The sequence below is a fragment of the Citrus sinensis genome, chromosome 4 (genome assembly GCF_022201045.2).
Source record: "Citrus sinensis cultivar Valencia sweet orange chromosome 4, DVS_A1.0, whole genome shotgun sequence".
Lineage (NCBI taxonomy): Eukaryota > Viridiplantae > Streptophyta > Magnoliopsida > Sapindales > Rutaceae > Citrus > Citrus sinensis.
In genome coordinates, this window is record NC_068559.1 from 9,930 (window position 1) to 285,743 (window position 275,814).

The following is a 275,814-nucleotide window of genomic DNA, read 5'->3' on the forward strand; positions in this document are numbered from 1 at the left end:
TTAATGCTTTCAGAGAGAAACGCAACTCCTCCCCTCGAGCCCCAAGGCTAAAGGCTGTAGCACACTCATTTTGGCCTTTCCTCATGGGCTTCCCTGGGGTTGCCTTAGAACTTTGACCCGAACTTCTACACGCACCTTCCCACGGGTGATGCGAGGTCGCTAGAAAAAACGAGAGTCGTTTTGGAGCCCCGGAGTAGTTTTGGCGGAATTTTGTTTTTCAAATTCCAAATAAAAAGGATTTTTCCTACATAAATTTCGAACAAATTCCCAAAAAAAAAATCAAAGCATCCCCGCGGCGATGGAGCACTGCTTGGGAGCACTCCCACTAGGGTTGGCAAAATCCGGATCCGGATCCACATTTAAATAGCTATATTCGGATCCGCATCTGAATCTAGAAAAAATTATGTGGATCCGGATGCAGATAATATCCGCAACGAATGCGGGCGGATTTTCTGGATATTCGAATCCGCAAAAATTAAAATTAAATAATTTAAAATATAATTTAAAAATTCAACAATTTAAATAATAATATTAAATAAAATTCAATTATAATCGAATAGTTAACAATTCAACATGAATTACATACAATAACATCACAAATCTACAAATAAAAATATCACAACATAAATCAAACATAAAAAATAACATAAATTCAATTACACCACCATTAAAATTCACAAATAAAATTAATGCATCTAATTTAAGAAATTAAACCAAAACCCTAATTAAAATAATTAAAGTAAATTTGAAATTAAAGTAATTAAGGAAGATGACAAACTACATTTATGCATAATGACAATAATTAATTTAAAAGCAGATAATAATAATAATAATAATAATAAGAGTGATGATGTTTGCCTTGGGTCAAACCCCGAAAATAAACAAAACAACGTCTTTTTGTTTGTTTTTTTTTTCTTTTTTGCTTCTCCAAAACGCTGCCGTTTCACTTATCATTTCCAAAACCTGGGAAGATAGAATCCAGCCATTCGCGATTCCTTTCTTCATTTCTTCCTTACTGAAAAAATTGTTACTTTCCATCCTCGACTGAGATCCAGCCATTCGGGATCCACAGCAGAACACTTCATCCTTTTCGTCCTAAGCTGAACCGAAGAAAGTGATTAACAAAGAATGCACCCATTTAGTGAAGAAAAAGACCAACAGCAGCTGAGTTTCGGCTGCGAAATTTGTCCTTGAAAGCTGAGTTTCGGCTACTAAGCTGAGTTTTGACGGAACAAGACCAACAGCAGCTGCGAAGTTTCGGCAGAGCAAGATTAACATTGTGCCTGAAAGCTTGAATTTTTTAAGCTTGAATTTATTTTTTTGGTACTGTCTTCTTTGCAGCATTTTTTTTTTATTTTTTTTAATTTTTCCCTGTGTTTTTACAACATTGTAACATTGTAACATTGAATTTATTTTTTCAGTTCTCATATTCTTGATTTGTCTCATTTCCATTCTCATGTTTGTATGAAACTTTGTTTTGGGTGATATTGCCGTTATTTGACAATTACGTTAATATAATGGGTATTAAGCTGAGTATTTGTTTCTATATTGCATTTTGAATATTGATTAATGAGCTGGGCATTTGTTTGTATATCTGAACCTTATACTGCAAAAGCTATATCATTTGACCTATAAAATTTGACCAATTCTTTTCATTAGATTTCAAACCTTAATTTTCATTGTCGTCCTCAAGAAATCAATAAGATATATTGTATACAGCCTTGAGTTGACGAAGTGATGAATATGGAGAAGTTTCTATTACTAATACTCTTGTTAATTACCATTTGTTGGTTTTGAATTATTCAACTTAAACACCGTACCATCCGCTTAGTATTTGTTTTTATGTTGCATTTTGAATGTTGAGTTGTTTCATTTTGTATTTTAAATTTTGTTTCTAAATTTAATGAATTTGCGATAAATAACTAATAAGATATTGAATTATTTTAATTTGCAGCAATTAATGGATAATTTCGAACAAGTAGAGGAGGTTGATGAAGTTGGGGAATTGCAGGATTTACAGGGGGCTGATTTGGAAGAAAACAATGAGGAATTGGTGGTGGAAAATGTTGTTGAGCCTACGGTTGGGATGTCTTTTGATAGTCCTGATGAAATGTTTGAATATTATAAAGCTTATGGCCTATAAGAGGGGTTTCCAGTGATGCGGAGATCTTGTAGAAAAGGGGATGATGGGAGTTTGAGATATGTGACATTTACTTGTGGGAGAAACGGCAAGTCAAAAGCCAAATCCACTAATGTTTTGCGGCTTCAACCAAACCAAAAAATTGGATGCAATGCTAAAATTGGAGGACGTTTGGATTTTGTTAGTGGAAAATGGGTAATTGGAAATTTGATCCTTGAACACAACCATGCCGTGAGTCCGAGTAAGAGTAGGTATTATCGATGCAACTATACCATTAGTCCTTTTGTTAAAAAGCAGCTTAAAATAAATGAAAAAGCTGGAATTAAAATGGCTCAAAGTTTTAAGTCGATTGTTGTCGAGGCTGGTGGCTTTGAAAATGTGTCATTTTTAGAAAGAGATGCTAGAAATCATGTTGACAAGGTGAGGCGATTAAGACTCAGAGAAAGGGATGCTATTGCAATTCAGAGGCATTTTCAGAAAATGCAAACAGAAAATGATGAGTTTTTCTTCAGTATTAACTTAGATGAGGAGGGTCAGTTAAAAAATGTATTTTGGGCAGATCCAAGGAGCAGGGCAGCCTACAACGACTTTGGGGATGTTGTCACATTTGATACCACATATCTTACAAACAAGTATGACATGCCATTTGCTCCTTTTGTAGGAGTTAATCATCATGGTCAATCAATTTTGTTAGGATATGGGTTGATTTCACATGAGGACACGGAGACATTTACGTGGCTATTTGACACATGGCTATCATGTATGTCTGGGTGTCCTCCCCTTGGAATCATTATAGATCAAGATAAAGCAATGAAAAATGCAATTCAGATTGTTTTTTCCAAACACTAGGCATCGTTGGTGTTTGTGGCATATATTAACAAAGGTGCCTGAGAAGTTGGGAAGGTATGCAGAATATCATGCCATTAGGGTTTCATTGCCTTCTGTTGTTTATGATTCACATACTCCTATTGAATTCAAGGAAGCTTGGCATGACATGTTAGATAAATATGATATTAGTAATAATCAGTGGCTGAATGGATTATATAAAGAAAGAAATCGTTGGGTTCCATGTTTCGTGAAAACTACTTTTTGGGCTGAAATGTCAACCACTCAGTATAGTGAGAGTATGAATGCGTTCTTTGATGGGTATGTTAACTTGAAAACTTTGAAGCAATTTGTGGAGAAATATGAGAAAGCAATGGAAAGTAAAATTGAGAAAGAATGGCAAGCAGATGCACGGAGTTTTAGCCAACGATTGCCATGTCGTACCAGTTTTGCAATGGAAAAACAAATTGAAGCAGTGTACACTATTTCCAAGTTTCAGGAATTTCAACAGGAGCTGATGAATAAGATATATTGTGAGGTTTTCAGTTGTGGGGGGTCAGAATATGAAGTTATTGAAAATGATGAAAAGAGTAGAGAAAAGACTTTTAAAGTCATTTTTGAAAATGATGACGGTGAAATTCGTTGTGTGTGTTCAATGTTTGGATATAAGGGCATTATTTGCAAACATGCTATCGCAGTGTTGTCATGTAACCATGTGCAATTACTGCCTGAAAAGTATATCCTACGAAGATGGAGGAAAGATGTGCGGAGATTCTATAATAAAGTCAAAGTTAGTTATGATGCACGGAGTTCGAGCATTGAACATCAACGATATAAAGAGGAGTGCACTGCTTTTTATGATGTTGCTGAGGTAGCTTCCAAAAATGAAGAAAGCCATAAAAACATTATGGGTTGGATCGAGAAAGTAATGAAGGATGTATCTCTAAATGTTCGATCTGACGGTGATGATACAACCATTGATGGTGGATCTAGTAGTAACATACAGGATCCAGTAGTAATTCGGCGCAAAGGTCATCCACCTTGTCAAAGAAAGCAAAAGCAATTTAAGAGGCCAAAACAGAAATCGAACAATGTTTTGATAAACACATCTGTAGAGGTAATTGTATATACTTTAGATTAATTTAATACTTTGATACATTCATTTTAAATTAATTTAATTTAATACTTTGAATGTGTGTTGACTGCATTTCTAGGACGCGGAGACACATGATTTATCTTCTCAGGTGGCTACTACAATCCCAACACAAGAGAGCAATATGGCTATGGTAATATTTTTTTATTTGTTATTTCCATTGATTTTCATATGTTTGATAATTTGTGTTTAACTTTTTTTTTGTACAACAGCTACCACTACAAATACCCCTACAACATGCATTTTTCCCCTTTACTATCAGTATTGGATGAATTACTGTACAACTCATCACATACACTTGCAACATGCACAACAACAAAATTTCGAGGAGGCCAATCAAGGGGAGTTTTCAACTAATGAACCAAGCATATGATCGAAGTTAGCTTATGCTTATGTTTTATGTATTATTCAACTAATGAACTAATGTAATTTGGTGTATGTGTATTTCGACATTTTTGAAATTCTGGAGTTCATAAGTCTATTTTAAAAATGCTAGAAATGGATTCATTTGAAAAATATTAGAATGATTTGGGCCATAGTATAATTTTGAGAATAATTTTTAGGGCCAAATTATAATTTCATAACACTGTGAATTAATAAGTCTATTTTAAAAATGCTAGAAATGGATCCATTTGGAATATATTAGAATGATTTGGGCCATAGTATAATTTTGAGAATAATTTTTAGGGCCAAATTATAATTTTATAACACTGTGAATTAATAAGTCTATTTTTAAAATGCTAGAAATGGATCCATTTGGAATATATTAGAATGATTTGGGCCATAGTATAATTTTAAGAATAATTTTTTTGGCCAAATTATAATTTCATAACACTGTGAATTAATAATTTTTTGGGCCAAATTTCTCACTTAACTTGGATGACATTGTTTGTGGTTAATAGTCCCTTGGGAAAAAACTGCCCAATAAGGGAAACAATTACAGTTAATAATGCCAAAGAAATTACCTAATTCAAATTTTAATTGCAATTACAGTTAGTCAGCCTTTAAGAAAAGAAAACTGGAACATATGAACAACATGAAAACTGGAACATGAAAAGAAATTACCAGTAAATTCTACAAGCAACCAACCAACCAATAACCACCCAGTAGCTAATATGAAATCTACAAGCAATATGCTAGAAAGGCTACATATGTCTCGCGTAGGTTACCCAAATTCGAAAAGTTCAACAAACAAAGTTACCAATAAATTTTACAAGCAACCAGCCAGCAGCCCAGAAATAAAAAATAAGAAGAGTGCATAAACAGACAACTGGAGATAAAATAAAAGCCTCCATCAATAATATTAATCATCATCACTCTGTTACACCTTACATTAATTCAAAAAAAGGGCAAAAAACGGGTGGGCTATAGCCTTGGTGGGGGGGGTGGGGGCGGACAAAGTTTGTCCGCCGGACTCGGAATAGGGTGAGACTTTGCGAGGAGCCTCCATGTGCCAAAAATAGGCCGTGGACACAGCTGTGTACAAAAATAAGCGCCCGAGGGTCGGGCTGCCAAAAGCCCCAGTGGAAAAAAGGCCAAAAAACGGGTGGGCTGTAGCCTTGGTTTGGGGCGCGGGCGAAGTTCATCCGCCGAACTTGGAATTGGGCGACACTTTGTGAGGAGCCTCCATGTGCCTGTGGGGAGTCGCGGGCACAACCGCGTCCAAAAATAAGCGCCTGAAGGTCGGGGTGCCAAAAGCCCCCAACGGAAAAAAGGCCAAAAAACGGGTGGGCTATAGCCTTGGTGGGGGGCGCTGGCAAAGTTCGTCCGCCGGGCTCGGAATGGGGCGAGACTTTGCATGGGGCGTCCATGTGCCAAAAATAAGCGCCCGAAGTTCGGAGTGCCAAAAGCCCCAAGCGGAAAAAAAAGGCCAAAAAACGGGTGGGCTATAGCCATGGTGGGGGGCGCGGGAGAAGTTCGTCCGCCGGACTCGGAATGGAGCGAGACTTTATGAGGGGCCTCTGTGTGCCAAAAAAAGGCCGTGGGCACAGACGCGGCAAAAAATAAGCATGTCGGGGTGCCAAAAGCACCCAGTGGAAAAAAGGCCAAAAACTGGGTGGGCTATAGCCATGGTGGGGGGCGCGGGCGAAGTTCGTCCGCCGGACTCGGAATGGGCCGAGACTTTGCGAGGGGCCTCCGTGAACCATAAATAGGCCGCGGGCACTACCGCGCCCAATGATAAGCACCCGAAGGTTGGGGTTCCAAAAGCCGCAGCGGAAAAAAGGCCAAAAAACGAGTGGGCTATTGCCTTGGTGGGGGGCGCGGGCGAAGTTCATCCGCCGGACTCGGAATTGGGCAACACTTTGTGAGGAGCCTCCATGTGCCTGTGGGGAGTCCCGGGCACAGCCGCGCCCAAAAATAAGCACCCGAAGGTCGGGGTGCCAAAACCCCCCGGCGGAAAAAAGGCCAAAAAACGGGTGGGCTATAGCCTTGGTGGGGGGCGCAGGCGAAGTTCGTCCGCCGGACTCGGAATGGGGTGAGACTTTGTGATGGCCCTCCGTGAGCCAAAAATAGGCCGTGGGCACAGACGCGCCCAAAAATAAGCTCGTCGGGGTGCCAAAAGCCCCCAACCGAAAAAAGGGCAAAAAACGGGTGGGCGATAGCCTTGGTGGGGGGGCGGGCAAAGTTTGTTCACCGGACTCGGAATGGGGTGAGACTTTGCGAGGGGCCTCCGTGTGCCAAATATAGGCCGCGGGCATAGCCGTGTACAAAAATAAGCCCCCGAAGGTCGGGGTACCAAAAGCCCCAACGGAAAAAAGGCCAAAAAACGGGTGGGCTATAGCCCTGGTTGGGGGCGCGGGCAAAGTTCGCCCGCCGGAATCGGAATGGGGCGAGACTTTGCGACCGGCCTCCGTATACCAAAAATAGGCCGCGGGCATAGCCGCACCCAAAAATAAGCACCTTAATGTCAGGGTGCCAAAAGCCCCCAGCGGAAAGGCCAAAAAATGGGTGGGTTATAGCCTTGGTGGGGGGCGCGGGCGAAGTTCGCCAACCGGACTCAGAATGGGGTGAGACTTTGCGAGGGATGACCGTGTACCCGCGAGGACTCGTGGGCCCAGCCGTGCACAAAAATAAGTGCCCTAAGGTCGGGGTACTAAAAGCCCCCATCCGAAAAAAGGACAAAAAACAGGTGGGCTATAGCCTTGGTGGGGGTGCAGGCGAAGTTCGTCCGCCGGACTCAGAATGGGGCGAGACTTTGGAGGGGCCTCCGTGTGCCAAAAATAGGTCGTACGCACAGCCGTGCATAAAAATAAGCACCCGAAGGTCGGGGTGCATAAAGCCCCCAGCAGAAAAAAGGCCAAAAAACGGGTGGGCTATTGCCTTGGTGGGGGGAGTGGGCGAAGTTCATCTGCCGGACTCGGAATGGGGCGAGATTTGCGAGGGGCCTCCGTGTGCAAAAAATAAGCCACAGGCACAGCAGCGCCCAAATGTCGGGGTGCCAAAAGCCCCCTGCGGAAAAAAGGCCAAAAAACGGGTGGGCTATAGCATTGGTTGGGGGCGCGGGCGAAGTTCATCCGCCGGACTCGGAATGGGACGACACTTTGCGAGGGGCCTTCAGTGGAAAAAGGCCAAAACAACGGGTGGGCTATAACCTTGGTGAGGGGGGCTGGCGAAGTTCGTCCGCCGGACTTGGAATGGGGCAAGACTTTGCGAAGGGCCTTAGTGTGCCAAAAATAGGTGCCCGAATGTCGAGGCGCCAAAACCCCCCAGCGGAACAAGGCCAAAACAACAGGTGGGCTATAGCCTTGGTGGGGGGGGGGGGGGGGGGGGGGGGGGGGGGGGGGGGGGGGGCTGGCCAAGTTCGTCCGCCGGACTCGGAATGGGGTGAGACTTTGTGAGGGGCATTCATGTGCCCGCAGGGAGTCGTAGGCACAACCGCGCCCAAAAATAGGCGCCCGAAGGTCGGGGCGCCAAAAGCCCCCAGCGGAAAAAGGCCAAAAAAAACGGGTGGCCTATAGCCTTGGTGGGGGGGGGGGGGGGGCTGGCGAAGTTCATCCGCTATACTCGGAATGGGGCGTCACTTTTCGAGGGGCCTCCGTGTGCAAAAAATAAGTCTCGGGCACAGCCGTGCCCAAAAATAAGCACCCGAAGGTCGGGCCGCCAAAAGCCCCCAGCGGAAAAAGGCCACAAAATTGGGGGGGCTATAGCGTTGGTGGGGGGGGGCTAGCGAAGTTCGTCCGCCGTACTCGGAATGGGGCGAGACTTTGCGAGGGGCCTCTGTGTGCAAAAAATAAGCCGCGGGCACAATTGTGCCCAAAAATAAGCGCCCGAAGGTCGGGGCGTCAAAAGCCCCCAACGGAAAAAGTCCAAAACAACGGGTGGGCTATAGCCTTGGTGGGGGGGGGGGGACGGGCGAAGTTCGTGCGCCGGACTAGGAATGGGGTGAGATGTGTGCCAAAAATAAGCCGTGGGAACAGTCGCGCCCAAAAATAAGCGCCCGAAGGTCGGGGCGCCAAAAGCCCCAACGGAAAAAGTCCAAAACAACGGGTGGGCTATAGCCTTGGTGGGGGGGGGACTGGCGAAGTTCGTCCGCTGGACTAGGAATGGGGTGAGATGTGTGCCAAAAATAAGCCGTGGGAACAGCCGCACCCAAAAATAAGCGCCTGAAGGTCGGGACTCCCAAAGCCCCCGGTGGAAAAAGGCCAAAAAAATGGGTGGGCCATAGCCTTGGTGGGGGGGCTGGCGGAGCTCGTCCGTCGGACTCGGAATAGGGCAACACTTTCCGAGGGGCCTCCTTGTGCTGGCGGGGAGTCGCGGGCGCAGCCGCGCCCGAAGGTCGGCGAGCCAAAAGTCCCCTGCGGAAAAAGGCCAAAAAAACGGGTGGGATGTAGCCTTGGTGGGGGGGGCTGGCGAAGTTTGTCCGCCGGACTCTAAATGAGGCAAAACTTTGCGACAGGCCTCTGTGCGCCAAAAATAAGCTGCGATCACAGCCATGCCCAAAAATAAGCACCTGATGGTCGGGACGCCAAAAACCCGCAGCGGAAAAAGGCCAAAAAAATGGGTGGGCTATAGCCGTGGTTGGGGGGGGGGGGGGGGGGGGGCTGGCGAAGTTCATGGGATGGACGCTAAATGAGGCGAGACTTTGCGAGGGGCCTCTGTGTACCAAAAATAAGTCACGATCACAGCCGCGTCCAAAAATAAGCGCCTGAAGGTCAGGGCGCCAAAAGCCCCCAACGGCAAAAGGCCAAAAAAACGGGTGGGCTATAGCCTTGGTTGGGGCGGGGGACTGGCGAAGTTCATCCGACGGACTCTGAATGAGGTGAGACTTTGCGAGGAGCCTCCGTGTGCCAAAAATAAGCAGCGGTCACAGCCGCACCCAAAAATAAGCGCACGAAGGTCGGGGCACCAAAAGCCCCTGGTGGAAAAAGGCCAAAAAAATGGGTGGGCTATAGCCTCGGTGGGGGGGGAGGGCTGGCGAAGTTCATCCGCCGAACTCTGAATGGGGCGAGACTTTGCGAGGAGCCTCCATGTGCCAAAAATAAGCCGCAGTCACAGCCGTGCCCAAAAATAAGCGCCTGATGGTCGAGGCTCCAAAAGCCCCCGGCGGAAAAAGGCCAAAAAAATGGGTGGGCTATAGCCTTGGTGGGGGGGCTCGCGATGCTCGTCCGCTGGACTTGGAATGGGGCAACACTTTGCGAGGGGCCTCCTTGTGCCGGCGGGGAGTCGCGGGCGCGGCCTCGCCCGAACGTCGGGGCGCCAAAAGTCCCCCGCGGAAAAAGGCCTAAAAAACGGGTGGGCTATAGCCTTGGTGGGGGGGGCTGGCAAAGTTCATCCGCCTGACTCGAAATGCGGTAAGACTTTACAAGGGGCCTCCATGTGCAAACAATAAGCCACGGGCACAGCTATGCCCAAAAATAAGTGCCCGAAGGTCGGGGCGCCAAAAGTCCCTAGCGGAAAAAGTCCAAAAAAACGGGTGGGCTATAGCCTTGGTTGGGGGGGGCTGGCGAAGTTCATCTGCCGGACTCGGAATGGCGAAGTTCATCTTCCTCCTCTCTTATGATGTGCTTATTCCTGGACTTGGAAGATGTCCTTTTCGGGGGTTCCTCAAGTTCTTTTTGGAGTCTTCATCCGCCACTGTTGGGGAACTGTCGGTTGTAGAATTAACACCCTCTTCTTTAGGCTGGAGTGATTCGTTGTCAGCATCTGAATCGGCCTATACTTGCGGTTCTGTCATAGCTTCTTCCTCAGGTATGTCTGCATTAGTAGCATCTTCACTGACTTCTGCATCTGTGGTAGAGGTACTAAACTCAAACTGTTGCAGCAATGAATCAGGGAATTTCGATGGGTACTTTTCATGTATACAGCAAATTGGTGGAGGTGGCCTTCCAAGTGCTGCAAATAGCCCAAAAATCGATTATTTTCCCACTACTGGGCTTCAGCACAATGAGTGATACTGGTGCCCAGTTCTTGGATTCTCCTCTCTAAACCAACAACTCTTCTCGCCCCTGCTACAACAGCTGGTTCTGGTGGGGTTGCAGCAGCTTCACCAACAATTTGCTCAATAGTGTGTGCGGTGAGAGCACCATCACTTGGAATGGGGCAAGGTCTTGCGAGGGGCCTCGCGGCACCCATGGGGAGGCGCGTACAGAACCCCGTCCAAAAATAATGTTCGTTGGTCGGGGGGCCAAAGGCCCCAGGGGCGCCAATACGGGTGTGCTATAGCCTTGGTGGGGGGCGTGGGGGCATGGTATCCGCGGGACTCAAAATGAGGCAAGAATTTGAGATGGGCCTCGCGGCCCCGGGGGCAGGCGCATGCAGAGGCACGTCCAAAAGTAGTGCCTGCGGGTCGAGGGGCCAAAGGCCCTAGGGGGGCCGATACTGGTCTACTACAGCCTTGGTGGGGGTGGGCGTGGCATCCCGGGGCTCGGAATGGGGTAAGGATTTGGGACGGGCCTCGCGGCCCCCAAGTGGAGCCCCACGCAGAAGACCACACAAAAATAGTGTCGGCAGGTAGGGGGCCAAAACACCCCAGGTCCCTGAGATGGGCTATAGCCTTGATGGGGGGCGGTGGGGTGTGGCCTCTGCAGGACTCGGAATGGAGCAAGCCTTTGCGAGGGGCCTTGCGGTGCCCTGGGGGAGGCGCATACTAAGGCCCGCCCAAAAATAGTGCCCACAGGTCTGGGAGCCAAAATGCCTCAGTGGCCCCAAGACGGGTGGAAAATATCCTTGGTGGGGGGCAGCGGGGGGTGGCCTTCGCAGGACTCGGAATAGGGCGACGCTTTGCGAGGGGCCTCAATGTGTCCACGGGGAGTCGCTGGTACATCCACGCCCGAACATAGCGCCACAAGGTCAGGGTGCCAAAAAGCCCTAAGGGGCCCCGAGACGAGTGGGCTATAGCCTTGGTGGGGGGCGCGAGCGAAGTTCGTCCGCCAGATTCGGAATGGGGCGAGGTTTTGCGAGGGGCCTTAGTGTGGCTGTGGGGAGTCGCGGGCACAGCCGCACCCAAAAATAGTGCCCCAAGGTCGGGGTGCCAAAAAGGCCCCAGCGGAAAGAGGGCCCTAGACGGTTGGGCTATAGCCTTGGTGGGGGGTGCAGGCGAAGTTCGTCCGCCGGACTCGGAATGGGGTGAGGCTTTGCGAGGGGCCTCGGTGTGCCTGTGGGGAGTCACTCATATAGCCGCGCCCAAAAATAGTGCCCCAAGATCGGGGTGCAAAAAACGCCACAGGGGCCCCAAGACGGGTGGGCTATAGCCTTGGTGGGGGGCACGGGCGAAGTTCGTCCGCCGAACTCAGAATGGGGTGAGGTTTTGCGAGGGGCCTCGGTGTGGCCGCGGGGAGTCACGGGCACAGCCGCACCCAAAAATAGTACCCCAAGGTCGGGGTGCCAAAAAGGCCCCAGCGGAAAAAGGCCCCTAGACGGTTGGGCTATAGCCTTGGTGGGGGGCGCGGGCGAAGTTCGTCCGCCGGACTCGAAATGGGACGAGACTTTGCGAGGGGCCTCGGTGTGCCTGTGGGGAATCGTTCGCATAGCTGCGTCCAAAAATAGTGCCCCAAGTTCGGAGTGCAAAAAATGCCCAGGGGCCCCGAGACGGGAGGGATATAGCCTTGGTGGGGGCGATAGGGGGTGGCCTCTGCGGGACTTGTAATGGGGCAAGGATGTGCGAGGGGCCTCGTGGCACCCGGGGGAAGGCGCGTACTGAGGCCCGCCCAAAAATAGTGCCCACAGGTCTGGGGGCCAAAACGCCCCAAGGGCCCCAAGACGAGTGGAAAATATCCTTGGTGGGGGCGGCGGGGGGGTGGCCTCCGCAGGACTCAAAATGGGGCAAGGCTTTGCGAGGGGCCTCTCGGCGCCCGCGGGGACGCGCGTGCAGAGGCCCCCCAAAAAATAGTGCCTACAGGTCGGGGGGCCAAAACACCACAGGGGCCCCGAGACAGGTGGGTTATAGCCTTGGCGAGGGGCGCGGGGAGTGGCCTCCGCGGGACTCAGAATGGGACGTGACTTTACGAGGGCCTTCGAGGCTCCCAGGGGGAGACGCGTACAGAGACCTGCCCAAAAATAGTGCCTGCAAGTCAGAGGACCTACGGCCCCAGGGGCGCCAATACGGGTGTGTTATAGCCTTGGTGGGGGGTGCGGGTGGTGGCATCCGCGGAACTCAGAATGGGGAAAACATTTGCAAGGAGCCTCGCAGCCCCTAGGGAGAGGTGTACGCTGAGGTACGCCCAAAAATAGTGCCCACATTTCAGGGGGCCAAAACGCCCCAGGGGCCCCTAGACGGGTGGGCTATAGCCTTGGTGGGGGCGGCGGGAGGTAGCCTCCACGAGACTCGGAATGGGGCAATTCTTTGTGCCCGTTGGGAGGCGTGTTCAGAGGCCCGCCCAAAAATAGTGCCCGCAGGTCAGAGGGCCAAAATGCCCCAAAGGCCCCGAGACGAATGGGCTATATTCTTGGTTGGGGCGGCAGGGGGTGGCCTCCGCGGGACTCGGAATTTTGCAAGGGATTACAAGGGGCCTCACGGGTCCCGTCGGGTGGGGCGTGCAGAGGCCCGCCCAAATATAGTACCGCAGGCAGGGGCGCCAAAAGTCACCCAGGGCCCTGAGATGAGTGCGCTATAGCATTGATGGGGGGCGCGGCGACATGGCATTGGAAGGACTTGGAATGGAGTGTTACTTTACGAGAGTCCTCGGGGTGCCTGGGGGGAAGCGCGTGCAGAGGCCTACCCAAAAATAGTGCTCGCAGGTCGGGTGGCCAAAGACCCCAGCGGCGCCGATACGAGTGTGCTATAGCCTTGATAAGGGTGCGGGGGCGTGGCATCCACGGGACTCAGAATGGGGCAGGAATTTCAGAGGGGCTCCGCGACCACCGAGAGTAGGCGCATACAATCGCACGCACAAAAATAGTTCCCACAGGTCGGGGGCCAAAACACCCCAGGGGCCCCGAGACGGGTGCGATATAGCCCTTGTGGGGGGCGGGGTGGCCTCCGTGGGACTCAGAATGGGGCAAGGGTTTGCGAGGGGCCTCATAGCACCCATTGGGAGGCACGTGCAGAGCCCCGCTCAAAAATAGTGCCAGCAGGTCGGGGCTCCAAAAGTCACCCGGGGCCCCGAGACGGGTGTGCTATAGCCTTGGTGGGGGGCGCGGGGGTGTGGCATCGGCAGGACTCAAAATGGGACGAGACATTGCAAGGGTCCTTGGGGTGCCCAAAGGGAAGCGCGTGCAGAGCCATGGACAAAAATAATGCCCGCAGGTCGGGGGGCCAAAACGCCCCAGCGGTCCCAAAACGAGAGGGTTATAACCTTGGTGGGGGGGCGTGGGGTGGCCTCCGTGGGACTCGGAATGGGGTAAGGCTTTGCGAGGGCTCTCATGGGGTCCGTGGGGAGGCATTTCAGAGGCCCACCCAAAAATAGTGCTCGCAGGTCGAGGGGCCAAAACGCCCCAAGGGCCCTGAGACGGGAAAGCTATAGCCTTGGTGGGAGGCGACAGGGGGTGGCCTCCACAGGACTCGGAATATGGCAAGGCTTTGTACGGGGCCTCGCGGTACCCGTGGGGAGGCACGTGCAGAGACATGCCTAAAAATAGTGCCCGCAGGTCAGGGGACTAAAACGCCCTAGGGCCCCTTAGACGAGTAGGCTATAGCCTTGGTGGGGGCAGTGGGGTGGAGCCTCCGCGAGACTCGGAATGGGGCAAGGCTTTATGAGGGACCTCGTGGGGCCCACGGGGACATGCATGCAGAGGCCCGCCCAAAATGGTGCCCGCAGGTTGGGGGGCCAAAACGCCACAGGGGCCCCAAGTCGGGTGGGCTATAGCCTTGGCAGGGGGCGTGGAGAGTGGCCTCTGCAGGATTCGGAATGGGACGTGACTGTACGAGGGTCCTCGGGACGCCCGGGGGGAGAAGCGTTCAGAGACCTGCCCAAAAATATTGCCCACAAGTCAGGGGGCCAAAACGCCCTAGGGGCCCAATGACGGGTGGGCTATAGCCTTGGCTGGGGGCGGCAGTGGGTGGCATCCGCGGGACGTGGAATGGGGCAAGGATTTGTGAGGGGCCTCATGGTGCCCAGTGGGAGGCGCGTGTAGAGGCTCGCCCAAAAATAATGCCCGCAAGTCAGAGGGCCTACGGCCCCAAGGGCGTCGATACGGGTGTGTTATAGCCTTGGTGGGCGGTGCGGGGGGTGGCATCCGCGGGACTCAGAATGGGGAAACAATTTGCGAGGAGCATCACGGCCCCTGGGGAGAGGTGTGCGCTGAGGTACGCCCAAAAATAGAGCCCACAGGTCAGGGGGCCAAAACACCCCAGGGGCCTCGAGACGGGTAAGCTATAGCCTTGGTGGGGGCGGCGGGGGGTAGCCTCCACGGGACTCGGAATGGGGCAAGTCTTTGCGAGGGGCCTTGCGGCACCCTTTGGGAGGCGTGTTCAAAGGCCCGCTCAAGAATAGTGCCCGCAAGTCGGAGGGCCAAAATGCCCCAAGGGCCCCGAGACGGGTGGGCTATAGCCTTGGTGCGGGGCGTGGGTTCGCCTCTGTGGGACTCGGAATGGGGCAAGTGTTTTGCGAGGGGCCTCATAGAGCCTATGGGGAGGCACGTACAGAGCCCTGCTCAAAAATAGTGCAAGCAGGTCGGGGCGCCAAAAGTCACCCGGGGCCCCGAGACGGGTGTGCTATATAGCCTTGGTGGGGGGCGCGGGGGTGTGGCGTCGGCCGGACTCGGAATGGGGTGAGCCATTGCGAGGGTCCTTGGGGCGCCCCGGGGGAAGAGTGTGCAAAGCCACGAATAAAAATAGTGCCCGCCATTCGGGGGGTCGAAACGCCCCAGGGGCCCCAAGACAGGTGTGTTATAGCCTTGGTTGAGGGCGCGGAGGCGTGGCGTTGACAGCACTCAGAATGGGATGAGACTTTGCGAGGGGCATCGTGTCTCCCGTGGGGAGGCGTGTGTAGAGCCCCGCCCAAAAATAGTGCCCGCAGGTCGGGGCGCCCAAAGTCCCCCGGGGCCCCGAGACGGGTGTGCTATAGCCTTGGTGGGGAGCGCAGGGGTGTGGCGTCCGCGGGGCTCATAATGGGGTGTGATTTTGCGAGGGTCCTCGGGGTGCCTGGCAAGAGTGCGTACAGAGCCCCGCCCAAAAATAGTTCTCACAGGCTGGGGCGCCAAAATGCACCCAGGGCCCCGAGACGTGTGTGCTATAGCCTTTCTGAGCGGCGCGGGGGCGTGCTGTCTGCGGGACTCGGAATGGGGGAGAATTTATGAGGGTCCTCGGGGCACCAGGGGGGAGGTGCATGTAGAGCCCTACCCAAAAATAGTACCCACAGGTCGGGTGCCAAAAGGCACCCGGGGCCCCGGGAGGGGTGTGCTATATCCTTGGAAAGGGGCGCGGGGGCGCGGGGGCGTGGCGTCCGCGGTACTCAGAATGGGGTGAGACTGTGAGAGGGTCCTCGGGGCGCCTGCGGGGAGGCGCATACAGAGCCCACCCAAAAATAGTACCCGCAGGTCGGGGGGCCAAAGGCCCCAAGGGCGCCGAAACGGTCGGGTTATAGCCTTGGTGGGGGGTGGTGAGGGGTGGCCTCCGCGGGACTCATAATGGGGCAAGCTTTGCGAGGGGCCTCATGGCACTCGGGGGGAAGCGTGTACAGAGGCCCACCCAAAAATAGTGCCCGCAGGTTGGGGGGCCAAAGTCCCCAAGGGAGCCGATACGGTCGACTATAGCCCTGGTGGGGGGAGGCGGGGGGTTGCGTCTGCGGGACTTGGAATGGGGTGAGACTTGGCTAGGGTCCTTGGGATGCCCTGGGGGAGGCGCTTGTAGAGCCCCGCCCAAAAATAGTGCCCTCAGGTCATGGGTTAAAAGGCTCAAGGGCGCTGATACGGGTGGACTATAGCCTTGGTGACGCGAGCGGGACCGTGGTGTCCGCGGGACTCGGAGTGGGGAGCAACTTTATGAAGCTCCTTGCTGCACCCGGAGGGAGGCGCATACTGAGGCCCGCCCAAAAATAGTGTCCGTAGGTCAGGGGTGCAAAACGCCCGAGGGGCCCTGAGACGGGTGGGATATAGCCTTGGTGGGGGGGCGGGGTGGGGCCTCTGTGGGACTCAGAATTGGCCAAGGCTTTGTGAGACGCCTCTCGGTGCCCAGGGTGAGGCGCATGCAGAGGCCCGCCCAAAAATTGTCCCCACAGGTTTGGGGTCCAAAACACCCCAGGGGCCCCGAGACGGGCGGGCTATAGCCTTGGTCGGGGGCGGCGGGGGGCGGCGGAGGGTGGCCTCCGTGGGACTCGGAATTGGGAAAGGCTTTGCAAGGGGCCTTGGGGCGCCCGTGGGGAGGCACGTACAGAGCCCCAAGACGGGTGGGCTATAGCCTAGGTGGCGGGTGCGAGGGGTGGCCTCCGCGGGACACGGAATGGGGGAAGGCTTTGCGAGGTTCCTCAGCGTGGCCGGGGGAAGGCGCAAAAATAGTGCCCGCAGGTCGAGGCGCCAAAAGGCACTCGGGGTCCTAAGACATGTGTGCTATAGCCTTGCGGGGTGGCCTCCGCGGGACTTAGAATGGGGCAAGGCTTTGCGTGGGGCCTTACGGCACCAGGGGGAATGCGCGTACAGAGCCCCGCCCAAAAATAGTGCATGCAGGTCGGGGCGCGAAGAGGCACATGGGGCCCTAAGACGGGTGTGCTATAGCCTTGGTGGGGGGCTCAGGGGCATGGCATCCGCGGGACTCGTAATGGGGCAAGAGTTATCGAAGGTCCTCGAGGCGCCCGAAGGGAATTAAAGAAAATTAAAATACCTAGAAAATACAAGATGGAGAATGAATTACGGAAAATTAAACACAAAATTGAATTCAGGGATGCCAAATTAGGGGGAAGCCCCCCTTTTGATAGATACACTGAGCAAATCATGACCATTGGATTAAAAACATTTTGGACGCTCAAGATTGAGCCACATCATCAGTGAACAGTATGTCGTTTGACCACGCGGTTTGAATAGTAACACAGTTTGACCATGTTGTTTGAACACTCAGGCGGCTTGAATAGTGACGCGGTTTGGTTGTAAATAATCTCGTTTATATGCATGTACCGTACACATGTTTTTTGGTCCACTGACATGTTGCCACATCACCGATCAACAGTACATAAGAATTTTAGTCCAATAGGATCGTGACACATATGTCAATGCCACATCATCGGTTAATGTCACGTCATTGTTCCGTATATGTGAACAGTGCCATTTTCCCTTTTATGTTCCTCTTAAGGTTTTTTACTGTCCTAAGTTCAAAAGTGATGTCCGTTTTGCTGTCTGATCTCTCGCTCATTGTGAAATGACCATGATGCCCCTAAATTACATAAAATACTTAATTAAAATAAACACACATAATTAAATTACAAGAGACTTAAATACATAAAAGTAAGGGTGTTAGTAAGGCTTGAAATGTAAAATGACGATTTTCTCCTTTATAAATATACACTTTCTAACACTTAACACACTCCCCAACTAGCTTATTGTTAGTCCCTAGCAAATAAAGCGAAAACAAAATTCAAATCCAAATTTAAAAAAAGAACACTCATGTTTATTCAATCAGATTAATGATAGCAGTCAAATAAAAGTATAAGCATTATCTCCAGTCTAAAGAAACATCACACCCACATCAACCTTCCATATGAATCAGCCTAATAGACTTTGTCACAGCTACTTCCAAGAATGACATGTCAAACCCCAAAATCTCACTGGAAGTAGTGACACTCTCACAAGAAAATTAAACCCAATAAAAATTATCACTCCAATGAATGCTAAATTTGAGAGAAAATAATACATAAGTAATATCACACGCTCTCACCAAGATGAAAGAAATATGCCCATAATTTAGAAATAATGCGATCTTAATTCAGACAAAATGTTAACCAACCCAATTTATTATTTTTTTTATGTATCACTACATCTTTTTAGCCCATAAAACTAACTTCTACTTCATACTATAGATCCCTAAAATCAAGAATGACTTTTATTAGGAAATAAAGTAGGCTAGAGTCATGGCTAACAAAAAAAAAGGGTAATAGGAAAACAAAAATGTATGTTTGAAAAATAGCGGACTTTTGGAGATTACAAGGTGCTTTATTTTTTTTTTTAGTATTTTCTTTTCTTTTCTTTACTTTCATTTTTTTTCATTGTATTTATATATATATATATATACATATCTTTTTTTTTTCATAGCACTATTATTATGAATATATAATCATCCCTATTTTCAAATATAATTAGGTGGTGGAAAACATAAAACATAAAGTGATACTCCACATCGGAGTGGAAAAAGATGATAGGTTATCAAAGAAAAAGGTTTTTTTTTAATATATAGGCTCAAATGGATTAACTATGGGTACTTTATAATAGGATTGGCTAAAAAGGCTCAAATGGATCAAAGATGGTCTTTCCATCATCTTTTAGGGCTCTAAATAATCTTCCATGTCTACAAGTTAAGATTGACTTTTAGATGTAACAACACATATTTTTTATTATTATTTTATTTTAAAATTTTTTTAAGGGTTAACTCAAAAGAAATCTAGAGATCGTGTATAAAATAATAAACTGCTAAGTTGTATGAAGAATGGGGATAAAAAGGGTCATTCTCCAAGAAAAATGATAGGCACAAAAACTCACTTGGTATTCATTATGACATGTGCATTCCTTCAAGCAACTCATATTTGTCTCCGACATCAACATGTAGAGTAGCAAACATGGCGTAACATCACTTAAAACTAAAGATAATACAAATACTAAAATTTGAAAGCCATCATGTCATCCAATGTTAAAAAAATCATACAATTTTTTTTGGTTCAAACAACATTCTACCCCCCAACCTATTCTAAACATGAAAAGAAAATATGCATGCAAAGAGGTGAAAATGATGCAAAAAAATTAATTAGAAAAGTTACACTTAAAATGATAGAAAAATAAAATGTATTTTTTTTTAACTAAGATGTATTTCTAGAGTCACTACACAGCCATCTTCGACTCAAAAATTTGAAAGTGTATATTTATAAAGGAGAAATTAAAAAGAAGAAGAATAATAATTGTCAAAACTTAATAAAGAAAAAGAAAATTTCTAGAAATTTTTTTTTATTTTGTTTTTGTTTTTTTCAAACGAAGAAGATGCGTTTCTAGAGTCACTACACTCCATATTCAGCCATCTTCAACACAAAAAGTTGGCCACGGTTAGTCTCTACAACAAAAAATCAGTAAAAACTTAACCAAGATTCCACAATCGTCAACTATTCCCCCCTCCAACCAGAACGAAACATTGTCCTCAATGTTTTAAAGGAAAGAAGTAGAGTTTAGAGGACATCACCTGGGTGGTGCAACACAGAAGAAAATATTTACAAGCATAGAGTTAAATCTAATTTATACATCTTACTGCGGCTACTGTTACCATCATTATTTGGGTACTCCAATACCAAGGTCCTAGGATCTGGCTCTAGTCAATAAGCTTGTAACAGATCAAGTAGCTCATTAGCAGTATTAGCACAAATAAAAAACTTTTTCATTGTAGAAGGAATGAAATAGTTTTTTATTGCATGGTTAAGAAATGCGATAAAGCCATCATAAAAGTTATTGATATTAAACAAACCAATGGGTTTCTTGTGAATGTTCATATGGGCCCAAGATGCTAATGTGATAAGTGCATCTAGAGTTGCAAGATCTCCTGGTAAGAAAATAAAAACATCAGCATGATTAAGCATTTCAGTTATTCTTTCTTGTGTACCTGAGACGACTAACTCTTCTCCAGTCGGTGAGTCAGACAAACTGCCCAAAGGTTTTAAAGCTCTTGAAATGATGCCTGACACTTGGCTTCCTCTGACAAAAGCAGCTTCTGAGATCAATTTTGATAACCCTCAGTTACCTCCTCCATACACCAAGTGTAATTTTTTCTCTGCTATACTTCAACCAAGATCTATGGCTGCCTCAACGAACTCTTTATGTTTGTCATAGTTAAATCTAGAAAGCACACAAATGTTCTTGAATTGTTTATTGGGAGTAGCTACCATTGGGATACTTCTCAAAAATAATTTGTGAGTGCTTAACAAAATAAATCATATTTAAAAATCTTGGTGACAGTGGGTCACAACTGTGTATGAGGTAACATGTCTATGTCAATTAACGTGTAAAGCACATGGCTCGAGAGTCAAAAAGCAAATAGTAAAAAGAAAAAAATGATAAAATAAAATTATTAAAGACAATAATGCAAATGATAAAATAACAGTGAAGTAAAAGGATATTTACAGGTAGTTGCGACTATGGCTCACATCTTCCCATGGTTTTACGTCCAAAAACAGCTTGAACACTCTCTATAGGTCGATGATAGGCTTCCCATCCAATTTTCTTATTAACTGGCAAACAGGGTCGTTTATAGTCAAATTCCCAAGACTGTATCGTGCATACTCTTTCTGGAATAATGGCCATAACTGGAGAATCGCTCCTTGTCATATCCATTGGGATGCGTTTCACGAGACAAAAGGATATCATCCAATGACTCCTTATTCAAGCCATCCCTAATGAATTGAATCTTATCTTCCTTGTTATCAGACACCATTTCTAAAGAATGTGGCTTTTTATCGCATCACATTCTAGTACACTTATGACAAGCAATAGAAATTCTTCGAGCTCTTCGTTTTCTTGCATAATTTTCATTACCACAACCAGGCATGTATGCAATAAATTTTGGAGGCAACTCACCTGCCAATCGTACTTTGGCCTCGATAAACCAACGGATGTCAGCATGTATGTTATTCTTCATAAGCAATCGCATGCGCTCGGACCGAGCTTTATGGATTGTAAGGAGGACGTTCTGAGGAAGTGAAGGGAATCGATTGCGAAGCTTTGTTAAAATCTCATTTCTATCCATACCTTCACTTCATAATATCAGTTATTATGGAAAACTAAGGTAACCGACTTGATTGTCACAGAGTACTGTTATCCGCCACTTCACCGGGTAATAAACTAATGCACACAAACAAAGTAACAAACTAAAATGCACAAAGAAAATTACAATCGTCCTCTTATTGAATTTACCTCAAGCTCCAATTGAATGTCGAAGATACCTCCCTTAATGTCTCTGAGTTGGCTTTCTAAATCCTCAATATGGGATACTAACTCTAGTGGTCCTAGAGCCCAAATATGATGTGTTTTACAAAATCGAATCTGCCTTTTGAGATGAGATTTTACACGTTGAAGTCATCTAAGAATGTCCACGAGAAGATGTTTAGCTGAGGCACTCATGATTAACAATGATAAGAGAAAACTTAATGGTTAAACAAACACACTTTTGTAAAAAAATAATTTCAATTAGCAAAAGAATAGTAAAAAGAAAGAAAAAATCAAATTACCGAAAAGAAAGAAAAATCTAAATTCAAATCTGGTAGGTCACTCAAATTTATTTCGGTGTCCTCTCCATGTGGTTGGTACTCTAGATATGGCTTTAATCTTTGACCATTAACTTTAAAAGTGACATCGTTCTTTGGGTCCTTAATTTTAATTGTCCCATGTGGAAAAACAGTGTGAACAATAAGGGGGGCTAGACCATCGAAGGCATAACTTACCTGGGAATAAGTCCAAGCGAGAATTGAATAAAAGCACTTTCTGACCTGGAGTGAAAGATTTTCTCATAATTTGCTTGTCATGAAATATTTTCATTCGCTGCTTGTAAATTTTAGTATTTTCGTATGCATCATTGCGAATTCCTTCAAGTTCGGCCAGCTGTAATCTTCTTTCTGAGCTAGCTTGCTGCATGTCAAAGTTGAATTTCTTGATGGCCCAATGTGCACGATGCTCGAGTTCCACAGGTAGGTGGCAAGCTTTTCCATACAGTAGCCTATAGGGTGACATCCCAATCGGGGTCTTGAAAGCCGTTCTATATGTCCATAATGCATCATCAAATTTTAATGACCAATCTTTTATGTCTAACCTCACCGTCTTTTCTAATATGTGCTTTATTTCTCGATTGGAGATCTCAACTTGGCCACTGGTTTGCGGATGACATGGGGTCGCCACTTTATGAGTGATGGAGTACTTTGTCAAAAGTACTTTGAATGATTTGTTACAAAAGTAGGTACCACCATCACTGATTATTGCTCGTGGGAATCCAAAGCGTGAAACAATGTTGCTTTTCAAAAATCTTATCATCATCTTGTGATCATTGGTTCTACATGGAATTGCTTCTACAAATTTTGATACGTAGTCAACAACAACCAATATGTATTGATGGCCAAAAGAAGGGAGAAAGAGACCCATGAAGTCGATACCCCACACATCAAAAATCTCAACCACTAAAATTGGATTTAATGGCATCATGTTCCTTCGTGTAATGCTCCACATTTGTTGACACCTATCACATGAAGAGCAAAAGGTGTAAGCATCTCAAAATATAGTTGGCCAATAGAAACCACATTGTAAAACTTTAGTCGTTGTTTCTTAGCGCTGAAATGACCTCCACAAGCTTGTTCATGGCAGAATGAAAGGACATTTTGAAATTCATTTTCTGGGAAACATCGTCTAACAATTTGATATGCACAATACTTGAACAGATAAGGGTCATCCAAAAGAAATTCTTTATTTCTGCAAAAAAAAATTGGCTTTGTCTTGCTTGGTCCAATGCTCTGGAAGTTGACCTGTAACAAGGTAATTAACGATATCAGCATACCACGGTAATACTTCCACACTCATTAATTGTTCATCTAGAAATGACTCATTCAATGTTAATGGTTTTGTAATTGTGTCAAAATGGAGACGAGAGAGATGGTCAGCCACAATATTTTATGTATATTTCTTATCTTTAAATTCCAAGTTGAATTCCTGCAAAAGTAACACCCAATGAATTAGTCTAACTTTTGCATCTTTCTTTATGAGAAGATATTTAAGAGCAGCATGATATGTGAATACAATAATTTTACAACCAATGAGATAAGATCGAAATTTCTCTAATGCAAACACTACTGCTAGCATTTCTTTTTTAGTAGTTGAATAGTTCAACTATGCATCATTCAATGTCATACTAGCATAATAAATAATATGAGGAATTCGATCAACTCTTTGTCATAATACTGCTCCTACTGCATAATCAAATGCATCACACATGAGCTCAAATGGTAAACTCTAGTTTGGGGGCTGAATGATGGGTGATGATGGGTGATGATTGCTTTAGTTTTTCAAATGCCACAAGACATTAATCATCAAAGACAAAAGGTACATCCTTAGCAAACAGATTGCATAAGAGTTTAGAAACTTTGCTACAATCTTTAATGAAAAATCTATAAAAACCAGCATGCCCAAGGAAATATCTTACTTCTCTGATTGTTTTAGGTGGAGGAATATTAGAAATGAGATCCAACTTCACTTTGTCAACCTCAATACCTTTGCTCGAAATGATGTGACCCATAACAATACCTTATTTTACCATAAAATGGCACTTCTCCTAATTTAAGTCCAGGTTTTGTTTATACATCTCTGCAAAACTAGTGTTAGATGATATAAACATTGATTAGATGAGTCACTAAAAATAGAAAAGTCATCCATAAAGACTTCAAGGAATCGTTCAACCATATCAGAAAAAATGCTTAACATATATCGTTGAAATGTAGTAGATGCATTACATAATCCAAATGGAATCCTCCTTTGCGAGGGGCCTCAGCGTGCCCGCGGGAGGTCGCGAGCATAGCCCCGCCCAAAAATTAGCGCCCGAAGGTAGGGGTTCCAAAACCCCCCAGCGGAAAAAGGCCAAAAAAATGGGTGGGCTATAGCCTTGGTGGGGGCGGTGGGAGAAGTTCATCCGCCGGACTCGGAATGGGGCTAGGCTTTGCAGGGGGCCTCGGTGTGCTCGCGGGGAGTCGTGGGCACAGCCGCGCCCAAAAATAAGCGCCCGAAGGCCGGCGACCCACAACCCCTTAACGGAAAAAGGCCAAAAAAATGAGTGGGCTATAGCCTTGGTGGGGGGCGCGGGCGAAGTTTGTCCGCCGAACTCGGAATGGGGCAGTATTGCGAGGGGCCTCGATGTGCCCGCGGGAGGTCGCAGTCACAGCCGCGCCCAAAAATAAGCACCCGAAGGTCGGGGTGCTAAAACCCCCCAGCAGAAAAAGGCCAAAAAAAGGGTGGGCTATAGCTTTGGTGGGGGGCGCGGGCGAAAATGCATATTTATAAAGGATGGTGTTAGTTGTTCAACTCTTGACTTCCATTTATTCGTGTCCATTGATGGTGCTGAGTTAAGTAGGGCGTTGACCTCATCTATTGATCTGTCAAAATCAAAATCAAAATCAAAGTGAGTTAAACATGTTTGTAAAGGATCATCACTAAGGTTTGAAAGAAAAGTATTATCAACTATTTCTTCTATTAAATCCACATCAACAATTCCATCATCTGTATTATAAGGTTATTTGGCAATATTGAAGATGTTTAGCTCCATAGTCATGTTGTCAAAGGACAATTGCATATTTCTAGTCCTGCATTGAATGTGAGCATCGTCAGTTACCGAGAAAGGTCGGCCTAAGATAATGGGGATGTGTTTTCTTGAATCCTGGATTGGTTGAGTTTCAATTACAATGAAATCAATAGGAAAATAAAACTTGTCTACCTGGATAAGCACGTTCTCCACAATACCACGAGGTATTTTCATGGATCGATCTGCAAGCTATAACACCACTGAAGTTGGGTGTAATTCTCCCAGTCCAAGTTTCACAAATACTGAATAAGGTAATAGATTTATACTAGCTTCTAAGTCCAACAAAGCATTCTCAATTGTGTGGTTCCCTATACTACATGAGATAGTGGGGGAGCCTTGATCTTTGCATTTTAGAGAAATTTTGTATTGGAGTATAGAACTAACGTTTTCTGTTAAAAATGTCTTCTTTTGAATGTGAATGTTTTGTCTTTTTAGTATAAAGGTCTTTAAAAAACTTGGCATAAGATGACAGTTGTTTTATAATATGAAGTAAAAGGATGTTAACACTTACCTGTTTAAAGATTTCAAAAATCTCACCTGTGGATTTTCCATTCTTTCCTTTAGCTGACCTCTGAGGAAATAGAGCTTTAGGAACGTATTCTCGTGAGTTGGTTTCTTATTTCTCCTCTGATGATGATTTCTTAGCATTTAAGATACAATTTGATTTGTTTTTATCACTGGGATCCCCACCTTGTTGTCGACTTCTTTCCTTTTTCGCAAGATCATGACGGCTTTGACCTTTCCATGTTGCTGTGGTGAACTGGTACTTACTTCATGCACTCCTTTAGGATTAGGTACTGGTTGACTTAGAAATTTATCTTTCTCAACAGTCATTGCCAAGGTTTGAACTGAAGAAGCAAGTTGTCCCACCATCTTCTCGAAGTTTGAAACTGATTGGGCTTGTGAGTTGAAGCCTACTCTCATCTCATTTCGTAGTTCATCAATGGTGCGGTGAATCGACTCGCCAACATTAACCTCATTCACTCCCTTAATTGACCGTTGTTGGGAATTATCTGCTTGTGGCTGGAACAATTCCCAAATCTCTTATGCACTTTTTGACATTAGCTCTCCTCCACTTGTTGCCATTAACCATTCTTGCACATGTGGCAATAATCCCTCCAAGAAGTATTGGCATTGGTGTGATTTCTCGTACCCATAATGTGGACACTACAAAAGTAGCCCATTGAATTGCTCTCATGCTTTGAAAAACTGCTCGTCTTCTCTCTGGGTAAACTCTGAGATTTCCCTGCAAATAACATTGGTTTTACGGACTGGGAAATATTTATTCAAAAATTTTGTTACCATTTGTTCCCATGATGTAATGCTATTAGCAGGCAATGTATTGAGCCATGAACGAGCTCTATCCTTTAAAGAAAATGGGAATAATCTAAGTTTAACATCATCATCTGAAAAATTCTCATATTTAAAAAGTTGACAAACAGCATGAAAATCATTCAAATGATTATACGTGTCCTCATTTTCTAGGCCATAGAATGTAGGGAGACAATTTAGCACACTGCGTTTTAACTCAAAACTCCTAACAACTACATTTGGGTATCTTATGCAAGATGTGCTCAAATTAGTTAAAGGACTAAAGTAGACCTTAAATGGCCTCTCTGGTGGTGCTTGTTGTTGTTGTTGCAAATCCATTTCAATTTTATTTTTAATTGCAACGTGTTTCTGTGTGCGAAGTATTTTTTCAAGTTCAAGGTCTATATGCTCAAGATTAGGTAATAGTGACCTTCGACCATGCATGCAAAGAACACAAAAATAAATTGGAACAAAACAAATAAAAATAAAGAAGAAGGAGAAATTACGATACTAACCTTATCACGTTGTTATAACCTTACTATGAAAATACACTAAAAAAAATATGTGAAACAAATTAACTAAAAAAAATTAATGAGATAAACGAAAAATTACAAAGAAAAATAACTTGAAAATTAAATTACAGAATTTTAAAGAAGAGAAAAAGAAAAGAAATTCTTACCTCAAAATGTAGATTCACTTTTTTTCTCTTTTTTTTAATAAGAAAAAAAATTACAAGAAAATAATTAAAAGAAATTATTTACAAAAATTAATTCTATTAATTAAAATAACTTACCTCCCCGGCAACGGAGCCAAAAACTTGTTGTGCAAATTTTATTGAACTCGCAAGTGCACGAATCTATTGTAAAATATATCAATAGTGATGAGTGTCGATCCCACGAGGAGGTGGATTTTAATTATTTGTAGAATTAATTTTCTATGAGGGTGGTTGGATTTGTGGTGAAAATTATTTGGAATATTCTAAAATTTAAATTAGAATAACTGGAATAAATTGAAGCGAAATCTATTGAAATGACGTACTTGGGTATCTGGATCTGCATCAACATGCACCATGGGCTAAATATTCCTTATTATTGCTAATTAAATCATGAGAGGGATTTCCACTCCTCATGAACCACACTCTAATCAATATGGTGTTAAGGGCTTGTCTTGCCAAATAATAATAACCTTGTACTAGGGAGCCGGTTAAACCAGGGCGGTATCTAGACAAGATTATTACTATTTGTCGACGAAAGGTCAAAATATCCACAATAATTAGAGTGGAAGAGAAAATAAATTTACCAAATAAAGCCCATGCACATGTTGAGACTTCACCTTCAACCCAAGCTTGAAAGAAAATTAGCTACTCATAATTGAACTAGGGGTTAAATGGGAATTTATTAAAATACATAGAAAATATAACATGGAGAATGAATTACCAAAAATTAAACTCAAAAATGAATTCAGGGATGCCAAATTAGGGGGGAAGCCCCCCTTTTTATAGATACACTGAGTAAATCATGACCATCGAATTAAAAACATTTTGAACGCTCAGGATTGCGCCATGTCATCAGTCAACAGTACGCAGTTTGATCTCGTTGTTTGAATAGTAACACAGTTTGACCACACGGTTTGAATAGTCATGCGGCTTAAATAGTGACGCGGTTTGGTTGAAAATAATCTTATGTATATGCATGTACCGTACACACGATTTTTGGTCCACTGACATGCTGCCACGTCACCGATTAACAATACATAAGAATTTTAGTCTAATAGGATCATGACACCTCATTTGTCAATGCCACATCATTTGTCAATGCAACGTCATCGTTTCGTATATGTGAACAGTGCCATTTTTTTCATTTTATACTCCTCCTAAGGTTTTCGACTATCCTGAGTTCAAAAGTGATGTTCATTTTGCTGTCTGATCTCTCGTTCATTGTAAAATGACAACAATGCCCCTAAAATACATAAAATACTTAATTAAAATAAAACACACATAATTAAATTACAAGAGACTTAAATACATAAAAGTAAGGGTGTTACTAAGACTTGAAATGTAAAATAACAATTTTCTCCTTTATAAATATATACTTTCTAACACTCAACGCCCGTCTAAAAATAGTGCCCACAGGTCGGGGCGCCAAAAGGCCCTCGGGGCCCCGAGACGGGTGTGCTATAGCCTTGGTGGGGTGCGTGGGGGCGTGGTGTCTGCGGGACTCGGAATGGGGCGAGGCTTTGCGAGGGACCTCGGAGCGCCCGGGAGCACGCCCAAAAATAGTGGCCGCAGGTTGAGGCGCCAAATGGCCCCCAGGGCACCGAAACGGGTGTGCTATAACCTTGGTAAGGGGCGCGGGGACGTGGCGTCCGCGGGACTCGGAATGGGGCGAGGCTTTGTGAGGGGCCTCCTTGCGCTCCAGGGAAGGCGCGTGCAGTGCCCTGCCTAAAAGTTGTGCCAACAAGTCGGGGGGCCAAAGGCCCCAGGGGAGCCGAGACAGGTGGGCTATAGCCTTGGCGAGGGGCGCGGGGGCGTGGTGTCTGCAAGACTCAGAATAGGGCGAGGCTTTGCGAGGGGCCTCGTTGCGCCGTGGGGGAGGCGCGTACAGAGCCCCGCCCAAAAATAGTGCCCGCAGGTAGGGGGCCAAAGGCCCCAGGGGCGCCGAGACAGGTATGCTATAGCCTTGGCGGGGGGCGCAGAGCCGTGGCGTCCGCGGGACTCGGAATGGGGCGAGACTTTGCGAGGGGCCTCATGGCACCTGAGGGGCAGCGTGTACAAATCCCCGGCCAAAAATAGTGCCCGCAGGTCAGGGCACCTAAAGCCCCCCGGGTCCCTGAGACGAGTATGTTATAGGCTTAGTGGGGGATGGGGAAGGGGCGTCCGCGGGACTGGGAATGAGGTGTGGCTTTGCAAGGAGCCTCGGGGCGCCCGGGGGAGGAACGTTCAGAGCCCACCCAAAAATAGTGCCCTCAGGTCGGGGCGCCAAAAGGCACCCGAGGCCCCGAGACGGTTGTGTTATAGCCTTGTTGGGCGGCGCGGGGGCGTGGCATCCACGGCACTCAGAATGGGGCGAGGTTTCCGAGGATCCTCGGGGAGCCCTGGGGCAGGCACGTGCAGAGTCCCGCCCAAAAATAGTGCCCGCAGGTCAGGGGGCACAGTCCCCAGGGCCGCCGAGACGGGTGTGCTATAACCTTAGTGGGGGGCGCGGGGGCGTGGCGTCAGCTGGACTCCGAATGGGCCGAAGCTTTGCGAGGGGCCTCATGGCACCCGAGAGGAGGCGCGTACAGATCCCCACCCAAAGATAGTACCCGCAGGTCGGGGTGCCAAAAGCCCCCGGGGCCCCGAGACGGGTGTTCTATAGCCTTGGTGGGGAGCAAGGGGGCGTGGCGTCTGCGAGACTCGGACTCGGGCAAGGCTCTGCGAGGGGCCTCGTTTTTCCCGGGGGGAGACGCGTGCAGAGTCCCGCCCAAAAATAGTGACCACATGTTGGGGGGCCAAGGGCCCTAGTGGCGTAGAGATGGGTATGCTATAGCCTTAGTGGGGGGCGCGGGAGTATGGCATCCGTGGGACTCGGAATGGGGCGAGGCTTTGCGAGGGGCCTCGGGGCGTCGAGGGGTGGAACGTACAAAGCCCAGCCCAAAAATAGTGCCCGTAGGTCAGGGTGCCAAAGGCCCCAGGGGCGCCGAGATGGATGTGCTATAGCATTGGTGGGGCCAGGGGATGTGGACTCCTCGAGACTCGTAATAGGGGAAGGCTTTGTGACCTGCGGGCGCCGAGACGGGTGTCCTATAGCCTTGGTGGGGGCGTGGGGATGTGGCCTCTGCAGGACTCGGAATAGGGTAAGGCTTTGCGATGTGCCTCTAGGCACTAGGGGGGAGGTCGTATAGAGGCCCGCCCAAAAATAGTGCCCACAGGTCAGGGGGTCAAAGGCCCAGAGGCTCCAAAACAAGTGTGCTATACGCTTTGTGGGGGGCAGGGGGTGTGGCGTCCACGGGACTCAGAATGGGGCAAGGCTTTTAGGGGGGCCTCGGGGCGCCTGGCAGGAGGTCAGTGCTAAGGCCCCCCCAAAAATTAGTGCTCGCATGTCAAGGGGCCATAGGACCTAAGGGCGCCGAGACGGGTGTGCTATAGCCTTGGTGGGGGGAGGGGGGTGTGGCCTCCGCGGGACTCGGAATGGAGCAAGGCTTTGCAGTGGACCTCGAGGCGCTCAGGGGGACGCTCCTGCAAAGGCTCGACCAAAAATAGTGTCCCAAGTCAGTGGGTCAAAGGACACGAGGGCGCCGAGACGGGTGTGCTATATCCTTGGTGGGGGCGGGAGGGTGTGGCCTCCGCAGGACTCGAAATGGGACAAAGCTTTGCGAGGGGCCTTGGGGCGCCTAGGGGGAGGTGCCTGCTAAGGCCCCCCCAAAAATAGTGCCCGTAGGTCAAGGGGCCAAAGGCCCCAAGGGCGCCGAGATAGGAGTGCTTTATCCTTGGTGGGGGGGAGTGGGGTTGTGGCCTCCGCGGGATTCAGAATGGGACAACGCTTTGAGAGGGACCTCGAGGCCCCCAGGGGGAGGTGCGTGCTGAGACCCCTCCAAAAATAGTGCCCGTAGGTCAAGGGGCCAAAGGCCCTAGGTGCTTTGAGACAGATGTTCTATAGCCTTGGTGGGAGGCGGGGGTGTGGCCTCCACGGGACTCGGAATGGGACAAGGCTTTTCGAGGGTCCTCGGGGCACTCGGGGGGAGGTGCGTGCTAAGGCCCCCCAAAAATAATGCCCGCAGGTCAGGGGACCAAAGGCCCCGAGGGCGCCGAGACGAGAGTGCTATAGCCTTGGTGGGGGGCGTGGGGTTGTGACCTCCGCGGGACTCGGAATGGGTCAAGGCCTTTTTAGGGGCCTTGGGGCACTCGGGGGGAGGTGCGTGCAAAGCCCACCCAAAAATAGTGCCCGCAAGTTAGGGGGCCAAAGGCCCCGAGAGCGCCAAGACGGGTGTGCTATAGCCTTTGTGGGGCGCGGGGGGTGTGGGCTCCGTGGGACTCAGAATGAGGCAAATCTTTCCGAGGATCCTCAGGCCGCCCGGGGGGAAGTGTGTGCAGAGGCCCGCCAACAAATAGTGCCTGCAGGTCAAGGTGTCAAAGGCCCCGCGGGCCCCGAGACAGGTGTGTTATAGCCTTAGTTGGGGGCGGGGGGATGTGGCCTCCGCAGGATTCGGAATGGGGCAAGGCTTTATATTTACACATTTCTGTATTTAAAACTCAATTACTAAGTCAATATGAACTAAAAATTAAATTAAACATTTTATTAAATCCAAAAACACTTTATATTAATAACATCCACATAACAATGTATAGAACAAGTTTTATAGATAGATAAAGTTTTTGATTATCGATATATAAGTTAAATCATATTAGTAATAAACTACTAACAATGTAACGAACTATAAATCTAACTAGTATCCAACAGTTATCCAGCCAAAAGGATAAAAAGTTCAGAAAACAAATTCCAACAACCAATAGTACATATTTTAAGAAGCCATTGAATCTTTCGGGTGGCAGAACTTCTCCCATATTCTTAATAAATTTCCAATAGATAAACTCTCATTCTCAGTAAATTCCCGAAAAAAAACTCCCAAGTTGAATAGTTTCTTTCAACTTGCATGTATAATACCAACTGAATATACCCAACACTCACAACAATATCTTACAAGATTCATTTTTTCATTTATCCAACCATTTAATTGTCATTCACAAACTCAAGATGCAAATCTTTCTTCGTTATTGTAAAATACAATTGACTATTTGCTCCAAAAAATAGAAATGAATTAGAACAGTATGCAGACTTCTGTAATTCTTTCTTCCACAATATTCATTACCAATAGCAACATATTTCAAGTCAAAAAGATCAGGATGTCTCATTGCAGCTCGTACAGAAACCATGTAGAATTTGGATCACGGTTGCAAACTCAGTACCATCAAGAGCTTCCCGCAACAAATATAAATTTATTTGAAAAAAAAGAAGCCCTTCTATGAATGTGTACCTCTAAACTAACAATAAGTACCACCTTTAACAGCGAGATATGAAAGTAGGTTTATTCTGGACAAGAATGAAATAATTATACCCCATGAAAAATGGATTTTTAGAATCGAGTTCCTATATCACATTAAAATTCAGAATTGATTTGTTAAACACTCTCAAAACAATTTTTTTTCCTTGAAAATTAGCTTAAAGGAGATAGTTTTTCTTGTTTTCTCGTTTTCAAATTAGAAGATGGTTTTTTAACCAATGGGCATGCAAACATTATGATAGAAATTTAATATTGACCCTTTTTTACCAAATTTAAAAGTAATATTTTATTTTTAAAAATATTCAAAACGCGGCATGATGTGATTTTTGAAATAAACTTTATCAGCATGGCATATTCCTATAATAAAACGAAAACTCAAGGAAATTAGTGGAAGACAATGGTACGCTGCCCATATGGGTATTTAACAATGATCAAGATAGTTGAAGAAGTTGACTATAAAATAACCGAGTGCATGAAAGTAGGGGCACAGCTCCATCATAATTATATGATAAAATGATTTTTATCATAAAGTCACTATCATCTATTGTCAGTTTTCTTGTAGTGCGAATAGCTTTTAAGAAGAGAGTGGAGCATGTTCTTAAGAGTAATGTAGCCTCAATTTAGGATTCCTCGTTTGCTCTGACGAAGGATCCTTAATGCCGATCCAGTGATCCTTATTTCCACCCACAAGAGATCCTTACTTTTCATCTCATTATGCTCACCCCTCGCGATAGTGTTTTGACAACATTCCCTACCAACATTCAATACATTATTGTTCCAATGCAAATTGGAGCCAAAAACCTATTGTTCCAGTACCAAAAAAACACTAAGTTGAATGAAATTTCCATGGATATGACTAATTCCAAAAGTCATTTGTATCGTACTGTCGGATGACCGAGAAATCAATTAAAACCACAAAACACGGGTAGACATGGCTTCTTCATTAGGTAAAAAATTCTAACCACTAATTTAATTTACTAAATTTAAAGTTCCTGTTCTATTTATACTCCACGTTTCTAATAGCAAAAAAATCAGAACCAAAAATATTTATCAAGGAGGTCGAAATTAGGGAAAAATGCGGAGCACGCGAAGCAGCAGCGGACTCGTGGTCCTCCAAGCCAGCCTTCTCATCCTACGGTTAGCTGCCACAACATCTGCCATTGGCGTTAACTATGGCACCATTGCTAATAATCTTCCGAAACCAGCTGAAGTGGCCAACTTTCTGAAGACAAAAACAACAATTGATGCGATTAAACTCTTTGATGCCAACCCTGAGATTCTTCGTGCCTTTGCTAACACAAACATTTCTGTGACTGTTAGCGTTGGCAATGGTGACATTCCTGCACTTGTTCAGCTCCCAGCCGCTAAAAACTGGGTAGCTGCTAACATTGTTCCATTTTACCCAAGTACCAAGATTATTCGTGTTGTTGTTGGTAATGAAATCATGCAAAGCGCTAACAAGGACTGGATTTATAATCTTGTACCTGCCATGAAGTCAATCAACAAGGCTTTGATAGAAGCTGGTATTAAAGATATTAAGGTACGTAACCTAATAATTATTAATTAGTCTAGTATTTGTAAATTTGACATGCCTGCATCTACTTTATATATGCGTACGTAATGCATGCAGATCTCAACCCCAAATACTCTAGGGTTCCTTGGTGTGTCGGAGCCACCAAGTGCAGGCAAGTTCAGGGAAGGGTACGACAAAGACATAATTGCACCCATGCTTGAATTCTTACGTGAAACCAAGTCAGCATTCATGATCAACCCATACCCTTACTTCAACTACGCCGATTCAATCTCAGACTACATTCTCTTCAAACCCAACAAAGGAGTATATGATCCCAACACAAGGATTACATACTCCAACATGTTTGATGCTCAAATGGACGCTGTATATTCAGCCATGAGAGCTCTCGGTTACTCTGATGTGCCCATTGTGGTGGCTGAGACAGGTTGGCCCTCTGCCGGTGACCCACGGGAGTCCTCTGCTACTGTGGACAATGCCGCTTCCTTCAATTGGAACTTAATTCAGAAGGTTAACTCTGGGAAAGGAACACCTTTGATGCCAAACAAGCAATTTGAGACTTACATTTTCGCATTGTTCAATGAGAATAAAAAACCCGGGGCGACCTCTGAGAGGAATTTTGGGTTGTTCAAACCGGACTTTACCCCGGTTTATGATGCTGGAGTCATGCTCAATGGGGCCGGGGCCAAGACGCAGCCACAGCCACAGCCAACAGACAAGAAATTCTGCGTGCCAAGACCCAACACAAACCCTCAGTCCCTGCAAGGAAATTTAGACTGGGTATGCAGCCAAGGTATTGACTGTGCGCCTATTCAACCTGGAGGTTCTTGCTTTGAGCCCAACACTCTCTGGTCTCATGCACAGTACGCCATGAATGCTTACTATGCGCTCAAGGGCCGCCGTGACGATAACGACTGCGATTTCAAGCAAACTGCTTTGCTCACTACCAACAATCCAAGTAAGTTAACTTCAAAATATTTTTAATTATTTTTTCATTTGACGGGGGATAGTGAAAGGAAATATAAATTATGTTGTTAACACGTGGGAAATGGAATCCAACAGTTCTTGATATGGTGAATGAGGATATATATGTATTATTGTAATCAAGTTGTTCTAAACATGAGGATATATATATATATATAAACACCATATCTCATTGGGAAAATTTTTAATAATTTACCAACTGATTAAAATAATAATCCACTTCCCTAAAAAAAATTGACTAAATTTCTAAAATCGGCCTAAATCATCATCTTTCTTCTTTTTTATTCTCAAACGCATACATGATCATTCTTAATTTATATGTATTGTACGTTTTCATTATCAAATAATTAATGTTACTGCTATAATTATTTATTATATTATTTATTTAAATTCTTCCTAATTTGCTTTGCTTATGTTCTTAATTTTTTCAGGCTATGGCAGCTGTGTTTACGCCTAAGGTGATCAGCTTTCATATGGAACAAACTGCTTGATACATTCCTCACTTCTGTAATAATACAAAGTGTACCTGCTGATTATTATTAAATGTAAGATAAATGTTGGTGTGGCCGTGGGATTGAAAATGTTTATGTTCACTCTTTTACTTCTTCATTTATAATCTCGCCTACTAAATTAAACTCTCACTTTTCGGATTGATGTTTACAAAAATAAAAATAAAAAAGTTATTTATGGTTTTGTTTAAGCTCATTTATCATTATAACAAAATCGATTTAGAAATTTGGATATTAGTACGGATTGATTTAAATGTTACATTTTTAAGGCAATCCATTCAAAGGGTTTACTTACAATATGCGAAAATTGATCAAAATTCCCTCATTGTTTGTCGATATGTGCATATAAATTAATGTGAATAAAGTGCTTCTATGTTTTGTGATTAATTTTAGAGTGCTGCTGCTATTTATACACAGTAAAGCACAAACTTTGCACATGACACTCAAATGGCACCGTCTACTTTAATGGAAAAAGACCCTTCGATTGCCAAATAACACAAAAGTTCGAACTGTCCGTTTTCCATCTAGCCTTGCAACCTACTTTTCTGCTCGGTTGCGGCTTTAATAAATTACTAGATTTGCTTCTTGACTCGCCGCTTCGCCTACAAACAAATGTAACATATATTGAAATCCCATCTTTTCATCAGCACTCTAAAACGGCGCATCCAGTTCTTGTTCCCATTCTAAATATTCTCAAATTCTTCAATATTTCCCTCTAATCTGTTCTGCTTAGCTTGCTTATGCTGTTCAACTTCGATGCGTTCTCCAAATTCATCGTTTCTGTATTTGAATAAAAATTATAATAAAAGCTAATAATTTCATCAATCTGACACCTATTAAATTATAGTATCATACAACTATTAACATTACTCAAAGTATTCCTAATGCTAAGCGCAAATATGGAAACATACAACTATTTGTCAGCTACTCCAAATAAATCTCTTCGGCTCCCAATTTCTGAATTTTAAATTCCAAAAAATAACATTCATCTCCCAAAATAGGCCGTGAGGTAACGGGAGTCTCCTCCAAGGCGTTGGTTGCCGGGACCTAATCAATGATCTGTATAAGTTGATTTTTAATTTGGCAATTGAAGTGCATTTTTTCATTATTTAAAACGTAAGTGGTGACTTTTTCATTTGGCAATTGAAATGTTTTTTTCAATTATTTGAACGGTATCGTTTGCGTGTCATGTGTAAAGGTTTGTGCTTTATTGTGTATAAATAGCATTTTCTTAATTTTAATATTTTTCTGCCATGCTTGTAATTTGTAGCAACATATTGAAATTTAATTACCTATATATTTCTTTCTATTAACCAACAATCATGCTTTCTCAAAAGTTATCAATACAGAATCTTTTCTATTTTCTTATGTTTAAAATATATCAAAACTTACCTTGTTGTCAAACAAATAATTAACTTTTACTAGTTTTGTCCTTCAATATAATTTTTTATAAGTAGGGTATGGTTTTTAAAATTTGATTTATATGGCATGATTTATTCTTCTTTCCCAATTCTTTTTTTTTTTTTTCTTACGGCACGGCTGCTTCACAGATTTTTTGAACAAAACATCCATCTGTGTTTGAGTTCAGATTGGAATTTTTATTTAATTGAAGAGTAAGCCTATTTTTTTCTGGTTCTAAGACCGGGAGGTCTAGCGGTCAACCCACTTCTTTCAAATTGTTTCTCATTATTAAGAAAAGGTAACGAAGATAAAATACGAGCTTGTTTTATAGCAATAGTAATTAATCGTTGTTCTTTTAAGGTCAATCTATTCACCCGTCTAGATAATATTTTTCCTTGTTCACTAAGAAATCGACTAATTAAAGTCATGTTTCTATAATCAATTCGATCCCCCGATTGGATCGGGGGCAAACGCCTACGAAAAGATCGCTTGGATTTAAGAAAGAGTCGCTTGGTTTTATCCATAATTTGTTTATTCCTTATCCCTAAAATCCCATTTCGATGAAATCAAAAAATGATTTATAGAATCAATTATAGGATTTGGTTTGTCTAGATTTATTTATTTGTTTTTATTAAAATATATGAAATAATCTAGATATATATCTAGATTAGTTTTTCATGTCCCTTGGAAGGGTGACACAAAAGCACGCGGCTTGACTCTATCTATTTTTTTATCTCCCCATGAAGTGTATGCTTGTAACAATAGGGACAGAATTTTCTCAATTCCAATCGACTGGGTGTATTGTGTCGATTCTTTTGAGTAATATATCTGGAAATACCCCTTGATTCCTTATTAACACCGTTTCGAACACAACTAGTACATTCCAAAATAACCCTTACTCGGACCTCTTTACCCTTGGCCATGAACCTCCTTGGGGTTTTTGATTCACCCAACTTTTCTATTTTCCGACCCGCAACGAATAAGAAGCACGGGACAAAAAAATAGAAGTTGCTAACCACTCAAAAAAAACTTATGAAATAAAGATTTTATTGCAATCAATATAGTAAATAAATAGGAAATCAAAATAAAAAATAATAAGTAATACAAGAATTTATCATGTTTCATTCTAAAATCAAATGTCTTTTACAGCCATGACTAGTGGCATGTTCGATTTGAAGAAATATGAGGAGAAGAAAGGAGGAGAAGGAAAGAAGGGGAGAAAATTAATTTAGAACGAAAAGTGTTTTTCATTTCTTTTTCTTTTTTTGAAACTGTATACAACAGAGTACCGAAAATTTTTTATATTTTTAAATAGTAATTAATCAAGCTCACTTCTCAATACATAGCTCATGTTTGGTTGGAAGAAATGGTAGAAGAGGAAATGAATGGAAAGAAATGAAGGGAAGACAAAATAAGTGAAGAAGAGGGTCAATTTCATTATTCTAAGTGTTGAGAATAAATCCCGCCACTCCAAATCCAATGCCCTAATCCCTAAAACCGCGTCTCCTCCACCACTAGCCTCCTTTTGGTGCTGTTGCTCGGTAGCAACCTGCCGTCCATTTTCTTCTTCTTCCTTTTGTTGTTGTTTCTCGCCCATCTCATTCCCCACGCCGTTGCTGCTCCTGAGTCATGTCACCCCATTTCTTGCTAATCATGGGCCAATTTCTCGGCCGTTTAGCTCCAAAAGTTTGATCAATTTGGTTATATAGTAAAATGAAGTAAAATATTAAAAGGGTGTATTATTTATGGTTGTATATTGGGTTTGGGAAGAAATGGAGGAAACAGGAAGGATAATTTTCTCTTGAAGATCCATGACGATGGTGAAATGAAATTAGGTTTAAAAGAATCAGAGTAGTAGTAGTAATTGAACTGTTGCTGTTGTTGTTCATAGAAGAAGATGAAGATCATCATAATGTAAATAAATATGGAAAATGATTAATCAAAAAAATGATAAAATTGAAAAAAAAAATTAGATTATCAATTTATTATTTTTTAATTTTATCTAACAATATGCAAATCCATATATCTAGAGCATCCACTCAGAATCCTCATGGATATAAACTACATTTGAATATGTATATTTTTTACTTGCAAATTTGAATGTGGATACACTTACATTCGAATCTAGATTTTGTCATCTCTCACTTTAGATCCAAAAGTTTAAGTGTTCGTAAAATTTATATATGTGAATAATATGTACAACTACCATATAATGATATATATAACAATTGTCTAATGGTTTTTGTAATATCGACTACATCGATGATGGTTTAATAGAGAGTGGTACATTAGTTAGGGTGTAATATAAGAGCGTCTATTTTGTTTTAAAAAAATAGTAGTAGGTAATCCTACTCTTTTTCCCTAGTACAGAGACTTAGAGGGTCATTTGGCCAAGTTTAGGCTTAGAAAAAATGAGGTTTCATTCAAAGCAATGAGAAGCAAAAAAATTAGTAATCCAGAGTTATATTAAGATAGATTTGCTACAAAAAATGGTGACACTACAACAAATGATAGAATATTTGACATTTTTTTTAAAATGATTGTTTTCAAAAACTGCCAAATATATTTGAGACTTCATTGGAAAGAATTACAAATGATCATGGCCCCTTTCTAGGTAATTTTTTTTTTCTTTTAAATGTACCTAGGTCTCTTCTAGAAGAGGTTAATAAAAAGATTTTGGCACACTTTTTATATAACAAAATATTTGTAATTTAGTGGTAAGAGTATTGTTTTTGTTTAGTAGTTTTGGAGACTTGGCTCAAATTCTAATAATCACATCATTTTATTTTTTTTAGATATTTTGTAGAAATTAGTTAGAAAAATAATTCTTTCACAAATGCGGACCCTAAAAAATTATCCCAAATAATTTGACATTTATCAATTGATTGATAAGATTATATAATTCATTTAAGAATTATCAATTACTTAATGAATGACATATTATTTAGGATAAAATTAATAATAATAATAAATAAATATTAACTTTATTTATATGTCTATCATTACACGAAAGATAAATAATTTATTATTATTACTTAAAATTTAAAAGAAAATAATAGAATTTGAGCTTTTAAGACTTAAAATGTTCTCAAGTGAACAATAAAAAAATTAAGCACCCTAAATAAAATTAATATTTTATAAAATAAAACCCCCTATTTGAATTGTTTGGGTCTGCCACTGCATATAATGGTTGATGCAAAGTTTCAAATATGTTTCAATTATTACTAAATAGGCATAAATAAATCCATATAACTATATTTGACTTATAGTAAAAATTATTAAGATGAAAAATAAAAAAATAAAAAATAAAACCATGTAAGAACAGAGAGATCACTCCTTATCATTGCACCATGTGCGTTTAATATGCTCCATTATCACTTCCAAGTAGAGTGGGGAAAAAGCCTAGGCCGACCCGACCTGCATCACAAGACCATGGACGAGTCAAAAATTCTAAAGCCCACTATAAATGGGCCTGGTAAAGAGCTTATGGAAGAAGTCCAGGCTTGGCCCAAGCTTTATAATTTAAAAAAAATTTAAAAAATTAATTTACAATTTGCATAATTTATAATTTATAAGCATTTGTTGCTAGTATTTTTTGTATTAGACTATTGGTCTATTATGTATTGGATAATCATCTTAAGTGATTTTTTTAACCTTCAATTTTATTAAAATTTTATTTCAGAAACTAATGAAATCCTAAGTCCAGCTCGACCAAGTTTAGACAGAGTTTCAAAAAATTTGGACCTATTACCAATGAGATAAGCTTAGGCCTAGGCTTGAAAAAGCTTTGGCTTAAGCCCATAATTTTCCATCCCTGCTTCTGAGTTTCTCTATGGTCAGTGCCTTGTGATCTCATTGTCAAGGTGTTGTGGAAGAGTCACACCGCAAAGGAGGCCAATTGGGAGATTGAGGATCAGGCGTGATCTTAGTCTTTGTATTTCTTTCGCCAGATATATGAATTGTGAGGATGAAATTTGTTGATGCGAGATTCCGGTTCTCCTCGTTATACGACCAGGATCTCTGCTCGATCAACTTCCCCACGACCAGGAGGTCTCCTAGTAATGCTTCTTCTCCAGATATCCCTGCACACACAGACAAGTCAGAGTACGCCGGTTGTTCTCCTGGCGCAAACCCTCCGACGCTCAAGTCAGATATCAAGGTTCGGGGAACGCTTGCCACGGGTCTTATGGCTTTTTCGTGGTTTTTTTCTTTTATCTCAAAAATGCCAACCCTTTTACCTTCGTTGGCTACCTTTTTATAGGCTTCCTCTGAATCCCCGTTTTCTGCTTTTCTCGAGACGGTCTGGGGCTCTGACTGCTGCGTTATGGGCAAACGTGGGATCTTGCGTGTTACGCCATGGTTCAGGGGAAAGCGCGGCTATCGTGGTTCTGTGAGATCTTGCGTGTTACGCCACGGTTCAGGGGAAAGCGTGGCTGTCGTGGTTCTGCGAGACCTTGCGTGTTACGCCACGGTTCAGGGGAAAGCGTGGCTGTCGTGGTTCTGTGAGACCTTGCGTGTTACGCCACGGCTCAGGGGAAAGCGTGGCTGTCGTGCCTAGATTCTCGGGCTGGAGAGCATGTCTTGCCAACTGCCGTCGACCGGGTCTCCTCGCCTATCGACCTCTAGCCGGAATAGCCGTATCCCTCTTATAGGAAATTGGCCTCGCGGATGACAACATCGTGGACGAGCAGGATATTTCTGCTCCTGTTCTTCCGCGCACCAGGCTTTTACGGAACACACCGGTTCGCAGAACTCTGCCATCCGATATCTGCTCGTCATTCCTGGTCTCGTCGACATATTTATCCCAAACAGTACCTCTCCCAAACACCGGTCCCCCAGTTTCTGGTGTTGGGTAATGTAGTGGACCAGCAGTGGAAACTCGACAGTACTCGCTCGCGTAGGATTGGAAAAGGCTGCCAAGAGTCATGTCGCATTTAATTGCGGACGAGGTGACGTGGCAGAAATCCCCCCCTCCATTTGAATTTCAAACCGACGGTTATGAGGCCCTCGGGATTCGGCGCAGTTATATACTGGCAGCCCAAAAGTCCGTCCTCATTTGGAAAGCCAAATCCTCTCGAACGGCATATTCACCATTCACTCCGTCTCCGTCTCCGTCTCTGTTTCTCCGGCAAAGAAGTTCCGGCACGAAGTCCCCATCCTTGCCTTTCTCCGATTGAAGCAGTACTTCAGGTATTACTTCTCTCTCCTCAGTCTCGGATAGTTTGTAGATAACTTCTTTTTTCTTTCGTTTGGGTAGTAGTTGGTGGTGTTGTGGTTAGAGTTTAGGGAATGTCGAAAGGTAAAGAGAAAGTCATTGAGGTTGATGACGACGGGTTGGACTTCCTGCCTAGTCTGCTCACCGATCCCGCCTTTGACCCCGAGATCCTCTTAGAGCCTATTAGGTCTAGTGTCAGGACTAGTACTAGGAGCATGTCTCCCCAAACGACCTCTACGAGCGGGAGTAATGGTGAGGATGGATCTTCTGGCTCCGAGGATACTCTGAGTGAGGGTCGAGGAGATGATTCTGGTGAGGCGTCCCCATCAGGAGCGCCGCGACCAGAGGGGAGGAGTACAATAGGAGGTAGAGCCCTATCGCGGGATTACGCTATTGATTACATGACGTGCACGACCACGTTTGATGAGCTCGAGGACCTCCGGCTGAGGTATAGCATTCCTGGCGAGATACCTCTCAAGGTCCCGGGAAAGAAGGATGCTCCCAGCCGGCCTCCTAAGGGATATGTTACCCTGTATCTGGACAGCTTTAAGTACGGGCTGAGGTGTCCCTTGCAATCTTACTTTGCCCGGATACTTAACGGACTAAATCTAGCTCCTGGTCAGCTGAATCCCAATGGGTGGAGAGTGCTCTCTGGTCTGTTCATATTTTGGGACAGATGTTGCCAAAGCGAGCCCACGGTTGATGAGGTGAAGCACCTGTACCAGCTAAAGAGCAGCCCCAAAGATGCAGGCTGGTACTACTTCCAATCTAGCGCCAAGACAAGGAAACCTATAACCGACCTCCCTACTGGTGGTGGTGGGAATTGGAAGAGAAAGTTCTTTTTTGCTGGGGGTCCTTGGGGTCAGGTCGCACAAATGGACGGGAAGGATTATCGGGTCCCACCCCGTTTCACGGTCCCAGGTTGCCTGCTCGCTCCAGATGCCTTGTATCCATAGTTGTTCTTGTTTTATTGGCTTGTTTCTAACCAAGTGTCTGTTTGTGTTGTAGTTTCTTGGGGCATTCATTTCCCACTCCGACCTGGCCAGCTCAAACGGGTTGAGGCTGTTGTTGTGCAAATTTTAATGTACTCGCAAGCGCACGAATCTATTGTAGTATAGACTAATGGTGACGAGTGTCGATCCCACGAGGAGGTGGATTTTAATTATATGTAGAATTAATTTTGTAAATGGGTAGTTGGATTTATGGTGGAAATGATTTGGAATATGCTAATAATTAAATTAAAATGGCGAGAATAAATTCTAAAATTGGAATTGCAATTGAGAGAATAAATTGAAGAGAAAATCTATTAAATTGACGTACTTGGGTATCTGGATCCGTATCAACATGCATCATGGGCTAAATAATCCGTATTAATGCCAATTAAATCATGAGGGGGGAATCCACACCTCATGAACCACGCTCTAATCAATATGGTGCTAAGGGCTTATCGTGCCAAATAATAATAACCTTATACTAGAAAGCCGGTGTAACCAAGGCGGTATCTAGACAAGATCAGTATTATTTGTCGACGATAAGTCAAATCATCCACAAAAACTAGAGGGGAAGAGAAAATAAATTTACCAAATTAAGCCCATGACACATGTTGAGACTTCACCTTCAACCCAAGCTTGAAAGAAAATTAGCCACTCATAGTTGAACTAGGGGCAAAATGGGAATTTATTAAAATACGAAGAAAATACAAGATGGAGAGGGAATTACAGAAAATGGATCCCAAAAATAGATTCAGAGATATCAAATTAGGGGGGGGAGGCCCCCTTTTTATAGATACATGGAGTAAATCATGGCCATCGGATTAAAAATAGTTTGGACGCTCAGGATTGCGCCACGTCATCAGTCAACAGTCCACGGTTTGACCACGCGGATGAACAGTAACACGGTTTGACCCGACTTTGAACAGTAACGCGGTTTGACCCGGATGAACAGTAACGCGGTTTGGTTGAAAATAATCCTGTGTGATGCATGCACCGTACGCGAGATTTTTCGTCCACTGATATGCTGCCACGTCACCATCAACAGTACATAAGAATTTTAGTCCAACAGGATCGTGACACCTCATCAGTCAATGCCACATCATCGGTCAATGCCACGTCATCATCCGTCTATGTGAACAGTGTCGTGAACAGTAACGTATACAGTATCGTACACGTGAATAGTACCGTACATGTGAATAGTGCCATTTTTCCTTTTATGCTCCTCCTAAGGTTTTCGACCGTCCTGAGTTCAAAAGTGATGTCCGTTTTGCCGTCTGATCTCTCCTTTATTGTGAAATGACTATAATGCCCCTAAAATACATAAATTACTTAATTAAAATAACACACACGTAATTACATCACAAGAAGGTTAAATACATAAAAGTAAGGGTTGTTAGTAAGACTTGAAATGTAAAATGACGGTTTTCTCCTTTATAAATATGCATTTTCTAACACTCAACACACCCCCCAACCAGCTTATTGCTAGTCCCTAGCAAATAAAGCGAAAACAAAATTCAAATTCAAAATAATTTTTTTTTTGTTTTAATAGAAACACTCGTATTTATTCCATCAGATTAATGATAGCAATCAAATAAAAGTATAAGCATTATCTCCAGTCTAAAGCAACATCACACCCACATCAACCATCCACATGAATTAGCCCAGTAGACTTTGTTTTAGCTACTCTCAAGAATGACATGTCAAACCCCAAAATCTCACTGGAAGTAGTGACACTCTCACAAATAAATTAATCCCAATAAAAATAGTCACTCCAATGAATGGTAATTGAGAGAGAAAATAATAAAGAAGTGATATCACATGCTCTCACCAAGATGAAATAAATATGCCCTCAGCTTAGAAATAATACGATCTCAAGTCAAATAAAATGTTAGTCAACCCACTTTATTTATCTTTTTTTTTTTTTTTTTTTTTTTAATTATGCATCACTACATCTTTTTAGCCCATATAACTAGCTTCTACTTCAAACTATAGTTCCCTAAAATCAAGAAGGACTTTTATTAGGACGAAACGTAGGCTAGGGACATGGCTAACAAAGAAGGAAAATAAGGAAAACAAAGTGTATGTTTGAGAAAAATGCAGAGAATTTTTTTTTTTTTTTTTTTTTTTTTGGAAGTTGCAAGGTGGATTTCACCTATTTTTATTCTTTTGAAACAACAACTTTTGTTTTTGTTTTTGTTTTTTTTGTTTTTTTTTTTTGCTTTTATTTGGCATAACTTCACTGAACAAAATAATTATTTACATTTTCTCAAACATACATAGGTGATGGAACTTATAAGATATCAGGTAATACTCCAAATCGGAGTGGGTCAAGATGATAAGTTGACAAAGAAAATGTTTTTTTTTTTTAAAGGCTCAAAAGGGTTAACTATGGATATTAAATAAAAGGGATGGCTTGAAAGGCTCAAACGGATCAAAGATGGCCTCTCCATCGTCTTTTAGGGCTCTAAATAATTTTCCATATCTACTAGTTAGATGGGCCTCCAAATGTAGCAACACACTCTTTTTTTTCTTTTTTTTTTCTTTTTTTTTACCATTTTTTTTTAAAGGGTTAACTCAAAAGAAATGTAGAGATCGTGTATAAAATAATAAACTGCTAAGCTGTATAGAGAATGGGCAAAAGGGTTACTCTCCAAGAAAATGATAGGCTCAACAACTCACTTGGCACTTATTTATGACATGTTCATTCCTTCAAGCAACTCATATTTGTCTCCGACATCAACATGTAAAGTAGCAAACATAGCGTAACATCACTTAAGACCAAAGATAATACAAATAATAAAATTTGAAATTAATCATGTCATCCAATGTTAAAACAAATAACACAAATTTTTTTTTTAACAACATTCTACCCCCCAACCTATTCTAAACATGAAAGAAAAATATGCATGCAGGAATGTGAAAATGATGTAGAAAAATTTATTAGAAAAAAAAATTTTTTTTTTTTTTAACTAAGAAGATGCGTTTCTAGAGGAACTACACTCCATATTCAGCCATCTTCGACTCAAAAGTTGGAAAATGCATTTTTATAGAGGATAAATTAAAAAGAAGAAAAATAAACATAAACACATAATAAAGAAAAAAGAAAATGTCTTAATTTTTTTTTTAAGTTTTTTTTTTAATTTTTTTTTTAAACTATGAAGATGCGTTTCTAGAGTCACTACACTCCATATTCAGCCATCTTCAACTCAAAAAGTTAGCAACAGTTAGTTTCTACAACAAAAAATTAGTAAAAACTTAACCAAAATTTCATAATTGTCGACTATTCCCTCCCCCCAACCAGAACCAAACATTGTCCTCAATGTTTGAAATGAAAGAAGTAGAGTTTAGAAGACATCACCTGGGTGGTGCAACACAGAAGAAAATATTTACAGGCGGAGAGTTAAATCTAATTTGTACTTCTTACTGCTGCTACTGTTACCATCATTATTTGGGCGCTCCAACACAAAGGTCCAGGGGTCTGGCTCCGGTTTATACGCTTGTAACAGATCAAGTAGCTCATTAGCAGTGTGAGCACAAATAAAGAGTTTTTTCACATTAGCGGGAATGAAATAGTTTTTTATTGCATGGTTAAGAAATGCGATAAAGCCATCATAAAAGTTATTGACATTTAACAAACCGATGGGTTTTTGGTGGATGTGCAGATGGGCCCAAGATGCTAGTGTCATAAGTGCCTCTAGTGTTGCAAGATCTCCTGGAAGGAAAACAAAAGCATCAGCATGATTAAGCATTTCAGTTATTCTTTCTTGCATACCTGAGACGACTAACTCTTCTCCAGTTGATGAGTCAGACGAACTGCCCAATGGTTTTAGGACTCTTGGGATGATGCCTAACACTTGACTTCCTCTGATAAAAGCTGCTTCTGAGACCATTTTTGATAACCCTCGATTACCTCCTCCATACACCAAGTGTAATTTTCTCGCTGCTATGCTTCGACCAAGATCTATGGCTGCCTCAACGAACTCTTTATGTTTGCCATAGGTAAATCCAGAAAGCACACAAATGTTCTTGAATTGTCTATTGGGAGTAGCTGCCATTGTGATACTTCTCGAAAACAATTTGTGAGTGCTTGACAAAAAAGAAATCACATTTAAGAGTCTTGGTGATAGTGGGTCATGGTTGTGTATGAGGTAATATGTCAGTGTCAAATAACGCGTAAAGCACGTGGCTCGCAAGTCAAAAAGAAAACAGTAAAAAGGAAAAAGCAAACAGTAATAAAATTATTAAAGACAATAATGCAAACAATAAGACAATAGTGAAATAAAATAACAATAAAGTAAAAGGATATTTACAGGTAGTTGCGACTGTGGCTCACATCTTCCTCTGGTTTTACGTCCAGAAACGGCTTGAACGCCCTCTATGGGTCGAGGATAGGCTTCCTATCCAGTTTTCTTATAAACTGGCAAACAGGGTCGTTTATAGTCAGATTCCCGAGACTATATCGTGCATGCTCTTTCTGGAATAACGGCCATAACTGGAGAATCGCTCCTTGCACATATCCACTGGGATGCGTTTCAAGAGACAAAAGGATATCATCCAATGACTCCTTATTCAAGCCATCCCTAATGAATTGAATCTTATCTTCCCTGTTATCAGACACCATTCCTAAAGAACATGGGTTTTTATTGCAACTCATTCTGGCACACTTATGACAAGCAACAGAAATTCTTCGAGCTCGTCGTTTTCTTGCATAATTTCCTTTACCACAACCAGGCATGTATGCAATAAATTTTGGAGGTAACTCACCTGCCGATCGTACTTTAGCCTCGATTAACCAACGGATGTCAGCAGGTATGTTATTCCTCATGAGTAATCGCATGCGTTCGGACCGAGCTTTATAGATCGTAAGGAGGGCATTCTGAGGAAGTGAAGGGAATCGCTTGTGAAGCTTCGCTAGAATCTCGTTTCTGTCCATACCTTCGCCTCAGAATATCAGTTATTATGGGAAACTGAAGTAACCGACTTGATTGTCACGGAGTACCGTTATCCGCCACTTCACCGGGGTAACAAACTAAAGCACACAAATAGAAAAACAAATTAAAACACACAAAGAAAATTAAAATCGTCCTCTTATTGAATTTACCTCAAGCTCCAACTGGATGTCGTAAACACTTCTCTCAATGTCTCTGAGTTGGTGTTCTAAACCCTCAACATAGGCTACTAACTCTGGTGGTTGTAGAGCCCAAATGCGATGTGTTTTACAAAATTGAATCTGTCTTTTGAGATGAGTTTTGACACGTTGAAGTGGTTTAAGAATGTTCAGGAGGAACGGTCTAAGTATGAGACTCATGATTAAAAATGATAAGAGAAAACTTAATGGTAAAATAAACACACTTATGCAAAAACAATTTCAATTAGCAAAAGAATAATAATAAAAAGAAAGAAAGAAAAATCAAATCAACGAAAAGAAAAAAAAATCAATTCAAATTTGGTGGGTCACTCAAATTTATTTCAGTGTCTTCTTCATGTGGTTGGTACTCTAGATATGGCTTTAATCTTTGACCATTAACTTTAAACGTGACACCATTTTTTGGGTCTTTAATTTCAATTGCCCCATGTGGAAAAACAGTATGAACAATAAATGGGCCAGACCAACGAGAGCGTAACTTACCTGGGAATAGGTGCAAGCGAGAATTGAACAAAAGCACTTTCTGACCTGGAGTGAAAGATTTTCTCATAATGTGCTTGTCATGAAAGACTTTCATTCGTTGCTTGTAAATCTTGGCATTTTCGTATGCATCATTGCGAATTTCTTCAAGTTCTGCCAGTTGTAATCGTCTTTCTGAGCTGGCATGCTGCATGTCAAAATTGAATTTCTTGATGGCCCAATATGCACGATGCTCGAGTTCCACAGGTAGGTGGCAAGCTTTTCCATACACTAGCCTGTAGGGTGACATCCCAATCGGGGTCTTGAAAGCCGTTCTATATGCCCATAAGGCATCATCAAGTCTTAATGACCAATCTTTTCTGTCCGGCCTCACCGTTTTTTCTAATATGTGCTTTATTTCTCGATTGGAGATCTCAACTTGGCCACTGGTTTGCGGATGATACGGGGTCGCCACTTTATGTGTGATTGAATACTTTGTCAAAAGAGCTTTGAATGCTTTGTTACAGAAGTGGGCACCACCATCACTGACTATTGCTCGAGGGAATCCAAAGCGTGAGACAATGTTGTTTTTCAAAAATTCTATCACCACCTTGTGATCATTGGTTCTACATGGAATTGCTTCTACCCATTTCGAGACGTAGTCAACACCAACCAATATGTATTGATGGCCAAAAGAAGGGGGAAAGGGTCCCATGAAGTCGATACCCCATACGTCAAAAATCTCAACCACTAAAATTGGATTTAGTGGCATCATGTTTCTTCGTGTAATGCTCCCCATTCGTTGACACCTATCACATGAAGAACAGAAAGTGTAAGCATCTCGAAATATAGTTGGCCAATAGAAACCACATTGTAAAACTTTTGTAGCTGTTTTCTTAGCACTGAAATGGCCTCCACACGCTTGTTCATGGCAGAATGAAAGAATATTCTGAATTTCATTTTCAGGGACACATCGTCTAACAATTTGGTCTGCACAATACTTGAACAAATATGGGTCATCCCAAAAGAAATTCTTTATTTCTGCAAAGAATTTAGCCTTATCTTGCTTGGTCCAATGCTCTGGAAGTTTACCTGTAACAAGATAATTAACTATATCAGCATACCAAGGTAATACTTCCACACTCATTAATTGTTCATCTGGAAATGACTCATTTAATATTAATGGCTCTGTAATTGTGTCAAAGTGAAGACGAGAGAGATGGTCCGCCACAACATTTTCTGACCCTTTCTTATCTTTGAATTCCAAGTCAAATTCCTGCAAAAGTAACACCCAACGAATTAGTCTAGCTTTTGCATCTTTCTTTGTGAGAAGATATTTAAGAGCAGCATGATCTGTGAATATAATTATTTTACAACCAATGAGATAAGATCGAAATTTTTCCAATGCAAACACTACTGCTAGCATTTCTTTTTCAGTAGTTGAATAGTTCAACTGTGCATCATTCAATGTCATACTAGCATAGTAAATAACATGAGGAATTCGATCAACTCTTTGTCCTAAAACTGCTCCTACTGCATAATCAGATGCATCACACATAAGTTCAAATGGTAAGCTCCAGTTTGGGGCCTGAATGATGGGTGATGATGTCAACAATTGCTTTAATTTTTCAAAAGCCATAAGACATGAATCATTAAAGATAAAAGGTACATCCTTAGCAAGTAAATTGCATAAGGGTCTAGAAACTTTGCTAAAATCTTTAATGAAACGTCTATAGAAACCAGCATGCCCAAGGAAAGATCTTACTTCTCTGACTGTTTTGGGTGGAGGAAGATTAGAAATGAGATCCACCTTGGCTTTGTCAACCTCAATACCTTTGCTCGAAATGATGTGACCGAGAACAATACCTTGTTTTACCATAAAATGGCATTTCTCCCAATTTAAGACCAAGTTCTTCTCGATACATCTCTGCAGAACTAGTGTTAGATGATGTAAACATTGATCAAACGAGTCACCAAAGACAGAAAAATCATCCATAAAGACTTCAAGGAATCGTTCCACCATATCAGAAAAAATGCTCAACATGCATCGTTGAAATGTAGCAGGTGCATTACATAATCCAAATGGCATTCTCCTATATGCAAATGTGCCAAAAGGGCAAGTGAAAGTAGTTTTCTCTTGATCTTTTGGTGCTATGGGAATCTGATTATATCCTGAGTAACCATCTAGAAAGCAATAAAATTCATGGCCTGCTAATCTATCAAGCATTTGATCAATAAATGGTAAAGGAAAATGGTCTTTACGTGTGACAGAATTCAATTTTCTATAATCAATGCATACACGCCATCCTGTAGTCACTCTAGTGGGTATCAATTCATTATCAGCATTGGTAACTACTGTGACTCCTGACTTTTTAGGGACAACTTGTACAGGACTGACCCATGAACTATCAGAAATTGGGTAAATGATACCTGCATCTAATAGCTTAAGGACCTCAGTTCTAACAACTTCTTTCATGTTAGGATTTAACCGACGTTGCATCTCCCTAGTAGTTTTAGCATTTTCATCAAGGTGAATGTAATGCATGCAATCTACTGGGTTTATACCTTTAATGTCTGCTATGGTCCATCCTAATGCTCCTTTGTGATCTTTTAAAACATCCAACAACTTACCTTTTTGTTCGTCATTTAGGGATGATGAGATGATTACCGGCAGAGTACTTTCTTCTCCCAAAAACGCATATTCCAAAGTGTTGGGCAATGGTTTGAGCTCGAGTTTCGGTGGTGATTCTGATGATGGAATGAGTTGCTTCTCTGATGGTGCTAGTTGCTCAACTCTTGACTTCCATTTATTAGTGTCCATAGATGGTGCTGAGTCAAGCAGGGCGTTGACCTCATCGACCGATCTGTCAATATCAAAATCCAAACCAAAGTGAGTTAAACATGTTTGTAAAGGATCATCACTAAGGTTTGAAACAAAAGTATCATCAACTAATGCTTCAATTAAATCCACATCAACAATTCCATCATCTGCACTGTGAGGTTGTTTGGCAATGTTGAAGATGTTCAGCTCCATAGTCATGTTGCCAAAGGACAACTGCATATTTCCAGTCCTACATTGAATGTGAGCATCCGCAGTTGCCAAGAAAGGTCGGCCTAGAATAATGGGGATGTGCTTCCTTGAATCCTGTATTGGTTGAGTGTCAATTACAATGAAATCAACAGGAAAATAAAACTTGTCTACCTGGATAAGCACGTCCTCCACAATACCACGAGGTATTTTCGTGGACCGATCTGCAAGTTGTAACACCACTGGAGTTGGGTGTAATTCTCCCAGTCCAAGTTTCACAAACACAGAGTAAGGCAATAAATTTACACTAGCTCCTAAATCCAACAAAGCATTCTCAATTGTGTGGTTCCCTATACTACATGAGATAGTGGGGGAGCCTGGGTCTTTGCATTTTAAAGGAATTTTATGTTGGAGTATAGAACTAACGTTTTCTGTTAAAAATGCCTTCTTTTGAACATGCATGTTTCTCTTTTTAGTACACAAATCTTTAAGAAACTTGGCATAAGATGGAACTTGCTTTATAGCATCAAGTAAAGGGATGTTAACACTTACCTGTTTGAAGATTTCGAGAATCTCACCTGTAGATTTTCCCTTTTTTCCTTTCGCTAACCTCTGAGGAAATGGAGCTTTGGGAACGTATTCTCGTGGGTTGGCTTCTTCTCTCTCCTCCGGTGGTGAGTCCTCAACGTTCACAGGTACAATTTGATTTTCCTTTGTCACCGGCATCTCTACTTTGTTGTCGATTTCTTTTCCTTTTCGCAAGGTCATTATTGCTTTGACCTCTCCATGCTGTTGTGGTGAACTGGTACTCGCTTCATGCACTCCTTTAGGATTAGGCACTGGTTGACTTGGAAATTTTCCTTTCTCAACAGTCATTGCCAAGGTCTGAACTGAAGAAGCAAGTTGTCCCACCATCTTCTCGAGGCTTGAAACAGATTGAGCTTGTGAGTTGAAGCCTGCTCTCAACTCATTTCGTAGTCCATCAATGGTGCGGTTCTGTTGCTCAATCGTGGAGTGAGTAACATTCCTAAAATTCTGGAATGCATCCTCCCATGGTCTAGGTTGAGAGTGGTTCTGGTTCTGATTGTATGGTCTAAATGGTGGCTGAGAGGCTTGAGGATTTTGTGGAATTGGTGGAGCTGGAGCTGTTGGTCCATTCTGTTGGAATCCTTGAGACCATGAAAAATTGGGGTGGTCTCTCCATCCAGGGTTATATGTGTTGGAGTATGGGTTGTAATTTGATGGCTTTCTCATTACACCTATGGCATTATCTTGATCTGAGTATGAGTCATGGTCATGTGGTTCTGTTGATTTAGCAGTCGATAACGATGCTATTTGTCGAGCAAGACCTTCAACCATCTCCTTGACTTCTTTGATTCCCGAAGTTGACTCGCCAATTTGAACCTCATTTACTCCCTTAATTCGTCTAGTATTCCTGAGTGATCGACTCCGTTGTTGGGAATTATCCGCTTGTCGCTGGAAGAATTCCCAAATCTCTGATGCACTTTTTGACATTAGCTTTCCTCCACTTGTTGCCATTAGCCATTCTTGCACATTCGGCAGTAATCCCTCTAAAAAGTATTGGCATTGGTGCCATTTCTCGTACCCATGATGTGGACACTTCAAGAGTAGCCCATTGAATCGCTCCCATGTTTCGAAAAATTGCTCGTCCTCTCTCTGGGTAAACTCTGAGATTTCCCTGCGAATAGCATTGGTTTTATGCACTGGGAAATATTTATTTAAAAATTTAGTTACCATTTGTTCCCATGATGAAATGCTATTAGCAGGCAATGTATTAAGCCATGAACGGGCTCTATCCTTTAAAGAAAATGGGAATAGTCTAAGTTTAACATCATCATCTGAAAAATTCTCATATTTGAATGTTTGACAAATGGCATGAAAATCATTCAAATGATTATATGGATCCTCATTTTCTAGGCCATAAAATGTAGGGAGACAATTTAACACACTAGGTTTTAATTCAAAACTCCTAGCAGCTACATTTGGGTATCTTATGCATGACGTGCTCAAATTAGCTAAGGGACTAAAATAGTCCTTAAATGGCCTCTCCTGTGGTGCTTGTAAATCCATTTTATTTTTAACGTGTTTTTGTGTGCGAATTGTTTTCTCAAGTTCAAGGTCTATAGGTTCAAGATTAGGTAATAATGACCTACGACCATGCATGCAAAATAAATAAAATGAAAATGAAGATGGAACAAAATAAATACAAATAAAATAAAGAAGAGAGAAATTACAATACTAACCTTATTGCGCTATTACAACCTTTCTATAAAAATACACAAAAATAAATACGTGAAAAAAAAATTAAATTAATAAAATAAACAAAAATTACAAAGAAAAAATAAATAAATTGAAAATTAAATTACAGAATTTTAAAGAAGAGAAAAAGAAAAGAAATACTAACCTTTATATGTAGATTCACTTTTTTTTCTTTTTTTTTTAATAATAAAAAAAAATACAAGAAAACAAATAAAAGAAATTATTCACAAAAATTAATTCTATGAATTAAAATTACTTACCTCCCCGGCAACGGCGCCAAAAACTTGTTGTGCAAATTTTAATGTACTCGCAAGCGCACGAATCTATTGTAGTATAGACTAATGGTGACGAGTGTCGATCCCACGAGGAGGTGGATTTTAATTATATGTAGAATTAATTTTGTAAATGGGTAGTTGGATTTATGGTGGAAATGATTTGGAATATGCTAATAATTAAATTAAAATGGCGAGAATAAATTCTAAAATTGGAATTGCAATTGAGAGAATAAATTGAAGAGAAAATCTATTAAATTGACGTACTTGGGTATCTGGATCCGTATCAACATGCATCATGGGCTAAATAATCCGTATTAATGCCAATTAAATCATGAGGGGGGAATCCACACCTCATGAACCACGCTCTAATCAATATGGTGCTAAGGGCTTATCGTGCCAAATAATAATAACCTTATACTAGAAAGCCGGTGTAACCAAGGCGGTATCTAGACAAGATCAGTATTATTTGTCGACGATAAGTCAAATCATCCACAAAAACTAGAGGGGAAGAGAAAATAAATTTACCAAATTAAGCCCATGACACATGTTGAGACTTCACCTTCAACCCAAGCTTGAAAGAAAATTAGCCACTCATAGTTGAACTAGGGGCAAAATGGGAATTTATTAAAATACGAAGAAAATACAAGATGGAGAGGGAATTACAGAAAATGGATCCCAAAAATAGATTCAGAGATATCAAATTAGGGGGGGGAGGCCCCCTTTTTATAGATACATGGAGTAAATCATGGCCATCGGATTAAAAATAGTTTGGACGCTCAGGATTGCGCCACGTCATCAGTCAACAGTCCACGGTTTGACCACGCGGATGAACAGTAACACGGTTTGACCCGACTTTGAACAGTAACGCGGTTTGACCCGGATGAACAGTAACGCGGTTTGGTTGAAAATAATCCTGTGTGATGCATGCACCGTACGCGAGATTTTTCGTCCACTGATATGCTGCCACGTCACCATCAACAGTACATAAGAATTTTAGTCCAACAGGATCGTGACACCTCATCAGTCAATGCCACATCATCGGTCAATGCCACGTCATCATCCGTCTATGTGAACAGTGTCGTGAACAGTAACGTATACAGTATCGTACACGTGAATAGTACCGTACATGTGAATAGTGCCATTTTTCCTTTTATGCTCCTCCTAAGGTTTTCGACCGTCCTGAGTTCAAAAGTGATGTCCGTTTTGCCGTCTGATCTCTCCTTTATTGTGAAATGACTATAATGCCCCTAAAATACATAAATTACTTAATTAAAATAACACACACGTAATTACATCACAAGAAGGTTAAATACATAAAAGTAAGGGTTGTTAGTAAGACTTGAAATGTAAAATGACGGTTTTCTCCTTTATAAATATGCATTTTCTAACACTCAACAGCTGTGCTAGTCAATTCCTGCTCGAGCCGGGAACTGTTAACCACATACAACTTGCTCGAGTCTCGCTTGATACTTCCTGGCCATAGGATGGAGGACGCTGTGATTGGGGCTCTGACCCGAAAACGTTCTCGACCTCCAACCACGAAGAGGGACGAGAGTAAGGATGCCCCTACCGCAAAGCGGGCCAACATCGTGCAGCAGGCCCCACCCTTGAAGATTTTACCTCCGGCTCCTGTAAAAGTCGGGGAAGCTAGTGGAGTAGCCACAGATCCTGCTACCTCTTCTCCTCCTGTCGGGCCTCGATCTCGCTTACCTGACAGCCGAGCAGAACATCTGGTCCCTTACCTCAATGAGTTAACTAAATCCGTGAGCAAGAAGGACCTGGAGGACTTTGACGGCCGCACCTTGGGTGAGCTGGTGGGGGCCATGCAGCATAGCGCTTTCCACCTCAGCTGCATGACCACCTATTACAAGGCTAAGGTTGGCCGCTACGACCGGAAGATGAAGGAGGATATTCAATCGGCGACGAGCAGAGCTGACGTTGCCGAGAAGAAAGCAGCGGAGCTGAATCTCGAGAATCTGAAGCTGATAGAGCAAGAATCACTTGCTCAAGCAAAAGCCATTACCCTCGAGGAGGAGCTTACCAAGGTCAAGGAGGATCTGCAAAGGCAGAAGGCCATGTATGAGGCTCAGCTCGAATCTCTCCGTGACTCCCACCGAGCTCAGGTCGAGAACTTGGAGAGGGAGGCCGACAACCAGTACGACCAGGGACTTCGGCATTCCTATCGTTGCATCATGGCCGTCCTCGGGAAGCAACATCCTGACCTGAAGATGGATGACCTTGCAGCTGGTGTCGCTCGGCATATGGATGAGGAGGCGGCCAAGGAAGATGCCGAGGGGGTAGAGCCGATCGTGATTGAGGAGGAAAACTCTCCTCCTCGTGCAGTCCCTGCTGAAGTTGGCGAGGCGAGCACCCCCCCGGACGCAACTGGCGATACCCCCCCCCCGCACCTGAGGAGGTTCAGCCAACCGATGCTGCTCGGCTCACTGATCCGCCGTCTTTTTGATATATTTCTTTTATTGTAGTGGACAATGTTCATGAAGATTATCCCCTCTGTTAATCATTAACAGATTAATAAAAATGTTTTTTGATTACTTTCTTGTGTTGTAATTATGAATTAATTTTCGTTTGAGAATCTGCTTGTCTTCGCCTAGACGAGCAGGTTCCGGCTTGGCTCATGGTTTGGGCCGCATGCCTTTGAAGATTTTTCAATGCCTGGGATTCGGTTTGCCTTCGCGCGGTCGAGCAGATCCTGGCACGCTTGGCTTCGGTCTCGCCATAAGACAGGCTTTGAGACTTGGCGAGCCTTTGCATGCCTTGGGAATTTCTTCGAATGTTTTGGAGTCTGCTCGCCTTCTCGTGGTCGAGCAGATCCTGGCACATCTGCTCGAAGGTTTTAATGCTGCCCCGAGGAAGTTTCCTGTACCATTCTCGTGCACGTCCCTCGAGGGATAGTGGGAACACCCTGCACCTTTGGGGTTGAGATAGTCCTTGTACCCCAGTTATGTCGTTGAAGCGCTCTATGTGCATCAGCGGATCAGTTCTTCCCGAGTATCTGAGGTCGGGGAGGCGGAAATCTCTCGGAATAACTGCCCTCATGATCTCCGCTGCGAGCGGCGATTCTCCGTCCAGCATTATCCTCCAACCGGGGGCTCTGTTCCTCCCTTGCATGTCGTCAATTATCTGCGCTAGTCTGCGCACTTCCTCCTCCAGCTGCCCTGCACGACCAGGGTCACGTGCTGCAACTTGATCCCGCTCTTGCTCTACATCTTGCAAGTGTTGCCTCAACTCTGTTTCCTCTGCATTCACCACCCCGTCGTCCGCGTCACAAGTCTGTCTTGCCGGGGACCGCTCTCTTTCTCTATGAAATTCTCCCCGTAGAGGTACGTTACCCCTCTCACCACCAAGTCTCCCTGGGGTTTGACTTCTCCCCGCACTATCGGGACCTGGAGCCACTCCACCGCCTCTCACCCTTCCCTCTTGGGTTACCCTTCGCTCGCTCCGCAGCTCATGCAGGATGGTTGTCAAGGTCTCCATCTGCTTTTCCATCCGTTCCATCCGGTCGAACATGACTTTTTCCCGTGCTTCGCTGACTATTTCCCTCAGCGTCACGAAATCGTTAAGCCTTATATCACCCCCTTGTGCACTACTTCCTCCTGTCTCCATTGCTTTTCGCTTACTTCACCCCTCTTCTTGCTATCAACAGAAGCTTTTTGCTCTGGATCCCCACAGACGGCGCCAAAATGTTGATGCGAGATTCCGGTTCTCCTCGTTATACGACCAGGATCTCTGCTCGATCAACTTCCCCACGACCAGGAGGTCTCCTAGTAATGCTTCTTCTCCAGATATCCCTGCACACACAGACAAGTCAGAGTACGCCGGTTGTTCTTCTGGCGCAAACCCTCCGACGCTCAAGTCAGATATCAAGGTTCGGGGAACGCTTGCCACGGGTCTTATGGCTTTTTCGTGGTTTTTTTCTTTTATCTCAAAAATGCCAACCCTTTTACCTTCGTTGGCTACCTTTTTATAGGCTTCCTCTGAATCCCCGTTTTCTGCTTTTCTCGAGACGGTCTGGGGCTCTGACTGCTGCGTTATGGGCAAACGTGGGATCTTGCGTGTTACGCCATGGTTCAGGGGAAAGCGCGGCTGTCGTGGTTCTGTGAGATCTTGCGTGTTACGCCACGGTTCAGGGGAAAGCGTGGCTGTCGTGGTTCTGCGAGACCTTGCGTGTTACGCCACGGTTCAGGGGAAAGCGTGGTTGTCGTGGTTCTGTGAGACCTTGCGTGTTACGCCACGGCTCAGGGGAAAGCGTGGCTGTCGTGCCTAGATTCTCGGGCTGGAGAGCATGTCTTGCCAACTGCCGTCGACCGGGTCTCCTCGCCTATCGACCTCTAGCCGGAATAGCCGTATCCCTCTTATAGGAAATTGGCCTCGCGGATGACAACATCGTGGACGAGCAGGATATTTCTGCTCCTGTTCTTCCGCGCACCAGGCTTTTACGGAACACACCGGTTCGCAGAACTCTGCCATCCGATATCTGCTCGTCATTCCTGGTCTCGTCGACATATTTATCCCAAACAGTACCTCTCCCAAACACAATTTTTATTAGTTGGAAGGAATTATAAGACATGTGCTTGACAGCCACAAATGGTTTATTAATTTTGAGCCACCAAGCTACATGCTTCATCAATATTAGCTGCGTGCTTCATCAATATCAACTGCTAACTTCACTGAAACTATAGTCCTACTTGCTTCATCTATTTCACATGCCTGCTTCATTATTTTAGCCATCAGCTTGCCTAATTCGATGAGCATTTAAAATGAAAAATTGAAAGCAGCTATCATTAATTTGCATCGTTTTAGGAAAAGAGACAGAGAGGAAAAAAAGAGAAAAAGAAAACAAAAAGAAAAGAAATAAAAGAGAAAGAAAGAAGAAAAGATAAGAGAAATAGAAAAGTAAAAAGAGTATGCCGAGAGAAAAAATTAAAAAAATAGAAAAATGATAAGCCAAAGTGGAAAAATTTGAGCAATTTTGATTTAGTTTATTTTATACATATAACTTTTTTATATTAGTTCTAATAGTTAATTGAACACTGTGTTTAAGAGAAATCCATATTCTTAGGAATCAACAATAGTCCCAACAAAAGATTAATTGAGCCATAATTTGTAATTAGATTTCCGTTATTACTATTATGTATCATGTGAAGCATTTATATTTAATAGTATGATATATCATTATGTTATAATTATATGTGTGCACAGTATATGGTTGATTGAGTCACGAGATGTGATTGTCAATCACCATATACCTTTCTAGTTAGGTACTCTATGCATGCTTATTGAAAACTAGATTGCTTTACCAGCCAAATGACGTTTATTTTGCCAAGTATAAGAAGTTTTTCCCACATTTTGCTCTTGCGATGATGATCTCAATGAGTATAACAATTATTTTCCTTTAATATTATTTGGTGTAGTTTTCTCATGTATGTATGTATGTATGTATGTATGATTTCATCTTTATTTATATATTACATTCAATGCATGGTTATGTCACTATTTTCCTAGGCTTATTACTAATCTGAAGAAAACCGATACTTAATTAATAAATTATGGATCAACTCTATCTTACAATATTATTATGGAAGGTTGTTTGTACCGCAGCCAATACGAGGTTCTACATGCATGGGAGCAGTCCGACATAGTTGTTATCAATAAGTAATCATAAGGTAACTAGATAAGAGTATTTTCTCTACTACAGACATCCATCCTCAAAAAAAGGTGTGTGTATTTAAAATGGGCCTACAGACATACAATATTGTGTTTTGCAACACTCTATATTGGTCCTTGCAAGTGCACATTTCACAAGCATCTTTGCACTCGTAAAAATTGACTGGTATATGCATTTTATGATGTAGCTAGCAATAGGTTTATTTTCTTAACTTAATTTTCTATCAACATAATTTAACTAGAATATTTTTTTCTCCATACTTATGTACTTTTAAGGGCTAACTTGATAATGTTGTAACTTTTGAAATAATTATTGTTAGCTTGCTATAGAAATAACCAACTATGAAGAGAATCAGTTAAACGTTTGATAAATTTATTTTTAAAATTATATAAAATATTTTTTATAGTGTATATATAATAATTGATAATTAAAATAAATATGTTATATTATTAATTTTATTTTGTTATCTTAATATAATTGGTAATGATAATAATATCTTTAAAGTTAATGATTTGTCCAAAGGCACATTCCGTAAAATGTTTATTTGCCAATAAGCTTATTCCATAAAATGCATGTTTGTCTATAGGCAAATTCTATAGAATACTTGTTGGTACGAAGGTTCTTACTTTAAAATATTTTCTAAGTGTCTAAGTCATTATTTGTAAAAAATAAACCTAGGCCATTCTTTGAATAATCATACTTTCATTGTTTTGTGAAGACTCACTCTTTGGGCATTTTACTTATAAATATTCTCTAAGTTTAGGTCATTATTTATAAGTAATAGACCTAAATCATTTTTTGTAAAATAAGTATCTAGGTTCATTCTTTACAATGAATAGATCTAAATCATTCTTGGAAGAATCATGCCTTTAGCATTTTGTCAAAAACTCGCTATTTGGGTATTTTACTTATAAATATTCTCTAAGTGCTTAGGTCATTCTTTGCAACTAATAGACTTAGATTGTTCTTTTTAAAGAGATGACCTAAGTCGTTCTTTATAAAAAAATAGACTTAAGTTTTTCTTTGTTTAATCATACCTTTAGCGCTTTGTTAAAGACTTGCTCTTTGGCCATTCTACTTAGAAATATTTTCTAAGTGTCTAAATCATTATTTGTAAAAAAAAATGGATCTATGTTATTTTATATAAAAAATTGACTTAAGTGGCTCTTTATAAAGAATGAACTTTGGTTATTCTTTGTAAAGAATGGACCTAAGTTTTTTTTTTTAAAATCGTGCCTATGGCACTTTGTTGTATCTTATAATTAGACACTTCACTAAAACATTTAAGCACTTAGGCAATTCTCATTAAGAATTCTAAATTATTCTATGCAGAAAGTTTTTATTGAACCTATATTTTTTATAGATTTTGGGTCATCCATAATTTGATCCGACACGTAAAGGCTGCTTGTTGCTTTGATAGATTACTTTTTAGTTCGTACAAACTAGTGTAATTAGTTGGGTAGCCAAAAATCTGATCGTCTGAAGTATCTAGCCTTCAACACTTGAGCATCCAAAGACTTGGAAACTGAAGTCATCTCTACCCTATTACGCCAAAAGTTCAACTCAAAAAAAAAAAACATATTTGAAAGAAGCCTACGTCATTATGATCACATGGTTGAAAGGAAGGGACGAACTTGGCAATACTATCACGTTTTAACAAAGAACCACCAATTCTCAAAACAAAAAATTAAAAAATAAATAAATAAAACCACCAAAGGCATGCTTGATGAACCAAAAGCTTATTCATGTCATGACAGATAAGAAAGAGCTGAGCATCTATCTAAAAGCAGTTGATAAGAGTCCAGTTGTCCAATAATCATGTGTGAATACCTTATCCCAAACCCCCCTTCCCCAATTGCAAAAAGTCCAATCAGCAAATACTGTTAAAAAATAAACTTCCAGACGGCCCAACACAATTGCATTAAGAATTCAGGTACCATTTGATCATGTTCTATTCCAGCCGTAATGTAACAAACATAAGAATTCAGTTTTAAATCGATGCACTTCCTCAACGCGAAAAAGATATGCTCAACATTTTAAGACGTAAGAAGAAACGAGGGGGTGGGGGGCTGGCGAGCAAAGAGAAAAGAATATATATAACAGCAAAATTTCCTAAACCCATATAATAAGGGGCAAGGAATACATTCAAGGTGGTACTAAAAGCCGAAAACAATCTAATGAATGTTGCAGCAGCACAGTGGTAACAACTGGTTTGTTGGCACTGTTAGGCATAAAGAAAACCCATAAACAGCTCCAAAAACTTGATACCGACCCGCTTGCCGCCAGTAAACCAAAATGTAAGATGCATAAAGTGCGAAGAAGTTTCCACCATATGGTTGCTACTTTATTGTTATGATGTCTGCTATAAGCACCTGCCCTTCATTCTGGTCCACTCTTATTAAATATTAGGTAAAAAGAATCTCTGAACAGAAAGCCGCAAATAAATTACACTCAAAAAGAAGGAACTCTCATCTCCTGGGCCAAAATTTCTACCTATCAAAGAGCTCTCAACGAGAAATGCCGACGCCTCTCAAGCTTCAACCAACGGGTATTATCACTGTTTATGGGGTTCAAAAACCGCTCTGCTTCCACTTCAGAATGAAGCGAGGACTGCAGCCTCTTTAAATGTCCTCTGCACTGTTTATGGTCAAGAGAATAAGTGGTGGTGATATTCTGTTCATCTGGATTAAAATCTCTTTGGTGCGGTGATTGCCACTTGGCTTGCAAATAAGCAAGAGATCTCCATGGAGGAAGAGGCATTGAGTTTTGACTTAGAGAAGATCTAGCAGCATCAACCATAACTTGGAGAAACTGTTTCAACCTTATCAAAGAGCCCACATAAACAACTGGAAGTGATTTTAATATTCTATCGTAAGAATCAACAGCCCGAGCAATTTCAAAGTAGCTTCGGAAGTCAATGTCAATTATCAAACGCTCAGAGCTCCCAGCAGTATTGTAGTTGACCACATCAATGTATTCATGATCGCCTGCATAACATAACCACAAGTTTACCATCGGATATGGTTCAGCTAAAAACATTTAATATCATTTGTAATGCAAGAAGGGAAAAGTTTCATTCCTTGCCATGAAAATACAATGAAATCCCAAACAAGCAGATTTAGACTTATTCAAAGGAAAATATGATATATTTGAACTACTGACATGGATCAGTAAATTCACTCTATCTTTAACCATGTAGGGTTGATTTGGTATATGGTTCCCAAAACTTTCCAAAAAGTACAACTCGCATATCCAAATTCATTACTTGACAATCTATATATCTAGAAACGCATAGCATTGTTGTAAAATGATAAATATAAGACATTTGCAACTTGGACATTTTATAGCATACCTCCGGGGACCTTGCCACTACCCTGCCACCTCGTGGAACACACCGCAGCATCATAGCCCGAAAGTCTCAAGAGTTTGACCAGAACAAACCTGATGCAACTGGCATTACACTGGTCTGACTTCACAGCATGAAGATCTGTCTCTTTGATTGATAGAATTAAAGAATGAACCACCAATGTCAGGTCCATCTCATACTGAGGCACAGAACGCTTGTAAAACTGTAATATCATGAAAAAACTACTTCAACATCAAAAAAATTCTCCCAAGCAGAAATCAAAGACTAAAATTGTGGTTTTCCCAAAAATTGTGGTTACACACTATTATGTAAAACAACGACGCCCACCATTATTAGATTGCACACTATTTCTTAGCATAAACAGACGGTACACCGGCACAATCAGATTGACATACCAGCTGCTATCATCATAATATATACATAATTTTTCTTCCATATGGATATTCATATTCAATAAAATCTGGACTTTTATATAGTTGTTAACAATTTGGTGTTGAATTGTAGAAAAACAATGTGACTTGCTACTGGAGAATGATTATATATATATAAAGCAACACCAGCGTTTTTTTTTTTTTTTACCTCTCAATTACAGTTCAAAATCAACTAAATCTATAAGATAAAAAAATGAAATGTATGTTGTTGATGAATCCGTGAGAGCAGAAGAAAATTTTCAATTTTATAATAAAAATATATTTCTTGTTCATAACTAAAATTGCCTACTGCCAAAAATGGCTAAGTCGTGGCGATTTAAAAATGAAATTACCGAAATTTTGTCGGCGAGGTGAGCCAGATCGGAGAAACCGGAATCGGAGTCGCTGCTACAGAGAGAATCGGTGCCAGCACTGCCATTTTCCAAAAAATCGCTGACCATGAGAGCCAAATCGTGCTCGCTCTCGTGGCTGAACCCTCCACCTATGCCCCTGGCCCACAAATCCCCCGCGGCAGTCGCCGTCGTCGTCGTGCACAACAACTCCATCGCCAATCCGCCGCTGTCGTTTCGACCCCGCCAATTCCCCAGCTTTCACTTTCTTTCCCCCACACCGTGATTTCATGACAGCATCATATCCTGTGATTCTCCACCAATAAAAAAGGGCTGATGAGTTTGCCAACTCAAAACTACAGAAAGGAATTTGAATTGATGTTTTTGAATTTTCTTTTTTATTATTGTTTTTTGTTAAATACAGTTTTGATTCTGCTTTTGCTTATGAAAATTTGAATTTTTTTGTGTTTTCCAGTTGTGATCCAAAGGGAAGAAAAAAAAAGGTTGTTATTTCAATTGCTGCAAAACCCAAAGGATGAAAGGAGAGGACAACGGGAAAGGCGAGTACATATAAAAGTTTTGGGGATCGAATTACAGAAATGACCTCGCTTTTTTTTTCGTTTAATTGGATTTTGTTTCAATAAAGGCGAAAATTGCGAGGGAATGGATAAGGCCGGAGAATTGTACATGGACGGTAAGTGATAGTTTGTTCATTCGCTTGTTTTAAGAAAAACAACAGAAATATCTTTAGAATTATGCGTCTCTTTTTTTTATTTTTTGGCATTAATTTGGAAAGTGACTTCCAGTCTTGCTGGATATTCTTTTTTTTTTTAATAGCTGGATATCCAAAAAATTAAAAAGAATAAAAGATTAAATAGAAAAGATATATTTTTATTAGATAGTTCAAGAATTTTCTATCTCATTGCTATTTAATAGAAAAAGTTTTACCAAATTTAAATGAGTGTGTCTACTGCTATATTCTATTATAAAGAAAATGTTTTACCAAATTTAATATAAGGGCATAATCAGAATTTCGGCAAGTTACTTGGGGACCAAGTCACCAAGCAACTTGGACGGTGGAACGTGTACAGCCATAGCTAGAAAATAGAAATGGAAGATGACGTGAGCTACACGGAACTATTTATATTGCGTCGGATAACAGTAGTACTAATAATTTATTTTTTCAATAAGGTAATAATAAAAATCTCATAATTGACTCGTGATTTGGATGCAACTCCGTAGCTGTAAATGGCAATGCGTTCATTATCAGCCAATCTTTTAGTATGGACCTTTGAAATCATTTTGAGAATCAACGGCTATCATTTGTTAGCCTCAGTTGGCACTTGGCAGGTTAATCCTATCTATTAGACAGCAAACTTTCGATGAAAATAACTAATTATCAACCTTACATCATAAGTTTACACAATTATCAAAAATATTAGAAATATTTGAATTTGTTAAATTTTACACAAAATATATACAATTTGTAACATCTATTCACTAAAAACGACAAAACAAAAGGAAACACAAATTATAGTAGTAGTTATTTTGTAAGGATAATTCTATCTTCTTTTTTTTTTTTTTTTTTGAGACAATTGATATACATTGTAAACAATGAGTGGAGAATCATACAAATTCAAACACTTTGTAGTATTTTTTATAAGGGGGTAAATTTAGGATGGACATCTAGTAATTTTTTTTTTTTCAATTGTGTTCAAAGTAACTTGTTACTAGTTACCTCATCTAGTTACTTGATATCTAGTAATTTCAATTTGTTATATATATAAATATAATAATCGTTGTTACTAGTTATCTAATCTATTAACAAGTAAAAAATGCGAAATGAATCCAAAATATTAAAGAAAAAATAAAACAATTATCATGATATTTGAAAAAAAAATTACAAACTATGAATATATTATAACATGATATTATTTTGTACTTTTTAACAAAGTGAGAATGTTACTAAAATACAAAAGAAAATAACATATACCAATGCATGAAAAACTTTTTTTTTCTATTAGTGTATTGAAAATCTATGTTTTTTTTTCATTTTTCTAATATCATCTTCACTTTAACAAAATGATGATATATATACATGCTACTCTTAATCAAATAATGTAAAGTATTTATTATTAATTATATAATATATTGACTTATTAAATAATAATCAATTTTATATATTAATATGCTCAATTAATGACATGAATAATATTTTGAGGGAAAAATGCACAAACGCGCCACACACGGTGCCCTGGGCCCACACGCTCTTCTGGCAGAATCTCTATCTTACTTTCGGTTTTTAACGTAATAGATGATGACTGATGGGGACGACGCCACGACTCACGGCTATCAATGATGATGATGCATAGGCCTCACGATTGACCCAACCAACTCCGTGTTTTACAAAGGCCGGTCCAAAGGGATCCCAATGAGTACGTTCTACTTATCTGCTCTCTTGATCTATTCCGCGGCAACACAAGGTGCATTTCGTGCCTTTGCAGTTGATATGTATGTTGAAGGTCAAAAATAGGAATCCACCTTGGGGGGTCAACCTTTCCCTCCATCTGATGTGATTATATGGTTTCTTTTATTTCAATTTTTTTTATGCACATATTAAGATACAGTATCAATAATTTTTAAAATAATTATTATTAATTGTACAGTAAAAATAATTAATTGTAAAAAATTAAATATTCAGTAAAATTTATTTTCATTTAAAAGTAGTTGTATGTATTTAATACATCTTATTATTAAATTATTGTAAGAATACAAAATTGAAACGAACATAATATTAAATAAATTTTATTTATACGTTTATACATATATGTAAAATATTTTTTTATTGTCTATAAATAATAATTGTCAACTAAAATAAATATTTTTTATAAATTTTATTTTTTATTTTTTTATCTTAGTGTTATTGGTAATAATATTATTCTCTTTAAATTTCTTGATTTTATTTTTTAATTGAGTAAGTATAATTTTAAATTTTTATAATACATGTGAGAATATATGTAGGATTGTTATAAGTGTAAAATTAATTCTCATAATCAGAATTTAAAAAGTTACCCTTTTCATATTTTTCAAAATCTACTATAAGATAGGATGATTTTAGCAAAAATGATTTTTATGAAATTTAACAAACACCCAAATTATTTTTTAACTTTTAAAAATTGCTTTTGAACCTCTTAAAAACAATCACGAATGGACCCTAAATTTATAAGAGTCATGATACAGCTACAAACTCTTGTATAAATTTATTTTATACAAACTGATGTGTTATTTATTCATTGGTTGAATGAAAATATAAAATAATATAAATAAATCATGTAGGCTAAGAGATATTTAATTCAACCAATGAATTAAAGCCATATTCATTTGTACAAAATAAACTTATACAAAAATTTATGGATATATCATTATTCAATTTATAATGCTCTCTACATTATGAAGAAGTTGTGGAGCCATTCATCATAATTGACAAGTTTATCTGTTCCCAGCCCCACGTAAGATAGAATGTAAAAAAAATGTCAATTCTTTTTTAGGGATAGATTAAATATGAGATGACTTTTCACCAAAAAGAGAACAAAAAGTTACGAATTGTTCTTGGCAGCTTCAGAGTTAGAGGATAAAGGTCTAAACTAAGTAAATTCAATTTTTCCGAGGTGATCAAATTCTCTAGATTCCCTCATTTGAAAAAACACTGAAAAGGTTTAATTCTGAAACTAAAATGGGATCTTCATTTGATTTTTACCTTACAAAATTGGGGACTTCCACCAGATAATTTATTGTTCTCATATTTAACTTGTGTTGTTGTATTAGAAATTTGGCTTAGGCAAACATTAATCATTAAGTCAATACAAAACGCCCGTTGTTTAATCTTCATAAAATAATTAGGAAACAGATTAAAACCTGATCCGCTGGCTCTTGGCCAGGCTGTGGCCTTCAAAATGGACCAATTCCCTTGATAAACGACAATGCAACAGGCCAATAAAGAATAAAATTGTATTCAAGTTTGATCTGTTTGACACCTAGAGCATCATTTTCAAACATATCCAATTCACAATAAGCCCAGCTTCCGATCTCTCCTTCAACCTTTATTTTTCCAAGCAAGTCTATTGCCACACAAAAAATTAACAGAAGTGATGAAAATCCAGTGATTGATTTCTGCAACATTAGCATTATACTTTTTTTTTTTTTTGTCGAAACCATGAAGGTGGTCCTGAGTAGATCCCAACTGTGGAAGACACTTTTAAGCCCGTATCACAACTCATATTAATCCATATTCGCACCGGATCGGTCCGTAAGATATAAAGTGTTGGTCAAAATAGTGACTTCATACGAGAGTGGGGCTTAAGCCCCTGACCTCTCTTAAAGAGTGAGAGTGTCGATCTTAAGGAGTGAGAGTACCGAACCACTCACACCAACCAACGTTAGCATTATACATGAGCAAAGAGGTTTACAGCTAGCATTATACTTATTAACAAATAATTTTAATAAGAGACGAATCAAAGGAGTAATCTAATAATGATTAATTTAAAAATCAATGTTGAAAAAAAAAAGGAAAACAAAACAAAAACAACAAAGTCCTATGACGTATGGTTTCGTTGAACTTATTTAACTGCAAAATACTCGAGAGTCGGTTGTGCTATTAGATCGACGCCACTTTTCATAACTAAAAATAGTTTGATATTCGGCGACAACAATCTAAATTTAGTACCCATGTTACTAGTCACTTCCTTAAAACACTTGGAAGTTAGTGAGAAGGCAGACAAACAAGAGTTGGAACATAAAATTACTTAAAGGCCACAAGGTAGTTGTTGCCCGTTCTAATCCTTTACATAACTGAACCTGCAGGTCACTTTACAGGGTGTTGACACATGTAATGTTTCAGAATTTTCTGGAGGAATATTCTTTCTAGGAGCTTGTCAAAAATGTCAATCCGTCTCAATAAATTATGGGATGGGGTGCGTGTGAATTTAAAATGAATTGACAAACACAAGCAGCCTACTGGTCCCACGGCATGTGCAAATTAACACTAATTTTATAATTTCCATAACTAAGGGCGGGTTCAAAGAAAGGACCATGAGGTATGTTCTTGCACAATGACAAGAAATCCAGACTTCTTCCTATTTTAATATAAGACGGGATGGATTCTCTTCAATGATTTATGGTTGATTAAACGGACATTTGACACTAATTTTATCTTATTAAATGAAGGTAACCTCCCAAGTCCTAATTGTCTCGCGCTTGCCTAAGTGACTTTTTTTTTTTCAAAATTTAATTTATTAGAAGGGTTTCTGACATTTTTTTTAAAAAAAATTCAAAATTTAATAACTTAAATCTTATTAAACGAAGGTAACCTCCCAACTCCCCATTGTCTCGCGCTTGCCTAAGTGACAATTTTTTTTTTTTCAAAAAGTTAATTTATTAGAAGGATTGCTGACATCTTTTCAAAAAAATTTCAAAATTTAATAACATAAATCTTATTAAACGAAGGTAACCTTCCAAGTCCCAATTGTCTCACGCTTGCATAAGTGACGTTTTTCTTTTCAAAATTTAATTTATTAGAAGGGTTTCTAACTAGAAGTAGCTTAGGAAAGCTACAATTCCTCTATAACACAATTATTCAAAACCAAGACCGTGATGCCAACAGCCAAGCAACTACTGCGTATATAATCCCCAAGAAATATGTGAACTAGGGAACCCCTTTTTATGCTCAAAAGACGTGTAAAATGGATAATTGACAAAACAACTAGAAGGTTGAGGAGAGAAACAGCCAAAAGGTATTACGAGAAAGCATTGAAAAACATAAAAAAAAAAATACCTGCTAGATGTTTTGAACATAAATCTAATATGTCTAAGAAAATTAAGTGTGTCCAATTTGCATTTATTTGATCAAATACATATTTCAGGATCACTAAGTCTAGTTCAAGGGGGGAAAGAAATGACAATGTTTCCCAACATTTCAACAACTTATTACGGCTTTTATAATCTATATAAGAAGCTTTGAATTTTTGTCTTGCATTAGCCTTGAGAAATATTTCTCATAAAGCACATTAATCATCAAAGTTTCATAGTCATCAAAGTGGATTATTAGACTTCAATCAGCATTCCTTTTCCTTGCCAAAATTGAAAAAAATAATTTCTTCAAGCTATTGATTTGCTCAGGAACCAAGATAAAGGGGGGGGGGGGGGAATTACAAACAGATCTTGACATTTTGGCATTCCTCATGTGCCAGTGCCACGTCATTTCATGGAACCCTCTGTCAGTCTTCAGAGAGATCCAATGATTAAGATTACACGATAAAAAGTAAACTTTAGCCCCAAAATTTTCAATTCTACCGGTAATGGAAATATCCAGAGTTACATCCAGTCTCTAGACACAGTGGACCTGGACTCTAGTGCAGAAATGGTAGAGAAACCGACAATCCATGATAATTAACTAAACTTATAATAGTCTCCATCAAAACCGACTCAGGTTAAGTCCTGCAGGCTTTTGCCTTGTTTTCAAGAAATTAACACGAACTCAAAATAAAAAGAAAAAACCATGAAACAAACAGAAAGTAGGTAAGAAAATAACTAATTTTCAGCTCACCATCCACAATTCAACTCTACCCTTGCTGTATCTTTCTCCTATCAAGTCTTCTTCCTACCTCAACCAACATTTTATTCTTGTCTTTCCCTGCATCTAGGCTATTCACAATATGTATGAGCTCTGTAACACATCTCTAACCTCCAGAAAAGCAATTGTCTGTTTAATCTTTTCTTTTTACACCACGGTAGCCTCTTGCTTATTTAAACTCAAAAATTTGGTTTTCACATACAACCTTTAATGACTAATGCTAACATGGGTAATTGATATTTAATGATATACATGTGCAAGAGGCAAATACTGTCTCTAAACTCAGAACTTAACAAATTCAGGACCGTGTTGATTGTACTTAATAAAAGGCAATTCTCCATGTTATCCATTGGAATCTTTAACATTTTTCGTAGATGAATGTTTATTTGTAATATTAAAAAAAAAAAGATATCAATAAATATAACATCCCTTAAAGAAACACTGTGTTATGACAATTACAATGAGCAACGCACTTGATCAAAGAAAGGATCCATTGGAAAATATTTCAAGCTGTACCTTCTATGCCAGTTGACTGAAATCAATCATTTTCCAGTTCAGATGGAAGGAGATTAGAGGATTGAGATCAACTACCGTCGCTTCAGAGGTTGCTGTAGAACAAAAGAATTGGTCAAATAACTAAATGCCTTTTCAATGGGTAAATCTCATTATTCTTATATCGGCAGCAGACTGTCAACTGATAAAATCTGTGAGAAATAAAATGAGATTGAGAATGGAGAAAAAAGAAAGTGTGAGCCCATACTTTTTGTGCATTATTAGGCAATTGTCGCTGTCTAGTTACGTGTGACTGTCTATCAGATACACTATCTAAATCCACCAGCAGTACTGGATTATCATGCTTATAGAAAGCCTGTAGGGCTCTCACAACAAATGGACGAACTACATTCACTTCCATTGCAGACAGATGGGCAATCTGAAATACCATATTAGACATTTTAGAAGCAAGGTAACCAAAAAGAAAACAAATATAAATGCAGTTCAACAGTCCATGCTATAAATAATGGACACATGATTCACATAAATGTTTCATGATTTGCAACCCAGGGGAAATTTATGCAAGTATTTTGATAATTTCTCACTGACAATGTCTTGATAATCATCAAAATAATTATTGAAGATGCGCTAAACATAACAACCCTGACGTCTACTCCAGTCTATCAATTGGCTTGATGCTAATCTTCAGAGTAAAGCTGGCTCCACAAGATCATAAACATAACAAGGGAAGTTTTAATAATTTACACATTATCTCTGCTGTATAATTCCTCTCCATGGGGGAAAAAGTGCATTGAGTTTTATTTTGACAAGCGAAATGGGAGAAGTGCGATTCTTCAAGTTTCATAAAGAGGATTTCTTCTTGCTCTCCCCCAAGTTTCAAACACAAAACTTGTCCCTTCATGCTCTTCAGCCTTTTTTTTCAGCATTAAAAAATTCAAATTGTTTGCTTCTGTTTTTACATATATTCATTTTTGTCATATCTCTTAAATGATGATCAAAATAAATTCTATAAGGCTGCAAAATGGCAAATTGTAGTGATCACAATCAACAGATTCAGGACAAGAGATAAAAAACCTACCTTCACTGCAGATGTAGCACTAAATTTCTCTAAGTTCGTCTCAATTTTATGCAGTCGTACATCCCTGATGTCCTCAATAAGGGACCTCACCTAGGGGAAAAAGACTAAGGTTAACATCCTTGGAAAAACTGAAATGCTTTATCAAACAAGGTTTAAGACCTTCAAACTCACCATATAAATATCAGGAATGTCATCACGTGCACTACCACCCACAAAAATTACAGTCGTCATTAATATGGTCACATTTGAAAGCATTCAACCAATCAAACAAACAAACAAACAAAATAACTAATGCTCACTGGTCAAAAAGAAGTCTAGAGATCTCGATGTAATGGAAAGGCACAGCCTGAAATGTCCCTCGATCTTCTCTTTCTCCTTCCAAAACCTTTGTTAAATTTTCTAGACCACATGGAAAAAAAAATATGACAACAAATGAGAAACAATACATCTGAAGCTGAACATATTTCCTTTTCTTACTTTTGGCCCCAGATTATAAGACACCAGAAAATGCCAAATAAAAAAATTAAATCGAATAAACACAAAATAAACTCAAATTAAAATGCTCACCAATTGACATCCATTGAGGTGGCCGAATTGTGCATTTCCCTCTCTTCTTCAACGCAGCCGCAAGCCACAATGGCACTTTGACCGGTATTTGGGGGTAAAAGGGACCAAAATCACCCTGCAAACTCAACAAACAATTCATTTCAATATTAACAAGAACAGCGTGTTAAGCTCAACTCCAACAAGATGGTAAATTCGGGAAATACACAGATAAAATTTAGAGGATCCATTCTCATATTCGGCACAATCTCCACCAATTCATCTTCCGCCATAAACTCAACCTGATTAGAAAAAAAAAATCCAAAACCAATTACATCAAAACTTCTAAACTAAGGCCAAAATTTTATTTAAAAAAAATGTAAATTAGTGAAGCAATAGAAACCTCTGGTGGAGAAAACAGAGAGACGTGAGGATCAGATTGGCCGGCCATTTTTGTAAATAAAATTAGATCTGAGGTTTTCAAATTTGCGAGAGAGTTCAGAAAAATCGAAATGAATTGATGAAGAGTGAATGGGTTTGATTTGAGTGAGGATTTCGAATTGTGTGAAATTTGAGTGAAACCCTACTTTGTGTTTATGGTGGCGGGAAATGATGTCGGGGAAGGGTTTGGACATGAGATAGACTTTTTTGGTTTCCCTTTTTACCCTTCAGGCGGTAAAGATGATTTTAAAGTTAGCGGCGTTATAAAATAAATAAATAATAAAATTTTATATTGGCTATTATTTATCCTTTTTTCGTAATTTATATTAAAACAATATAAATTAAAGAGTGGGTGTTCTAAGCACATGCAAATATAATAAAATTTTAAGCACATGCAAATGGGAAGGATTCGAATGTGGGATTTTAAAGAGTGGAGTCAATAATTTACAACACCCCCTTGAATTCATCACTTTAATTACATATATAACTTTCAAGATAAGAAATAACTTTCAAGATAAGAAGTGATAGTGCAAGTATTTAAAACGGCCTCATTAAAACCTTATCAGCAAAATCTAGTTGGACAAAACTTGGTAAAAAGAAAAAGAGTATAATGCATATTTATCTAATATAACTGCAAAATTCTTCTCTTCAAAATATGCTCCCCTTAGCAAAATGCTACCTCAAATACCATATGTTAATTTAATTTGTTGAGTTAACACGTGCTAATATTGTGGATTAACTTCTCAAATATTTAATGCGGGCAAAACTTAGTAAAAACATTAGCAAAATTACCAATAAAGTATATTTGCTTAACCTTAATTTTCTTATCTTGTTGCAACTCATGAGTGTAAAAGAACTTTGGAGGAGATATGCTTAGTTCTATCTCCCTTGATATATTCCAATTTGAGCAATATAAGCAGCATTTCCTCATATATAATTGTTGAAACATCTGTTGTGAAAGTCAAATTATAAGTGCTTTGAATATAATGGATAATAGTCTGTAACCAAACACACTTTGTGCTTGATTTATCTAACACAAGGAACTCTAAGTGATTAGAGGAGGTGCAACGAAAGTCTACTTAGTCGATCACCATAAAATTGTCATGCTATTCTAAGTGAAAATATATCTTGCTTCTAGATGAGCTTTGTTGGGATTAAAGAGCGAACCTGAGTTTGCATAACCGGTAAGACCAAAATTCTCTATTGGTCCACTTGAATAAATTAGCCCCAAGTTCATCATTTTGCAAAGATATCGAAAGATATGTTTGATGTCGTTCCAATGTCGTCGTATTGGAATTGAGTGCCGCTGAGCTAAATCTTGCCAACAAGTTACAAAGAATGCAATGTTTGGTTAAATGCATTGGGCTAGGTACAATAAAACATCAATTGCATTTAGATATGGTACTTCTAAACCCAAGTATCTCTCCATCATCCTTTTTAAGATGGGAAAGATTCTTTTTGGGATCAAGAGACATAACAACTATAGGAGTGCTTGGCATATGAGCATTATCCATACTGAAATGCTTTAAGATTTTTTCAACATAAATAAATTGATAGATAAGTGCTTCATTTGTTTTATAATCAATCAGCAGACCAAGACAATATCTTGTTTTCCCCAAATGTTTAATTTTAAATTCTCTCTTTAAATATTCAACAGCTTTAAGAAACTCTTTGGGAGTTCCAACTAAGCCCATGTCATCAACATAAACGACTACAATTATAAATTTAGTTTCAGATTTTTCAATAAATACACACAGGTGAATAAAACCCTTCTTTAATCAAATATTCACTTAAACAGTTGTACACGTGCATCAATTTTTTTCAATCTATATAACAACTGTTGTAGCTTGATTGAACGCAGATTGTGATTTGTTAATTTATATGCTTCAGATATTTTGAATCCTTCAAGGATGTTCATGAAAATACTAGCGCTAATTGACCCATACAGATATGTAATCACTACGGTCATGAGACGTATATCAAGTCTGTTTGAGTTGCTAAAATGATTAAAAATTAAAATGTAATAAGATCCATTACTGAATAATACATACCCTCATAATTAATATCATGTCTCTGTGAGAAACATTGTGCAACTAGTTGTGCTTTGTATCTACTTATTTTATTATGTTCATTACGTTTTCTCATAAATATCCATTTCTATCAAATGAATTATATTTTTAGATATTCGAACTACAGGTCAAAAAACTTTACCTTTAGCTAGAAAAGTCAGTTGTGCTTGAATTATTTTTTTCCATTAAGGACGGTCATCCCTTTGTCCACATTCATCGACAGTTTGAGTCCCAAAATCATTTTCAATTTCAGTTTTTACTGTGAATAAAAATAAATTGTCAAAGCTTAGTTATTATTATCCTACATTTTCCTTGTATAAGTATAATCTTATTTTTTTTTTTCTCATTTTTGTGCTTTCATACTTATTCAGGAGTTACTATCACTTCAGAGACATATGTCTCTTCAGGGATCATCAGTCCATCTAGAACTGGTGATCCAAATGATGTGGGTACATTTATAGGTTAATTATCATTTTCAATAGGATCCTGATTTTTCATTCACTTCTTTTAACGAGCACTATTTTGAAACCAAGTGGTCTATTACGTGTCTGACATATAACAGATAACTCAGTTGCTGCTTTTAAACTTGATTGTTCAACAAGAATAATCACCCGAGCTGGTGTATTAGGAGCATGATTGTGTGGCTTTGTTACTTTTGTTATATCGCTAGATACACCTAGTAATTGATTTGCAATTTGTTGCAAATGTACTATCCTTCATACTTCATCTTTGCATTGACTGGTACGAGAATTTAAATGAGTTAAAACTTTTAAAGAAAGTTCATGTCTTACTTTCAGAGGTTTTTTTATCCCTCAATGATGAAAACATTGTCTCATCAAAGTGAGAATTCATAAAAGCTACAGTGAAAAGGTCACCAGTTAAGGGTTCAAGATAAAAAATTATTGAAGGTGAGTTGAAACCGACATAAATCACTTAATGACGTTGATGTCTCATCTTTTTGCACTGAGGAGATTATATAAAAATGTGCATAGCACAACCAAAAGCGAGTAATAGGAAATGTTAGATTGTTGAACAAGTATAAATTGTGATCGAGAATATAGGTCTGTCAGACTAGGTATAGTATTTACTTTTTCTTTAGATGATTTTATTTCAAAGAAATATTTTTTATCTTGAATAATAATGCGTGTGGTTGCACTATTAGCCAAGTATATATCCTCAACTTTCTTTTCCAAAATAGATAATTTATTTTTAAAATCTATAACTTTACATTCAACTAAAATTCATATTCGACATTAAGATTTTATATGAACATTAAGTACATATGATAAACCTAGCCCTAGAAGTAAAACATAGCAGCTTGGAATCTGTGTAAATTTGTGGTGTTTTTATTTGTGAATTTGTGATGTTTTTAGACTTGGATAGTTGGATTCATATTATTATAAATGTTTGATTTATGTTGTGATATTTTTTTTTTGGATTTTTTATAATGGTATATGTTATTCTAGATACTGAATTGTTGGTTGTTGAATTATGATTAGATTTTATTCGATAAACTCATTTAGTTTTTTATACTTAAATTTAGCATTATGCAGATCTAGATATCCAACAAATCTACCTGCAGTTCGCACAATATTACCACATCCAGATCTGTATACTTCTTTAAGGATCTGGATACGAATGCAGATGACAAAATATCAATGCGAATCCGGATGTTGATGTACCTATATTTGGATCTGGATCCGGATTTTACTACTCTTAGTTGGACTTGTTAGTCATAGTTAGGAGAGGAATTGTCCTAAGACAGGTGTTGGTCTTAAAAAAAAAATATAAGATGAACTTTATAAATTTAGTTTTTAAAATAATTTTTTTTTAAGATTTGACCCTGTAAGTTTAATAATTTAACAGTTTAACCCAATATTTTTTAAAATTTAACTCCATAAGTTTAGTTTTATAAAATTTTGGCCTACCTACAATTTTAAAGTAAGCTTCACTCTTAATCACAGCAACCTAATTTATAAGAAGGTTTGTGTATTCATACACTTGGATACTTTTAAGGGTTTGGAATTTGGATATCATTTTCATGTAAAAATAAAAATTGAAAGGTTTATACAAAATATATAATTACTCTCTAGGTATTTGATCTTGTTAACTCGTCATTATAAGGAATTTTGCATTTGAAAAAGAAAAAAAGAAAGTCCTACAAAAAGAATTTTAAAATAATCCATGAGAATATTAAAAAAAAGTAAAATATAATAAAGTGGTGTGAGTAGAGATAGCCAATGAGTTGTGCCATGTCGGCCCCGCCCATTAAAGGAAGGCCCATGCGCACTCATGATCATGTCATTCCGTGCCCACTATTTGTTTCGTGTCGTACCATGGCCTGCCTAATTTGTTTTGCTTAGGCCTAGCCCAACATATGTGTCGTGCTCACTCATGTCATATCGTGGGCCATGTCATGTCATACTTAAGAAAAAAAACATGATTAGCTTTTTTTTTAAGAGCGCATGCCAAGTTGTTGGCGTACTTTTTCAAGTTTATGTACTTTTTTGGGTTTATGTGTTTTTATTCAAATTTGATAAAATCAAAAATTCAAAACTCAAGCACATATTCAATAATAATAAACTAATAATAGTAAGAGAATGTAATGTTAATTATTAAATTTGACCATACGATATTAGAATTCTTTTTTAATACTTAATACCAACAATAAGAATAAATTTTTCTTAAGGGTTAATTTAATTTTTAACTCGGACTTATATAGAGTTATAGATTATAGTTTATAATAATATTAATACATATTTCTAAATCATAATATTTATAATTTTATTTATTAAAATCATAATATCAATTATTTTATTTAATAAATTATAAACATAAATTAATTATAGTATTTTTAACTAAGAATTAAATAAATTTAGAAAATTTGCACTAATAAAATATATTAAAATATTCAATTTCAAGTTATTTGTAAAATTATAAAACTTTAAGTTAACTTTCATTAAAAAGTAAGACGTATTTATTGTATTTTTTTTTTCGTGTCATTCTTTAATTCATCTCTAATCATACTGTGCTTTTAAGTCGTACGTGCCTAAAATTCTAAATTCGGTGCTTATCATATCGTACATCATATCCCATCAAAATATATTTGTACCGTATCGTATTGTACGAACACGTGTCATTTCCGTATCGTATCACGTGCCGTTCGGCCCTTTCTCTACCTCCAAGTGTGAGTAATCGCTTATTGACTATTGTTGATTATGAACATGAGTCGTGTTGCGATAGTAACTAAATGCACGACTCACGAGTAGCACAAATGAAAGCAAACAGAGATAAGCGAGCCCATCACGTGATCTTTCTTCTCACCACCCACTCATTCCGTGCCTTACAAACCCGTGGGCCACAAAAACCATTTGCTATCCGATTCTGATAGACGATTTCCTTCTCCTTCATTGACAGACTTACCCTCCTGTGTGCTGCTCATTTGCTCAAGACTCCAAAAAAAACATATTCCAAATGCCAGGCCATAACTGTAATTTGAAATTAACTAAAAATTTCATATTAACTTCTCGATATTTGTTCGAAAGCCCAAACAAATAGAAAATAAAACATAACACACACACCGACACACGCACTCGTCGAACATGGGCAGGAAGTTCTTCGTCGGCGGTAACTGGAAATGCGTAAGTTTTCGATCACTTGCTATTGTTCGTTATATTAGTTTGAGCTGAATTTGATCTATGAAATTATGAGATCTGTTGAGCTGAATTTATTATTAGTGTGATTATTGAATTATTTGTAAATTTTGGCTCGAATCTAAAAATGTAGAATGGAACACCTGAAGAAGTGAAAAAGATAGTGAGCGTACTCAATGAAGGTCAAGTTCCATCTTCTGATGTCGTTGGTAAGTTATGTCGTTTAAATATTTACTGCTTTTTTATCTCTTTTTTTTTTGTAAAAATTTTTTTTAAAGAAATCTTGTTATGGGTTAAAAGATTAATTTTAAATGGCGTTTTGTTTGTTCTATAATTTAAAGTGTTGATAACTTTGATGCAATTGCAGAGGTCGTTGTTAGCCCTCCGTTTCTGTTTCTTGGACTGGTGAAGAGTTCGTTGAGGCCTGATTTTCATGTTGCGGCACAGAATTGCTGGGTCAAGAAGGGAGGTGCTTTCACCGGTGAGATTAGGTATGATATTCATTAGTCATTGCGTTTCATTTTGTTTTATTCTATTTTCTTTCTGAGGATGGCATTTTTAAACAAGAACTTTTTTAATTGCAAATTTACAGTTCATTGCCTCATGTATGTGCAGTGCGGAAATGCTCGTCAATTTGGGTATTCCTTGGGTCATTCTTGGTCATTCTGAAAGGAGACTCATTTTGAATGAATCAAATGAGGTAAGCTATATGGTTTATGACACAGTTCCAAACTTACCTACTGTTTGATAATTACGATTTCAAACCCTTCTTCTTGTCATTCTAAAAGGAAACTCATGTATGTGCAGTATGCATTTCATTTACTATTCTTTGTTTTCTTAACATTTGCTACGATAACATTGACTTTGTGACTCTTTTTATTTCTTTTAGTTTGTTGGGGATAAGGTTGCATATGCACTTTCTCAAGGTTTGAAGGTGATTGCTTGTGTTGGTGAGACACTTGAGCAGCGTGAAGCAGGATCTACTATGGATGTTGTTGCTGCACAAACTAAAGCAATCGCAGGTACATATTTCATTGCCATGCACAGAGCTTCTTGTGCAGTCTCGCTGTCTGCCGTTTTAAACATTTATGTTCTTCAATTTCAAACCATGGCCATCATAGGGTCTTTTGAAATTGTTTATAACTTTATTTGTGATTTGTTTCTTGTAAAAGAATAAATTGTTTATTACTTTAATATGTTTTAGGGGAATACATGTGTTAGGTGGATTCACCTTCTTTTTTTTTTTTTTTCATATGATAATTGCACTTTCTACCTCTTCAAAGTTTATTATTGAGGGAAATGTCCTTACGCAATCAACCATGTTTATCTTTTCAACAAAGAATATCAGTAATTATTTCTCATTGCACCATATTTCATGATCTAGTGTTGTGCAGATTCTCAAGAGAAATTTCTTGTTTGGTATTTATCACAAGGGTTAAATTGGAACGGTTGTTTATTTGTATTGCTCTAACACTTCAGTCTTGCATTTTGGTGCTTATTCATCATAATTTCATCATATCAACATATCTACAGTTTTTCAATTGTCTTGGCACATCAGTGGTTTATCCTTAATGCTTTTACTAGAGGTGCGCACTATATGTAGAAAATTATGTCTTTGTATTGGCTCTTTTGTTTGGCCATGACACTATACAGATGAATGATATTTATTGTATGCTAAATGAAATCTGCTTCAGCTTTTACTTTTATTATTACACTGATTTATTTTCTCAATCATTATTTAAATGCATGTAAATGTTTCTGAATGCTGTCAAGCTTCAACTTAGATGCTAATCGTGATAATATATAATAGTGATGATTTTATTTTTCTCTCATTTTTTACTAATTATATCTCCCTCAATCATTTTTCAACTCTGGTGCCAGATCGAGTCTCAAGCTGGTCAAACATTGTTTTGGCCTATGAACCTGTGTGGGCTATTGGAACTGGGAAGGTTGCCACTCCAGCGCAGGCTCAAGAAGTAAGTCCTCAGCCTTCAGCTTATATGTTGAAGTCATTATCATATATCAACGGGATATATACATTTTTTAGAATAATTGGGTATATTTGTCCTTGCCTAATTTTGGATTGCCCACTCATCTCGGCCAACTCTTTTCAGTTATTTTCCACTACCCTCTTTGTGTATTTTACCATATCAATTCTTAGGTCATAGTTAATATGCTGATTTCTTGTGCTAGATGGATTTCCTAAAAAGTTATCAATTGGTAGTGGTGATTGTTTTCATACTAATTTTACTGTTCTGTATAATAGGTACATTTTGAACTGAGGAAATGGCTTTTTGCAAACACCAGTCCTGAAATTGCTGCAGCAACACGGATCATCTACGGAGGTATCTCTATTAATGTGTCCCATGTTCTAGTCCACTTGCTATTGTCATTCGGTTGTTTTTATAATGTGCAATATGCGCTTTGAATTATTAATTCTTCAATCATCCCCTTAAATTGAAATATAAAGAAAGCAGCAAATAGAATAAATGCTTGTAAAACTTATTTGTTAACATTGCATTAACCAAAGTTGATGGATTTTTCGTTGCATAACTATCTAAGGATCCGTAAATGGTGCAAACTGCAAGGAATTGGCTGCACAGCCTGATGTTGACGGATTTTTGGTTGGTGGTGCTTCGTTGAAGGTATTGCTGGCATTTCTAGATTTTTCTCGTCTGTTCCTTGTATGCTTTAGTATTATTGTGCTAATACTTGGTGCCTCTTTTTGTTTTCAGCCGGAGTTCATTGACATCATCAAATCTGCTGAGCTGAAGTAAAATTCTTGAGCTTTATTTCAAGGGCAGTTTGCTGATGAAGTATTTACTGTTTGTGGATATATAGAATACGTTTGGTATAATTTCAGAATTACTTTTGTTTTTGATAAGCGCGACCAACTGAAACCTTTTTTTAAACTTTTTTAATTATCTTTGTTTCCTAAGTGTTGGAGTTGAATAAGTCTTATGTAGTGTTTACCTGCTGCAATGGGAGTTGGGAGTGTAGATTCCTCCGCTTTAGTTTTTTCTTATTCATTTGAGGAGTAGAGTAGGAGTTTTACACTTTTACTCTATGGGTCCTACTCATATTTTAGGTAAGGAGTGAGATTTTCACTCGCATTTTCCACTCTCACCTCTTCTTTTTTTATCCTTCATTTATTAAATATGATATAATTTATATTTATTAAAATTATATAATGATACATTTATTTAAAAATAATAATATTAAATTTATTTAAGTAATATAATTATATTTTTTAATAAAATTACATTTATTAAAAATAATATAATCATATTCATAGAGAATTGATAATATTATTGTATACTATTTTTATTTGAAAATATAATATTATTATATTTATTTAATATTAATAATAATAAATAGTTTATTCTAAGGAAATATTAATTTTGTACTATATTATTAATAGTAATGATTCTTTTGTGTTGTTCTTATTAATAATTTTTAATTTTCACAACTAAAATTAAAATTAATAAAAATTATGATTCACATAATTAAGAATTTTAGATAATAATTATTAATTTATATAATTAAAATTAATAATAAAATAGATAGTTTATTTTCTAAATATATTTTATATTTACTTTGTAATTAAAAATACAATTCATTCCCAATCTAAAATAATGTAAACAAATAAATGGGATTCTAATTTTTATTTCATCTTCTCATTTTAGTATAAATAAACAACTTCTAGTCTTACTCTTTCAGGATTGCTACCCGTGATTTCTAATTCGGAAAGTAAACTTTACCTTAATAGTTGTTGGATAGGTTGGTAAAATTAAATTTACTACCTGTGGCTTTTTTAATTTATCTCTAATAGCATGTTTAAAAACTATAGCCGTTAACTTTTATATCATTAATAAATAATAATTTTTTTCAAAGAAAAAAAAATAGAAATGGAAGAAGAAAAAGGAAGCAGCATGTATTCTTCAAAGTTTTTAATTTCTCTAAATGACGTATGTCTAGAAGTAGTCAACTTCAGGTCCTACAATACAAACCTTAAACAGATTCATTAACATGCATTTTCATTTGGCAAAAAGAAATTACAAACAAATTATACACAGCTAGCTTAATTAAGTACCCAATGGTATATGGTAAGAGTGTGTTTGGCAATTTATATTATGCAAACTTATGTATAAGTATAACTGTAATTTCTAATTTTATTGCATTGCATTAAAAAGATATCTAATGCAATAAAGAGCATAAAATAAACCCATGAGTAGAGTTTAGGTTGTATTGCATTAAAACATTATTCATATTTTATTTAATTATTTTACTTTAAATATGTAAGCAGTTTTGAATTATTTTAATCATTTGTTACTTATCAAAATAATATATTTGAAAATAAATTTAAATTAAATAATTATATTCAACGTTAATAAAAAAATTAATTTGAAAATTTAATATTATATTGCATTATAATATAATACAATATAATGTTAATTTATGAATTTCATTTATGTTATGATAAGTGATATATAGAAATAAAATATATTATAATATTCTATTATGTTATAATATTTAAAAAAAATGTAATGTAATGTTTTTCATTTTTACTATTTGATAATAGTATGTTATAAAATTATTTTTATGTTATAAAAAAATTATTCAATAATCAATTTCAAAAAATTGATAGTATAATACTAAAATATTAATAAATTTAAATAATACTAATGTAATTTTAATATTAATATAAAATGATATTACAAAATATTATTATATACAATACAATCCACACCACACAAAAACAATGTGTGCTATCCCTCCTAATGCAGAGGCCAGAGGGGTTGACGTTCAGTGCCGTAGGTCAGAAAAGGAATGAGAGTTGAGAAGGAAGAGGAAGTGACATCTACTTCTTAGATCATGAAGTGGCGAGTTTGATGATAATAAATTCGCCACCATATGAAGAGCCACTGGCAACAGCGCCGCCATCGGAACAGTGATGCTGACGATGAGACAAAATCACTAGTAAATGTTTCTTAATTTTCTAAAATTAAAATATTTTCTATATTTTTGTTGTGAGGGTATATTCGAGAATAAATATTTTTATTTAAGACATTTTTGTATTTATTCACTTTTAGTTTGAAAATTGGATAAATGGTTTGGATATTGGATATCCATCTAATATCCATGTCCAAAAGGCTTTGGATGGATATTATTCAATCCAATTGGACCGGATATATAAACATCTATTTTGGATGGCCAGTTAGCCATCCCTAAACCTCAAGCATCCCACAATAGGTGGCAAAGTTATTTTAAGTAAACTATCTAGTACAAGCCTCTAGTTATTTCTATAATTTTTTATTATGTTCACATTTTTTGTTTAGTTACTTTACTACAATTATTTTTAGTGTTTAGATGTATTGTTGGTTACAATTTTATTGTACTTATGAAGTTGCATAATATTTCTTACCAGTGGCGGCGGCACGACGCTACATTTCACCCCCCTTGACTTTTTAAAATTTACAAATTTAGTTAGATATTTGTCCCATTTTGAATTTGATTTATCAAGAAAGTCCTTGCTAAAATTTAAAAATAACTAATATATTAAGTATTTATTTTTACACTTCCAACCACAAAGAAACATTGTATTTTGAAGTTTTTCCAGCCCTAACTCTCCTCACACACACACACACACAAAAAAGAAACTATTTCACCTCACTAAGTTTATCCAAATGATTTTTCTTTAATGAGTCTTATGGCACTTAAAATTCAACTTAATATTTACATTGTAGAAGTGAATTCTAATAACAAATTTTTAAAATTTGAAAGGAATTGATAAGCTAATAAGAAAAATAGTTGATACTAAAAAGGATAAATTATATTCACTAATTTATTTATTGTTTTAACTAATTCTCATAACTATAGTAAAAAAAAAAAAATGGCTATGAATTTTGTGAAAAATCATCTATGAAATCATATGAGAGATCAATGATTGAGTGATATTATTGTTGTATATAAAGAAAAAGATTTACTTTGTATTCTAGATGATAAGGTTATTCTTCAATTTTTTTAACATATGAAAACAAAAACAAATGTGAGATCAGTTATAAATGTATTGAATTGAATATATTAATGAATTTTTATTTTGGTATTTGTTACTTGTTGACCATTTTTAAATTATATTATTATTTAAATTTAGCTCCTGCTAGATTAAATTTCTGGCACCACCACTGTTTCTAACCATAGATAATAACTATTCTTGCTAAAATTAAAGATCAAGTGGCACTTGATAATTCTCTATTTCACAATATTTAAGATCATGCTTTTATATTTGGTAAAAATTTACGAGAATTAGTTGGATCGTGCATGGATGGCGTTGAGAGAAAGATGTTGAAATTTTTGACTTCTGGAATTGTTGGGCACTTTTAATCTGAAATTTTGTATGAACGTTATCTTTCAGAAAGTTCGAAAGAGAGTCAAATACTCAAATTGTCCACTTGGGAATTTTAAAATAATAATAATAATAATAGCAATAAAAGTCAAAGTATGAAGTGCAGGTGGCCGAGCTCAAGTGTCCGTTAAAATATAAACAATGGAACATTGCCGGATCGCTAAGCATCGATCTTCTTTGTTTATTCGTTAGATTTGGCCACCATAAGTACATATAAATGCTAACCCTAAAGGTTTATCATTCATAAATTGGTTCTTAATCATTATGAAGTAAAGGCCATGACATATTTAATGACGTCATTTTCTTTTTATGTCTATGAACCCATTAGTTAATTAACTAATTAAGCAATCAATATATAATTTTTTTTCTTTGTGATCAAGAAGTAATTAATATGATTGAAAATGAAACTAAAGAAAAAGCTTAATTATGATATCTTGGGTCTTCAACTACTACCGGCTATTGGTCAGAGTAATTAAATCGAAAAGACTCGAAATTTTATTGATTGCTACATGTGAATCCTTTTCAGGAAAATTGAACAATCCATTGAATTTTTGTTTATCAGATTGTACAAGTTGGTTTCTCATGTGAATAGCTTCTACAATGAATATTATGAATATCTTCTACAATGAATCGTCTCTAAATTTTGAGAGAGCTACTCATTGATTAGGGATGTTTTACGTACATTCTTTTCATAACTTTACGTAAAGTGATTTAATCTAATCTCTATTAGTTGTGGTTTGAGTAAATGCCTGTAAGTTTAGGGTTTATTTTAGGTTATACTCCTCAGTATTGTGTTTATTAAAACTGGTTTCGACATATTTTTTTATTATAATATTAATATAATGACATATAATATTTTCAAAAAAAGTTGTCATGAGAATTTTTCTATTTTCCACTTTTGATTACAAAGGTTTATCAATTTTCCAAAATATTTCTATTTGATTATTTTACTTACTTAAACAAGTTTAATAATTAGCACTATTACCCGTCTCTATAACTTACGATAATATAGTGGTAGACTATTATTATTTTTATCTTTTTTATTTTCTTCAAATTAGTATTATTTGTCTTTATAATGTTTAATAAATATTTTTTATATAAAGCATCATAAACAACAATAAATTTGACTAATATTTACTAATTTAAAATATTAAATGATTGTATTCAATTGAACATGATTATATTATGATAATATATTAACTTATTGATGTTCTTTGAAATGTTTATTATTTGTTTAACATTTATAATTTGTAAGGGTACAGATGAAGAAACATTGGTTTTTGGTTTTTTAAGTTAAAAAACAAAACAATGTAATATTTATTTTTAGTGATTCAAATGAAAAAAAAAACATGTCATTTAGATATTTAACATTATTCAGACTAATTTAAGTTTATTCAAATTTTAGATTAAAAAAACAAACGCCACCTTAGTTTTTAACTCTCTTAAGCTGCACAATTTAAGAGCATGTTCACATTAAAAAAAAAAATGAAGACGCTTGCACACGCGCGCGCACACACACATACACCTACACGCACATGCACACACATGCACGCACATGCACGCACTCACACATGTATATATAAATAAAGTCAAACGATGCACACACACGTATAAATATATAAAAACAAAGTCAAACTATGTTAATTATAAGCTTTCATTAAATGGTTGTTGACTTGTCTTAGCTTGTAGGGTCCAATTATATTAAACCGTGGAGGTTTACTTGACCAGCCAGCCACCATATACGCCCGCAATTCAAATTAATCTACACAGTTTGTCATCATCATCTATTGATTAAGTTAATTTAACAAATAATATATGACACATTGTATAAGCTAATTCATTAATAATCAAGTGGTATTGTTATCTATTATTTTTTTAATATATATTAATATATTACAATCAGAGTTCTTCTTGTATTTACAATCATAAATCATTTGAGATTCTCCTTAATATTCCTATTATAAAATAGTTCAAATGTTGACCCTTACTTTAATATTAGAGAGAGATATTATATCCTAAATAGCCGGACCCCTATTAGCATCAATAGCCACATGAACATTAAGTTTAAACACCCCCATTCCCCCCCCCGGGGCGGCTTCAGGAGGTAATTCCCAATTCACCACACCAGCAACACCATTAGGAGAAGCGTGAGGCAAAACTACCTGGCTAGCACTCTCAAATATTTTCGCTGGTTCTAAAAACACATGGTTAAATGGCCCCTAATTTCGAGTCCGCTAAATACTCCACCGAATTGTAACCAAAAATTTCAGGTCGTGCACAAAGAACATAATTTTAGGGTAATCAAACACATCCCACAACTCATTACCAGGAGCATGCACCAATGTATCAAAAAGAAAAAGAAAATAAGCTGCCAAACCTCTTGAACATGTGGACAAGTAATCAGAGTGTGTACAATGGTCTTCCCCAAAGTAAGACATAACTCACATGTTGCATCCCCCACCATCTTCTTTATCATAAGATTAACCTTCGTAGGGAGAATATCAGATGACGCGCGCTCGCTACAAAAATATTTTTAACCTTTAAAGGAATCCCCAACTGGCAAATTGTTACAATTTTGTCAAAATAATTATATTTATTAATTAAAAAATATTATCATATTTATCCAACGCCTTGAACTCCTGTTTTATTTTTGTTTAGCTGCCCAGAAGTCTGATCTCTGATGTGAGAGTGAGAGTCGACCTTCCTTTTGTGAAAGGTGTTGGTAGGCGGGAAAATCATTCTTTCAATCTATCTATACTTGCGAAAAATCGATTTTATAAAATCATTTTGTTGACAGTTATCTGAGGTTGGCGTATCAATATTGTGATCATTTCATGAAGATCAGCTTTGACAATATGAGTTGCCTGTTAATATATTATCGGCCTTTTTGCTTCATAAAATTAACGTTCAACTTCATAATAAAAAGATTCTATTACGTTGCTACGACCTCTAAAATTTAGGGCGACCACATTTTCATAATCCACTCGTAAGTAGAATTTTAGAAAGCTATCATGAGGATGCGACCATTCCTACAATTTAAACAACCCCACCCACGCAATTGACGCATGGCCATGTTTTATATCGTGCACATTATATATGCAGCAGCATTTACAAATTGTACTAGTTTACATTAACTGATAATGTGATGTTATCAAGATGATAAATGAGAGGTGTTTGGATTTGGTACATTGAGAATTATGCCTCCCATCTAGAAGGAAAGAAACAATCAAACTGATGAAGCTAATATTTAAACGAAGTAAACGATGTGATAAACTTTCACATTGTTAATTAATAAAATTAAAATACATCAAAAGGGTTGTTGATTTGTCTTGGTAGGGTCCATGAAATTGAAACCGCGGAGGTTCACTTGACCAGCCAGCCACCACGCTGGCAATAGTTAATAATGTACAACAATTTGTCGGACTAACTGTTTGTTAATTAACAATACCATACGCTAATCCATTAATATCAAGTGACCAGAACAGGAAATGATTTTTCATTTTTTCTTTTTTCTAAACAGCTGTGGTGTGAGAAGTCCGCTAAAACAACAAATGAGAAATACAATCATGAAAATTGGTAATGGATACAATTTTCATCTTCAGTTATTGCGAGATTTGATGTAGCGATCGAGAATGATATTTTGGTTTCTAATATTGTTTCTCACTCCTTCCTCTTCCTACTTTCTAATATGCTATTATGTTCATGATGTTAAAAACCTAATAGAGCCCAAAAAAGAAGAAGCAATTTTTGGGTTTCTTTGCTATCACACCCTTGATGTTAATCATAATGGAATATATGATTGTCCTAAGGTAACTAAGATTTTATTTGTTAAAAGTTACAATAAAATTGTAATGTTAGTCAATAACTTTTTGGTTAGGTCAATGAAATGCATTCTCTCCTTAATTTTAAGGTGGGGAAATTAAATTTTCCTAATGACAGTGGAAGTGCTGGGCTTTAATTCCATTAGATTTTATACTTAGAGTTGATTGTACGTTACTTTAATTATATTGTATATAATGTTAAAGCCATCCCCCTCCCCCCACCCCCACCACCCCAAAAAAAAGGACCTAAGTACTGAAAGGGATAAATATTAATAAGGGCTTTCAAAGAGCATAAGGAGATTCATTTGTCCTTTTCGGTAGGAAAAAAAAAAAGAAGAAGAAGAGAGAGAGAGAGAGAGAGAGAGAGAGAGAGAGAGAGAGAGAGAGAGATTCAATTGTCCAGCTATTAATTTACCTTTTATTTTATAATTATTAATGATTCATTTCAAAGAAAATTATCCGGAGATACTAAAATGTGAATTTGAAGATTGACAATTGGTTTAACCTGTAACTCAGTATTAAATTAAGGGTGGGTTCGAAACATTTTTTTTTTTTTTTTGGGAGTGAGTAGGGAGTTGAAATTTTTATTTAAATTTTGTCCACTCCTCTACCTTTTTTAAAAAGAAAATTAAACTAAATAAGTAATATTTTCAAGGTCCAAATTAATATTTTTAAAATGAGTAATGATACAGCCACAAACTCTTGTACAAACTTATTTTGTACAAACTGACGTGGCATTAATTCATTGGTTGAATGAAAATATAAATTAATAAAAACAAATCATGTGAGCCAAGTGATATTTAATTCAACCAATCTTATCATGCCACATCAGTTTGTACAAAATAAGTTTGTACAAGAGTTTGTGGCTGTATCATTACTCTTTTAAAATTTACTAATGTAGATAAGACATGGGACAAAGAGATTTTATTTCAACATGTATAAAATATGTATGTATGTAGGTATTGCCACTCTGATCTCTTGATTTCTTTATTGTTTTCTAAAATCTAAATTTATGAGCGGAAAAACAAATAAACAAATCGAATTCAAATCAAATCATGAATGAATTAGGTAAAAACTCTATTGATTTGGATTCGATTCATTTATTAAACAAACTGAAATCTCAGAATTCATATTCGAATAGTTTATTAAATGAATATTTCGGTTCAATTCTTTTAATTCATTTAGTAGAATTAATAAACGAATCAAGTCGAATCTGGATTCTTTTACTAATTATTTATCATATAATGAATCGAATTAAATATGAATTCATTTATAAATATATAACTAATAAACAAAAATTAAGAAAATAAAATATAAAAAAACCACAAATTTGACATCCAACAAAATACAAATTTATTATTATTTATAATTACTATATCAACCTTTAGACATTAAAATTTTTCACACATAGTTAATGATAAGTAAGTAATTTAATTAAACGAATACTAAATGAATGGAGCATATTTGATTCGTTTATGATCCATATATTACACGAATTCTAAACGAATAAACGAATCAATGTCCTTAAACCCGGATTCAATTCATTTAATTAGCAAATCGAATCAAATTCGCCCATTTATTAAATGATTCAATTTTTTCAAATCCAAATTGAATTGAATCATTTATTTGATTCAAACTAGTGGCACTCATGTACTCAGCATATATTGAGAAAATAAGTTCAATCTCTATCGGTCTCCTTCCCTTAAAATAAGGATAGATTTCTTCCTACATATTTCTAGGATTAAATTTTAAGTTTAATGTTCGGTAGACCTCTAGATTACAGTAAAATATTTAAGGGTAATTTTTAAAAACCTCCCCTGAGGTTTGAGGCTGTTGCAAGTAGATGGTGAAAATCATTTTATTTGTAAAAGGCCCCCTACCGTTAGTTAAAATTTTTATTGACTAACTGTTGACTTTGAAAAGACAATATTACCCCCAATATTTACAATTCTAAATATTTACAATTTCATAAGTAATTAAAACAATTATTTTCACCATGATCAAGTTATTGATATTTCCTTAAAATCTTAAAAAAATAAAATTACAAATCTTAAAATAATTTTTTTAAGTTTGTAATAAAATTACAAATCTTAATTATTTGATATAAAAATGTAATTTTTTAAAGTTTGTAATAAAATTACAAATCTTAATTATTTGATATAAAAATATAATTTTTTTAAGTTTGTAATTTTATTTTTTTTAAGATTTTAAGGAAATTTTAACTGACGTAAACTATTATTGGAGGTAAACTATTATTGGGAGTAATATTGTCTTTTTAAAGTCAACAGTTAGTCAATGAAAATTTTAACTAACGATAGGGGGTCTTTTATAAATAAAATGATTTTCACCGTCTACTTGCAACAGCCTCAAACCTCAGGGGGGGTTTTTAAAAATTACCCAAATATTTAAACCTAGAGTCTAGTAAATTTCAGATTGGAATAAGTTTATTTTTTCAAAAAAAAAATTCTAAGCAATAGTATTTCTCTGTAATTTCAACTTGCATAAACAACGAACAAGTCAACTGTTCACCTAGTTTTGTCCAAAGCCGAAGCTCTAGAAAAAAGAAGTTTCCCAGAATCCAACCACACACGTAACTCCAAAATCTACCCACCTTTTGTTTTGCCATTTTATTAACGCCTTCTTTCCTTTTGCTTGCCCTTTTTCTTGCCATGCTAGTTTAGGCTAGGTTAGCTTGTTTGTAATATTAAAATAATCAGTCAAAATATGCAATTGGACAGTCTTGGTCCTGCCTGACAGCTAACACCTTCTACGTACGTATAAAAGTTTTGGTTTCACACTTGACAATTCTTCTTTTTTTCATTTCACCAGCTATGTATACCTTTCAGCTATGCATACCTTCAATTAAATTAAAAGCTTGCTTCTTCTTCCTCTATTTCTATAACTAAATAACAGTTACTGGGTTCTGTTGGAGGAGCTAGTTACTAAGAAACTTGAGCGAGCTAGCTTTTGCATTCATGGGTTCTTGCTTCAGCGCTGAAACTGACAGTCCTCTTCCCAATGGTATCAATACGATCATCTCTCTCCTCTCTCTTAATGCTTATTTGAGCTTGTTATGCGCTTGTTACCCTTTCTTTAATGTGTAATATATATATACACACACACATACATATTTTAGCTACTTTTGATTGTTGATTTTGTCTTCTTTAGCTTTCTTTCTTTCAACGGGAACTTGTGACTTTGATTGATGCTATGTTATGTTGGTTGCCAAGAAAAAGGAGGAATTAGTTTAAATGAACATTTGGGATTTTGATTTTTGGATTATGGTCATGGATCATTATTGAACCCAGAAAAAATTATGTCTGGAACATTTAATCAGCTTAAGTGCAATATGAATCTATTTTACAAAATTGGCTTTGTTTTTTTTAAAAAAAACTTCAATTGACTATTTTGTTTATAAATAGCTATATATGGCTTTGATATCTATAGGGGCAAATTCAAAATGCAGCAGAAAAGACGGAAATGGTACTAGTGGGTCAAGCAGCAGGGTCTCATCTGTCTCAGTGGTTCCTCGGACAGAGGGTGAGATCTTGCTAGGCTCTAACATAAAGAGTTTCAGCTTCAATGGACTCAAAACAGCCACCAGGAACTTCCGTCCAGATAGTGTTTTGGGTGAAGGTGGATTTGGTTGTGTCTTTAAGGGGTGGATTGATGAGCATACATATGCACCGGCCAGGCCTGGGACTGGCATGGTTATAGCTGTGAAGAGGCTTAATCAAGAGAGTCTGCAGGGTCATCTGGAATGGTTGGTGAGCATCACACTTCTACCCCCTTGCAATGCAATTTTAGTTTTCTTAGGACCTTACTTCAGTGTTTGGACTTTATATTTCCCTTGTTAGTTGAGTGATGTTCCCTCTTCCTATTGATAGTAGTAACTAATTTCTTAGCTCCACTTGTTCTACAGACAGAAATCAAACACCTGGGACAATTGTATCATCCTAATCTTGTAAAATTGATCGGCTATTGCTTAGAGGATGACCACCGGCTTCTGGTGTATGAATTTATGCCCAAGGGCAGCTTAGAAAATCATCTATTTAGAAGTGAGTCTATTAAGATCACCTCTGTTTAGTAATGTAGTCTTTTAATTCAACTTCTCATTGTCTATGAACTAACATGTCTCTCTTCTAATTGAATCATTACTTATTAGATATCTAAATTGTCATTGAAGCAGGAGCCTCTTACATTCAACCGCTTTCGTGGACCATTCGCATGAAGGTTGCCCTTGGTGCTGCCAAGGGTCTAGCCTATCTTCATAGTGATAAAGCAAAAGTGATATATCGAGACTTCAAAACTTCCAACATCCTGCTTGATTTAGTGAGTGAAGCATATTTAGCTTTTGAATTCTGTGGCTTTTGCTAGTGTCTCATTATGCTTACAGGTGTCTCATACTGTTTCTTACCATAAAATGACAGAACTACAATGCTAAACTCTCTGATTTTGGGTTGGCCAAGGATGGACCGACAGGGAGCCAAAGCCATGTCTCCACAAGAGTCATGGGTACTTATGGGTATGCAGCTCCAGAATATATGGCCACAGGTATCTTTCAACTTGCGCTGCTGTTATTCACATTTGAGTGCAGTTTGTTCCACTTTTTCCTTCAACTTCCAATGTGTGTGCTTTATTTGACTTATGCCCTAACCATATACAAAACATGAAGCTTCCAAATGGGGTAATTAATGTCATTAGCTAAAAACTTTATCATAGTGGCATCATGTGTAAGCTCTATTAAGCCACCCCTCAAGTCATTTTCGAGATTCTTAAATTGGTCATTATTATTGCTTTCTCCTTGGAAAATTCTTTGATTATCAAATTCCAACTCATACAGTTCTCACTTGATTTTAAGCTTTAAACTCTGTCTCTATTAGAACGTTACTCCTTTTTCCTCTGTGCTTATGTGTAAATGTTTATTTTCTGGAATTAGCTTTCTGAATTTATCAGTATGCAGGCATTCTCAACTTCTTCCAATCCTCACTCTTTTCCTTTTTTGAAGGACATCTAACCGCGAAAAGCGATGTGTACAGTTTTGGGGTTGTTCTCCTCGAAATGTTAAGCGGTAGACGAGTAATTGACAAGAACAGACCATCTAGAGAACATAATTTAATTGAATGGGCCAAACCTTACCTTCAAAGCAAACGCAGAATTTTCCAAGTTATGGATGCTCGTATTGAAGGCCAGTACTCACTTGGTGCAGCACTAAAAACAGCTGTACTAGCAATCAAATGCCTATCAAATGAACCAAAGTTCAGGCCTACCATGGATGAGGTGGTAAAAGCATTGGAACAAATTCAAGATACCAATGATGCAGGTGTCTCTCGAGATGAATCCCTCCAGAATTCTGATCGCAGTACATACAAAAGAAAAGGTCTCAATGAAAATGGCCAAGGCAAAGCTAGCGTTCATCATAGGCCATCTGAGAGGAGATAGATAATATATTTGATGCATGCTTTATTTTTTCTATTTGCTTTATGTATGAAACATTGATGTATCTTGGACCAGCATTGTAATAACAAGTCACAATCTATGTACAGTTTTTCTACAGAATCTTAAATTGATATTTGCTTCTTTTGTATTTTCTTGTTTCTCCTCGTATTGTTGTAAGCATTCGTGTCTGTTTGTGCTATTTTACAGCAGCCTGCATGGTAGCAGAAACTTAAAATCACTGTCTGCCGCCGCAACCTGATACTGAATGTACCTTGATGTCACAATGCAAAACAAGTTGGACATTACAGTATATAGTAAAAACAATAAGGACTGAATTGTATTTTTCACCAAGAAAGAAATTCGAAACTGGAGGGTTATTTTTGTCTTTGCAACGGAGCGTGAGGTGCGGAGGTTTTAGCAGGAGAGGAGATAGACGTCGAAGCAGGGGTTTTAGTGAAAACAGAGAGAGGAGAAGGAAAGGATAATTGCCGTTTCAATGACTCTGCTTCGGCAAGTGATCTCTGCTCCCGTAGCACATGCGGTGGTGCTTTCTCGCTCCTGCCTTGCAGTTTCTGTGACCCCGCGGCGCAAGTTATCTGTTTCTTCTTCTTCACGTGCCCCTCGCGTGGACGCCAACGTGCTCCTTGGCATGTCCGAGCAGGAGCTTCAAAAACTCGCCGTCGACCTCGGCCAGGTACAATCCAACCAAATTAAAAGGAAAAACGGAAACATTTTTTGTTTTTATTATTAAATAAAAATTCTTCTTTTTTTTGGAAATTTATAATTTAGCAAAGTTACAGAGGGAAGCAGCTTCATCATCTAATTTACAAAAGAAAGGTCAAAGAAATTGAAAATTTTATTCAACGTGAGTACATTACGTTGTTGCCTTTTTTGTTAATTTTTATTTTATTAATGCGTATTTGGTGTCTAAATTTCGGTTTTTTTTTTTTTTGGCTATAATTTGTAATGAAAGTGCCTCAGTCCTTCAGAAATGATCTCCAAGAAGCTGGATGGACGGTTGGTCGCTTGCCGATTTTTCGCACGGTCACTGCAGCTGATGGAACTGTTAAAGTACTTATAAATACATCAAATTTACATAATTACATTAGCTGTTTTTTATTTCATCTTTTTGTCCTTGCATGTGTTTTCAGGTAGTTATTATATAAATGTTAATGTATGATGTACATTGGGAAAGATTTTACTTAATTATTTATGCATGGTGCTGATTTTGCAGTTGCTAATAAAGCTGGAAGACAACAGATTGATTGAAACTGTTGGCATACCAGTTGAAGACGAGAAAGGTCCCATGCGTCTTACCGCTTGTGTGTCATCGCAGGTGTTTTTCATGCATCATTACTGACAAATGAAAAATTTTCTTCTTCGAAAGATTATTCCTTGATTGAGCATAAGAAATTGTCTTATCCTTTGGGTATTCAGGTAGGTTGCCCATTGCGTTGTTCGTTTTGTGCCACTGGAAAGGGAGGATTTTCAAGAAATCTTTCAAGCCATGAAATTGTTGGGCAGGTTCATTTCTTCTTTTTTAAGTTTTTAAATGTTGACACATCAAAATCCATATAATCTCATTGGCTACATTATTTGACAATAAAGTGGTTTTAGTGTGATGAGATTTATCCTGTCTTTTTATCCAAGCTAGTATCTGTTTCTTCAGCATGATGCAGTTTGTTTCAGGTGTTAGCAATTGAAGAGATCTTCAAGCATAGGGTGACAAACGTAGTGTTCATGGGAATGGGCGAGCCAATGTTGAACCTAAAGTCTGTGCTTGAAGCACATCGATGTTTGAATAAGGTGCTTCTACAACTATTTGTTCATGTCATCTTGTCGTTCTGTTAATTCTTTTTCATAGTGTGTGCATGTCTTTATGTGTGTTTTGAAGTTAAGCTTATGTGTATTCGATTGCTCTTGTTTTTTGTAGGATGTGCAAATTGGACAAAGGATGATTACAATTTCCACTGTGGGGGTTCCGAACACAATTAAAAAGTTGGCCTCTTACAAACTTCAGTCAACATTGGCTATCAGGTCTGGTAATCTTGTATAGAATTTGTTAACTGATACTGTGGTGTTCATGAGTATTTAGGCTACTTCTGTAGAACTGATTGTTCTTAAACTCATTGAATTTGACTCAACATCTGGCACTTGGCCAGTAGCATGAAACTGACCTCAACTTTTCTCAAATTCATAAGTGTTGAACCCTTTGACTAGCCCATGTATCTAAATGTTCTCTTTCCGCTAAAAAGTAGCTTTTGTCTTTTCACAAGAAAGATTCAGCATCCTGAATATGCGGAAATCTCATCTCAAATAGCCGATGAAAACTTGTGTCCCAGTGTCTGTGGCATTCAGTCTTATGATTCAATAACTCAATAAGTTTCTGAATTATTCACATCTTTCTTCACTAAAGTATAGATATCTTTGTTCTGATGACTCGGCAATTGTTTGTATGGAATATTCTCTCCTCCTTGCTCTGTTCTCATGTTTTACTAGTTTGCCCTTTAGTTTTCTTGAGCTTTTGAAGCAGACCATATTTTCAGTTGATGAGAACTTTATTTTTATTCATATATTTTCTCCTATGCTCCAGCTTACATGCTCCAAACCAGAAACTGAGGGAATCAATTGTGCCAAGTGCAAAGTCCTATCCTCTTGAAGCAATCATGAAGGATTGCAGGGATTACTTCCAAGAAACGAGTCGACGGGTGTCCTTTGAGTATGCACTATTAGGTACAGTGGTTTTATGATGTGTTTATTTCTCGGATTGGGGAATCGGACTCTGGAATGGAAATGATTGATGATGTTTACTTGTTTAAAGAAATGAGATGTGGAATGAAGCATGTGGGGTCCACAAGTTTTGGGGATTAAGGAATGGAACTTGATTTCCATGGGGGGTTGGGAATTGAGTTCTCATTCCTTAAGCTCCTCCTTCTACCCCACCCTCATTTCATAATTCCACTTTTGTCCTCAATTGAAATATTATTATTGTTGTTATTCTTATTTTTATAATGGTTGTTTTTAATAATAATAATAAGAAGAAGAAGAAGAAGAAGAAGAAGAATAACGGCAACAACAATAATAATAATACTATTATGATGATAAAATTAATAACAACAACAACAACAACAATAATGATAATGTTGATATTAATTAAATAATAATAATAGTAATAATAATTTTAACAATAATAATAATGTTAATATTAATTAAATTATTATTATTGTTAAAATAATAATAATAGTAATAATAATTTTAACAATAATAATAATGTTAATATTAATTAAATTATTATTATTGTTAAAATAATAATAATAGTAATAATAATTTTAACAATAATAATAATGTTAATATTAATTAAATTATTATTATTGTTAAAATTATAATTATTGTTTTCATTATTATTATTGTTGTTGTTGTTGTTGTTTTTATTCTTGTTTACTTTGACTTGAAACCAGAATGGATTGTTGCAAAATACTAAAATGACCTTCTGTCATTATTTATAATAATAATTGTGATTATTATTATTCAATTTGTGTATGATTGAACGCCTTCCTGTTTGCTTGAGCTCTCCGCTTTCTTGATTAGTAAGCACACCATTACTTGATATGAACTTATTTCCCCTTCCTTCTCTGTTGGACTTACATAAAGGCTGAAAACATGAAAAGTAATGCAAATTGACCCTTTTCTATTATATTTTATTGGCAGCTGGAGTCAATGATCAAGTAGAACATGCAGTAGAACTTGCAGAGCTACTTCATGAGTGGGGACGTGGTCATCATGTGAACCTCATACCCTTCAATCCAATAGAAGGATCTGATTATCAACGCCCTTACAAAAAGGCGGTTTGTTCATGACCATGCCATATCCCTCGCATTTTCAACTATAATCCTCATCTCCTGATTCAGTCTGTTGTCTATTTTACATAAATTTTTTATATTTCATCTTCCAGGTGCTAGCATTTGCAGGTGCTCTGGAATCCCATAAAATTACCACTAGCATACGTCAGACAAGGGGACTGGATGCTAGTGCAGCATGTGGTCAGCTAAGAAATGAATTTCAGAAGAGTCCTTTGCGCATTGACTCTAGTAATTCAAGTTCTGAATCAGACATTGCTGTAGCTTCTTGATGGCAAATGTGGATTCTTTCATACCATACACCTCGATTCTCTCTTCCCTATCAACAACAGAGCTTTTCCCCCACCCTCCCGAAAGATGCTTGTTGGTGAAGCTGATTGTGGCACAGCTAGTTTTAGAATGGTCGGTACTCATTGTGTTGGCTGCGAGTCTCTGTGCTTACTTTGTACAGGACATATGCTAGGGCAAAGATAAGAGTGAGGATTATTAATCTTGTCTCATTGGTTCACTTTCTTACGATGACAAATGTATGTTTACCATTGAATGAGTGAAGATTATTGATCTCTCTATAGACACGTCAACAATTGTATTATTCGGTTTGTGTGACTGAATTACTTCTAGTAATTTAGCTTTACAGATGTTGTGAATTATTGCCACTGTAATTGATATGCTTCTTTCTTGAGATGAATTTGAAGTATTTATCTAAATTTGAGGGTGGTTGTAGCCTTTGTTGAAAATTTGACAAATGTTCTTATCTATTTGTAATATTTGAAGATAAAGGTGTATGGAATAAAATTGCATTATGGTAATTATTTGACTTTACAAGGTAGTTTTTTATAGGGATGTTTGCGGATTGGATTTTGCAGATTAGACATCAATCTTTATCCAATCCACGATTTTGGGGATTATAAATTTTTAATCCAATCCAATCTACGGGTTGATGAAATTCAATTCAAATCCAATCCAGTCGTCTGCGGATCAGATGCGGATTTGACTTAATTCATATGCAATTCACTATTTTACGGATTGATTTGTGGGCTAAAAATTTTTAATCATGTCCTATTCGTGAACTAGTTAAATAAAAAAATAATATAAAAATAATTTTACTACTGATTAAATTTAAAATTAAATAAGATTTAAATAAATATTATTATCAGATAAGACATAATATGGTGTTAATGTAACTATATTTTAACTTATTTATTTATTAGTAAGTATAATATCATATTTATAAGTTTAATTTTTTTTATTAAATAAATATTTTTTTATTTTTTTGCGGATTCGTGGATTTTTGTGAATTCACAGAAGTAAATCCATATCCAATCCATCAACTCTAGATTTTCAAATTTTCAATCCAATCTAATCCACAAATTCACGGATCGGATTTCTACGAATTAGACGGATTGAACAGAACGGTCCAACACCCCTAGTTTTTCAATATTTACAAGGATAATGACCATGAGATCCATAATGTTTTTTCATTTTCTATTTTATACCAATTGGGATTTTTATTTATTTTTTTCTTACCATCTCAATATATTTTAAAACTTGTGATGTCGCATAATGTTAGGACTTAGGGTTGGCAATGGGATGAGGTGGAACGAGATTTATGAACCGTAGTCATGTCCCGTATATGCAATTGGGAAAAAAAATGATTAATTGTCGTCGCTTTACTTTTTTGGGGTAAAAATATGTTCTAATCCCGTTCCAAATTATTGAATCTTATCCTAATAGAAAAAATTGTCATATCTACCAACAACTAGGGTTGGTAATGAAAAGGGATAGAACAAGATTTGTCAATCACAATCATGTCTCGTATATGCAAATGAGACAAAAAAAAGTTTTATTCCTGTCTTTTTATTATTTTTTTTAAGGCAAAAATATATCTCAATCTCATCCCAAATGGGAGGGATCCCGTAGAATCTCATCCCAACAAAAAAAATTATCATTCTTATTAGGACTCTTTATGTTCCGGCATTGCAATTTAACGTTTAAAACTACTTATTTTATATATTTTAATAAAAAATAACGCTGGGTAAATATTTTGAAAATGGTTTATTCTATAATTTGTTTTTGTACTATAACTTTAAAAAGCAATAAGGGATTGCTTTTTAAAAGTAGTAATAATAACGGGGGAGATTATTTGAATCAAATTATTTTTTAACCCACTTATTAATCATCTTTTATATTACTAAATTATCTTTAAAGTAAATTACAATAAAGGACAAACTAAAATTTATAAATAAAAGACATTTACTCTTTAAACCCATTTAATCTAAATTTATTACATGTAAGTAAAATCTTTTTTTTTTTCCTCCAATTAATGTCAAACATAGCTTTTACACTGTGTCATTATTGTTAAATTATCAATCAAATGTCATACTGCACAAATTTTGTTTTTGCAAATTTAGAAAATAAAAACTTGGTCTTGTTTTTTTGGACAGCATATATGCAGTCCAAAAAACAAATTTGGATTTAAAGAATCGGAGAGTAACAACATCACATATGAACACAAACTCATAATCTTTCAATAAAAAGGTAGTTATATTGGATTTTGATTTAATTTCTCTCTTGTTTGTGAACCAAAATACCGAGCAATGAAGCACTTTGAAGTCTGCATTAAGAAGTCTGCATTGTATTCTTTTCATGATACAGTAGAAATAATTTTATATTGATGTTAAACCTTCCAGTTGTGTCATAATTAATTAGCTTTTATTCACTTAACATGGATCTATGATTTCCTAGGGCAACAGACGCAGAGAAATGATAGTGAGACAAAATAGTTGTGGGTGCAGATAATAGCTTAGCCAAAGAAAAAAATAAATAAATAAAATGAGAGGATATGTAACTATGGAAGGTTATTTTTGGGATTATGGAGGATATAAAGAGTAAAATTCAGCACTTTTAATTTCAATAATGAGTAAATCGAGTAAGTGGGTTCTAAGAGAGAAATTGTAAGTTTAAATAGTCTCACCTTTAAATACGTAACCATAAATTTTTAAAGTTATTATCATAAAATTTTAAAAGTTATTACTATAACTTTTTTCATAAATTCTACTCTATAAATCACCGGACTACATCATACCTTTTCTTTTATTTAGATTAGTTGATTTTACTTTGGATTTTAATTTTAATTTTTTTAAAGGGGTGGACAAAACCTAAATTAATTTCTTAGGACTTGGCTAAGTGGTTTTTAAGCAACTTTATTTGGATGGTTATTCAAGTTCGAAAAATTAATTTTTTTTTTTTAATATCAAGGTTTTTAGATCCTAATAATATCTTATTTTTTTCACTTATATTCTAAAAGCTTTTTCTAATCTCTCATTAAGTCCCTTAAGGGAATTTTTGTTTAATACTAATATGTTTTTACAATCAGATTCAGATGCCTGTAGACATTTATAATGGACTAACCTGTCAAGACTTTTAAAAAAACTTGGGGTCATGTTGGGCTGGGCCTCGAATAATAGGTCCCACTTTCCAGGGCTGATGAAAGCTACGATTACGTAAGGTAAAATGATATTCCATCGGGGCGTAGGGTGCTAGTTCAGATCTAACAAGTTAAAAATCTTCATCTTCTGATCTAACCTAATCTAGTTGCAAAGTCTTCTCTCCTCTCCTCTCTAGTCTTTCTCGTACAGGTAATTAATTAATCAACTAAATTGTATCCGTTTGTCGCACGGTCATAGACATCTGAATCTGTTATTTTCTGTTTGGTTGCTGAGAAATCGCCGGAAAAATAAAAGAAACACAAAAGTAGCTTCTAATTTATGGGTATGTTCTAGCGATTTTCTCGGATGCTGAACGAAAATCTCTATATTGAACCACTGAAAACTCCCTTCGTTAAGTCAACGAAGTAGTATAATTAGGTTTGTTTATCAATTAGATTTATTGTCTTTCGTTGTACATCATGATTTTATAATTATAATTATTAGTTAATTTCTTAAGTTATTATTGTTGTTATTATTGTGTGTGGAGGAAGGCAGTGCTATGAGAAGGTACAGTCCACCATACTATAGTCCTCCGAGGAGGGGATACGGAGGCCGAGGAAGAAGTCCTCCGAGAAGAGGATACGGTGGCGGTGGAGGAGGCTATGGAAGACGCAAGGAACAGAATCATGGTAGCCTTTTGGTTCGAAACATTCCGCTTGATTGCAGGTAACTTTATTTTGTCTGTGTTGACTTCTGACCCGTGGTAGTGTGCTCAAATATCTGTTGTTGCTATTGCTTGCAGGCCTGAAGAACTCCGTGCTCCGTTTGAGAGGTTTGGGGTTGTTAGGGATGTCTACCTTCCTAAGGATTACTACACTGGGTGAGCTTGCTGTTTTGGGAGTGTGTGTGTGTATGCATGTATATTTTAAAGAGCAGGCAACTTCTCTGAATTTCTGTCTGGGAGTTGATCAAGCCAATACTACTGTTCTGTTTGTTTTTTCCTGTAATCTTTTTGAGCTGCAGTATATCATCTCTTTTATTAGTCTTTTGCTTATGATGTGGTAAAATCTTTCTTGTGATTGAATTTCGATTGAGCATGAGTTTCACCCTCATCTCGGATGTTAAGTTTGAAACTTGGTTTGTGTACACGTGGTTAATCTCAGGTTTCTTTACTTGGCTAATATGATTTTTGCCCCAGTCTCTGTTTCACAGTTTCACACCTAATTCTCTGTTGCCAATAAGTGAAAGATATACTTTGTGATTAGACTATTTTGTTTGCCTTATCAATTTATATTGTTAACAAACTTTAATTTTTTTATTTTTTTTATACATGAAATACATTTTCAATATCGTAAATGTCTTTGTCCTCCAATTGGGTGAACTGCAACCAACGAAGATGAGCATTAATTCCATTTACTAAGCCTGTCAGGCTGACTGAGAGCGCTTAGGAAGCACTCATGCATAATATTTGATGATGCAGCTGTCACTTCCATACTTTTTCTATAATTGTGCTAGATATATAGAGCATAAATTTTGGGATCAATAGTAGTGGCTCAGGTTGATAATTCGTTCTACTTTTGCTGTTTGCTACTTATGTTCTAAGTTCATCGTAATATCTTCTTATGTAATGAAATTAGGGGTTAATAAAAAAGAAGATGTCCTGTGAATTGCATTATGAAATGTTTATCGGCTCAGATTTTCCTTTTCATCACAAATTAAATTTTGAACTGGTTTGTCAGGGGGTATGTTGGTTTGAAGTTATGTAAAACAAGCCTGAAGCCCCATATTTGATGAAGACCTACTCTTTATCATGCCTAACTTTTTGGTCTCAAGGGTAATGTTCAAATGAAGAGTTTTCACATTTGAAGACCTACTGTTTGTCATGGCTAACATAGTCGTCTGAAGTATATAAAGATAATTTTCAAATGAAGTGTGTTTCTATTTTGGAGAGAAACTATATAATTACACAACCAATAGAAGTTTGATGAGGAAGAAGATTGAATCTTGACCAGTTGAAGACTACATGGGGCGATTTTAATTTTTTGGGGAAACGTTGAATTCAAGTACTTATTTACAAGAATGTGAAGAATTTTCAAGTGCACTTTTCAAGTTGCCTTTCATTCTTGAGTGTTAAAAGAAAAGGTCAGCCACTAAGCTTGCTTAATACATATTCAGTGCTGACACATATGGTAGTTTGACGGTCTCTCAAATCAAAACTTGGCTGTAACTTAATATGTTCATTTGGGCAAGCAATCGTCTCAGGCAATTTTTGTTTGTTCAGGAACAAATTTACATACTTTAAATGAAGACTTCGTTGTCTTATGTGCAGGGAACCTCGAGGGTTTGCGTTTGTGCAATTTGTGGATCCTTATGAAGCTGCTGAAGCTCAACACCATATGAATGGGAAACGTTTTGCTGGGAGGGAAATATCTGTAGTCCTTGCTGCAGAGTCAAGGAAAAGGCCGGAGGAGATGCGGCAAAGACATAGGTTTAGGTACATTTTGTGCCTCTCTTCCCATCTCTCTACTCATTCCTCTCACTTCCCTTCCTCCTATGGTTAAAAGTTAGGGTTCTTTTTCTCTGTGTCTGTTTAGAATTTTCTTTGATTTGTTTTACGTTCTGTAGAGGAGGGTCGAGCTATGGAGGACCGCGATCATCTTATTATGGTATGCTGTTACTGATATATTACATTTCTTATATGAGAAATAGTATGTCCATTACTAAAGGTTCTGAAGTTCACAGCTCAATTGCACTTTACATTTTTTATTAACTCTTTTCTTTGAAGGACAGAATTAATTTGTATGTTATGAGTTTTCTGAAGAAATGACGCAATATGATCCATGCCCTGCTTCTAATCTCGCTGTGACTAGTTTCATTTACGTGTCATTTAGAAGACCTGCCACTTTCTTATTTTATGTGAGAATATCTATGATTAATTCATGGTTTCACCTAGTTATATTTATAGGTTACTTTTAGTGTTTAGGGTAATTTATGTATATGATTAAAGGTCTCTTTATTTTTTTGTAGATAGATATAATTATATGGACACTGTACCAGGTCACATAGTCTGAAAAAAGTGTCCAAAATACTTCAGTAAACTAAGGTTTGTTGGCTTGAACCAGACTTCAGTTCTTTCAAATGCTTCTTCTGTCACTAATTAGGTCAGCCTCGAGGTGGTTTTTGTTTCTGGATCATGGCTATTTTTTGGGTTATAGTTCTTGCTGCTATGGAGTTGTTTAAGTTTTTGAACAGTCTCCATGGCAGCAGACCTCATTGATGATTGTCACCGAATCCTCTTACTGCTGTCTTCATGGGTTGATGGGGATCTTGACTTTTAAATTTCAGTGTCATTTTTCTCTAATGATGGTTGCTAATTAAGTACCGTTTTGGTAGCTTCTTTACTGGCCAAAAGGTGCATCTTTTTTATGCCAAAAGGACCATTCAATATATATATATGTGTGTGTGTGTGTGTGTACATGTGTGTACATATATGTGTACACACACACACACACACAAAATTGGAGCCGTTGGATTCAAATCTAATTGTGATAAAAAATCTCCACATTTTGCACCAATTGTATACGTACACACATGTACACACACACAAAATTGGAGCCGTTGGATTCAAATCTAATTGTGATATAAAATCTCCACATTTTGCACCAATTGCAATATAAATTTTTTACATGGTAGGCCTCACCATGTGCAGATTTAACTATAAAAAACAATCCAATAGCTTCAATTTGGCATCCCGTGTATATATATTTACAATGAGGGAATCTCTTACTTTAAGAAAGATACAAGCTAAAAGACAACAAAAATACTTCAATGCAGTGTATTTTATCTTGTGGTGTATTGAAATGTGTTTTTCAAAAATACTTCAATGCAGTGTATTTTATCTTGTGGTGTATTGAAATCTGTGTTTTTCTGCCTTTTAGCTAAATAAATTAAGGGATTCCTTTATTTGAAAATTATATACTAATATTAAGTGGAGCTCAGGTGGGGACGTCCCCATGTCTATATATATTTTGTTTGGTTGTAAATTGAGTAGAATTCATAAAGGACTGCTAAGGCTATTTTTCCTTTACTGAGAGAAGCTTAAAACTTGGGTTTTGAGAGCAGATGGTGTAGAGCTCTTTCAAAGAATTAAATATTAAATGCTCTTATTTTTATTTTCACAATTTTTATTTCACTCTCATAACATAACCTTAAAAAGCTTATCTACTAAGTTAATTATAGAATTTTTTGTTAAAAGCTGGTGATTGACAACCAAACAATCAAAGATTTATTAAAAGCTACACTAGTAAAAGCTGCACTAGACAATTTGAAGAAGCTCTACTATATCAAAGAGACCCTTGAAAGAAGTACTTTAAAGTTGGTATCTGTCGATGTACGTTTGTGCTTCCTAGGAAAAGTAATTATCACCTTCTTGACCAACATTGCTGTTGTCCTTCTCTAACGTGTTTGTATTAAACTTTTAATCAATAACCAAAGTAATTTTGTTAGATTATGTGGAACTTAGGAAGCTTAAACTTGGAGGTATTGAAGGTTATGAAGCTCTATGCAGATATAATATCAATTTTTTCTATATTTATTTATTAATTTACTTGAGTGACAATGGGTTTCGGATAAATTTGCATGCTTTCCTTTATTCCTTAGGTATATATGAGTTGAATCCTTTTGTAATAAATCTCTTTTCCATACTCATTATGTTCCAGGACGTTATCGGTCCCGTTCACTATCCCGTTCACGTTCCCCTCATCATCCTCAAGGTTCTAGAAGCCGGTACCGCTCTAGGTATGTAACGAAGGTTATGAATTGTCATTTTGTCTACCTATGATTGCTGCTGTGGCTGCATAATTTGTGTGCTGACCACTTTGTCAGATCTTACACTCCTGTCCCAAGACAACACGAAGATTACTCAATTTCTCCTCGGAGAAGGCACATAGAACACCCAGGATCACCAAGAGGTCCTCCACAAGAGCGAGGTGCTGAATACAGTCGTAGATCATATTCTCCTGGATATGATGATTCTGCTGATCGTCGTAACCCAAATGGCAATGGTTATGGGGAGTAAGTGAGAGCCTATTTTACTGATGATATTTAACAATTGGTTCTGATGTTAGCATTTAATATTGTTGTTGATAGCACTTTGAAAGACTGTTTTCTTTGGAAAAGTGCTTAATGCAAAAATGTTGTAGGAAATCTGGCTATGAGGAGACACAGGCTCACTGGAGGTCACCGCCACCTGGTGGAGTGTCAAGGTCTCCCTCTGGATCTAGATCTAGGTCTAGGTCAGCCGACCTGTCGCCCAGACATACCAGATAGGATCAGGCAAGTTGAATGTGAAGGCTAGCATTTTATGTCTTTAGGTTTCCGATGTACCATGTCTCTTGGACTATATCTTGTGATTGTGGTAATGTGGAAGAGCATGTAAATGGATCCCGAAAAGCTGTGTGTTACTTCTAAGGAGATTTATTGCAGTGGAACTTTTTGAAAGAAATAATTTGGAGTATGAAATATTCACATTATTATGGGTCATATTTTCTAGTTCTTATTTAATGAAAGGGGCCTTCACGTACGATATGTAGTCTTATTGCACGTTTTAGAAAGAGCATTGCTCTGTTTTCAGTGATTTGTTTACCGCACTTGGCTTCGGCAATGGCAGGACCGGCGAATCAGTCCAGAAAAAATGAGAGATCCAATCATCCAAAGGCTTGTTCAATCTCTTTATGGTTGAAGCCACACATCGGGTATCCGTATCTCTAACCTTCAAATATGAGCAATTGGTCGATCAGGGGAGAAAATAGCTAATTAGGGTGTGTGTGCTCGGAGTATGGCATCGCATTAATTTATTACCGACCTATATTCGTCAATTTAATACGCTATTTTGTTGCATTGCACGAACTTGAGGTGACCTTGGATTTGTGTTATGTTCCGACTTTTGTCTCAGGCATTAAATATATTTTCATTATATTCTAATTATTATTATAGTAAATAACATATATTATATTTATATATTTTTAATTAATAAAAAATTAATTTTTATAATTAATAATGATATATAATCATATAAACTTTTAAAAACAACAATATTAATATAATACAGTAAAACGTCAAACGCGGCATAATATTATGAATATAAGAAGGAAGAAGCCATTCTCAAAGTCAAATATATGTATAGGAAGAAGCCAATATGGCGTGAAGCCGAATGAGGCCACTATATATTACATATGTTACGTTTACTAACGGTGGAGGGAAGGATTAAATGATAATGAGTTTATTGATTATATAATGTACCACATTTATGTATTTATTTATGTATGAGGAATTAACGCACGAATTTGAGTTGGCAAATAAGGTGATCTTTCGCTGTTCATTCGTATTAGTATAATAATTAGTGAATAAAGAATAATATTGACTGAGTAGAGGTCATTGGTGGTTGGATCATCAGATTCAACCCACCACGGCAGGTAAATGTGAATGTAATACCGTTGATTGATTCAAGCCAAGACAGAGAAGAGAGTCGGAAGACTCTTCCTTCCTTTGATTTGAATTTCAAAGGCCAAAAAGCATCTGTCTGTCTGTCTGTCTGTCTCTCTCATTTTGAAAAGTGAAAAGTGAAAGCTTTGGCTTAGCTGAGGAAGAAGATGGCTATTGGGTTGTTGGAAGTACTTCTTGAGAGTGCTAAAGGTCTTGCCAACACCGATTTCTTAGGTAATTTACTTCTTGCTTGTCTCTTCTGATGCAAAAGGTTTGATTTATTTTATTTTTATTTATTAAAAGTGCTGTCTTTGTGAAAAATTGCCTATTAATTTCAGCTGATATAGTTATGTACTTATGTTCATGGAGTGAGTGAGAGTACTTCAAAACTCATTATTGATGATGTGATGCCATTCCATTGTAATTTTACCAGTCAAGTCATTGAATATAATGTTTTTGTTGTCTGTTACAACAAAATATAATATGTGAACTAAAGTTTTTTTTTTTTTTTTTTGGGATATGATTTGCTTGTGATCTGTGCTGGTAGGTGATATTGATCCCTATGTTATAATACAATACAAAACCCAAGAGCGCACAAGCAGCGTGGCTCAAGGTTAGTTCAATTCACACCATTACCCTACATCTATTCTCAGGATTTTTTTCTTTTTTGGATGGGGGTTTTGACACGGGGTTCTGTCAAAAGCACTTATAGATATCCAAAACTGCTTTTCATGTGCTTTTTGTTTTATGTTTATAATTTACTTGGTGTCAATTCAATATGACTGTGCGCAACATAACTGCAAATGGATTTACTTGTGTTGGAAAAGAAGAGTTGAGGATTGCATAGTGGCTCTAGTTCAGTGTGAACTTCGTCTATAAGGCATATTGACAAATAATGTAGGTCGTGGTGGGAGTTGGACATGGAATGAAAGATTCACCTTCAGGGTGGAGTATCCAGGGTCTGGTGGCCAGTACAAGCTCATTCTCAAAATCATGGACAAGGATACCTTTACTAAGGATGACTTCCTTGGTGAAGCCACGTAAGTCCATGTTACTATCAGTCTTAAAATCACTATATATATATTTTTTTTTGGAACAAAAAATGAATAAATAAGTCCAAAGTTTTGAGCTTGGGTATGTTCTTTTCTTTCTTTGTACATAATTTCACTACCCAAAGAGAATGTTCAACTTACAGTCACTGCAAAATTTCATTTGTGTTAATCTACTTGCTTTATTCACCTCCTGGATATATAACATGGAGGTTTCCTATATGGTGTTGATACTGATATCTGTCTTGGGTTTTGATGAAATGGCATCTTTCCCGTGGACATGTGCACTAAATCCCTTTTTTCAACAAATATGTCTGCTAACTAATTCCAATAACAAGAAGAACCAACTATTTAGCTGAGTAATGCCAAGCAAAAGGTAAAATATAGCTGAACAGAAACTGATTTGAGAGGATCACATAGCTCTGTTTGACCTCTAGATGTTTTTGCGTGTCACAACTGAAGGCAAACTCTTTGTGTTGGATTACATAGTTATCCATCTATCATTTGGTCCTTTAGGATTACCTAAATTTGCTTTACATATGTCAACTTAATAGTTTATCCAAAAATCATTCTAAATCCTTCCCGAAGATGAGATAGATAACTAAGTATCACGCCACTTGAATGATCTATACACTACTCATTGGTGAGGATAACTACTTTTAACTAAACTATTGGTAAGGTTCATCAGACCTCACCAATATGTCTTTGTCAATATATTTGAAGTAAAATTGATTTTCGTGAAACCACACTAATAAAAGCCACCATAATGTTCAATGAAAGGCTTCTTCACAGTCCTATTTATGAGACTTCCTGTCACAAAAACAATCATAGTACTTATATTGTTGAGAATATATACATTGCCAAACAATCCAATATCTCTCTTATGATGTGACTAAATAGTGGTGGTACATTGATTTTCCGCTTCTAGAATCTATGTGGAGGATCTTTTGGCACAAGGAATGGAGAATGGAACTGCTGAACTACATTCTCGCAAATATAGTGTAGTTCAAGCTGATGGAACTTACTTTGGAGAGATTCAAGTTGGTCTGAGTATGACCCACAAGGTACCTTTAACATTTTCATGATCCATCTCTTTCAAGATGTTGGACAAGGCATGCATGATGCATCAACGTATACCATATCCATTTGTGTAGCTTACAATATGGCCATACGAATATTGCATGCCGATTTGACATGAGATCAATTGTGCTGAATTCTCAAAAAGGTGGTTATTTGATTTGACATGAGATCAATTGTGCTGAATTCTCAAAAAGGTGGTTATTTTTAGTGCATAACACACCTTGGAAAATTGAGCTAAAGTGACGGATATTTATTTGGTAGGGTTCTTAATTTTTCTTCTTCCTTTGCTCTCTTGTGGGTTCATATGTTGTTGTTTCCTCGAACAGGTCGAGGTGGAAACTGACAGAGACTTTGGAGGATGGAAGGAAAGTGATTTTTAGCTCTCTTAACTTCTCTACAAGTTCAGATGCTTGAATTAGTTGTGAATCTGAAGAATGCTATGCAACTCTTCTGTTGTTGATCTAAAATCAATAAAGTTAGCAATTTTATGCAGAGATCCCTGAATCTCTTACGTGCCTATATCATCTATGATCTATGTCAAGAAAACTGAAATGCATTTGCTTGTATAATGTGCAATGAACCTTTTTTGTGATTGCATATATGATGTGTCCCTCCCTGTATAAACTCACCTTACGTTGGGAACTGTTAAACCAATGATATAAAATCACCTATGATAATCTTGTCATCGCCAAGGCTTTTTCATATATATATAATTTTTTTTTCCTCGAGTGTGTGTTTAAATTTTAATTAGAAATGGTCCAAAATGGACATTAGGGATTATTAAATTATCGATTCTGAAACGCTGCTCATGCTCTGTTGCCCCGTCGAAACTCAGGTGGTGCCTGGTAGAGGGAGGCTTCTAGATTTAACCACAGAAAGACAGCGGATGTCGGATTCTGATTTGCTTCGTTTGATTTGATGTAAATGAAAGTCTGCCAGAATTTGAAAAAAAAAAAAAAATGAAGATTGAATCCGGCTATGAGAAAGTCTGTGGCTATCCACAAAAATTAAAATGGAAACAAAAATTGTTGGTCATTTATTAAATTTTATTAAAAATGAAAAGGCATCCAAAATTAATAAACAAATTGGACGTTTTATAACTGTTCATGGGGTTCACGTCACCACCACCTCCAGAGCAGGGTTCATGTGATGGCCCTGCACTAACTCCAACTTAAATTTCATTTACAGCTCTCATTTTCTCAATTCCTTCCTTCCACCGCAAGTTTAATTCTGTTATATGTGAAGCTCATAGTCATGCATGCATGTGACTCTTACAAAATACATATATGCATGCACTTCTAATACCACCCACGATCTTTCATTCCTTTCCTACAAACGACCATCTCCCCACTTTATTATACTTGGTATCTGCTATTACCATGTCCCAACTTCATGCTTAATTTAATTTTTTAGCAGTAAATTTGGTTTCTGATGAATTAGGCGGCATTGACCACTGAGTTCAGCTGAAGTGAGTGAGAGGTTTTGATTTTTATGAAATAAGGATATGATGTTGTTATTCTAAGAGAGTTTTGATCTTTGCCCCGTTTTTTTTTTTTGGTTAGATAAGAGTCCCTATTTGTATTTGGTCCCCTCTTTAAGCGTATTTGTTTTCTTTATTAAATTTTTTCCTTATTCGAATTAGGGGGAAAGGGTCTGAAAAAAAATTCAGTTTTTGTCTTTCCTTCGGCTTCCGTTTTGGGTTTCTTTTCTCTTTAATTTGTGTGAATGACGAAATTTGAAGACTTCTTGATTGAAAAGAAAGATGAGAAGCAGAAAAGGCTTGAACTTGAGGAGCAGGTGAGAAATGAAAATTATCGGCCATTTTTTTTACCTGGGTTGTTTTTGAGTTATGATATATATATATATATACATATACATATACATATATATATATAGTTGAGTTTACTAATGAGTGAGTGCACATACTCTATGTCAATATAGGTTGAGAATTTGCAAGCAGAATTAGATGGTGAAGTGACACTCAATAAAGTTTTGCAATGTGCACTTCATGGGCCTGTCATGTCACATCCTTGTCTTTCCTCATTGCTTCCACCGCAGGTAACAACACTTTCAAAGGTTTAGTGTCAATTCAATGGAGATTACAAAGACTAGGCGGAATTGCAAATGCAGGTTCAGGCGCTTCTTGCTGAAATGGCAATGGTGGAGGAAGAGATAATTTGGCTAGAGAGAAAAGTTGAAGAGCTGAAAATGGGACTGTATCATGAAAAGAAACTAACCAAGGAAAGGAAAATGAAGCACCAGAGTAGATTGCCACGAGCAAATCACTTGCTACGTGGACAGGCAAGTCCTTCAGGCCTCACTAAGGATCTCCAAGTTAGAACTAGATCACAACATTATGAAGAATTCAGAAGAGAAAGAAAGAAGAGTTTTCGAAGAGCTTCTGCAGGTTCTGCTTCAGAGCTCCTTAGCTTCACCCCTGCAGCTTCTTCTGGTAGGCTTTTTTCTAAGCTGCTTCGAACAGAAGAATCAGGGGGAAAAAATTGTAACATAATTTTGCTTTGTTTTGTTTTGTTCTGTGGTTTTGGTTGTTCTTAACAGAAGAGTTTTATGAAAAGCCAAGGAAGCAAACCTGTAGAATCCCAAAACATTGTCGTGTTGACAAAGAAACCAGCAGTGAGAAACCAAATGTGCTATCAGAAGAACTGATCAAATGCTTGATAGGAATATTTCTAGACATAAACCAAGCATCACATGATAGAGAAGGATCAGCCGTTGTTCCAAAGCTTGGTCTCTCCTGCATCAACTCTAAAGGCTTTGCTATCAACCAAAACGCATCAAAGCTTGATCCTTATGGGATATTGCCAGATTTAGATGGCAGAATAAGAGACATAGGGCCATACAAGAATCTAATTCAGATCACAAGAAGCTCATTGGATATCAATCGTTTCACGGAATGTAAGCCGGCGCTGAGAAAATTGAGGTTGATTCCTGGTTCTTTAAACAAACAATATATTGTCACTTAAAACATTTATGACCGAAAGGATTCATCTTTGTATTTTCTTCTATTTATTTTATGTTGCAGGGTTTTGATGGATCAACTATCTGATGTGGACCTGACATTCTTGACTTATAAGCAGAAACTGGCATTCTGGATCAACATATACAATGCCTGCATAATGCATGTAATATAAAACATCTTGAAGCTTCATTATTAAGCAGAATCAGATAACAATTACATGAAGAAACTTAACAGCTCTCTACTTTTTATCAAATTCCAGGCATTTCTAGAACACGGGTTGCCTTCGACACAGGATAAACAGCTGGCTCTTATGAACAAGGTAGACCATTGCTCTCTCAATTGATCGATCATCAACGAGGTTTAATTCCAGTTCACTTTGCTGATGACCACGAAATTATTTTGGTCCAGGCTGCGCTGAACGTGGGTGGCATAGTATTGAACGCTCTGGGGATTGAGCATTTTATTCTCCGGCATCCAAGCAACTTTGCATCTGTAAGTTAAGACAGTTGTCGGCTACTTTCTAATTTATGCATTAATTCTTCCTGCCCAACATTTTACTCTACAAGCTTCTTTTAAATTAGCTGCTCAATTCTGTTCTTGTTTACAGGATCCTTCATACCAGAAGGAAATGCTCCTATGGCATGCATATGGACTGGGCTATCCAGAACCCAACATCACATTCGCACTTTGCAGAGGCAGCTGGTCTTCTCCAGCCGTAAGTATTTGTACCCCTTGTACCAACGCACTAGGAGTGTATTGCAAGTGTTGTAATGGAAAGGAGTTTTGAATTAAATGAGATTGTCTGAAATGCAGTTAAGAGTCTATACTCCACGTGAAGTAGCGAATGAATTGGAAAGAGCGAAAGTGGAATACTTGGAAGCTTCAGTGGGAGTCACAAGCAAGAGAAAGATTTTGGTACCAAAGCTCCTGAAGTGGCACATGAAAGACTTTTCAGACGACATGGAATCACTTCTGGAATGGATTTACAGCCAATTGCCGCGTTCTGGATCACTGAAAAGATTGATTATGGAGTGCCGAGAAGGAGAAATGAAAACTCCTGTATCAAAAATGGTGGAAACTCAACCTTATGAATCTGAGTTCCGCTATCTGCTGCCCTTTGAAATGACGGTAAGAGAACACCAGAACAAATAACAATCGTCTTTTGGTGACAGCACTTTTGTAAAGGAAAAACAGTTTGGTTTCACAACCTTTGTGTTGTCATAATTTCCACGACTTTGTAACATGGATGTGTTCTATTTGGGTTATATTATTATTCGATTGATAGAGGAGTTTAGACAAATAATACCGAGTAGCATAGACATCGGAAAACCAGTAAGAAAAAGAAACTAGACATAATATAATCACATGCAAGTCATTTAATTATAAATAAAATAAAAAGAACACCAAAAATAAATAACACCACCCGAGAAAAAGTAGAGAGTCGATATTGTTCTGCTGCCGTGCTGTGCACCATACAATATAAGAAACAACCGGAAAATTCAGAACAACCGCCATAAATTAACCAACGAAATTATAAAATGCGACAAAATAATTACCAGTATTCGTTTTCACTCCTATTAACGACTAGGTGTTCAAAGAGGATTCGACTAAGAAATTCACAATTCTGTTTAATAGATTTAAGCCGAATACAGTTTCTTCACAATTGACTTTGGCAGAGACCTTCAATGGTTCGGAGCATTTTCCTTCAACGGTAATGGTGATTAAGCAAGGAACGGAGTTGCCCAAGATCTCACTGCTGAACCGCAAGGACAAACCTGATGCATCGTCAAACTTGGCAGCAACCGGCATATCCACAGATACAAGAAAAATATTTGCATTGCTTAGCATCTTTGATGCTAGGCTTTCACATATTACAAGATATTTGTCTTTCAGTAACAAACTCTCATCCGTGTCCTTATCTACCTCCCCAAGGTGGTCAGTGAAGGTGCAGCTGTACAATTACAAGAAATCTAGTCAAGCATATCAAAACATGACAAATGATACCAAGGACAACAGGATTCATGCAGGAAATAAAACGCTAAGAAAAATTATTTTCAGGCTAAGAAAAATAACATTGAGTTCAATAAACAAGAGACCACCTCCTTGCATACTCGAACATTCCTGGTAGACGGGATTCCATTGCTATGAAGGTTTCCATGTCCATTGGAAGGGGTTTTATGAAATATCCAATGTCAGGCCGCAACTTAACAGGAAGCTTCTTGCCATTACAATGTAGGGCCAGCTTTAGAGGCAGTAGATGGTGATGGAAGCGAACCTCAAGTATCCTTTTCAACGTCTGCCCAGGTTCCAGAGATGTAATCTCCTCCATGGGAACTAATGTTGGCAAATCGCTCTGAGGTGTCAAGGAGCTGCAGTATCCAGAGGAGTCAGGAAAATTAGTGTTCAAAGAGGTAAGAAGCAAAATCCTTGTAAAAGTAATTAAGACCAAAGAAACACAGCAAAGACACAGCATCCCGAAGGAAACGCTAACGTGAAAATCTACCTATGTTGAACAGAAAACCAAGCAGGTTTGCAGACTATATTAGCAAAACATGGACCATGACCTGTAAAGTGTACAAAATACAACATCAAATATTCTTCTAAAGGTTGACACAACAACTACCATTGTCATGCAGCATCATAATTGAAATATAAGATACCAACCAATGGTCCCGAAACTGAAGTTCGTTGTGTCACTTAAATTCAGTCAAGTAGATCCCCTCAAATATAAGAGTTTGTTGTGTCACTTAAGTTCGTTGTGTCACTTAAAATATAAAATACTACTTTGAAGATGGATGTGCTCAAAATTACAGCTAATCTCAGAACTCTAACACATCCATTGGAAAGCCAAATGAGCATCTAAATGTCTACCATGAACAACAAAGCAAGATCTTTTTCACTCATCTCAAACTACAAACAAACTAGAAAGACATGCTCAGATTGTCACGATGTCCATACATTTTCCAGGACTGGACTCTGGAAATCCCAGCCAAAGGGTGTGACATTAGATTTGATGCCACTTGCACATGAGAAATGGCACCAAAAATATCCATGGGACCTAGATACTAAAACTTCACAAAACAGTGCCCTTCAACAATTAGACCAAAATTTCACCAATATTGAACCGTTTAAATATATTAAAAAAAAAGGAAAATCACCTTGCAGTCGTAGCCAATGTTAGGTCAGCTAAATCTAAGGCTTTGTGAGACTCTTCATCCACCAAAGTTACTTCTGACATGGTTTCTGAAGAGCAGTTCTCAAAGAAAGTTTCTAGACATACAAGTTGAGGAGATATGGTTGAAGCTTCAGATGAAAATGAATAATACACCTTCAAGCCATTTCCATTTGCAGGATCCAAGAGTGTATAGCTTTTAGCTTTAACTTGACGTCCAATATTCCCGATAGAAATTCTTGCTGAAGACTGACGGACTTGAATTTGTTCAGATGCACTCGGGCTTGATGAACCAGGTTGCTCATCCAACCATGACTCAAGAGCCCTCTTTGACATCATTCCCTCCAGATCAGGAAAGCCAGAATGAGAGGCTCCATTCTCATTGCTACAAGCAATTCCAGCATCTGAAATTTGAATCAGTGGATCACAATTTCTATCACCTTCACTTGCAGAATCACCAGTACCACTGTTGTCACTTAAGCCAGGGATAGATTGCTGAGAATCATAGTTTGAACCACTTTCCCCATCCAAAGATCCAGATGTGTCAGGATCATCAGTTCCATTAGAGCTACTGCCAGTCCATTCCTCCCCTAATGCAGTTGTCCTGTCAATCGAGTTTGAGAACTGACCGAGGTCATCACACAGCGAACTACAGGGTTTTGGAAGAGGTTCATATCCCGGAGCTGCATGAAGAACTATTTGCGAAAGAGATCCAGGAAGATAAAACCTGTCATTGATAGGTTCAGAAGCTGCTAGGTTTGCTTGTTTCCTAAAAATGCATTCCACGAGTACATGAGGCAGGTCCTTATTTTCTTGTAGAGCATTTGTTTCCTCTGGCACTTGAGAACATAAATTATGTGAAAAAAGTTTCTTAAAGAAACGTGCTCGGTCACGAACATCATAGTTCAGATCACATTCAGCCAGTTCAAGCAGATAGCTGAAAAGTCTTGTAATTGTCCACATATCTCCACCTTTTGCACATAATAGGACCTGTTAGAAAAGAAAGAATAAAGCCATGATTTCGCTTCAGCATCAGAAGGAAACAGCAAAAGATGCACTCTCAAAGAAACATCCTGAATTAACATCTTATGAGGTATTCTGATCTCAGAAGCCAATTGTATTTTTCTAGTCAATACTCCATTCAAGCATTGAACCTTACAATTGATAAAAAAAAGACAATTTTTGCTACCCGCAGTAGCTCTCACAAGCCAGGAGCACTTCAGTTCTCAGAGATCAGAAAAATACAATATACTGCAGAACTTTTACCCAATAAAGCAGAGGTGGAGACCAACATTTAAGCACAGTACATGTGGGAATGGACTAAATATGAAAGCACGGGCACTGCAGAGAAAAAGAGAATCAATTGATTTTTTTACACTACAAACTGACTTTAATAATAAGTACGAATTATAACCAAATGATTGAAACCGTCACTAAAATCAAAAAATAAGGGTAATTTGGGAACGTGGAACAATGAGAAGACCTGAAACACTTTTCTAGTATAATCAAATGCCAGGTTCTTAAGAGTACCTTAATGGTGGTATTGAGAATCTGAAGCTTTGTTTCAACTGCCTCTGATTTGAAGCACCAAGCTAGATACTTGAGTACAGTGGTCAGCATCCTTGGAATTTTCACTCCTACAGAACTGTACTCTCCCACCATCCAAATAATCATCACACGTGCTTCAGGCACCTTGATTGAATCCAAACTACGAAACAACTGAATTATAACCTTCAAAATAAAAGGAGATCACTTATCTGCAACACAAAGCGAAGATACACAAGCAGCACCAGAATATAGAACAAGGAAAAATATATCTTTTTTAAGATAATGTGAAAGCCAAATTTTTTATTCTACTTCTACCCTTTCTAAAGCATTTCTAGGATTCAGGTATTATAAGCATAAAAAAGCCAACTGGAAATGTATAGCAGCAGCTTAACAGATAGAGTAAAAGAGAAGATACCTTCTCATGACAGGATGGATCTTGCTTAATAATTGATTTAATGGAAATTATTGATTGAATCAAAACATCAGCTTCTCCATTCCCAGATTCAATATCACTAGTAAGCAATTCTGCAATTTTGAGCCTTCTCAGGAAAATAAGCAAACAAAACCAGAATAGATCAATACAGAACAAGTCAGTTATGACAGACCTTGTCTAATCAGGGCTAACAGCCCTTCTACACACGTGTTAGCCATTTTCGGAAGCTTTCGTGCACATAAACCTATGGCAGCAACAGTATCTGCAGCAAATCTCCTGTCTGGATCTCTAATATAATCCTACCAACACACTATTAAGATAAGCATGAATCCAAGCACTTGAAACATGTAAATCTTATGTGTGCATGCATGCATACTCTCAGTGCAAGTAAGTGTGTATGTAAGTACATAAAGACAAGTCTAGGAGTTGATCAACAAACACAAAACAGATGTATAAGCATAAAGACATTCACATGTATGTATGTACGTATCCAAAAGTTCCCAGAATGAAGAAATCCATACATAAGGCAGCCAACTTTTTAAAGTAATGAGAAAGAAAACCATGAAAACAGAAAATACTACCTGAAACTCTTTAAAAACAGATGAAATGGATGACTCTGTAACAATAGAAGACAGTATCTCAAGCTTCAAAGCTTTAGATTGATATGAGTCTGAAGAAGATACGAAAAAGTCTTCATAATGTGGCACAAAGAGATGAGGCAGTGCTTTAGCAAACACTTGAATGTTGCAAAGAACCTGCAGCGATCAAAAGTCACAATCATCCTTACCAGTTACCAAATATATACTGAAAATATGGCAAATCCTCAGCAGATTGACCAATATCCAAAATTTAGCGCTGGAAAATGCAGAATGGATTGCCACATATACAAGAATCACAGAATTTTTTAGTTTCATGTGAACCTTCAAAGGACATTCCCCAATATCACACACATCATCTAAAATTTTGACACAGTAACATAACAAAAAGCAGAACTGGGTATAACAACACTCAAAAATCAAAACCATATCAAAATACTACATGCTGATAGACATTTATGGCATTTGTGTATCCAGCTTAGAAAGAAATCCACTTAAATTCTTTTTTCAAATGTGATTTTTGGGAAATAGTTTAAGAACCGCACATTCTGATGTTTAAAAGAACCAAAATATCTTAAGGATTTCTTGTACTCTAATGTTAGGAGCTCAAAAACTAATAGGATTTCTTGTACTCTAGTGTTAGGAGCTCAAAAACTAATCTCTTGAAACTTTGATTTACATAAATTCACTAAAACGGAACATTACAAGGTCTCCTCAATAGAGAGTTATAAATAATGCATATGCGCATACCAAAGTATGCACCAGAAGATAGGGAATACAAGTTATATATAAAAAATAAATAAATAAATAAAGGAAATACCACATATTTTGAAGCACCAGATGATCTCAAAATGAACAATAGTGGTTTAACAATTCTCTTGACATCCTCCTTTGGAGACATAATCCAGTGTACACCAGCTGCAGCAAGTACCACTGCACTATTGTGACTCCATAGCAATGGGGATGTGCACTGAAGTAGGAGCTTCACATCGTCATTAGTCTTGCCAGATGTAAATCGAGCACCATTTAAATCAGACGAACGTGCATTGGTGTCACTTGACCTTGTTAAGTATTCACCTAACCCTTCAATATAAGACCTTGAGACCAAATTTACTAATTCAGAGTCGTATGTCCTACTTGGGATCCCATTGTCTTCGAGTGCAACGTTGACATCAAAAACATCCTTTTCGGAGTGGGAACTCTCTATACAAAGCAAAGAAGACATAATTGATTCTTTTACAAGCCCATGACTGGCAACTACATAACGAAGAAGAATCTCGATCAAGAGTATCTGACCCCACTCTTCCACATCAGGAAGAATTTGGCATAAGTTTCTATAATTTCTCCCAATCAATGTAAAGTTATTTGGACAAATTGAAGCAAATGCAGCAGCAGCAGCTCCAACTACTCCAGGGGAACGATCATTTAGCAAAATCCCCACTATCTGCATAAGATAATGCATTTTATGTTTATCAAGCGAATCAATATTAACAATTCAGGTATACATAATTGTATAATCTTGAATATGCTATACCGGTTCTAAAACATTGCCACTTATGAATGACACAGCAACTAGCAAGTATGAAGCATCCTTTTTAATAAAATATATACTGCTGATTAATTAAAATAAATAAATAAAAAGAAACATTTTCTATGTTGAAGTTAACAAACAATAATGTTAAGGATCTCAAAATTTGAGTCCCAACGCTATGTTCTCCTCATCTATTAAATGATGGATTTCACAACTTATAAAAGTACCTAACCACCATTCGATGGATGAATGTCACATCAGTTGCGGCTCAAATTAAGACTTAAATGTTGGGATGCCTAGAATTGCTCTAAAGTTAAACAAATGGATATTCGCCAGACCTCTTCAATAGCAGAAGTAATTTCCTCTTGTCGTAGTTCATGCAACTTTGGAAGAGCATTGGCGGCACATTTTCTAACAAAAACGGATGGATCTCTAGCACACTTTCCCACAGCCACAAGAACAAGAGGTGAAATTACATGTAGACGGATTCCTGCCATGGCACGCAGAGCCCATGCTCTCACCAATGGATTGGGATCCCCCAAATCTTTCTGAAAGCAATTGATCGATAACAAAGCTTCATTGGGGCGCCTAGATAATCAAGAGAACACAAATGCAATTCAAGTGAATCATCTGAAAAAGCTACACAATTTTACATCATTACATCAAACTGAACAAAAAAGAATCAGCATGAATACTACAAAAGAACATACTTTTCAGCATAATGCAAGAGGTACAAGTAAACCAGCTTCTTTACTTCCAAGGACTGAGATGCAACATTCTTAACCACCTGTAATTTGCAAGTAATTCGAATTATGAAATAAAAGCAAGCAGTGGCAGGGTCACAGAACAACACATAATATGAATGAAACCAAATCAAATAGTCAATGGAGTCAAACCTGAGGGAAGAAATTGGAGACATCGAAGCCTTGAGCAATGAGCGCGAGAAGTCGCTTAAGAGCCTCGCACTTTTCGGAATCGAATCGGCTCTCCAGTAATGCACCGATGTTTACGTCTTCAGGATCGTCGTAGAGGTGAGCATCCGTACCAATTCGGAAAACTAGTGACGACGCCGCCTTGCTCAGTGTCTCTGATGTGCCGGCAAATTGCGGAAACATTCTTTTTTCTTTCTTTTCGCTATCTGCTTTTTTTTTCCTTTACGAATAAATAATACTTACACGTTGTAATTTGTGAGATGATGAAGTGAAGGTGATTCAAGTCGACCTCAGTTTCAGTTGTGAATGAACGAATCAGCGAGGAACGGAGAATGAGATGATGAGTTCTGTTTGGTAAGTTGAAGAAGCACGCCCGGATCGGGGAAAGGATGCCATTTCTCTCCGGGTTTGGATATTTTGGTGGCTGCTTGCTGAACTGGATTGGTGCATATTGGTGGGTCCAATGGTCGACGGTCCATTCACTTAAAACTCAAGGCTAACCCATTTTTAGCCCAACGACACGAAGCTCGTCGCCGGCCCATAACCTGAGAACTTGTTTTGGTCAAAAGTCAAAACACAGAGATAGAGAACACAAACTACGATACTGTTGTTGCTTCTGCATGTTGGCTGTTGTTGCAGTCTTGCAGAAGAGAATCTATTTACTATTTACCACGGCTCGATATTAACTCAGTTCCTCCAGCGCGTGCCCAAGCTTAGCTATTTTGGAAACAAATTATTGAGCCTATCATTTAAGACTCCTTTTTATAAAACTTTTTAAATATAGTTTATTTAATTAAAATTTTTGTCATTGGAGTTTTATAAGTGGGATATCATCAACAATAATTTTAATTGTTAGATTGATAAGAGGAACTTTTATTAAAAGTTATTAAATTATTTGAATAAGTAAGTTTTTTAAAGTTATACCATTAAAAAATGAAATAAATTTATTAAATAAGTCAAAGAATAAAATTGTAAAATATATTTTAGATAAAAGTTAAAAATTTAAACTTTTCCTAGTTGAGAAAAAATAATTTATTTAATTTTTAAAAACTTTACTCAAAAGACAACCAAACAACGATTAAAATTTTAAAAAGAACTTATAGAATTAAATAAATACTTATACCATTAGATAAGTTCTAGATAGGCACTAATTCAAAGAGAAACTGAAACATATCATTTGAATCAAGACAATAAGTGACCAAAATATTATTAAAATACTTAAACATAAAATAAAATTTTAAATATTTTGTGTTTAATAAAAAATTACATATATTTATTTAGGTGTGTATTTCTATTTTTTTTCATATCACACCTTCTCAAAAAAGTGAGGTGAAATTTTACTTCATTATCATATTTATTTTCAAGTAAAACTCAAGGTGTTTGGGTCTTTTAATAATTTCAAGAATTTTGTCATGCACATGAATCAATATTATTTTTATTATAATATTTAAACATGAATATTAAACTTTTTAAATCAATTAAATCTGTTAAATTTTTATCAATTAAGAGCACAACAATATAGCAAGAGAAATATATATATATAAAAAAAAAAAGCAAATAAGAGATATAACACTTAGAAAAGAATTTAATTCAATCTCAAGTATATACAAATAAGGAGATGAGCTCTTTTTTTACAGTCACATAACCATACGAATGAAATAAATGTTTAGTAAATAAATATATAATTAGTCATATATGCTTATAAAATAGTGAAATTTCCGAAAGATGAAAAGTTGTTTAATGAGACGTTAAATGTTAGTTTGATTAACATTCGCGTAAATTATAATTATTCCATAATAAAATCATAATTTTAAGCTATTTGACTTATTTAATTCTAGAAATACATCTTACAAAGAATATAAATGAATTTAATAGTAAAAATAGCAATTAAATGGAACATTTCCAATAATAATAATAATAATATAGAGGGGGGGGGGGGAAACACCTGAAGAGGCTGGTGGCGTGCGCGTGAGAGAGCGCAACGAGCATCTGAAGGTAGGGAGACCGAGTCGCAGCTCACAGAATCCAACACACTGAAACAGTAGTGAAGTCAGTGGCAGCTTTAACAGAATCAGTGAAAACCCTAGACCACCCTAGTGTGTTTGAGTGTGTGGCTCGCGCTCTCTCTCCCTCTCTCTCCCTCTCTCTCTATGTCTGTCAATTGTCATAACTAATTACACCAAATTCTATCAAATCAGATCTCACAAATGCATAATCTTTTAACCGCTCCAAGCCAGTGCTAGTTACACAGCCCTCAGCTGCTCAACCTCCAACTCCAACTCCAATTTTGAGTAAGTCAGCGTCTCTCTCACTCTTATTTTAGCTAAATTCGTTTTAAATTCATGCATTTTTGTCAAAATGTACTCAATTTCATGTTATTTTGGAAGACTGTCAGCTCGTACATTGCAATTCAGCTAATTCCAGTATTAATACTATTATTTATTATTATATTTTTAATGTTTTTCTTCGTATTTCAGCTGATTTTAGTAAGTTTCTTCAAACCCATTAAAAAAAAAATGCACGCTTTTATTTTTCTAATTCATATTTTTAACATTATAATCTACTCATTTGGATATTAGTTTTGTTTATTTGTTTTTAAATACTTTTCTATTTTTTAAAATTTTTTTACTCTCTTGTGATTTAGCTCACTGTAAATATAGTTATTTGTTAATTCGCTATTTAGGAAGGAAATTTTAGTCAGTGCAGGTATGTGTCTATGTCCAATGTCTATTGATTTTTTTTTTCCTTTTGCTATTTATTTTGGTAACTTTAGATTATTCATGTGATTATTGGAGTTATTTCCACAATGACATTGCTATTATTCAACTTGCAAGCATTGCCCAAATGTTTCGTCTTTTTATTAAGAAAAAAAATGTATTCACTTTATTTGCTGGGCAGGTAGTGGGATCAGTGAATGATCATTCTATATTGCGTTGTTCATGTGGAATATTTCTGTGAAGTTTTTGTATTTTTGTCTCACGATGATTTAATTTATTCACTTGATGGAAAATTTTGCTTGCTTTATTCATACTTTTCCTCTAGTACAAAAAGTTTTGTCTAGGGCAGTTTAGATGGTTGTTATTTAGAATTCCTTGTATATTCTAGTGAATTCTATGGTAAGTTGTTCTTATGCTTTCAATCTCCTCCCTTGGGGAATGACTTGATTGAATGATTTTATTAATTCTTTATGGAGTTTGTGTTTTATATTTAATGGCATTAACATAAAATCTAAAGAATGTAAATTGTCTGGATAAAATGTTGTCATTTTGTTTCTCGGTTCCTTAGGCTCTATGTGCGCAGAACTCACTTCTCAACTATATTGTAATTCAGGTGCCGTCTGAGATTCAACACGAAGTTCAATGGAACACAGCTCAGAAGAGGATTCAGACATAAGTGAATCTGAAATGCTCAAGTACGAAGATAAATCTTACAAAAAATTAAAGAGTGGAAACCACAGTGTGAAAATCTCAGATGAAGCTTTTACTTGTCCATACTGTCCCAAGAAACGAAAGCAAGAATACCTTTATAAGGATCTCCTTCAACATGCTTCTGGGGTGGGCAATAGTACTTCAAATAAAAGAAGTGCAAAAGAAAAGGCAAATCATCTAGCTCTGGCAAAATACTTGGAGAAAGATCTACGAGACGCAGGCAGTCCTTCAAAACCTGTGAATGAGGGTGATCCTCTGACTGGTTGTAGCCATGATGAGAAGTTTGTGTGGCCTTGGACAGGTATTGTTGTGAATATTCCTACTAGAAGGGCAGAGGACGGGCGGTCTGTGGGAGAAAGTGGATCCAAGTTGAGGGATGAACTGATTAGGAGAGGGTTCAACCCCACAAGAGTTCATCCACTGTGGAACTTTCGGGGCCATTCAGGATGCGCTGTTGTAGAATTCCACAAAGATTGGCCAGGGTTACATAATGCCATGTCCTTTGAGAAAGCTTATGAGGCAGATCATCATGGAAAAAAGGATTGGTATGCTAGTAATCAAGAAAAATCTGGTCTTTATGCGTGGGTTGCCCGTTCTGATGACTACAATTTAAAAAACATCATTGGAGATCACCTGCGCAAGATTGGAGACCTTAAAACCATTTCTGAAATGATGGAGGAAGAAGCTCGAAAGCAGAATCTTCTTGTTTCTAATCTGACAAACATGATTGAGGTCAAAGACAAGCATTTGGAAGAGATGAAGGAAAGATTCACTGAGACTTCGAACTCTGTTGAGAAGTTAATGGAAGAGAAAGATAGGCTTCTTCAGTCATATAATGAAGGTCGGTTGTCATAGAATTTAATAATTATCTAGAAATAATCATGAATATCCTAGGACATTAAGTAATTAATTTTTTAGCCATTCTATTGTTATCACTATATCTTCTTTGACCATTAGGAAGAGTACATGAGATTCTTTTCTTTTGAATGTTACATGTACTTGTTATTTTTGATACCATGAAATTGTGGTATCATTCACTTATGCCCTTCTTTTTATAAATTCAAAGAGATAAAGAAGATACAACTTAGCGCACGAGACCACTTTCAGAGAATTTTTACTGACCATGAAAAACTCAAGTTGCAATTGGAGTCTCAGAAAAAAGAGCTCGAGTTACGTGGCGAAGAACTGGAAAAGCGAGAGACGCAGAATGAAAATGACAGAAAAATTCTGGCCGAGGAAATTGAAAAGGTACTGATGCTGTTACTTTGAGTATTTGTTTTTTGGTCTTATATGTCATGTCGGAAAAAGCTAAAAGGTGTGGTTGTAAACAAATTTTATTCTCTTCTAGAATGCCATGAGAAACAATTCGCTTCAATTGGCTTCATTGGTACAACAGAAGGCTGATGAAAATGTTAGGAAGCTAGCCGAAGATCAGAAGGTTTGTCTTCCTTAAATGCTCTGGTTGTAACCACAATTCATGCATATCAATTACTCAAAGCCAGACAATAGATGACTATCATTGCAACTTTTAATCTCATACAGAAGCAGAAAGAAGACCTTCATAACAGAATAATTCAACTGGAAAAACAACTGGATGCAAAACAAGCACTGGCACTGGAAATCGAGCGACTGAAGGGCTCATTAAATGTGATGAAGCATATGGGAGATGACGGTGATATAGAGGTTCTGCAAAAGATGGAAACTGTGCTTAAAGATTTGAGAGAAAAGGAAGGAGAACTTGATGATCTGGAAGCATTGAACCAGACTCTAATCATAAGAGAACGTAAAAGTAATGATGAGCTGCAGGATGCTCGTAAAGAATTGATTAATGTGAGTATTTGTTCTTCCATTAGTCTAGATATCTACTCCAGCAGTTAGCCGTATGATTTCCATTTAGATGGTTCCCCTAATCTTGGGAAGCTTACAAATCGTGACAATTTTTAATGTACTCTTGACCTCTTTCTATTTCTGAATTTATTTCACTTACCCGAACTGATCTTTCACAGTACTGCAGATGATAGATCTGAACTGAAGAAATGAATTTGAATAGATCACTGTGCTGTATCTGTTCTTGTGCTATTAGATAATTATCTGTAATTGATGGGAGAAATAAGTGAGGTGACTCAGTAACTCATGAGTGAATGAGAAAATCAGAAAACTCTAGGTTTTAAATTATGATTATGCTGGAAGGATTTTCACTGTCAGTAATTTATGTAATTGCCTTCTTTGGTGTATGATGAGGTCCAATGTTCATCTTTAAATGATTTGTGAATGCTGGTTTAAGACTTATTATTGGTTCTTTAAGTCTGCTCAATGCTTTTTAACCCTCTCTACAAGTTTCCCTAGCTTGTGAGGATGCTGATCGACTCTTTTCATAGGCCTTAAAAGAATTAGCAGGTCGTGCTCATATTGGTCTCAAGAGAATGGGAGAACTTGACAATAAACCTTTTCTTGAAGTAATGAATCGAAAGTATAATGAGGAAGAAGCGGAAGAGAGAGCTTCGGAATTGTGCTCATTATGGGAGGAGTATCTTAAGGATCCAGATTGGCATCCCTTCAAAGTCATTACAGCTGAAGGGAAACATAAGGTGTGCATTTCATTGATCTCAAAATTTGATTTGTCCATGTTCTAAGTTATTTTTCTATTTATTTCCTTAGGTGTTTAGCAGAGTATCTCTCCAGAATGCTGGAATTGATTTTCCAAGCATATTAGGGAACTTTTATTGTGTTGTAACACTGTACTTTTATTTTCAAGCATTTGAGAAGAGATGAAACTGTCAGAGTACTTGTATCATAGTTTCAAAGTTTTAGTGATCTCTCTCTCTCACAGTGTTCCGTGTATTTTCAAACAAAATGCACAAAAACATTTGTACCGAACTCTTCTTTGTATATATTTGCAATGATGATTGTTCAAATTTGTCTCTTGTTTCAAAAAATTCAGCAGTTGGACATTGTTATGGCTGTGCATTTCATTTATGTTGGTTCTTGACATGCTTTGCCTGGTTAAATGTATTTATGGATGGATATCCATGTCTTAGATGGCAAAGTGTGCTTTGATATATAATTATGAAGAACTGCTCTGGTGAATTTAATGAGAAAAATATTTGATTGGTCCAAATTCAAGATATATTTTAATTTTCTTTATATGCCTTTTCTTGTCCAACATCACTTTCCTTCCCTTTAAATGTGCAATAGTTTTCATAAAGTATGCTACTCATTCAGGAAATAATAAACGAAGAAGATGAAAAATTGAAAGGTCTGAAGAAAGAAATGGGTGAAGAAGTGTACATTGCAGTGACCACAGCTTTGGTAGAGATCAATGAATACAATCCAAGTGGGAGGTATATAACCTCGGAGTTGTGGAATTATAAAGAAGGGAGAAAGGCTACTCTACAAGAGGGAGTAGCATTTTTAATGAAACAATGGAAATTATTAGTTCACCGCAAGGGAGGCATCGCTTGAAGGTTTGCATGTTTCATTTTAAGTATTATACGGTGACCAAAAAAAACTAAATGTTTTGACATTATTTTCATACTGACTTTGGTTACAGGAAATGAATTTTTTCATTTGCTCAAATGGAGCTTTATACCTGGAAACTGGGGAGGTATAGCGAAAGCCCCATTGGGTCATGTAAATTATTGTATCGTGTAATGGGATTTCTTTAAATAACTATATTCATGTTTAGCATGTATCTCTGAAACTCTATGGTGGTATTGGGAAAAAAGTGTAGGTGAAAGAACCATCTGACTGTAAATTTAATCATTTTATTTTTCATATGCTGATTGTTAATTTAATCCAAAAAGATGTTAAAATTTGGACAATGAAGCAGAGGCAAGGATTTGTGTTTTGTTCGCCTACAAGATTCTCATTTTATGCTTGTTGATGCTTATTAGTTGTGCAGAACTCTACAATTACTTGAGTTTGATTAATCAATAATCTTGGACTTGGGTATTTTGGGAAGTGATTGTATATTTATTTGCTTTGAGTAACATTTTGTCCAAACAAAATCACTATCGTTTTTTTACTTTGCAGGTTAATTTTACCTTATCCTTATTTAAATCTATACATTTTAAGCCGCTTCCAACTTGTAGTCGGAAATTGATCAATTTGCCCCTCTTCAAAGGGGTGGTGAATTTTGCACAAGTAATTCAATCTTGAGTTCTTTATTTACAACTGATACTAATATATGATGAGCACTCATTTGTATGCACTCTATGTAGTTGTCTTTTACCCTCTGCGGTGGGTAGAACTGAAGTCTTTTTCCTCTGCTGTTAAAACAATTACACGAACTATTAAATGGGTTAACAGTAAGCCGAGGACTTACGTGAATAATAGTTTGAAAATTAGGAAGGACTTTATTAACGAATTCTTAAAAAGAGATGGTTGTTCAAATTTTAGATTAATGTAGGGACTTCGATGTAAATTAATGTCAAAAAAGTTTTGCCCGTTCAACTGAGCAGCTCAGTACTGGCGCTCTGAAAAAGACTAAGCTTAGTACTCACTCGCACACCATTCTTGTGCTTGTGCTGCGTTTCACATGTTCATTCAGCATTTTGATTTTGAAAGTTCCAATCTTTTAATCTACTCAAAGGTCAAAGTTCTTCAATGTAAGCTCAGTTGCCCAATCTTTAACGTTTTTTGTGTCTTAATTGGCCTTTTCTTTTTATGCATGTTAAAGAAATGTGGGTTTGTTTTCATGGGTTTCTAATTTCATTGCTTTTTCGAATTTTAATGGACCAAATGTTGATGTATGTGAACAATTATAAATATAATACGTGATTTGTCATGCTTGTCTGTAACAGATACATATTGTAGGCATTTTGTGAGCCTGCTTTTGGCGTTGCCAAAAAAGTGCTTCCTATGTAAGCATATTTTCATTATGCGCCCAAAATCCCTTATAGACTAAATATGTAAAAGGTTAATGGTTATATGAACCGATCCAGAGGACAAGTTCTGACGATGGGTTTTATTGGTAAGGACCAAGGGTAAAAGAGCTTTTTATGCTTATGGAAAAGCTGTTAACAGAATATTTTTTAGACTTCCTACAAAATAATAATAGTTTTACTCTTATTTTCACATACATGAAGAATTGCACTTAAAGTTGATGACTTCCTGTTAACAATATAATAATGCCGATATCTAGTTTTTTTTCTTCTTTTTTTCTCTTTGCTGATATCAATTTTTACTTTTCTTTTCTTAATATCCATTGATCCTTTTAACCACTTTCTGTGAATTGAAGACTTAATATGGACAATCCAGATTGTGAAGAGGAGATGAAGAATGTCAGCCAGCTCACGAGTCTTAAACAGGGAATTGACCACAAAAACCAGCAGTTGTTTAAGATGGAACATAAGTTGAATGAGGAAAATGCAATGATTCGCAAACAATCTGCACGGTAGATTACTCAAAGAAAATGTTAAGTCTTCCTCTTATTTCTATATACTTGAAGAATTGCACTTAAACTTGATAACTTTCTGTTAAGATACAAATGGTGATAATCATCCTCTTCTTCTTCTTCTTTTTCTTTTCTTTTTAATGTATGCATTTAATCCATATAGTTAATTGCTTATGTATTGAAGAGTTGATATGGATGATCAACGATATGAAGAGGAGCTGACGAAAGTCAGCCAGCTTGCAAGCCTTAAACAGGAGATTGATTCCAAGAACCAGCAATTGTCTGAGATGGAACAGAAGTTGGATGACACATCTGCAGTGGCTCGCAAACTTGTCATTGGCCTTATGGAGAAGCTTATGAAAAGTGACAGAAGATCATTGGAGTTTGAGCATATGTATTATGAGTATGAGAAGATGTACCGTGAGAGATCCGCAACTGTGGAACAGTTGATGAATGAGAAAAGGAAACTTAAAGAAGAATATATTGAAGGTATGTTTGCAAGTAATTGTTGATGTTTAGAGATATTGATCTGTAAAGTTCTCTTTATCATCCCATCTATTCTAGAATCAGACTCAAGCAATGCAGCCTTATGGAGTTACATCTTCCTAGATTAATAAAAGATTAAAATTGCCAAGCATTTAGATTGATTTTACTATCCTTTGTTTGGACAGTATTTTCTGAAAAATGCTAAAGGAACTGGCTGACAGAGTGCAGATAGAAACAACAGTGACATGTGCCCACTTTATCTGTAGCTATTAAGTGACTAAAAAATGTTTTTTTCTGTCTGAATATCACTGCTTGTATTTTCCAGACTTCATTCAACTGGTCCTTTCAAATATTGTGATCATAATTTGTCAGAAATCAGAAAGGAGAAGTCCATCAATATCAAGCTGCAGATGTATCAGAAAAAAGAGCTTGAGCAGCGAACCAAAGAATTGGACGAGTGCAGGGCCCAGAATGATTTGGAGAGGAGAAGGTTAATGGATGAGATAGAAGAGGTTTGTAAAAAATTTCTGTGCCTGAGACATTCTTGGAAATAAGTCATTTCTGTTTATATCTACAATTATAGCAATTACTAATACTCTTTCAGTTATTCCATGCAATGTCAGAATATTGGCCTGTTCACTTTTCAGTATCGTGGGGAGCCACTGTGTGTGTACAGCATGAATCACGCTTGCTTAGCTGCTTGTGACTTACTTTCAGTTACCTGCATTTTAATTTTCTAATATTGCTTATTTGTAGCTTCTATTTTTCTCCATTCTTTCCTCTATATTAATAGTGATTGATGCTTTATTCTGAATCTGAAAATGAATTATTGCTTGAATTTTTATCATAATCATAAAGATGAAATTTTGTGAAGCAACCCACCATTTGGATTATTACTGATGCAGTTAAAAAGGAAGTTGCAAAATCAAAATCCATCAGAAGGTGCTAGCAATTTGAAGGCTCAGATCTCAGCACTTACTAATCAGTTAAAGGAAAAAACAGAAGAGTTAGAGGAATCACAAAACCTGAACAATGTCCTTACAGTGAAAGAGTTGACCACCAGGAAAGAGTTGCACGATGCTCGCAAAGAGTCAATAAGTGTATATTAGTTCAATTTTCATGTGTTACTCAGTAAAATTTGAATTTATGCTATCATTTTCTATAAATTATTTTCTACTTGGCTAAAATGCATCTTCAGTCAAGTAGTAAATATTAGATGCTCAATAAGTTTTGGCCTTACAGGGTTTGTTGGATATGTTGAATAATCGCTCAACTCTTTTAGTTAAAAGAATGGGGGAGATTAATAGAAAAGCTTTTGATGATATGTGCTCAGAGAAGTACTCCAATGGAGACTGGCAGGAGATATCTGCTGAGCTGTGTTCGTTGTGGGAACGATATCTGGGGGATTCTAACTGGCATCCTTTCAAGCGAGTGAAAAATGGAGGCATATGGCAAGTATGTATATTCCCCTATTTACCCATACCATTCTGAAACTTTAACATGGGTCTGAGAATATAAACAAGTGCATGATTGGTGGAAGGAATTTCTTTTTTTCTTTTTTTATTTGAAAGGAGATCAGTGGAAGGATTTTGATTGAAAAAATATAACTAAAACAAGGATAGAGGGAAGAATTTTTAATTGGAACCAGTCTTGTACCTACAAGGTGGATGAGCTAGATAGTCATTGGCTTGCTATGCAAACCATACCATCATTAAGTTCTTACATTGCCTGAAATGCCGACAATTAGGTGACTCCTAGCTATTCTTTTGGAAAAAAATATATAATTAAATAGGCAAACATTCAATGAATGAGTGGTTGAAATCATTCTTACTTGACAAGTTTATAGGGCCAGGAGTAGTCACTTGCCTGACATCATGAATTCAAAGAACGAGAGTAGTGGGGGAAATAGTATTTTGTCAACTGTTTGCTGGGTCAGGAAGCTACCAGAAAAAATAAAGACAAACTCACAAACAAAAGAAAAACAAAGCAACGCAATTCAAATCTTCCCCTTTATTTAGCTATCGATGCTAGGTTCTGTGCCATTTTTCCCTCCAACAACTGGTACTGTGAATAACACTATTTTGGACCATATTATACTGCAGCTTGTACTGGAAATATTTCATGTTGACTTAGAGAAAAGGAAACAAAAGGGAAATAGAAAAATGAGTTGACAGATGAGTAGTGTGCATGGGCTTGGAAAGATGAGTGACAATATATGAAATTGTTAGCCTTTAGTGAATTGAACTCCTGCTATTATAATCTCTTGTTAGGGTTCAAGAAGGATTGAAGATAACTAGATACCTTTGAAAGACTATGAACCTTTTATTCTAAAAAAATTGACTAGCTCCAAATGCGCCTTGCATAAAATTAAAAGTATAATTTTCTAGAATGTATCATGTGAGGGGAAGAACTTGCCTTGCTTTCGGGAATTTGGTCGCCACCAAGCAAAACTTAATATACAGTGTAAAACTTCAGACTCTGAAGTTGTTTAAAATTCTTAACTGTTTATTATCGTAAGCTCAATGAAGCAATTTACTAATTATGTTGCATTGAAGCAAACCTAGTCATCAGTCTTCACAGATGCTGCAGCAAAGACAGTGGAATAATTTTGTTTGCCTGAACCACTTATCAGAAATATGTGTCATATTTTGATTTAATTCCTGATAAATGCAGGAAATAATAGATGATGAAGATGAAAAATTGAAAGAACTGAAAAATGATCATGCTGAGGTATATGAAGTTGTAACCAATGCATTGCTGGAATTGAATGAATATAATCCAAGTTCACGGTATCCTGTCCCTGAGGTTTGGAACAAGAAGGAGAGGAGGAGAGCCACCTTGAAAGAAATTATTCAATATTTATTCTCGAAATCAAAGCGACCTAAGCGTAAAAGAAGTTAAACCTAATGCTGGCACCAAAATGTAAGTATATGTAGTTAATTAATGTCTACTTTGGACTTGCATGTTCACTTCTAATAGCTAAGAATTATTGTTTTGTTTAGATCTGCAGTTTTAAGTATCATTAGAAGTAAAATTTTACTGTAGTATTCGGAAATTACAAAAATATCTGGAACTTGAGACGTGTAACTGCTGGTGAGCTAATAAAGCTGCAGTTAGATCAACATTTGGCATCATGTTAGGTCAATGTGCCATAGAAAAATGTATATGTTTCTACTCATATTTGAGGAGGTTATTCTTTAAATGAATTAGCTGTGTTGCCCAAGTGAATTACAGAACATTAGATTGGTCCTATGAAGAGAAGTGAAGAGAGCTACAGAAACAATAAAGAGTAGCAATTATCTGAAGTGAAGAATAAATGAGATTAAGAAAGATGAAAAGAAATAAGTTAAGCTGGATAGTTAATGCATTGGCCTACGCTGGAATCGCTTGGTTTTGTGTCATGCTGTATGTGAATAAAGGCAATGAATGGCTGCTGCCACTTGGTTGGATTTGAAGGCAAGGCCATTCAGGCTGACAACTGAAAATCTTAAAGTTAGTTTTGAATTCAATTTTGATGCAGATCACTGCAAAACTATGTAACTGCTTCCTGGGATTTTTGGTCGATTATGTTCTACTAACTTGTCATTTTTATCCAGGTGGCGACACTGCCAGAAGTTGCACATTTATTGGGCAGAAAGCTTAACAAAGGAGAAGCAACGCTAGTATAAACTAGAAAGATATAAAGACCTTTCACCTTTCAATTAAAACATCAAGTATATAGGCATTTTTCTGTTTTAAGGGTTGCAGAAGATTTAGATGGGATTTTTCCTAGTTAACCTGCTTCTTTTGTGCCTGAATATGCTTTCCAGTGCAGGCAGTAGCATTCTATATAATACGACTGATGTGCAAATGCAGATAGCACGTATAGTCTTGTTAAGACTTGAAGCTGAACCTGTATGTGCTTGTAGCTAAAGATTGTTTTCTGCTAATTGCCATGCTGTGGATATTGATGACGCTAGTGTTTTCCAAGATTGTGTAAGCTCTTTTGGATATTTCGTTGACTCATAGCCGTGCCGTTCCCATGCATATGCGTATGAATATTGGTCTCCAAAACTTATAGTTGATTGATGCTCCACAAACAGCTAATGAATTAGTAGTATAGTGCTGTCTGGTAAGCATACCTGCACCACCACTTCCCCGTTGAAAAATCTCAAATTCTCGAAAAAAAAAAATCCCATGTAATAATATACCCAACGGTTATGAATATATATTGTTTATCTCCCACTTTATTGGTTGATATATTTTGTAAATAAATAAATATAGAATTCGGTTCTGCTCTGCAAAATCAGTAGAGAAGCTTTGTAATTCAAATGGCCGGTACGGAGCAGATGGAGAAGATGGCCGGTGATTGTTCTCCTCTCAATTTGTTCGTAAACTGGCACTGGAATTGAAATACAAAAATCCGAAAAGTCGTTGGCTATCATATCGTCTCGGCTTTCTCCTCTCAAATTGGCTTCTTTCATTTGAAAGAATAAGAAAACCATTATTTGCATGACTTGTTTCTCTTGGTCTCGTTTTGTTTGGGTAAAATATTAACTCTCCAGTAAGGGTGGGCACTAAACGGCCGGTTCGGTTATGTTTTTAAACCGAACTAAACTAAATTGAAACTGATTGGTTCATAAATATATGAGCCGAATACAAATCGAATCATAGATTCGATTCGGTTTGGTTTAATACTATTTGCTTTAAGAATTTTGATTATTTTTCTTTTATATTAACTAAAATTTTGGATTTTTTTACCTAAATTTGATTTTTTTTTCTTAATTCAATTCAATTGTAACCATTAATATTGGGTTAAAAATAGAATAGGCACAGCGAAGGGCCAAATAAATTTGGTCCCTATTAAACCTATGAAGAGATGGACTGCGTTTATCCTAGGTGGAAAGATTTTAAGGCCGAAAAGTTCTGAGAATAAACTTTATAGGTTTGAAGGACAAGCCACTTAAGATAAACCTTCTAAATTCTAAGGTTTTTATGATCCCAAGATCTTAGGAAAACAACTTAATGGTGTGTTTATTAATCAATAATCGGAATTGATTGAAATCGGAATGGAGTGGAATCAGAATAAGAAATGAGAATCAGAATAAATTATTTACTTTAGTTGTGGGAATTTGAATAAATAGTTACAAGTTACTAAACGGTCCTTAGTTTATTATTGTCATAACAACAACAACAACAACAACAATAATAATTATTATTATAACATTAATAATAGCAATTATTATTATTATTATTGTAAACTATTATAATTATTAATCATTATAATTAATATTAATAACAAAATTACTATAATAATAACCATCATCATAAAATGAGAATTTTAAGATTTAGGTGGAGGTAATATGGTTAATTCAGAGAATGAGATTCTCATTCCCATCTCCTCCCATGGGAATGGGAACTCTAATAATCGTTCTCAATTTTTATGTAGGACTCACCACTTTCATTCCCATTCCATCTCTTATTTAATTAAGTAAACACATCATGTATTCTCATTCCTTGATTCTTATTTCCATTCCTAATAAGTAAACATCGCATAAGATTAAAATGCTTCCTCCTTTGATCCGTAGATAAGATTGCATATTCATGTATCAATTAGCACAGGCACAAGAAGACAAGTGTTGCTAAATGACATAAAAATAATGACATTTGTCATTAAAGTAATTAGAACACAAGTCAAATCAATTTGACTTATAAATATATACGTTCTATTTTTATTGAAAGATGAGAAAAAACTTATTCAAGAGGGGAAATGTTGATTTTCTCTCTCTAAATTCATATTTCCAAAAATTCAGTGACTACCTTGACCATTAGATGGTTTACATCGGTGAAACTAGCCCTCTGATCGTTTTCTTATGTTTGTAAAGTATCATCGAAAAAAGATATCCTCATCTACTAAGGAAGTGGACACATAGGAGAAAATTCAAAGGTCCAGTAAAATTAGTTGAAAGGATTAATTCATTATTGCTGGATCCAATAAAGAGAAAGCCCAATTCTAAGAGGGTCATTCTTAGTTGGAATTATCACCTAGTAAGTTGGGATAAAATTTACATCATAACTACCATTAATGATTTACATAAAAATATTAATGTAGAAAAATTTATAATAAATAAATATTATTCTTATAGATAAATAATATTTTTTTAATTTTAAGCAGTGAACTGATCAATTCTTTAATTCGATTTAATTTTAAATCAAACTAAATAAGAACCAATTAGTTCTTAATCATTTCAACTATTTGATTTTTTAACTCGGTTTGATTCTACAAAACCGAACCGAATGCCCACCTCTTACTTCTTATATTATCCAGTCATAACGACAATTAAAACATTTTGCTCCGAAGTAGCCAAGAAGTGACATGTCGTCCTCATATCCAAGAACCGTACGACAAGAGTTGAGCAATGGAGGTCATGGATCATTAGAAATAATGGGCTTGCAGGATATAACCCTAGCCTACCATTCCTCCATCCTCTTCCTCTATATAAAACCTCGTCCGCCAAAACCCTAGTAGAAAAGAGTCTTCTTTTCGCACATCGAACGGCTTGGTCATCTAATCTAAGAAAGCTTCAAATGAATTTCCTCTCTGATTTCTGAAATTTTGTTTTCTTTGTTTTTGTTGTCACTATTTCAGTGATGGAAGGGTTGTGGGCAATGATTACAAAGAGAGAGGACTCGAGTGGGTTCAAAGTTTTACGAAAACAAGAAATAAAAAACCCAATTCAATTTTGTTGGAGAAAATTCTTTTTTTTCCCATTTTCGATTTGGGTTTTTTTTTTTACCCACATTGAAAGATATTATAAAATTCTTTTACACTTGATATGAGCCCCGTGATTTTCTCTTGTTACTTGCTTAGCATTTGTTGTGTTTGTTGCGAGAAAACGGATTTTGATTCTGATTTCTCGCTTGAACAACGGTGCAACATTGAAAGCCTGGCCACTAGTTGGTTTTCTAGTAACAGATTATTCTGTTTTCTGGAAGTAAGCTAGTGATCAGGCAGCGGCCAGACAACCGTAGTGATGGATCCACAGATGACAGGTTTTTTAATCCTGTTTTTATCTACTGATTCCATCTCACATTTTCTTCTTCATTTACTTATCTTTTGGGCGGGGCTGTAAATGTTCTGCGATTTTAGTTTAGACGGCCTTGATTGAAGAGAATAATGCAATCTGCTACTAGTAGATAGTTGATGCAGTTGCCATTGCTTGAGGGTGGTACCTATTAGTATTGCTGAATCAGTGGCTTGATCAGTTCTTAGCTTTGTGCAAAGCAAACGCCCGTTGAGAGTTATTGTGTGGTCGTTTTGGTGCTTGGGTTGAGTGGTTCCAGTGTGCAGTGTGTTGAAGCTCTGAATAGAAGTTGGATTTGGAATAAGCAAACCAAGCTAACCCTTTGATTCTGCCATACTTGAAGAGCTCAACGGCAACAGTGACCATCTTGGAGGATTCCTCATCAAACAATGACCTTAGCAAGAATGGTTGGAATAGTTTGGTTGATTTGAAATCCCATGGTTGAACTTGTGCTTGTGGGTTGCAAGCTCAAGTGTAATGTTGACAAAAGAATAAGCATTCCCAGTTAGAATATAAAGCAACCTACGCATTCTTGATGCGATTTCTTTGCATTTTTTGCTAGTAATTTGAACTGAAACCTTCATGGACTCATCAGAACAAGAGAGAAACCTCGTAATCAGATTAGAAGAACAACGAGCCCCACCCTCACAGCCTCACCTCTGAACATGAGTTACCGTCACACACCTTCTGGCTTTGTAGCTAGTGATGAACTCATTTCTTGAAAATGAGAAAATTATTACAATTGTAATCTTCTTAAAATACCTGTAAGTGCAAGTGAATTGAGTAGATGTCAGTGGGCAATGGCCTGTGGTCAAATTTGGTTAGAACTCTGAAAGAAAACACTTGAAACACTTGCACATCACCAGTCATAAATTCAAACAAGAATAACTTATGAGATTAAATTAAGACACTTGTACGTAGATGATTATCACTATCATGTGAAGTAAACTGTAAACATATAATATAAAACCGAATCTATTTAACTTTGGAAGCTGCGGGCTCTCTATTACTTTGAAGCCACTTCAGCTTTTACATTTCACTTCAACCAAAACAGAAACCAAACCCAGTCCCCAACCAAATCCGTCAAAGTCAAAAAGTTCACACTCACAGGGACAGAGTTACACAGTATACTTTCCCTCATTTTCTTTCTCACTTTCCGGGATAAAACAAAAAAAGCGAAAAAACAACAAAACATGGAGTGGGGGAAAGTGCTTGAAACTAAACCCTGAAATTCTTTCCGGTGAAAGTTTGACCAAATTGCCAATTAGCAGGGACAATGTTCCAAGAAGTGGAAGTACGGCGGTCACTGCCAGTGACCCTGAAGCTGAGAGACTGACCAACCAAAACAGAATTAGACTGCCAGTTCTGTCCCCAGTTCCTGCTCAAGCTCATCCACCCAGTCCTGGAACCTTTGACGCTAGCCTTGACAATATCCCCAGCACCAGCAACGTTGGTGATCAAGACCAAGTTGAAGTAACGGAAACCGTTGATGGTGAACCTGATGCCGCCTCTCTTCCTGCAAGGGACCCTGCGGTAAGAGACAGGAACAATTCCGGCGCGGTATTCGGCCATCTTGAGGAACATGGGCATGGCGAGATCGAAGTGAGGGCGAGGAGGGTTGCACCACCCCCCATTGTCGCTGGGTTGAGCGAAATTCGGAGGGCAAAAGTTGGTGGCAGTGACGAAGATTGAAGGGCTCCCAGCGTGGCACCATTGAGGGTCATTCGCACACTTAATCTCAAAACACGCACCGCAGCTCAACCCGTTGTTGAACAGTGCTGTGCTTAGCGCTGCCGTGTTAACGCCGTATCCTTGACTGTAGAGATTGCCGTACCCACAAGCACCTCCTGTTTGTTAAATATACAATTACACACAACCGAACAAATCAGAAACAGTTGACTGGTGGTAAATAATCATGTATGTTGATGCAAAACGCAAATAAATCACTGTGAAATTTAAGTGCACGCGTACCCATTGTTCCTGAGGCATCATTGCCTCCATAGAATGTAGCATGAGCGCTTTGCCATGCCTCGCCACCGTAAACGCCGGGGATTCTCGCATCAACACTAAGGGAGGAAAATGTAACAAAAGTCACAATACAAATGATGCCCACAGCGACACCCATTTGGTTTTAATTTCAACCCAACTAATTAAGAATAAGATGCTCCCCCAAGAAAAACAAAATTAAGACTTGGTGTTGTGGGTGACAGTGCGAGTGTGAGGAGAAGGCAAAGAGTTTGGAGTGGTATTTATGGACGAGAAGCGAGGGAAATTTTGTCAAAAAAGTTGAAATATTATTTTGGGGTTGGGGACAATATTTAATTTAATTATCACCCTTAATTGGTGCTGTTTCTAGTCGTGATTAATTACTAAGTTTAAAACTAGCGGTAAAAATAATTCAATCCCGTAGCCATGGGCCATGGGGTGGGGACTTGGGGCAGACATGAATGCCCTTGAATTCTGACCATTTTAGGGAAAATGGATGGTGGGGTTTAGGGAAAGGTAAAGGGTATGAAGTGGAATACGGATGGGGTCGGGGATGTAGGACACATAAAGGTGAAGAAGCTTTGAGGCGGATATCGATATACATGAATTGAAATTGCTTTGCTTCATTCCCAAGTTGAGGCATCAATTACAGTATGTGCTCCACCCCAAGAATTTTGTTTCTTTTTGTTTCCTTCCTTCTTCATTTTCCCTTCTTTTTTTAATAAGATTTTGGAGGGACTACCAAATTGTACGGATAGGACAGGACGCAAGGTGTACTTGCCTCCGATGTCCATCCAATGTTGGACATCTATATCATTTTTGGGGCTGTTTTGAAATCAATATATAAACAGGCTTTCTTTTTTTTTTTTTTTTTTTAAGCATATATAAATTTACCACTCACTCACAGTATTAAGAGTTGAAAACTAATTATTTATTCCACAAAAGCTTCCTTGAAGTAAGAAATTTGAATGCTCAAATTGTTGAGAAATTAATTTTAGATCAATTGTAAGTTAATTACATATAACGTAACTTAACAGTTGCCTCTGACGTGTGTTTATGTTTAATAAGGTATGCAGCTACACATGATAAAAATCAAATTAAATAAGATTAATAGTGTGTAAACACTTTAGAAAAGTACTAAGAAGACTCGACTACACATGATAAGAATCAAATGAAATAAAACAGTGTGTAAACAATTAAACATTTGAGAGGGGCTTAAAGGAAAAGAACTAGTGTCGAGGAAAGGAATGAAACAGAGTGGCGTTATTGACTTCCTTAATTAAATGAAGTGAATAAGGGAAAGGAATGGCGCCGTAACGAACTGACGTGCAAAAGTTGTAAAAGAATCCGCAATCAGCGGTCCTCGTATTACGCCGTGCATTAGCCGGATGTTTTAGTTAATTAGTGGACTGCTTACTTACTTACTACTACTACTCTCTTTATATCATATTCTCATATCAGGTCGATCTAATCCTACGACAAGGTCAAGCTTTATGGCTCGAGGGCATGCAGGCTCTATGACTATCAAATCAAATGAATTAGGTGGCGTTGCCTTGCCTTGCCTTGCCTTTTACTTTTACAGGTCTACTGGCGCATTGAAGGAATTTTGAGGCAAACGAGATTTTATAGTGCAGGCAAAGTGGAAATTAAATATATAAAATAAAATCCAGGATCCATGCAGATGAGATGCAGATGCACCCCACCAAACAAATCTAGTAAACCCACCACGTCATCGTTATAATTAAGCTGTTGCGCAACAACACCTCACCCAACTCTTTTGCTGATTAATGCCTTGTGCATGTGAGGTTGCCACCAACACCATCAAATTAATTAATTAATTAAATTCAATAATCTTTCCCCATTAATCTTCACTACTTAAACTAAAGATTGAAGATTTTTTCTTTTTTTTTAATCACTCTCAAAATCTAGGGAGGAGGGGCCATAGAACACCTCCACTCCTGGATTGATGACTAAACAATTATAGGAAGCAAAGGAGTATTTACTTGTCTTCAAGGTAATTAATGTCAACATAGACTGGGCAACTGTCGTGTATATATGTTGTGTATCTTCTGTTACGTGATTTTGATGATGTTAGAGGCCAACACCTGTGTAGTTTGCTTCAAATGGATGTTTTGATAATTCTATGATCAATCAATTCATGGCTATATATATATATATATATATATATATATATGTAGATGATTGATTAACCACAAAATTATCACAACAGTTCTCCTTTCACGACTCTTCTTGTTCAAGTTCTTAATTCTTGTTTTCACCGTTATCATAAGTTCATGGTCAATCATGTATACAGACGCTGCATTGATCATTTGAAGTAAATTATACGGTAAGTATGGATTATTAGCTAAATTACCGAGTTAAGTACGAAATAATTTGAAATTAATTAAGCAGAAACAAAGCTTTGGTATAATTACCCTACTTCAAAATAACAATAACCTGATACCTTTCTTGTTAACATGAAAAAGATTATTAACTAAAGGGTACCAAGAAGAGCATGAATTGGGTTGAAGTTAAAGAAATAACTAATAACCAACATGCCCAAAGTCCATATACAATGAAAATATATAGAGTTCGATGGGATGTTTGATATCTTCGAATAAACGTTAAGAATCTACCTATTCGTTATGGTAAAATTTGTAGCACTGAAAATCAAATTTTATTAGATATTTGGGTACATAGTGATCACTTGTGCAATCACTAAACATGGCAAAAACATGGTAATTAATCATGAAACTGATCAATGGTTGGTTAATAAAAATAATTTCGTGCGATCATCATGTACAGTGATTCATAATTCAAGCGTGCTTTACTTGAAATTTTGCCTGATCTTTATTAGGCAAATTTTGATCAAAGGGGCCATTTTCCTTTTCTTATGTCTGCTCTTTAGACATATATGAAACATCAAGACATATTGTAACTAGATATATAGGTCCTATTGAGCTGGCTTTACGCAATCCCCAAACTAAAAGAAGGTTCCAAGTTTCTTGAGCAAGCAAATTCGGTCGGTATCATCATATCTTCATCAAAAACTTTCTCGGCCCATACACACAAGCTTGCAACTCTGCTTGCTTGATTCTTTAAGCTTTGATGGATTGGAGACAGAAGATCCATATCAAGTTATCAACTAACGTAACTACCATTTAAAAAAAGGGGGCCGAAAGAATTATTTTCCAGAGATTTTGTGTGATGTTATCGGGGCCTATGCATGTTTTGTTGGCTTACTTTTTAACGGCAAAGTAATGCATTGCTTGCTTATGCCGTAAATAGTTATGTGATTCCAAATCTTCCTTTTCTTCTGCATTTGCTTTTAAAACGTTTATGGGATCATCATAGGGTTGCATTTGAAATTTGTAGCCTATCGATGAATTTTGGCTAGTACAGTTAGTTGTATGGATTCATATGTGTATGTGTGTGTATAAATGTTTCAGATTTATTTCTGATGAGGCCCTTTTTTTGCAAAATGAATCCTCATCTGTTTGCTAGACTGTGATGATTGGGAGAGCCCAATTACCAACACTACGACCAGTAAGCAGTAACCCATCTGTACAGTGAGTAACATTAATACAACCAACACTACGACCAGTAAGCAGTAACCCATCTGTACAGTGAGTAACATTAATACACACAGGAAATACAATGACAAGGGTTGGTAATTCTATCCCAAAAATGTCTCATATATATAAGTGGGATGAAAAAATGTCTCATTCCAGTTCATATATATTTTTTTGGGATAAAAATATGTCATAATTCTATCCCAAAAGAGATGAGATCATACGAGATCCCATCCCAATTGGAAAAATTCTCATTTTTAGTTGGCAATGAGACGGGATGGGACGAAATTTACCAATTCCACTCCCTTCCCGTATATGCAAGTGGAATAAAAAAAAATCTCACTCCCGTCCCTAAATTTTTTTATACGATAAAAATATATCATAATCTCATCCCAAATATAATGGGATCCCGCATGACCTCATCCCATCGGAAAAAATTACCACCCCTAACAATGACAAACAATTAATTAATTATTACAGTGAAGTAGCTGTGGGCCTGAGCCAATCCAATTTAATCTTCGCGACATCAGAGCGCTTTGTTTTGTTGGGTCAGGAATATTGAATTATATGCATTCGAGCTTTCGAGTGTTGGATTGGATTGGTATAAAAAAGTGCAACTAAAGGCTTTTCACAATGGCCCAGTTTATTTGTTTGCTTCGCATTTAACTTCTAATTCGCATTTGTCGCTACTCGCTAGTAACCCTATTAATATTATCACCGCAAAACCTCTATCGATAAGATAAATGCAATCGAATTTAGAGAACTAGTAGTAGTACCCCTTTGTTTTCAGATTTTCATCATCTATTTTTATATATCCCTTTTTATACACGAATAAAAGAATTTTTAGGTGCAATTATCCGTTATTTTTTTTAATACTGTATTGTTGCTATGTACAACTATGTCTAAGCTCCTCAATTTTGTATTTTAAAAACTTCTCGACATCAGTAGTCATCAATACGACACCTTATATGAAAACAGTCTCAGATTAATCAAAACATTATAAATTAAACCATGAAGTATATGTATGTTTTTGTAAATTTATAATCTAACAGAAGCGAATTAATAGGGTAGATAAACACTAGATATTGTTTTAGTACATGACCAAATCATCGTGATAAGGTTATGCTCTAACTGAAATGAGATTAGATGACGCTTTAATCCAAACGACTCTATAAAGAGATTTTTGAGATTACCCAAAAGAAAATTATAAAAGAGGGGTTATTGATGAACAATTAAAGTTGTAGTTATGAAAATAAAAACAAGACTTCCCTATTTATAAGAGATTAAACTTATTTCCCAAAGTTAACTTAAAAACGAAAACTAAATCATAATTATACTAGAAATAAATGATTAAAGCACATACCAAGTGGACTCTAATTAAAAATTAAAAAATATATATCAAAATACCTAAAATAAAAAAATTTTAAAATCCTAAAATAACGTCCTACATTAATCTCCCCCTCTTAAAAGAAAACTCTTTCTCGAGTTTATTTGGAGTATAGAACTTGAAGCAGAGCATTAGTGCATCTTGGAGCTTGAACTTGTAGTCTTGCTCATCAATCGTGCTTGAAACTAGAAATTCTCCATGCTTCATCTTTTTTTTTACGCTTATGAGTAAATCTTCGAGAAAAATTAGTCTTGTACTCACTCCCAAGCCCCTTTAAGTCCTTTTCTTTCCAAATCTTGCTTAATATTCTCTCCAATTAACTTTATCTTTGTAGCATTTCCAAATCTCACTCAATATTCTTGCCAATTAACTTTATCTTTGTAGCCAAATCTTCTTCAAGAATAATCTTTTTGTCTTCAACGTGGATATGCATAATCATGTCAATTGTTGTTGGGACTCTTCAACTTGATTTTACTACGTAAACTCGATCACACTGTTAGGCTCAATACTCAAGTCAATAGTAGGTTGTATCTCTTTTTGAAAAATCTCAGTTAGATCAATAATCTCATCATCTTCTACTTTTATCGGTGTAAAAAGAGATTGTTTGAAATCATCACAATGAACAAAATGGTCTTTCATCAATTTTATCATATTAAACCATTCTTTAATTTCATCTTGTCCTTGTCGAATAATTGATTCTTGTGATTGTTTCCACTAATCTAAAGCATCACTTGTCAACTTAAATATTGTATAAGAAACAACAACTACCGATGAGACTGTTTGAAGAAAATCATCCATCATACATATTTAGTAAAAAATATCATTAGAATTACCATCAAAATCTACGATATCTTTAAACTCAAGAAGATAATATGAACTTTGATACTCCATCTTTATCATTTTTTTTTCTCAAATTAAAAATATAACTAATGATAAAATTGTAAATAAGGCTTAATTCTCGAGTTTGGTTTGGCTGGCGGCTAAAGTTTTTAATTTTGAGATTTTTTTTTCATTTTTATAGTGATGGTTTTGGTAGGAATAAATGTGGGTAGTAAGAAAGTTGTGCAACTAGCACAAAATTGCTCTAATACCAAGAGAGGTGTGGTAGAATCGGATTGATAAAGCAGATAAACATTAAATATTGTTCTAATACCAATTCAAGCCAATGCGATAAACATTAAAAATATTGTTCTAGTTTGTTAGTGATTATAATCTACAATTTATTTCTCTAAGTTAAACTTAAAAAGAGAAAATAAATCATAATTATACTTTAAATAAAAGACTAAAGTACATATCATTATGAACTCTAATTAAAAAATAGAAAAATATCAAAAATATTAAGATAATAAAATTCTAAAATCTTAAAATAACATTGTAGATTATAATCACTAACAAACTAAAAGAACGCACATTATGACCTTTTAAGGAACTGCATATAATTGTGTGATGCACGCAACGTTATAAGCAACTCTCCAAATATACGGTTGGATATCATTTTTAAATTTTTTTTTTTTTTTTAATGTCGAGAGAAGATTTCGTTAAAAGATTACAACAAGACATATCTCATATCGCTCAAAAATTACATCAAATTAAAGATCTCAAATTAGACGGAGCATGTTGACTCAACCGACATCAACACAAACCGTCCTTCTCCCACAAAAAGACCGAAAAATGAATAATTATATCATTATGATTGATGAAGATAAATTTTAAAAAATTTTAAGATAAAAAAAAAAAATTCTATGATTTCTATTAATTTAAAGTGCCAAGTTCTACAAAGCTTTAGTTATAAAAATTACAGAAATTAATTGTAACTAAACTAATCTTAAGTTGCAAATTCTTTTTCTTAATTACAATTATATCCCACGAGGCTTTGTTCTAAAATTCTATAACTAATTCACCGACTTCATTACTTTTTTTTTTTTTTAAATTGGAGTTTTTTAATAATGTATTCCAACTGTTCAATTGCGTGTACGAAGTGCATTCCATGGTATTTGAAAGGTAAAGACAAAACTATATAGGATTAAAAAATAGAGATTCTTATTAAAATGCCTAAAATATAAATAAGATTCTTTAACATCATGCTGATCAAGACACCCCAATAAAGTTCAAACTGCTCAATTCCCACAAACCCTAAACCTTCATATTAAAAAGAATGTTAGATCTAGAATTTTGCATTTTAGAATCCGAATGTATTATTAGTTGGATGAATTGGGTTACAATCCCATCAAAAAGAAAATCACAAACCCTCAAAATGCAAAAAATATCACCTTAAAATTTGTTTTTTTTTTTTAAATCTTCGTTCATACCAAAAAAAAAAAAAAAAAACTGAACGTAAACACTGTATAATTTTTGTATAATCCAAATACAAATTTGGTTTTACTATCCCCAAACGTATGTACTTACATTACCTATGTATCATAATTATCCCTTGATCATATTACACGGTCATCATTAAGAGAAAATTAAGCAATAATTAATACCCATCTCATGATCTTTGATATATCAGATTTTGGTGGGTGTGCGTATATACATAATTAAGAAAAACTGATTTTTTTTAATTAAAGAATAAATAAATAATCTTTTGCCGCCCCCACAAGCAATTGCATAAACTGGCTTTGTGATCTTTTCAAATTAATTTAATTTTGCATCTCTCTCATGAGTTAGAACTTAGATGGCAGGACATGCAAGCAAGCTCCTCCTAGCTTAGCAGCTAGGCACAAGCAAGCAATCACATGGGTGTTTGTTTCCGGACTTCAAAATCACAAAAGCAGTCTAATAAGAGCGAGCGCATGTTTCTTTGTTGACATTGGATTTTAATCCAACGACCTTGTGTGTCATTATTAGAGCATATGCTTGCCTAGCCGTATTCCCCAAATTAAGCTTTGTTAATTTGATCAAAATTTAGGTAACATGCCTTACCATTCCATCTCTCTCTCTCTCCCTCTCCCTCTCTCAACTTCCATAAATTTTTACATTTTCAGATTAAAAATTCTATGTTTTAACAATAACAGTTGTATGTTTTTCTTTGGAAAGATTACGGCAATAATTCATTTAAAACAATCATGCCCTTGCGTCAGTGTCTGTGTGGCATTGCATCATCCTATGCTTATAAAATCAATTAATTTGTATTTAAAAATTACAAACATACAGCATTAAAAAAGAATTATATATAATCATTTTTAAGTGCAAGCGCCTGTATTTTTTAAAATGGAATTCGAATTTTACGGCATTATAAAAGACTTTTACACCATAATAAACCACTCAAAACTATTTTGCACCACATAGCGTAATAACTTTCTCGCACTTTAATAAAATATGGAAACCCTCATGAAAAATTTTCATCCGAAGTCCCTTTTTTTGGACACAAATTTTCACACATGATCTTATCCCGTTAATCACAATAATTTTGATGGCTAAGATTATTTTTTTTATAGAGATTAGTTGTGAACAAATAAAGTCAATTTATTAATAATAGATCCCATAACTATTATTACCACAACTCCTATATATTTTCTCTCCTATTTACTCTTAACCGATCTTCATATAGATTCACTCATCTTCTTCCTGTGTTGTTGTCTCGTTCTCTATTTTTAACGTGCACGATGATGATGATGAAACGTTTTCTACAGTTGTTATTCTATATATCAGAATTAGTAATTTTTATATTCAATATTTCTCCCCCTAATGTTCATGTTCAATATTGCACTTGGCTAGACTTGGTTTCAGAATTCATAACCATGGCTAATATGTTTCGAGCAAGGGTCTGCCGAAATATAGTTTTATCATTGGCGCACAAGCCATAGTATTTCAGTGAGAACAGAATATTATGTTCGGTTTAAGAACCATATTAATCTGCGTTTACAAGATAAACTTTTTTTAGTGCTAATACTCGAGTAAGTAGGAGGGATAAATGCGTCCAGTAGTTGACTTTATTTCTTTACAGAGTAATTCTTATCAGTAAACAATCTCAGCTATATCAAAATTATTATGATTTAAAGAGTAAGATTTTGTGTCAAAATTCTCTGGTGCGGATGACTTGTATTTTAAAATATTTATTCGTACCATATACTGTAATAATAAATTCACATGAAATTTTGTATTTAGATATTTATAGGTGAGAATTGAAAAGTGAATAGTTTCCACATTGTGTATCGGGAACACAGGTTCTTCAAGTTTGAGGGATCGAGTGTTGTGATGATGCACGGACCATTAAAAATTTCCCAATTTTGCACTCAAATCGAAATAAAGTAGAAAAGAAAATTTTCTTAAATTAGCCATTCATCCATCCAGGCTGCAGGAGGCAGCAGTTTAGGACTCGTGGTAATCCACGCCTTCCAGTGGTTGCGGGAAATTACTTACACGGCTTTAAAATCGTCGGTCGTATTGTCCGTGTTGAGAAGTAAAATTCATAAGCGAGTAAATTTAATTTAATTTAATTTAATTTATTCCGCCAAAATTCCTTTCCCTGCATGCATACGTGCCTCAGAATTGGAGCCACCTCCTATCTCAGACCAGACCATTTTCCATTTTGACGTGCAAAGTGGAATCCGACCACGAATAATCAACGAAGATTATTAAAAAAAACCCAACGTAGTATCCGACACGTGTCAAAAAGCCCACTGAGATTGACACGTGGCAAAGCGTGCGAAACAGGTAACCTTTATTGACTTTGGGGTAGATAAATCCTCCTAATCCAAACTCGAAAACAAACGGCAGTTAACCGCTTTTCGGCCACTCGTTTACGGTACCTTCTAGGCCACACAACGTCACAACTCAATCCCCGAATCTCCCACCGGCAACCCGAACAATCCTTTATCATATTAAATAATAATTATAATTACGAAATAAATAAAAAAGTTGCCAGTATTTTCTTCTAACTGACGCCGTCAATTTTTCCCCTCTCAGTCTCTCTCTTTTCCGTTATTAGATTTGGACTAAACGCTGTCAACGTCAAATTAAATTAGAACCAATAATTAATGGAATTTTTAATGTTTAATCGATACATTAAATTGTTAATTCTTTATTTATTTATTTATTAGTGTTGATTGTATAATCAATTTGCTTATCCTTTAGAAAACAAATAATTTAAGTAAATATAATAAAAGGTGAATTACACGGCTTCCTTTTTTTTTTTCAAATAATTAGGTTTTAGTTGCAAATACAGTAGACCGCAAATTTTAGATTTACATAAAATAAGCACACGTTTTTTAAGTTGTCAAGAAACTCTGGTGTCTTTGGTCTCTTCAAGATGCGTTGGGAGTTGAGTAACCAAACTTTGAATACGCGATCGCAAATTCGCAATCCACAGATTTGCCTTTCTTACCACCTTTTTTTTTGTCGTTTATTTTTTATTTTTTACCTCTCTCATATTTATTTTTTTTTTTTTCCAAAAATAATCTGGTGAATAACTGCATATATGGCGTATCGCGATTCATGTTAATGATATTAAAGTTGTGAATTGCTAATTAATGTTCACTAAATCATAGTCCTATATATTTTACTAACAAAATTATGAAATATTAATGGTGATTTTCTTCAAACATTTTAATATTGGTATGGTAAATAAATGGTTGAAAAATATTTGAGTTCTCAAATGTAATGGTGATTTTTTTTTGGATATATAATGTAGTAGATTTTAGTTTATGATCATCTTATATATCTAGGATAGTGCCATCACAAATATGGTTGGTACAAGAGGTTGTAATTTTTTGAATATAAATAAATTTGTATGTAAAATTAAAAAAAAAAAAACAATTTTTACGACAACAATTATCATCAACTCAAGTACAAATTAAAAATTTATCTAAAGAAGTACACGCAGTGAACAAAACACGATTCTTATTATGATGTGGCCGAACGATGAGAAGATTGGATCTCAAATATTCTTTGTTTACAAAGCATCACCAGCTCTGCAAGCCAAGGGGCATATCCCATAACATATTCCATCCGATGTGGACCAATGAAACAAAGAGCACACGAAACTAACCAACTCACACCCACACCAAATGGGTTCTTCGTCTTTTTCAGTTCAAACAAGTAAAATTCCACATCGATTTATCTTATCCTAAAATAAGAAATGTGCCCTGTGACCAAGGCTTTCATAGAATGAGCTCATTATCAAACGCGTGTCAAATCTACAGAGTTTTGGTAACCGGATATTGCCGGTACAACAGTTCCCTAAACCTGCTGATCCGGTTTTGTGGCCAATAAAAAATGAAAAATTATAAATAAAAGGGGGGGTTTTAGCAGTTATTTCTTGTGTGGGGTTTTTCGTTTATGTCCAATTTCTAGAGAGAGAGGGAAAATAAATAACTGAATTTTGGAGAGAGAGAGAGAGAGAGTTTGAATTTTGATTCACTCTTTGTAATAGATTTGAATTTGATCGTTGGTGTTTACAGGTAAGTTGAAAGCATTCGGTTTCATTGTTTTGATATTTTGATTCGTAATTGTGGTGGATTTTGTGTTCTAATGCTGAATCTGATGATCATGTGATAAGAATTGTGATGAGAAGTGAATTTCGATTTTGATTTGTGATCATGATCCGATCTTCAAGCTGAGGTTTTGTGGAATTCGATGAGTTGATCGAGAATTTTGATTTTGTGGGAGTTGAACGATCCTGATTTCGAATCACTTTTTTCGTAAATGAATTGCTCATTTTTGTTTAAACAATGATATGAAACTTTTCAATGTGTTACTTTCATGATTTTTTTTTTTTTGAAAAACATGAATTTTGGTGGGAATTTACATTGGATAGTGGATAATTTCATTAATTTTGTTGGTTTTGGAATTTTCTTTTAACATAATTGATCTTATTGTTGAATTGCTTGATATGATCGGGATTTCATGAAATTCAAGCTCAATTCCTTACATGTGATGGTTATGGATTTGGAAATCTCAAGTGTATCTGAATGGTGATCAATTGCAACTTTAGTTTTTTCGGTTGATGACTGATTGGGCTTTGGGATCTGCTTCGTAGATACCCATCGAGGATATCTTATTCATATATATATATATATATATATATATATATTTATATATATATATATATTTTTCCATTTTGGTTTCTGCTTGTAGTGGTCTACTTGAAACGAGATTTGGTTCTGGGGTTTAAGTTATGGATCTAATTCAGCAGCAAAGAATTTGAGGGAAAATTTTTAGAATAAAATCAGAGAAATGCATGCATGTTTTTATTTTGAAAAAACATTATATGGAACCTCTTTTTTCCAGTCAAATTATTGGAGTTTGGATCATTCAGACTCACTGAGGAAGTCATGAGTTGAATTGGTTCTGTCTGTAATTCATGATTTTTTGGTTCTTTCTGTAATTTATGATTTTATGTACCATACTTAGGTTATTTTGTTATATAGTGATCATTTTACAGGTCTCTAAAGCATAGGTTGGGGTGAATTGGATCGTTTTAAAATTTTCCCTTTCTCAAAGAGTGATTAAAATTGTCATGCTGGCAACAATTTCTGGCTTTGGCATTCATATAGAGTTTATATGAGTGAAATGCTTTATTTCAACCTTTGTTTTTGTGGCTGTATGTTTGATAATATTCCTTATGTGTTAGCTCCATTAAACAAGTGGATTTGAGGAACCCCATTATTATAAATTTATTCCAAATCGCTCAAACCACCATTAAGATTACACTGACACACGGTTACCTTTTGGACTAATAACAGTGAAGTGGAACCAGGGGATGCTCTTTTGTGTTTGATGAGCACACTTCTGTCTGTTTCATGAGTTATCATTTTCGTGCGTTGTGTGAAATATGAAGTCAAAGAAGAGGCTTGATTCTGGACTCAAAGGTTTCCACGTTGCCACTATTCCTAAGGCTCCTCGATCAATCAGGGTATATATCACCTAAGGTCTAGGGCTTTCTTCATTTTTATTAGTGTTTTATGCTGAAAACTGTTTTAACTCTTTTATTTTTGGCTATTTTGGTTCTAGCAGAAGGCCCAACTGAAGAAGCCAGATGAGGACATCTGTGCATTCGAATTACTGGCTTCCTTAGCTAAAAAGCTACTGCAGGAGAGTGAAAGTTCTTCTGCTTCTAGTAATGCATCTGGAAATGATCATGTCACCATTGTTAAAGATGCTGTTAAAGACGGTCATCATTATGAATGTAAACCATTGAAAATAGAGTATCTTGATCAGGGAACCTCTGAGGTGAGTGCTGTTGTCTCAGAGTCGGCGTCACAAATTTGTAATCAGAAGTGCTCAGTGAATGAATTTCCACTTGTTGAAGATGATGAAATCTTGGAACGAACTTCAAAAACCATGGATTCTGGTTTCTCAGGAAAAAATGCTGGTGATTTGAAATCTGCTATTTTCAATAGCATTAGTGCAAATGAGAATAGACCAAGCAAAGTGGAGCTGGAGGGTGGTTACCCTAATGTTGGGGAGTCATGTTATAATGGCATGCAAAATAAATTTGAAGAAGGGTTAGAGACTAAGGGTCTGGAGTCTGGAGATCCAACAGAATTGTGTGTAACATATGCGGCATTGGTCAATTCTGAAAAAGATGTCAAATTGCCATCTTGCAGGGATCCTGTTCCTTTTGCTTCATTTTCAAGGCAGAGGAATGATGTTAAATTAGGTGTTAGAGATGATGACGATAATTTAGTTAGGAACACTAAATCTAGCAACGTGTCGAAAGTTTATAGGCCTATGTCACGTATTGGAGACCGAAGACTAAGGAAATTGCTGACTTCAAGATACTGGAAAGTAGCTCCGACATTGAAGGATTTTGAACTTTCTAGAGCTGGTGAGCAGGATCAATGGCTTGAGTTTACTGTTTGTTACATCTTTTGTTGTGCATGGGTGTGCACATGTGTTCTGCACATGTAATTAAAATATATTTGCTGGTTCTTATTCAAAAGCTCATTTTCTTCTATTGAAAAATTTCTTTCTATACATTTTAGATGGTGGAACAAAACCTCCACATCGCAAGAGAAAAAAATGTCACAACCTAGAGAGATGCCAGCATGATGCTTTTTATAAAAGGAGGAAATTTCACAACCGAAGCTTGTTGGAGACTTTTGACGGTAGTTTTAGTTGTGAAAGTGTTACGAATTCACCTGAGAAAGGTAGGAAAGGGAACAAAATGTTGCAAGGAGGTCCGTCCTTACTCATTATGCTCTTTCCCTCAGGGTTTCTGTTGTTTTCACTAAATATCTACAATTATTCTGTGCAGCAAATGGGGTGGCATCTTCAGCTGGAGGTCATCAAGCATCCCTCCACTCCAAGGATTCTAATGGTATGAGACTAGAGCGTTTGACAGATTCGTTAGGAGCATTTTTGTCTGTGCTTCATTGCGTTTTGCCATATAGCAGTTCTCACGTGTGATGTATTCTCTTGAACAGTGAAGTTCAGCATTAAATCTTTTAGAGTTCCAGAGACATTTATTGAGATCTCAGAAACTGCTACTGTGGCTTCTCTGAAGGTATTAAAAGAGGCAATACTTCTTTTCATTTTGATGCTCATTTCTGAGATGTCTAATCCAAGATTGATGCTTCTGCAGAACTGTATTAATTTTTTCTTTTCTTAGAGATCTTTTATATTATTATGCTTGAACTTGCTGAGATTTTAATTAGCAGGATGGGAAAGTTCTTATATTGATGACTGACATACCGTTTTCATATTAATTGTTCTTGTCATTAGATATTGGCTACATTTACATTAGCTTTGTAATGGGAAACTAATTGGCATCTAATCCTGAATTGTAGTATTTCTGCATTAACTTGCAGCTTGTTAGTGAACTGGGGTCGCTAATATTATTTCATTTGTCCTTTGTTAATTCTTGTAGAGAACAGTAATGGATATGGTGACTGCTATACTTGGTGGTGGAATACGTGTCGGGGTACTCCTTAATGGGAAGAAGATTAGAGATGACAATAGGACCTTGTCACAATCTGGTATTTCTTCTGAAGACAATATGGATTCTTTGGGTTTCACTTTAGAGCCCAGTTCTGTGCTAGCCCCCTCACCTGTATGCTCTGAAGACCCTCCACTTATGTTACCATCCAGCACACCCCCACTTGTACAAAGGTAATTCTGATTTTCCTTTCAAAGATCCTGCCACTGTAGTAGAATTTGTTAGCTTCTGAGTCATTTGTTACTTAGTTGATGAATATGTTTTATTTACAGGTCGCCAGCGACTCCTGCTGTGGATTCAGGCATTCCTAATTCATTATCTGACCCTTCTCCAATTACTAATCTGACCAACCGTGTAGAAAGTAACCATGAAGCTATGACCTCCCATACTGTATTAACTGACACAACTTCACCAGATTCCAGAGCTCTGGTTCCGGTTCCAGCAACGGATGTTGATGCCCTGGCTGTGGTTCCTGTGAACCAGAAAATTAGGCGATCTGACATTGCACAGCGCCGAACTAGGAGACCATTTTCTGTAGCGGAAGTAGAAGCTTTGGTGCAGGCTGTTGAGGAACTTGGAACTGGAAGGTGTGATCTTCTATGCCTGTTTTCTGATTCCCATCATTTTCTCCAATCATGGGATGTTTGGAATTAAATGATTGAAACTCATATTGCAGGTGGCGCGACGTTAAATTGCGTTCTTTTGAGCATGCAGATCACCGAACCTATGTGGACTTAAAGGTTAGATAACTTTCAGTCTTTCACATTAACATTGATTAATTGTGTGGGAAAACATCTATATGATTTCTTTGGTGAGCCTTGAAAATCCTTGCAATATTATCTGTTTGCGGGGTCTTGTACAGGATAAATGGAAAACATTGGTTCATACGGCAAGTATTTCTCCTCAGCAGAGAAGGGGAGAGCCGGTGCCGCAAGAGCTTCTGGACAGAGTGTTGGCTGCCCACGCTTACTGGTCACAGCATCAAGCTAAACAACAGGGCAAGAATCAGCCTGGAACACTGAAACTCGAGGCCCAGGCAGATCGAATTGGAGTGCCTGGTATGTAAAGAGAAAGGTAAAATTGTTGACGTGACAGGAAGGAAGGAAAGGAGGAAAAAAAAAATGTACAAAAATTATTCTCGAAATTGATGTAATATTCTCAACACTCACTCACACAATTCATGGCTGGCTTTCGAGTGGAGAAAGATCGGCAATTGTAAATGATTCGATGTAATAAGTTGATTTCTAACAAAATGTGCATACTGTTAATTTTTCATTGATTGATTGAATTTGTGTAAATTCATATTTGTTGAACTTGGAAGGAAATGTGGATGTAAAGAGCTAATTTAATTTTTCACACTCGTTGATGACCGGCGTGTGTTTATGTTTCTTTCATTGTTGATGCATATTACTTGGAGGTTGATGTTGAAGAAGAATCAAGTGAAGCGATGATTGCATGTACGTGCAACGATGCATCAAGTGAGTCCTGTAGTTGGTTCAAATCAGCAAATTACCTGCGCACCCAAACACAACGAATCAATTTGAGCATGCAACGGAGTTTTATTAGTGGTTGCACCGTACACATCCAAACACAATGAAACGAATCAACTGAGGAAGGATTTTGATTCTTCAATTATGTTTTAAGAGACAAGTTTAATAAAATGATTTTTTTTAATACAAGTCAAATCAAATTATTTACTTTACTAATTATTAGTTCCCAGCACGTCAAGTCAAATCAAACTAAGCATGCATGTGGTATACGGTAAGTGATTGTTGGAAGAAAAATCAAAGTCAAAATAGTGTTTGTTGGCCGCAACCTCTTTCCAACGGAGAAGTCTATGTTACAGATTCTGTAACATACATCCCCCACTCCATGCACTCCACGTGTCCCTGCATGTGGAAACAAAGCAACCAAAATGGCACCCTTGGGGGCTGGCTAACCTGGTCTGTATGTTACAGAATCTGTACCGTAGCCAGCTCCCTTTCCCAACTACAATTAACATCACCAGTCGCATCGCTTTATCGCCTTATCGTACGGCCGTATCTGGTGAATTGTGGGTGGTTTGTTTTATGATCAGGCAAACAAAACTCACAATAAGTTAGCCCACTTGCTCCGCTTTTCATTTTGTTTGTTGTTTTACGCTAACGCTACAGCCTACACGTGGTCATACGTTCGTGCGCGCAGAATTGCAGCACACCACGTGCAATTCTTTTCGTTAGCTATAGAGATATGCCGATGATCTGAATTGTCGTTAGTTACAAAGGTGGGTTGGGCTTCAAATTGGGCCTGGACCTGATCTCAGTCTTCCTACAAGTTTTAGAAAATTTTAAATACAATTTTAACGTAAACGTAGGGTCAATTTATAAAATTACTAAAGAGAGGAAGTGAGATTTTTTGGTCAACGAGTCCCAATTTTTGCCTCTTTTTGAACATTTCAAAGTTTCTAGCAATAACGCTCAACATATTTCATAGAAAAAGCAATGCAATAAGTCAAATAGATATACTTGATATTAATGTATTGGATCGTGGATCCTATCAAAACTCTTAAATTAAGTGTCTTATCTTCATTGACAAAACATTATTCAAAATTATATTGAATTCGTAAGAGGGATTGCATAATCCAAGTCCCCTTCATTCCATATAAAGAATATGCACGTCTCTTTCATTTTCATGAAACATCGAGAACAACGCATAATCTCTTATTCGAAAGAGATAAGAGATAGCATTTTAGATTTAGACAATAACGTTCACACCCGTTTAACGCAATCAACACATTGTCTACTGCAATGAACAACATGATAAACATTATCTTATCTAGACACATTTCTTTTTTCAAAATCTTTTTCTTTCCCCTAAACAAAAACAACCAAAGAAACGGAAGAAGCATATAAATTTTGGGCTACTTTTTTAAATTGAAGCATAAACCTTAATTTTGGGTTAGTTTTATAAATTTTTCTGGTGATTGATAAAGAGTTAGAGGCCACTTGTAATTATATTTATGTGCAATTCCTCACAGAGAAGACGGTCCGCAATGAGGGATGGTAAAATTTGGGGCCGGGTCTGGATTTGGTCTTTCTGATTCTGGACCCGAATGATAATACCAGACCTAAATAAAAACCTAAATTTTTTTAACTTTGATTCTGATATTAATTCAACTTGAAAAAATTTGAGTTCCCAAATTACAGGTTTTAAATCCAGATAATTGTGTGAGGGCCAATTTTATGGAGTAAAGATGTATATGTTTAAAGTATAAACAATATGCAAATTAAATCAAACTAAAAAATCAAATAACTTATCTAGGTTAAACCCAAATAATTGTTTAAAAAATTTATAGTCCGGGCCCATATATGAAATTTCAAGTTCAGCTGAACTCGAAACGGGACCTAAATATATCTGTTTTTATGAAAGTAGTGTTGGATTTTGCATAATTAACACATTAGATAAGGGTTGAACTCGGACGGAGCGTGTGAGTTTATCCAGATCTGGACCGAATCCGGATTTTTATGCTATCCCTCATTATGAATATGTAATCGAAACAAAACGGCAAGTGATCACAAACATCACTGCATAATCAATTGAACATTGCACATTCATTAAATATTTTCCTTCTTACGTCATAAATTTTGTCCGCGCATGACTGTGAAAAATGGCAAAAAATGTGAAGGTGATGGTTAACAGTGGCAAAAATTCGGCCATGATATATGTTTCTGCCTGCAGAATGGATATTTTCTCTTTAAAGGAAAAGTAGTTAGTTCTCAAGAATTAGCCAAAGCAGTCCAAGGGAAGAGAAGTACTTGACATAGCATTTTTTTAAGTTACTTTATGGGTTTTCTTATTGTTTGGGGGATGTACCTCGACAAGACCGGCCATGATGAGGAGATACCTGGTAGCAGGATTTCGCGAACAGATATATTCCGCAAAAGTCTGGTAGCAGGGGAATACGAGCAGGAATATTCCTGCTCGTTCACGAGTGTACCATCCACGGGACCACAACGGGAGCTGGCCTCCTACCAGGAGTGTAAAACTATTCCTACTAGAGGTCGAGGTGAGTAGACCCGGTCAATGACGGTTGGCAAGACTTACGTGCACTCCTACCCGAGAATCAAGGCACGAAGTTCATCCAGCCACGACTACGATAACGGAGCGTCCACTTCCGAGAGTTGGGGGGAGGTAATGGACGTGGGTTGTGGAAGGCCGGGATCCAGAGAGAGCCTATAAAAAAGTAGCCAACGAAGGTAAAAGGGTTAGATTTTTTTATATTAAAACTAAGACAAAAAAGAGCTCTTGATTGAGAGATTGAAAACGAGCCATAAGATTAGTGGCCGATTTTCCCAGGAAAGCGAAACCTATGTTTCTGACTTGAGCGTTGGAGGGTTTACGCCAGAAAAACACCCGGCGTGCTCTGACTTGTCTCTGTGTACGCAGAAATCTATGGAGAAGAGGTCTTGCAAGAAGGGATCCTGGTCATGGTAGAACTAGTTGAGAAGAGATCCTGGTCGCGGATGAGCAGAAAACCAGAATCTCGCATCAATATTTTGGCGCCGTCTGTGGGGACTGATCAAAAAGCTTCTGTTGATAGAAAGAAAAGGAGTAAAGCAAGTGAAGAAACAATGGATGTAGGAGGAAGTAGTGCACAAGGAGGTGACTTGAGACTTAACGAGTCTGTGACGTTGAGGGAGATAGCCAATGAAGCACGGGAAAAAGCCATGTATGATCGGATGGAACGGATGGAAAAGCAAATGGAGACCCTGACAACCATCCTACACGAAATGAGGAGTGAACGAAGGGGAGCTCGTGAGGAAGAGGTGAGAAGTGGCGGAATGACACCAGGGCACGATAATATGATGAGAGGTCGGACCACCAGAAGATTTAGTGGTGAGGGGGGTAATTCGTCTCTACGAGGGGAAAGCCATAGAGGAGAAGATCAATCCCCAGGGAGACATACCTTATATAATGATGATGGAGTGGCAAATGCAGAGGAAAGAGAACTCCGGCAACACCTGCATGATGTTGAGCAAGAGCGAGATCAGGTTGCAGCACGTGACCCTGGTCGTGCTGAACAACTGGAAGAAAAAGTGCGCAGATTAGCGCAGATAATAGATGACATGCAAGGATGAAGCAGAGCACCAGGTTGGAGGATCATGCTGGACGGAGAATCCCCGCTCTCGACAGAAATCATGAGGGCAGTCATTCCGATGGATTTTCGCCTCCCAGACTTCAGATATTTGGGGCGAACTGATCATTGGTGCACATAGAGCGCTTTAACGACATAACTGGGGTGTAAGGATTATCCCAAGCCCAAAGATGCGGAGTGTTCCCACTATCTCTAGAGGAACAAGTACGTGAGTGGTACAGGAAACTTCCTTGGGGGAGCGTTAAATCCCTCGAGCAGATGTGCCAAGAATTTGCAGAGCAGTTTCGTGGGGCAATAGCACCGGAAGATGATATGATAGAGCTGACGAGCATGAAGCAGAGAGAGGAGGAAATCCTTCGGGAATTCATCAAAAGGTTCCACCGTGCTGTCCTCGACTTGGGAGCCTTCAACCATTCTCAGGCATTAATGAGATTGAAAGAAGGGGTGAAGATAGGACGGTTGTGGTACAATTTGAGAAGCCCAGCTATTCAGACATATTCAGCCACTTACGAGCAGGCTAAGAGACACATAAAGATCGAGGAGGAAAATGCAGCAAGGATTAAGACAGACCAGCTAGAAGGGTTGAGAAGGAAAGAGAAGAGAGCCTTACTAGGAAGTGGGCCGATCAAGAGGAGGGACCCCCAAGCCTCAGGCAGCGGTATAGAAGGTCGGGTCACTGCTTATCAACCTCATCAGAGGCCACCACAATATCAATGCAGCAGAGCGCAACCTCCTCGTTCACCAGTCAGGGATTCTTGGAGAAGGCATGACCCGACATATTTTCTCTTTAAAGGAAAAGTAATTAGTTCTCAAGAATCTGCCAAAGCAGTATAAGGGAAGAGAAGTACTTGACATAGCATTTTTTTAAGTTACTTTATGGCTTTTCTTATTAAAATTTATTGGCGGCATTAATAATTAATAAAATACTGTATACTTTTTTTAAAATTTTTTTTTAAAAAAAGTCAATTTCTTTGCGGTTACTCAATCTTTGCGTTTTGGTCTTTCTTCCCCGGCTCCTTTCCTATGCATTATTATTAGTCGCTGCAAGTCAGGTAATCAAGAGTATCGATAAGTGGAGTGTAGCAAGAAAACGAGAAGGAAAAATGAATCTTGTTGTTTAATTAATCAAAGAGTAATTAGTCAAGCTTATATTACTGACGCTGCAGCTAATTCTGTCAACATCATTTCCTGAGCTGGCAGCTAGAGCTAGTTGCACTCAACAACACCTCCTACTATTAGAACCAGCTACGTGCAAACATATTGTATAATTCTGCTAATTAAGCTTCAATGTTAACAAGCATCCTCTGCATGCATCGCTTGGACTCCATATTTTACTTAAACATTTTTGTCCTTCTTATGTCCCTTCTAAATGCTAACCCCATGAACAAAAATAAATTGATTATTAAAAGCTTAAAATGGCTACAGATATAGTGCAAAGTTCAATAGTAACACGCATTGTGCTTTGATGTGGATGCAAGAAGAAACCATAATCATTATGCTCTCGGTTTTCTGCCGGAATTATTGAAGTAGGCCACTCGCGTGCATTGCATTTAGTTCAAATTTGATAAAAATAAGAGGAAAAAAAAAGCATTGGTCATAAAAAGATTTAAGGGTTGAATCTCATTTGCACCAATCTCAAAGAAGATTATACTTATAGTTTGAGCATAATTAAGTATGTAGGGTTGCATTTATGGGTGATGAATATTCTAAATAAATCTATGACGTTTTATAAATAAACACACATGTTCTTTCTATTTAGATTGTAATGACCCATGATCAATCACATATAACTCTTTATAAAATTGATCTTACTGTCATGTAAATTTAAAAAAAAAAAAAAAAGAGATCATTTGTATGTTCGATAGTTTGAAATAAATAACAGGGTTATTTGTATATTAAGTAAAACTTTATAGTGTTAAAAGATTTTTTTTCATGAATAAAATTAAAAAGATGTAAAAAAAGAAAAGAAGAAGGCGTGATTTTGTTGATGTTCTTGCCATAAATGTTTAAAATCACAAGAAATTGACTCTTGTACAAAGGACTAGATTATAAAGGAAAAGTTACAAGTTAAGACGCCAAGGAGTGCAAATTTCAGGGCAAGTTGAAATGTCGAAAGGATGCAATATAAAGGGGGGGGGGGGGGAAAACATTATAAAGAGTAAGTTGGTCTAGATAGATCAATGGGCCTTTGGTCAAGTGGGAGAATTTTTATACTTACAATGTTGAGTGCAAGAATTCGAGCCTCCATAAAAATATTTATGGGGGTTATTTATAATTTTCTCTCAATTATCAAATAATAGAGTGGAGTCAGTCTATCCGTCACGAAATGTGAGTGGAGTGGACATCCCTCGAATATTTGAGAGAGTTTAAAGAATTTGGGCAGTTCTTCAGAGTAGTACATGCTACGAAGAAAGTCCCAATTATAGAATCTATTTGTAAATATTAATTATAATACTTGATATAATATCAATAATAGTAGTGTATAACAATATAAAAAAAAAGTTAGTCTGGATAGTAAAAGCCTTGACCAATAAACCCTCTGGTTTTTTTCATAATAATTATTATGTCTGTCTAATCATGCAAACCTCAGCCCACTTTTGCTTCACAAAAGGTCAGGGCAGGGCCGTGTGTGTGATAACAAAATTTATCGTTTATTATTCAATAATTTGAAATCTTGTGTGGACATTGTATCCGACCAACTTACATGCAAACTTAACCTTTACATCTTAGATGATAGATTATACCTTAAGGGCATGTTTGGTTATGGTATAAGAGCTCCTCATTGTATTAGAATATTATTATACCATGTTTGGTACTTACATCACATAGTATTACAATGTGGTCAACTCCAAATTTTATGCGGTCAAACACGCATAAACTAAACCCGAGGGGGAGGTCAGGTTTAAGCGGGTTTTGCAACTATTTCTGAGACCAAACGCACCTAAAAATTGCATTTGAACAATACGTGTACCAAACGCACCATAAGTGATTATCTAGCACCAAAATCAATGGTTGTGCTATAATATCATCCATGTATTATTTTATATTTACTTTACACATCATTATATCCATTTAATTTTTATTATTTATTTATTTAAAACACAAAAAATATTATGTCAGTTATATATTAAATAAATAATATTATGATATATATACATTTATTTTAAAACTTACGATACAAATAATCGTTATATTATATATGTATTAATTAATTATATTACCTCTAATATATTCTAAAATTTATCGTAAAATCTACTGGTAAATAAAAAAAAATATTGATCGTATCTATTCAGGAACAAATTATTGGAGTGAAAAATAAAGATCTATCGGTCAATTTTATGTCCGCCGGGAAATGTGGATGGCCAAGACTGTTGGCACTACTTGGCCACTTGTCCACTTGGAAATGAATCCTCCTCCGTCATTGACAACATCATCACTATTCCGTAAGTATTTAGTTATCATGCTATGTATCCCCCTGATTAACTTTTTAATAATTTTCTTGTTGCCCAAAAATGCACTTTCTAAACACTCCTTCAAAGCACTTGTGATTTCACTACCCTCTCTCTCTCTCTCTCTCTCTCCTCGGTCCATCAGGTACTAACTACTTCTTCATCTTTAAAATTATCTTTAAAGTCTTTAAAGCTAGAGGTCTGTTTTTTTATGTGACTTACGATTCGCGGGTTGCAAATTTCTTGTTTCTGTATTAGTAGTGACTGTTGTTTTTGGATTCGTCTCATTTTTCCTGTTCAATTTGTACTTCTTCCAAGTTCGTTTTGCTTTTCAAAGATTCTTTTTTCTTTTTCTTTTTTTTTTCCTTTTGTTCTTTGTTTGGTTTAGGTTTCTGATTTGATGTTTGAGGAAGCTAGAACTTGAGAAGCTATTTCATGTTGAGAAGCTATAAAAGAAGTGTGGAGGATCAGAAAGTTGGATTTTTTGAGTTTTTGGTTTCTGGGTTGCTGTAAATTTGTGATTCATATAAGTGCTTTTCAATATAGAGTGGTGCTGTTGCTGGAAGTTATAGTTTTTGCTTTTTGTGCTTATCATTATTGAAGTATTTTGTTTTGGGGGGATTTTGGCTATTGTTTAAGTGGATTGTTTTTATAGCATAGATGGTCATGGATCAAAGGTTAAGTGGATTTTATGGTTCTGTTAATCAGTACAAACTCAATGATGAGACCTTTTCGGTCTTGTCGGATCAGAATCTGGTTATTGGTTTCAAAACCAATGATACTCTTGTAAGCCAAAGCTACCTAGACATTCAGGCTTTGCCACCTAATCCAGTTGCAGATAGTCCGAACTCGTCTTCTGTTGTGACACAAGAGAGAGATTCTTCCGAGGATTATGATTTCAGTGATGTAGTTCTTAAGTACATAAATGAGATGCTTATGGAAGAGGACATGGAGGAGAAGACATGCATGTTTCAAGAGTCTTCAGCTGCACTTCAAGCGGCTGAAAAGTCGTTGTATGAACTTCTGGGGGAGAAGTATCCTCCGCAACCCAGTTATGTCAACAAAAATTTTGTTGATCATGACCATGAAAGTCCAGATGGAACTCATGATTCGAGTAACTCTTACTGTAATACCAGTACTATCAGTGCTGAGAGTGATAATTTGGTGGATCACGGGTGGAATTCTGATTTGAGTGAGTGTAAGTTTTCAAATTTTTCTTCTCAGTCCACTCCTCAGTCATCCTATGGCTCATCAAGCAGTAACAGCAATGTGGTTGATGGGTTTATAGATTCTCCAGTGAGCAGTCTTAAGATTCCTGAAATATTTAGAGATTCTGAGTCTGCTTTGCAATTTAAGAGAGGCTTTGAGGAGGCAAGTAAATTCCTTCCTAATGGTAATGCTTTGTTTGTTGATCTGAAAAATAATGTATCAGTAGTAAAAGAATTGAAGGAAGAGCCTAAAAGTGTGTTAGTTAAGATGGGAAAGAAGCCTGAGAATGAGAACTCTCCTGAACGGTCAAGGGGAAAGAAGAATCCTCATCCTGAAGAAGTGAGTTTAGAGAGGGGGAGAAGTAATAAACAATCAGCAGTTTCTACTGAATCAACTGTGAGTGAAGAAATGTTTGATATGATATTGCTAAATTGTGGACAAAGTGAGTCTGTGCTTCGTGAAGCTTTGCAGAATGAAACGAGCAAGAATGTGCGACAGAACAAACAATCAAGAGGGTCTAAAGGTAGAAAGGCACGTGGAAGGAAGCAGGGAGGCAACAGAGATGTAGTAGATTTGAGAACTCTTCTGACACTTTGTGCACAAGCTGTTGCAGCCAATGATAGAAGGAATGCATGTGAGCTTCTGAAGCAAATCAGACAGCATTCTTCTTCTACCGGGGATGGAATGCAGAGAATGGCTGAATGTTTTGCTGATGGCCTTGAGGCACGCTTAGCTGGCTCTGGTACCCAGATTTACACTGCCCTAATCACCAAGCATACATCAGCTGCCGATGTCTTGAAAGCTTACCATCTGTTTCTTGCTGCATGTCCATTTAGGAAGCTCTCAAATTTCTTCTCAAACAAAACGATAATGAATTTAGCTGAGAAAGCAACGAGACTCCACATAATAGATTTTGGTATTATGTATGGTTTTCAGTGGCCATGCCTCATACAACGTCTTTCATCTAGGCCTGGTGGAGCTCCTAAGCTTCGGATAACTGGGATTGACCTGCCGCAACCAGGTTTTAAACCAGCTGAAAGGGTTGAGGAGACCGGGCGCCGCTTGGCAAAGTACGCAGAAACTTTTAAAGTTCCATTTGAATTCAATGCAATAGCTCAGAAGTGGGACACCATTCAGATTGAGGATCTCAATATTGACAGCGGTGAGGTGCTTGTCGTGAATTGTTTGTATCGCTTTAGAAATCTGCTTGATGAGACTGTTGTGGTGGATTGTCCAAGAAATATTGTCTTAAACCTAATCAGGAAGATGAATCCAGATGTTTTTGTACTGGGGATAGTGAATGGGGCTCATAGTGCACCTTTCTTTATAACAAGATTCAGAGAGGCTCTCTTCTTTTACTCTACTTTGTTTGACATGCTTGAGACGAATGTGCCCCGTGAAATTCCAGAGAGGATGCTGATTGAGAGAGAGATATTTGGGCGTGAGGCAATGAATGTCATTGCTTGTGAGGGTGCAGAGAGGATCGAGAGACCTGAAACATACAAGCAGTGGCAAGTCCGTAACATGAGGGCCGGGTTTACTCAGCTCCCACTTAATGAAGAGATCATGAAGATGGCAAAGGAGAGGGTAGATACGAACTACCACAAGGATTTTGTAATTGATGAAGACAGCCAGTGGTTGCTTCAGGGCTGGAAGGGACGAATTGTTTATGCACTCTCAACTTGGAAGCCTTCTTTTTAGAATGCATGTTCACGACTACACATTGGAGGGATGATGGTAGGATTCTCTTCGTAGTGGCAACCTTTGCTTCAATGATATATTAATGGAAGTCTGACATCTGGGAGGTAACAGATTTTCATTGTTAAAATCTAAATGTGTCTTGTTCTTTACTTCTTTTTTCGCCATTGCTTTTCTAACAATCAGCGGCGAAGCCACCAAGGGACAAGCTAGTGGGGGCAGCTGCCCCTGTTTAGTGCAAAAGGCCCAAAAGACTTTTTTTTTTTCAATTCAGTTGAATTATAAATTTGTCGCTATTGGACTAATTAAATCATTAAATTTAGTGCAAAAGGCCCAATCATTAATACATTAAATCATTAAATTTAGGTTCAAAAGGTGTTAAAAAAATTCAGATTCAAAATCTATTTTAAGAACCACACATATATTTACACACATACATATAATAGTAAAATTTTGACATTTTATATGTTTCTTTCTTCATTGATTGTATTTTATAAGGGTCAAAATTTTGCCCCTCGCTGGTTTGATATTCTGGCTATGCCACTGCTAACAATAGCATACAAACTTGACATTGACAGTCATTCAACTATGTTGCTGCGAAGAGTATGAGAGCATCATTGAAGCTGCTTCTCTTCGAGCTGCAGAAGGCCCATTATACTTGGCCACTTCAGCAAGCCTATGCAAAGTGAGGTGCTCAGGTCAGTGCTAGGCTGCTAGCATTTTGCAAGTTTGTAAGCAATATGAAGAATCTCAGCAACAAAAGAAAATTCAAATGTTCATAATTTCCACAGATTTTACAGGCATCATTGCGTCGCCTGTTCTTTAGATTCCCTTTTTTTTTTTTTTTTTTTTTTTTAAGTTCTTTGATTCTAGGCATTTGAATTCATGTTTATGCATAATATTATTCTGTGAGGAAGGCTTGGTTAGTTGTTTCATATTTACCCTACCCTATTGTCAGCCTCGGAAAAATGTACCATTATTGTAATGTTTTATGGTAAGACTCTTGGCTCTTGAAGTAATTAATAACCTTGCGGCTATGGTCTGCATGAGCAAATTTTATTGATTATCAGCATTGTTCTTCGAAAGGATTGAATCATTGTCACATGGAAAGTCGCAGGAATATAATAGCATATCTTCAAGTCAAATTAGAATACAATTACTTCAAAGTCCGTAATCAATTTATGCAGATCGATCAAATTCAATTCATTTGGTCAACTAATCCAACACCGTTTGAATTGACTCTGCTAGATTTCATTTCTCTTTGATTAGATTAAAATTGCAGCCACGTGTCGTACTAATTTGATTTCCTTAAGCAACTGAATACTTTCCCCGAAAAGCAAAAAGAGGAATCCTTTAGTTGAGTAACCTTATGTTGACGTGAACTTTTTCAGTTTAATTTGATTTAACGTCGATGATCAATCATTCAGTCTTATTCACCTTATTACCACATATGACTTCAGATTGATTGAATTAGAATAAGAATTAATCTTTTTAAACATTTTTAAACAAAGATGTTAAGTCACCCAATGAGCAGGAGAATATTTGTAATATTTATTTTATGAATTCATGTGACTTGTGAGATGCAATTAGGGTGATTGGTTAATATACTTACATACCTACATACACACACACATACATATACATATACATACATATATATATATATATATATATATATATATATATATATATTTAGTATAATTTTTTTCAATTTTTTTTTATGCAGACACACTTTAAAATTATAAAATTAAAAAAAATTAATTTTAATTATTTTAAACTAGATAATTTAAAAATGTATCTATATTAAAAAATGTACGGACATTAAAAAAAACCGACGTTTACAACTGAAAACGATTTCATATATATATATATATATAAAGTATTATGGTGATAAAAGATTTTTTTAAACATTTTTTTTATTTAAAAATAAAAAAATTAAATTAAATAGGAAAATACGTTGTCTATAATCCTTCACAAAATCTAGGGTTTTAGCAAGATTTAGATGAGTGGAGTAGGGGCGCCGGATTTCTTTTACAGAGAGGCTCAACGCCTCGGCTACGTTGCTCGTTCTGCTTTCAAGGTATTTTCCCCTATCTAAATTTCAATCATCTTTCTTTTTATTAATTTTCAAGCTCGATATGATTCAAAAAAACAATTTTTTTCCCTCTCTCTCTCTTCTGTTTCAGTTGATGTTATTTATATGTCTTGAAATTACAGCTGCTTCAAATACAAAAGCAATATAAGCTCATAAAACCAGGCTCCTCAGTTCTTGATCTTGGTTGCGCTCCTGGTGCTTGGCTTCAGGTCCGTCTCTCCTTTTCTTTAGCAGGCTCTTAAAATTATATCCATTTTCAGTTCATTTTGCTGCAGATATGTGATTGTTCTGTCTTCTTTTGTTGAATCAATAGGTAGCATGCCAAAGCTTGGGTCCACTAGACAATGGTGGGAGTGTTGTTGGAATTGATGTTAAGGTGTAATTTTTGTTTTATTTATTTATTTATTGTTTTAGATTATTTTTTGTAGTTATGTTCACCAAAAAGTGTGTTTAAGATGCTTCTTTTGATAAAAGTTTCGATATTTATTTCTCTTTTGAATGAAAAGAATTAACTTTGGATATGTGGGATTGCAGAACAGAAGGTGAAGGTTCCTTCTCTTCACTGTGATGCAAGGGTCCAAACTGTTTCAGCTGACGTCATTAATCTGCCCAGTAATCAAGTCAGGGCACTTTCCCCTAAGGTATTCTGATCTGTCACAGATATCTGCTTAACTTTCACTCTTGGTTTTGGTTGTTTTCTATTGCTAAGTTTGATCATTTTAGGGAATGCCTCTGTGAGAACATTCGAAATGCTGTAGAACTTTATTAGAGGTCGAAATAGTTGGACGTTTATGGTGGAAGCCATGATATTCGATCAACTTACAATGACTTATCTTATGAAAGATAGATAAACATGTATTGTGTTTCTCTTTCATAAGCTTTGTTTCAGACTTATGATCAAAGCCATTACAAATGTGTGTTTGAGCTTTCCAATGATTATGCCCATTATTTTGGTGTGCTATTTGCTTGTTTAGCTTCATCCTACACTCTATGCTTAGAAGGAGTAGCTATTATTCTATCTATTTTGAACTATTTCTCTCTCATATCTTATATCTTATGGTGATACAATTTGGTTTATGTCTGTGTAGCAAAAAGGATTTTCTGTCATACTTTCAGACATGTGTCCTTCAGTGTCTGGAATTACAACCAAAGATGCAGCTTTGTCTGTGGAGTTAGGGATGCGAGCAGTTGATTTGGCTCTTGGTCCGGCTGCCTTAGCAAGTCCAGTTAATAATTCAGATTCTAGTACAGATAGTGGTGTACTAAAACCTGGGGGTCACCTTGTCATAAAGCTCCTGGAGAGTCAGGATGCCCAAGGTGAGAGGTTACTTAAATAAGCATATTATTTTTCTGTTTCTTTTCTTGGAAATGTGTTAATTATTTTTCTTCGGTGACAGAATTCACCCGGATTTGCAAGCCACTCTTTAGAAAGGCGTCATGGTTGAGGCCTAAAGCTACGAGATCTTCATCTAGAGAAATTTATTTTATTTGTCAAGGTTTAAAGGGATAGGCAGGATATTTGTAACTTCAAATGTGCGGTTAATGGGGTTTCTGTTGTCATCTTTGTTGCTATGCAGCTCAGTCTGTGAATGTCACAGTTTCTTTCATACTTGCTATTGTTATTGATGTGCCAGAAATGAAATAAGCATGTACATTTTTTCTGTCTATGAATCTCCTCGACTCTCAGGCTCATTGTGCTAATTCTTACAAAGACAGACAAAACGAAAAACAATTCAATCAAAACATGTTACAAGTCTTGGTATATGCATATGCAAAACATATAATTTACATCTATATGATTGGCCAACAGTTATCGAATATGGGTTCTTCCTAGTGACCAGAGACTTGTATCTTTAACCAGAGCCTGCAATGCATAGAAACAAAAGCTTTTAATAAAGAGAGCAATGTATACCGAAAGATTGAATGAATGTTTGATTTTACCAGCTTTCTATGTACTTACCGGTGCTTTCAAAGAAGGGAAGACATTCCAAAATCTTAAAGTTTCATCTCCTGCTCCAGTGACTATTGTCTGCAAGAGAATATAAACTTGGCTTTAAGATATATGTATATATATATATATTGGTACAAAGCAATATATCTACCGTGTGCTATCAAATACTGATCGCATATGTCTTAAGAGATTTATTCAGAAACACTACAGTACCTGTCCATCAGGCGATGTAGCCAGATAGAGTACTCGCAAACTATGACCCGTCAGAGTTGAAACCTATCAGTTATCCAGAGTGAAAGAGATATCAGTAAGTTAAAAAGACAAAGGCACTTGTGTCTGTGAAGTGCAAGCTAAAATTGGCTGAACTCTCTTGTACCTTTGCCATTGATGGATACTTCCACACCATAATTTGATTCTGAGAATATCCATGAGTACTCACTAGCTCATTCACATTCTTACTCCAAGCTAGGTTGCACACCTGCAAGTTACACAATGATGATGATGAGCATGATGTTATGACAGCTGGGTAGCATCAAGACACTGTGTAAGAACATAATAATTGTCTGAAGCTTGTTAAATAATACTCAGTTACCTGGCTCCCAGTGTCCACACTGTTTAATTGATGACCATTGCTAGTGTTCCAGAAGCGAATGCATCGATCGGCAGTTCCACCTCCAGAAGCAAGAAGACTACTCTGATGGGGTGACCAAGCAATAGCCTTCACAGCGGCTGTGTGTTCGGTCAATCTCAAAGTTGGTTGCTGAGAATGCTGGTTCCAGACCAAGAGCTGAGCACCAGCAGCACATTTGCATCAGCATTTTACTCCCAGCAGTTAGACTACAAAGATCAATAGATTTGTATGTGTATGTGTGTGATAGTGATGATGATTACCTGATTATCATTTCCACCTGATGCAAGTTCCCTGTCATCATGGGACCATTTCAGCCCGCACACCTGTAAGCAATAACGAAAGTTAAGGATAATATATTGCTCATGAAGTAAAAAAATACTCTTTCCCCCAGACGAGCAATAATCTTTTTCTTTTCTTTTGTAGTTGAGCGCAACAAGCTTTACCTCAGATTTGTGTCCAGCAAGCTTGCAAATATAGTCACTTGAAACACGAAGATCATGTTGAAGTATGTTCCGGTCCCTACTTCCTGATGATAGTATGCGCGAATTCCATGCCAAGACACCAGCTCTAGTTTGATGGCCACCAAAGGTCCTAACCCTTTTGCACTGGGTTCCATCCCAAACCTGTAAAATCAGCTAGTTAAAATCTGATGTTCTCAACTATAAATATGAATGAAACTCTATAAACAAACTAACTGAAACACAAGATTTCAAATGCAAAATAGGAGTAAACAAGTAGCTACCTGAACTTGCCCAAGATTTGTACCAACTGATATATAAGAACCCTCTCGGGTCCATTGGACAGAGCATACACTGTCACCAGGTCCCAAGTCACACAACCTCGTTACCTGAGAACAAGAATAGAAAACTGTTAAACTCATCAGACCCAATAACCTCTTTTAGATACAATTGCATCATCCAATTTGTTGTAGAACTAGTAATATCAAACTCACTTTGCTATTTGATGCAGTCCACAAATATACACAAGTGCCCAATCCAACAGCAAGCACATTCTGGGAGGACCAATCCACTAAATTCAAATAGAAGTCATCTTGAAGAGATGGAGCATCCAGAACCTGCAGCCATCATTAAAACTTTTACCCCATCAGCACAAAGCTGTCTAGATATCTCTATAACTCCTACGCAATGCTCAAATCAATTTGTCAAAAGAATGACTGCATTTCTACACAATGTGTAGCAAAGGACCAAAATGCCACTGCCTACATGAATGATGCTTAAATATTGACCATTGAAATAAACATAAAAATTGTTTCCTGCTCTATCTCGTATCTTCAATGCAACCTAAGAAAAGGGGAAAAAGAAATTGCGGCCACAGAATCAAATCAGGCTCACTGACCTTATGTGGAGTCTTGGGCACTTTCCGTGGGAGCTTAGGCGGCGTAGAAGCCTCACTAGAGAAGCCATTATCATGCCCCAAAATGGAAGGCGAGTACGGAGAATTAGGCCCAGAAGAATGATCAGTCTTAAACCTTAGCATATTCTTGCTAGGGCTCATTGGCGAGCCTTGACCTGCAGGAGAAGAAAAAGAACCAAAATCAGCTCCAAAAAGCTCAGATTTTAACAGCCTGTTATAAGCCTCATTGCCTCCTTCTTTAACAGGTGATCCCTTCTCAATCAGCTCGAATGTGTGTAGCCTTGAAGAAGATCTGCAAGGAATGAATCTGTCACTGCAAGTTGATGATCTTGATGAAGGAGATGACAGGTTTGATAATGCTCGAAAAGAACCCGAAAATGTTTCGAGTCTTAGGGAGGTTTCATTCATTCCAGCTGGGAGATTCAACCCAGTTTTCCTTGTTTGTGGCAAATCCATCTTCTTTCTGGGGTTGAAGTTGATTAGAGGAAACGCCCAAGCGGGGTATGTTTGTTTCTCGGGAAAATGAAGGAAAAGGCCACTCTCTGCAAGCAAAGAGGGCTTTTGAAGAGGAGCAACGGTCGAATTCTATCAATGGCAGGTAAGAACAGGAGCGGTCTTTTAGTGTCATATGTTCATTTTTCAAAAAAGGAAGTAGTATTTGTATGTCGCCAAAATATTTTCCAACGGTCGATTTTACAATAACCAAAGTTCCATATGCTCGTATAGCTGTCAGATTTGTGTATAGCTTACGAAGTAAATGTAGGGTAGCCGTTGCTCTTGTCTTTGGGAACATCAAGCTCTGTGCGTATAATTAGTCACTAATCTTATTTAAAAAAAAAAATTAAAAGAAGTCTTGATAATTTGTTACGGGCAACAACTAACTGCCATTCTTGTTAATTTTTCTTTGCTTATGAGAGAATTAACATCCTCGAATCTCCTTTAAAAGTTTCCCCAAATTAAGTGGGTAATTTTGAAAAGTCAATATGGTTTGAAACCATCAAATACGCAGCAAACTACTGCAGTTGTGACACCGTTATGCATCAAAGGCATCAGCTGCCGAGTCTAATTGTTGTCTAAAATATTTCTCTCTTGATTGGACTTCCGTCACAGATAATTCACAACACAGTGGGAGAACGGGCGATTATAATGTGTATTGCAGCTGATATCTGCGAAGCCAGTCCTCGCCTTTCTCATAATAATCCATCCTAGAAAACGTTTGCTGGGGGAATTGCAACTTAGCAGCATAAATGGAAGCTCCTCGCCATGCATCAAGAACTGGATCCAGAGCTCTCACCACTTTTATGGGAGCCCCACATGGTCGAATCATCCGGATTCCAGCTTCTAAGCGCTCGCTCATACCAGGGAATAGACAGCATCCACCAGTCATAAAAATTGAACTGGTCAGTCTCTGCTCTAGATCTTCGTCTTTAGTTGGCAGTCTTCTTATTGATACTCCTGTCATCTCATCTAATCCTACCTGATCAATCCCAACCCAGTTGGGGCGAAATAAGATTTCAGGGCAGCGAAACCTTTCAACACCAAGAACAATTTGGAAATCTTCCTTGGTAAGAGGACGAACTCGTGGTATCTCCGCGGCTGACTGAGTGGGTCCTGATTCTTGCTTGGGAACAAATGTTGGGTCTACCTCCTGCCAGAATAGAGATCAGTGAATAAGAGAACATTCCATAAGGACCAAAAAATAAAAAAACTAAGTTGAAAATTAGTGCATATCCTTAATTAGACACGATGATTGACTGACCTGCAATCTAGCAGAAATGCGGGCAAGCTCTGCTTCATTTTCATCCATTTCCTCATCATCATCATCATTATCTCTGCTCATCAGTTTGTAAAGTTGCCAATCTTCATCCTTGGCACCAAAAGTGTCCTCACCCTTCCCTCGATCAAAGGCTGCTGTTGTTAGGAGGCGCATCCTTTCTCTCTGAGCAGCATTCAATCTCTCACCACGGCCAACCCCTCCAGATGTGTTATTTCCATTTGTGTGGTTCCCATTTGTCTTAAGCCGTTTTCGCTGGTCAATTTTCTCAGAAAGTTCTTTGTACTTTGCCCGCATCTGCTCTACATAGAGTTCTGGGTTCTCTCTACAGTAAAAAGAAATAAAAAACAATGATTTATAAAACACACAAATGCAAAACAGAATACTAACGAAATTATCTTCCAAGATGATAAGATCATTTCAAGAAATCTGCAATGCTATTATGATAGTGATCTAATTAAGAGACCAAGCACTTTATGTATTTTACTAAAAATTGATATATAACAGTGAGAGACTTCTCTTGATAATGCTCACAAAAGTTCCCCCCTCTTTTCTCCTTGATGCTTGACCATTGATAAAATTTATATTAAATAAGGAGAAAAAGAACTCCACGAGCTTAGCACTTACAAGCGTCTTTCTTCTTCTTCTTGGTTTTTTTTCTCTTGTTCCAACTCCTCCTCAACACGCTTTTGTTTAGCTCGCTGGCGGCCCTCAGTTGTAGTTTTAAGGAAAATCTGTCTTCTCTTCTCCTTAAGCTGCAAAGGAATAGCAGCCAAGAGAAATTTGATGATGATGAGAAAATCCCAAAAATGAAAATCAATGTCGTTCTTTATTTGAGTGTCATTCCATGCAAGGCACTCTCATATCAAAAAGCACCCTTCAGCACTACATTCAAAAAATAACTAATGAAATGGCCCCGTGTTTTCAAGCCAATGTGAAATGAAATGAAAGTAAACATCTATGAGTAGAATCAGCAGTACAGCAAAATTCAAAAGTCCAGCTCTTTTAGTGTAAAGTATACCTGCTCAAGGGACAGCATGTTGTCAGGGATGTGAATAAGAGGATACTTTTCATTCATAGAGGCATCAGTCTTCTCAAGTTCAGCTTGTTCAACCTTCCGTTCCCCTTTAGCTTTTCTTAAAGATTGTGTAAGTTTCACAAGGGTAGATTCTATTTCCTGCCGGGAGACATAACCGGTGTCTGAAAGGAAAGCTGCAATGTCATTCTCTTCCACTTGTTCAAGTTGTTGTAAAAGAAACTCTAAACCATGAATTTGATTTTCCAGTTCATTTATCCTAGAAGATCTCTTAGCCTCAGCCATCTCCCGCAACCTTTGACCTTGTCTCTCTTTAATGGCTGCCTTCCTCGCAATCTCTTCTTCTGAAGGAGGTTCCTCAGTTGGTGGTGGAACCCATGGAAGTTGCCAACACCTGGTTTTGTGTTCAGCTTCCTTGGTCCCTTTCTGTTGTAATAGGTGTTGCATCAAATTAACATCAAAGGTTGAAGTGGGAAAAAAATGTAGGACATGGTCGTTACCTGAAATAGTTGAGCTTCTGAAAAATAATCAGGTGCAATATAACAGTGCTCCATTTTCAGGTCTTCAACCTTCTCCCATGTAAGCTTAGTCCTGTATAATTAATTCAACCTCTGTAACCAGAAGCTTTACTTTAATCAATCAAGCAAAAGCCAGGTGAATTTATACTCACATGTGTTGAGGATGCTTAAGGGAAAGTAGTTGCTTCAAATAATCGGTGATATGGTATCCACCAATATTAGTTCGGCAAGAACCTCTGTAAACAGGCTCACCTTCAACAAACTGGGAGTCAAACGAGACACATCAATATCAAACTAAAACAATTGAGAATTAGATTCATCACAGAAATTATAAGATCTAATTTATTGAGGGAACAACAATGCTGCAACCAGATATTGGACCCACAAAGTAGCATATATAAGAGATCAAATCTACATAGACATGGCTGATAGCCAATATCTTAGAGAAATCATATTGTTATTGGAACATTTAATAAAACACAAAAAGAAAAGGATTAGCAGCAAGTAAAAATGCTATCAACAAGATTGATTGCATTAAAAAACATGCCAGCAAGAGACAAAGTCCTTTGATATGTTAACAAACAACCTTTGCTAGGAACATATGTGGTACATATGTTCCCAAATTTATTCAAAGATTGACCAAATGAGAAACAATAAGATGCCACAACTAATAATGTTGATAACAATGATGGCACAAAATGAGTCTTAGACAGAGAAAATTCAAGAGTTAGCTGATTCATAATCTCTTTTATATCATGCAAGGCAGTTATGCATGCTACTACATAAAATTTAACACCCACCAGTTCTAACTTGCAAGTACATTCAACTAAAAGAATATTGAGGCCATGAAAACAATACCGGAATAACATGAGTAGTGGAAAATCCTGGACAGATGGCAAGACCATCTTTATTACAAATCCCATATTGCTGATTATACTTGTAGCTGAAAGCAGCATCCACACCAAATGCTGTGATCGCATAAAGAAAGGACATGTTAATTTTAGAAAGCAGCAAACATTCTAAGAACATAAAATGAAAAGGGAACATTTATCATGATCAGGCCAATCATGGGTTGTTGCCAGACAATTAGTGGCTTACTGATTTAGACAGAAGCATCCATCAGATAAATAAACTACAAGCTTCCTCTTTAAGGGCATGGAAAGTTTTTCGTGCAAGGTAACTTAATGCTTTACCTACTGATGGAACTCCATAAGTCTCAAAAAGAAGTTCTGCCATTTTACTGCGAGAGTGAACTGGGTTGCATACACATTCTGTGATCAGGACAGGATGATCAATCTGCTCTGTCCTCAAATGAACATTAAATCAGGAAAAGGTCAAGCGAATGAACCAAGCTAAACCTTAGCCGTGCATGACAAAGTAACTAGTAAAAATCATGCCACTAGAAAAACATTGCATGAAAAAAAAAGAACACAGAGCAACGTATCATCCATGCAACTATTTGTACTCAACATAAAAACAACTAAATGGCACATGCATCAAGAAAAGAATCAACAACCATAATGAAAAGGTCACCTCAGCATAAATTTAAAATGATTATAAGAAACAACCAACCGAGTAAACTACAGTGCATGCCATAGACAACAATTAGAATAACATACTAAAAACTGAAGCCGTTTAGGGTGCAAACATCAAAACACATGCACAACTACAAAAGTTCTTAAAATGAAAGAAATTGAGAATTGGTTATTTTACCTCTGACCCATTGGCACCAAGCCGATCAAAGGCAAAGTCAAGAATCTACAAAGCACAAAATAGACCACATGAGACTACAGCTATCACCCATACAAACAAACACGCAAACAAGACACATGTGCTACAAAATTCAACATTAACAAAACACAGTAACATACATATTCCATAATCTCAAACTGATAAACAACATTGCTGTCAAAAGCTGAGCGAGGCCCCGACCGCGTGCAGTCAAAGTACTTTAACAATGTTGTATCATGATCACCAACTATGGTCACAGTTTCACCTATACCATAAATAAATAAATAAATAAACTTAGACTGAAAAGGCAAAGAATTTGAAAAAACAAAAAGGGAAGTGGGAGCAAGAGAGCACCGGTGGTTTTGTGGCGAGGTCTCTGAACAATGTTGCGGAAAATAACACGCGGGTCAGTCTCTCCCGCCCACCTGACCATGGAATTATATTAACCAAAAAAAGAAAGAAAAGGAAATTAGAAAGTGGGTAGTTAAGGATTAGGGTTTAAGAGTAAGTTACCCAATTCGGAAATAGGAGGCGCCATTGTCGATGACGATCGGAGTGGAGGAAGGGAATAGATTGTAATCTGTTTGTCTCTGTATTTGAGATATGAATGGCATTTTTTTTAAAAAAGAAAAAAAAATTGGGGAGGGAAGCTGAATCAAGGTGATAGCTAGCGTTTTGAACTGCTGGCTTTGTTTCTGTTGTTCGAGTTAAAAATTGTCATTAAATTTTGTTTCATGTCTGAGTCTGGCGCTGATAATCGAATCGCCTAGTACCTAGTGAAGACGATCCGAACCGGTTCGGGGAGGGGTAAGGGAAGTGGAACCAGACAACCCGAAGCAGTTCTGAATGGACATGGGACAGAATTGGGCTTTTGATTTCTCTACGCTGCCAGACCCAAGAAAAAAGCTTGACCCACGCGCTATTTTTAAAAACCTCCCCTGAGGTTTAATATAATTACACTTAGATGATGAGTTTGTTTGTATTCTCACTAACTTCCCCTGCCGTTAGTATACATACGGTTTGACCGTTAGTTGACGAGGGCAAAAATGTAAAAGATAAGGTGAAATTCTTAAAAAATAAAAAAATAATTTAAAAAAATGATTTAAAATCTATTGGATAATTGTATTAACTGATTACACACAATATTCATTATGTAAAAGAGTACATTTCTCTTTCCATTCTCTTTCCCCAGCACAAAAAGCAAAGGATGACATTCTCTCACAATTTTCACTTCACTCCCATACCCTCATTTGCTGGAACAAAAAGAAATACACATCAAGAGCATTTATAACCCATGAAGAAGAAAAACATGGGTGGTCGGAGAAGGCCACCGACCGGTGACAATCGACGGTGGCCTGAATATGCCACTTGTATTGGAGTTTGTAAGAAGTTAGTTATTTTTAGTTATTTTATCAAAGTCTAAAATGTTTAAATACCTTTGATTTTCTTGTTTTTTGAGATTTTATAAGTGGTTGTTGGTTGTGTTTGATTTGTCTTGTTCATGGATTGGTGGTGGAAATTTTGATCAAAAGGAGAATGGGTTCAGCCATATATGGCCATGAGTTAAAAAAATTAATTTTTGGTTATTTTATGTTTGTGATTTACACCATACATAGTGTAATAAGGCATATAAAGCCAATAATTTGTTATTCTTATACAAATGAGTTTGTAAAATAGAAGTAGTTTTAGCTGTAATTTTTATTTTTCTCATCAAAGTTTGCTAAAGTTGATCTGTTTATAAATTTACAGTGTTTGTGTGCATCTATCGCTCAAACACAGTTTTTGCGTTTTTGGGCGACAAGGTCTATCTCCCGTGCGACAAGCCCTCGTCGTACGAACACAATTTCTGTGTTTTTGGGTGACATTGTTGTCGCACGTGCGACGAACTTATATCGCCTGAATTCAATTTTTGTTTTTTTAGGCGACAAAATTTGTTGCGCGGGCGACAACCCATGTCGCTCAAAAACACTGTTTTTGTGTTTTGGGTAGCGACATGCTTTTGTCGCACATACAAACATTCTGTGTTTTTGGGTGACAAATGATGTCTCCCATGTGACAGTTTTTGTCGCACGAACGCAATTTCTGTTTTTTTAGGCGATAGACATGTCACATGAAAAACATTAAAATGTATTACTATTATCATTATTTTTCTTTATTATTGTAATTGTTGTTGTTGTTGTTTAGTAATGTCATTATTATTATTCATAATTATTACTTTGTTTTCACTTATTAACGTGTGCTTATTGACATATGATAGGGACGAAAGGCTAGTTGAACCGTCTGCTGTTCCACTGAAACCTGCAGCAGAAATGGATAATACCATGTATAAAGTATAACTTAGCTATCATACTACAATGTTAATGTAGTTGTTATTTTTGTTCTTTTTGTGTATATGGGCGACTGTTGGATGTATAAGCTGATGAAATTCAGTCAAATTGTGATTGTCACTAACTGTAAGCTGCAGAAATGCACGTGTGACTGTTATTTAAATGATGATGTTATTCTACTTAGTGTTATTTTTCAATTCAATTAACTCATACTAATGTTTTTTTTCCTCTCGTCACAAATAAAAATGTTTGTTATTTTTTATTTGTGTTGCCGGTTTGATGACATACAACTTGATGGTTTCGAATTTAATTATTTTTTTAAACAATTAAAATATTGGTGATTTGTTTGGTAGAGAATGGTATAGTCTATTGCTGAGAGAACTAAATTATGTTTTAGTGGTTTTTCATTTCACCCTCCAGCCCTGCAAACATTCTGTAATTTGGGGAGACAGACACTTGTCGCCCGGGAGACGACATTCGTCCCTCGCAATTACAGAAATAGGTATTCTGTAATTTAGGGAGACAATCACTTGTCGCCCGGGAGACATGTTCTATCTCCCCAAATTGATTTAAATATTTTAGTCATTTAACAAATCAACTAACGATCAATTTATATGTATACTAACGATAGGAGAGGTAAATGAGAATACAATCAATCTCGTCATCTAAGTGAGATTATACTAAACCTCAAGAGAGGTTTCTAAAAAAAGCTTAACCCACAAACCACAATGACGTCGACGCCCCTTACGAAAACGACGTAGTCAAAACAAAAGCAGCAATCTCGGTCACCGCTCCAACTGACCCACAGTACTAATCCAATCCATCACGTACCAATGACCGATCTACGCGAGCGATTATTTATGGCCCACTGTCTCAATTCTCAAGAGTATGTAAAAGCCACAGTATTAGTTTCCCACGCGGCCGCACGCAATTATCCAAACTCGAGAAATCTGATTAACACGCGACTTAAAAAGCTAAATCTAATCAAATTTACCCAAAAAAAAAGAAAAAAAAAAGGATCCGTTCTCAAAGCTGAAATCAAACATTTTTAATTAGCTCGTTCTGACTTAGGATACGAAAGATTACACCTACATACAGGACAGGATGTATGCGATACGACTCCTTGATGATGAATCTTCTTCTCATCATAAAAAACAAGTCATTCTGTTTGCTTTTAAAAAACAAAATAAAATAATCTTCGGATTGATTGTGGCGCTTATTTTAATTATGTGCACCAATTCTTCTTTCCTTTCAATTTTATTTTTTTGGACTGTGTTCCACACTTCAGCTTCGCCGTAATTTCCTTTTCCCGTTATTATTCAAAATAAAAAGAAAAAAACTGAAAAATAAATCGGGGGTCTGTTCACGCTCCACAAAAGAGAGAATTTGACGTGCGAGGGCCAGATGCCGACTGCCGACTCGCCCGTGATATGCTGTTGTAGCCCGGTCCATTCAAATTTTTATTATATCGTATGTTGGCCGAACTTTAATAAAACATTTTAACAGGCCCAGCGGCTTTTGACTTTTGGTGACTGGTGTGGTGGGTGGCATGGCACACAATCATTTTGTTTTCGATGATTTTATTTATTTATTTATTTATTTGTTTGTGGGGAATAAATAATAATCTTTTGGATTGATATTGCTGCACAAAATAATAATATCTAACATAAATTATACTCCGTATTAATTTGCGATGAAGGCTTTAAATCACCATACACCATCTGAATAGAAATTATAAATCTATAACGAATCACAAACTAACAAGCACCCAACGCGACGAGACGAGGGAAAATATTTAGTTGGAATTGATTTTAATGGAAACACATGTCACTTGTGTTTTATTTTAGTTCTCTTTCACCGTATGATTTTATCAATTTCATTACACGTTGATGACATGATATTAATATGCATCTCGCGCTTAATTCTTCTTTTAGACGATAATTCCTTCATGACATATTCACGATAAGGTAAAAAAAAAAAAAAAATTTGTTATATAAAGTCTATTAAGATTACGACAGAGTGAGAATATTTTATTTTAATGCGGGTCAGTTTTACGATGATGTATAAATCTTCCCGAACATATTTAACCAACTCTTGAGTTTTTTTGGATGATGCAGGTAATAATAAATATCTTGGTCCAAAACATAACTGTTGGTTTTTTTTAACATAAATTGACCATACCCTGTTCAAATATTTGGAGTTAGAATACAATTATGGTTTCAATAATAATCCAAATTTAACAAGCCAATTAAGCATTAAACAGCAGATTACATTGAAAGAGTAAAATTAGAAAACTAGTGGATATATGAAACATAGATAGTTAAACTAACACAGTTAATCGCAGGCCCAAAGCAAAAAATCCGCGCAACTAATTGGTTGGTTGGTTGGTTGAAACTCTGGAGTCTCAAGCATGGGTTAGAACAAACCAAAGTGGAGACAAAGTGTTTCCAGCGCGGCGCAATCGGATTAAAGACATTTTTGTGTTTAGCATTTTTGTGCGAATGCAATAATATCTGTCACATTCTCTCTCTTCTTCATCATCACCATCCTCTCTCGCCCTGCTTAGAAAAAGCTCCTCCAATCCCACGCGCCAATGTTCATTCCCCCAACCATCGCTTTCTCTTTCTCTTTCTCCTCTCCTTAAAACATCTCTCTAATATATAATATAGTCTCTCTAACTCAACTCCCCACTTGGGTTTTGTCCTTTTCCTTAAAATCTCAGCTCAATCAACTTAAAGATCCATTTTTTTTTTCCTTTCCAAAGGTGTGATTTCTTTTTATTTTACTGCACTTTCTGATTTTTCAATTAGATCAAGCAACTGGGTTTTTTTTATTCTTTATTATTATTATTATTATTATTTTCTGGTTCAAGTTCTAGATGGCCCAAAGGGCTGTTGGTAGCTCATTTCAGTGCAAAATCTAGTTTTTGTAAGATCCAGATGATGAATCAGTTGGTTGGATGACTAAAAGCCCGTTCTTTTTGTACAGATCTAAAAGCAATGTCTTTTATTGGTACCCAACAGAAATGCAAGGTCTGTGAGAAGACAGTTTATCCAGTTGAGCAATTATCTGCTGATGGGGTTGTTTATCACAAGTCTTGCTTCAAGTGCTCTCACTGCAAAGGCACACTCAAGGTGGTACCTTTTAATTTTTTGTCAATGTAGTTGATAGACTTGCGTTCTGTTCATAGACTTGCGTTCTGTTCAATATAGATGTAATTTAAAATTGAATCAGCTCTATTATTTTGTTGTTAAAAGAGAATTTGCTTTAATGTACTTTAATTTTGTTTAAGAAAGTGGTTTTTTTTTTAAATGGAATTTTCCACCTAATTAATTCGTTGGAAATTTTAATGCTTTTCAGCTGAGCAATTACTCATCCATGGAAGGTGTTCTTTACTGTAAGCCTCACTTTGAGCAGCTTTTCAAGGAGTCGGGTAACTTCAACAAGAATTTCCAGTCACGTATGTATTTCGTCTCTGAAATGAAGAAGCTCTTTGTTTGAATTTTCGATAGTTTTATGTTGCCTGTTTGATCAGCTATCAATTTCGTTGTTGACAGCTGCAAAGTCAGCTGAGAAGTTAACTCCTGAGCTGGTAAATCTTTCCTACAATATTGCATGCATTTCAAATTAAACTACAGCCATTCAACGATATGCTTAGTACGGTGTATATTGTAAGGTGTTCATGCTGATTCCTAATAGCTTGTGCTTGTTGCAGACAAGGTCGCCTAGCAAAGCTGCCAGCATGTTCTCTGGGACCCAAGAAAAATGTGCTTCTTGCAGTAAAACAGTGTATCCGTTGGAGAAGGTTGGATCCAAGCTTTCAATAAGTCATATTGTATTGTGATATTGTGTGCGGAGAGTTACAATCCCCCCCCTCTTCTCCTTCAAATTGTGTCTCCCATTGCTCTCCTTTTCCTCTGTTCCCTGTAAACCTAGGTCGTTTGATAGGGATTATTATATTATATGCTTGCAAGTTTCTAGTTTTATATTCTGGTTCTGAAGAGTATTGGGTTCACAAATGATACCATCTTGATGCTAGTTAGTTCATATACATGGAAAGTTTATTTTCACGGACGGGCGTTGGAGGATAACTATCAATAAATTAATACAATTGTGAAAAATCTCTCTATCTGGATAAGATTCACGTAATCTTACAACATGTTTTTCACATTCCTCATAAGCTCTAAAGTGAAATGCTGCATCCTTTTATGAGATTAGAAATGATGTTTTACTTCTGCACTAATGTTTTTTTTTGTATAAAAGCATTCAATGTGATTTGCAATGTGGTTGTATTGTGTTAAAAAAAAAACCTGCAGGTAGCAGTGGAAAACCAGGCCTATCACAAGACATGTTTCAAGTGCTCGCATGGTGGTTGTTCCATTAGCCCATCAAATTATGCAGCCCTGGAAGGCATCTTGTATTGCAAACATCATTTCTCCCAATTGTTCAAGGAAAAAGGAAGCTACAACCACCTTATCAAATCCGCTTCAATGAAGCGTGCAGCAGCCTCTGTTCCAGAAGCTTGAACATGTTATTCTGCCGTCTATTTAAATCTTATTTGGTGTGGGTTTTCTCCGGCTTGTGGGTGTGCTTTCTATTTGGATCCCTCTTCTTGTTTTTTAGGGGAACTACCAAACCTTCAGTTCCCTCTGCTTCTTTGGATCATCATTGTTGGGACAAATTTCATTTGATTAGACATACTGATTTATGGGATGCATAGTCCCGTCGTCGTAAATTGACCATTTTCTGGCAATGATCTTTTAAAAAGAGATTAGTCGTTGTTTGATGCTTCTTGTTCTTTGGGCTTGTTCATGAATCATGATGAAGATCGCGTTTCTTCTCATCAATTTCAAATTTCACCTGCAGTGCTATGTTTGTGGAACTTGCAATGCCAGCTGAGAGTTTGTGCCTAGAATCACTCTCTCCCTTCAGTTTACAGGAACAAGCTAATGTCTATAGACAATAATTCCCAAAATTGATGAGCAACCATGCCTTGCCTGTAATGTCAGCGTCGGCTAGATTCACAAGACGAGTAATTCTTGTTTTCCAAGATGGAAAGAAAAGCATCATATAAATGATCAAAGCTTTTCATTTTAGGCGTGGTGGGTTAATATTTACTATGGCAGCCAAAAATAAGGACCAATGAGAGATGCAGCATAGCAGTTAACATTAACAACATTAATAAGTTAACGCTTGCTCCGGAGCACAAACCGGTTAAGACTTGAGACTTAAAAGTAGCTCCAGACTCCGGAGCTTGTCAGCCGCCGGGAATTACACACACCACCCCAGTTTCAATTTTCAAACACAGTTGAGAGACATCATCATCAACTCAACTGCCCCTCAATCTCAGTCTGTGTCTCAAAACAAGCTTTGTGTTGTGCTACTGCTGGTTTAATTTTGCCTAAAAAACGCTGCGTTTTTCACCTGAAACAAAAATCCCCTATAAATTAACTAAAGAAATAAACAGGAAAAACTAGAACGGAAAATCAATTTTTTCCCCCCAAAAATGTCAATAGCTCTCTCAGGCTCAGGTCTCCATCATCGTCTCGTTCAGTAAGCTCCTTATTTACTCCCTTTCTCCCATATTAATTTAATTCTTCAAATTATCATTTTTTCTGTTTTCTATTTTATAACTTTTTTAAATTTAGGTTAATAAATCCGATATTAGACTCGCTTGAGAAAACAAACTGCGCGCCACCGTCAGCAGACTCGACAAAATCAATAATATGCGCTCTCCTCGAAACGGCGTCGCAAAACGACGGCCAGGTTCTAACTTCCTTCAAAAACTCGACTCTCGCACTCGCATTACTCATCACTGCCCAGACTTATTCCACTCACGACTCTCTCTCCTGGATTCCTGGACACGTCTCTTCAGCCGCCGCCTCCGCTTTTCGCGCCATCTCTAACGAATACGACGCCGTTTTCAACAGACCTTTGGTGGTCGACTTGTTGCCTGAAGTGGCCCCCTCTTTGAAGGAGACGATTAAACAGGATGACAGTGAATCCGCCACGTCGTCCGCTAGGGTCCCCGTTCTTCGCGTGATTTTGGCCGCGTATCAGTTCCGGTGGTTCGTTACTCAGGTTTTGTGCAATCGTAATTCGTAATTTCATTCTGGATCATTTCTGTTTCTGTGGGTGGTAATGTTTGTGAATCATTGTTTTCAGGTCGAGTGTCCTCTTCTGGGGAAGGTGTCTCATTTGGTAATTCCTTGTGCGTTGACCGCGCTTGACCATTGGTCGTCGGAGGTCAAAGTATGTTTTTGTCTTTGTCTTTAGTATATGATATGATATGGGAGAAAACTGTAATTGTGTAATTGAATTACTGAGTGAATTGACTGATGCTCGTCTTTGTTTGTTAAATAATATCCCAGGGACAAGGCATGATTGCACTCATACATCTTCTGAAAAATGTGGATGCCATTGAGCTTGGTGCGTATGACGCTGTAATTCTTGATGCGTGTTGCCAGAATATTCCTTCCGCTGATGAAATATGGCACCTTGTAGTTGAAATGTCTGTACTTGTTGTCGCTATTGCTCACAAAAATAATTGCCGCAGCTCATGGTATGCTTCTTGTCACCACATTCATGCATATCTCTGTATGTGACCTGTTTTTGTGAGACATGAATGAATGATATAGACTCTGGACTTGGGCTCCATGAAGCTTGCTTTTGTTTAATTTAATTTAATTTTTTCATCCATATATTGAGTACACCTGCAAGCATATTTTTTGCTTACTAAAATTGGTAACTTTCACTTTCTATGTAGGATTGAAAGGATGCTAAACGAGATGTTAAGTCACTTGGAGCGCCAACCAAGAAATAAGGATCGCCGTATAGCATGGCTCAAATTTATCGAGCCACTTTTCAGCGCTGTTGGTCTTGTTTTATTAGCTCATTTTAGGCGTATATTTCCGCTTTTCTTTAAATGGATGCATGCTGATGATGATGAAACTGTGCTATTGGTGAGAATTATGCACCTTCCATTTCAATGAGAATCATATATACATTTTTTTCTCTTTTACTGTTTAAAATTTAGAGGCTTGGAAACTTAAAGAAATTTTGATCTGTGCTTTGTTAAAAATCTTCTTACATTGAAAAATCATGTGCTCTCTATGTGCAAATGGACAAGTTTGTCCAAAAGAATTTAGGAAAATCCAGGCAGCACCGAACTTTGAAATTTGATTATAATGGATTACCTTCTAAAACGCTGTTGCAATCTTCTGAAGGTCATATTATATAGCTTTCAGTTTTGGCTCCATTAGCTTTTGCTATATAGTTTTACTTCCTGATGATAATTCTCTGTAGTCAGAAGAGGAATGTGAAAATGTGTGTAAAAGATTTTCTATTGAACTTCTTAACTGTCGACCGGAATCATGATGAGCATTTGTGAGATATCTATGGGGAACGGGAGTTAATTATTTGAACTTCTATCCTAAATTCTTTTTTTTCCTTTTCTTTTTCTTTCTCTTTCCTTGTCCAAACCAGTGAAATTTTCCTGCTGATGTGGTTTTGAAGCTTCTATGTGTATTTGATTAGTTTTGATTTCTGTGTGCAGGTCCTCAAACGGATACATGCTGTTATAAAGTTAACGTGGATTAGAAACACACCATATATTGGAAGGTAAATTAGTTGTACTCTTCTAGATAATATAATATGGTTGATTTGAGTGTCTGCTGGATCATAGTTAGAATTTTTCAGTGTATGCAGCACTTGAGCACCTTCCAGAAATCAGTAACAGATAGTTTTTTCCCCGTGTGACTGAATGTTTTAGCATTTCAATTTTGTTAAATCAACTACCAGCTCTGTTTTCATTCCCTTATAGTTTCTAATTTGTCATATGTTGCCTTCAGATTGGTGGATGAACTGACCAAATTGTACAAGCAGGCAGCGTTAAGAAATGCCCGTGAAGAAATCAGAACTGATATTACTCAGATATTCATCTTACTACAACAGTAAGTATCACGTTCCTTTCATATTTACAGTGAATCCTGCAAAGTCTATGTTTTTTTTTTCTTTTGGTTGAATAATTTTCCATTGCAAAACTAGATGCAAAGGCGTGCAGTTCGAAACAGCCTGGAACAAGTACAAGGCAGATCCAAACTTGAGCTCTCTGGTTTCCTCCTTGAGTGAAAGAATTGTCCCCGTGTAGCAATCTGAATTTGTATAGTTTCGACAACTTTTGTGTCGGATTTCTTAATGATTTTGATTGATATTTTTCAGAGGTTTACAGCTGTGTAGAAGTAGAACGCAGGCACAGATGCATAATGAAAGCCAGTACCTTTCAGTTTATAGCTCATATGAAAATGATATATATTCAGCTTTCTACGCACGATGGAATGAAACGCTGGCTAAATATAGGCATAGAACAAGGATGGTGAAATTGCGAGTAAATTTTTTTTTTCATTAATTAATCAATATGACAAATGTTAATAACAGACTGAATGTATAGATATCCAATTCTACAAATCCTTTCCTGAAAGAATCATAAACGTAAAACAATATTTCCCTCTACAACCCCATGCTGGGAATAATAGAGAGACAAATCAGTCACTTTTAAGTTTATTGGGATTTTTTTTCTACATTTTTTTCTAATCCTGCAGTCGTTGCTGATACAAATTGGAAACCACTCCCGCGCAGGCTTCCGGGGAACAAAAAAATATAGAATTTATAACTGGGCAAAATCACGACACCAACTGCTTGTATGTAGCCCAAACTTGCCACCAGGAAGGTTGCTGCTATCCTGGCAATGTAGAAACAAAATACAAGAGATCACAGTCATTGCATTCCTTTGGTGATGCCTCATTTACTTCGCTTCTTTGCTTCACTATAAAGGATTACTCCCATCACTGTCAGCGAGTAACCAAGCATTCCTGTAACAGAGACAGGATTTCTGAATATCAAAATTGACACCACCACAGCCACAGCACCCTTTGCATTTCCAAGTACCTGGAAAAGCCAAAACTTCGTTAATCTCCTAGATAGATATGCATCTCCAAAAGAATAAAGAATGAATATTTAAAATTTTGTTAGTCTCTTAGATAGATATGCATCTCCAAAAGAATAAAGAAAGAATATTCAGCAAGTAGCATAAAAACTCTTAACCTAGAGGTCAAAGCATTTGTAATCACTGGTGCTCTTTGCAAGGAAGAACATGAAGAAAGGCATTGAATTCTTAAGAGTTTCAGAAACCACTCCTCATGTAATTTGTAAGGATTAAAACGCTCCACTCCACCAAGTTGACATTTTTAACAACATAAGTTGAGCTGGTGGTAGCCCAATGTATAAAACGATTCAACAAACAAACATTCAAAATTGATAAAACCTGAGGGCAAACATGAAACTTGCTTCTCAAAACGTTAATCTTCAACCTATAATTAACCTTCAACCTATAAATCACTTTTGGCAATCTGCCTATCCTTAAATAACTTCTACTTAGATAAAAGCTCACCTACATCATGCAGCACATGAACAATCCGAAAAGATTTATTCTTGATGTTGCCTAGCATTTCTTAAAACATAAATGAGTTATTCTCCAACCTTTATCTTATTGCCACGAGTGCATTTTGATGTACTCATTCAATGTGTACACACTGAAACCCATTTCCACGCAAAGATTATTTATTTTTAAAAATGTACACACAGCTAGAGATTTGTAATGTGTCTGTGCATATTAATTTCTTACTTATTTCAAGGGTTAGAAGAACATTGAGATTTCAAGGCTTAGACACTGAAATATTCAGAAAAATGCGATAGCAACTGTGAAACAACATATAGGGAAGAAACAATCAAGAGGTCAGGCATACCTGGAGAGTCAAAGCACTTGTATGTTTTGTGACCAAGAAGTTGGTAAGGTTTACAAAATAAGCTAGCGCTGAGTTGAATAGCAGATACCAGATGATTTTGACATCATCCCTTGCAAGAGCAAGTGTAATACCAACCACATTTTTCTCCATAATAAGTGTTGCAGGGAGTAGAAGCACGACGGCTATTGGAGCCATGTATAGAAGGAGGTTCATGGAATTCAGCTTCTCCCTGTAATAGAAATACAAATATCTAAGTCTCCATTTCCAGTTTCAAAAATGATTAAAACAATGAAACAAGAACTCGTGATCAACTGCATGCCAACTAATACACAATTCTTACCCTTCAGAAGAAAGTAAAATCCCTTGTAGCACTGATTTGAGTGCCCTCGCAGCTGTCGCCGCGATACACATTAAGAATCCAAACAAGTGGAAACTTGGTTCACCCTACAGCCACATATGAGAGAGGAAAATGATGAGAAAGCAGAATAATTTGCTCCAAGGATATAAACTATATTATCGTACAGAAATGTATAATAATCTGGGTATAAATTGAACTAACTTAAAACTACTCTCTGACCAAATTCCATATATATTTCATTGAATACTAAAGCACCCCAAAGACTTTACTTATCAAATTAAAAGTACTACAAACTATAGATGAAAAATTCTGCATCTGCCTGCATGATCATCAATACAATCTATAGTCAGATTAATCAAACAAGAATATCGCAAGTGAAAAACTCTGAATTTGGCTGCCAAACAAACTGGTCGAAAGGTAAAGATCTGGCAAGCAAAGTGATGAAAAAAGTGTCCCTAAGATCAGAGGTCCTCTGAGTAGAAGCACTAAGAACTTTCTGCAATTGCATTACACCATCTAATGCGAAGCTCTAGTATCAACAAGGCCCATGTGACACTACATCTAAAAACCAGAGTTGTATTGCTATTCTTTTCAGCTCTAATTTCTAAAAACTGAACCGAGTACAAAGCAATTGTCGTTCCCTTAGGAAGTAAAAGCTAAAGCTCTAAAACAAAAGTTAAAGACTTTGTAATAAGATGAATCTGGGTTTAATCTTTGCCCCGCTAAAATAAGAATCACAACAAAAAGCTTAATTTAAACCAAACCCATAACCAAAATTCCAAATTACCCAATAAAATAATCAACTTTAACAAAAAGAAAAGACGAAAAAAAATTCAAAACAACCCTAATACCCAAATCACTCACCATAAGAGAACTGAAAAAGAAAAAAGAAAAACATACATACCCCGCTAGCGATAATAACCCCAGTAACAACAGGAATGAGGGTAACATAAGTGAGCCAAGCTTCCCGTTTGAGGGTCATCAAGTAAGCAAAAACAGCAGTGAAGAAGGGGGTGGTGGCGCCGACGGCCTGATTAAAGGAAACGGGGAGAAAGCGCAAGGAGACGTTCCCAAAAACGACGGAGATGCAGAAAACGAAAGAAAGAGCAGAGATTTTGAGAAATTGATGACGAGATCGGATGGTTTGCATGGGGACCATTTTCATCCAGGCAATGGCGATGTAACTGAGCAAAGAACAAGCTGTCATGTGGCACATGGTCAAAAAGATCGGGTACCTGAACCCGTAGTTGCTTAGTAAGTACTTGTTCAGTAACAACACTCCAATGTTTGACGAGTACCATGCCGCTACCAGACCGAAGGTGAACAATTTGCTCGAGCTCTTCATTTCGTTTTGAGATTGATCGAGGAGATTGTGGGGTGAAGCGGGAGGGTTTATATGGAGTAAGGGTGTGGATCTGGGTGAGAGGGATTGGAGCCCATTGGATCTGCCTCAGAAATGTCGGTGGAGGGGGCTTTGTGTAATTTTAGAGAGAGACAAACCGATGACTGAATGAAGAGAGAGAAGAAGACGAACAAGATGATGACGACGACGACGAGGAGAAGGTAAACGCGTTAATGTATGCGGGGGAATGGAAGCGTTACGGGTTCGGGTTTCTTTCTCGTTTCGGTCCAGATTCGGGTATTTATACTTAATAGTTAGTTCCGTATTTTATTGTTTTGTTTACATTAACATTCATATCCTTTCTTTTCGAGTAAATTAAAAGTGGAAAGTTCTTGTGACCTTGTCGCTGTTTCGTTACTAAGCTGTAATAATGTTTGAGTCCCTAACTTTTTGTGTAATTTCACGTGAGGGGTAAACTAAAATCGACTGAGCAAGCACGAAATGAAAATAATAATAGTAAAAATTGAGCTTACATAATTAGACTCGTATTTTAGATATGAAACCCCTGAAAGTTGACTAGTCAACCTATGTTGTCAATGCGTACAAAATGCAATAATTCTTTTAAGCCTTCAAATTAATACAATTCACTTGTGCAATACCTTATATCCGCATTATACTAAATATTTTTAATTATATTAATTAAACATTTAGTAATTGTGTTTTTTTATTACTCTTAAAATTGTGTTTTCCTCTCTATCTAATTACTTTGGAGGAAGAATCTCATACTAACATACAATTGCTTAATTATGTTAAGAGTAATTTTTTACGACATTTTTGTTTTGAAATTTGTTAATAAAATAATTTAATTTTTATGCTCCATAAATCAACTTATCAGGGCACTTGTTTGTTTTAAGGATTACATATGTATAATAGTTCAATTACTCAAGTCGTTGACTTTTTCTTAAAAAGAAAAAAAAAAGGAGGGGGACCTAAAGGTAAGGAATTGGGTTAAAAAATTTGAACTATGTAATTACTTGTGATTTTGATAAAATGTAGGGACCCAGATGCCGTAGTCCGATTTATTAATTAATTTAGTATATAATACGTGCTAGTTGAGACTTGAGACTTCGAGATGTGAAGGTGTGCGAAATGAAAATGTTTAGCTTAACGAATGTTGACTTTTTGACTTTTAATTTTCCATTTTCATGTGATGTCTTCTAATATTATGCGTGGATCAAATTATACGTTTTTCAACAAGTATCTAATACATACATACATACATACATACACACACATATATATATATAATAAATTAGAAAAATTCAAGATACATGTTTTTAAGTTTGTTAAAGACTTTATAATCTAATTCCGTGGGACCTTAATTTATGGAGAAATAGTAAGCGGTTAAGTTGTAAGAGTTGGTCCAAACGCAACTTTAATTAACTTATAAAAATTCACTTTATTTTTAATTTTTAATATGTGAATCAGAGGTTTTGACTGACTCATTTGATTTTAAAATATTTTACGGACTCGACTATTAAATCATGTAAGGAACATTCTTTTAATGGGTTCTCTCTACTAAAACATGTTTGATAGAACCCACGTAATGTAGTTGTTTTACTTAGCAATCTATTTCTTAATATTAAGAGATATTTTCACAATAGTCTCCTCTGTGCTTGTCTACAAATAGTCTGCGTAATATTTGTATTTTCTCATATAACAATTTGGTGGTGTGGTAATTTGCAAGGACCCTTTTACAGTATGATAAAGAAATAATTCTTCGTATTTAGATTCGAACCCTTTTTTCTCCTCAAGATAAAAGAAAGAAATTAAGAAAGGATACCTCATCAACAGTTCAATACAACTATTAATTAAGGAAGAAAAGGCACATCTAAGTATTTGAAAATTTTGTTTTGGTCAATATTTCATCATCCAACTTAGAAAACTGGAAATGATTCGTTTCATTATTTGCTGTTTATTTTGGGTTTTTAATTGCTGATTTAAAAACCCCCCCCCCCCCCTCAAACACCCCCCCAAAAAAAAAAGAGACCTAGATTTTGAAGCACTGTTAAAACACATACTTGCACCTTTATTTAATTAAGATTAGTTATAAGACGAAGTAAAAAAAAAACATATTGTAAATGCGAAATTTTTCAGTCTACTTTGACATTAATTGTTCGGCAGTCGTGCAATAATACGTGGGAATTTGTTAGGAATGATTCAAATGAAGTCAAAATCTAAGCCTAACTTGGTAACCAAGTCAAAATTCTCCCACCAGCCATGAACATAACACGAGATAATGCAAATGCATCCCGCGTTGCCGGCCTTGCCCTCTCTAATTCCGAATCTATATAATTCAATGAAGCCTTTAGTCTTTTGGGTGTATTTAGATGTTTGCTCCTCAATGAATCCTGTAAATAAAAAATAAATACCATGTGAAAGGATCCTAACCTATGTTGAACGTTACCCACTCTCCCATCAATTAAAACAAAAATAACAAAGTGCAGGCGAGACTCTAATCCAACGAATCAAACGTCATACACCAAAATAACAAATCTTTTCTGAAAATTGAAAATCAGATGCCGCGGAGTAACGTTTTGCTTTTGTTCATTGCCCTTTTCAGATATTTACTCCTTCAATAGTTGTTAACTTTAAGCATAAACAAATATTTTACTGGGAAAAAAAAAATAATACATGAATCCTTGAATCCTACGATGGTAAGTTCCTTTGTTTGGAGAAAAAGGTAAAAAGGTTAAATCCTTTCAGATTCAGTTCACACGGGGACAGCTTCCTACTGCTAAGGCTTACAACCAAATAAACAACTGGCAGAACCTTGAATCTAGCACAGAAGCATTATATAAAACAGATTATAACACATCATACCATGAAATCGGAACACTCCATGCCAAAGCCGGCAAAATGGACCACCGGATCGTTTTTCGTGTTATGTCAACTTTGTGTCTATGTTAAATTTAGGTGTTAAAGTATTGAAACTCAAATTCGATACGAAAATAAACGAATTACCCAATAACTTGTTTAATACCTATATTATTAAACAAAATTTACAAACTGTTATACATACATACATACACACATTATATATAATATGCATCTCTACCAAAATATTACACCTTTACGCTATTGTAGGTCTAAATCTATGTAAAATTTTATAAATAAAACACTATATTTAAGTTCAACCTTTAAAAAAATGATGAGAAAATTATCTCTAATATTTGAGTTTTAATGACATGAACCTGTAAATTAATTTAAAATAAAAAATATAATCGAGTTATTAATGAGTCATCAACTTTAACCCTAACCCAACACAAGCAAAAAAAAATTGTATCAACTCAGACCAAACTCATTTAATAATCGTGTTAAATTTGATGACTTATACCTATTTATATGTGTCATTTTTGTCAAGTAATCAAGTCGTGTTTATTCGTATCGTGTAATCGGATCGTGTCAAATTTTACCAGCTCTACTCCATGCAACCAGAAAAATTGAATTTGATCCATACTTGCGTGTGTCAACAAATAAGCAATAAGGCTAATGGCTTGCATAAATTTGGTACACGGACAAGTAGTACTTGAAATAATAGCAGAATTTGGTTGCTAGAATCGGACTGAAGTTTTAGATCAACAATGTAAATCACCCAAATATGCAGTAAGATAGAAACAGCTGGGGCAAAAAATTCTGACATCAGTTTTAGCGAAAATAATGTCTCATTTACTATCCTAATGAAACAAAAATGATTCAGCTCCATAACACACATGAATTCAAATCTAGCTTATAACACAAGTTAAAAAGCAGATTCTTTCGAGTTGTCAACAACCTCAATCTGACATCTATGGGCCGAAGGACCTGCAACAGAAAATATGAGCTGGATCAGAACCCAGGCCCAAGTGAGAGGACAGACTCTTGCATTTAGACAAACTGATTGAATCCTATACTATGAACAAAGTCCTCATAAGGACAAAAAAGGCATTTAGCAAAGCAAACAGCATGAAGTATGAACATCTCAAACCAGATAATTATAATCATACCACAATGCAACTGACAAACATATGAACAAAAGGGTAACATTACCTCAGATGTTGCTGGGGTACATGAAGACCCTAACTCTGTCTCCCTGATCGAAATTGAAAAAATCTCAAAAATCAAAATCTGAAGACAAGGACACCATTTAATAACAGTAGTAATAATGACATAATTAAGATACCATGGACTTTGGAGGCAGATTGGACTTGAATTTAGCACGAACAACCCCACTGTTTCCATGAGGCCTTGCGACCTTGCCCCAGATGCAACGATAGTGTGATCCATTCTTCTTCACTTTAGCCTTGTAAATGTAAGCCATACGCTTCCCACAGTACCATGACACATCTTCCTTGGTGTTCACTCCCTCAATTTGAATCAATGAAGTGTTTGGGTACTGGTTGGACTTCGACCTAAAGTGGTAATAGCATTAAAAAAAAAATTTCAGGATTCCTCATTCTTCCGATGCTATCCTAGGTCCTTATAAAACTTAGATTAAGGGTGGTTAAGGAATTCATGAAAAACATTCAAACTATATAGCTACTTGTCAAATAAAATATCTATGGCTAGCATTTAAAAACTTCCATTATGGCATTATGCTTTAAAACCCAATAAAACAAAACCACAAACTCAGTCAATATCTATGCTTTAGATTAATTGTAGAATGAAACAAACCCCCCATAACAACACAAATTAATCCTTCTGTTGTTAAAGAGAGCATCAAACAAAACACATCAAAGAAGCTACTTTTGGATTTTAATAGAGCACACACATGATTGATTTATCAAATCAGTATTTTGCTTTACTTGGTTAAAACTAAAACCATCATTTCAATTTCCTAGCAATAAAACCCACGATTGAAATTGAACTTTTGATTCATTCTTAGCAAACGTGTAAAAGACGACTCATTTTGTTTGGAAGCAAAAAAAAAAAGAAAAAAAAAAGGGAGATGATATCTAACACGAGCGACTATCAATTGATGATTACCTCTTGTATCCGAGGATGGTTCCTCTGACATAGAGTCTGCAAAACAAAACAAGAAGAACAAAATATTGTTGATATAAAATGAGAACACAAGTAACCGTAAAAATAGAAAAAAAAAAAATTAGGGTTGTTTATTGGGTGAGTGAGATCATATTCATAGGGACCTCACCTGACTCGCTCTCCTTGTCGTCCCTTTACCATTTTGACTGAACAACACAACAAGCTCTGCAAGTGAGACTGAGGCTGCGAGCGATACAAAATAAGAGCAGGAGAAACCCTAAAACCCTACCCTTCTTAATTAAATTAATAGACAAGAGTCTTTTTGTTTATTCAAAATATAGGCTTTTGGTGTGTGCTTAGAAGTCGGAACCGTCCCGAATTTGAGCCCCCAGTCCATGGGCTCAAATTAAATACGTTGGGCTACAGTTAATAAATTCTTTTTTATCAATAATAACACTACTGCACTTTCATATAATTGAGATAATTAACCTGTATTACAAGTGGCCAGTGATGTATACATATTTGTTATTTAACCCAACGTCAGCCTAATTTCCTCTCTGTCCATATAAACGGGATTTGAACTCAATACCCCATGTTTTCAATACATGTATCACCAGTTAATTATGTGTGGTGTAAATTCACTTTATAATTTATAACTAATAAATTAACTCCATTGGACCTATCAGCAAATGACACGTCAAATGCCATGTTAATTGAGATACAAATCTCAATTATATAAGTGTGATTAAAAAGTCCTTATCTTTAAAAAAATACTATTTTTATTTCAACATTCTACTTATTAGAATTCAGACATAGTTATGTTTATGGATAAATTATTTCACGTGACAATCAGAGATTGAATTTTGTGAGATTAAGGGATCTAATGGACAAATATGTGATCTTTAATAGAAGATCATGCATTTGATGTTGTTGCAGATGGAATTTTGTGACTAATGAATCGAAATCGAATGGACAAGGGTTTGATGTCTTGGGAATAATTTGCATCGAATTGTAAGAACTTACACGAAGAGAGGAGAGCTTCCATGCATATCCTTAATCCTTATCCTGGTTGCCTGTCTGTGCGACATGACCAAAAAGTGGATATATAGCAGGAAGGCAAGTTTAAGAAAGATTGGACTGAGCTTCTATGCATTAGCTTAAGCTGTAGAATAATATTCCACCAACTCACGTTGCTTCCTTTGACGCAGGTGGTTAAGTTGTAGTACACAGACACCTTTTTTTTTTTTCTTCTTCGATTGAAGCTGAAAATGGGCTTCACTTTAGGGGGCTGAGTGGAAATAACCCCTTCTTTGTATCACAGTGATAGTTTGTATACAAGAAAAAATGTAAAGTTAATTACAAGAAAAGTTACTTGAAAAATACATAACTCTGCTCATCATTTTTCAAATCTATTTTTCTCTTTAATCTGTCAAACTAAAAGGGACCCTTTCCAGTGGGGAAATGAATATTTCTTTAGCTATACCAATCAAGGAAGAGGATTGAAAAAGTAAGTACAAATAGAAAAAGCAAAAGAAAGGTCCTGCTGCTGGTGTTCCGTCGAATAGCTTGAGATAGTTCTTTGTTACCAAGCTCCACATTCTTTGTAGCTTCAACAGCCTGTGTGAACAGAAGTTTAGGAGAAAGAAATATAAGAGGAGCTATATAATAAAACCCCAGCACTGGAACTCCAACCAATGGAGAAACACAAAGTGAATCCTAACTACGAAATTATGATGATAACAAGAGGAAAGATGTATGTCTCAATGCATTGTTAATGTATTGCAACAATTCTTAAATGCTCCTTTAATTATTGAATTAAGATTCAAGTAGAGTTCTCAGAAAGCAATCTTTATATATGTCAAGATTTTGTAAAAGTTTCTGACCTGCTCATACAGATGCTCTATCTGCTGGGCTTGATGCAGAATATGTGTTGACATCAGGTGATTCAATGCAGACACCTCTACCATCTTAGTTTCGGTTTGTTGAACAGCGTCAAGGAGACTAGTCAACTCTACCTGCATAATAATTTCATCAGAAACGCAGCATAGATTTTACAAGGATCTAATGCTATTGAGGACCTATGAAAATTATAGGAAAACAAATTCTAATCAACCTGAAGGGCACGTGTTTCATCATCCAATAATTGCTGCTGGACGGTAAGGGGTTCAGGTTGAATTTCATCAAGCTCCCTGATATCAGACTTGTTTGGTGTGGAAATATCTGCAGATTTTGAAACAGTCTCTCGCTTGAGTTTTCTTCTTGGCATTGCTCTGTTAATAGCATCTTGGAAACGGATGGCTCTCATCTGATCAAACTGTGCCGTAACTGAATGCAGTTTCTCACTTAAAATTAGAACCTGCAGATTACGAATAAAAGTATACAGGAAATTAATTGGCTAAACAATGTGCTAAGAAACAAGAAGTCAGCCAGTGGAATCTACAGTCAAGAAAATAAACAATAGAAACACTGCTCTTGAATCAACAGCATGAGATAACATTATACAAGAATTAAAGAAACTAAGATGAGTTAGTTCCCAAAAAAGATACTCTTTAAGTAAGGGCTTAACAGCTCCACAATGGAAACAAATGAACTAAATTTTTGTTCACCGAGCATATTATGCTAGTGAAACCAATAAAGTTAATCTACAGTTCCAGAACAAAAAATCGCCACTATTTATTGCTAATTAATATCCTTCAATAACTTGTGTTCCCCTTCACTGATAGTACTATTGCCCATCCAACACAAATCTTTCAACATCCGAGTGCTTTTTCATCAAATGAAAGCAACATGAGCAGCATGCGCAATGTGTACAAGTCCCTAACCATTCAGAACCAAGGCAACCATCAAGTAATTGTGTCAAAAATTAAGGGAACAGGCAGAGAAGCAGCAGCTAGTCTTCTATTAAGATCTAATTTTTCAAGACTATTAATTTCTTGCTTATAAACAAATAGCAAAGCGAGAAAGAAGCCACTTAGTTTTCATTTTCAACGTGACTTCAAATACACCCCCACAAATTTAATCAAGCTCAAATATCATGATATAAGCAAGTAAATTAAACATAGGATATGCATTACAGCAGATGAACGTAGTCATACCACCCCATGTTTGTGAGCTATTGTATCAGCGTTGGAGTTATCACCTTTAAGGCCCAGCCAGCCCTTTGAATTTGCTTCATCATCATTTATGCTATTTTGGAGAATATCAATTTGTTCTTTGCAAGTTTTAATAAAAGCCGTAACCTGCATGAATTTGAAACAGTGTCAGCATTGAGGAATAAACAATTTACTCTCCGAAGATACACAGTTTCATTACCTAGGAAAAAAAAAAAAAAAACCATATGTTGCATTTGATACGAACAATTTCTGTAGTTCTTGCATAAACACAAAACACGACTTTCACAAGCAGACAGAAACACAGATAGTTTTGTTGTTGAATCTACAGTAAGCTAGAATATTGTATATCATGCAAGATGAAAAAAAAAGACAACATCTCCATTTTTTTTTCTATTACAAAAAAATATAACAACAATAAAATCCATATCAGACATATACTTACTTCATGCTCAATGCTATCTCTTTCTTGTTCAGTTGTACGCTGCATCTCAACATAATCTTTCCTATGATTCAAAATAAACTGTTCCAAAGCTCCAATGCTTTCAAGCTAACAAAAGGAGTGAAAAACTTTATTAATCATATGGACAGCACATACACCTGAGAGATCGAATTCCAGCAAAGTTGACCGTTGTTTTGAATGAATAACTAACATAGTTCGAAGCACAAAGCAACAATCGTGAGCATACCGTTTTGAGAGCAGCTTTGGTAAAAGATGATCTTTCCCGTGGTTTATGAATTATGAAAGAAGCCATTATGGCTGCCAGTTTGGACTGTCACAAGCAACCACACCATGGGAAAGTTGGGAGTTAAGACTTAAAAGATACCAGAAGCAATGGTTGCAGTTTGAACAATAACAAGCAAATCCACACGTATGAATATTACAAATATCCTTTTCCAGAAAGTTTACAGGGCTACCCGTGCTGCGTCCTCAAAATACAAAATTATTACTCTTCCACACGAAGTTTAGGATCTATCATATAGATGCCATACACATTTTGCGAAACACTCTATCAAAATCCTACTCCAATAACTCAAATTTTCTAAAGAACTCTTCAACAGTACAAGCATCCTAAAAAACATTAAGAGACAAAATGAACTGATAGAGTAAACATACCTCATCATAACCTAGAGAAACAGCAGTATGCCTCGCGACATCTTTAAAATCCTCAGTTCTATCCCTAATTCTCGCCATAATTTATCATCACAAGCAATACCTTCAGCAAAATAGAACCATCAACACTTCGCACACTTGAGAAATCAAATGAAGATTCCTCATTTTCATAATTAACCAGAAGAAGAGAAAATTATCAGTAAACCCGTGTTATAGAAATGATATTTGGAAAGCTTATGCGAGTGCAAACTCATCTGCATTGCCAGAATATATGGTTACCAAACAAGCTGAGAATGGATTCTTCTGAGAAAAAAATAAAGAAACCCATTTGTATAAATACCGAGCCCATCTTAAAGAACCGGTATACACGTATTTTTTTCAAATTTATTAATTCAATTCCATAATGGAACTAAAAATTGGTAAACTAGATCGGACGGTAATGTCAAAAGGAATAACATATAAAAGGAAAAAAAAAAGAAAAAGAAAGAGGATGAAGACGAACTAATTGTACCGTAATTTGTTGAAACTCAAGCAGATCTCAGTCTTTGCAAAGGATTGTTCTTCAGTTTTGATCAATCTCAAATAAAAGAATTCTGAAACTCCGCCATGGGAGCTAGAAAGATTCAACTGTGTCCGCGAAGGTAAGAGAAATTGGTTATGGGCTGGATCGTGGGCTCTCATCCGAATTCGGGTAATAACCTACTTTTATATTTGCTTTAGAATTGTTTAAATATAAATAAATTTGTTAAAAGAAAAAATCAATGAGTGGGACTAAGGCTAGGCATTCTTGGTTAATGGTTACATTCGATTTTGGCTCGGAACCGACCCAAAACCAATCGTTTTGAAAAATATGAGCCAATCGGTTTGGTTTGGTTCGGTTCTAAATTTCGATTTAGTCTGCAGATTCATGAAGCAAAGTGAAGAGGAATAGGATCTAGTGCCCCATAAAAGTATAGATATAAACAAAAAATAATAATAGATAAAAAGTAAACAAAATATGAACAAAAATAGGAGTTTCAGTAAGCATATTGTATATGATTACAAAACAACGGTGGGAGTGAAAAAGACAATCACATCAAAATTTATAACATGTTGCAGAAGCGCAGGTTGAACAATTATTAATATTATGGTGATTGAACTTCTGAAGAAATATAAATGTGATGATAAATAAATATAAAAAAATAAAACACAATAATTTACGTGATTCGGCGTAAATCTTACGTCCATGGACAAAGAATGGAAGATAATTTTACTAATAAATGAGAATTCACAAAAATGAGAAAAACTCTTAAAATCCAAAATCACAAAATTCTCAATTGAATTCTTACTAGAACACTCAAATAAAAGCTCTTTCAAATTGCTTCACTAGCAATTGCTTTCAAAATGATGGGATAGATTTAAAGCTCTTCCTCTCCTCTTTATTTACAGGCAAGCAATTCTTACTACCATTTTCCAATTTGGCAAATTGAATTTAAAATAAAAAGATCAACTTTGGTGGGCACCAAATTAAGAATTAAGTTTGAATTTTCAACAATTTTTCACTTTGGCGAAAATTTTTAAATTTAAGCCGACTATCAACAAACCATCATCCAATCTCCGCCTTTTCTGAATACTTTCAAACTTATAGAATGTTGATCAAATTTAGACAATGCTTAAATTTAATCGTAGTCACTACCTTGGTAAACATATTTTCGTATTCTCTGCAGTCTTAATTTTCCAAAGAAAAATCTTTTCCTCACCAATAAATTCCCATATAAGGTGAAATCGTACGTCAATATACTTCATACATGCATGATAAACTTGGTTCTTTATTAAGTGAATAACATTTTGACTATTGTAGTACACATTTATATGCTCTGTAACAGTCCCAAGTTTTCAAGCAAACTTTGTGACCAAATAACCTCTGTAATAGCCTCTATAATTGCCATGCACTCAGGCTCTATGGTTGACAGTGTAACAATAGACTATAATGTACACTTTTGACTTACTAGTCCACCAGCAAGAGTAAATATATACCCAGTGGTTGACCGTTGTTTGTCTATATCACCAGCACAGTTAGAATTAACATATCCAATCACATTTTGACCAAGTGAATCATCCTGCTTAAACAATAAACTAATATCTATGGTTTTTTTTAATGTACCGTAGAATCCATTTCGTAGATTACCAATGTTCTTTACTAGGATTATGTATGTACCCTACTCACTATACTAACTGCATGTGAAATGCCAGGTCTTGTACACACCATTGTATACATCAAGCCACCCATTGCATTTGAATACGAAACTTGTAGCATGTATTCTCATTCCGCATTTATCGAAGGAGATAATTGTGCAGAAAACTTGAAATGAGAAACCAACTGGGTACTTACAGGTTTTATTTGCTCAATCATGTCAAATTGTTGTAGTACCTTCTTCAAATATTATTTTTTAGATAAGTTGACTTTGCCACGACCTCTATCTCTAGATATCTCCATGTTAAAAATCTTATTACCTTTATCTAGATCTTTCATCTCAAATTCTTGATTTAAGTTGAATCTTCAACTTATCAATCTTGTCTTTGCTCTTAGATGTTATTAATATATCATCGACATACAACACCAAATATGTGAAAGATCCCTCTTATAGCTTGCGGGAATACACAGAATGATCAAATTTATTTTTTTATGTATCTTTGCTCTTTTATAAACCAATGAAATTACTTGCACTATTGCCTCAGAGATTGTTTCAATCCATAAAGCGATTTTGTCAGTTTGCAAACCTAATTTTCTTTTCCAGCAACCTTAAATCCATTTGTCTGAGTCATGTAGATTTTCTCTTTGAAATCACCGTGTAAAAATGTGATTTTCACATCAAGCTGAACTAGTTCAGGATTCAATTGCGCAACCATGGCTAGCAAAATTCAAATAGACAAATGTTTTACAACTGGGAAAAATATCTCATTTAGTCTATTCCTTTCTTCTGAACGTAATCCTTTGCTACCAATCTAGCCTTATATCGAATTTCATTCTTATGAGAAAATCCTTCCTTATTTGCATATACCAATTTGCACCTAATTGCCTTTTTTTTTCTTAGGCGGTATAACTAACTCCCAAGTTCCATTTTTATAAAGAGATTGCATTTCTTCATCTATTGTTATCTTCCAATTGTTATCTTCGTTTGTCAATGATCATGTCAGAGGATTGATCTTGCAAAGTAATAAATCCTTTGTCATAGATTTTTGTTTGTTTGAATCTATTAATTGTTTTACTGTGAAACTACCTAACCTTTGTTTCTTTTGCAAGATGGAGCATGAAGATAGAATACATGCTTGCACTTGTACAATGTATTTGATTTTATCCTAACTAAATAGTGTTTTTTTTCATTTTTTACTTTTAATGCTAATTCTTCTTAGTTTTACAGCTAGTAGTTGTTCGTCAGACTTTTATACCATATTTACAGCACTTAGCAACTCGCACTGGACAATCGACAGCAATCGTATCTTTAATATACTGAAATATCTATTTTTTGGGATTCAATCTTAATGACAATGCATCTGCTACAGCTATTTCAACAAATGGGTGTACTAAGAGAGATTATTAATGCAACTTACTTTCATATGTTCAATCCTCTTATATGAAAGAATGAGGTACTAAACACCTATTCTAGTTATGATGATTTTAATTTGTCATGCTTGTAATCTTATCATTTTTTATTGATTCATTGTTTTGCAGTTGATATGGCAGCATGTTTTGCTACATGAATACACCTATAATCATTTGATCTATGCTTGTTCTTCCGATGGAGAGAATACATTAATTATAAGCATATTTAATAGCTTATCTTATATACGCACTTTTCAATTTATAAGTTCAATTTGCTTGTCTTGAACAGCTCATGTTGCATCCTCATATGACTCATTAATTATTTTTTTGATCATTCCTCATATGCCTCTACCTTTGGTGGAGGCCATCAGGTACTAAACTCTTCTAAGTTATCATTTGATACAATATTATTTATATGTTGAATGTTTAAAATATTTTATTTTCTAAAAGAATATTTGTTTAATCATGTCATTGACAGCCTGTTCAGCGGCCCAGTCATATGAACAGACACGTCCACCGCTCTCATGTCTACCCTGTTATGGTGGGAGTTGTTGTTTGTGATTGGGAGCCTATGGATGATGGCATGCTCGAATAGTCATTATCAGCATACCCCAATTCAGGTTTTTTTTTAGGGGGGCGGCCATGATTGCCAGACAATCAATGTTTTTATATGATTTCTAAGATGTTGACTTTGTTGTCTTGAAGTCTTTGTGTATAATTTTGGTTGTGTACACATTGTGAGATGACTATGATTTTACCCCAATTTGTTCTATCAAGCCTACCTCCACTATAAGAATATTGGCATTTAGCAACGAAACTTTCAGCGGTGAAAACAAACTTTTGTCGCTAAATTCATAACAAAAAAATTATATTTAATTATCACTTTTAGCGACCAAAAATTAGGTTCATCGCCAAAAACTTAAGCGGCAAAAAAAAAATGTTGGAGCCTGATGATAAGATTACACTTTTAGCGACCAATAATTATATTTAATTATCACTTTTAGCAACCAAAATTTGATAGATTGCAACAAATAATTTTCGTCACTAAAAATAGTTTTAGCAACAAATAAATTTCATCGCTTTTAATATGCCAAAAGAGCATGTTTTAAAGACGAAATTTATTTTTGTCGTTAAAAATAATTTTAGTGACGAATTATGTTCGTTATTAAGACTCTATAATATGCTAAAAGAGAATGTTTTTGCGACGAAAATAAATTTCGTCGTTAAAATAGTTTTAGCGACGAATAAATTCCATCGCCAAAACTCTTTGACATGCCATGTAAAATAGTTTAACAACAAATTCTATTCGCTGCCAAACCTCTTTGATATGTTAAATGACCATGTTTTAACAAGAAAAATAAATTTCGTTGCTAAAAATAGTTTTAGAGACAAAAATTTTCATCGTTGCATGTGTACTTTTAGCTATCAAAATTAGATTTCGTCACTAAATATGCAGTTTTAGCGACAAAATTTATTCGCCGCTGCATGTGTACTTTTAGCGATGAAAATTAGATTTCGTCGCTAAATGTGCACTTTTGGCGACAAAATATTTTATCACTAAAAAATTTTACCGGGTTATTTTACCGTCAAAATTACGTTTTAGCGATAAATTTTAAATTTCGTCTTTAAAGACTCTTGTAGCCTATTTATATATAATTTACTTCATTTCTTTCATTCATTCTTTCTCTCATTCTCTCATTTCCTTACTTTTATTCTCTAATCCTCTCATCTCTAAATACATAATTCTCATTTTCTAATTAAATCTCTACTTCTTTTCTCTTTTATTTTTAACATGTTGTAATTTTTTTTACTTATCTTAATTATTCTAACTTATATAATTATTATTATATTTGTATTTATTAAGTTAACTAATTATTGTGTGTTTATTTGTAGGAAATATTGAAGATCAATTACATTAAGATGAAGAAAATCAAGAAATATATATTCATTAGTAGCAATTTTCTTTCAAAAAAGGATGTTAAATTTTGTAATTATTTTTGTATTGTTCATCAATAATAATAATTCTTTTTACATTAATTAATTTTATTTTTATCATAATGGTTTAATTGTTATTGTAATTTAGTATTAAAAATGATAATATTTTAATGATAGTAATAACAAATAAATAGAAGAAAAACGACACATTTTAGCGACTAAATTTGAAAATTCGACGCCAAAGATCTAACGCGATGCTCTTATGGGGACCAATTGACAATAAAAAAAATTTCGTAGCTATAGCCTTTAGTAACGAAAATTGAATATTTTAGCGACGAAAGTATTTGTCATTAAAGTCTTTTTTGTTGTAGTGCTCATCGTGTTAGAGGCTGTTGTTCCCTGGATTTAATGCCATAGGTTTTTGTTAGTTTTGAACTGATTGATCATATGTTGCCTTTACGTAATTCAAACATACTGAAAAAAAAAAATTGCTTATGCAAGTAGAGTCAATCTTTTTATGTTATTTTTGAGATGGTTGATATTTTGAATGTAATTTTGGCTCTTTGTAATAACATTGATTTTAGTTTGATCTAGTGTACGTGGAATTAGAGAAGTATGAATAGTGACATGAAAGGAACTATTGTCATGCATAAGAGTTTAGGGAATTTCTTCCTTGTTACACTTTTTGAAACGAGAAATTATTATTTGTATGTCCTAAATTTACACTTTTATAAAAAATATTACAACACTTTAAAAGTGTATCAATCGTCCACCCTAAATTGACAAAAGTTATCTGCCGACTACTAAACCGTTAATTGTCGTTTGAAAGTTAACAGAATTGTAGCGAATTGACGATTTTATCCTTGAAAATTATCACATGTATACCTTAAAACCTCTTATTATCATTTATATACCCTTAAATTATCAATTGTATCATATGAAAAGACTAAATTACTCCTCTGACGTCATCATATTTAAACAGCAACTAACGGTTTGGTGAACGATAAATATATTTTGTCATCTTAGAATAGATGACTAATATACCCTGAAAATATTGTAATAAATTTGATAACAAAATAAAATAAGGATAGACGATTGATAATTTTCCTTTTAAAAATTCAGTTTCTTGAATGGGGGAATTAGCATCCTAGCATGCAGCTATGCGCATTTGCCTTGTATATTCCTACATGGCTGCATATGCTTTTATTGCGTTTGGCATCGTGCCAACTGCCAAGGTGATTTTTGCTTTAATCTGATTGTACAAGGGAATACTGTATTCACTCTAAAAAAAAATAGTATTCCCTTAAAAAAATGTGAGGGGAGAATCCAATAATGAGACTCGAACCACTTCCATGGATAATTCAAATTTCAAAGATTCGGTTATTAATTCGGTATGTAAAACATAAATGTCGGAAAGCTACTTATTCTTTTGATATGTTCTTGTAATAGCTTTTGTACCGTTGATATACTGTCACTTTAATTGAAATGTTTGAGCAAGTGAAGAAGATTAAAGATGCAACCTGGCGGCTGCTTTTGCTATAACATTTATAAACATTGATAAGTAAACTGATAATCTGTTTTTTATTTCAAACCAAAACAAGAATTTCATGGGAAAAATTGAACCTACAAATTGGCAATTGGAGAATACACTTGATGAAAATGAAATTATAGATCTGCAAAGACATGATAAGTTTTTGAATCTACGGCAATGAGCCTCAAAGCAGCGATTGCTGCTGCTACAGATGCAACACAAAAGAAACAAATATTTAACCAATGCCACATCTTTTGTGAAGAAGGCAGTTTGGTCCTCTTCGCAACTAGGTACATGTGGTTTGCAAGAATAAAAGTAAGTGGGAATGTACTGACAGCTCCCGTAAGACTCATAAAATCACCCAGAAATGGCAGAAGAGCTGAAACCAGCGTGTTAATGGCTAGGTAGCCACCTCTTACAGTAACTCTGAACGTTAAGTTGCGAACTGCCAGAGCATTTCCTTTAATCCCATACTTGGTATCCAAGAACTCGTACATTGGGCTTGCAAATATCTACAAGAGGAAAATTATTCTGTAAATAGGTATAATGACAGTAACGATGAAGTGGGAATGTGAAAGATAAAGAAAAGTACATGCAAAGCAATGACTGATTGCAGGAAGGCAGAAATATTGGCAGCGGCCTTCATCCAAACCGGACCACTGACATTATTGAGCAAATAGCTTGATGAGGAATTCCCGTAAGCCCAGTACCCGACAAATGTCACAGCAAACATTGGTAGAACTCCAACTGAGAATTGAAAGTACAAAGCTTTCATCATGTTTTCTACAACAGGCTGCCTTATTGTTGCCTGTTGCAAGAATAATACCAAGGCATAATTGTTAGTTTCAAGTGGAAAAACCGGAGAATGCTGATAGGGGATAAATATATACATCATGCTGCATTCTCATTCTTCCAAAAAGTAGAATGACAAACGCTATCCATTTTTTAGCAGAGAGCTCATCGAAGTTTAGTTGCTATCCATGTTCAGCAAACAATCACGATCTGAATTCTTCCCTTACCTGTATTTCAGGAAGCATTCCAGTATTGAACGCAAACACCAGATTAGCACATGCCCCTATTGATTCAAAGATTTTGGTAGCAGTTGTTCCAGGGATGCTGTAATCTCGTGCTGGATTTTTTAGTCCTATGACAGTAAGGAAATAGTTAATCCTGTTTTGATGCCGGAATTATTAACAAGAGCAAGCAATATAAGCAAAACAAGGAAATGGTACATGAGTGGTGCCAGCAAAGAGTGAAGGAAAAAGAAAATCCAGAGGAATTTTAACAACAGAAACTCTTGTGAATATTTAGTGATTGGCTGACAACTCATACACAAGGCCTGTCAATATGAAACAGCCCAATAAATTAAATTCTTCAATTTTCAATCCCAGTATGTAGTTCAATTATTGGAACCAGGTGAGGGATGACCCATAATCCCGAGTTCATAGTTCTAGAAGTCAAGGTTAAGCAGTGTACTGGATTGTTGCTTACATGACAGCCCAAGAAATTAGAAAATTCCCAAAGTGTAGGTTACAAGAATCAAAGACTTGCACTGATGATTATAATTTGGCACCTACCATCGCGAACTGACAGCCAAATTGCTATAACAATGTATATCGTGGAGAGAACTGTTGAAACTCCCAGCCAAACCCCAAGAGCTGAAAGATTGGGTATCCCTATGGCAAACAAGGCACATACAAACCCAGCTATGGCAATAAAGTATGGAAGCTTCATAGTGTGGTCATCCTTCCAAAAAAGAACAAAGGCCGCCTGCATAGCAAACACGGAAATTTTTATCTCACGCCATTCACTAACTTCTGGCATGTCATCAAGCTTGAGCAGGGTAATATGAAGTGATGAAAATGGACAACTTGATTAGCATGATCAAATTGATGTCAATAATAAAGATAGATTGTATTTCCTCAATTGGACATACCTTAAGGGCTTGACCAGCCAAAATGATATATCCAGTGTTAATCATAAACAGATTGACATATTGCAAACCCCATGTTAGAGCATATGCTCTTCTTCCTGAAATAAAGTTGAATCCCCGGAATATAAGCCCTCAAAACAATAAACAAAGTGATCTCAATTTGTCTAACAAAATTCACAATGTTATTCACTTTCTCCTCATACCATAGATATGCCCAGCAAGATCTCTGTATCGGATATGCCTCTTTCCACCAAATTCATGGAGCTTGGCAATAAGAGCATTTGCATTGAGTGATACAATTGTTGCTATAATTAAACCGACCACACCAGCTATCCAACCCAAGGGGACCATTACAGTCCCAGGATATCCCAATACATAGGCACTGTTTATACCAGTGGTGAGGACAAATCCAACTTGAAACCATGAATCTAGCATTTCCAAATGAAAAAAGTATGACGAACTCACATAACAACAATAATACATTACCAAACTGCAGAAATTTACATTTCCTATTTATACGTAAGAACAATGAGAAATTCACTTTCCTCAACAGGTTAAATTATTGCTTCATGATACTCTTATTTTTCACAACCAAAAAGCAAAAAGTTGGTTCATTTGATAGAACACAGATGAAAAGAAAAAAAAAAAAAATTAAGAGTCAGATATTAAATAAACCAAATTAAACAGATCAGTCATATTCATTACACAGAACAAGCAAATAAAAAGCTTATTGAGGATCAAAATATAATTTTTCAACAAAATTCATCAAATTGATCCCCTTCTCCAATTTAACCCAGGATTCCCACACCAAATAACCATCCATTTAAAGAATCACTCTCACAGAAAGCAATAAAAAATTTGAATTTTTTTGCCAAAAAAATTAAAACTTTAACATAACGAAACAGTCATTTCATCAAGAACATGCTGCTACACTTGGAACCTCATACACACCAAATGAAACAAAGAGAATGGTAAAACCAGTAACCCAAGAATCCCACGTCAAAAAACCATACATTTGCGGAAGACTCGCAAAAAAGGCAATAAAAATCTGAAATTCAGCCAAAAAGAAATAAAATAAAATAAAAATTTGAGACATAATGAAACAGAATGATTTAATGAAAAACATGCTACTAGATTTGAAGCAAAGAGAATCAGAGAGATGGTAAAAGAGACAAACCGCTGCTAATTTGATGGGCAGTTTCAGGAATTTCAACACCTTGATCATACACTTTAAGAACAGAAGGATCTACTTCTTCTCTACTATTATTATTATTATGATTATTATTATTATTATTATCGCCTGCCATTAAAACTGTAGGCTCTTGGTCTTGGATTCTTTCTTCACCACCCAAGGGGCTGACTCTTAATAATCTCTCTTCTTCTTCGTCAAATATTTTTAAGACAGCCAGCTGCCTATATATGGAGCTGGATTTATTCATGCGAAATTCGCGCTGTTATTAAATCATATCCAGCTATGGCTTTTCGTTTTCCAAATTTGCCGCGCTGGGTGAGCCTCCGCCTTTCCTTTTTTTCTTTTTTCCTTCTTTGGGAACCTTTTTCGCTTTTGGTTTGGTCTCTCGCTTTTTCAGTCCCAGAGGCGGCAACGGCGAATCCGAAACTCTTTGTTTGGTTGGCGTACGTCAGCCACAGTTGAAGTGGATTTTGTACCTTTTTTACCCCTAGATTCTGTTCTTTCTCAATACGATACCTAATAATGGCGGTGGTTACGGTAGAATTGTTTCACGTAGAATACTCGCAATGATTGTCAATCCGTAGGTTCATATTTAATATTTATTTTTATTATCCTACGATTATAGTTAATACTTTATTATAAAATAGTTTCAACGTAACCGGATTTATTCATAATTTTTATAAAATAGTTTAAATTTGAGGCTAACAACCGGTTTACTTTTTCTCCTACTTTATTGGTAGTTAAAAAAAAAGAGTAATAACTGGCATTCTAAAGTTTTTATATTAAATTTGATCTCAAATGTGTCATTAATTAAATAATTAATAATTTTTATAAAATTTAAATAAATTATTTAATAAATATAATATTATTTGAAATCACTTTTTATAATAAAAAATTTTAAAATAAGTAAGAAGACTAAAAAAAAAAAAAAAAATTGCATTCATTTCTTTCATATCAAATAAATGATGTGCCATGTGATTTCGCTCAGGTCATTTTTATAAATTTCTCAGATTCTGTCGACACACTTTAGCAAAATTTAATTATATCCAATTTGATTCGATTGCCGTTTTGCTGGAAGTTTTGGTTTCTTACAAATTTGTTCTAGTGAGAGTATATTATTATAATATTAGTCCATCCACCGCGTGAGGAAAAATTCTGTTGCGCTGTTTCACAATGTTTTGGCCTCCCTGAGATAGCTTGTCCCAGTTGTACAAGTAACTTCCAACATTTCAAAGCGTTTGAAATTTTCATTTGCTTCCAAGTACTTATCATCAATTTCTCTTTTTTTTACTTTTTTTTTTTTTTTTAAATTTGACAAAGATTATTGTTGATAAGGAAAGTAAATCATAACCCATTATATAAAATTGATACAGGAAATGCAACTGATGACTGATATGACTTAAGAAATGGTCCATCCCAACATATGGTTGTTCTATAATTGGATCCTACGCGAGTGCTTCTTTCTTTTTCTAATTGACAGTCACCGGCCAGTTTCCAGAAAGCAACTTAATCACATGATTCATTCACATTTTTTGTCTTTCAACTTGCGATAGTGAAGAACACGTTGGGGCAGCATACGGCTATGTATGGGGCAGCACACTGATTAATGGTCGGTGGACCAGCTCCAAACACCAAACACGTTGGTTGTGGTCCATAATTTCCATTTTCAACTTTCGGATAGCCTTCTGATCTTTCGTACTACTCGATGTTACTGGTGGGTCAAGCATTCAGCACGCAGAGCTATCATCGGGCCGGTCCATCCCATTTTCTATGCGCCAATACCTGAAGAAGAGAAAACATCACCTTTGTCTAATTACACCCGTTTTATAAATTAGTGTACAGTTCTTCCAATACATGAATGCCTGTCGAGTGAAAATGGGAGGTCCATTTAGGTGTTCACTCAACCAAATCCATTGATGGTGCGTTTACTTGTCGGATTAGAGAATTGGAATTCAGAATCGGAATGATTGATAGTGTTTATTTCGCAAATATGGAGCATGAATCGGAATCAGAATGGGAATGGTGAGGCCCACCACTATTTGCGAATGAGGAATGGGAGATTGATTCCCATGGGGGAGGTGGAAATGAGTCTCTGATTCCCATGGGAGAGGTGGGAATCAGTCTCCCATTCTCGGGATTGACCATTTTGCCCTCCCCCAAAATTAAAAATACTCACTTTATCCTTTTTTATAATTAATTAATATAATATTATAATTAATTAATATATAAATATATTATTAACTATATTTATTAAAAATTATAGTTCTTGAATAAATAATCACAATAATTAATATATTATTATTATAATTATAATTAATTAATTACTATTAATTAATATATTAACATATTAATAATAATAATAATTTATTATTATTTTTTTGAATAAATAATCACAATAATTAATATTATCATTATAATTAATTAATTAATATGCTATTATAATAATTATTAATATAATTAATTTATATATTATTATTAATGAATTAATATAATTATTACTATTAATTGATATATTAATATATTATTAAAAATAATATATTAATAATTATTGTTCATGAATAAATAATCACAATAATTAATATTAATATTATTAATTAATTAATATGCTATTATAATAATTATTATAATCAATTCATATATTAATATATTATTAACAATAATTATTAATAATTATAATTTTTGAATAAATAATCACAATAATTAATATATTATTCTTGTAATTAATTAATTAATATACTATTAATAATTATTATAATTAATTCATATATTAGTATTAATTAATTATTATTAATTAAATAAATAATATAATTATTACTACTAATTAAAATATTATTATATTATTAAAATATAATTATTAATAATTATAATTTTTTAATAATTAATCAAAATAATTAATATATTATTTTAATTAAGTAATTAATATTAATACTATTAGTTAATATATTTTTATAATAATTTTTAATATGGTTATTATAATTAATTAATATATTAGTTAATAATAATTATGACAATAATCCATTAAGTACCTTTTAGTAATTTGTTACAATCTAATTCATTCTGATTCCGATTCTAAGATAAAGTAAACACATTAATGGCAATCCAGCCCATTCCAATCCGATTCCTACAGTTCAAGTAAACAACCTATTTTGATTTACATTCCTTATTCCGATTCCAACTCATTCATATTCCTGCCCATTCCAATTCTAGTTTAGTAAACGCAGCATAAGAGTAATGATATAGCTACAAACTCTTATACAAACTGATGTGGCTTTAATTAATTGGTTGAATTAAATATCTCTTGACCCATATGATTTATTTATATTATTTTATATTTTCATTCAATCAATGAATTAATGTCACATCAATTTGTACAAGATAAGTTTGTATAAGAGTTTATGATTGTATCATCACTAATCCATTAAATAGTTGAATGTGAACAATTTGCAAGACCGACCTAACAAAATTGGTTTATATATCCGCGGATGACAATTTCACAAAAGAATTAAATTCGACTTCATTAATATTGAAAAAAAATTAGTATGCATACTTAGATTTTTTATTACTTTTTTTGCCCTTTATTACTTTTTTTACCCTTTATTATTTTCGGTGAGTATTTATGCTTTTTTTTAAATGAGTAAAAAAACTTTATTCTCTTTTTTTTTTTTATAATAACTTATCTACGAATAAGCAGCATTCATTTGAGAGTAGCTTATTAGAATATTTATTATGATTTTCTTAAAGAACCAATTTTTTTAGTGAAAAAGATAATTTTTTTAATGCATTGCATATTCTTTTAAATTTCCCAAATGGTGGTTGTGGATGTTGCTTTGAGTACATATACAATGTTGAGTAAAGAGGCAGCGGTACTGCATTGGCTTGAAAAAACAGTGACAAAAGGATTTATTATTCATGAGATGAGACTCGCACAATTGAATAGTGGCAAACCATGAAAGACTACTAATAAATGGCTTATTGGTCCGTTGGGGATGCGAAAGCTTCACCTTTTCTTTTCTTTTCTTTTTTGTCTCAAATATTCAATTCTCAATTTCACCAATTAATTTTCTCTGAATTGAAAACATCAAACAAGTTGCTTCTCTTGAGAATGGGGAGTCAGAATACTATAAAAAATTGGTCACTTAATAAAATGGAATGGTCAATTCTTGTAAATAAAATAAATCTCTTTACATAATGGAGATGATTGATTTTAATCATTACCTTGTATCATATTGCATACTTTGACTTCATTTTGCCTTTTTTCCCCCCATCCTTTATTTATCACCGTGAATCTATGAAAAAACAGAAACAAAAATGATAGCTTAACATTAAAGCATATATATAAAATTCGTTCCTTTTTTTTGGGGGGGGGGGGGCCTCGGCGAAGCAGCATTCATTTTAGGATCATCCATTTGTTTGAGAAAAAGATAATAATATTCTTTTGCCCAAATGGTATTTGTGGATGTTGCTTTTGGTTTGGGTATGAAATTGCTAAAGAAGTGGCATAGGAGAAGCCAGAGGGAGCTGAGAGTTAATTAAAGGGAAGGTACAATTCTTAGTCGCTAGTTGCTTGTTGGGTCATCAGCCTCCATCATTATGAAAAGCATATATAATACTCTTTCCAAAATGAAGAGAGACTAGAGGACGCCTAATAGTATCCACGATTTTTTTTTTTCTCCCTCGAGTGGAGTTTTAACACCAACAATTATCATTTTTGTTATTTGTGAAATAAAACATCAAAGGATGACCTAAGTTACGTTTAACATAACTTACGTCTACACACAGCAACAGTACTCACTTATTGGGCCATCAGCCTCCATCATTATAAAAAGCATATAAGCTAATCTTTTCAAAAAGAGGAGAAAGACTAGAGGGCGCCTAATAGTATCCACAAGATTTTTTTTCTTTTTCTTTTTTTTTTCTCTATCGAATGGGGTTTTAACACCAAAATTATCATTTTGTTGTTTGTGAAATAAAATATCAAGAAAGGACCTAAGTTACATTTAACGTAACTAACATAACTTACACCCACACACAACAACAATACTAGGCTTAAACATAACTTAGCGCCTGCCAAATATCAAACCTGAAATGTTTAACTTACATCAGATGTTACATCCATCGATGCATGCTTTTCGACAATGCAGTCAAACTATCTAAGGCAAACACTAAGTTACACCCACGTACACGAACAATGTGTTAGCCCCACACCACACACTGTTCATGTGTGTGGATATAAATTACATGAATTATAACTTAAGAAAAAGGACAAACACACCCCAACGTTTAGGTAAAGGGACAAAAACCCCCTCTAATGTTGCAAAAAAGATATTGTAAAGGGACAAAAACCCCCCCTAATGTTGCAAAAAAGATATTTACACCCCAATTTATTATAATTTTACCATTATACCCTTCTAGCATATAAAAAAATTATTAGATTATCCAATTTTTCTATATATTGTTAATAGAATTATAAATAGACAAATTGGATATTATTAAAAAAATTATAAATATACCCTCATTGCCCAATTCCTCTATTTAAATTTTTATCAATAACCAATTTTCAAAAAAGACATCTATACACCTAAAAAAATTATAAATAAATTATAATTTTAAAAATAAAATTAGTTATTAATAACCAATTTTATTTAAACTTTAAACTTGTATATTTAACAATTCTCCACATGTCAATCATTTAAACTTGTACATTTATAACTAATTTTCTATGTTATTTATTATGGTATTAATAACCAATTTTATTTTTTAAATTATAATTTATTTACAATTTTTTTAAGTGTGGATGTCTTTTTTAAAAAATTAGTTATTAATAAAAATTTAAATAGAGTAATGAAGTAATGAGGATATATTTATAATTTTATTAACAATATATAAATAAATTAAATAATCTAATAATTTTTTTTATATGTTAGAAAAGTATAATAATAAAATTATAATAAATTAAAGTGTAAATATTTTTTTTAAATATTAAAGAGATTTTTGTTTCTTTATCTAAACATAATGGAGGTGTTTGTCATTTTCTCCTTTTCCCCTTAACTTAAGGGCTCCCATTATCTAATGGCTATCGGCCAATATGCGGCTCGCATTATCTAGTGGTTATCGGATTCACCAATCACTCGTCCCAAATCCCAATATGCATTGGTTCCTCGTTATACAGTTGGGTCAAGTGGCCCATTTACGCTGCTAGTTAGAGATGGCAAAACCCCGGGCCGGGTCCGGGTATTGCCATGATCGGACCCTGCCCGGATGCAACCGGTCCGGGTCTGGGTTCGGGCTGGGTTTTAATCCGGGTACCCGGATTTTATATTTTTTAATATTTTATGTGTATATATTTTTTATTTTTTGGTAATTTTATAAGTTTTAAATTTATTTCAATAAAATTTGACATGAAAATATAAATTTTAAGTGTTTAAAACTTTATATATGTATAATAAATAAGTCAAATAAATATAAAATATTTAAAATAATATATATTTTATAATTTTTTTTAATAAAATCCGGGTTCCGGGTTTATCAAGTGATGCCCAAGACCGACCCAGCTTCATACCCGAACCGGGTAATACCCGGCCCGCAACGCCCGGGTACGGTCCGGGTCCGGACCGGGCGGGCATTTTTGCCATCTCTACTGCTAGTTGCGTGCTTTGTACATGTCAGTCAGATTGCTCCCGCCAATTCAAAGCAAATCGTTGAGTTATTAAAAACACTCTGACACAGGTTGAGATTTCTCAATTATCTAACCAAAACAAGGACCTTGTTAAGTTATATGATAATAATGTAACTTTCATCAACTATTAAGTTGTAACTAATGACTTAAAAGTAGAACCAACTAAATTGCTTTTTAGCTCACAAATCACAACTTTTGGGTCAACGTAAGTTACATTATAATGTAACTTAACAACAACCCCAGAACAATGTTCACTTCATTGGTGCTGATTTCCAGCATAGGATAGAACTGGAATCACCGAAAAGTAAAACAAATTAATGAAAGACAAACAAAGAAAACATATGCACCGACATCAAGATGCAAACTAAGCTCAACAAATCCTTCCTGAATCTTAAAAAATCTGGTAAACAAACTAAGCTAGCAAACTTATTATGTACAAGCATATAATATAGGAATCAATCTGCCGCAACAGCACAGATGTGCTGCTGCAAAACAGACATGCCTGCTATATTATAAACTAATCAACTTCAGACATCAAGCACAAGAGATGAAGTTACTTTCTCACAGTTGGTTCTTATTATCAGGGTCATGATTTTAAGCACAACCCGGTATTTTAGAAATTGCAACCTAAAGAGCCTAAGACAGATCATGCATCTTGAAGCAGAGAAAAGAAAACTGACTCAAGAAGCTCTGATGCTTAAAGCTATGAAAACGGCCAATATTTGTACATATAATGTCTATTGATAATCAAAAAAGTCCTTGCCCCATAGCAAAGAAAGCTAATGTAGGTTTATTAACATATTGAGTATGATTCCTCAACAAGCTAACTTTACTATTCTGCACACTTCCAAATTGGTTGCTGAGCTAAGAATCTCATTATTGGGCTATGCAATACTTTAACCTCAAATTCATTCATGGTAAGAAAACCATACAAAGTGCACCCACAAAGGCTACATTACAAAAGGCGATTGACTGCATATAAGTTAGATAGATATAAAGCACATTACATCAAAGCTAAACATTTGCATAGTTCATTATAACAACTAAGTATTTCAACACAAGACCCATTGGTTAGCAGCAACAACAACATCAACAAGTGGACAACATAAACACAGAACAGGAGATTATCCATTACTTGTTCTGATTATTACCACGTTTACCATCTTCCTCAACAATTACATTGATCTTCTTGTACCTGAAATCCGCAGGACGAATCTGATACTCTGCAGGGAACACCGTGTCCCTATTTACAAAAATGGACCATACAGACAGTATCAGAAAGGCCATCAATGCTGCGCAACCTGTTCCAAAAATCACCCCAGCAAAAACTTTCAAAGGACAGATACTCCTTTTGTGCTCTCTAAGCCTCTCAGCGTGCTCATCAACATAACCTCGCGGATCTGCCGGTAACGAATGCATCCAATAAGGAGCACTCCTCAACCTAAAGTTCCACGAAAAAACACTGCTAGTTTGCTCTGAAAGGCCATTGCTTGAAAATATACCCACATAAACATCTTCATTTCCCCACATTTTCAACAAATCAATGTGATATGCAAGAACTGGACTATAAGGCCTGCTATCACCAAATTTACTCAACCTAACCTCAATTCTTTTGGAGCTCAAATCATAATCTATCCAAGCTTTAAGCTTCTCACCGTTGTTTAGCACCAAATTTAGGGACGACACATTACCAACACTCACAGAAACAAGACTATTAACGTCAACACCCACATGATTTGCATTCACATCTCCCACATTGTCATCCATTTTTGTGTCAAATTCAATACCCAGATACTTTTTCTCACTTGAAACCCCAAATGGACCTTGACCCACAAATTTAAATGCAGAGTGATAGGGAAATATAACAAAAGCGAGACCATCACCGTTACCGTTACCGCCGCGAGCAGCAGTGATGGAAAATGAGAAGTCGGTAGAAAATGACGTTGTTTTGGAGCGAGTTGGGTCAAGAAACTTGAAGGGGTTGTTGTAGAGTAAAAGACCGGAGCTTGACGGCAACGGGGTAAGAAGCTGGACGTGAGAGTGGTCAGCGACGAACTTGGCGTCGCCGAGAAGGGCAATTTCAGGATCGAAATTGGGGCTGTTTGTTAGGGTTTGATTTTGGATTTGGGACTGGCATGAGATGGGAGTTACAATTAGGGTTAATAATTGAAAAATTGTAATTGTGAGGTACAGCGATAATGTGAAGCTTTTGTTTTGAAGTGGAAATGAAGCCATGCCCATGACTTTGCAGAATCAGAATTTAGGGCTCAAATCTAAATCAACGACTTCAAAGGCAGGGCTTTGATATCCGCATTCACAAGATTTGGCTCCAAATTCCGAGCTTGCTTGGTATTATAGCCATTATCTTCTTTTCCCCCTTTTTGGTAATTATAATTTTATTTTTCTTTCTGAAAAATCATTATCTTTTAATTTTTTATTTAATTAAAATAATATGTTTCAATTTAGACTTTATAAGTTTTTTTTTAAAACAATAATAATTTGACTTTAGAGTTAACACAATGGCTTAAATATTTTCTTTTCTTTTTTTAAATTTTTAATCATTTAAAAAGAGGATGATAGTTATTTATTTATAGGATTATATTATCAAATGATGATGATGATGATGATGATGATGATGATGATGATGATGATGATGATGATGATGATAATAATATTTAATTTATCTCTCAAAAGTGTAAAAACATCAGTTTACTCCCACTTATTGTTAAGAAAATAAAAAAAAATTATCAATGTGTTCTTATCTGTCATCATCTCTGAACGAAAATAAAGAATAAATTGAAATTTTCATACTTTTGGGAATAAATTAAAAATTATTATTCTATCTAGATGAATTAAAATTTACTGTAAGCATAGACTTCTTTAGCATTAACCTTGTTCAAAGTTTCGTTTAGTTTGTGTGGCTAGAGTTGGTAAAATGGGTCATCGAATTGTGTTTATGTCGTGTCAAATTTAGGTCAACACAAACACAACTTATTTAATAATTATGTTAAAATATTGAAATCTAAATCCGACATAAAAAATAAATGGATTACCTAATAACCCGCTTAATTTCTATATATTTAATAAAATTTATGTTAAACACACACAAAGATATATAATTTATTGATATTATAAATTATACATATCTACCAAAATATTATACATTTTATACTATTAAAGTTTTAATTATATATGTAAATAGTATAATATATCAATATTATAAAATATACATGTCTAGTTGTCTACTAACATTTTACATATTTATAATATTGGAGTTTTAAATCTAAATAAAATTTTATAAATGCAATATTGTATATATGTTCATCTTTTAAAAAAAATAAAAATAGAGAATCATGTCTAATATTTGAGTTTTAATGACAAGAACATATAAATTATTTTAGAATAAAAAATATAATCATATCATTGATCGTGTAAATAGATTAAGAATTTTAACTCTAACATGACAAGGAAAAAAATCATATGGACCAGACCCAAACCATTTAATAATCGTATCAAATTTGACAACTCATATACATTTATTCGTGCCGTGTTCGTATCTAGTAATAAGAACGTGTTAAATTTTACCAGCTCTATGTGTGGCTTGACAATCTATCTTTTCAAGTATAGCTTGGCAATCTATCTTTTCAAGTGTTTGTATGAGCTTATGAATTTTTTGTGTTTAGGGGGGAAAACACACAAAGATTTGTCTTTTTTTCCTTTTTTTTTTCCAATTAAAATGATTATATTGATTGGTGCTGTATTTTAGATTATTTACTATAGTTTATATGAGCCTACAATTTTTTTTTTTGTTTTTGAGCTTTTGAATCTTTGTTTATTCTGATGGTTTTATTTCACATGGCTGCATAATTTTTTTTTCTAATTTTATTTTAAGTACTGTTTATTGTCTATTGTTGAATTTTTGCATTGTAGTGAGACGATAACATGACATGATTATGCACTACATAATCTGCGAAATGTGTGTGTCAATTTTCGTTGGTTATATATTTGAGTTTCTCTTATTATTATTACTGAACATCAAATAGATGATTTTTATTTTGTTTATTTATGGCTATCAATTATGATCTTTATGGCGGAATGGATGGATGTAGATATTTGGACATGTTTTGGATGCAAATGTTTTATACTTGACTCTTTTATTCTTTATATTTTAGGTTGTAAAATATAATTATGTACAAATGAACTACTGATATTTGTAACAAATTTAATTGTAGTACGGACTTTTATTTTGTTAAATGCTAATTAGCACTACTTATATTATTTTATTTTTGTATTTTTTAATCTTTTTAAAATTTAATAAATAATGAGAGTGATTTTTGAAAATATATTATTGCTATATGAAATTTGATTTCATTTTGATTAAAATAATAATAATAAAAGATAAATATATAAGTAAATTGAAACAAATTATTTTACAAATGTTTGATAGTTTTCTATATTTTAGACAAATAACTAAACACAAATTTATTGCTTTCATTTTCATAAACTATTTTAAAATCAAACTACCAAACAAATTTTAATTTTAAAAAATTTACATTAAAAATTCATTCTCCTTCTTTAAAATAAAGGTCAAAACACTAATTAAAAATATTACCAACTTGTGCCTTCAATTTTATTTTTTTTTAAGCTTTCGGGCTTTGTGAGGATATCTAGAAAGTTAATTTTGGTGGGGTTCAAAGAAGAACAAGCACATGATACATTGGGTACGATATGAGTTTGACATATCTTTTCAAATAAAGTTTATTTAAATATAGTTTTTGTTAGTACTTTTATAAGAAGAAATTTTATCAAAAAAATTTGAGTTGTTTGATTGTCGATAACAATTTTTATTAAAAATTGTCAAAGTACTTTAATATGCAAATGTTTTAAAGATATTTTATGAAAGGAACAAAATAAAATTATTAAATAAGTAAACAATATTTTAGATATTTTAATACTTTAAATAAATTTTGAAACTTAAACTTCAAAATAGTTTTTTTAATTTTTAAAAACTCTCCTGAAAAAACAAACAATTAATAATATATAAAAAAAGAGTTTTGGAATTAAACAAGCTTTCTTCATTCTAGACGCATGGGACCTGAATATAAACAAGCTTTCTTCATTCGGGTTCCCAAATTACAGGTTTTAAACCCGGGTTGCTTTTGAATTATGAATTCTGCAAAATGTAATAATGAATCACACACCAAATACAGCTTTTAAGAGCTGGCACTGTATAAGCAATAAGAAAGTGCTCCTGGAACAGACCATCAAATGAGGGTGAATGCTCAAAACTTGAAATCATGGAACACTATCGGTGGAACAAGATGTGATCATATTCAAACACTAATAATTCATATATATGCAATTACTTAAACTCAAATGAGGAACATAGTGGGCAAGCTAGGGCCGGCAGTGATTTTTTCCTTTTTATTTATATTAAAGGTAATTTTAAAAAATTAATGTTAAAATAAAGATGTCTGGGTCTGATTCTGGATATGTGCAATTACTTAAACTCTGACCTGGACCCAGATATATTTAGGTTTATAAAATTAAATCCGGATTCCTCGTTTAATTTAACTCTGGTATAAATTAAATTCGGCTGAAATTGTCTGAGTTTGTTAGAGTCCGAGTTATTTTGTCATCCTTCTAGATAAGTCATACAAAAAATACACTAAATCATGTTAAATGTCGAAGTGGTATAAGCTTCAAAGACTTCTCTAGCTTTAACCAATATGGTGGCAAAATAGGGCTGGAGATTAATTCAATTTCGAGATTAATGAGCTGCTCAAGTGTTGAAAGCCAGATACTTCAAACAATCTGAATTTTTGAATGTTGGCATGGGATCCAATCCCTTTTTTCCTCTAGACGAGTCGGTTGTGGGTAGAGGGGATAAAATACAAATCTATAGAAGTAAATGGATCCCTAAGCCAGCTTCTTTCAGACCTTTTTCAGTCCTACTCTTGCCAGCCCACGCAAAAGTTGCAGAACTGATTGATGCTGAGAACCAGTGGAAAACAGATTTTATTCATCAGCATTTCATAAAAGAGGATGCTGAGGCCATAATGAGAATACCACTACCAAGGAATCCAAAATCAGATGAGGTATGCCGACATTTTGACGACGAAGGTATGTTCACTGTTAAGTGCCTATCAAGTGGCACTCAAATTATAAGTATAATGATATGCCTACTAGCTCAAATGGAAATTTTCACTACTGGAATGCTATATGGAACTTGGAGCTACCTGAGAATATTAAGATTTTATTGTGGAGGGTAGCTCAAAATTTGCTGCCAACTGCAGAAAATCTATGGACGAAGAAAGTGGTGCAGTTTCCTTTTTGTCAACTCTGTTCCAAGAGCAAGGAAAATATTTCCCATGCCCTTTTATAGTGTAAAGATTGCTGGAAATATTTGGCAACAGTCCGCTCTTGCTAGGAAATATTTGGCAACATTCAGCTCTTGCTAATAAAGGCATTCAAGTAAGCAAAAGCCAAGATGTGTGGTATGACATGTCTAAGAAGCTGAGCAAAACAGGTCTTGAATTGATGGGAGCTATATGGTGGGCTACCTGGGATTTAAGAAATAAGCAAATTTTTGAAGGGAAGAAGTTAAAGCCAGTGATACCGGCTGCAAAGGCAGAAGCAACTGTGGAAGCCTTTCTGAGAGCGAAGAAAGTTGGGAGCCTGAGAAACCAAGTACTGTGAGAAAGCAACAGTGGATTCCTCCTCATAGAGGTTGGTATAAAATCAATGTCGATGCTGCTACAAATGGGGAAGCTCAAATTGTAGGATCGGGAGCTGTTATTAGAGATGCTGATGGCAAGGTAATTGCTGATGCTGCTACAAAGGGGGAAGCTCAAATTGTAGGATTGGGTGCTGTTATTAGAGATGCTGATGGCAAGGTAATTGCTGCTGCTGTCAAAGAAATTATAAAGCATACTTCATATTTACGGATAAAAAATTCAAGTAATTTCCCTATAATTTTCTTCAAATTTTAAGCTATTGGCAGCAGCTACAATACCATATATCAAATACTTATTATTATTATTATTATTCTTGTTGTTGCTGTTGTTGTTGATTTATGGAAAATGAATTTCATAAATTAGAAGCAAACATTAATAATATTTGTTGGAAAGTCATCCGGCAAAATTATACAATCTAGACTATAACATCCATTTACTGCAAATTTCTCAAGATCTTGAATAAGCTTGTAGATGCATTAAATCACGGTAATCACTAATTCAATTTTTTTTTAAAAAAAATAAAAAACAAAAAAGAAAGAACAAGAAGGTTATAATTTTAAATTCCGGACCCGTTAAGAGTTAAGACATACAAAATTAAATATCTAACAAATACCCCGCAATTATTGGTCTCAAATAATAGAAAAATCAAACAAAAATGGTTGATATATATAAAAAGATAAAACTATAAACTGAAAAATGCATCAACCATATATCATCCAAATTGTAACAAAAGTTCATAAAACTGTTAAGATGCAGGATTTATCTCTATGTTTGAGCTTGCAGACCTTGCACCAAAACCATCGGTAGCATGACCAAAGTCAAACCTTCTATGGCTCATGCGGGGATGGATTGTTCACTCAATAAAATCAAATTGGATTGGATTTTGATAGTTAATGGGCCTTGACGAAAATTATGTGTGGGGATTTAAGAGCGTTTCTAATTTAGATTTTTAAATGAGTCGAACTATTGGCACTTAAAAAGGAAAACCATTTTCTCTAAAAATAATATAAATTTCTTATAACACCTCTTTAATTGACAAAATTAACTTAAGGTAAACTATTCATATTTCCTCCATAAACCCCAATGACCTAGTCTTTTCAGTTTCCTCGTCATCAATGGAGTTTTCTTGTTTTCTTGTTCACAGACTTATGATTATTTTCCTCTCTATTTTTCAGTTTCCGGTTAAACAAGAATATAGAGATTTCGAACAAAACAAAGTTTCAAAGTATTTATTAAAGCAACCATTGAAAAGGAAAAAGCGATGTTATCAAAGCAACAACACGGATATATTATAAAAAACCAGTAGAATTTATGTGGTTTGGAACCAAAGCTCCAACCCAACGTCGGTGCCTTTCCTTTATCCTACAAAGCCATAGTCTCCTGCGCTTTCTCTGTAATATGTTTGTGAGCAATTAGTTTCCAGCACAAGAAAATTATTATTCTTTTAACACGTGGATTTAGTTTTTTTTTTTTAATTGAAAACACTTTTGCGGTTTCATGGATTTTTATACTTCAAACTTAAATTTGAGAATTGGTGTTGGATTTGTGTTTTTTTGGGGATTGATTTAAAAATTTTAATTTTCCATTTACATTGATTAAACTTAGAATTGATTATTTTATATGAAATTTTAGGTCATTGTTATAAGTTTATGTATTGAGTAATATAATTTAAATTTTTAGGTTTTATCAAAAATATCTTTTAATATTTGTGATTTTAAATGTGAAAATTCGTAAAAAATCTGTTGGGTATTATTGCAAATTTGATAATTATCAAAATCCGCAGTGGATGAATTTTCTTCAAAAAATTAAAACCCGCAGTCAGTTGCGGGTGAGTTTAATAATTTAAATTTTGTGTGGGTGCAGATTTACTAATGACAAACTCACAACGCAGGTGCCAATTACCAACATTAATTATAATACCGATTTGTCCTTTGTATCTACAGCCATTACATTGGAATACCTTAAATGGAAAACAAAATACTGGGGTTAGCTGGACCCATCATCATAATATCAAATACTATAAACAATGAAGAAGCAAAAAATAGTCTACAAAAGCAAGTGTTAAAATAACAAACATCGAAGGTCAAATTTCAAGCTTCAGCTTCCTGACTCCGATGCCCATAGATATATATATATATATATATGAGATCATCACTTCAGGTTAGCCTAATTTGTAATATATAAGAAATTCAATGAATGTAATTACCATTTCGTAACCAGAATAATGTTGTTCTTAATTAGTTGTTGGCAACATTGAAAGTGCCAAGTTCTATGTTTCTAATTAGTCCTGTTGTTCCAGTTGCAGGTGTCCTACTAGTTGAAAAGTTGAATTGTTAAGCATACCCCTGTAAATTATTGGGGGTTCACAAGAATTGTTACAGACATACGTACGTATAATTGCAAAAAGCGTAGAAAGCTCAAGTTGTGTCCTAAAATTTTAAATGTTTACTTGTTCCAGAATTAAAATTACCACCTTCCTGTGTTGCAAAAGGATGAATAGATAACAATTACGGAGTTACATTCTCACGTTTTAAAATGCGAATTTCAAGCTAAACGATGCTAGCTGTTTGGCAGGAGTATGCTGCTCTCCAACAGCTTCTGACATATGTCTAATCTTACAGCTGGGTTGTCAATTTCTCAGGTCATTTTAGTTCATTTTGGTTTATCAGACAACATATTAAAATTATCTTATATTATATCACCCACCGTACGAGACCATGTTCCTTCACATACAAGCATGAAAACATTTGGCAGAAAGAAAAATCTGAAGAGAACTGATCCGTAGGCAGACACTTGCATCACATACAATTGATACATCATTATTTGTAAAACAAAAATTCTGATTTCTCTTGTCCGTTAATTAGAAACTCGAGATTTTTTTTTTCCATTTCGGAGAAGGTCTTGAAAAATGAAGCCGACCTTGAATTTTGTTATAGGTATCTAATTTTAGCAAACGCGACATTACAAGTCTTACATTTTATGTTTTAGTTTACAAGCATTTATTTCATCACTTTCATAAAATTTTCTGCATGGTGAACAAGCCCTCGCATTCCCATGCCGCCCGAGTTAACACTTTCTCTCAGAGCACAGAATATTGACTGAAAATGGATGATGATGATGTCTCCACTCTACATGCAGTAAATAAATCTTCTATATATATAACTTGGCCTTTGTATAATGAAGAATAAGTATTCATCTAATTGATGACAGTGTCGCTCATGGCATGAAGATATGCTATCATCTAGCATCATGAGTTTCACGGACAGCTTGTGAAAATTGTTAATGATGATTTGTACACGTTGATTAATTGTGCATGTGCCAGCTCTAAGCTTTGTCTATACGTTTAGAGTCTTACAATGCAGAACTAGAGACGTAAGTCTGCTTTTGAAAATTCTTAAAATACATGCATCCCAATTCCTTTTCTTTTTTTTCTTTTTGTTTGTTTGTTAGGAAAGGAACATGCATCCCAAATTTAGTTCTTTGAAATTAATTTCCGAATCCATATGGGGATTTGAGTGGTGTTTGTAACCTTAAGACAAAATGATGCCCGGTGGGGCTGCCAATCCATGGCTCTGACCATAGACTTCCTCCCCCAATAAATCATAATCACCTAAGCTCATCAGTTAAATTACTTTTAATTTAAATATTGTTGCAGAAGACTCTACGCAACGTTAAGTTTCAGCTAAGTAAATAATTGTTTCCCTTGAAGATTTACATTAACCAGGTTGCTTCCTCCACAGATTTGGGGATTCTTGCTATCCGCAGTATCTTTGGCTGGCCTATCAACAATAATTACTTACCCTATAAATAATTTCCTGTTTCTCCGATTGGTCCCATAATAATGACACTTGGGTTAAACACTATCTAATGACACTTGGGTTAAAAAAACTATCTACCACCAACAAAGTGTTGGCTCCAGCAATGGAGTCCATTTAAGTGGTATGATTGGGTTTGCTCCCCAATTCGAGTAGTAGGAAAATCGTCTTTGTTGGGAGAACCTGTACCTCCCGATTCGAGCGGGGACTTCTAATCTGAGTTGTGGTATGGGCTTAAAGGTGTCTCCCAAAGTTGGGGACAAAAAGAAAAAAAACTATCTACCGTCTTTGACTAAATATATATGGCCTTTTCTTTCTTTCATTTTTTTTTTGAAAAAAAAATGTGCAATTAGTGGCTCCAATTACTAAATGTGTTTCAGCGATTGCAGAATTAAAGAAAAAGAAATGGGCCGATGGAGTTTGAATTTGGAGGCTAGTCTAGGGAACTGGGTCCCAAGGCCTGCTCAATCTCTCATGAACTTGAAAGAGAAAAAAAAAAAAAAAACCATAACTGGGGTTTCTTATTTTTGCCAGTTAATTTATGTCCTTCATAAAATTGTGTAGCGTAAGAGGGAAACATTTTGAACTGTATATTTTTTACATTTTAGGCAATTTTTGTTCACTGAACTATATATAGTCCAATCAAAGTTTCATTTCTGAGCCCTAGGACCCATTTTCTTGTACACTTATTCAATTTCAGTTCCTTTCATTAAAGCATTTCAAGTTTTGCACTTACACCAAAACAACATGACAATGATCATATCACGTAATAAATATTAGCAGAAAGCTATTCGTTTGCCTGGATTCAACTGATTAAATACTAATAAAAGTTATAAACCAGTAAAAGTTCTATATATAAAAGACGCAAGAAAAATGGCCACGTTATTGCATATTAACTTTGGTGTTTTCTACTTCTCATTTAAGAAGGGTGTTTGATGTTTCTCTTAAAATGGAATCATATTGGCAGTTGGTTTAGCTGAAATTATAAATCAAATGCATATGTTTGAAAGAAGGAGAAAAAAATGGTAAGTCAGAATGGTAGCAAGGGTTTGGGGCCATGTGACAAAAGGGATGTCATGTGCTGGCTAGCTAGGAGAGAGGGGAGATCACAAAAAGATTTATCATGCATGCACTAACCTTTATTTCAAACTTTGAGTAAGTTTTAAAGGACTTTTTTTAAGGTCGCATCACATGTCATGTGTATGATTCCTTTGCCTTTGGGGCACTCAATGTGAGGCCCCAAAGCTGGAGAAAGGGGGAAAAAGAAAAGAAGAAGAAGCTAGCACTTAAGGCTTAAATTAGCATAATAATCATCCACTGCCTTGGATGCTGATTAAAGTCCTTTAAGCATGTGATTTGGAGTCTTGACTGTTTACGGATCCTGTTTCTCCAAGCAGAGAGTGATGAAAAAATTAACATGAATAAAATTACAGTTAAAATTTATGATTATTTGGTCAGTTGGTCGTTGGGTGTTTAAATAAAAAAAAAGTTAAACTTTTTTAATGACTGTTTTATTCACATGCATTGCTAGCTTCCACTTGTTTCTATTTTTTTTTTTTCTCTGCTAATGATGATTCATTGATAGCAGCTCCATACCCGTTTCTTATTGCAAGAAAAAAATAAATCACAGCAAGATTAATTAAGGATTAAAAAAAGAAGAAGAAACAATTCTACTGCTTACGAACCTTCACCATATAGTTAAAATATTGCTTAATGTTTTGCTGGAAATATGATAAGCTAACTTAAATTATATGTATGTGCTGATGGAATATTAAAATAAAATTTTTTTTTCAATTTTGGCTTATAATAATTCATAAAGACTAGGAACTGAGTTTGTGTTTGTATAAAGTAAGTAAAACTCACATTCATGACAACTGTATACAACTATAAGAGTAACATAATTGATCGTCAACTAATCTCCTGGAGCCAATTCCGCATCTATGAGAAAATTCAGATCCAATTTGCTCATGTGGGTTTTGTCGTTTATGATCTATCAAAAACTGAACCAACACAAGCTATATAAACGTAAACACAGATATTAATTGATAGCGAGAAAAAAAAGGGGAAAATAAGGGAAGAAAAGCAGGAATAATAAACATAACAATAATAGAAAAAAAAAAAAAAGAAGAACAAAGCAGGAAGGGTAAATTTGCTCATGCGACATCATGACTTACTTGATTTAGGAGACATGTTTTGCAATGTCTTTCACTTCTTCGGCGACGAAGTTAGGTGGTGAATCGGGTAACTATCCGATGAGTTTAACGGCGAGTCATTCGGAAAGCGGAGATGAATAGTGATGGTGATGCATGGCGAGTATGTAGGAACCATCCATACACACAGACACACATACACACATCATATCAGTTAAAATATGATATTTATAAATAGAGATTATATATGAGCTACCGAAGGAGGAATCCAAAGGGATAGCATGATCCTCATGAACATTAAGTATGAGAATTATAATTAAGGCTTAGGATCAATGCGATCCCTTTGGATTTATCCTCTAGTTGCAGAAGCAAGAAACCAAAAACTTCAAACCATCTCTCTCTCTCTCTCTCTCTCTCTTTGATCTCTCTCTCCATTATAGAGGAAAGTGAGGTGGGTGGTTTAGGGGAAACTCCAATATATATAAAATAGAGAAATAGTGAGATTTTTCTTTTTAAATTTACCAAATCATGAGAAAATGTATTTTTTTCAAAATAAAGATATTTATTTAATTGTAGACCCAGTTCTCTAACAAACCAGACACAAGGAAAAGGTTTTACTAGTAGTGGGGCAGCTATCCCCTTACTAGAAGAAATTCCCAACAAGTTGGGTGGAAGTATTTATAATTTTATTTTTCTTGTTTGCTTATTTTAATGAAGGTTTGTGGTCCATTCCATGTTCCCTCTCACACCGATCCTTTTTTTTTTAATTTAAAAAATATATAATTTCACAAGAAAAGAATACATTAACAAATTTCTCATTTTTCTAATAACTAATAATACACATTCCCAATTTATTTTTTTTAATATCTCGTATAGACACATATGCTCAGTCCTCCTTTAGTGCCAACCTCTACATTCTTTAATGCCTCTACACATTCTTTAATGCATTTGAGGCCAGATTATATTGTGTACCTACAATTCCTTGTTAAATTATAGTCACACAGTATGTTCTATACATTGTTAAATATTCATTTAAAAATGTAATCAAATATATAAAATCTTAGGAATTCATAGAGTATACACTCATATACTAGATATTTGCCATGCATATTTTTTTAACTAATTATATAAGAGTAAATACATATATAATAAGAATTCAATAAATACCATATTGGGACATTCAAAATTTTTTATCTTGCATGAATGATTAGTACTGTATATATCATAGTGCAAACCACAATTCATTGTATTAAATTATAGGGGTCAATTTGAAGATTATAGTTATTAATTCTAGCTAAGGTTTATAGATTTATTAGTGAAGCTAAAGGGATCCAAGATATCGAATAGAGGCTTATATTTGTAATTGTAAATAAATTTAGATGGTAAAAAATGCATGATATTTGACGTAGTCTGCTCTCAAGACTCGATGATTAGAAATTTAGAATCTTTCGGATTCAATAATAATTTATAGCCTCATATGTTGTGGATGTGATTTTTGATTATTGCTTACTTATTGTGTATTTATCTAAATAATACAATATCACATAAAAATTTAAATGGTCTATAGCATGAAAGCATGAACACAGATGAATATGACTTGACCGAATTATATAATACATGAATAATCGACCTTACAACTGTTAAAATAACAAGAATTCAAGATGAAATCTTAGAGAATTTTCTAATTCAAATCAATAGTTATTCATATAACAATATGCATGTTTGGATAAAGTTTCAACCATAGCTATCTTTTAAGACTTCGACTCATAAATGATAAAAATCAAAGAAAAAAATGAAGATAAAGACAATTAACTGCCAAGAATGATTCTCTCAATAAGATTGATTATCGTCAATCAATATTAAAATTAATTGAATCAATCTTTGTAAATCAATCGCATACTTAAGTACCATAATTGTAATATTTTATTTTTTATATTTTAATACTTGTGCAAATTAAAATTTTTGTGTTCGTCAATCGATAAGTTTGAAATTTTATATTCTTCACATTGTTCTTTAATTTTTTTTTTTCAATAAACATGTCTAAATCCAATGCGTGTATGTTTGTTGTACATTTGGAATTGTATATTTGAGGATACGCATTCCAGATTAACTTTCTATATATCAAACCCTCTCAAGGAAAAAGGGCAAAAAAAAAAAGAGATATATAACAACAGTTTAGCCTTTTCGCATTCTGAAACGTATCATTTCCACAACACGCAACCCCAATCCCAATCTTTTCAAGGTTGCTATGTTACAGATTCTGTAACATACACACCCAATGCATGCACCACACCTGTCCTGCATATGGAGAAAAAGCATGCAAATGTTTTTGTTTGGTAGCTAGTTAACCAATCAGGAGCTGGCTAAGTTGGATCTGTATGTTACAGAATCTGTAACTTAGCCAGCTCCTACAAGATATAGTAATATATATACAGTATAACATGTCCCATCACATAAATCTCTAGTTAGTTACTAACAATATATATTATTTCACACAAAATTATAGCATTGGCATCTTACTAAATATGGATCATGGATGGTAAATGAAATAAATAAATCAATACAATAAGAACCATAGAGTGTAGGTGCACATGGATAAAATAGGAACCCTAAATACATAGGGACAATGATAATGTTAAGTGTAAACTCAACCTAAGTTGTGCTGTATATATGAAAAAGATGCAAAAGTAATTCAAATCTGAATAATGGATAAAAGATAAGTGTTCTGAATTTTGGAATTTGCCAATTCGGAAATGAAAATAGAAAATAGAAAATAGAAAATAGAAGGTGAGCCTTTAATTCCTATCTTTTTCTTTTTTTAAGTTGGTATAGTGACTATGCGAAATTCTGGTTTTGATTTTGGATGCACCGGACATTGTAGTCTTAAAACTAAAAATTTTAGAATGCATTGGAGATTGAGGTTGGGTAGGTATAGCTTAAAAGTTACAACACTAAAGTGTTTGGTAAATACTAATTGTTATAAGTTGAAAACTATATTAATATGATTTTTCACTTGTATAATGGAAAATCTATTATATCTTTAATAATTTTGACAAAATTATTATTTAAAATTTATACTAACTACATATTATTAACTTTTGTTTTATAGCTACAGTTTTTTTTTTTTACAATAGTTGTAGCTGAAAAGTTACAGTACTTCAATCCCAAACAAAATCTTAATCATCGTTTTGTGATAAAAAAAATAGTACGTTGATTTCACCAAAAACTTAACAACATTATAATACATAGAACTAGCAAAATGGATTGTCAGGTCGTGTTCGTGTCGTGTCAAATTTAGGTTGACTCAACACGACCCATTTAATAATCGTGTCAAAATATTGAGATCCAATCTTGACTCAGAAAATAAACGGGTTATTCAATATCATAAAATATAGATATATTCTAATATTTTACACACTTACACTATTAAAATTCTAAATCTATATAAAATTTTATAAATAAAACACTGAGTGTATATATATATATATATATATATATATCCTTCAAAAAAAAATAAAAAAGAGAGAATCATGTCCAATAATTAATTTTTAGTTACAAGAATTTAGAAATTAATTTAAAAATATATGTATAATTGTGTCATTGGTCGGGTAAATGAGTCCAGAGCTCTAACCCTAACTCAACACAAAAAAAATCGTGTCGATCCTAATTCAACACATTTAATAATTGTGTCAAATTTGACAACTGGTACCTATTTATTTGTGTCGTGTTTGTGTCGGATAATCGAGTCATATCAAATTTTGCCAACTCTAATAATACATAAGTCATTTATTTTATTGTGTACTTAGCCTATATAATACTTTGATTGCTACTTTTGTAGCTTATGATCTCAAGTTGGCTCCCAACCACAAAGTTAGATTACTAGTTCGTGTTGATGATCATTTTAGTCGTTTGTGTACGTATTCAAAGCTAGTAAGTTACAATGGAGTCATCTTAACCGTTGGATACGTGGGCCATCACTAAGGTTCTAATTATTTGACTTCTCTAGATCATGATGGATGGTGCTGGATCTTGTCCACACTAGTGAAGCATAAATGGACCGCGCCTTTCCATGGTGCTCTCTAGACCCTACCACCACATACACATACTTAATGACTCTTTCACACTATCATAGAGCACCACCAGGGTTTTGCTACAGAATGTATTAATGACCTTATAGTTGTTGATTTCTTGGTAGCAAATTAAACCACACGATTGTCACCTGTTACCACTTAAGTAAATGAGGGTCAAAATTATTCTCGACAAGAGGTCACGTGACTTAACAAAGGAAAGGGGAGAAAGAAATATCATTCTTTGCTCAAATAGTTCTATAATCCTGCTGCCACCATTAACGCAAGATTTCTATAACTTCCAGATTAATTTATTTTTATTTCTCCTTTTCAAGTATACACCCTGCATGTAGTCATACCTCTAGCCAGAGCAAAGAACAGGTATACAAGTGATAATTCTAAGTAATGAATTGATACACCTAGTCGCCTAAAATTATTAGTTGTAAATACCAATAATATCAAATCTTTGTAACGTAAAATTAACACTATACTTGTAATAACAAAAACCTCATATTTACAAGTAACGCCACAGCATAATATACCCTTAATGACCCATGCTAGTGGGGGTAGATGTGGTTGGTTGATATTTTTCTGAATAATTTATATATGAAAGCATTTTTTTTTTTTTTGGTTGCTTATTGGTTTTTAATCCACCACAAGGGTTCTTTGTTCCTTCTTTGCAGGACATGAACTATGTTCCACTCAGCTCTTGTTATCTGTTTGGTAGAGCACGAAAGGACAATGAGTGAACCTGAAATTTTTTGCCCTAGATGAAATTCGATCAGTACTGCCAATTTTTACAAACAGTTCTTGCTTGTTTGCTTTCTATTTGTTCATATATAGACTTTACAATTGATATTAGAAAATAGCAAGAAGTAATATCATTATTAAATAATTTTTAAGACTTTGCTTGTTTTAGCTTTTCAGTAGTGTAGCTATCAAAGTGTGCAGCAATCGCTTATTGCAACTTTGCTTTGACATGTATTTATTGGAGAATAATTTATATTAAAAAGATAACTAATAACTTCTAGCTTAACAATAATACCGGCTCCATTCCATCTAACTTTTTCTTGATAGCTAGAATTTTCATTGCATAATGGCTATGACTTAAAGATACAACACCATATGTAATACTAAATGGAACTTGACTCAACTTCACCTATATGTAATTTCAGTTTTATTTCCATATTAGCCTAGCTAGTTCATTGGCCCCAACGTACTTCATTACCATATCTATAATTTGGCTTTTGAATGAATCACTGATTTGAAACTGCATTAATTGTAAACATGCGTGTGGTCCTATAGATTATGTGTTTGTAACTTCTATATACAAGCATTATTCACTGAATGTTTGAAAGTTTGGACCACAACTGCGCTAGCGTAATTTTGAAAGATGAAAGTTTGGTATTATGTCTTTTCATGTAATCAAAGATCTGGTCGAGAGCAAATATAAACATGCATAATTTGTGGTGAGATATAAGCTATTATTGGCACATGATTATATAATTATGTTTTCACTGCTGTTTTGGTTTCTATATGTTATTTAACTTCCTGATTAATTACATGAAGTAGTGGATTTTAATTTCAGTTTCACGTGGACTGATCAACTGTGAGGAATCTTGCGTAAAGGACAATTAATTAGTGCCAAGGGACAGTAACCTAGCTAGTACGTACCCCACTCACTCAACTAGCTTGTTTCAATTAAACGTTTAACAGCTTTCAATTTTAGTGCATGTAAGATGTGGGACATCTATTGTCTGGTAAGGAATTAAGGTTTTGGAACCCCCGTATACACAAGGATTAGGGTTTTTTAGGGTCTTCTTTGGGTTTTTGTATTAATGGCAATTAAGGTCTCATATGTTTTGGTCTAGCAAATATAGATGCTTGATTTTCAGTCATCATCAGCTGGCATACAATGACATTACAAACTATCCGCTTTCTGTTGAAAATAGTTGTCAATGACTTCTAAATCTATATGATACTTGTTTTGGGATTTTTTTTTCTTTTCTGTAAGTATTGTTTAGATGACTTAACTCCATTTGGTATTGTTGTTCAGTGGCTTTTAAGTTACAACTAACATGAAAATACAAACCTTAACTAAAAAAATGAGGGAATAATCAATTTTGCTGCTGAAGTCAAACTATTAGTGTGTACCAAATATTAACAGCTAAGTTAGAAGAAATGGAGCCTTAAATTCTTATGACTTTTTTTTTCCCCATATCTGAAAACGCCAGTGTTTAATCAGAATAGCGGCACGATTAGTTCAATTAATTCAAGTCCAGAATCTTTTACCGTTGAGAAGAATCAGCGTTTCTTCTCCTTCTCCTTCTCCTTTCCTGAAGCCTCACTGCAAAATTGAGAAAAACTTACAAACAACAGCAGACAATACCAATAACAGTAACGATAAAGGGCGGAATTGATCTCGACTGAAGAATCTACTGCGAAGAACATCGTTGAACAGTGCCATAACCAGCGCCGGTAACTGGCTGTGCAGAAAATCTAATGTTATTCACGAGCAGTTGAGCATTTCAATCTAATCTGAAATTGGGACTATGGACAATAAGCAGGTCACTTTGTATCTGCAAATTTAATTTCATTAATTATGATTGTCGTGGGACACTTATCATCCAATACCTTGGTAAATTTCATTATATGTTGTGTAGTTCAAGAGTCGTTGCTAGCTTTGCGGCATAATCATTATCGTAATTACTGATAAAGGTCCAGCTATGGTGCCACAGTTGTATGGTACCACAGCTGGATTCAGCCTTTGGATCCAATTCTAGTGACAACTGTGGGCTAGATCCAATGGTTGGATCCAGCTGTGGTACTATGGACCTGTGGTACCATAACTTTGTCTTACTGATAAATGAGTTGTTTGCTTTAAGTGAATTTTTATATCATAACCGCCAAAAGACTTGGGCACATTTTTTTCATTATTTGTTGTAGATGAATAAACTACCTTACAACCGTTTTACATATATTAGAACTTATTACAAAGTTTTTTTAGTAATATTTACACATTAATCGCCTCAACTTGAGACGTCCAATACAAAATTAAAGAAATATAAAGAATGTACACTTTTAAATTTTTTATTTATCATCTTCCCCCTTAGTTTTAATTTACATATCATCTTCCCCCTTAGTTTAATTTACGAAATATAAAGAATGTACACTTTTAAATTTTCTATTTATAAGTTACATCCAAATCCTAAAATACTAAATTATATTTGTTCTTGTTATATAGTTTCTATTTTTATAATTTTAAACTACTATAATTTTATCAATTTTTTTTTAAAATTAAAATATGAACATAAATCATGAAATGGAGTGGGTGTAAAATATTTGTTATAATAATAATTTATTAAGTGTTTATTTGAATTTATATTTAAAAAATAAGACATTGATTATTTAAGTAATTTCAGTTAAAAAAAGATTTTATAGGAAGTTTTGAAGGGTCTCAAACGGCCCACTCAATTTAAAATTTAGGGCCTTTGGGAAGGCTGACTTAAAGAAGGCCCATTTGAAGGGTAAATATGTCATACAAAACTACAGTCGATTATTTTTCAACTTTTAAAATATCAAGGCGGTTTCTTTGGCCCACCAAATAACAGAACGTACCCATCATAACCAATATCCGACCGAAGATATATTTATTTACACCATCACCCCATATGCCCTCCCCGTAAATTTGAACAAGTACGAGGGTGAAATAAACAGAAACACTCTGGTCTCGCTTTCAAACGAAAGTCTAAAAAGGTAATAAAGCATCTCGCTCAACTGCCAAAGCCACCGCTATGCTGGAGTCAACCAAGTCAAAACACTAAAACGCTCACGTTTTGGTGCTGCAGTAGGTAAAACGACGCCGTACTGATGGGACACGGGCGTCAATTGAAAGAAACCGTCAGATAAAAAGGTCAAAAAGAGAAGAAGAATCCGAAACATTCGGCTCGGTGCCCATAAATCGCCCTCGATTATGCCCATTTTGCAGTTAGGACTGGGGCTGCGCAGGTAGGTACTCTTAACAAACAGAAGCACGAAACCAAAACCGGAAAATTAAAAAAAAAAGAGGAAAATCCAGTACAATGAGCGAAAAAAAGGAAGATAGTGTTAGTAAGAGTCAAAACGACGACGTAGATGGGGCGATTGTAGTGGAGGACTCTTCGGAGCCTGGAGGAGGCGGCGATGGTGGTGGTGGTGGTGGTGGAGGTAGTAGTAGTAGTAGAGTGAAGGGGCCGTGGTCGCCGGAGGAGGACGCGGTGCTGAGTCGATTAGTGAGTCAGTTCGGGGCGAGGAATTGGGGAATGATCGCGCGAGGAATTCCAGGTCGGTCGGGAAAATCGTGCCGCCTTCGTTGGTGTAATCAACTCGACCCTTGCCTTAAGCGCAAGCCTTTCACTGGTAACTCAACCAAAATTGCGTCATTTATTTATTTATAAAAAAAGGAATCTTTTTTGCAATTGTTTTCTTGTTTCTTTCTGAAGAAGATTGGATTTTTGCTGAAGGATTTGAAATTCTCCATTGTTAAACGCTCTACATAGTACATATACAGAATCAAAGATTGATTTTTGTCTGCTGTGTAAAATAAATAGGGTTGGTATGTTTGAGATTAAGGTGCTTTGGCTTGGAAGCCACAGTTCCTACTGTGCGATGGTTGCAACTTGCAAGTAGAGTACTGGATGTCAGATATAATTATATAAGTGTGAGTGAGAATGTGAGTTTGAGTGTGAGGGGATAAAGAGTAGTTCCCAGCTTGGTGTTTTTACCAAACACTTCAGCTACTGTCCTTTCAAAGTTCAGTAGAAGGAAGCAGTCCCAAACATGCCTATGGTCATATAATGTTTCAGGCCGTACGTTCTGTCATTGGCAGGATTATCTAGCATTCTACTAGCTCTTTGCGGTGTGATGTTGGTGAAAGACAGTTATGGAATTGTTATTATTTGATCATTCTTGCGGTAACCTTTGACAGGGTCACTTTTTTGTTGTGGTCTTTTATATTGACTCTTCACAAAATAATCTGGAAGTTTGAATAGTGCTTTCTTTGTTTTTATCCTGGAGAAAGGAAAAAGGTTACTTCTGAAGAAACTGTAATCCGATAAAATGCTTGAGATTAACTATTTTACTTGGTGATTAGTTACCAATTTTCTACTGGTGGGTGGGCAGTTTAAAAGATATATTGATAAGTATTTGGTTTTTCAATCTTTGACTCTTGTACGGTGGCATCCTCTTTTAGCCATCGTGTTATTTTAAGAATGATGAGAAGTAACAGCTATTACAAGCTAGGGTTCTATGCTTATTTTACCGTTTATGACATGTAGGCCATTGTATGCTATGTCTGTTGGATGTTGTTAGTCCTGAAAAAACTATTTTCTGAATAGACATCTGCATATAACCTGAGTTACACATGGAGTTTCTTATTTGATGCTCATTAATCTGATCATTATCGTGATGAATATGTAAGAACTTTCATGAGAACATGTTCTATGGTACTGCAGATGAAGAGGACCAAATTATAATTTCAGCACATGCAGTTCATGGCAACAAGTGGGCGGTGATTGCAAGGCTCCTGCCCGGTAGAACTGATAATGCAATTAAGAACCACTGGAATTCTACCCTAAGGCGCAGATATACAGATCTAGGGAGGTTTAAACCAGCCCTTGGAGACATGACGGAAGATGGTAGCCTTGACAGAACAAAGGGATCCTCAGAAGAAACTCTCTCTGTTGGAGATGTTAATCCGCTGAAGCCCCTAGAAGGAAGAGATGTCACAATGGACGATAGACCCAACCGGCTTGAAGATATGGCCCAAACGAATGGGGGTGAGTTTACTGCTGTCCCGAAACAGCATTCTACCTTTCCATGTCCAGTTGGTGATATTAATTCGTGCAAGCTCCCAGAAGGAAGAGATGTTACGATGAATGATACACCAAAGATGCATGAAGACAGAGCCGAGAGAATGGAGGTTGAATTTGCTGCTGGACCAAAACCTCATCCTACCCTTCCTCGTCCAGTTGCACGGGTTAGTGCTTTTAGTCTGTATAACTCTCCAAGTGGGCTTACACCCTGCTCTGGGATTCCCAGGGCAGTCCCAACTCAGGGACCTTTGGTCCAAGCACCCAGACTAGACTTAGGCATATGCAAATTCCTAGAAGATGTTTGTAGTGAGCCCATCATCCCTTCACAATGTGGGTATGGTTGCTGTGCATCTCCAACAGGGCACCATTTGCACAGCTCATTATTGGGTCCTGAGTTTGTTGATTATGAGGAGCCTCCTGCTTTCTCGAGTCATGAACTAATTTCCATAGCTACGGATTTGAACAATATCGCATGGATCAAGAGTGGCCTTGAGAATAGCAATGTTGGAGTACCAGGCAATGCAGCTAGTGAGAGAATGACTCAGGGGACTTCTTCTGATCCACGAATGGAAATATCAGAACAAAGTGTAAAGAGAGATATGCGCTTTGAAGAGGGACGGAACAAGTTGACGGGCATGATGACAGATGTTCTACCTGCCCAGGTACCTCGACAATCTTTTGCAATGCGAGCTCAAGTTGAGGGTTTGAGCTAAAATCCATGGCCTTTTTCTCCTTTTGAAGTTGAATCACATAGTTAGACAGCCATAGAATCAAATTGCGAAGATGACTCAGTTATCTTCTTGATTTCGGAAAGCAGGAAAGTTGATTTTTGTGAGGAGGCTCCTCGTCCAAGCAGAGATATCATGACATGTTGTTTAGTATACAAAAATACAACCTATGTTTCTGAATCTAGTTTCAGAATTCAGACCTCGTCCAGCCAAGGAATGAAACTTAGTAAATCAGAGTATAACAAACAGCCACCCGGTTGTTACTTGTTAGATGATCAATCTCTGATATTTATACTTTACTGATTTTGGGTGGGTTGATGACGCTTTGTCAGTCTTAAAATATTGTTTTTTTGGAACAGTTGATTAGGCGTGTGGTTATTTCGACCCATGAAAATACTCTCCACATCACACCCACTTTTAAATAAATTGTTGAATTTGTAGCATAAGAGAAGGAGATTGTGTGGACACTTGTCAACTGAGGTAGCAGAAGCACTAAACTTTCAATTTCTAAAGTCTAAACATAAGAGTTCTAAATGGGAAGTTAAGAGTGGAGTATAATCTAAATTGAAAACAGGGAGAAAAAAAAAAGTCCTATCAAAGACAAAGAATAATGAAAACTGTTAAAAAAATAATAATAGTGAATATGTAAATAAAGAGTGCTTGCTTGGATTGTGGGTTTAAGGAGTAATGTGAAATAATTAAGGGCTTTGTGGAGCAAAATCTGGGAATAAAATTTTTACGGTGAGTATATTAAGAAAATGAGTGTCAGGAGAAATTTAATGAGTTGGAAAATGGCCTCACTTTTGATTTAACTACATTTTTATTAAGAGTAATGATACAGCCACAAACTCTTGTACAAATTTATTTTGTACAAACTGATGTGGCATGATAAGATTGGTTGAATTAAATATCACTTAGCCCACATGATTTATTTTTATTAATTTATATTTTCATTCAACCAATGAATTAATGTCACGTTAGTTTGTACAAAATAAGTTTGTACAAGAGTTTGTGGCTGTATCATTACTCTTTTATTAATGGCTTGAATTTAATCATTGATAGCATTCAGTTTGTTCATTTCTTTCAGTTGGGAGGATGGTGGTTATTGGTATTATGAAAAGCCATGAGATTGATTTCTAAATTATTGCCCTTCAATATTAATTCAAAACAAAGCAAGAGCTGATAGCCCGTAATCTTTTTCTCTCAGTTTTCTTATTTATTTATTAATTATATAATTTATAACAAATGATGAATATTTTGTCATTAACTACAATGTTGATGAAATTTTTGTGTGTTATTGAATTACCTAGGATATATTGAGTTCTTATGAAGTGATATAGATACATATGTCTTTATTTTTATTAGTATTTAAATCTCTGTTTCACTGTAGAGTACTAATGATGACTGTTATATTATAACAGTAAGTCTAAATTTACCTCTGTGGTTGTATGGTCATCGTCAATGCTCCACTATAAAATAGTTCCAACATAAATAGACTAAAAAGACTTTTAAACAATCACCCAAAACATTCTTAATTAATTAAGGAGTGACTGAGCATTTAGCCTAAAATACGCTAAGAAAAAGGTCAAATCTCATTCATCATTAGTGCGAAAGTGATAGCCTCTTATTGCTTCATTTCCATACAAAACAACAAATATAATTAAATTAATAAAGACCAAGCTCTGCCACCCCAAGTCTAACTGCTTATATTAATTATATTTTGATAGATTTTGTTGACTTAAACACGAGTTGCTGCCATGATGATGCCGCGATCATCGGTCATAATTTGTCTTAATCTCGTTTTATTGGACATGGCTCGTGCTGGAAAATTTTACTTAATGGACAATTTAACAGACTATTATCAATAACTTTCTCCCCCACCCTGAACAACTTAGTGGGTGATCACTCATTATATTCCTGCAAACCCCTTCGAAGAATTATATATTCATGTATATATATTTGCTTATTTCAATATCTTACAAGAGGAGGTGCGCGTGCTATATATGCTCTTATGATTATAGCATTTACATTATTGAGCCAAAATGTATAATGATGATGGTATGTTTTAAGGGAGAATTCACTCTTTGATCTCTTTGAAGTCTTTTATAAAATTTAATACGTCATTTTATTTTTGGAGATTATATGCACACTATTCAGATAAGTATTGATTAATTTTAATTTGTACGCATGTCAATTATTTGTCTAATATTTATTTGTAAGTGAAAATGTCACACCACCGTACCCTTCTAACAATATACTTTTTCCTTCCCGTTTGTTTTGAATACTATAAATGAAATGAGTGGCCATCAAGAATTTTATAAAGAACCAAATTGCTCAAATAAATGATTTGAGAAATGAAAATATCATTCTCCAACCTGTCAATGGTATGCTTTTCAGATTTTGAAAAGCCATGGCTCCAAAAAATTTTTTGGTAATGTTATATAACCTTTTCTTTCCTGCTGCCACCAAAAGATATTTTCAAGATTAATATCTAAAATTAGAAATGAAATTCTTCATTCTTCTTTAAATTTTAGGTTGAAAATAATGCACGCGAGTATTTTATTTTAAAAAAACTATAAACTATTTTAACGTAAACGGTATATGCGAATATGTTTAATAGGGTTCCTTAAAAAAATAAATAAATAAAATCTTCTCATAATCTATGTTTTAAAAAATCTTTTAACATGTGCACATTTTTATTTATATATGATCATGATTTACTTATTTATTATATTTCAATTTATTAACTACTAACGAAGTGATTATATCTATCCAAATAAAAGTTGAAATCATGAGAAAAAAGAAATCCTAGCCTCTGAGAAAAATATGAAACAAATTAATAAACAAGCTATATGATCAACAACCCGTAATCTAAATAGTTTAACTGTTCAAGCCCTTTTGTTTGCTATTGTTGCCGTGTTTAATATTTGTTAAAATAAGTCCATGCTCTGGTGGACATTGTGGGGGTCCTCGAAGTTGGAGGCATAAGACTTTATAATTGTAGGTCCAGAAGAATAGCAATGCATGGGGTCGTGACCATAAAGATGACCATCAATGTTAAGCATCATACTACGCTGCAACTGTGTTACCGTGCCACAGTTGCATCCAGTCGTTGGATGTACTTAGATTGGCGAGGTCTACTGTCATTCAACGACTGGGTATAACTGTGGCACCACAGGTTTCCCCCATGTTAATTTACTTCCTTCTAGAGAAACTTTGATTTTTCGAAGCTGCGTGAGAGAAAGGGTTTGTATAATCTTGTTATTAAGAGACTGACACTTTCGTTTTGTCGTGATTTCTTTTTTATTACCTATATAATATGAAAACTGTTGTGGATCAAACAGGGAGGTGTCTAAATTATGCAAGTAAAGAATTCAAATGAACAAAAGTTAAAGAGGCATAATGAGAATAACGAATAAGATTAAGATTTTTTTTTTGAATAATTATTTTTTTATTAAAAAAAGAACAACAGTACAATGAGTTGCAGTACATCATCAGTATATATTGTAGAGATCAAGATACAGAGATCTAAAACAGTAACCAATTGGAGCAACTCATACAATCTCACTGAAGAGCAAGAAGAAATACGTGTATCCAAGAAATAAAAACTTCCATTCACAGTACACAAATAGACGGAGCTCCAGTCGGGGATCCCTGGTTCTTTTGATATAATCTCCATGAATATAATTAGGCTTTCCAACTGATGCCAAAATAGATTTACTGCAGAAATTGATTCCACCCAGCAATTATCCTCAGAGTCAAAAGAGGAAGAAATTGAAGTAAATCTTCCATCTCACACCCAAAAGTAGAGGCGGCCAAAGCAAAATTACCATCCTCAATCCAAAAAGATGAGGAGGCTTCAACCAAAAAAATAAAAATAAATAAATAAATAAGGAAAAAGAAAAGGAAATTCTTTCATCAAATAGCATCACACTCTTTAAATCTCATAGTGTTGTGTGCACAGCACCTTCCGAATTAATTAGTGTGATGCGCGCACGCACACCCCACAAATTATATTATGTAGTATTTGCGAAATTCACTTTATAAATTTATAAGTTTGAAACATAAATTATTTTTATCAAGAAGTAGATAGATATATCTCGTAAAAAATCTTATTTTCTTTGGCAATAAGATCGTTTAATGAAAGATTAAATTAATCTTTATACATATTGAATTTTTATCTAATATTAAATTGGAGGTACACTTGATTCGCTTTAGGTGAGATATCTATACTATGCTATCAAACACTTAATCTAGAAAGTTTTGATGAAATTTTCATTATAAATATTAATTGATTTGTAATGAACTAAATAAACTCATTTATTGGAAAAACTGAAAAATGTTTTGAATCAAAGATAGTTTCTAAAACACTCTATTATATGTTTTGAAAAGATATTACAAACTAGGATCCAGAATTTGTTGCTTATAAATTTCAACGAAATTTATCGTTTTCACTTATATTAAACGTTAGTAATGTTAAAAAAATAAATAATAATAAATAAATAAAGTAAAAGATTCTTATCTAGTAAGCACCCATGGATCATGAGACCTAATCCAAGAAGAACTAACTAGATTACAAAATAATTAAAATTACCATGAACGTGCAAGACATGATCATGTGAGACAATCTCCCGAACCCTATTCTAAATGGATAAATAAATAAACACAATATTCCTCAAATCCATTCTGGGTTTCTGATACGTGTCACAAGACCACAAGGCCACAACATATAAATATATGAACTAATTAAAAATCAAAGAATAAGGCTAGAAGAAACCAGCTAATTAAGCGGCGCAGCAAATGCGACACAGTTAGACTGAATGTCTCTTAATAGCAGCACTTTCTTCTTTGTCTCAATCAAGATGTCGGTGGATATGTCTGGCAAGAAGCATGCAAATTGCTAAGGCGCTGCCGCCGACTTGTTTTTTTATTTTTATTGTAATTAAATCGAAGCAAGGTAGCTTAATAGATGATATATCATTGATCTTGATATTAATCTTATCAACTTTGTAACATTAAAGTTTGGGTTAGATTTGTTTCTGTCCACAGTTATGGGAGCGTTTCTTTTTGATCTATTTTCAGTGAAAGGGTGGGGGGGGGGGGGGGGGGGGGGCAAAAAAAAAAGGTTCATGTCATTATGCTATAGGGGTGAATCCTAAGATTTTCATTTTTGAAATATTTAGTGATATTATAAATAGCAATTTAATTTGTAGGAATATTTAGTCTTAGGATCAATTTGGTCATCCTGAAGATTTTAAACTAATTGATGTTAGTTAAACGTTTGGTAAAATTTAATTTTTTAAAAGTACTATGAGTTTTAAAAGAAATCGTATGTGTTTGGTAATTCTTATTGTTAAGTTGCTATAAGAATATAAAAGACTGAAATAGACACAATATTGAATAAAACGTATTTACATATTTATAAATACGTATGTAAAATATTTTTAATTGTGTATGCATAATAATTGATGATTAAAATATTTATTTTTATTTTATTATTTTATTTTGTTATCTCGGTAGAATTGGAGATGATAAATAATATCAAAAAGTTAATGATTTTTTTAATAATTAACATGGATGATTTTAAATTTTTTATAATATATATAAGGATATACATGGAATTGTATTAAATATAAAAGTAATTCTCAAAATCATATTTTAAAAAATTACACTTTCTTTACTTTTCAAAATTGACTGTAGGATAGGATAATTTTACCAAAAGTGATTGATAAAAAAATTACCAAACATTAAAATTAATTTTTAACTTTTTAAAATCACATTTTACCCTTCCAAAAATAATCTCAAATGAACCCTTAATTACGCATCATAAATGATAGGACGAGCATAGCTGAAAACCAATACCAAAAAATCTGACTTGTGATGTCAACGAATGTAATAGTCTGAAAATCTGCTTCCTTGAAGGAAAAGTCTATTTCAATATTAATTAGGAAGAAATTTATCTTCCGTTGAGTTTGAGGATTGGAATTTAATTTCCTATAGCTGCATTTGATCAAATGGGTTTTTATTTATTTTAATTTTTACAAAAATTATTTAATTCTTTTGTCAAATTATAAAATTCGCTTTCGGTGAAGTATTTCCTGAAAATCAAAGTCAATGGAAAAAAAATATTGAAATATTGATTAGGTTGTCTAGTGTCAAACCAAAAACATTTCAAAGTTTTGAATGAAATTTGAAAAACTTATACAAGTAGGGGTTGAATATTACCTTTCATAGCCAGCTAGTGAGTTTCTAAAACTTAATGTTTGTATTATCGCATATATATATGAAAAGCATTTATAGAGATGCGTTTCCCTCTATTTTATCTAGTTATTAAAGAAAAAACAATTAATATATTTAAAAGTACCCTTAGGTCATCAACTAAAAATTAGTGTGAAAAATAGTTTGAAGTCTCCTGCTTAATTACACATTTTAAGTCAATAGATGACCAATTTTAGTGTATTAATTATTTAACTTGAGCGTCGCTAAAAGGCAAATATGGTACGACAAAATTGTATTGTACAGATCAAATTTCCAATTTGTAATGTAATATTTCAAAGTTACACGTAAGCCTAACGTCATCTAATCACAAAACCCCAATAGAAAAAGGAAAAAAAAAAAGGGAAAGCTTGTTAACATAAGAGGAGTGAGCGTGCAAACACGACATAGACAAAGCGGACGGCGTTACAAGGGACCAATGCAATGGTCGGTTGGTGATTGATTTTGATGTTTCTCTTCTCAGTTCTCTCTCTCTCTCTCTCTCTTTAGTAACCTCCAAAGCAAAGCAAAGCAACACAAATAAGATACTTATCCATTTATTCATAGGAGTTAATTAATCTGTTGTGAATGTGATCATGAGGAAACTCTGTCCGAATTTTGATCGCGAGGATGGGCTGGAGACAGTGCTGGAGGTGCCAATTCCTGAAGAAATGTTCACAGGCAACAAGAACAACAATAATACTACACACAGATCGTGGCAAAATGTGAAGTCTTGGATAAAGCCACACAGCGAAAGATCATCAACATCTATGAGTATGACGGCTCTCTTTGGAGGCAAAAACACTGAGATCCAGCTCTTGCTTGGGGTCGTTGGAGCTCCATTGATCCCTCTTCCTATTCCTTCTTCCCATCATGATCATCACCACCCCATAGTCGACAAAGATCATCCCATTGTAAGTTTTCGTTAATAATGGAATAATTAATTAATTTGAATAGGTATTGCTGAGTAACTATAGATCATAATACGAATGATGGATGTAACTGCAGGAGGCTTCAATGGCGAAGTACATAGTGAAGCAATATGTAGCGTCGGTGGGGGGAGAAAAGGCATTGAATTCTATAGACAGCATGTATGCAATGGGGAAGGTGAAGATGGCAGCTTCGGAATTTTGTGCAGGCGAAGGGAGTTTGAATGATAGGTTGGTGAAGGTAAGGCACTTGAAAAAGGGCGTCGGCGGCGGGGAGATGGGTGGATTTGTGCTTTGGCAAAAGAGGCCTGATCTTTGGTGCTTGGAGCTTGTTGTTTCAGGACGCAAAATTAGTGCCGGAAGCGATGGCAAACTCGCCTGGAGACAGACCCCGTGGCATCATTCTCATGCCTCTAGAGGCCCACCCAGGCCTCTCAGGCGATTTTTACAGGTAGAATGCTTACTTTTCCTGAATCATTCATTAATTCTCCTCATATGTAGTCATTGTTTTACAATTAATTTATTTAAGCTGCTGTTGATTAACTAATCCTAGCATTAAATTCACTGTTAAATTGATTTTATATAATCTTTTGCTAGATATTTAGCTTTGTAATTTTCCTACTTAGACGTTATTATTAATATTAGCACTGAATTTGATGATGATGGTTTTTGTGCTTTTGTGCGGTATACTAGTAACAGTGAGTCTTCAGCCTAGCTGGTTGGTACCATTAAAGCTGATCAAACTCCAGTTTCTTTTTATTTATTTTATGTTCTTTTGACTTTTCCTAGAGCTATGGGCCAAGGGACTGGACTGAATAGCTTGTTCGATTTAACGTATTGATTTGCCCTATTTCTTACGCCACTTTGAGCTTTGGCCCACCGACGCTCATCAAGTTCTAGATTCTCTGCTCGGTCTTGATTGTTTTTGTTATTGAACTTTTAATATATACATATACGGATAGGTACATATATCTATATATATTATGTAGGGTTAAAGATCATTTCACACTTTAACCATAGTATAGGATTCTAACTGATCATTGGATTCAAATTCAAAAGCTTTAATTTAAATTTCGCACTTTAACTAAAGTACAGAATCTCTAATTAAATCTTAACTCATATTATGTATACATAATATTATAAAATTTAGGATGTTAACAGGAAAAGAAAAAGAAAAAAGAAAAGAAAAGAAAAGAGGTTTATAACATGAAAATTGAAATGATGGACTCTTACAGTTAAAGAAATAATGATTTTTTGGTCCACCATCATGGAAAAAGTCAACATTCAACAATCTTGTAGTGTAAAACAGAGAAATAAAAACATCTTTTCTTGCCTTGTAAAAACAAGAATGATGATGTTGTTTTTGACAAATAATGCTGCTGCCCAAACTCATACTTGGCTTAATTTGCTCTCAACACTCAACAGGGTCTTGATCCAAGGTCTACGGCAAATTTATTCTCAAATTCAGTGCTCTGCGTGATGGAGAAAACAATCAACAATGAAGATTGCTTCATATTAAAAGTGGAAGCTGAAGCCTCAGCACTAAGAGCAAGAAGCACTAGCAATGTAGAAATAATTCGGCACACAGTGTGGGGCTACTTCAGCCAAAGAACAGGCTTATTAGTCCAACTCAAAGACTCTCATCTCCTAAGAATCAAGACCCCAGGCAACAACAACAGCATCTTCTGGGAAACAACCATGGAGTCATTGATTCAGGATTACAGATTCATTGATGGCATCAACGTTGCGCACACCGGTAGAACTTCAGTCTCATTGTTCAGGTTTGGTGAAAATTCTGAGAGCCATACCAGGACTAAAATGGAAGAAATCTGGACCATCGAAGAAGTTGATTTTAACATTGAGGGATTGTCCATGGATTGCTTCTTGCCTCCTGGTGACTTAAGGAAAGAAGAAGATCATGGCTGTGACGTCATTACAAGTAATCCTAAGTTGCCTTTCAAGATTCGAGCTGCTTCTTTTAGGGTTAGTGCTTCCAAAGTTGTTGCTATCGACGCTGAGTATTCAGACGACAGCACTGAATATGTTGATGATGATGAGGAAGAGTTTTAAGTCTGTTTTCATTCTGTACATATACAACAATATATTTGACACTACTACAAAAATATGTCCAGTTTTGGTCACATATAAAAAGTAATTAATTAATTAAAGCTAAGTTATGAGTTTTGATAATCAAAATTATTATTGCTTCTTCCTCTTAGTTTAATTTTGATGTCACATAGTCAGAATGCAATCTATTTTATTCGTGTTATCACATCACTTAGACATACTATATCCTCATCCGATTTTCTAGATCGTCAAATTGTTGCCCAAATCTAGCTAGCTATCTATTGATTTAGCAACAATATATATAAGGCGGCAAATGGTGGCTTGAAACACTGTCGTGGCAGCCGCGCATAATTAAATTAATGTGATCACACCATATCTATTAGTTAAGCAACGAATTGACATCATACGATGGCAATGGTGGATGGAAGGAAATTTACAGAATTCACATAAAATTAGGGAAAATTTGAAAGAGTAGTTGGTGCACGCACACTCACCATTTTTCTTACTTTCTTTAATGGCTAAAAATTGAATTTGGAGCATAAATTGGTCCACAGACCCACACGTGTGGACCAGTATCCATTAAATGGGCTGGTTTCGTATTACTGTTATTATCTAATTAAGAATCTGGACTTGAGGAAGGCCACGTGTGAGCATATTTTGCATGAAAGTCACCGCCGCTTGCTCTCGTTGGGACATGTAAGGTTGGTTTTTGCCGCATCAAGATTTCGGTAGAAGGGTATAGAGGGCTCCCTTCTCTTTTTATCTGAATCTACCGAACAGAGATATTCTTCCTCCAGTGTCGTCTTCTGCTTCCTATAAGTATAAAAATAGCAAGGCCCCTTGGTTCATTCACATCACAAGACAAGTACAATAAAAATTTATTATACATTAGTACACACACACACAGAAACAGAAGCAAACGCAGCAAATTAAGCTACGTACATAGTGAAACACACACACATACACACAGCGACATGGCTTTGAGTCTTTTTGATAGTGGCCGGAGGAGCAACGTGTTCGATCCGTTTTCACTGGACATATGGGATCCCTTTGAAGGGTTCTCATCGTCAGTCGCTAATATTCCGTCCTCAGCAAGGGAAACATCAGCCTTAGCCAACACAAGAATTGACTGGAAAGAGACCCCAGAAGCTCATGTGTTTAAGGCTGATCTTCCGGGGCTGAAGAAGGAAGAGGTGAAGGTGGAGGTTGAAGATGGAAGGGTTCTGCAGATAAGTGGAGAGAGGAGCAGAGAGCAGGAGGAGAAGAACGACAAGTGGCACCGTGTTGAGAGGAGCAGTGGAAAGTTCATGAGGAGGTTCGGGTTGCCTGAGAATGCCAAGATGGATCAGATCAGAGCTAGCATGGAGAACGGTGTGCTTACTGTCACTGTCCCTAAAGAGGATGTTAAGAAGCCTGAGGTTAAGGCTATTGACATTTCTGCCTGAGGTTGAGCCCGAGGCCGAGAAACAAGTTGTCATACAAAATGATATGTCATCTACATATACATCCATGCACATGGCTTTAACTAAATCAAGTAGGGTTTTTTGGCCTTTTGATCAGTTTTCTCTTCTGTCTGAATAATAATAGTAAATAATATTGTAGTGTAGTGTTGTCTACTTGTCTTGTCTTGTTTTTGTGTTTCTGGTTGTACTTTTGTGATGTGATCTCATGTGTATTATACATGAAGTTATAAAATGTTTGTTGTAAATTAAGCTTATAGAAATAATGTAATTACTGGCTTTATTTGTTTCTGTTTAATGTGGCTTAATTGCGCAAGTTAATAATATAATAATACGTATACGTGTGGTTGTGATGTTGAGCAAAGCAGAGATGCAGTACAGTGGAAACAGAGCAGACATTGAATTTTGAACAGGGGAGAAGATACGGATGCTAGACAGAACATAAATTAGGTTCAATTTGGTTTATTATGTGAATGTGATACTGCTTTGATTGCAGCAATCTAAAATCACTTAAGCTAACCGTATATGCCTACGTTTTAAATGTATGGTGAAGCTAATGAGCCTACGTTATCTTTATGTTATTAAAATTTTATAGCTTCCAGTGCGAGATGATTTAAGGGGATCGAGTTAAAAACTGAAAGAAACCGACGAGTTACTAAATGGACTCAAGTTACCCTTATTAGTCGTAACGTAAATGCGTATCTTCAAAAATTTGTGTTAAATATTTGTTCCCCTGCACTTGTTCAGCAAACTGTGGAGGCGCTACGGTAGAAAATATTCACTTTGCAGGTAAATCATGGCCAAATATTTGCCAATATTAGCCATCACCTTCACATTTCTGGGCATTCTCCAGTGCTATGCTAGCGACGACGACTCGAGAAAGGCAAGAACGAACGGATGTTGCAATATTCATAATTATCATTATAAGTTGGCGATATTGAATGTCCTTTTGTCGATTGATGATATGCTGTGATTTGATCACTTATCGTCTTGTCTCGATTATATATGCAGGTATATATAGTGTTGCTGGACCCTTCTTTAGAATCCACAAAGGATGTTGCTCTTGAATTTCTTGCCAAGGTCGTCGAGGGCAGGTGATGTTTTCATAGATGGGAGATCTCATTGACTGTTTTAAATATAGCATTAAATTTTTTGAGTGAACTTTTTTCTGATTCTGACGAAAATTTTGTTCTTTTTTATTTCCCTCCTAATTTTAGGACACCTGCAGAATCTCTTGTTTACGTTTACAAGAACGTGGTCACGGGGTTTGCAGCTAGACTAACCGTGAAGGAGGCAGAAAAACTAGCAAGTATGTATAAGATTAAATTATTAATGTCACACTCACACATGCTTAATTCTATCAAAATTTTCATCTTATAGCTAATATGCATATTATTAATTCCCAGTCACTCTTTTTTGGAGCTAATTGAGCATATATACTCTAATGATGTTGACATGCATACAGGATTGCAAGGCGTACTGTCTGTTATCCCGGAACAAAATTATCAGATTGGGAATCCAACTGCATACGGATTAGAATTATCAGAAAAATCAGCAGGTGAAATATCACCCATCTCCAGCTGAGGCCTGAATGCTGAGATCCGGAGCCCCAGAGCAATTTGTTGATCAAATAAATAAATATACATGGGACAAGCTACCTGCCCTATAAATGAACCAGGAGCTAGTATACTATGAGTTACTATGTAATTGTGATCCAACCAAAAGATTATCAAATTATTGACTTACTCAATCAAGATCAAATATGAATTGTGTCATAAATCTTGATAGAATTACTAAGTTCTTTAAGTATACTACATCTATACTTCATATTATCTTCATAAATTAATAAATCACTAATTCATATAAATTTATTACTAAATTAATAGATTTTTCGTGATCTTAAGACTATTAGTTTATCGAGGTTCTACGTATGAAACTAATGAAAAATTACCATACATATGTGTCAAAAAGAAAAAAAGAAAAAAAAAAGTAACCACCCAAATATAATTTTGTCAAAAACGGCACGAATACTTTCCTTTCATTTGATGTCTAAATATAAAAAATCTTGATGCCGTTCCAATCTCTAATCAAAATGGCTATTTTGAGTTATTTTTCCAAAAAGGAAAAACCGATGAAATGTAGTTAATTAAATTCCTTATAATATAAACAGTCAAACGAAAAAAGGGAAGCGTCGAGCTGTACATTCCAAGTTTTGCATTTACCATTTGCTTTTTTACAGCCCATCACAGCTATTCTTTCAAAAAAGGAACCGCCATAACATTCAAGCACAAAAGGAAAAAAAAGAAAAAAGAAAAAAGGGGGGGTTAAAATTAAAATATTCTTTTTTACCCTGATTTAATTTAGTTGATATCAAAATCCCATTGATTAATCTAATCAATTTCAACTTTGCGGAGATGTGTTGTATAAGCCCCGTCTGTTCTTGCTGCATGTGTTTGTTCTCCTTGGTAATTCTTTTTGGATGTGTCTTCGGCTTCGGAATATACAAGGATGGATTTCTAATGCTTCACAATAAACTCAAATATGAATCTACGGCTCATCCCTCCCTTTCTGCAAGGCCGTTCTTGGGATTCCCTCCTCCGCCCGGTTCTTTTTAAGAATTATTATTATTATTATTATTATTACTACTACTACTGTTATTTAAATTTTTTCAGTAATTTTTTTGCCCTTTTGTTTGAGTCTTTTTATATGTTATATATTAAAATTATAGTGATTCGAACATGTCGCAGTTACTGCGTCAACCTTCTCTATCCAATAGTCTGAGCTTTTTGCTCAAGCATATATATATAGATTGATTTTATTATGATTTAATATGTAGATTGATTTTATTATGATTTAATGTAATTATATGAGGATCGAGGTTTGATTATCTCAACCCCATTTGTGCCATTTTATGTACTCAAAATAAATTTAACCCAAAAAAAAAAAATTCAACTTTGCAGCATATGGTGTATTATTTCTTTTCAGATATGATTATGTTGTTTACTTTTCGGTTTTTCTTTTCTTTTAATAATGCCAATATTAATTAGTTAGCATGTAACTTAAGGGGCGTTCGGCACTGTTTTTCATGGGCCATTCTCATTTTCTTTTTACAAATTCAAGCGAAGCATTCGGTAATCCTTCTTGTAAAACGTAATTGTAAAACACAGAATCTGATTTACCCTTGACAGTTGTAAATTATAAAACAACTTATACATGTTTTACTTGTTTTATAAAATAAATTGTAAAATAAAATATAATAGTAAACACGGCTAATAAAAAATAACAGATATTCTTCATCTTTAAGACTTTGACACCTCGTCTATCTCTCTAACCTTATCGGGTTTTTTATTTAAATATGCTCCATTTGTCCTTGAATATCAAATCTATTCCCCATTACATACATATATCTCGTGAAAGTGTAAAAAGTTAAAAATAACCTAAAAAAACTATCTATTTACGTTTACTTCCTCTTTCATGACTTCTACATAACAACACAACCAAAGTCGAGTATACTCGACTTTTTACCTAACTTAATTAAAAAGAAAATTTTCATTTCAATTTAAGTCGAGTATTCTCAACCAATTACTGAACTTCAATGAAAAGTCAAGAATTTTTGTTAAATAAATATTGGGTAAGGTTAAATTAAAGTCGGGTATTCTCGACTCTTTACTCGGCTTACTTGAAAAAATCGAGAATTTTTCAGATAATTTTTTATTTCAATTGACGTCGAGTATTCTCGACTATTTACCCGACTAACATGAAAAAGTCGAGAATTTATGCTGAATTACTAATTGTGTATGGTTTGGTTAAAGTCAAGTATTCTCGACTATTTACCCGACTTCGAGGAGTTGGGTTTAATTTTATGAGGATTTAGTTGTGGTTATTTTTGTACTTTCTCTAGTTTTTTTAGAGTATATATATGTAAAATTTAAGAGTGTTATAATTTTAAGTATATATTGAATATTTTGAAGGAAATGGGGTACATCCCACACAATTCTCCCAACCTTATCTCTTAACTCTCATCTCCCTCCATGATTTATGAACTGCATCTCGCTCGTCCTTTCTTCTTCCTCTGTTTTTTCTATTTCTCCTTCATAGTTCTTTTCTTTATTTGTTGGATTATTTTATTTAGTTTTACTTGATAAAATCACCAAAGATCTATAGAGATTTACACTGAACTTTGCAGATCTGGGTATTTGGTTCTTAATTGTAAGCAAGCATGTAATCTTTTTTTTTTTTTTCCAGAAACGCTATATTTAATCATTTTAATTTGATCAAATGTTAAAATGTTGAAAGAATTCAATAGATTTTTTCTTTTTTGATAAAAAGGAGAATTAGATTTAATATTTATAAAATTCTTTTATCTTTTTCCTCCTTTTAAATCATTTTCGAATCAAGTATATAAGGTAGAAAGATCGACTGAACAGTGAGCATGTTAACAGAAAATAATTATTTAAAAAAGTTAAAATTGCTTATTGTTATTGTTGTTGTTGTAAGTTGGTATATTGAAAAATAAATTAGTTTTTTATATGAATTTTAAACACAAATTTAATTTAACTTGAATGTGGTAAAAATTGTTAGTAGATACCAAACGTGTATTATTAATTTCGTTTTCTAAATATTATTAATTTCGCTTTTAATGAGGTGGGGCATTGGGTAGGCCTAGAGATGGCCAACGGGCCGTGTGCCGGCCCAGGCCTATCAAAGGAAGCCCACACGTGCTCGTACTCGTGTTGTGCTGTGCTCACTATTCATTTCTTGCCGTGTCATACCGTGCCAATCCGGCACACGTGCCATGCCTACACGTGTTTGTACTCGTGCCCACTCGTGCTGTACCCACACATGCCGTGCCGTGAAAAAATAGCCCACTAAGTTTTTTTTTTTAAAAAAAAGCGCATGCTAAGTTGTTGTCTTATTTTTTCAAGCTTATATATATTTTTTGAATTCATGTGCCTTTATTTAAATTTAATAGAATAAAAAATTAAAAACTCAAGTCCATAATCAATAATAATAAATTAATAATAATAAGAAAATGTAATATTAGTTGCTAAGTTTGACCCTATGGTATTAGAATTCTTTTTTAGTACTTAATAATAACAATAATAATAATCTTTTTTAAGGGTTAACTTAATTATTAACTTGGAATTACGTAAAGTCATGTATAATAGTTTATAACAATATTAATACATATTTATAAAATCATGATATTTATAATTTTATTTATTAAAATATGATATTAATTATTTATTTAATAAATTATAAACATAAATCAATTACAATTTTTTTGAAACTAAGAATTAAATAAATTTAAAAAACTTGAGCCAATAAAATATATTAAAAAATTTAATTTCAAGTTATTTATAAAATCATAAAATTTTAAGTTTACTTTCATTAAAAAATAAAAAGTGCTTATTGTGTGCTTTTTCGCGTGCCGTGCTTTGGCCCATCTCTAATTGTGCCGTGCTTTTAAAACAAGCGTGCCTAAAATCTAAGTATGACACGGCTCATATGTGTATCGTGCCGTGTCGTGTGCTCTACCAAGACGTGCTCGTGTTGTGCCGTGCCTCGTGCCGTCCGGCCCATTGGCCACCTCTAGGTAGGCCTCCCAACCCCTTTGCCATCCTTGCTCATAATCAACTTTCTCAACTCTGAATACAATCCATAGTCACCTCTTGTGAAACACTTGCTCATTGATAGTGTACAGGTTAAATGTTTTAAGACTCATCAGTCGTTTTTAATAGACTATTTAGTATAAATTATATGTTTAGAACTTAATAATAATTTAAAAAGAAAAATACCACAACAACACGTTCAATTGATTCCCTTTCATCCAATTCTACTCGTGTTTTTTTATTTAATCCACATATTAAACTGATTGTATTAACCTTAATTTAAACGGTTTAGTGCAGCGTATTCATTTGTGAGTTTAAAATAAAAATACTTATAGACATTTTTATTTAAGAACAGTGAATCATAACCTTGTATTCCTCAGCAGAAAATCGGATCAATGTGAAATCCAAATTTTATTATTAAAAAAAAACTCCTTGTGATGAACATTATACTAACAAACAACACTTCTCTTCAAAAAAAAAAAAAAAACAACACTTTGCATTGTAAATATTTTAGACGTGTCATTTATCAAATTTTTAGACGTGACATTTGTCAATTTCTGAGATGATAAGCGTTAAGCTGTTCATAGCCTCTGACGCCTAGCCCCACTGCCTCAATTATTGGTGTTTAGAAAAGGAAATGGTCCCCGCCTGTACAGACTATTTTATATTTTCTCGGTTGAACCCCACAGAAATATTTCTAGAAGCCGAAGCCGTGACAATTCAAGACTCAAAGAGCCGACAAGGGCAACATGACAATCACAAAAGGCTCGTTGCCGGTCCTATCAAGATGACAAACAAACTAGCCAGTACGCAATAAATAAAAATAAAACAGAGATCCCCCCCAAGCAGTCAAAGTCTGAGTCAGAGATGGAGAAGCAGGATCATGTTCATGTTGCGATACTCCCGCTTCCAGCCGTAGGCCATGTCAACTCCATGCTGAACCTTGCAGAGCTGCTCGGCCACGCCGGCATCAAGATTACGTTTCTCAACACCGAACATTATTACGATCGCGTCATCCGTCACAGCAGTGATGCCTTTTCGCGTTACATGCAAATTCCGGGATTTCAATTCAAGACCTTAACAGATGGACTTCCCAGGGATCATCCTCGAACTCCAGATAAATTCCCTGAGCTTGTTGATTCATTGAACTGCGCCACTCCACCCCTTTTGAAAGAGATGGTCAGTGATTCTAAGTCGCCGGTGAACTGTATTATCACAGATGGGTATATGAGCCGTGCAATTGACGCTGCCAGAGAAGTTGGAGTTTCCATTATTTATTTTCGCACTATTAGTGCTTGTGCATTTTGGTCATTCCATTGCATCCCTGATATCATTGATGCAGGCGAGCTTCCGATCAAAGGTACTTACATAAATACATAAACCTATTACCTACCTTTCTTGCACGCTCTGCATTAGCTTATAAACAGAGGAAAACACTATAGTAGTAGTTTTTTGGCTTTTTGTAATCCCTTTTTTTGCTTTGGATTTCCGCCACTTAATTAATTAATTATATATCCCATTTCCATCTTATAACAGCCCCAAGAGTTCTAATTCATTTGACTTATTAACTTGACATACAATTCCACTTATTAGCCAATGAAGTTGTTCGGTTCGTCAGCCTTTGCACTAAAAGTCAGCATATTAACATTAAAAGTTGTCAATAGTTAATTTCACCAAATTTCTAGTTTTCTTTTTTCCTTTAAACTCATTGAGAGACATGTCTCTAATGTTTGAGAAAATTTGTACATCCAAATTACTATGTCAACCGTACAACTAGTCAAAATATATTACCATGTTTGTGTTTGTGTTCAAAGTTAAATTATATTCTATAGCTGGAGAGCATAATGAATGTTCTCTGATATTCCAGCATAATTCCACTGATGTTCAGCACCTATTTATACACTAAGAATATCGTTCTATTATAACTCATGCAATTTCATGATCAGTTGCTGAGATTTTCTGTCTAGTGGGACAGTAAGAAGGATAGGTAGTTATTTTTACTATTGTCTTCTTCCTTAAATTGATCTTCACCATTGACTTCTTTATGCTGTAAATCGAACAGAACATATTTATGGAAGCTTTCACTTGAATCAGTGATCTTTGATGAATGAGCACGAGTTCAAATGGCAGCTTTCCTGCCAAGACTGACTCTTGGAGGCATTTTATCAAACAGTTTAATGTTTCCATCAAACACCTTATTTTAACTTATTATTAACTATCAGACAAGTTTGTGGTTACAGTGTGTAAAACTGCACTCGCCACATTATCATTTGTTGATTATATTGTTTTGATGTACAAAAGATTTTCTCTTATTTTACTTTTCTTTTTCTTTCTAAGCTTCAATTCTGTTTATTCAAATTTCATTTATAGGAACTGAAGACATGGATCGCCTGATAACCACTGTACCTGGAATGGAAGGTTTTCTCAGGTGCCGTGATCTTCCGAGCTTCTGTCGAGTTAACGACCCAATGGATCCGCACCTCCTACTCTTTGCACGCGAGACCCGATTATCTGCTCATGCAGACGGTCTCATATTGAACACATTTGAAGATCTGGAAGGACCCATCTTGTCCCAAATCCGCAACCACTCATGCCCGAATATCTACAGCATTGGACCTCTTAATGCTCATCTCAAAGTAAGAATCCCAGAAAAAACATATTCCTCAAGCAGTTTGTGGAAAATTGACAGAAGCTGCATGGCATGGCTTGACAAGCAACCCAAGCAATCTGTTATCTATGTCAGCTTTGGTAGCATTGCAGTAATGTCAAGAGATCAACTAATAGAGTTTTATTACGGCCTTGTTCATAGCAAGAAAAATTTCTTATGGGTCATCAGGCCTGACTTGATTTCAGGAAAAGATGGTGAGAATCAAATTCCTGAGGAGCTTCTGGAGGCAACCAAGGAAAGAGGATGCATTGCGGGATGGGTTCCACAGGAAGAAGTTTTAGCCCACAGCGCGGTTGGTGGATTTTTGACCCACTGTGGCTGGAACTCGACCCTGGAGAGTATCGTGGCTGGAATGCCTATGATTTGTTGGCCATCTTTTGCTGATCAGCAGATCAATAGTAGGTTTGTTGGTGAAGTGTGGAAGCTGGGGTTAGATATAAAGGATTTGTGTGATAGAAATATTGTTGAGAAGACGGTGAATGATCTAATGGTGGAGAGGAAGGAAGAGTTCATGGAATCAGCTGATCGGATGGCTAATTTGGCTAAAAAAAGTGTTAATAAAGGCGGATCCTCATATTGCAATTTGGACCGTCTGGTAAATGATATAAAAATGATGAGCTCACAACCACAAAATTGCTGAAAGCTTGGTGCAAGATGCCACTATATGCTTGACTTCCAAGTAATTTCAAGTTTGGAAGTGTTTGCCAATGAAATAAATTAAATCACGCCAAAGGACTAGTACTTATTTTTATTTTACTTTCTTCTGTTGTCTTTGAATTATCCTCTGTTAGTCTGTTTTATGTTGTTTATATAAGCTATCGCAAGGCTCTTTTACTCTGAGCTTATCCGAGCTACCCTATGATGTTTGTAAGAGCTATATATGAGTTCAAAAGAAGAGACCACACAGATAGAAATAATGACTATTTAACAAAATGCCAAGCGCAGCCATTCCCAATAGATAATCTAGTAGTAGCGTACTAGCAGTCATCAAGACAAATGTACATATAACATTAATTTTTATTGATAAGAATCTCTAAACTTTAAAATTTATTTAATCTAGCAGTAACATCTTGCACTAACCTTAGCTATATGTTTTCATGCTTGGGAGCTCATCATCTTAATATCATCAATCAGACGGTCCAAATTACAATAAGATGGTCCACCTTCATTAGCAGTGGTTCTAGCCATTGTAGCCATCCGATCAGCTGCTCTCATAAACTCCTCCTTCCTCTCCACCATGAGATCATTCACCATTTTCTCAACAACATTTCTATCGCACACATCCTTCATATCCAATCCAAGATTCCACACTTCACTCACAAACCTACTATTGATCTGTTGATCAGCAAAGTAAGGCCAGCAAATCATTGGCACCCCGGCTACTATACTCTCCAATGTTGAGTTCCAGCCGCTGTGTGTCAAGAATCCAGCCACAGCCTGGTGAGCCAGTACCTCCTCCTGTGGAACCCAACTAACCAAATGACCTCTCTCCTTCGTGCCCTCCACAAGCTCTGCCGGGGCGTCACCTTCGCCAATCACAGAATCTGGCCTAATGACCCACAAGAACCGCTGCTTACTGTCTACAAGACCGTGCCAAAACTCAATCAGCTGTTCCCTTTTCAACAGTGTAATGCTACCAAAGCTTACGTACAGTACAGACCGCACAGGCTGTTTACCAAGCCATTCAATGCAACTTCTGTCCACTTCCCAGAGACTGTTTAGAGACTTTTGGGATGACGATGAGATCACGTTTGAGGCGAGTCTTGTCTTGAGCTGCAAGTGAAGAGGTCCTATTGTGTACACTTTGGGGCATTTGGTGCGTATATGTGACAGAATTGGTTCTTCTAGGTCTTCAAACGTGTTGAGTATCAAAGCATGGGTTCGAGGGGACTGTTGGGTCACGTTCTTAAGAACTTGCAAATCTCGGTCGGTTACGTCACTCACTCGGCAAAAGCTGGGGAGATCTCGGAATCTCAGAAAAGTTTCCATGCCTGGAACTTTTGTTATCAGACGATCCATGTCTTCATCGTAGGCTTCAATTTTAAATAATAACCCACTTAGTTAAGTTTTGTTCCCACGTAAAAATTTAAGAGGAAAAAATAAAAAGTGTTTTGTGTATACCTTTCATAGGAAGCTCGCCTGCTTGGATCATTTCAGGGATAGAGAAATATGCCCAGAAGCTACAAGCACTTATAGCACGAAAATGGATTACAGGGATTTCAAGTTCAGTAGCAACGTCTACCACAAATTCCATACATGCATCTCCAATGATGCAGCTCACTGGCGGGCTAGTGTCAATCAGCATCTGTTTGAGAAGTGGCCTGGTATTCAAACTCAAAGAATCGAATATCTCCATCAATCGGTCACCTGCTCGTGGGTGATCCGCTGGAAGACCATCTGAGATGGTCTTAAATTGGAATTCAGAATACTGCAGAAAACGGTCATGGATATCCGTGTACCGGATGAGGCGTTCGTGGTTGTGCTTGGAGTTTAGGAAGGTCACTTTTAGGCCAGCTAAGCCAAAAATCTCGGCAAGCTTGAGCATGGAATTCACATGGCTTTGGCATGGGAGAGGAAAGATCAGGATATGAGGAGATTTAGGCTTTTCTTCCATTCTTGTTATCTTGAACTCTAGTTATCTAGTTTTGCTGTGGAAGATTTTTGTAGTAGTATGTTTTGTCATGATTCACAAACTTCCGGTAAAAGAATCTTTGAGGCCACACTCAAAACTGACAAAATAACCGGTTATAAGTTTTTTTTTTTTAATTCTCTCTCTCTTTTTTTTTTTTGAAAAGTTTAATTCTCTCTCTTATTTTGGAAGGTATCTGCTTGTTTGCTGATGGCTTTTTTTTTTTAAAAAAAAAAATTAGTTCTGATTTTCTTAGTGACTCACGCGTCACAGATGTTATTTTCAAGTTTTCTCTATTCGTCATTATAAACCATCCTAGGCCCGCGGGCTTAGACTAGGCCCTCGCACATGAGGACCTGGACAAGGGTCCAAACTCGGGTCAAGCTTAGATCTACTATTTAAAAAAAATAAATTTATAAATTAGAATTGTATTATTAAAATTGAAAAGTAATTTAAAAATAAAAAAGAAAACTTAAATTCTTAACTTATAAATTAATAATGATTCAAAAGAGCTAAAATTATAATACTAAAGTCTCTCTTTTGTAATAATTAATTAATAGAGTATTTAAATTAGAGAATCTAGTATTAAAAAAAATTAAAGTTATGAGCTTTTATTTGCTTTATTTATTATTTTACATTGAAATATTTATTTTTTTTAATTTATCTATGATTATAATAACTTGTTGATCATTAATTTATTTCAAATTTAAAAAATAAATAAAAGCTCAAGTCCGGCCCCGAGCCCAATCCAAGCCCGCAATGGGCCTAGTCCAGGCCCTCACATTAAACTTTAAGTGGGCTTGGGCCTAGGTTTGAAAAAACCTGACCCAACCCCACTGTTTGCTATCCGTACCAACAAGCTTTTGTAAAGAGCACATTGTTGCAGTGCAGCCAACAATTATAAGGAAACAAAATCAAATTCAATTTGATTTTGCAGCCGGAAAGATAGAATGGACAAAGGGGATGAAGCAAAAATGTTTAAAAAATAATAATAATTAAAAATTATATTTTTAATTATTTTATTATTTGTATAGTAACTCATTTCTCCTATAAATAGTTAAGGATTTCATTCATCTCAAATTTTGAGAGCTTAAGAGAAATTGCAAGTGAAACAATTCTAGAGTTCTGAGAATGTGAGCAATTGGAGAGTGTGTGTGAGCAATTGGAGAGTGTGTGTGAGAGAGTGCTTTAGGTGTATTTGAGTTTTGGAAAGTGAGGTTTTTATTACTCAAATATTATACTCTACTCATTGTTAGTTTAATAATAATACTCTCTTGTTCCCGTAGACGAAGACACTTTGTCGAATCACGTTAAATTTTATATCATTTATCTTTCTGTGATTATTTGGTACGCTTGATTCTGCATCTGCACTCAACACACATATTCAATACAGTTATTTATTATAATCATACATCGCAAATCTTTTAGCTATTCTCCGATTTTGAGCTCATCATCCTTATATCATTTATAAGATGGTCCAAATTGCAATACGAGGATCCACCTTCATTAACACTTTTTATAGCCAAATTAGCCATCCGATCAGCGGATTTCATAAATGCCGCCCGCCTCTCCACTAACAGTTCATTCACCATCTTCTCAACTATCTTTCTATCACACAAATCCTTCATATCTAACCCCAGCTTCCACACTTCATCCACAAACCTACTATTGATCTGCTGATCAGCAAATGATGGCCAGCAAATCATAGGCATTCTAGCCACAATACTCTCCAGAGTTGAGTTCCAGCCGCAATGAGTCAAAAATCCGCCAACAGCCTTGTGGCCTAAAACTTCTTCCTGCGGAACCCAGCCTGCAATGTATCCTCTCTCCTTAGTTGCCTTGTCAAGCTCCTTCGGAATCTGATTCTCACCATCTTTCCCAGAAATCAAGTCAGGCCTGATGACCCACAGGAATCTTTTGTGGCTGTTGACAAGACCATACCAAAACTCAATTAGTTGATCTCTTTGCATCACCGCAACGCTGCCGAAGCTTACGAAAATTACAGATTTGGAAGGTTGATTGTCAAGCCAAGCTATGCAACTTCTATCCACTTCCCATAAACTGTTTGAGGAATGTGTGTTTTCGGGGATTCTTGCTTTGAGATGCGCATTAAGAGGTCCAATGGTGTAAATTTTAGGGCAGTGAGCACGGATTTGGGACAGCACGGGCCCTTCCAGGTCTTCAAATGTGTTCAATACGAGTCCGTCTGCTCGAACAGATGATCGGGTCTCGCTCACAACGAGTTGGAGGTTCATGTCCATTGGGTCCTCGGCTCGGCAGAAGCTTGGAAGGTCGCGGCACCGGAGAAACTTTTCCATGCCAGGCACATGTTTTATTAGGCGATCCATGTCTTCATTTCCTTCACATGAAAATTGAATCAAAGGAATTCGATCTTAGAAAGAAATAAGAAGAATTGGAAAATTAATAGGATCCAAATGTAAATTTTATCAAGAAAGTAAGTTAAAGTGAGACTACTGATAAATGTGGAGTTTTATTTGGGAAGCAACTGCAGTTTAACAAATTCACTTGGTTATTAAATGTGGCATTATTTTTTGGTTATGTAAGTCAGACTGAATTTGGACACTACGGAGGAGGATTATTACAGGGGGGAAACGAAGTATGTAGAGTTGGTTTTGTGATGTAAAATCCCAAGTGAGAAATCAAATTGAATATAATAAAAACTAAAGTTGTTACTTGCTTGTTTTCCTCTGTTTTCACGTATTTTCTCCCATTTTTTCAGCTTAGGCGTACGCATTTCCAATGTGTCCACCATTTATATATATGTATGTATTATTTTTAATTGAATTATTGTGTGCACTGTTTAGGACTAAAACAAAAGTCCACAAAAGGGCACCAAAAAAAAAAAAAAATCAAAAGATACGAATATATTGTAAATTGTTACCGCAAAAAAAAAAAAAAAAAAACAGAGACAAAGTACCTTTGATAGGGAGCTCGCCGGCGTCGATGATTTCAGGGATGCAAAAATAAGCCCAAAAGGCACAAGCGCTGACGGTACGAAAATAGATAATGGGAATTCCAACTTGTTTTGCAACATCGATAGCAAAGCTCATAAGTCCATCTGAGATTATACAGTGCACCGGCGACTTAGCATCAGTGAGCATATCTTTCAAAAGAGGGGGAGTTACTGATGCCAATGAATTCAACAACTCGTGGAAATTATCTACCGTTTGCGGATGGTCCTTTGGAAGGCCATCTGTTATGGTCTTGAATTGAAATCCTGGAAGATTCATGTAACGTGAAAAAACATCACTGCTGTGACGGACGAGGCGCTCGTGGTAATGCTCGGAATTGAGAAAGGTAATTTTGATACCGGCATGGCTGAGCAGCTCGGCCAGCTTCAGCATGGAGTTGACATGGCCTAGTGCTGGGAGAGGCCATATCAGAACATGAGGAGGATAGCATGCATATTTTGGACCTGGCCGTGGCACCTGCTCCATCTATCAAATCGAAAGCTCTTTTTGAGTTTTGGTATTACCTTGTTAACTGACTTGCCAGCGCCTGCGTCAAGCTTAATATTGAGTGGTGCTGCCGACGAGTCCTCAACCAAATCCAAATCACTATGCTATAATTACAATTTTATCCCTATATAAAATGGCAAAACACAAATGACAAATTTAAAGAAGTCACGTCTCTGTGTTAATAAAAACTCCCTGTTAATCTTTCATCTCATGGTGCGGGGACCCCATGGGCATGGGGGGGACAATTGTTTAAATCGCCGAGTCGACTCACTCCACACCATGCTGTACAGGAATGTCCTCAGTCCTTAAAAATAAAACTAATCATCAGCAAAACAACTAGAAATGGTAAAATCTTGAAGTTAGCGGGTAAGCAAACTCTAACCCATTAAAATTGAGTAAAATCCAATGTTTTAAAGATTCTGCCAAAAATTATGTGGTAAACGGTTGCAGCCTTGCTGTTGATTATAAACATTTTCACAATTAACCTTAAGGATCGTTAGCAAATTACTTTTATGGTGCATTTACTTCTTTGAAATCAAAATATGAGAAATAAAAATTAAAATAATTTATTTAATTGAGCTGTAAGTATTGAAATCAGCATAAGTTATATTTTCATTGGTGGGTTTATTTTGATTTTTTAATGATAATAGATTATAAAAAGTTATTAAAATATCCTTCCTTGCAATTATACAATTATTCTAACAGAATAAATAGTAAATAATTTTATTATAAATATTACTATCATTATTATTATTGCAATTATTATTATAATAATATAATGAAATAATGATAATTATTATTACAATAGTTATATTTTTAACAATAATAATCTTAATATTTTATTTATTATAATAATTATAGTTAATAATATTAACAATAATAATTATTATTATAATCATAATAAAATAATTTTTTAATAACTATTACAATGGTTATTATTGTTGTTGTTGTTGTTGTTATTATTTAAATGTGGTAAAAAAAAAATCAATTTTGTTAAGAGTAAAAAAGTCAATTCATTCATCATTCCTGATTTTCATTCTTACCTCCCATGAAAATAAATTCTCATTGTCTCACTCCTAAATTTTTGGACTCCACCAAAAATTAATTCTTATTCTTTTATGTTTTTAACAAGTAATCGTTATCAATTCTAATACAAGAAGTAAACATATCATTAATCTATTCTATGTTTTCAAAAAAGTGGAGTATGATGTTTTAGTACACATTTACATGTTTATTTATGGATGAATATTTCAATTAGATTAAACGTTTTAATAATTTATAGAATAAGATATAGAAAACACATATAAAAGAAGATTTAGAAATCACAATTAATTAATCAGAGACACTCTCTCACAATTGTGAGGTTAATGGTTTGAATCTCCAAAAAAATATTGTAGATGTTTAATTTTTTTAAAAAATTTGAGTGAAAATAGTCTTCTCTCTTTCGAAATACGAGCGGAGTTAACCTTACTCAAATATTAAGGAGAGTCAAAATTTGAGTAGTGCATTAAAATTTAGGCAGTACTGTATAAGATTTAACGTAAATTAGTTCTAGTAATTATTTAATTATAAATATCAGTTATAGTCTCATATAATATGAGTTATAATATGAGCAATTGTCTCATTTAATTTTAAAAAATTACAAATAATTTCTTGAAAAGAAATTATACTACTTTTTAAGTGGAATAGTTGGGAATTTCAAGTAATTGGTCAAGGAGCTAAAGTAGTTAAAATGGTGATAAATCTTGATAGTAAAATTAGGCCTATGGCAAGTCCATCTATTCTCAATCGTTAATCATGGACTGTCACTCCGATTCCTCATAAAAAGTTTCTATATATAAGAGTTCTTTTTCTAAGGGGCATCCTCATTTTTTTTATTTTTATGCAGATACATTTTTACACTATGGGATTTAAGAGAGTTAATTTGTTTATTGGATTTTTATTATATCAAAATCATATAATTCAATAAATGAATATAAAAGAAAATCACAAAGTTTATGACATGATTCGTCTGGAATTTAGAGACGGAGTACGTTGAGACAAGTCTCGTCAAATTGGTTACGTAAACAATTAGCATCAGTGCTTCAGTTGAATTGATAACAGAAAATTGGACAATTATTCAAAGCTTCCAACAAAACAATGGGATCGACTTGAAGCCAGAAAATTGAGCTTTATTTCTTGTGCGATCATCTTTAAGTAAGTTTGGACGATCAATACTTGTTACACCATAGGATTGAAAAAACTAGAATGAAAGTATGTGATCAACCAATCTCTCTAGAGATTGATATGAAGAACCAGCTTCTAATAAGGAAAGTTCCAGTTTCTCCTTCAAGTGCATAATCCTCTCTCTCATTTCCTGGCCTTCAGCTTCAACAGTTACTCTTCTGATTGCTGTTTCGATCTCCCTTCTCTCAAACTTCCTTTCTAAATGCAATCCAACCCTCCAAACATGACTAACATATCTTGCATTCACCAATTGATCACCAAAACAGGGTTGGCAAATCATGGGGACGCCTTCACATATGCTCTCCAATGTTGAGTTCCAACCATTGTGTGTCCAAAACCCTCCAACAGCAGGATGAGCTAAAACCTCTTGTTGGGGAGCCCATTTTACTATATGCCCTCTTCCATCCAGCATTTCCAGGAACCCTTTTGGCAAAGGTTCAAGCCATTCTACTCCAGGGACTAATCCTGGTCGAACCACCCAGAGAAAGGGTACCCTGCTATTCGCTAGCCCCCAAGCTATCTCCAAAAATTCGGTCACATTTACAACAACAATACTTCCAAAACTCACATACATTACAGATTTTGCTGCTTGTTTGTCTAACCAGGAAATGCAACTTTGGTCTTGAGATAGTAAGCTACTTGAAGAAGCTAGACAGTACTTGTGAAATGGGCCTATTGGGAACATTGGGATGGGAAAGTCCTTGTGTAATCTTGTGAGTTCGGTTTGTTCAAGGTCCTCAAAAGAGTTCCATATCAATCCTGAACAAGCCTTTGTCTTACTAACCACCGCTGATATCAGTTGATGAAAATTCCTTGTATCATGTGTTACAATAATCGGAATGTCTTTCACTCTCAGCGGTGGTAACTCTGTCACTGGTTTTTCTAACTGGGAATCTGAGGAAAAAGAAACTGAAAACCATAAATGAAATAAAATAATAAAAGAAAGAAAATCAGTGTGCACTTGTTAATGCTTGTTTGAATCTAAATAATGTAGGGAGAGACATGCAAACCTTGTTCGGCAAGGTAACCCTTTTCCAGTAGAATTTGGAAGGCAGAAAAAGCGAGAAAAGAAGAGATACTACTAGTTCTTAGCACGATCCTCGGAAGCCTTAGGGTATCAGCAACAGTTTGTGCGAAGTGCCAGATAGCGTCTGTGATTAAGCAGGTGACGGGCTCCTCCTGATCACCATTTGAAATCAACTTAGCCAGGCAATCCTGAAATGGCACAACACACTTGTCATTAAGGACTGTAAGAAGAGATATGGCATTCTCGGTGGAGACTTCGCTTTCCCACAGGCTCTCAGAGATGGAATTGAAGCTGAAGTGAGGATAGTTAGAAGGGTTTGGAGAGTTGAAGTTGGTGTGAATTATGGTGATGGAAAAGCCTTTACTATATAGAATGCTTGCAAGCTGAAGCATGGGGTTTATGTGGCCTTGCAAAGGCAGAGGAAAGAGTATCACCCGGCGCCCCTTCTTTTGTTGCACATTGGATTCTTTCTGCCTCTCCATTGAATCTGCCTCTCGCTTGCTCTTCAATGTCCCAACTTTATTTGATGTTAGGTTTATATGCACCTTCAGTTCAAGAGATCAACATGATAAACGTGTTCTACGATAGACAACATATTAAATTGAAGGAGACAGCCAGTACTATCCCGCTAGCATAATACGGTAAGTTCGTGTACAAATTGAACTTCTTCTGAGACCACTTCGTGTACAAATTGAACTTCTTCTGAGGCCACAAAAAAAAAAAAAAACAACCATCTTTGTCACGGTACGGTTGTTTTCTTTTTCAGAACTTAAAGCAGGATGATGAATTATTTGATGGTAGTGATGCAGCCAATGATGTCATAGCTTATAACGAAGATGATGAGTCGATTTCTTAGCGAAAATATATAATTAACAAACCCACATGGGGCCAAAGGGTTTGTTAGAGATTTGCATCAGTGTGTCCCTTGAAGTGACCGCTGAGCAATAGGTATTGCTTGATCGATCTCTTCAACGAGCACCGCAGAGTAAATGGACTAACTGAGGAACCCCAATTAGTAAACAAAATTTTTCAAAAATAAAGAGAGAAACAAGTTATTATATGATAACCTACATACAGTACACGATGTTTTCTAAATTATAGGGAAACTGTTGTTCTTGTAAGCTTCCTTGAGCCAGGGGCAAAGGAAATTTTTTTAACCAATAAGTTATGCTAACGATCGTGAAACTAAGTAGGGTATCTATGGACCAGACAGCTTCAAACAAATATTTGAAATAGTTGTCACCTGCTCTTCAACGAAATATGCTAAAGCATTGTGGTAAATAAAATATGTTTCCAGTGGTTGGTATGACAAAATCAGAGCAAACTCAAGTTCTATTTCTTGGATGATCATCTTTAAGTAAGTTTGGACAATCAATAATTTATACAGGATATTGGAAAAAATTTAGAATGAGAGAATGTAGTCAACCAATCTCTTTAGAGATTGAAGTGAAGAACCTCCTGGTTTTAGACAATGATCCACTTTCTCCTTTTAAGTACATAATCCTTTCTCCCATTTCCCGCCCCTCGGCTTCCATTATTGCTTTTCTGATTGCTCTTTTAGTCTCCCCTATTTCCAGCTGGCCCTCTGAATGCAATCCGACTCTCTATGACAAATCTAACATATCTTGCATTCACCATTTGGTCACTAAAACAAAATAAAACTGTTTGAACACCACTCGGCCAAGCTCCTACAGGCCCTCCTGCTCGCTCCACAATCACGGTTGTTATATGCACCTTGAATCCTTCACTATTGCTTGGAGTTGAAACTTATGTTTTATGACATGATATTAAGAATGAGACAGCCAATATAATCATGCTCCAACTAAAAACACACAGTTTGTTTATGAGCTGAAGTTCTTAATGAGGCCACAAGACAAAATGTCATTTCCATTGTAGATATAGTTAATTTTTTGGGATCTAAAGCAGGCGGTTTTCATTGATGTCATAACTTGTAAATCAGTATGACGAGTCGATTTCTGAGTGATAATTAACATCCCAACGGGGGACCTTAGTGATTTGCATCAGTGTGTCGCTTTTTCTTTTTTGAAAATATCAGTGTCACTTTGAATTATTACAGAAGGCAATTGGCACTGCTTGACCCCAGTAATAGCCACCACAGAGATAGTTAATTGAGGAACCCCACATGATAAACAAGTTTCTCTCTCTTTTTTTTTTTCCCCCCTTCTTTTTTTCCTGGGTGGGGGAGGAGGGAATTGATGAATAAGTTATTATATGATAACCTACACAGTTTTTTAAACTGTAAGGAAAATGTTATTCTTTTAAAATTCCTAAGCCAGGGAAAAAAAGAATTTTGAAATTTAAAGAAAAGTAACCAAGAAATGCCACCTTTGGATTCATATTCAAGCTGCATATACATATAGTATATGTAATAACAAAAGCTTGAAATGGTTATTAATTTTTCTGATAAAATTAGCTCAAAGCTTAAATGTAAGAGTTGATTACTGAGTGTGGAAAGTAAATGTCTCTAATGATAAAATGTGAGTAACCAAGCTGTTTATGGACTCAAATGAAGAACGACCCTGCTTCCAGGAATGATTAGCCTTCTCCTTTAAGCGAAAAATCCTGCTCCTAATCTCCTCTCCTTGTTTCTCCACCATTACTCTTCTGATTGTCTTCTCTATCTCTTCTCTTTTGAGGCCATTCTCCAATTGCAGCCCCACTTTCCAAACATCACTTACATACCTTGCGTTCACTTTTTGGTCAGTGAAACAAGGCATACAAATCATAGGAATGCCTTCGCAAATACTCTCCAATGTCGAATTCCAACCATTGTGAGTCCAAAATGCTCCAACAGCAGGGTGAGCCAGCACCTCTTGTTGAGGTGCCCATTTCACTAAATGTCCCCTTCCATCTACCATTTCCATGAACCCACTTGGCAATGGCTCAAGGCAATCCGAGCCACGGGTTAAACCAGGTCGAACCACCCACAAAAAGGGCAGCTTGCAGTTGGCTAACCCCCAAGCAATCTCCAAAAATTCAGCTTCACTTACTGCTGCAATACTCCCAAAGCTCACATAGATCACTGACTTGGGTGCTTGTTTGTCTAGCCAAGCAATGCAGCTTTGATCTTGTGTCAACAAGCTACTCGGAGAAGCTGGAATGCATACGTGAAATGGGCCTATTGGGAAAATAGGGATTGAAAATTGCTGGCGAAGTGTGGCAAGCGCTGATTCTTCAAGATCTTCAAATGTGTTCCAAATGATTCCCGAGGAGACCTTTGCTCCATCAACCATGCCATTTACTATCTCATAAAGTGTTTCAGGATCCCGAGTGTTGATCACTGGAAGATCTTTAATCTTCAGAGGTGGAAGCTCCACCACTGGCTCTTGTCCTTTAGAATCTGAAACCAAACAACTCAAGCAAGAAAGTGTTACTTCATCAAAATGTTGGCTTAATTAATAGAAGAACCTTGACTTTGCAAAAACACAAACCTTGAATTGGGAAGTAGCCTCTTTCCTTTAGAAGTGGAAATGCGGCGAAAACTACAAAAGATGAAGCACCACCAGTCCTCAACACAATCCTCGGAAGCTTAAGACTGTCAGCAACAGCTTGGGTGAAAGGAAGCATGGCATCTGAGATCAAGCAAGCAATAGGCTCCTCCTCGACATCAGCTAACAACTTAGCCAAGCAATCGCGAAAGGGCACTAAGCATTTGGTGTTAAGCAGTGAAACAAAGGCAACGAGGTCATCTGTTGAGGCTTCGGATTCAGATAAGTTTTCCTGAATGAAATGGAAAGTGAGGTGTGGGTGGCTTGAAGGGTTTGGAGAGTTGAAGCTTGTGTGTATTATTGTAATGGTGAAGCCTTGGGAATGAAGAATGTTTGCTAGTTGTAGCATTGGACTTATGTGGCCTTGTAATGGTAAAGGGAATAGCACCAATCTGCGACCTTTTCTTTGATCCATTTGTGTGCTAGCGTGGTTCTCTGTTAGAGCTTCTTAAATGTAATATTTTGTTGGAGGACTTTCGATTGGCTTCACAAATCTTCACGAAAACCCCCTCGGTTGTTTGTAACTTTGTATGAGAGTTTTTGATGATTTCTCATAATATGGATGACATTCAAATAAAGTACAAGAAGGATCTATTCGAATAATATTAATTATAATAATAATAATAATAGACTAATACTAAATTACATAATTTATAATTCTTTCGTATAAATAATGAACGAGCCCACGTTATTTACTATAAATCAGATGTATATAACAGATTTATAATAAAATAATCAAAAATCTTATCTTGTCCTTGCAGCTATTTATTTTTAAATGACACGTATAATACAATAATTGAAGCGCCATTAATGACGAATGACTTTCAAAATGGGAGCTGAGAGCGACCTTTCACTTCATCGACAGACTGCACGTGTAGCATGTTAGGTGTAGTCAATACAAGTTGCAGACTTTGCAGAATTTGCTTTTATCGATGGAGCCGTTTCTGTTTGTGTTTGGTCACTTGCTCTCGCATTTATTTTTTTCTTTTTTCTCAATCAACCCTTTTTCGTGCGTGTGTTAGCCAAATTGTTTCAAGTAAATTCTGTAATTGTGGAACAACTCACAAGATGATTCTGATAGTTACAGGTTCAAGTTTTCAGATGTGGCTCAAATTTCTAAGGGGTGGCCGGTGGGTGCCCAATTGCTCTTTGCTTCTTGGCCCCTCAACTTAGTTCGCAGTAATTGGGCTCCTTGGGCTGTAAGCGTGCGGTGGTCCAATCAATTGGGCAAATCATGGGCACTTTTTAGCTGAATTTAAATGGGCTGTCTCAGAAGCATAGATGGCCACTTCCTCGTAATTTATTGTTAATTGGAAAAAAGATATTCAGATTCCTAATTTTTATTTCCATAAATATAGCTGGCTCTTACTGTTCTATAGCTAGAACCTCACCTGTTTTCTACAATGTCCTAATCTTCAACAATAAATGAAATTCGTGAATAGAAAAAAGTTTTGGTATTTATTTTTGAATTATTAACCTATAATTTTTGATCAGGTTAAAGCTAGCTAGCATGGAGTATGGGGTCTTGACTGTGACTGTGCCTAAAGTCATTGCGGACAGACCTGATGTTAGGGCCATTGAAATCTCTGGCTGATTAATTAATTACTCAATAAATTATTAATTAGCACGCTTATTTCTCTTTAATTAATGAATATATGTGTCACGTGTCTCTCTTTCTATATATATATATATATATATATAGACATATATATCATGCAATAAGAGAGTAAATTACATCTTTAGGGATGTTCATTTGATGATGAGATTTGTGTAATGGTGGTACGTAGATGAGTGCGTATGAATGTGAAGTGGTGGTGTGAAATTGTCCGTCCATTAATAATAAAAAGTTGAGAGTTTTCTCGATAGCACATTTGTATTGTGGCAACTGGCACGTAATTAAGTTTAGTGTGTACCCCCTCTTGAGGTAATCTTTACTCTTTGCTATTTATGTTTTATGTTATCACCCTCTTCTCGGTATAGTTAATAAGAAAATGACGAAGAAATGATTAGTCATAATTATAGTACCACACATGCGTTATATTTGTTATATAAAAGGGAATAATTACGTATGTTCAGGCTTCAGATCGTAAATAAAAAGTTTATTGGGTAATTCGTCAATAAAGTCGATGGCTGCATCAAATTAATACTCCTCGTAGTCCATGAATTATTCTCAGCCAAATCTTAAATATTCTCAATAATTATGATGTTATTGTGTTTTTTAAGCAATCGAATGGTATTTTTGTATGTCTCAATCAGAATTCCCAGAAAAAAAAAAAAATCATTTTTTTGACATAAAAGTTGAGCAAATTCATGAAACAAACACTGATTGATGTTTGTTCCACATAATTGACGGACGGCAGGATATGGGCCTCAAATCAAGATGAATGCGGCCCAAAGCAAAAAGGGAAAGAATCTACAACCATCACTAATGAGGTCACATCTCTTCTTTGTAGAAATTTAAAGCCATAATGTTTGGCGAATTCATCGACTTTGCCATTTGCTTTTCAACCCAACTTTTTAAAAATTCAAGAGGTTGACTAATTTCTTTATAAGAAAAAAGAGGCTCTCTATTGTTTGCAAGCATTAACTGATTGAGCCAATCAAGCAATCTCGCGCCTATATTTGAGTTAGAATCTCCGAGAATTGAACTAATCTGTACCCACTCTTACACCCCCATTTGACTAATTTACAAGTTAATTCATTAATATAATAATACATGCTCTTCTATTTTCATAAGTTAAAAAGGAGCACAAATAATTGAATGATCTCTTGTAAAAGTGCGAACATGTGCCGATATCATATAAATATTTTAAGTAAGGCAATTTTTTAAATTTTTTATTATTATTTTTCCTCAATCAGGTTTTATCCTATCATCTATTATGATCATGAACTGTCAATCAAATCATTGCAATTCGATGCCCCCAAAAATTTTAAAGAATACCTCCGTCAACAAATTACGAATAGTCCTTTTAATAATCATGTCGTCAAATTAGTTATTCTTAGTAAGGGAGTAACAATTTTTGTTTTATTTCAAAAATAATTATTACTTATATTGAGATATTTAAGAGAAAAAAAAATAAACATATCATTCGCATTCAAATATTTGTATCTATTAGACTTCGCATGATTAAAAGAAAAAAAAATGCTTTATACTTAGCAAATAGTCTAAAGAAATGTTGCCTCACACATAATTTGAAGTTTTAAATAGAACT

The 275,814-nt window shown here is 36.2% G+C and overlaps 36 protein-coding genes, 1 long non-coding RNA gene and 3 other non-coding genes across 56 annotated transcripts; 23 read left to right on the forward strand and 17 right to left on the reverse strand.

Moving 5' to 3' along the window:
* The first annotated feature begins 2,158 nt into the window (after positions 1 to 2,158).
* Positions 2,159 to 4,390, forward strand: LOC107178016 (protein FAR1-RELATED SEQUENCE 5-like). Its single transcript, XM_052439296.1, has 4 exons — positions 2,159 to 2,971; positions 3,024 to 4,082; positions 4,180 to 4,251; positions 4,331 to 4,390. The coding sequence occupies exons 1-4, from the start codon at positions 2,159 to 2,161 to the stop codon at positions 4,388 to 4,390; spliced, it is 2,004 nt and encodes a 667-aa protein (XP_052295256.1).
* A 29,040-nt stretch (positions 4,391 to 33,430) lies between these two features.
* LOC102627585 (glucan endo-1,3-beta-glucosidase-like) lies at positions 33,431 to 35,327 on the forward strand. Its single transcript, XM_006486424.4, has 3 exons — positions 33,431 to 33,895; positions 33,986 to 34,844; positions 35,302 to 35,327. Exons 1-3 carry the CDS (start codon positions 33,431 to 33,433, stop codon positions 35,325 to 35,327), a joined length of 1,350 nt encoding a protein of 449 aa, XP_006486487.1.
* Positions 35,328 to 42,069: 6,742 nt separating this feature from the next.
* Positions 42,070 to 56,476, forward strand: LOC127901752 (uncharacterized). The gene is made up of 3 exons (XM_052439302.1): positions 42,070 to 42,649; positions 55,574 to 56,298; positions 56,420 to 56,476. Exons 1-3 carry the CDS (start codon positions 42,070 to 42,072, stop codon positions 56,474 to 56,476), a joined length of 1,362 nt encoding a protein of 453 aa, XP_052295262.1.
* LOC127901994 (small nucleolar RNA R71) lies at positions 53,224 to 53,327 on the forward strand. The gene has a single exon (XR_008054399.1). It is a non-coding gene; the product is annotated as a small nucleolar RNA R71 (small nucleolar RNA).
* Positions 56,477 to 61,939: 5,463 nt separating the features above from the next.
* On the reverse strand, positions 61,940 to 64,540 carry LOC102627296 (uncharacterized). The gene is made up of 3 exons (XM_006486423.4): positions 63,992 to 64,540; positions 63,214 to 63,430; positions 61,940 to 62,848 (listed from the first exon to the last, which is right to left on the reverse strand). Exons 1-3 carry the CDS (start codon positions 64,202 to 64,204, stop codon positions 62,358 to 62,360), a joined length of 921 nt encoding a protein of 306 aa, XP_006486486.1. The 5' UTR covers positions 64,205 to 64,540; the 3' UTR covers positions 61,940 to 62,357.
* A 6,353-nt stretch (positions 64,541 to 70,893) lies between these two features.
* LOC102627011 (DNA replication complex GINS protein PSF2) lies at positions 70,894 to 73,407 on the reverse strand. Its single transcript, XM_006486422.3, has 8 exons — positions 73,154 to 73,407; positions 72,978 to 73,052; positions 72,775 to 72,889; positions 72,507 to 72,606; positions 72,379 to 72,409; positions 72,208 to 72,297; positions 71,377 to 71,547; positions 70,894 to 71,224 (listed from the first exon to the last, which is right to left on the reverse strand). The coding sequence occupies exons 1-8, from the start codon at positions 73,199 to 73,201 to the stop codon at positions 71,204 to 71,206; spliced, it is 651 nt and encodes a 216-aa protein (XP_006486485.1). The 5' UTR covers positions 73,202 to 73,407; the 3' UTR covers positions 70,894 to 71,203.
* A 5,327-nt stretch (positions 73,408 to 78,734) lies between these two features.
* LOC102626726 (triosephosphate isomerase, cytosolic) lies at positions 78,735 to 81,938 on the forward strand. Its single transcript, XM_015532682.3, has 9 exons — positions 78,735 to 78,901; positions 79,047 to 79,122; positions 79,281 to 79,404; positions 79,529 to 79,613; positions 79,803 to 79,935; positions 80,795 to 80,889; positions 81,180 to 81,258; positions 81,476 to 81,558; positions 81,649 to 81,938. Exons 1-9 carry the CDS (start codon positions 78,863 to 78,865, stop codon positions 81,688 to 81,690), a joined length of 756 nt encoding a protein of 251 aa, XP_015388168.1. The 5' UTR covers positions 78,735 to 78,862; the 3' UTR covers positions 81,691 to 81,938.
* Positions 81,939 to 91,726: 9,788 nt separating this feature from the next.
* Positions 91,727 to 94,710, forward strand: LOC102626042 (receptor-like cytoplasmic kinase 176). Of its 3 annotated transcripts, none has more exons than XM_025101097.2 (6): positions 91,727 to 92,161; positions 92,563 to 92,907; positions 93,063 to 93,198; positions 93,327 to 93,472; positions 93,571 to 93,694; positions 94,149 to 94,710. In XM_025101097.2, the coding sequence occupies exons 1-6, from the start codon at positions 92,159 to 92,161 to the stop codon at positions 94,580 to 94,582; spliced, it is 1,188 nt and encodes a 395-aa protein (XP_024956865.1). In that variant the 5' UTR covers positions 91,727 to 92,158; the 3' UTR covers positions 94,583 to 94,710. The 3 variants fall into 3 exon arrangements, with proteins under 3 accessions (XP_024956865.1, XP_006486482.1, XP_006486484.1); XM_006486419.4 differs by having other exon boundaries at positions 91,732 to 92,161; positions 92,588 to 92,907; XM_006486421.4 differs by having other exon boundaries at positions 91,743 to 92,161; positions 92,588 to 92,907; positions 93,330 to 93,472.
* Positions 94,711 to 94,969: 259 nt separating this feature from the next.
* LOC102625760 (uncharacterized) lies at positions 94,970 to 99,245 on the forward strand. The gene is made up of 10 exons (XM_006486418.4): positions 94,970 to 95,273; positions 95,369 to 95,444; positions 95,553 to 95,650; positions 95,814 to 95,915; positions 96,017 to 96,103; positions 96,269 to 96,385; positions 96,513 to 96,616; positions 97,173 to 97,312; positions 98,288 to 98,424; positions 98,532 to 99,245. Exons 1-10 carry the CDS (start codon positions 95,076 to 95,078, stop codon positions 98,706 to 98,708), a joined length of 1,236 nt encoding a protein of 411 aa, XP_006486481.1. The 5' UTR covers positions 94,970 to 95,075; the 3' UTR covers positions 98,709 to 99,245.
* Positions 99,246 to 101,910: 2,665 nt separating this feature from the next.
* LOC102625092 (serine/arginine-rich SC35-like splicing factor SCL30) lies at positions 101,911 to 107,445 on the forward strand. 4 transcript variants are annotated; one of them, XM_006486417.4, is made up of 8 exons: positions 101,911 to 102,074; positions 102,416 to 102,590; positions 102,667 to 102,744; positions 104,194 to 104,358; positions 104,490 to 104,530; positions 106,583 to 106,661; positions 106,749 to 106,941; positions 107,066 to 107,445. In XM_006486417.4, the coding sequence occupies exons 2-7, from the start codon at positions 102,424 to 102,426 to the stop codon at positions 106,939 to 106,941; spliced, it is 723 nt and encodes a 240-aa protein (XP_006486480.1). In that variant the 5' UTR covers positions 101,911 to 102,074; positions 102,416 to 102,423; the 3' UTR covers positions 107,066 to 107,445. The 4 variants fall into 4 exon arrangements, with proteins under 4 accessions (XP_006486480.1, XP_006486478.1, XP_006486479.1 ...); XM_006486415.4 differs by having other exon boundaries at positions 106,749 to 106,937; XM_006486416.4 differs by having other exon boundaries at positions 101,936 to 102,074; positions 102,420 to 102,590; positions 106,749 to 106,937.
* Positions 107,446 to 108,149: 704 nt separating this feature from the next.
* Positions 108,150 to 110,970, forward strand: LOC102624808 (16 kDa phloem protein 1). The gene is made up of 5 exons (XM_006486414.4): positions 108,150 to 108,581; positions 108,895 to 108,960; positions 109,249 to 109,387; positions 110,325 to 110,460; positions 110,803 to 110,970. The coding sequence occupies exons 1-5, from the start codon at positions 108,515 to 108,517 to the stop codon at positions 110,854 to 110,856; spliced, it is 462 nt and encodes a 153-aa protein (XP_006486477.1). The 5' UTR covers positions 108,150 to 108,514; the 3' UTR covers positions 110,857 to 110,970.
* A 233-nt stretch (positions 110,971 to 111,203) lies between these two features.
* Positions 111,204 to 114,749, forward strand: LOC102622299 (uncharacterized). The gene is made up of 9 exons (XM_006486481.4): positions 111,204 to 112,273; positions 112,418 to 112,534; positions 112,607 to 112,928; positions 113,036 to 113,417; positions 113,520 to 113,619; positions 113,716 to 113,775; positions 113,865 to 113,948; positions 114,064 to 114,171; positions 114,270 to 114,749. The coding sequence occupies exons 1-9, from the start codon at positions 112,202 to 112,204 to the stop codon at positions 114,606 to 114,608; spliced, it is 1,584 nt and encodes a 527-aa protein (XP_006486544.1). The 5' UTR covers positions 111,204 to 112,201; the 3' UTR covers positions 114,609 to 114,749.
* A 133-nt stretch (positions 114,750 to 114,882) lies between these two features.
* On the reverse strand, positions 114,883 to 122,307 carry LOC102624526 (AP3-complex subunit beta-A). The gene is made up of 11 exons (XM_006486413.4): positions 121,633 to 122,307; positions 121,447 to 121,523; positions 121,075 to 121,324; positions 120,026 to 120,649; positions 119,191 to 119,364; positions 118,782 to 118,908; positions 118,592 to 118,701; positions 118,159 to 118,359; positions 116,615 to 117,618; positions 115,556 to 115,825; positions 114,883 to 115,407 (listed from the first exon to the last, which is right to left on the reverse strand). The coding sequence occupies exons 1-11, from the start codon at positions 121,849 to 121,851 to the stop codon at positions 115,041 to 115,043; spliced, it is 3,423 nt and encodes a 1,140-aa protein (XP_006486476.1). The 5' UTR covers positions 121,852 to 122,307; the 3' UTR covers positions 114,883 to 115,040.
* A 1,277-nt stretch (positions 122,308 to 123,584) lies between these two features.
* LOC102624060 (protein INVOLVED IN DE NOVO 2) lies at positions 123,585 to 128,943 on the forward strand. Of its 2 annotated transcripts, XM_006486411.4 has the most exons (8): positions 123,586 to 123,959; positions 124,999 to 125,937; positions 126,163 to 126,344; positions 126,445 to 126,534; positions 126,639 to 126,926; positions 127,475 to 127,684; positions 128,319 to 128,560; positions 128,647 to 128,943. In XM_006486411.4, exons 2-7 carry the CDS (start codon positions 125,028 to 125,030, stop codon positions 128,556 to 128,558), a joined length of 1,920 nt encoding a protein of 639 aa, XP_006486474.1. In that variant the 5' UTR covers positions 123,586 to 123,959; positions 124,999 to 125,027; the 3' UTR covers positions 128,559 to 128,560; positions 128,647 to 128,943. The 2 variants fall into 2 exon arrangements, with proteins under 2 accessions (XP_015388179.1, XP_006486474.1); XM_015532693.3 differs by lacking the exons at positions 128,319 to 128,560; positions 128,647 to 128,943 and adding an exon at positions 127,755 to 128,013 and having other exon boundaries at positions 123,585 to 123,959.
* Positions 128,944 to 129,546: 603 nt separating this feature from the next.
* LOC102623368 (factor of DNA methylation 5-like) lies at positions 129,547 to 134,969 on the forward strand. 5 transcript variants are annotated; one of them, XM_025100710.2, is made up of 9 exons: positions 129,563 to 129,703; positions 129,899 to 130,068; positions 130,336 to 130,491; positions 130,676 to 130,980; positions 131,350 to 131,489; positions 131,883 to 132,077; positions 132,220 to 132,432; positions 133,651 to 133,899; positions 134,574 to 134,969. In XM_025100710.2, exons 3-8 carry the CDS (start codon positions 130,343 to 130,345, stop codon positions 133,876 to 133,878), a joined length of 1,230 nt encoding a protein of 409 aa, XP_024956478.1. In that variant the 5' UTR covers positions 129,563 to 129,703; positions 129,899 to 130,068; positions 130,336 to 130,342; the 3' UTR covers positions 133,879 to 133,899; positions 134,574 to 134,969. The 5 variants fall into 5 exon arrangements, with proteins under 5 accessions (XP_006486472.1, XP_006486471.1, XP_015388181.1 ...); XM_025100709.2 differs by having other exon boundaries at positions 130,356 to 130,491; XM_006486409.4 differs by lacking the exon at positions 129,899 to 130,068 and having other exon boundaries at positions 129,547 to 129,703.
* A 2,950-nt stretch (positions 134,970 to 137,919) lies between these two features.
* Positions 137,920 to 138,052, forward strand: LOC112499101 (small nucleolar RNA snoR143). The gene has a single exon (XR_003066627.1). It is a non-coding gene; the product is annotated as a small nucleolar RNA snoR143 (small nucleolar RNA).
* An 862-nt stretch (positions 138,053 to 138,914) lies between these two features.
* LOC102623096 (expansin-A4) lies at positions 138,915 to 140,279 on the reverse strand. Its single transcript, XM_006486407.4, has 2 exons — positions 140,013 to 140,279; positions 138,915 to 139,888 (listed from the first exon to the last, which is right to left on the reverse strand). Exons 1-2 carry the CDS (start codon positions 140,164 to 140,166, stop codon positions 139,260 to 139,262), a joined length of 783 nt encoding a protein of 260 aa, XP_006486470.1. The 5' UTR covers positions 140,167 to 140,279; the 3' UTR covers positions 138,915 to 139,259.
* A 10,942-nt stretch (positions 140,280 to 151,221) lies between these two features.
* LOC102622190 (telomere repeat-binding protein 4) lies at positions 151,222 to 156,141 on the forward strand. Of its 3 annotated transcripts, none has more exons than XM_006486403.4 (10): positions 151,222 to 151,387; positions 152,672 to 152,841; positions 152,940 to 153,756; positions 153,914 to 154,108; positions 154,186 to 154,248; positions 154,355 to 154,434; positions 154,798 to 155,039; positions 155,139 to 155,453; positions 155,543 to 155,606; positions 155,729 to 156,141. In XM_006486403.4, exons 2-10 carry the CDS (start codon positions 152,761 to 152,763, stop codon positions 155,930 to 155,932), a joined length of 2,061 nt encoding a protein of 686 aa, XP_006486466.1. In that variant the 5' UTR covers positions 151,222 to 151,387; positions 152,672 to 152,760; the 3' UTR covers positions 155,933 to 156,141. The 3 variants fall into 3 exon arrangements, with proteins under 3 accessions (XP_006486466.1, XP_006486469.1, XP_006486468.1); XM_006486406.4 differs by having other exon boundaries at positions 153,914 to 154,078; XM_006486405.4 differs by having other exon boundaries at positions 152,943 to 153,756.
* A 7,324-nt stretch (positions 156,142 to 163,465) lies between these two features.
* On the forward strand, positions 163,466 to 167,422 carry LOC102621708 (scarecrow-like protein 30). 2 transcript variants are annotated; one of them, XM_006486402.4, is made up of 3 exons: positions 163,466 to 163,594; positions 163,838 to 166,463; positions 166,935 to 167,422. In XM_006486402.4, the coding sequence occupies exon 2, from the start codon at positions 164,110 to 164,112 to the stop codon at positions 166,357 to 166,359; it is 2,250 nt and encodes a 749-aa protein (XP_006486465.1). In that variant the 5' UTR covers positions 163,466 to 163,594; positions 163,838 to 164,109; the 3' UTR covers positions 166,360 to 166,463; positions 166,935 to 167,422. The 2 variants fall into 2 exon arrangements, with proteins under 2 accessions (XP_006486465.1, XP_006486464.1); XM_006486401.4 differs by having other exon boundaries at positions 163,480 to 166,463.
* An 849-nt stretch (positions 167,423 to 168,271) lies between these two features.
* On the forward strand, positions 168,272 to 170,118 carry LOC102621136 (uncharacterized). The gene is made up of 6 exons (XM_006486399.4): positions 168,272 to 168,436; positions 168,574 to 168,660; positions 168,765 to 168,827; positions 168,991 to 169,092; positions 169,540 to 169,768; positions 169,849 to 170,118. Exons 1-6 carry the CDS (start codon positions 168,359 to 168,361, stop codon positions 169,959 to 169,961), a joined length of 672 nt encoding a protein of 223 aa, XP_006486462.1. The 5' UTR covers positions 168,272 to 168,358; the 3' UTR covers positions 169,962 to 170,118.
* Positions 170,036 to 173,141, reverse strand: LOC102621418 (protein FIZZY-RELATED 3). Its single transcript, XM_006486400.4, has 10 exons — positions 172,390 to 173,141; positions 171,986 to 172,108; positions 171,776 to 171,880; positions 171,477 to 171,656; positions 171,294 to 171,356; positions 170,995 to 171,189; positions 170,779 to 170,880; positions 170,616 to 170,678; positions 170,412 to 170,480; positions 170,036 to 170,315 (listed from the first exon to the last, which is right to left on the reverse strand). The coding sequence occupies exons 1-10, from the start codon at positions 172,861 to 172,863 to the stop codon at positions 170,262 to 170,264; spliced, it is 1,428 nt and encodes a 475-aa protein (XP_006486463.1). The 5' UTR covers positions 172,864 to 173,141; the 3' UTR covers positions 170,036 to 170,261.
* A 182-nt stretch (positions 173,142 to 173,323) lies between these two features.
* On the reverse strand, positions 173,324 to 178,311 carry LOC102620660 (actin-related protein 5). Of its 2 annotated transcripts, XM_006486397.4 has the most exons (12): positions 177,980 to 178,311; positions 177,821 to 177,891; positions 177,607 to 177,731; positions 177,449 to 177,493; positions 176,929 to 177,031; positions 176,594 to 176,703; positions 175,888 to 175,997; positions 175,718 to 175,808; positions 175,203 to 175,643; positions 174,809 to 174,936; positions 174,167 to 174,506; positions 173,324 to 174,055 (listed from the first exon to the last, which is right to left on the reverse strand). In XM_006486397.4, the coding sequence occupies exons 1-12, from the start codon at positions 178,078 to 178,080 to the stop codon at positions 173,549 to 173,551; spliced, it is 2,172 nt and encodes a 723-aa protein (XP_006486460.1). In that variant the 5' UTR covers positions 178,081 to 178,311; the 3' UTR covers positions 173,324 to 173,548. The 2 variants fall into 2 exon arrangements, with proteins under 2 accessions (XP_006486460.1, XP_006486461.1); XM_006486398.4 differs by lacking the exons at positions 177,821 to 177,891; positions 177,980 to 178,311 and having other exon boundaries at positions 176,929 to 177,036; positions 177,607 to 177,708.
* A 3,856-nt stretch (positions 178,312 to 182,167) lies between these two features.
* Positions 182,168 to 184,579, forward strand: LOC102620386 (LIM domain-containing protein WLIM2b). Its single transcript, XM_006486396.3, has 6 exons — positions 182,168 to 182,557; positions 182,782 to 182,927; positions 183,154 to 183,253; positions 183,351 to 183,385; positions 183,509 to 183,598; positions 184,110 to 184,579. The coding sequence occupies exons 2-6, from the start codon at positions 182,793 to 182,795 to the stop codon at positions 184,317 to 184,319; spliced, it is 570 nt and encodes a 189-aa protein (XP_006486459.1). The 5' UTR covers positions 182,168 to 182,557; positions 182,782 to 182,792; the 3' UTR covers positions 184,320 to 184,579.
* Positions 184,580 to 184,894: 315 nt separating this feature from the next.
* LOC102619829 (uncharacterized protein At2g39910) lies at positions 184,895 to 188,084 on the forward strand. 2 transcript variants are annotated; one of them, XM_025101641.2, is made up of 8 exons: positions 184,895 to 185,346; positions 185,442 to 185,874; positions 185,959 to 186,045; positions 186,165 to 186,355; positions 186,560 to 186,665; positions 187,349 to 187,413; positions 187,644 to 187,745; positions 187,840 to 188,084. In XM_025101641.2, exons 1-8 carry the CDS (start codon positions 185,300 to 185,302, stop codon positions 187,940 to 187,942), a joined length of 1,134 nt encoding a protein of 377 aa, XP_024957409.1. In that variant the 5' UTR covers positions 184,895 to 185,299; the 3' UTR covers positions 187,943 to 188,084. The 2 variants fall into 2 exon arrangements, with proteins under 2 accessions (XP_024957409.1, XP_006486457.1); XM_006486394.4 differs by having other exon boundaries at positions 184,902 to 185,346; positions 186,560 to 186,755.
* Positions 188,085 to 188,237: 153 nt separating this feature from the next.
* On the reverse strand, positions 188,238 to 191,578 carry LOC102620105 (probable sugar phosphate/phosphate translocator At3g11320). The gene is made up of 4 exons (XM_006486395.4): positions 190,859 to 191,578; positions 189,937 to 190,040; positions 189,597 to 189,825; positions 188,238 to 188,739 (listed from the first exon to the last, which is right to left on the reverse strand). Exons 1-4 carry the CDS (start codon positions 191,297 to 191,299, stop codon positions 188,593 to 188,595), a joined length of 921 nt encoding a protein of 306 aa, XP_006486458.1. The 5' UTR covers positions 191,300 to 191,578; the 3' UTR covers positions 188,238 to 188,592.
* Positions 191,579 to 194,885: 3,307 nt separating this feature from the next.
* Positions 194,886 to 196,645, reverse strand: LOC102619537 (60S ribosomal protein L35a-1). Its single transcript, XM_006486393.4, has 5 exons — positions 196,488 to 196,645; positions 196,322 to 196,357; positions 195,519 to 195,747; positions 195,386 to 195,428; positions 194,886 to 195,160 (listed from the first exon to the last, which is right to left on the reverse strand). Exons 1-4 carry the CDS (start codon positions 196,517 to 196,519, stop codon positions 195,387 to 195,389), a joined length of 339 nt encoding a protein of 112 aa, XP_006486456.1. The 5' UTR covers positions 196,520 to 196,645; the 3' UTR covers positions 194,886 to 195,160; position 195,386.
* A 962-nt stretch (positions 196,646 to 197,607) lies between these two features.
* On the reverse strand, positions 197,608 to 201,411 carry LOC102619034 (syntaxin-81). The gene is made up of 8 exons (XM_006486391.4): positions 201,054 to 201,411; positions 200,546 to 200,645; positions 200,118 to 200,201; positions 199,874 to 199,978; positions 199,414 to 199,557; positions 198,432 to 198,674; positions 198,202 to 198,333; positions 197,608 to 197,935 (listed from the first exon to the last, which is right to left on the reverse strand). Exons 2-8 carry the CDS (start codon positions 200,621 to 200,623, stop codon positions 197,792 to 197,794), a joined length of 930 nt encoding a protein of 309 aa, XP_006486454.1. The 5' UTR covers positions 200,624 to 200,645; positions 201,054 to 201,411; the 3' UTR covers positions 197,608 to 197,791.
* A 6,211-nt stretch (positions 201,412 to 207,622) lies between these two features.
* Positions 207,623 to 211,230, reverse strand: LOC102618732 (proline transporter 1). Its single transcript, XM_006486390.4, has 7 exons — positions 210,702 to 211,230; positions 209,728 to 209,952; positions 209,528 to 209,622; positions 209,169 to 209,361; positions 208,611 to 208,735; positions 208,184 to 208,399; positions 207,623 to 208,103 (listed from the first exon to the last, which is right to left on the reverse strand). The coding sequence occupies exons 1-7, from the start codon at positions 210,961 to 210,963 to the stop codon at positions 207,726 to 207,728; spliced, it is 1,494 nt and encodes a 497-aa protein (XP_006486453.1). The 5' UTR covers positions 210,964 to 211,230; the 3' UTR covers positions 207,623 to 207,725.
* Positions 211,231 to 218,284: 7,054 nt separating this feature from the next.
* On the reverse strand, positions 218,285 to 219,745 carry LOC107178033 (L-type lectin-domain containing receptor kinase VIII.1-like). Its single transcript, XM_015532739.3, has one exon. It carries the CDS (start codon positions 219,631 to 219,633, stop codon positions 218,524 to 218,526), a length of 1,110 nt encoding a protein of 369 aa, XP_015388225.1. The 5' UTR covers positions 219,634 to 219,745; the 3' UTR covers positions 218,285 to 218,523.
* Positions 219,746 to 229,713: 9,968 nt separating this feature from the next.
* LOC102618451 (uncharacterized) lies at positions 229,714 to 230,721 on the reverse strand. Its single transcript, XR_371496.4, has 2 exons — positions 230,119 to 230,721; positions 229,714 to 229,959 (listed from the first exon to the last, which is right to left on the reverse strand). It is a non-coding gene; the product is annotated as an uncharacterized LOC102618451 (long non-coding RNA).
* Positions 230,330 to 230,472, reverse strand: MIR393C (microRNA MIR393c). The gene has a single exon (NR_161527.1). It is a non-coding gene; the product is annotated as a microRNA MIR393c (primary transcript).
* A 7,399-nt stretch (positions 230,722 to 238,120) lies between the features above and the next one.
* Positions 238,121 to 241,099, forward strand: LOC102618168 (transcription factor MYB1). Its single transcript, XM_006486389.4, has 2 exons — positions 238,121 to 238,559; positions 239,654 to 241,099. The coding sequence occupies exons 1-2, from the start codon at positions 238,244 to 238,246 to the stop codon at positions 240,724 to 240,726; spliced, it is 1,389 nt and encodes a 462-aa protein (XP_006486452.1). The 5' UTR covers positions 238,121 to 238,243; the 3' UTR covers positions 240,727 to 241,099.
* Positions 241,100 to 247,407: 6,308 nt separating this feature from the next.
* On the forward strand, positions 247,408 to 250,098 carry LOC102617888 (uncharacterized). The gene is made up of 3 exons (XM_006486388.4): positions 247,408 to 247,910; positions 248,005 to 248,376; positions 249,351 to 250,098. Exons 1-3 carry the CDS (start codon positions 247,593 to 247,595, stop codon positions 249,993 to 249,995), a joined length of 1,335 nt encoding a protein of 444 aa, XP_006486451.1. The 5' UTR covers positions 247,408 to 247,592; the 3' UTR covers positions 249,996 to 250,098.
* Positions 250,099 to 250,809: 711 nt separating this feature from the next.
* Positions 250,810 to 251,704, forward strand: LOC102617602 (18.1 kDa class I heat shock protein-like). Its single transcript, XM_006486387.4, has one exon. It carries the CDS (start codon positions 250,967 to 250,969, stop codon positions 251,435 to 251,437), a length of 471 nt encoding a protein of 156 aa, XP_006486450.1. The 5' UTR covers positions 250,810 to 250,966; the 3' UTR covers positions 251,438 to 251,704.
* Positions 251,705 to 251,853: 149 nt separating this feature from the next.
* Positions 251,854 to 253,242, forward strand: LOC112498814 (cucumisin). The gene is made up of 4 exons (XM_025100406.2): positions 251,854 to 252,335; positions 252,464 to 252,546; positions 252,670 to 252,761; positions 252,918 to 253,242. Exons 1-4 carry the CDS (start codon positions 252,249 to 252,251, stop codon positions 253,034 to 253,036), a joined length of 381 nt encoding a protein of 126 aa, XP_024956174.1. The 5' UTR covers positions 251,854 to 252,248; the 3' UTR covers positions 253,037 to 253,242.
* A 4,548-nt stretch (positions 253,243 to 257,790) lies between these two features.
* On the forward strand, positions 257,791 to 260,572 carry LOC102617314 (7-deoxyloganetic acid glucosyltransferase-like). Its single transcript, XM_006486386.3, has 2 exons — positions 257,791 to 258,424; positions 259,435 to 260,572. Exons 1-2 carry the CDS (start codon positions 257,932 to 257,934, stop codon positions 260,370 to 260,372), a joined length of 1,431 nt encoding a protein of 476 aa, XP_006486449.1. The 5' UTR covers positions 257,791 to 257,931; the 3' UTR covers positions 260,373 to 260,572.
* Positions 260,573 to 260,655: 83 nt separating this feature from the next.
* LOC102617009 (7-deoxyloganetic acid glucosyltransferase-like) lies at positions 260,656 to 262,517 on the reverse strand. Its single transcript, XM_006486385.4, has 2 exons — positions 261,854 to 262,517; positions 260,656 to 261,765 (listed from the first exon to the last, which is right to left on the reverse strand). Exons 1-2 carry the CDS (start codon positions 262,344 to 262,346, stop codon positions 260,828 to 260,830), a joined length of 1,431 nt encoding a protein of 476 aa, XP_006486448.1. The 5' UTR covers positions 262,347 to 262,517; the 3' UTR covers positions 260,656 to 260,827.
* A 1,225-nt stretch (positions 262,518 to 263,742) lies between these two features.
* Positions 263,743 to 265,918, reverse strand: LOC102616711 (7-deoxyloganetic acid glucosyl transferase). Its single transcript, XM_006486384.4, has 2 exons — positions 265,300 to 265,918; positions 263,743 to 264,720 (listed from the first exon to the last, which is right to left on the reverse strand). The coding sequence occupies exons 1-2, from the start codon at positions 265,817 to 265,819 to the stop codon at positions 263,786 to 263,788; spliced, it is 1,455 nt and encodes a 484-aa protein (XP_006486447.1). The 5' UTR covers positions 265,820 to 265,918; the 3' UTR covers positions 263,743 to 263,785.
* Positions 265,919 to 267,990: 2,072 nt separating this feature from the next.
* Positions 267,991 to 269,617, reverse strand: LOC102616228 (UDP-glycosyltransferase 76B1). 2 transcript variants are annotated; one of them, XM_006486382.4, is made up of 2 exons: positions 269,077 to 269,617; positions 267,991 to 268,975 (listed from the first exon to the last, which is right to left on the reverse strand). In XM_006486382.4, exons 1-2 carry the CDS (start codon positions 269,573 to 269,575, stop codon positions 268,083 to 268,085), a joined length of 1,392 nt encoding a protein of 463 aa, XP_006486445.1. In that variant the 5' UTR covers positions 269,576 to 269,617; the 3' UTR covers positions 267,991 to 268,082. The 2 variants fall into 2 exon arrangements, with proteins under 2 accessions (XP_006486445.1, XP_006486446.1); XM_006486383.4 differs by having other exon boundaries at positions 267,991 to 268,960; positions 269,077 to 269,616.
* Positions 269,618 to 271,422: 1,805 nt separating this feature from the next.
* On the reverse strand, positions 271,423 to 273,190 carry LOC102615937 (UDP-glycosyltransferase 76F1-like). The gene is made up of 2 exons (XM_006486381.4): positions 272,546 to 273,190; positions 271,423 to 272,454 (listed from the first exon to the last, which is right to left on the reverse strand). The coding sequence occupies exons 1-2, from the start codon at positions 273,015 to 273,017 to the stop codon at positions 271,553 to 271,555; spliced, it is 1,374 nt and encodes a 457-aa protein (XP_006486444.1). The 5' UTR covers positions 273,018 to 273,190; the 3' UTR covers positions 271,423 to 271,552.
* Positions 273,191 to 275,814: the final 2,624 nt, after the last annotated feature.

What these genes read in the sequence shown, in the direction of transcription:
- LOC107178016 (XM_052439296.1), top strand. Translation starts at nt 2,159, where the DNA reads ATGCGGAGATCTTGTAGAAAAGGGGATGATGGGAGTTTGAGATATGTG. An exon ending in TGAAAAATGCAATTCAGATT is followed by an intron (nt 2,972 to 3,023) that starts GTTTTTTCCAAA and finishes ATATTAACAAAG; the next exon opens with GTGCCTGAGAAGTTGGGAAG. An exon ending in TGATAAACACATCTGTAGAG is followed by an intron (nt 4,083 to 4,179) that starts GTAATTGTATAT and finishes CTGCATTTCTAG; the next exon opens with GACGCGGAGACACATGATTT.
- LOC102627585 (XM_006486424.4), top strand. Translation starts at nt 33,431, where the DNA reads ATGCGGAGCACGCGAAGCAGCAGCGGACTCGTGGTCCTCCAAGCCAGC. An exon ending in CTGGTATTAAAGATATTAAG is followed by an intron (nt 33,896 to 33,985) that starts GTACGTAACCTA and finishes TAATGCATGCAG; the next exon opens with ATCTCAACCCCAAATACTCT. An exon ending in GCTCACTACCAACAATCCAA is followed by an intron (nt 34,845 to 35,301) that starts GTAAGTTAACTT and finishes TAATTTTTTCAG; the next exon opens with GCTATGGCAGCTGTGTTTAC.
- LOC127901752 (XM_052439302.1), top strand. Translation starts at nt 42,070, where the DNA reads ATGTCGAAAGGTAAAGAGAAAGTCATTGAGGTTGATGACGACGGGTTG. An exon ending in TGGGTGGAGAGTGCTCTCTG is followed by an intron (nt 42,650 to 55,573) that starts GTCTGTTCATAT and finishes AACACTCAACAG; the next exon opens with CTGTGCTAGTCAATTCCTGC. An exon ending in GTGACTCCCACCGAGCTCAG is followed by an intron (nt 56,299 to 56,419) that starts GTCGAGAACTTG and finishes ATGACCTTGCAG; the next exon opens with CTGGTGTCGCTCGGCATATG.
- LOC102627296 (XM_006486423.4), bottom strand. Translation starts at nt 64,204, where the DNA reads ATGGAGTTGTTGTGCACGACGACGACGGCGACTGCCGCGGGGGATTTG. An exon ending in ACCTCGCCGACAAAATTTCG is followed by an intron (nt 63,431 to 63,991) that starts GTAATTTCATTT and finishes ATGATATTACAG; the next exon opens with TTTTACAAGCGTTCTGTGCC. An exon ending in TAGTGGCAAGGTCCCCGGAG is followed by an intron (nt 62,849 to 63,213) that starts GTATGCTATAAA and finishes TATGTTATGCAG; the next exon opens with GCGATCATGAATACATTGAT.
- LOC102627011 (XM_006486422.3), bottom strand. Translation starts at nt 73,201, where the DNA reads ATGGCCGGCCAATCTGATCCTCACGTCTCTCTGTTTTCTCCACCAGAG. An exon ending in ATCCTCTAAATTTTATCTGT is followed by an intron (nt 72,890 to 72,977) that starts GTATTTCCCGAA and finishes TTGAGTTTGCAG; the next exon opens with GGTGATTTTGGTCCCTTTTA. An exon ending in TCTAGACTTCTTTTTGACCA is followed by an intron (nt 72,410 to 72,506) that starts GTGAGCATTAGT and finishes TGTGGGTGGTAG; the next exon opens with TGCACGTGATGACATTCCTG.
- LOC102626726 (XM_015532682.3), top strand. Translation starts at nt 78,863, where the DNA reads ATGGGCAGGAAGTTCTTCGTCGGCGGTAACTGGAAATGC. An exon ending in TCGGCGGTAACTGGAAATGC is followed by an intron (nt 78,902 to 79,046) that starts GTAAGTTTTCGA and finishes CTAAAAATGTAG; the next exon opens with AATGGAACACCTGAAGAAGT. An exon ending in ACAAACTAAAGCAATCGCAG is followed by an intron (nt 79,936 to 80,794) that starts GTACATATTTCA and finishes CTCTGGTGCCAG; the next exon opens with ATCGAGTCTCAAGCTGGTCA.
- LOC102626042 (XM_006486419.4), top strand. Translation starts at nt 92,116, where the DNA reads ATGGGTTCTTGCTTCAGCGCTGAAACTGACAGTCCTCTTCCCAATG. An exon ending in CCAACATCCTGCTTGATTTA is followed by an intron (nt 93,473 to 93,570) that starts GTGAGTGAAGCA and finishes ATAAAATGACAG; the next exon opens with AACTACAATGCTAAACTCTC. An exon ending in TCCAGAATATATGGCCACAG is followed by an intron (nt 93,695 to 94,148) that starts GTATCTTTCAAC and finishes CCTTTTTTGAAG; the next exon opens with GACATCTAACCGCGAAAAGC.
- LOC102625760 (XM_006486418.4), top strand. Translation starts at nt 95,076, where the DNA reads ATGACTCTGCTTCGGCAAGTGATCTCTGCTCCCGTAGCACATGCGGTG. An exon ending in CAGCTGATGGAACTGTTAAA is followed by an intron (nt 95,651 to 95,813) that starts GTACTTATAAAT and finishes CTGATTTTGCAG; the next exon opens with TTGCTAATAAAGCTGGAAGA. An exon ending in AACGCCCTTACAAAAAGGCG is followed by an intron (nt 98,425 to 98,531) that starts GTTTGTTCATGA and finishes TTCATCTTCCAG; the next exon opens with GTGCTAGCATTTGCAGGTGC.
- LOC102625092 (XM_006486415.4), top strand. Translation starts at nt 102,424, where the DNA reads ATGAGAAGGTACAGTCCACCATACTATAGTCCTCCGAGGAGGGGATAC. An exon ending in CCTAAGGATTACTACACTGG is followed by an intron (nt 102,745 to 104,193) that starts GTGAGCTTGCTG and finishes TCTTATGTGCAG; the next exon opens with GGAACCTCGAGGGTTTGCGT. An exon ending in ACCGCGATCATCTTATTATG is followed by an intron (nt 104,531 to 106,582) that starts GTATGCTGTTAC and finishes ATTATGTTCCAG; the next exon opens with GACGTTATCGGTCCCGTTCA.
- LOC102624808 (XM_006486414.4), top strand. Translation starts at nt 108,515, where the DNA reads ATGGCTATTGGGTTGTTGGAAGTACTTCTTGAGAGTGCTAAAGGTCTT. An exon ending in TGCCAACACCGATTTCTTAG is followed by an intron (nt 108,582 to 108,894) that starts GTAATTTACTTC and finishes CTGTGCTGGTAG; the next exon opens with GTGATATTGATCCCTATGTT. An exon ending in GACTTCCTTGGTGAAGCCAC is followed by an intron (nt 109,388 to 110,324) that starts GTAAGTCCATGT and finishes TTCCGCTTCTAG; the next exon opens with AATCTATGTGGAGGATCTTT.
- LOC102622299 (XM_006486481.4), top strand. Translation starts at nt 112,202, where the DNA reads ATGACGAAATTTGAAGACTTCTTGATTGAAAAGAAAGATGAGAAGCAG. An exon ending in CCTCATTGCTTCCACCGCAG is followed by an intron (nt 112,535 to 112,606) that starts GTAACAACACTT and finishes TTGCAAATGCAG; the next exon opens with GTTCAGGCGCTTCTTGCTGA. An exon ending in AGCTGGCTCTTATGAACAAG is followed by an intron (nt 113,776 to 113,864) that starts GTAGACCATTGC and finishes ATTTTGGTCCAG; the next exon opens with GCTGCGCTGAACGTGGGTGG.
- LOC102624526 (XM_006486413.4), bottom strand. Translation starts at nt 121,851, where the DNA reads ATGTTTCCGCAATTTGCCGGCACATCAGAGACACTGAGCAAGGCGGCG. An exon ending in CTGGTGCTTCAAAATATGTG is followed by an intron (nt 119,365 to 120,025) that starts GTATTTCCTTTA and finishes TGATCGCTGCAG; the next exon opens with GTTCTTTGCAACATTCAAGT. An exon ending in ATGTTCGAGTATGCAAGGAG is followed by an intron (nt 115,408 to 115,555) that starts GTGGTCTCTTGT and finishes GTAATTGTACAG; the next exon opens with CTGCACCTTCACTGACCACC.
- LOC102624060 (XM_006486411.4), top strand. Translation starts at nt 125,028, where the DNA reads ATGGAACACAGCTCAGAAGAGGATTCAGACATAAGTGAATCTGAAATG. An exon ending in TCTTCAGTCATATAATGAAG is followed by an intron (nt 125,938 to 126,162) that starts GTCGGTTGTCAT and finishes ATAAATTCAAAG; the next exon opens with AGATAAAGAAGATACAACTT. An exon ending in TGGCCGAGGAAATTGAAAAG is followed by an intron (nt 126,345 to 126,444) that starts GTACTGATGCTG and finishes ATTCTCTTCTAG; the next exon opens with AATGCCATGAGAAACAATTC.
- LOC102623368 (XM_006486408.4), top strand. Translation starts at nt 129,634, where the DNA reads ATGTTCATTCAGCATTTTGATTTTGAAAGTTCCAATCTTTTAATCTAC. An exon ending in AAAGGTCAAAGTTCTTCAAT is followed by an intron (nt 129,704 to 130,355) that starts GTAAGCTCAGTT and finishes TGGACAATCCAG; the next exon opens with ATTGTGAAGAGGAGATGAAG. An exon ending in AAAATGGAGGCATATGGCAA is followed by an intron (nt 132,433 to 133,650) that starts GTATGTATATTC and finishes TGATAAATGCAG; the next exon opens with GAAATAATAGATGATGAAGA.
- LOC102623096 (XM_006486407.4), bottom strand. Translation starts at nt 140,166, where the DNA reads ATGGGTGTCGCTGTGGGCATCATTTGTATTGTGACTTTTGTTACATTT. An exon ending in TGATGCCTCAGGAACAATGG is followed by an intron (nt 139,889 to 140,012) that starts GTACGCGTGCAC and finishes TTTAACAAACAG; the next exon opens with GAGGTGCTTGTGGGTACGGC.
- LOC102622190 (XM_006486403.4), top strand. Translation starts at nt 152,761, where the DNA reads ATGAAGTCAAAGAAGAGGCTTGATTCTGGACTCAAAGGTTTCCACGTT. An exon ending in TTTTGAACTTTCTAGAGCTG is followed by an intron (nt 153,757 to 153,913) that starts GTGAGCAGGATC and finishes TATACATTTTAG; the next exon opens with ATGGTGGAACAAAACCTCCA. An exon ending in GAACCTATGTGGACTTAAAG is followed by an intron (nt 155,607 to 155,728) that starts GTTAGATAACTT and finishes GGTCTTGTACAG; the next exon opens with GATAAATGGAAAACATTGGT.
- LOC102621708 (XM_006486402.4), top strand. Translation starts at nt 164,110, where the DNA reads ATGGTCATGGATCAAAGGTTAAGTGGATTTTATGGTTCTGTTAATCAG.
- LOC102621136 (XM_006486399.4), top strand. Translation starts at nt 168,359, where the DNA reads ATGAGTGGAGTAGGGGCGCCGGATTTCTTTTACAGAGAGGCTCAACGC. An exon ending in TCAGGGCACTTTCCCCTAAG is followed by an intron (nt 169,093 to 169,539) that starts GTATTCTGATCT and finishes ATGTCTGTGTAG; the next exon opens with CAAAAAGGATTTTCTGTCAT. An exon ending in GGAGAGTCAGGATGCCCAAG is followed by an intron (nt 169,769 to 169,848) that starts GTGAGAGGTTAC and finishes CTTCGGTGACAG; the next exon opens with AATTCACCCGGATTTGCAAG.
- LOC102621418 (XM_006486400.4), bottom strand. Translation starts at nt 172,863, where the DNA reads ATGGATTTGCCACAAACAAGGAAAACTGGGTTGAATCTCCCAGCTGGA. An exon ending in TGCCCAAGACTCCACATAAG is followed by an intron (nt 172,109 to 172,389) that starts GTCAGTGAGCCT and finishes TGATGGCTGCAG; the next exon opens with GTTCTGGATGCTCCATCTCT. An exon ending in AGTATCCATCAATGGCAAAG is followed by an intron (nt 170,679 to 170,778) that starts GTACAAGAGAGT and finishes GATAACTGATAG; the next exon opens with GTTTCAACTCTGACGGGTCA.
- LOC102620660 (XM_006486397.4), bottom strand. Translation starts at nt 178,080, where the DNA reads ATGCCATTCATATCTCAAATACAGAGACAAACAGATTACAATCTATTC. An exon ending in GCCTCCTATTTCCGAATTGG is followed by an intron (nt 177,892 to 177,979) that starts GTAACTTACTCT and finishes TTCCATGGTCAG; the next exon opens with GTGGGCGGGAGAGACTGACC. An exon ending in ACCTCGCCACAAAACCACCG is followed by an intron (nt 177,732 to 177,820) that starts GTGCTCTCTTGC and finishes TTTATGGTATAG; the next exon opens with GTGAAACTGTGACCATAGTT.
- LOC102620386 (XM_006486396.3), top strand. Translation starts at nt 182,793, where the DNA reads ATGTCTTTTATTGGTACCCAACAGAAATGCAAGGTCTGTGAGAAGACA. An exon ending in ACTGCAAAGGCACACTCAAG is followed by an intron (nt 182,928 to 183,153) that starts GTGGTACCTTTT and finishes AATGCTTTTCAG; the next exon opens with CTGAGCAATTACTCATCCAT. An exon ending in CAACAAGAATTTCCAGTCAC is followed by an intron (nt 183,254 to 183,350) that starts GTATGTATTTCG and finishes CGTTGTTGACAG; the next exon opens with CTGCAAAGTCAGCTGAGAAG.
- LOC102619829 (XM_006486394.4), top strand. Translation starts at nt 185,300, where the DNA reads ATGTCAATAGCTCTCTCAGGCTCAGGTCTCCATCATCGTCTCGTTCA. An exon ending in TCCGGTGGTTCGTTACTCAG is followed by an intron (nt 185,875 to 185,958) that starts GTTTTGTGCAAT and finishes CATTGTTTTCAG; the next exon opens with GTCGAGTGTCCTCTTCTGGG. An exon ending in ATTGGTCGTCGGAGGTCAAA is followed by an intron (nt 186,046 to 186,164) that starts GTATGTTTTTGT and finishes ATAATATCCCAG; the next exon opens with GGACAAGGCATGATTGCACT.
- LOC102620105 (XM_006486395.4), bottom strand. Translation starts at nt 191,299, where the DNA reads ATGAAGAGCTCGAGCAAATTGTTCACCTTCGGTCTGGTAGCGGCATGG. An exon ending in ATTTTACTTTCTTCTGAAGG is followed by an intron (nt 189,826 to 189,936) that starts GTAAGAATTGTG and finishes TTTCTATTACAG; the next exon opens with GGAGAAGCTGAATTCCATGA. An exon ending in CAAGTGCTTTGACTCTCCAG is followed by an intron (nt 188,740 to 189,596) that starts GTATGCCTGACC and finishes TGGCTTTTCCAG; the next exon opens with GTACTTGGAAATGCAAAGGG.
- LOC102619537 (XM_006486393.4), bottom strand. Translation starts at nt 196,519, where the DNA reads ATGGTAAAGGGACGACAAGGAGAGCGAGTCAG. An exon ending in ACCATCCTCGGATACAAGAG is followed by an intron (nt 195,748 to 196,321) that starts GTAATCATCAAT and finishes TTACCACTTTAG; the next exon opens with GTCGAAGTCCAACCAGTACC. An exon ending in ATCTGCCTCCAAAGTCCATG is followed by an intron (nt 195,429 to 195,518) that starts GTATCTTAATTA and finishes AATTTCGATCAG; the next exon opens with GGAGACAGAGTTAGGGTCTT.
- LOC102619034 (XM_006486391.4), bottom strand. Translation starts at nt 200,623, where the DNA reads ATGGCGAGAATTAGGGATAGAACTGAGGATTTTAAAGATGTCGCGAGG. An exon ending in GAGATAGCATTGAGCATGAA is followed by an intron (nt 199,558 to 199,873) that starts GTAAGTATATGT and finishes AAATTCATGCAG; the next exon opens with GTTACGGCTTTTATTAAAAC. An exon ending in TAGCTCACAAACATGGGGTG is followed by an intron (nt 198,675 to 199,413) that starts GTATGACTACGT and finishes CGTAATCTGCAG; the next exon opens with GTTCTAATTTTAAGTGAGAA.
- LOC102618732 (XM_006486390.4), bottom strand. Translation starts at nt 210,963, where the DNA reads ATGAATAAATCCAGCTCCATATATAGGCAGCTGGCTGTCTTAAAAATA. An exon ending in TGCCCATCAAATTAGCAGCG is followed by an intron (nt 209,953 to 210,701) that starts GTTTGTCTCTTT and finishes TGGAAATGCTAG; the next exon opens with ATTCATGGTTTCAAGTTGGA. An exon ending in TGGCTGGTCAAGCCCTTAAG is followed by an intron (nt 209,362 to 209,527) that starts GTATGTCCAATT and finishes TTTGCTATGCAG; the next exon opens with GCGGCCTTTGTTCTTTTTTG.
- LOC107178033 (XM_015532739.3), bottom strand. Translation starts at nt 219,633, where the DNA reads ATGGGCATGGCTTCATTTCCACTTCAAAACAAAAGCTTCACATTATCG.
- LOC102618168 (XM_006486389.4), top strand. Translation starts at nt 238,244, where the DNA reads ATGAGCGAAAAAAAGGAAGATAGTGTTAGTAAGAGTCAAAACGACGAC. An exon ending in TAAGCGCAAGCCTTTCACTG is followed by an intron (nt 238,560 to 239,653) that starts GTAACTCAACCA and finishes ATGGTACTGCAG; the next exon opens with ATGAAGAGGACCAAATTATA.
- LOC102617888 (XM_006486388.4), top strand. Translation starts at nt 247,593, where the DNA reads ATGAGGAAACTCTGTCCGAATTTTGATCGCGAGGATGGGCTGGAGACA. An exon ending in TCGACAAAGATCATCCCATT is followed by an intron (nt 247,911 to 248,004) that starts GTAAGTTTTCGT and finishes ATGTAACTGCAG; the next exon opens with GAGGCTTCAATGGCGAAGTA. An exon ending in CTCTCAGGCGATTTTTACAG is followed by an intron (nt 248,377 to 249,350) that starts GTAGAATGCTTA and finishes AACACTCAACAG; the next exon opens with GGTCTTGATCCAAGGTCTAC.
- LOC102617602 (XM_006486387.4), top strand. Translation starts at nt 250,967, where the DNA reads ATGGCTTTGAGTCTTTTTGATAGTGGCCGGAGGAGCAACGTGTTCGAT.
- LOC112498814 (XM_025100406.2), top strand. Translation starts at nt 252,249, where the DNA reads ATGGCCAAATATTTGCCAATATTAGCCATCACCTTCACATTTCTGGGC. An exon ending in GCGACGACGACTCGAGAAAG is followed by an intron (nt 252,336 to 252,463) that starts GCAAGAACGAAC and finishes TTATATATGCAG; the next exon opens with GTATATATAGTGTTGCTGGA. An exon ending in GCCAAGGTCGTCGAGGGCAG is followed by an intron (nt 252,547 to 252,669) that starts GTGATGTTTTCA and finishes TCCTAATTTTAG; the next exon opens with GACACCTGCAGAATCTCTTG.
- LOC102617314 (XM_006486386.3), top strand. Translation starts at nt 257,932, where the DNA reads ATGGAGAAGCAGGATCATGTTCATGTTGCGATACTCCCGCTTCCAGCC. An exon ending in AGGCGAGCTTCCGATCAAAG is followed by an intron (nt 258,425 to 259,434) that starts GTACTTACATAA and finishes TTTCATTTATAG; the next exon opens with GAACTGAAGACATGGATCGC.
- LOC102617009 (XM_006486385.4), bottom strand. Translation starts at nt 262,346, where the DNA reads ATGGAAGAAAAGCCTAAATCTCCTCATATCCTGATCTTTCCTCTCCCA. An exon ending in AGGCGAGCTTCCTATGAAAG is followed by an intron (nt 261,766 to 261,853) that starts GTATACACAAAA and finishes TTAAAATTGAAG; the next exon opens with CCTACGATGAAGACATGGAT.
- LOC102616711 (XM_006486384.4), bottom strand. Translation starts at nt 265,819, where the DNA reads ATGGAGCAGGTGCCACGGCCAGGTCCAAAATATGCATGCTATCCTCCT. An exon ending in CGGCGAGCTCCCTATCAAAG is followed by an intron (nt 264,721 to 265,299) that starts GTACTTTGTCTC and finishes TTTCATGTGAAG; the next exon opens with GAAATGAAGACATGGATCGC.
- LOC102616228 (XM_006486382.4), bottom strand. Translation starts at nt 269,575, where the DNA reads ATGGAGAGGCAGAAAGAATCCAATGTGCAACAAAAGAAGGGGCGCCGG. An exon ending in GGGTTACCTTGCCGAACAAG is followed by an intron (nt 268,976 to 269,076) that starts GTTTGCATGTCT and finishes TATGGTTTTCAG; the next exon opens with TTTCTTTTTCCTCAGATTCC.
- LOC102615937 (XM_006486381.4), bottom strand. Translation starts at nt 273,017, where the DNA reads ATGGATCAAAGAAAAGGTCGCAGATTGGTGCTATTCCCTTTACCATTA. An exon ending in AGGCTACTTCCCAATTCAAG is followed by an intron (nt 272,455 to 272,545) that starts GTTTGTGTTTTT and finishes GTTTGGTTTCAG; the next exon opens with ATTCTAAAGGACAAGAGCCA.